At 46.0% G+C, this 288,358-nt stretch overlaps 1 protein-coding gene across 4 annotated transcripts; it reads left to right on the top strand.

The window, feature by feature from the left end:
• The first annotated feature begins 56,487 nt into the window (after positions 1-56,487).
• Positions 56,488-171,794, top strand: ETS1 (ETS proto-oncogene 1, transcription factor). Of its 4 annotated transcripts, XM_050921652.1 has the most exons (10): positions 56,488-56,575; positions 67,817-67,899; positions 73,556-73,694; positions 142,550-142,669; positions 143,525-143,725; positions 149,515-149,592; positions 150,252-150,500; positions 154,567-154,827; positions 169,465-169,583; positions 170,586-171,794. In XM_050921652.1, the coding sequence occupies exons 2-10, from the start codon at positions 67,828-67,830 to the stop codon at positions 170,799-170,801; spliced, it is 1,455 nt and encodes a 484-aa protein (XP_050777609.1). In that variant the 5' UTR covers positions 56,488-56,575; positions 67,817-67,827; the 3' UTR covers positions 170,802-171,794. The 4 variants fall into 4 exon arrangements, with proteins under 4 accessions (XP_050777609.1, XP_050777610.1, XP_050777611.1 ...); XM_050921653.1 differs by lacking the exon at positions 149,515-149,592; XM_050921654.1 differs by lacking the exon at positions 56,488-56,575 and having other exon boundaries at positions 67,840-67,899; positions 73,552-73,694.
• Positions 171,795-288,358: the final 116,564 nt, after the last annotated feature.

The following is a 288,358-nucleotide window of genomic DNA, read 5'->3' as shown; positions in this document are numbered from 1 at the left end:
GAAGCTTTGGATAGTCACTCATTGCTGTCTGATCTAACCTAATCTTGGAACTGCTCTGGCCCACGAGGAAAACATGATTCCCTTTTAAGATGTAAGATATCAACAGGAATCCACGTGGCTTTGCCAGAAGGCAGAGTTTTGTGACACAATGGGTTAAATTCACCCCTCATTCACACCAGAGGGTGCAGGGACTGTAGTAGATTTAATCAGGTGTATTTCCATAAAATTCATCTAGTGATCACCCAGTGGAAAGGAAAGCTGCCCCCAAGCCCACAGATGAACTCCAGAAGGAATGGAAATACTGACTGCCAGTAATAGGGTGACCAGATGTCCCTTTTTTATAGGGACAGTCCCGTTTTTTGGGACTTTTTCTTATATATTTCTTTTCTATTACCCCACACTCCCTATCCTGTTTTTTCACAGTTGCTATCTGGTCACCCTAGCCAGGAAATACTGACTGCGAGGGCAAATTCCCTCTCCTCCCCTTGCTGGTGCAGGGAGAGGGGATTTGCTCAATAAGTGATATGCGGTGATTTTGATTCCTTCTGCTTTACATTTGCATTATCTGCAGCATAAGTGCAGGGGAGCTGCATAGCAGCCCATTGAAATCTGTCTTTTGATTAGTGCTGGCAACATTTTTCCAGCAAATAATAAATTTGAGGAAAAATGCATTTTGGGAGGCACCAAAACTATTTGTGAATTTGGGTTGAATTCAGTGAATCGTTTCAGCTCCCCTGGAAAAGTTGATATTGCTTTTGATCATTCCAAAAGAGAAGAATTTGGCTTTTTATTTTGAAATGCCATTTTGTTTTGAAATGTAGCTATACTTATTAAAACAAACAAACAACAACAACAAAAAAACCTCCAAAAGGTGAGAAACACCAAGAATCAAACTGAACAAAAAACAAAACAAAACAAAACCCAAACAAACCTGAAAACAATTAGTTACATTTCATTTTTGTTTTATTTTGTTGCAGATGTTTTTCTATTCAAAATGAATTTTGCCCAGTTTTTCATTTTAGGGAGGAAAAATTGAAAATAAAAATTAGTTTGGGTTTGTTTTCTTAATTTCAGGTGGTCTTCCACCTGAACTATCCCCCCCTTCCGAGTTTTGCATTTCAGTGAGAAAAAAACAAAAAAATCTGTTTCTGTTTGAAAAGAAATACATTTTTGTGGCTTTTGGGGTTCAGCCCTTGATCCAAAATATCAATTATTCATCTCTTTTTGCAGCTGCAAGATGAACTACGGAGAGTCTGTGCACGTGTGCACCAGAGAGAAAGAGAAACCGGGTGATAAACTGCAGTCAAGCAATTGCCACATATTTCTCCATCACCAAGAAATCCAAAATGTTGCATGTAGGAATAAGGTTACCTGTTGCTATTTGGCTGCCTAATTTTAAAAAGGCTGAACACGAGTGGCTTAAGCAGCTGGTGTAATATTCATTGTAGCAAATAGATTTCCTATGGACTGTTGAGTTTAGCCCTGATTATCCTCTTTATTCATTCTTCTTGTAATGGCCATGGCCCTGAAAATCACTTAAATTGCATTGTGGCCTTTACTGGCTGAATCTGGGTAATGGTATTCTGCCTTGTATCCAAATCCTAGCGAAAACAGAACAGAAAGAGTCATGGATCATTTTAATGTACGTAGCTCCGGCTGACAAGGAAACACGGGTCATGGAGCTGAGCCTAGGCACAAGCAAGAAAAGCTAGTCTTATGGCTAAGGGACTAGCTTAGAACTCAGAAAAGGTCAGGTCAGTTGTTAGCTCTGCTGAGAGCTTCCCATATGACCCTGTGCAAGTTACTTAAACTTTCTGTACCTGAGTGCCCTCTTTTTGGAGTGGGGATGTTAATCCTTCTTTTATCTGCCTTCTCTATTGGGATTGTAAGAACTTTTGGACAGGGACTGTTCCTTACTATGTGGCCACACAACACCTGGCACAATGTGGGCCCTGATCTTGCATGGGCCCTTTGGGTGCTATTGTAACACACTCAATTAAATATTAGAGGCAACACAGTAATCTCTTGTTTCCAGTGACCTAATTTTCCTGGATTTGCCTTTATTATGACAATCTCAAAACAACAGAACATTTCTCCCAGCACTGGAAAGGCGTATCTTTTCCAACTGTCTATTCCTGAAGGGCTCCATACACACAGAATGAGATTTCCCATGAAGAAAACAGAAGGAGAAAAATCCTCCTTCGGTCACCAAAAAGAAAACAACCTCAGCAGCTGGAGGAATCGCAGCCTTCATATGGCTACCTGGTGATGGCATCTAGCAGTTAGAGGAAAGGAATTTGGAATCAGGAGACTGGAGGGCTATTCCTGGCTCTGACACTAACCAGCTATGTGGCCCCATGCCTCAGTTTCCCCCCCTGAAAAGCAGGTTGATGATGCCTCACTGTTTGCAAAGCTCTTTGAGATCCTCAGCTGAAAGGCTTCAGGTGACTAAAGTTCTTCAGCGGCTAGAGAGAAGACAGGAATTCGGACATGTTTTCCACTCCCAGCCCCCGCAAGCCTTTTCATAAAAAGGAACTTCATTGGGGCTATTTTCAATGCTTGGGTTTTGTTTGCTACTGTAATAATTAGCCAGCTGCCAGATGGTGAAGCAATACAAGAGGGTTGCTTTTCATATCTCTGCTTAAGAAAAGGACGCAACAGAAGACAAAAATAAACAGAAGCAGAAGGTTAGTAAGCCAGCACGGGGCAGAGAGAGGAGTACCCCACCATCTGAAAGGATCAAAGAGCACCGCTGGTGGAACAGGAGAATTACCAGATCTGCTCACAGCAATGTCCCATCTAGACCTGTAACCTGTATGTGACAGCGGCCTGGGCTCATGCTTCAGAGGAAGATTCAAGAAACTAACATGGAGAATTATGTCCATGGGAGAAATTTCCCCCTTACCCCTGGCTGTTACTGGATCAATTCTCTGTCCTACTGAAAGCAGGAGTGTTACTATTGACTTCAGTGGGATAAAGATTTGGCCCAATGACTAGATATTTCAGGGATTTGGCAATATGCACCCTTTCATTCGGCAGGGACTGGAAGCTGTTGATGGCTCTTCAGTGCCATAGATGATATGGTTTTGCAGGTTTTAGTCACAGATTTATAGATATAAAGGCCAGAAGGGACCAGTGCGGTTATCTAGTCCAACCTCCTGCATAACACAGGCCATAAGACTTCCCTGGATTAATTCCTGTTTGAAGTAGAGCAGAACTTAAGGGACTGGAGCCTTCATCCATTTGAACACCTTAGACCAGTCACCCATGCTACCAGCGATAATCCTGTTCCTAGTAGATGTTTCACCAAAAATACCATTTCATTGGCATAATGGTTGCTCTTGCTGGCAGTCACAGGCCAAGGATTGACCCCACCGGGAGACTGAGCTATTGTGAGACTGGCTGTTAACATGAGACTGTTAGAATAACGTGAGTCACTTTATGCTGTTGTTGGCCATGCTATATCTGATCCGTAATTAAAGAAAGGACCATGATGTCACTCGGGATGGAGTAGTCCATTCATCAGCATGAAGGTCACACCATCAGATTTTAAAACAATACAACCTTCCTCCCTCCTACCCTGTTTTAATGTAGGTTGGTGGTGGTGGTGGGAGGGGGGATTAACTTCTTGGTTCTTATTTTGAACCATTTTTGCCAGTGGAAAATGGCTGATTAACCTCAAAAAATGGACTGATGCAGTGACTGCTTTGCTTCTAATGGGTGGAACTGTGTTCATTCTCCCTCAAAAGCCATGCATACAGATGAAGATGATACAATGTTGCCCTGAATGGAATCAAAGATGATGACTTATCTACTTCTTTACTAACATGGCCTGCTTTGTGCTGGGTGTTTTCCAAATATTGAAGAAAGATGGATCCTGCTCTGCAGAGCACCAGGTCTAAAACATCTGCTCATTGAGGGTGAGATTTGTCCCTGTCAGAGTGTGAGCAGAAAGCCAATGCACCACTTAAACGATGCATTAAGATTTGTGCTGCCTCCCCAAGAGTGAATTTTTAATTATTGTTATTTATTATTATTATTATATTATTATTATTATTATTAACATTTATGTTAAGTAGCACCTAGAGGACTCAACCAGTTGTGCTGGGTGCTATGAGAGTATTATTAAATGAGAAAGCAAATTTTACCCCAAATGTATTATTATTGGCTAATTCACAAAGAATCAACTGGGCTATTATTGCACAGCCCTATAGCAATTCATCTTCCTTCTTGGTGCCTTGAACTCCCTCTGCAGAATACAGATGGTTCCCACTGTGGTCCAATAGAGCTGCCTGCTCTCTGTTTCAAAATTTGGGGGGGGAAAACCCAAAAAAACCCCAACCAACCTCTCCCAGTTTTTTGACCAACTCTACAACCACTTGAATTGTTTTGAATTTCCAATTTCCAAATATTATTAGGGACAAAACATTTCACAAAAGTCTTTGCAAATTTCCCCTCCCTCTTCTTTGCAATCAGCTGTCATCCCCAAAGTCTTGGGAATTGGTCCTGAAGATCTTGTCAGCTCTTGGAAGGTCTTCAGCCTGACTATTGGAAATACAATGAGTTAGTCACACTTTAACGTTACTCACATTTTTCTCCACACCCACAGACAGCCAGGCAAGTCCACTGAACTCAATAGTACATGGATGGGATCCAAATCTGGGCAAGTGTCTTCATTAAAAAAACAAATCCTGATATTAATTACTTTTTATGAAGAATCCTCCTTTTAGCCTTTCTCCTCATTTTGCTGCACGCAGACAGATTCCTGCTTGTCCCAGCATCCTAGGCCGCAGGCTACTCTCTGGTAGACGTGTCTCAAAACTGCCAAGGAAAGATGTGAATCATGTTTTTCCATTTGACCTAGTGTCAGGCAACATGTCTCTGCAGGATGTGCCAGGTCCGGGGCACACGTGGCTTGACCACTTGGGAGTGGAGAGAGTCAAATTTGTCATGCCAGAGCGGTCCCTGCTGGCTGGAAAGAGAACAGCACTGCCCAGAGAAACCAGGAGACAAAAATCATTTTAATAGGAAGAAGCCAGTCAAGATGCTGTGAGTTTCCACTACTTGGAACTCACAGCTTCTTTTCCATATCTAATCTGTCTATCTAACTATATACACCTTCCCCTCATGCTCCTGGGGTACTAAATGCCATGTCGGGTTGTGATCGGTAGAGCTGGTGAGCTAAGTTGGCTGGCAGGGAGAAAACTCTTGCGTTTCTGCTCTGCTTCCTCGTTAAATGGCTGAAGAGGAATGAGTTTATACAGGCACAAGAAGAGGTGGTGGAAGGCATCAAGTGGAATATCTGTCTTTATTTAACTTGGAAAGCAACACTGGTAAAGCCTTTCTGTTGCCGACTGAGGTCATTCCTGAAGGCCTGCCGAAGGGCCGTCATGCTTTTGGCTCCCCAGCAGCTGGAATGCACCACCTGAGACGCCTCATGTTTGAGCCTCTCCATACACCCCCGTTAAAGGTTGCTTTTATTTAGGCCGTCCGTTCCCAGTCTCACCGGGAGACCTGCTCTCAAGCCAGCGCATGTCACCAGATGAGAGCCCTGGCTCTGCCCAGATGATTGATTCATCCTGGCCTTAGCCTCTCAATTAAAAATAACCTACAGCAGCGGCGTCTGGGAGGCAAAAGTGACCTCTTGCGGCAACATGTTCCCTGGCCAGGCTCCCAATCAAGCCTCTCACTCTGGCCAGGAGAAACTAGCAGGGAGCATGTACGTGGTGGGAGGTAGCATGGTCTGGCGGTTTGAGAGGGGGAACAGGCGTCAGGAGACCTGGGTTTTAGTCCCACTTTTGTTGTCATTTTGAAGCAAGGGTTGGGTTTGAAGTAAGGACCTGATTTTTCAGAGGAGCAGAGCACTGGCTCCTCCTCTTGAACTACAGACGCTTAGGCCCGAAACCTCCCTCTGCCATAGTTTGCCCTTCCATACAACTTTGCTCAGCTTTCTAAAATTCTTTGAGCTGCTCAGCAGGATGCTAGTACCAAGTATTATTACAGCCGCATGGACACAGAAGCTCTCAGAGCACTGTCCTGTGCTCATGAGCTGGGCCAAACATAGCCTTCTAAATCACAACATCCCAGCAGCAGCTGCCCTCTCCCATAACGGCACCATGAGCACAAGGACGAGCAGATTTGAACAACTGGCACTCATCCACTCAGAGTGATCCAAGCACAAGCAAATATGAGAGTTGGGAATTTTGGGCTTTTTAAAGCAATTATGCAAACTTACGTAAAAAGCTAAGAGACAGAGTCCTAGCAAGTGGCTAGTGCAGCCCTGAGCATTGCAAAATGTGGGACTCTTGTTTTCATAAGGCCAGTCAGTGATTTGTGGGGTCAGCTTGATGCAGGCTGGGAAAAAAATGTAAGGGTTGTCTACACACAGAGTTACACCTGTTTAACTGATGATGGTGTGATTTTACCCCAATGTGGTTAAACTGGTGCAACAGGCAGGGTGGCCCCTTGTATTTCACTTTAAACCAGGCTTTTTTAATTTTAGCTTACCTTGATCCGAACAGATTTAAGTGTAACCCTTCTGCCCCTCTGAGTTGGCAGCAACAAGGGCCGGGTTCAGTATCCAGGGGTTCCGTTTCAGTAACACAATGCATAACCGGCTCGAGCCCCCACCCAGTGACCTGGAACACTCACATACCACACCCCCCTGGGCGCCTCTAGGAGGCAATACTTCCCCTCTCACAAGCACGGAGTCTGAGTGTTTCAAAATCTTTTTAATAAAGGAAGGAATTAATGCGGCATCCCATTGGAGAAACACCACAAACAGGGTTATAACACAAACCATAAACAAAAACCCACCTTTAAGTACGTTTGGCACTGTCCTTTTTCCCCTTAGGGTTTTAAGTCCAATCACCCCAAAGTCCAACAACCCAAAAGTCTCTGGTCAATGCCACCCCAGAGTCCGAGAGTTTATCTGTAGAGGTCCCTCCCCCCAGCCTGGATAGAAAGGGGCACCTGATGTGGTCCGGGGCCAACTGCCCTGCCTCTCCGTGGGTTCTGCTTCCGCCTTCTCCACGAACTGCTCCACTTTACCAGCCGCTCCACGCTGCTCCTCCAGCCGTCCTCAGAAACTGCTCCGCTCCACCAGCTGCTCTGCTCCATGAGCTGCTCCAGTTCTCTCTGCAAACTGCTCGGCTCCGCTCGCTCTGTGGGCCGCTCCACCCGTCCCACAGCTACTCCGCTCTGTCAGCCGCTCTGCTGCCACCAGCTGTCCCGTGATCCGCTCCAGCCGTCCCCACAAACTGCTCCACTCCGCCAGCAGCTCTGTTCCACAGTATAGCTTTGGGCTCCCCACTAGTTAGCACCGTACTCAGTGCTCTCAGCTCAGTGATTTTAGCTTTTAGTGATTTTCAGCTCTTAGTGATTCCAGCTTATAGTAGGGGAGCCCCAGTGCTAGTGCACCATTAGCCCAAAGTGATTTCAGCTCAGTAACCTGTATTTAGATTCTTAAGGGAATAAAAAAAATCAACTCTGACATTCCACAGTGGAGAGAGGAGGGGGTGCAACTGGTGCTTCTGGCTCCACAAGGAGACTGCACCACCAGGCACAAATACCTGTCCCCAGCCTCTCTCTCAATTCTCTGGGTTTTGGAACCCATGTCCCATGTCTAGCCAGTACCACCCAACTGAGGGTGAGCAATTTGTCACCAAGCAGTCCCACAGCTTGGCAGTCTGGGATAGGGTAGGTGTGCCTATGCAAATACACTCTTTGAAATTCTTTCCACCAGATGTCAGTGTAGAGCTTATCCTGACTCTGCTTACATAAGCTAACCTAAAAGAAGCTGCCCTTCAAGTGAAATAGGAACGTCCACTGGGGCAGGGGTTTAACTAACCCTGTGAAAGTTTGTGTGTATATGTCATTGTGTGGCTGCCTCCTGTGCACCCTCCCTGCCTCAGTTTTCCCCTGAAAGGGACTTCTTCAGTAACTGACAAACCCTTGTGTCCATTCACACCCCTTCTTGCAGTTTGATTATTACACTAACAAATATTCAAGATGAAGTTCTCAAATCCGTGCATTTGCACCTCCTGTCAGTTCACTGCCAGGCCTTTCCTGCCTGTAGTCTCACGCCCGAAGTCCCAGGTTCCTGTGCTGGGGCCTACTCACTGCCTGCAGCTTGTGCCATCTCTCTCCATCCCCACAATGGGCTTCCCGAGGACTCCCTTTCTGTACCTTCCTGCTGCCCTTTATATGGGAATCAGCTGATCTCCGCTCAGCTGTGGCTGCTTAGTAACTAGGGCTAGCTGGGCCCAGACCACCCATTTACAAGAGAAGAGGTCAGCCTGGGGTTCTCTGCCAAGCTCCACCCACAATCCAAACTCCATCCACTACAGAATGAGATGCCATTCACAAGTCAATGGCCTGGAGTTGCTAATGTTCACAGTGTTCTTGCAGGGGCGGAATTTCAGCCACAGATGGAGCCTATCTCAGCCCTATTGTGAGTTGGAACCCTGCAAGGCGTAAGTCTCCTGTCTGCCCCACCTGCCCATTTCCTGGGGTTGAGCAGCTGCTCAAAGCTGCGGCAGGAGAGCATGTGTTCTCGCTCTCAGCAACCCTGAGCCATGCTGGCAGGAGTGGATGTGAGAAGAAGAAACTAAAGGACCCAGAGTCTCAGGGCAGCTCCACTCCCCATTCCTTCCCATGAACAGGGGGTCCAGACAGCTCATTCCTCCTCCTCCTCCCTCCCAGCAAAACCTGGCCTGGGAAGTGGGGTGGGAGGATCCCTTGAAAGAGCAGATGTGAGCCCTCCAAGTCTGAGAGGGGGGTGCAGAACCCCAGGAGGAGCAGAGGAGAGACTGGGGGAAGGGGCTGTAATTATGGGAGGGTGAGGGCTGGGCAGATGCATGGGGTTGGAAGAACTGATGTAGGGACAGGACTGATATGGAGATCGAGATAGGGGCAGTATTAATAATGTTGGGCTGGGGACGGGCAGATGTGGGGGTGAGACGAGGTCCGGCAGCTGGAGTTGAAATCCTCTTACCCAATACGTTTGGGAGAGTGGGCAACACTGCCCATCACCCATGTACTGGGAATGGGCTGGGGGCGTCAACAATCAAGCGACACACCAAAACTACAATATCATGATTATTATTTTAAAAAGAACCTCATGATTTTTGGGGCCCCATCTCATGATTTTGGAAAGTCTGACTTATAGTTTCTAATCTCTTAAGGATGGCAGTACTGATGGTCCCTCTTTTTTCCTGGCGTGCTTTGAGCAGCCTCAGTATAGTTTCCTATGCTGCCATTTCACTGAGCACCATCCTGAGCTCTCCGAAGGGGAGTGTTATTCTCTCTCGCTGAGCTTTGGTTTCAGGCAGTCTGCCAACTCAAAGAGACATCACTGTGTTGGCTTCCACTTAGTTCACATAGCAATGATGGCTGGAGGCAGGGTGGTCCAGTGGTTAGAGTGCTAGCCGGAGATGTGGGTTTCATTCACTGCTCCGCCACAGACTTGCTGTATGACTTTATGCTAGTCACTTATTCTCTCAAGTCGTTACCTGTAAAACAATGATGACAGTATTTCCCTACCTCTCCCCCACTCATGGGTGAATGTTAAAGATTGTAACGTGTGTGTGGATACTACAGTAATACGGGGGCACATAAGTACCTTAGGTAGATACCCATGCAACAATAGCACTACAGACTTAAGGAAGTCAGGTGTCCATTGAAATTCATGAGCCTAGTATATTAGCAAGTTAAAGTACCTTGTCTCTGGGATCAGGTATGTTCCTTGCACACTGGTATTGCCAATATTGTCGTGCTTTGGTAGAAAGTTCCATCTCAGCTAAAGATTTAACCTGAAGGCTTCATAAAGCCTTTCTTTTTTTTAACAGTTTTTTTCTTGGTTGTGTTTATTTTACTGGTCACACCAGATGTTATAAACATCTAGTGTCGGCATGTTTGTTTTTTAAGCTCTTCTGTGTTGTGTTAGCAGCAAGGCTTGAGATAGGAGAAAGGAGTGGGGCTTTTTCTAGCGCATCTTTTACCACAGTATCCAAATGTTCCAGGGTCTTTTCTGTTAGCCAGCTAGTGCCAAGTGCCACCCTGCAGCTTGTTGGCAGCTAACAGGAGAGTACAAACCCACTGGCTTTCTTCCCATGTTGGTAAACCTAGGCAACCCCTGAAGTATGGCAGTGTGGTCCAATACATAGGACAGTAAGTTGTGGAGCAGGTTCTCATTTTGGCTTTGACCCTACTCTGCTCTGCATCCCTGGACAAGTCAGTTTCGCTCTGTTAAATACCTGCCTACCATTACAAAGCACGTTGAGATCCTGGGATGGAAAGTGCTACACCATTTTAGTGCTAGGTATAGATGGGAGGAGCGCTGGTTGAAAATTTTCTGTTGAAAAAGAGTTTTGATGGAAAACTGGGTTTTTGATTAAATGGACAACTTCACACAATGTGTTTGCTTTCCTCAAAACCTTTCAGTATGGCATCAGAAACCCAGAGCTCCCAAATCCCAATATGTTGAGGGTCTGGCAGCTTTTTGTCAATGGTTTTCTTTTTCAATAGTTGGCAGTTTTTGACCAAACAGTTTTGGATTTTAGCCAAAAATGTTCACATTTTTTTCCCAATGAAAAGTCTAAATTATCAGTGGAAAATACTTCATTATTCACCAGCTGTATATGTGAGCATCACCAATCTGGTTGAAAAGAAACCTTCAGAGCTTTGTCGGATCCCCAGACATGCTACTGAGCTGCAAGGTCAGTGGTGAGCCAGGAGTGCAATAACTCCCCAGGACAATCTTCACAATTCTTCTTTTCGGGAGGAGGCAATGTTGCCTAGACCAAGGGCTAGGAGTCAGGGCAACAAAGTTTTATTCCCAGGCCTGCTGCTGACTCACGATGTGACCTTGCATGAGTCCATGCCTCAGTTTCCCCCACCTATCAAGTAGGAATAATATATCCCTACCTTACTGGGGCATTGTGCAGAAGCAGACTAACTGAAAAACTGTGTGATATAGAAAATAATATTCAGAAATATGGAAATAATTGACTTCATCCTCAGCTGGTGTGCCAATATACACCAGCTCAGTATCTGGCTCAATATTTGGAAAGGGCTTGAGATCGTAGGATAAATTATACTCTGTCAGTAAATGGTAGTAAATGTATTACATAATGGCAATTTGACCATACCTCTGTCAATCCAAACTGGCCAACCGCTCCATCTTTCCTGTGGTCAGAAGTATTTCCAGGAACATTAAGATCAATCTGCTTCAAATGGCATCTTTCTTCATATGAGAATCAAACCTGTTTGGGTGAGACCAGAAGGACCATGAAGGAAACAGATGCCATTCTATTGAAATGATGTTATTGAGCTGAAAGTGTTAACTCTACCTCCAGTACTGAGAGGGGAACAGTCCATTGGATTGATGTTCCATTGCAACAGACATCTCCAGACAATCAAATCACTCATGGGTTTCATAATATACTACATCTCCAAACTCCTAGTATGGGTGCCCCCAGCTCTGACCCAACAGGATTCACAATTCATCTGCACTAAGTCACAAAGAGAGGAGGGTCTTGAGGTTCAGGCACTGGTACGAGAATGGGGAAACTTGGGTTTCCTGCAGATTGGAGTCAGGCATGTTCACTTATCATGGGATGAATGTCATATCTCTATGGCTGCAGGAGAGGTAGGCTAATCAAGCAATTACAGAAGGGAGTGAAGAGTCATGACTCCTGGGTCTTATTCTAGAATCTGTGGGAATGTAATTTGACCCCTCTGGGCTTGTTTTCTCATCCATAAAATGGGGATAGAGAGTTCGTAAGCACGTTGAGATCCACAGAGGGAAGGAAGCTTCTGAATGCAGGGCCACCCAGAGGATTCAGGGGACCTAGGGTCTTCGGCGGCAGGGCCCCACTGCCGCCGAATTGCTGCCGAAGACCCGGCACTTCGGCAGTGGGTCCCGAGGTGGAAGGACCTCCCCCACTGTGGGTCTTCATGGCACTTCGGCGGTGGGTCCCGGTCTGGAAGGATCCTCCGCTGCCAAATTGCCACCGAAGACCTGGAGCGGAAGAAGCTCCGGGAGCCTGGGCCCTGTAAGAGTTTTCCAGGGGCCCTGGAGCAAGTGGAGGAGGGATAGCTCAGTGGTTTGAGCATTGGCCTGCTAAACTGAGGGTTAGGAGTTCAATCTTTGAGGGAGTGATTTGGGGACTGGTCCTGCTTTGAGCAAGGGGTTGGACTAGATGATCTCCTGAGGTCCCTTCCAACCCTAATAATCTATTATTTTTTTGAACTGACCGTGCTCCAGGGGCCCCAAAAAACACTCATGGGGGCCCATGCAGGGCTTAGGGGCCTGGGGCAAATTGCCCCACTTGCCCCCCCCCACCCTTGGGCAGCCCTGTCTGAATGCAAGGTAGCATTACAATAGCCATGCTGTGCTGATCACAAGCTCTCTTGCTTCCAGCTGGGTCTCAGTTAACAAGCTGATGAGATACTTGGAACTCATCTGCTACTCTGGCTAAGCCTTTAAAGGGTTAAGGGGGAGATCTGTAATGATCAAGTGTTTTGGCTGCAGTTGCAAATTGCTAAGTCCCAGGTGGCACTCTCACTGACTCAGCTCCTTGCCGAGTGGATGGGCTCTTCTAGTCCCTATCTGAAGATCAGGGATGTATCAAGACTTAGAGGAATTACCAAGGGCTTGTTGTTAAGCGGGGCTGGCAAAGAGCCAGCAGGGGGTCAGATGGATATCAGTCTGGTAGGGTAATTGGACTCTTGTATGGTCCTCCAGGAGAGGAAGAGAATTAACTAGTTGGAAGAACTTCAATAACTGCCCTTTGCAGGTTTCTCTGAAGCACTCTGAGCTGGGAGCCACACTGGAAAGGTCATGAGAAGAATGAAGACATTTCAGAAGGTCTTTAGCCCTTTTTGTTTCAGTTGGGTCACAAATACTTGACTGCTCACCTTTCTCATTGTATTTCCATTCCTAGGTTTGATACAATCCAGAAGTGAACAGACACACATTAACCAAGCTTCTTTGGACCTCAGTAAACCTGCACATTTGGCTCCATTTGGGATTTCAGAGATGGTTCAAGTAGGTTCTCATTTTATCTGAACTGCTCCTCTCATCCTTCAAATTAAGCCCTATCAGCGCACCTTGCAGTCGAGGACCCATAAACATGAACAAAGTCAATCTTCACAACCATCCTGTGAGGTATGTCACTGATTTCCCACAGGGGAAACTGAGGTAAAAAAGAGGGGATGTGGTTTACCCAATCACACAGCAGAGCCAGGGATGTGTGAGCATCCAACCATGCCATCTGTAAATGTAATAGGGTGCCTTGGCAGGGGGTGTTGGAGAATCTGGGGCTAAGCCCCCCCTGATTACAGAATGAGTCGCACCTGGGGGGAATCAGGCACATTCCCCATCAAGAGCAGAAGGGGGTTGTGGTACTGGGAATGAGAGTCAGGCTTAAGTGGTGATAAAGCCCAGCTGGGGACAGGGCTAGAGAGAAAGCTACCCAGAAAGCTCTGAGAGTAAGGGAAGTTCTTCAGACAGGAGGAGAGACCCTGATTAAGCAGTAGTGAGATAGTAAGAGGCTGGATAGGAAGTGGCCCAGGCAAAACTGCAGCACAGGTACTGGAGCAGACCTAGCTGGGCCAAAACCCAGAGTAAAGGATGGGACTGGGTTTCCCTAATGACCCTCCCCCAGAGTTATCAAGCCTTGGAGGAGGGGGGATTTATAGGTTGAGAAGGAGCCCCCCATCCCCTCCCTGAGGAGGAAAGATTTTGTTTGTGGTTTTGGGACTTTTAGTTTGGATAATTGTGACTCTGGAAGGGGTGGAGTTAAGAGGGTGACCCGCCTCAAGGGCTGAGTCAGGGCCAGCCTTACAGGTGGGTGATGTGGTCAAGAAGCCATGAGTGGGGTGGGTCTGGGGTATGAGGCTACAGAAGGGAGCTTGGGGCAATGGGGAAAGGGAGGCAGCGGGACATGAGGGTGAGGAGGGGAGTGTGGGAAGGCAGCAGCGGCCCAGGGCACCATTTTCCCTAAGGCCAGCCCTGGGCTGAGTCAAGGGAAGAGCAATCAGTGGTAGGGGGTGCTAGCCCAGTAAGAGAGCTGCTATACACAGCAGGTGACAAGGGGGCACCTAGCGGTGAGCGGGTTCTGTTACAGATGGCATGTTTCAGTTAAGCCAGGTGATGCCCATAAGAAATTGAACCCAGCAACTTCCCCTCCCCTGTACTCCTCTTCAGTCAGAGTGAGACAATGGGCAATCTCTGGTGCCACCATGTGTTGCAATGTCTAGAGCCCAATTTCAGGCGATCCAGGCTTTGAATGTGTGTAAACTTTGTCTGATGTTAGACCTCTGGATGCAGCCAGAAGTGGACGCAGTCCAAGCACTTCTTGAACATGCCCAAACTGCAGCTAAATTCTGCTCTTAGCCCCTCTTACCAAGCCACCCGCCCAGCCTCAAACAAAAATCTTGAGTCAGGCCCCTAGAAAACCACAAGAGTGGCTTAATATCACAAGGTTTTAAAATAGACCATGAATTCTGAATTAAATTACCTCAAGGATTTAAGCAAATTGTGAATGAATTAAAATAAATTAATAGCCCTCTGGTGTGTGAGCCATTAGGGATCATGTTTTCAAACTTCACTCTGCAACCATACGGGCTAGAAATTTACTTTATTTTTAAATAAAAGCTGAGATGCTCTTGTAATCACTTGACTCCAGCTGCTGGAACTTCACAAAAAAAACTGCAGATACTATGAGACGCATGATAAAATTGTGGGAGTTGGCAATGTTCCTAAGCCACTCATCTTTTTGCCAAACCACGTCCCTTTCTCTGTTCCAGGTGGAGTCAAAAAAGCTGCTGTTTAACTCTACGGGGTTTGGTTCACAAATGGGTTCATGATTAACTGAATTCTACAATGCGGCTCATGTAGATGCTAAGCAAATCGGTCTCTGCATGTTCTTAGCTCAACAAACTGTAGCCTCCAGTTACACTTCCTTCTCCCCTCCTCACTACATCTGTCAACAAGACTACTCTACAGTGACGTGAAAGTATTCAGTGGCCCGCTGTTTCAGGGTGGACAGGAACTAGTTGGAATGGGGAAAAGAGAGAGACAGGGGTTCGCATTGCAGATCCTCCACCCAAGTAGTTGCCTGGTTAGCTGGAACAGTAATGTTCTGAAACACTTCCACCTTGTGGCAATTCAGAAACATAACATTATTTAATTTAGGACAATTCCGTCAACTTCTATTTTTAAATATTATTATTTACACTATGCTCCAAAGTGAAAGAAACTTTGCTAAACAGAGACAGATTGGGCACCTTTTCTCATTTCTGGGCATTAGATTGTAGGAAAGTAGAGCGGGTATCATGTTCTGAATATTAACTGTCATCGTCTTACCTCTTAATGTCTATCCTGCAAATGCCATTCTAGTTATTAACTGCCATTCTGGATTTCAAACCATCTCCCACTCCATCACATTTTGCTCCTTAAAGTTTTGCTCCTTAGCCTACCACTGTGGTATCTGAGCTGGGATTTTGGTTCAACCCCATATAGAAACAGGGAGCAGCTCGGAAACTCGGAGGCATATTTATGTTTGGATCCCTGAAGTTTGGGAGTGTTCAGATTCAGGGTTTGGATGGAGTTCCATCTCCAATAGCCAGCAGTGCTGCAGGGGGAGTACAGCTACAACCCCAACTAGGCTGCCTTAGACCTATGTACATCCATTTTGTAGATGCCCAAAATGGAGTCTCCTGAACCCAATCACAACACTGCGAATTGTGGTCTAGCAGATTTTGCGTTCCTTAAGCCAAAGGTGCAGCGTTAAGGATTGGTGCAAATAAGCTCATAGATGAATCCACACCCCTTCACCAGGGTCCCCTGGTGTTCAGTACTAGTTTGACAGTCATGCATGAAGGGTGGTATAGAAATGCAAAATATTGTCTTCTCAGTGCATCCATTTACCAGAGTGATCCCCTCCCCACTCTGGTGCCTTGACATCCATGTTCCGAGGAGGCAAAGTTGACTCATAAAACACAGGTACTGTCCTCTCTCTCTCTACCCAGCTGCTTATATGGCCTCCATCCTGTAGTATCCGAGTCCTCTGAAAATGTGTCAGGGACCTGGAGCCCTTTAATAGAACAGGAAATGTCAAATATTATATGGATATAAATAACTCAGTAAAAGTCGGTTACAAGGACATTTGGTTTCACGCAGTTCCAAGCGCTCCTATAGTGTTAGGAGACCGAAGGGTGACCAGATGTCCCAATTTTTGGGTCTTTTTCTTATATAGGCTCCTATTACCCCCTAACTCCTCCCAATTTTTCACATTTGCTGTCTGGTCACCCTAGGAGAATGATGCTGTCAAGACATCCAGTCTCTGTATAGGACGAGAAGGGACTCTGAGAACTGTGGTTCCAAAAAGGGCTTCCTCTTCCACCCTCAGTTAGTCGCTCCTAGGGATCGTCAGAGGAAAGCTTGGCCCAAAGAGGGTGTGTCAGAAAGCTGAAAGCAGATCCCTATTTTCCAAGTGTGTCGGGGCTGCTGCTCCACACCTCCAACTCCAGCTGTCTGCCCAGGAGAGCTTCCAGGCTCTGCCCAGGAGAGCATCCAGCAGGGGATTTGTAGGTGCTTTTTGGGCTGAGTCTTGTATGTTTGGTTCTACGCTGCCGCAAGTGGCGGCACTACTTCCTGCCTTTCAGCTGTGGCATGAGCCACAGGGGCTGCCTTTTATTTTTCCAGGTGGGTGCTTGACCCCTGCTCTGGCCTGAGGTCACGCCCCTACTCCGCCCTGCCTCTTCCTGTCCCCTCCCCCAAGGCTCCCTGCTTGCTGCTCTCTGCTCTCCCCCAAGCACTTCTTGCCAGCCTCCAAACAGCTGGTCGGTGCCTTCCCCCCACTCCAAAAGCACTGTAGCTTGTGGGTGCTGAGCTCCCAGTGTTTTTTTTTTTTCTGTGGTTGCTTGAGCCCCGGAGCACCCATGGAGTCAGCACTTATGGCTTGAACTGTCAGACCTCGTTTGCCCAATGGCCTGGGGAAAAGATGGAAACTGCAAAAACTCCATGCCCACCCCCTGCCATCTGGAAGATTCCAAGCAGAGTCAGAGAGAATTGTGGCTGCCTGACCTGGAGGTGACCAAGGTGAGTAAAAATGTGGCAAGATCCACCAGGTCACAGTCTACAGGCTAGTCAACGATCAAAGGCACTTTGGGCTTTTGCTTTCCCCGGGCAATCTAGGAGCGGGGATGACTCCAAGACTAGTGGCATGGGTGGGCATGTGCCCTCAATCTATGTGGGAGTCAGACTTGTCATCAGCTCCTCCAAATGTTTCCTTCTGCCTACCAACATTGACTGTGTCTTGTCTGGGTGGAGCGTAAGCCAGTTGGCATTCAGCCAGGACCCTATCTCAGCCAGATGCTGGGAAAGCAAAGAGCCTTGGAGTAAGTAGACTTAAGAACATAAGAACAGTCAGACTGGGTCAAACTAATGGTCCATCGAGCCCAGTACCCTATCTTCTGACAGTGGCCAGTGCTACATGCTTCAGAGGGAATGAACAGAACAGGACAATTATTGAGCTATCTGTCCCCTGTGGTTCAGTTCCAGTATCTCGCAGTTAGAGGCTTAGGGATACCCAGAGCATGGGGTTGTGTTCCTGACCATCTTGGCAAATAGCTTTTGATGGACCTATCCTGCATGAACTTATCTAATTATTTTTTTGAACTCAGTTATACTTTTGCCTTTCCAAACATACCCTGGCAGTGAGTTCCACAGATTGACTGTGTTGCGTGAACAAGTACTTCCTGTTGTTGTATTAAACCCATGGCCTGTTAATTTCATTGGATGACCCCCTGGTTCTTGTGTAATGTGAAAGGGTGAATAATACTTCCCTATTCACTTTCTCTACACCATTCATGATTTTATGGATCTCTATTCTATTCCCCTCTCAATTGTCTCTTCTCGAAGCTGCACAAGTCAGTCTTTTTAATCTCTCCTCAGATGGGAGCTATTCCATGCCCCTAGTCATTTTTGTTGCCAGTTTCTGTACCTTGTCCAATTCTAATATCTTTTTGAGACAGAGTGACCAGAATGGTATGCAGTATTCAAGGTGTGGGAGTAGCATGGATTTATGTAGTGGCATTATAATTTTGATCTTATTATTTATCCCTTTCCTAATGGTTCCTAACTTTCTGTTTGCTCAATGTACAGCCATAGTCCAAAAAGCTAAAGTTCTTATCTCTCTTTAAGTGATCATCCTCCTCCTTGAGTTTCAGATTGTTTACATCTCTGCCTGCCCATTACTCTCACTTTTCCAGAGCCAATAGAAACAAGAGGTGAGAACCCAAAACATGTTGATGTGTTATTCCCCCACCTCCCTGACATGCCCTATTTATTTCCCCTCTTCTTCCCCAGCATGATGAGTAAACCGACTCTGGCAGCAAAGTCAGAGGCAAAGTAGCTGTGGGAACAACCAGTGACTGCTAACAATCTTGGGGCAAGCTGCTTACAGGGAGTGTCTAGTGAAACATACAGAGTTGTTTATCAACCAGCTGATAATGAATGTGTCGGTTTGTTGTGCTGTTTACACTTTTCCTGTAGCTTTTTTTCATTTTTCCTCTAGCTGGAGAGACACTCTTAGCGTTTCTTTACATAGAAATGGTCCTGACCTGTAATCCTGGCTCTCAGTATCCTCTGTTTTAGAAATAGGGCTCAGTATTTTAACAGTGAGAGTGATTTACCATTAGAACAGATTTCCAAGGGTGTGATGGATTCACCTCCTGATGGTTTCAGATCCAGTCAGGAAACTCTGGCCTTTCTGGAAGACACGCTTTAGTAAAACACAGGCTATTGGGCTTAATACAGGAGTAAGTGGATGAAATGCTATGGTCTGTGATGTGCAGGAGGAAAGACTAGATGATCTAAACCATTCCTCCTGGCCTTAAAATCTATATTTCTGTGAATGGTTCCAGGGCTCGGTTTGAACTACATCTGAGATGCATCTCGTGTATTTTGTGTTTGCCCATCTTAAAACAAAGTCCCCCTGGGGTGTGAATCAGGCATCGAGAGAGATTGCAATGATGCAAGTACCTGCTGGTTTGTGGGTGTTTTCTTGGGTACCTGGAACTATGACATTTCCAGCTGAGCCAATTCTCCCCTAGAACTGGTCAGTGAAGAAGGGTCGGACAGGATCAGCAGGACATCTCTAGGGGAAACTTGGTGCATCCTGCAGGAAGCAATGCTGGTGATCCAGCAAGTAGTGCTCTTACCAATAGAGTTAGGGTCTGCTGGAGGGGTCGTCTTTTAGATGAACAGAGAACCAGGGCCTTGACCTTTTGTGGTTATTAAAGATTCCATGGTGTTTTCTGCAGGGGCCCGTCAGGTATTAACTGCATGTGCTGTCCAAATTCCAACTCAGGTAAGTACATTCTGCCTCTAAACTCCACCTGTGGTTTCAAATAGGGATATAATAATACTTACTTCCTGAGTTAAGCTGTTGTGTAAAGTCCTCTGCAGCATTGCATAGCTGGGGCCTGGCTCACCTGGGGCAAGCATTTATACCAGTGCTAGCATTGTGAGTCAGAAGGACAAAGGAGAACGAGGTGGCTGGTTTATTTCAGAAGTGGCTGCCTTTCAGTGACAGACAAAATTACTATGCTATATACCCAATATAGCATCAGTCAGCAAAGTGACGAGCTTTGGGAGGCATTGGGAGGAAAGGTGCCCATGCACAGGATATTTAGAATGCGCACTAAGAACTGAGTTCAGCCCTGGCACAAGTGAGTACAACTCCCTTGAATTTGGCTGTGTGCTGATATACTGAGCAAATAAGGAACAGTCAGTAACTTGGGCACAGTTGCTCTAGAGAGCTAAGGTTAGGTGCCCCTTTGAGAAGCGTTCAGATTTGCTGCCTTCAGAGGTAAATAATCTGGAGAGTGGGGGAGACGAGGGAGACAGGAAAGCCTTGTGTGTCTGACGCACGTCAGACTTGACTTCTCTTGCACTCCGTGTCTCGCCGGGAAGGAGACCCCCGCCCCTACAATGGGGTGTTATTTTCTCCCTCTGGGGGGAAATGAGAGACTATAGGAAACCAAGACCTCATCAATCAAAGAGCCAAGCTTGACAGACAGGTTAGAAGTTCAGGCATGAGCAAGTGCAAGCTAGACTTCTACAGGCCAACCTACAGATGGGTGAGGGACCGTAAGCTGGTGTCATTTACACACCTGTAAGTTACAGGAAGGGGATGGCCTGGTTTGCCTCACACATCCCTATGTCTCTCTGTTAGCTGCTTTTCCTGCCTCATTCCTCTCTCCAGGGCCCCTTGAAGGATGAGTGGCACAGGCAGAAGAGCATGATCCCCCACCAGGCTGAACTGGAGAGATTATCTCTGTGTTAAGAGGGGAGTTCAGGGGAAACTGACTGAGAACTCGCCACATTCATCTCACCAGGCCCACAGAGGGTCACGTCCTTTGCTTGGAGGCAGCTTCAAGGCAGCGGCCTAGATGTGAAAAGTGCCACATCTCGTTATTCACCTTCTAAGCCACTTGCCGCCTTTCCAGGGCTTCTGCGGTCATCTCGCTAGAAAGTTCCACCAGCTCAAGTCTAACTCCCTTCCCCCGCTCCCAAATCATTATAGATGCCGGAAAGGACAGTGCAGATTTCCTAGCCCAGCGAGCCATCTTGCCAAAGTCAGTGAATTCAAGACATCTCATTCCCCCCTCTTCTTTCTTGTCCTTGGGAGACAGCTGTGGAAAACAGGCTAGAAAATCAGTTTCCTCAGATAGGGGGTCAATGCTTGGGACAAAAACTCACAATGAAAAGAATTCTCCATGTTGACTGTATGTTAAAAAAGTCAGTGAGGTGTCTGGTTTCCAGATCAAATAATGTTAAAAAATACAGAGCAGGGATGTGCAGTGTAACTAAAACAATGTAGCATGTACATATATGTGCATGACGTGCTCCAATGTGAAGGCCCCTCTTTAAAATGAAGCTACCTACAAATCACTCAAGGGAAGGATACTGAAAAGAAAGGGGTAAAGATAGTAGGAAACCCTTTTTTCAGCTAGAAGTCTGTCTGCACCTGTCAGATCTCGTGATCTGTAACAAAGAGGAGGGAATATTTTTACAACACTATGCTGAGAATCACTCAACTTTAGCTGAGCTCTCTTGAGCTCTCACTTAGCTCTCTTCCCCACAACCAAATGGTTGCAATTGCAGAGACTGGACAGCAGGGGTCTCCCTATGATGCAGCACAGTGCATAGGGAATTGAAGCAAACAGCCTTGTTGCAAAAACTTTGAGTCAACCAGATCATTTAACAGAAAAGCAAAATTTCATGCGTGCATATATGCTTCGTGCCACAGACACAGAAACACAATGGGAATGACTCTGAGTGCATGCAGGTGTTCAGCAGTGGCAGCTGCTCTTCAATGCAAAGTGCTAATGCTGTGTTTTTTTTAAATCAATCCACTCAAACGTTGCTTTGTAAATGTATCCAGTAGTGAGTTGCACCTTCCACTACAATGGTCCAGTTGAGGGTTTAAAAATACTCTTAAAAGGAATCTGATTTGTCAAATCTGGCTCAAAATTTCAGTTTTTTAAAAAAAAACTTTCTGGAAAACGTAACACCTATAGACATGTTTCTATGATTTTTTTATTCATTTATAATTCCAGTGGAAACATTAGAAACCCCAAACAAACTCCAAAATTCTCCCACAATGTTTGCAGTCCAGACACTGCAGCCTTGTGCTAATGCATGAGAACTGGAGAGTGAAATGGTTTAGAAACTGACTCTAAAGGGAAGTGAAACTGATTAGAATATTTTCTTTCATTGACCAAGCGGAAAGAAAATTAAAAAAATAACATAAACAACGTAAATTAGCTTTTAAGAATTCTTTCAGTTCTAATAATCTAAGGTATTTGTAATGTGGGTGAGGATTTTTAAATATAGTAATTTGAATTTGACGGTGTACTTTTAACACAGTTAAAATAAGAAAGTAAATACATATCCAAGTGGGGGAAAAAGTGCATTTCTTGGTTGAATGGAATATGCTAGAAGTGTATTAACCTGGTGTTTGCTCTTGTGACCTAGTTGATAATGACTGTGACTCAGGAGACCTGGATGTTGCTCTCAACTCTGCCATTAATCTGCTGGGTGGCCTAGGACAAGTCACTTCACGTTTCTATACCTTGTTTTCCCCATCTATGAAATGGGAATAATGGAACTTACCTCCTTTATAAAGTGTTTTGTGATCAACTCATGAAAAACTGCTAAGAACTATGTATCACTGTTGTGGGTAGGGCACTGTCCCCTGGACAACAGGAGATCAGAGTTGAATTCCCAGCTCTGTCATGGATGTCCCATGCAATCTTTGTCAAGTCACTGAATATCTCTGTGCAATGTGGATAATACTAATTTCTTGTCTCTCAGGAGTGGTCTGAAGTTTAACTCATACATACTGGAGGTGTATTCAGCTGTTATATCAGTGGGGATATCATGGGTCAGTGACCAGGACATTAGCCTGGGAGACCTGGCTTCAAATTCTTGCTCCACCAGAGGCTGTCTAGTCAAGTTACTGAGCCTCTCTCTGGGCCTCAGTTTCCCATCTTTTTTAAAAAAACATTGGGATACTAATACTTCCTTACCTCGCAAGTATGCTGTGAGGATAAACACCTTAACATTGGGAGGTGGTCAGATACTACAGTGATTAGGGGCTATGTCAATACCTTAAATAGATAGGTGGGGTGTGTATGTGTGTGGCTTTCCACCTTCCTTCATGGCAATGCTAAAGTAAAAAATCCTCTTTCCTTTTCGAACATCTCTCTCTTCTTGGTCTTTTTGATTGTAAGCTCTTTGCAGCAGGGGCTGTCATTTACTACATGTTTGTATGGACCCAGATCCTCCAAAGGGAGTTAGGCACCTAACTCCATTGGTTTCAATGGGTGTTGGGCACCTGAATGCCTTAGAGGACCTGAGCCAGCGTGAGACCTAGCCCTCTAGACCCTGTTGCGCTATAAATAATAAAGAACAAGAATTCCAGTTTGCATCAGTAACAGGCAGAGTCCTGAGAGGCACTTTCCCAGCAAGCACCTCCATATCTGAACAGCTGGAGAGGAGTGAGGTAGTTCGGGTCAAGAAAAGAGTGATCTGATCCTTTGCAGAGTAGACGCACTGACCAATGAAACAATGTGCTGGCCTAGAGAATGGCCATCTTTCTCTTTCAGGGAGAAATGGGCCTTCTTTCCCCGTCATTAAGTGACTGTTTTCCTACCTGTGGGAGTCTCCAGTCACATTTTTAAGGGCTCAAGTGGTTTCCTTTTCCACTAATCCATAGCACTGTGATTTTTTTTTTTTCCCCTCAGCAGTGAAAATAGGGATTCCACCATTCGCCCTGAGTCACCACTTGCTCCTCACTTAACACACCTTGGAAGTAGATTCCGACTGGCTGATGTGACTCGGGTCTGTAGGCAATCACTCAGCTGGAGCTACATTGCCAACACTCCGGGGTCTGCGGTGGTCCTGGAGCAGCCCACGCTGGAAAGGGCTAACAGAGAAAGAAAAGCCTGCTAAGCTAATCTGGGAAACAGGCCAGCTTTCCTCTGCCAGGTCTGGATTCATGGCCAGGGCTTCTTGTGAACAGAGGACAAGGCCCATTGCCCCCGCTGCAGTTCTTGTTATCACAGCACAGGCTGATTAAACCTCTTCTGCTGGCTCCCAGCCTCGCCATTGAACCCTTCACCTCAGCTGCAGCATGCCATGCCACTTGATCTGACAGGGCCTTGTGGCATAAAGCCACCTTTAGGGGGCACCGTTGAGCTTTATTAGCAGCCAGCGTCCCTGGAAGGAACAAGATGTGAAAAGAAACCACTGCCAGCCTCTAATAATGAAATTCAAACTAGAGAAGAAATCCCTCCTGTTTGTAGCAAAACCTTTCTTGAAAACACCGAAGCTTCGCTGCAGGAGATGGAGCTTTCTGGGAAATCGCTGCTTGCCACAGCTGTGATTAAAAAATGCTTTAAAGGTGAACTACAAAGGTTTGGCATGTTTGAAAACACAAAAACAACTTCTAGACTCCCAGGTCAGGAGCAGACTATAGCTGTTGACTTAAACATAACAAAGAATTACCCAACAGCTCTATTCTTTCCTCAGCGCAGAGGTCCGATCTGCAGCCAGGTTAAAGTGGATTGATGCACAGTGGCCCCGATTCAGCAAGGTACTTAAACATGCGCTTAACATTAAGCAGAGGAATTTCCCCCCTGAAAGGCAGCCTGGTCCAGTGGACAGGGCACTCAAGTAGAATTGGGTTCTATTGTTGGATCTGCCACTGTCTTTCTATATGACTGTGGGCAAGCCAGTTTCCCTCTCTGTGCCTCTATTTCACCTCCCGCATTATCTACCCTACAAAGGTTTGTCAGAGTAGCTATACCACTAAAAGCTATATCGGCAAACCCTCCTCACGGAGATGCCGCTTATGCCAGCAAAAGAGTGTTTGTGCCGGTATAGCATACGTCAATTCCCTGAACACAATAAGCTCTACCAGCAAATGGACTTTTTTTTTTTTTTTGGCTAGTTTAATTGTGTGTACGCAAGGGCTTTTGCTGGCACAGCATTGTTGGTTAAGGGTGTGACACTTTTTCTACACTAACTGCCATTGCTATGCTGGCAAAGCGTTTAAGTGTCTATCAGTTCTTTGTTGGTTTTGTCTATTTAGATTATAAACTCTTCTGGACAGACACTATCTCTCAGTAGGCATCTGTACAGGGCTCGGCACAATGGGGCTCTGATTTTGGTTGAAGCCTCTAAGTGCTACTTGGAATACAAATAATAATGCTCAGTTAGGCATGTTCTCCAGAGTCCAGGCCAAAGCTCCTGAATTTGTTTCACCTGCCAGAACTCATGACATTACAAACCTCTAAAGAGGAACATTCTCTGTGCTGTTTGAGCTGGCCACCTACATAAATCTCTCCTTCAGTTTCCAATGGACGCAGCAGTCTTCCTCACTTTCTATACTAAACTGTAGGGCTGGGCATTATTAAACCCTGTTGCTACGTTCTATTCCAGAGGTGGCTGCATTTCCTTAGTGGGTACACTAACCACTTCAAGGAGTGAACCATGGTAAAGTGGACTGAGGGACTTAGAACTAGGAATTCCTGAGTTCTAAATCTGGATCTGATACAGCCTCTGTCGGGAGCTTGTCACGTTACTTTCCTTCTTTGTGTGTCTGCATTCCCCAGCTATAAAATGGGTATAATAATACTTACCTCCTTCACAAGACTGTTAGAGCTGGGTGAACAGTGGATTTTTGTTTGGTTCATTGGCAATTTTGAAAAGTATAAAAGAAATCATTTGGGCTTGCCTGAATTGAATATTTTGAATAAAAAAGTCAAGGTTTTGGCAGAAAATTGTTGCCCAGCTCTCTTGATCAATGTTTCTAAGTATGGTTGATAACCACAACATTAAGGGATAAATCCTGAGCTCTCTTATGCAGCTTTAACTCACTGTTTACTGGCAAAGTAAGCCAGCAAAGACTGAGTAGAAATTAAATTAAGGACTCGTGTTTGGCACCTTGTTATTAAATTGGTTATAATTTCTAGGCTCTGCTACAAAGCTGATGGAAAGTGTAATATTAATTACCATATAATAAAACAATAGCTATAATTATTCGCCTCTAATGAGGAAATAAAGAACTCTGCTACAGTGAGTGAAGAGGCTAGAGCATCTTTCAATTATTTTAAGGGACAAAATAACTCACATGTGTTTCACAGACGTCCCATTGATCGTTGTGTGTTAACCGATTTTTCCAGTCATCTGCATACTTTGCTCTTTCCCTTCAAGAGTATATTTCTCATTGTCGCGCATATAGTTATTTTGGGCATGGAGGGGGTATGGAAGAGTTGCCTAATTTAGGAGTGCTGGAAAGGGTGAGTAGCAAATATGGGGGCTGGAATTTTCAAATGTGGCTTGTGAGTTTGGGTGCCTAATTCGGCACACCATAGAAGGTGCGTCTACATCGTGAGCGGCAGCCCATGAGCCCGGCTTAGCAGGCTGGCGGGACTCCTGCTACAGCATTAAAAATAGCGGTGGAGACCAGTGGCTGGGGCTGGGGCTTGGGCTAGGGCTTGGGTTTTAAAGCTGGGGGAAGGCCACAACCTCTACACAGCTATTTTCAGCCTGCTCAGTTGAGGCCGTCTGGGGTGAGTCTGTCTACCCAGGCTGGGAGGTCGCTCCTCACTGCAGAGCAGGCGTACTCTTAAAGGAGTCTCCGGTCGGCCCCCTGAAATCACTATAGTAACTTTTGAGTATATAAACCAGAATACTCCATGCTCTGGGATGAAATCTTGACATGCACAGCAGTGGCACTGCCCCAGGTGCTCTAGTGTCCTAGTCAGTCCTTGGCTTGAACAATGAGACTCAAAGATATGTCTCAAGGCTGCTGCTGGATCCTACTCGCCTTATAAAGAGAAGACTCTGCATCCAGTCTGGGAGCAGCAGGAGGAATTTGAATTCTGATTTGTGGTCTGCTCTTGCCTGTAGTTTCACAAACCTAGAGCCGCAACGGTTGCCATTGTGTAGGGATGGCTGCAGGGCTCTTCTGGGCCAGCTGGCATCGGTATCCCAATGTCATGTGGTGACAATACAAGATTCAGTTGTGAATGTCTGAGAGGTGCCCACAGAACTCACAGGGTTTGGGTGTCAGGCCAGCTAGGGTGAGCTGAGATTCCATTCTTCACCCACCCTGAATGCTGGCCCTGCTCTACCAGGGAAAACTAGAGCACTCAGTGGCCTCATCATGAATAGGAGAGCTAAGGCAATCAGGGAAGACAAAGGAGCCCGGAGGGTTGGCAGGAGCTGGGCTGTGAGAACGAGGGGGCTCTACTTAAAATAAACACAATCCACACATGAGTGTTATTGCAGCCATGCCGGTGCTGCATCCCCCCGAGAGAAGCATTGGCAGCCAACAAAAATGCTCTTAACAACAATTAGTGACATCTAATTACTCTTTCCTTTGTCTTTTATTTAGCAACTGGGCTCAGCCCAGGAAACCCTGGCTTCCACTCCTCTAGTGTTTTGACTCTGGAATTGTAAACTGACTGATTTCTTGGACAAATACAATAATTAGGAGCCTGTGTCTCGCCCCTCCCATATACCCCCCTCTCCCCGCCCCAAATGGATTGGGCTAATTTTATTTGATAGCAAATCGAATGCTGGTGAGAGAAACTGGAGTGGCAGCTTTGGGAACCAGGGGCCTCTCTTGACCCATGTAATAGGCACCCATCAGTCAGTAGCAGAGCAAGTTTCCCCCCATACGCAGTCCCCCCTAAGGAGATGTTCCCCATGGGAAGACCCTAGATCAGCTACTCAGTCCTTGGTCTGTCTGCTGAGATGACCAGTAAGGTGGCTGGTTATGTATCTCTGATACCTATCATACTGGGATCTATTTGCTAATTAGTGCTAATGGGCATAATGTTTACAATTATCCAGACACAAGAGAATAGCCACAGACCCATTTCAAATAATGCCACGATACAGATGTCGTTTCGGTTCTGAGTCCTGTTACCAATGCCCTGAGCTATCCAGTTCTCTGCATATCAGTGACGAGTGACAAGTTACTGGTGCCTCTCAACTTTCGCACCCTCCCAACCTACTAACACAAGCAGAGACTCGTGTTAACAAATGAAAATGCCACATTAAGATGAAGAAGTTACCAAGGACCTGTAAAATGAACCTTTGAGTTACATCAACTCTCTAATGCAAGGTCTGTGGGACCAGGGGGAGAGAGATTAGCCTCCCATGAAAGCCAACAAAGTTAGTGCTTGCACTGAGGTGCATAAAGTGTGTCTGTCAGGTCGTAAATCAGGGCTTGTAGGGCGGTTTGTAAGAGCAGCTATTTCTGCTTGTCCTGCAGGAGCCAATAAACAACCCTCTCTCAATGTTGGGATGGTGCAATGTTTATGTCTTTCAGTCACGGCACGACAGTGTCCCCCCAATACTGGAAATAAAGAGAGGAGTTGCTAGAAAACAAAAACTGTGAATTTTAGGAAGTGTGGTGGACTCAGAATACTTAGGTTTAAGCAGAATAGGTGCTATCTGAATGGAAAAGGCACTGAAGGGCTGACTGCAAGATTGCCAGCTGCTGAGGAGAGAGGGGAGAGTGTAATTAGTGGATAGAAGGGATAGATGTATGGAGTATGTGGGGGTAGGGAGGGGAGACATAAACAGAAGCCATGAAAGAGGCAGGAAGAAGCTAAAATAAGCAGTTGGGTGGAAAAGGGAAAGAATATTAAACAGATAACATAAAGGATAGAGAGGAAAATCTCAGGAAATGAGCCAAAAGCAGCTTGAATGTCATGAAAAGGTGAATCTACTGTGATCTGAACCTCAAGACTAATACAGGACATATGGGCAAAATAAATATATACGGGACCCATTAGCAACTAAGAAGGGAGAAAGTGATGTTCACACACTGTACCTTGGTGATGACGGTCATATAAAGGGCCTAGTTAGACTGACCAGGAGAGTGGTTTTGTCCTCAATTTCAAACATATTTGAAACATGCATTTGTTGCCAGTTTCAAACTTATTTCTCAGGATCCGTTTTTAAAAATCAACTGTAGTGTCAGGGCTTTTGCTTGTTCTGTTTAGACTCACCAGAAGCCGACTGCAAGTAGCTCGCAAACATTTTGTAATAGACACCCTTGCCCCAAACAGGGCCAGATTTACACCTAACATGCTCCTAGGTACAGCATCTTCAGCGACCCCCAGTCTACAGCTGACCTTCGTGCTTTCCGTAAAAAATGAAACTTTAAACCCACTTATAACTTTTAGTTCTTGGACCCTAGAATGCCGGCGCCCCTAGGTACATGCCTACTGTGGCTCACTGGAAATCTGGCCCTGAGCCGAAAGCAATCTGTTGGGTTAGCAGTTATCACAGTGGCTGTGCTTTCATTTTAGGAGCCAGGTCAAGAATAGCCTCTAAATCCCTCCACAGACCTTTTGCAGTTCTTCATGCTGTCACCTAGCATGCTGTTGGCATTACATAATCTCCCAAACTTTGCGTTATCCCTTCTGTGTGCTGACTCTGTTCATCTAACACTCAGCTACTCTCTATTCCTTCCCCTCACCCTGACCCTGCTAGTGAGAGAGCCTTCTCCTCTGCAGCTTCTGACACCTGGAATAGCCTCCCTGAAAGTCTCCAAGTCATTTCAAAACATCTTCTCTCCTTGGCCAGGCCGTTCCCTTTCTTTCTCCCTTTTGCTTTAAACACTAGATCACATAATCCTGTAAAGTATTTGGAGACAGCAGGTCGAGAATTGATGCCAGACCTGGTCAGAAAAAAACAAGGGGAAAAATTATGGCATTCCTCCCCATTATTAATAATAATTTTGAAAAAAATGAGATCAGTTTTATAATTGGTTGACAACAAGGGGGACCTTTTGCTGATTGCCCCCCCTCCAAAGTTCATAATTTAAACCAAATTTAAAAACCAAAAAATCAGATCAGTTCTACCCAGTTTGGGACAGTTCTTATTTTAGAGGCACCAGTTCGTGCATTTGTAGGAACAGATCCACTGTGGTGCTAAGCCCTTTCTCCCAGCAGACATAGTGCTGAACTGAAATCCCAGATCCAAACACTTTTGCAGGCTTTGGGCCATCAAAATCCAGAACATGCTCCAAGACTAAGCCCCCAGATCCCATTCCATCACATTTGCTTGGTGTGGGGTTGTGAATTACATCAGTAAAGTTCAGCGTTAAACACCACATCATTCCCGTTCCAGTCTATGTCAGGCTACGCACTCACAATAGTTACCCCCATACTGGAGTTCTACTCAGCATGGTTCCCCCCGCCCCATCCCGTGCTTGGCTTCCACCCCCTGCTGTCACTTTCAAAATAACTCATCGTGTGCTGCAAGAAGAGGCAGAAAAATGGTGAGCCCAGTGGCCTCAGCAAAGGTTCTGTGGACACAGCAGCTGGAGAAAAAGGAAGAGAAGAGGAACTTGGAGATAATGCTGACCCCCTCTCCCCCCCCCCAGGCCTGCCTTGCAGCTGATAAGAGCCCTTACTAGTTGTAATGAGAGCTCTGCCTGCCTGTTTCCTCACAAAGTCATGACTCAGGGATAATGTTCACATCCTCAGAAGAGCAAGGGAGCTAAAAATACAGCCAGGAAAATGAGAATGAGAGTGAGCATGAATGAGTGTGTGAGCAAGAAATGCACTAGGGAGAAGAGAGAGGAAGCATGAATGAAAACATGAGAGAGGGAGCATGGATATAATTTTCCAAATTTTCAAGCACTAAACTTTTGCCAGCAAATGATACCCTTGCAAACACATAATTGTGCAAGCACAAATCATAGGCATATAGGACTAGAAAGGGCCTTGTGGGTCGAGTCCATTCTCTGCTGTTGCAGATAACTCTGTCGTATAAATTCTTCCTTGTTCATTCGATTCCCTGTTGTGCATGTGCAAATGCCCAGGGTGCAGGCATGTCCGGTTTTGGAGTTGTGTACATACTCAAATCTGGCCCTGGACAATTGTGGGGTTGGCAGGATCTGCTCCCTTTAAGCTATGCAGAGTCACTGACCCTACCTGGTCTGCAGTAAATGATGAACCACAGAGGGGAGGGAAATGACAACACACACGTATGTGCTTACAAATGTGCACCCCCCACAAGCACACCAAGCCAGCATGCCTACTTGTGTACGGGTAGCATACGTGTTTATGCTTATGCATATGCATACAATTGCATACAAAATACAATGTACACACACACGCATACTTAAGTGCACACACATCATATGCTCTCGCACATGTACACACACATACACACACACAACCAATGAACACATAGGAGTATGCATATATATGGTGCAGTCTAACATATGCACCCAATGTGCACATACTCATGCATATATACTGTACACACTCATAGGCACACATACCTGATCGACACACATGCATACTCAGACATACTGTACAAATGTGCACTCATGCATACATGCACAATTGTACCCACTGATCCACATGTTATACATCCTCTTCTTGGGCCAAGCCACAAATGATGTGCATTTTTTACAGTGCATCCCTACCGAAGCTGTTTTTTCAGCTCAAGTTGTTGCAATTCAGGTTTATGCTCTAGAGGGTCCTAGTTCAGTCCCCATGGTTGTCTGAGACGGTAGCCATCACACCTGCAGAGTAGCCTTGGGAAAACACACCAAGCACAATTGTTGTTCCTCGATCATTCTTTATTCATTCTTCTTAAAAACAATGTAAATGTTTGTTATTGCCTTTCCCCTCTGTAAGCCCCAGGCACCTGCAAACACACACACACACACAAATACATTCCCTGACAGACAAAAGACTTCACACTAGGACGCTTCCCGATATAGCCTGTTCCTATCACAAAAGGATCCTTGGACACTTAAAGACTCACCATATAATTGTTATTCATTATTTGCATTGGGGTAGAGCCTAGGAGTCCAAGTTATGGACCAGGCCCCCGCTGTGCTAGGTACTGTACAAACACAGAATAAAAGGAGAGTCCTTATCCGAAAGCACTTACCAACTATGTGACCCCTCAACCGACCACTTTGGATCCCACCCACACCCTGCATAGCCAGAGAGGCAGGGCCAGCTCCAGGCTCCAGCGCGCCAAGCGCGTGCTTGGGGTGGCATGCTGCAGGGGGCGCTCTGCCGGTTGCCGAGAGGGCGGCAGGCGGCTCCGGTGGACCTCCCGCAGGCGTGCCTGCGGAGGGTCCGCTGGTCCCGCGGCTCCAGTGAAGCATCTGCAGGCACGCCTGCGGGAGGTCCACCGGAGCTGCGGGACCAGCGGACCCTCCGCAGGGACGCCTGCGGGAGGTCCACCGGAGCCGCGGGACCGGCAAGCGGCAGAGCGCCCCCGAGCAGCAGAGCCCCCCCCCGCGGCATGCCACCGTGCTTGGGGCGGCGAAAAGGCTAGAGCCGGCCCTGCAGAGAGGGGCCTTGCAGTGTGTCTTGTGGCTCATCAGTCCCAAGGTATTGACTCTGAGATCTGCCCCTTCTCTCTCCATGTGGCACTGAGGCAGTACCCCGCTGGAGCCCCTCTGGTTTATTAAGGAATGGGTGCAGACAGGGCATTTGCTGAGGAATAGTTTATCTCCCCCCCACATCCTGGTCTCAGAGGATCAGCCCAAAGGGTGCACAATACTTGAACTGCTTACAAGGAAGCAGGTGTTGTGGTTAGAGCAGCCCTTAAAGCTGTGTCTCGGGGGCTATTTCTTTCCTGGCTCCCGTTGGGGAGGACAGTGGCCCGGAAGGTTCCTGGGGTGTATTGAGGACTGTGTTGCATTTGCAAGCTATAACTTTAGAAGTGTCTGTGTGTGGGAAAGAGGCGGGGAGGTGTTCCTGGCGCTGGGGACCGACTGGCTAAGCGGCGGTTCTGCAGAAAAGGACCTGGGGATTACAGTGGACAAGAAACTGGATATGAATCAACAGTGTGCCCTTGTACCAGGCAGGCCAATGGCATATTGGGCTGTATTAGTAGAAGCATTGCTGGCAGATCAAGGGAAGTGATTATTCCCCTCTACTCAACACTGGTGAGGCTACACCTGGAGTATTTCATCCAGTTTTGGTCCCCTCCACTGCAGAAGGCATGTGGACAAATTAGAGAGAATCCAGTGGAGGGCAGTGAAAATGATTAGGGGGCTGGGGTATATGACTTACGAGGAGAGGCTGAGGGAACTGGGCTTATTTAGTCTGCAGAAGAGAAGATCGAGGTGGGATTTGATAACAGCCTTCAACTACCTCAAGGGGGGATCCAAAGAGGATGGAGCTAGGCTGTTCTCAATGGTGGCAGATGACTGAACAAGGAGAATGGTCTCAAATTGCAGTGGAGGAGGTCTAGGTTGGATATTAGGAAACACTATTTTATTAGGAGGGTGGTGAAGCACTGGAATGAGTTACCTAGGGAGGTGGTGGAATCTCCATCCTTAGAGGCTTTTAAGGCCTGGCTTGACAAAACCCTGGCTGAGATGATTTAGTGGGTGTTGGTCCTGCTTTGAGCAGGGGATTGGACTAGATGACCTCCTGAGGTCTCTTTCAACCCTAATATTCTGTAATTCTAGCGCATTCTCCCCTATGTTGCTGCAACCCCATAAGGGAGACGGGTGAGGAGATAAAAGTCTCTGAGGTTGGGAGCATGGGGTGAGCAGGACAAGCCAGGGGGAAGAGAAATCACTGCAAGGAAGAATCAAAACCAAACCTGGTTTAAGTCAAGCTTTCTGTTTCGTCAGGAGAGTCGTGACTGGGAGTGAGAGACGTGGGGTCGTTAATCAGCTGTGTCAAATCCAAGCCCCTCTGTTTCCTCTCTCCTCACCTTGCTCTCGCTCTTGTTATCTTTCCTTCCTGCATCTTTCTCTCTCCTTCCATTTCTCCCCCTGCCTCTCCCCTTCTTTCTCTCACGTGTGACAATGGGAACGAATTCCAGAGAGCCTTGTTTTCTTCTAACACCGAAGAAGAGCTATATTTGAATAAGGGACCATTGTTTTGACTAGAGCTAGCTGGAAAATGCCCCCCACCCCCACATGGAAAAAAATTGACTTTTCATTGAAAAATCAGATATTTTTTGGATGAGGGACAGAAGTTCTTGGTTTTTAGTTTAAAACCTGGGTTTTCAACCAAAATCCATAACTCTTTTGTGTCTGGGGTTTATTTTTCTGATGAAAACTCCCAAGCCCCACAGAAGCAGATACTCCCTCCCCACCCTCCAAAAACATTTCATGTTGCCCAAACTCCCATTTTCCAGCACAACCCCATTCCACCCCACTCCAGAAGCTGCTCCCGAGCATGCGTCTCTGCGGGCGTGCTGCCCTGCACCTTTGGCCAAATTCCGAAGCAAACACAAAGAGGGGACATGATGCTAGCGGGTCAGAATGCCCATGGTTTAAGCACACTCTGCCCCACAGAAGAGCAGGAAACCAGGGCCCATCTCTCTCTGCCTCACCAGAGAGATTCTGCCTTGAACCTTCTCTGGGTGCCTCTTGGCCGGCTTTCAGCTACTGATTTAAAAGGACAGTGCACACTTCCTCCTGAGGGTCCTGGCGGGATGTTATGTTGTGCAGGTGAGGGCTCATCTGGTCCTCACTTAGATTGTGAGATCTTTGGGTCTTGTTGTTCTGGGTTTGTACACTGCCTAGCACAGCGGGGTCCTGCTCCTGGGTGCTTCAGCAAGACAAATACTAAATAATAAGTATAAGTTTCACTGACCTCCCTTCCTGGGACCCCTATGTCGCCTCTTCTCTCTCTAGACCCCCTCCACTTCTCCTTCTGCTTCTCTCTCTGTTCCCTGACCCAGCAGTTGAACACACAAGCTCAAGGGAGATGGGCAGCTGATTAATCCCTCCTGTTCAAAGTGAGGTGGGGTGGGGAGGCTGGGAGCTGGCTCTCCCCAGGCTCATCCCTTCCCCTGGCACTTGCTCAAAGCTTGTTTCAATTATCGCCTCTTTGCCACGGATCAGGCTGATTCGATACAGCCCCACGCCTGTCACTTCCGCCCTCCTGGCTTTCGTTCTGCTCTTCTTTATCCTGTCAAACTCCCACTGAGGAGGCAGGGCCAGCTGATTTTTCTCCTTTCAGAGAGGGCAAAGGGGCAGTGGATTAATCTCTGCTGCACGACACATGGCTGAGCAAAGCCCAGTCCCCAGAGAGGGGCTGTGGGGGTGGTGAGGTTCCCAGTGACCATGTCAGCCCAGGTCCCTCATGCCCTTCTAGAGTGGCTTCAAGCCAAGGATCTCAAAGCACTGGACTGGGATCAAATCAGTGAGCCTCACAACCTGCCCCCAGAGAGCAGGCAATCATTATCCCCTTGCTGCTGATGAGGCCAGAGAAGTTCCTCTGTGTCACACAGGGATGAGAACTCGAGGAAAGCCTGATGAGGCAAATCAGGGCCTAGGTACACTGTGCCATGGGGAACCCTATGGCCTCGCCCCCACAGCCTCTTTGTGTTGTGGCCCCTCCCATGCTGTGGCCCCTCCCATGCTGTGGCCTCATCCTCTATTTGGAATGCCAGCATTGCAGTGAGGTGTCTCACTCCTCCCAAAGATGTAGGGGCAGTAGCATCGAGAGCACCTTCTTCCTACCGGGGGGAAAACAGATGCCCCTCTCCCCCTCAAAGGGGCAGAGACAGTAGGTGGGATCCTGCAGTATTTACCCCTACACGGGGCTGTACCTGTGTGGGTGGGTAGGCTGGCTTCACTCCTCCTGCTACACAGAGTCCTCTGCTGGACCAGTGTTGGTGGGGACTCCAGACCAGTGGGTCTTGGAGTTGACACCCCATTGAGATTCACAGAGCAGCGCTGATAGCTGGCCTCTGTAGACTCAGGCAAATGTCACCATGCCCGTTGTGGTCAGGTCACATCTTCAAGCTTTTGTTCATAACCACATGGGCTAGAAACTTCCTATTATTATTAATAAAAGCTGCGATTCTGACATCAGCATGAGGATCCAGGAGCCAGTGCCTGAGATGTGGGCCCCTAATGCATGTGTGTTGATCTGGCCCTGCCCATTCTAGTAGTGCTAACACCTGTGTTCAAAAATCATGAGTCAGGCCCTCAAAAATAATAAGACTGGCTTAAACATCATAAGATTTTATAAAAAAGAATAAATGTTGGGTCCTTCTTTTTTCCCTTCTGGTTTCTGAGCTGTCAGAGCTCACTCAAGTCACATTTTCAAGCTTTTCTCTGCAACCATAATGGTTAGACACATACTTAAAACAACAGCAAAAACTAAGAATCTCACGTAATCTTCTGACTCCAGGAGCTTTACAAAAAAGACCAAATATCACAAATCATGATGAAATCCTGAGAGTTAGCAACACTTTTATTTCCACTCTCCCTTAAACACCCAGAATTGGGCTCAACCATTTTTTTCTGCCAAAAACAGCTTGATGACACTTCTGGGTTGACTATTTAGGGGTGGAGCAAATGTTCTGGGGTAACATTTGGAAAAATGCCTAAGGAATTTGAGAGCTTCTGTCCTATTTTCAGTAGTCGCTTAGCCCAGATCTTAGAAAATCTTGGCATTAGGCACTTGTAGTGGGAATGTCAAAAGCTACTAGGCACCTAATTCCCATGGACCTGGGCATTTATTATTATTTATTACTTCTATGGAGTTAAGAGCTTTTGAAAATCCCATTATTAGGCGTTGAGCAGCCTCAGTCTCACTGACTTTCACTTAGTCTAAGACTCCTAAGGACTTGGCCCTTAGGACCCATAGCTCTGTGGGACTCAGTTTGGCACTGAACAACGGAGACTCTGCCACTGGGCTGCGAAAAGTCGTGAAGATTGGTAAAAATTTAATCCCTGTTACAGATAGGAAGTGAGATTAGATCATTCTCCGTCATAGGTTCCAAGCCGAGCTCTCCTGACGAAGGCCCCAGGGATGAACCTGGTGCTAATCCAAAGAGCCATTTTTAGAGCATGCTCCACAGACAATCTTTGATTGTTTTTGCTGTTCTGACGTTTTCCCAGCCGTACCGTCATCTCATCCTGTGTCTTGGCAGGAGAGACTTTGGGGAGGCACTGTGGCCAAGACGCCAAAGAGGTGTGACAGCATCCGCTGTGGGGAGAACAGAAGCCTATTGACTAAAGCATTTGAAGCCAGACAACTGTGGCTGCTCTTGAGTGTGGGCACCTTTAAATCAGTCAAGGGATAATACCAGAGGTGCTAGGGCCATTCTTGGAGCACTGGCAAAGCCACATGTGTTGGGGCCATCCCTGGTGTCTCACAAATGCAGTGGCACGCTGGGACAGTTTTACTCAGGCATGAAACCACTGACTTGCATGCCTTAGGCAGTCCAAAATGGTGTGCAACATGCAATGTGGCCTTGCATGTACCGGGTGTATGAGGCCATGCTGTGCGGAGGATGCCATTTTTTAGATGTTTGTTCTGCAAAATGGCGTCCTTCATGGCGGCCAGACTGAATCATCTCATGAGCTGGATCTGGCCCGTGGGCTGCCAGTTGGACAACATATAGTTTGTGGCCCATGCAATGCATGCCTTGCATATATAGATGGCAGGCCACTGCATAGATATTCACCAGTCTAGATGTGCTGGGGTCAACCTTGAGGTTCTGTGACGATGATCCCTCAAGATATGCTACAGCTGTATTATTCTTAGCAGTAGTGCTCACTCCCGATGTGCCAGGACCACACCGTGTATCCTTAGCAGTAGTGATCAGTCCATATATGCTAGAGCTGGCTCCAGCAACTACTGTGACCAAGTCTGTGAGGAAACCCCCATTTAGAATCCCTGTTTGACCATTACATCCCTGGACTGAGTGCAACAGGGGAATTCAGATATTTTTGAAAATCCTAGACCTATCAGCTACAGGATAAGAGCCCCACTGCTTCTATCATCTAATGGAGTTGCTCCTTTAACTCAAATGGCAGAGGTCTGTGCTTTGATTCTGAAGGTCCTGGGTGCAATTCATGTTAGAAGGTCATTAATTTGTACCACCCCCATTTATTTTCCTTCATATTATGATTATTATTATTTTAGTAATCACCGCAACAAATTTTACTCCCCCCCCCAGGAAAAAGCAAAGCATTGGCCTTCTACCCCTGCCATTCCCCTCTTCCCTAAACCCTTGGCTCTGCCTTTCCTTACACACCTTCTCCAGACAGAGGCTTGGAAGAATTTGGTTTTAATTTTTTTTTATCATTTTGGCAGATAATATCAATTTTTTTAAGCATTTCCCCTGATTTTTATCAACTTACATTGTCATAGTTGCAGGAAATTAGTGTGTGTGTGTTGGACAATAATTATTTAATGACAGTAGATGCTGACTTTGAAGAAGTTAAAGGTTCATAACTGTTCACGCACAAATTGTCAACATCACGTCAAAATATACAAAGTCAAATCCAATTCTAATAAGTTCTCAAGCAGTATTTTCTTACTTTACCAAGCTGTACATTTCGATTGTCGTCAATGGAAATATTTTTTTGTAGGTTTGTGTAGGGGGTGTCCGGTGAAATCAACACTTACCAACATGTACTGATAAAAATCTAACACTTTCAAGCCAACCCATCCACTACCCTCCACCCACCAGTAGCCCATTCCGCCCAATCAGATCCATTCAAAACTGATTTGCATGGCAAAAGCTCCCAGGGTGCTTTGCATTGCTCCTTCCCATTCTTGACCTTGATGGACTTGCCATTCTCTCTTACAGTGGGAAATGGCCAGGCGAAGCTGAAATACCTGGCCCTGCCTCTACCCCACTTCTAGTCTGGTCTCAAGATGTATCAACGCATTCCCCTTTCTATTTCCATCCTTATTGTCATCCTGCTTTGAGAGGAAGGTCTATTATTTCCCTCTCCCCTCTCACTACAAAAATGGGACATTGTTTCTCTTTTCTTTGATTTAAGGGCCAAAAACAGTTATAGGAAACTGTTCAGCAGATGTTTTACAGTATGAAACGCAAAAAAAAAAAAAAAAAAGAAAGAACACACTTGGGTTTTTCTGGTGGATCTATATTTAGCTTAATGCTTCCTCAGATTCAGGGTTTGTGTTGGCATAGATGAGATGGAGGTTTAAACACTTTGATTGTAGTATTTGTTTTATCGCTGCCATTTGCTGAATACATTACAATGTGGAAGTGCTGGCTGCCTGAGCGAATGAGGCCATTCAGAGGGGGGAAGAGGCTTAGATTGTTGGACATTCCAGTGGGATCCCTCCCATCTCACAGACGCGGAGAGTAGAATTAGAAAGGATACTCTCTTCGCGATTGTATTACGATAGGCAGGGGCTGGGTCAAAGTTCACCCCATAGTCCATTGTTTGTGCCCACGACATCTGTACCTGAGGTGAGGATTTTTAAAGCCTTTTTGAGGAAGTGAGAGGAACAATTTCCGTTGAAGGGAATGGGAGCTGTACGTTTAAATCTCTTGGGTCGCTTTGAAAATTGCAGCCATTGTTTTTGTTTGTTGGAAATGGCTTTAATGATGGTAGCCAAAATTCTGCAGTTCTCACACAGGCAAAACTCCCGCTGACTTCAACAGGAATTTTACCTGAGTAAAAGCCAAGTAAAAACTCAGGATCTGAAATAATAATAATAAAAATAATAATATGAATTCATACCTCAACAGAGCATCATTTATCCAGAAATGTGATTTAGGTGCAATAAGATTATATTACCCCAATATGTGTGAGTTGAAATAAAAAGACACTCAATTCTCTTAACCATGGAACTATTCATCATTTAAAGACACGTGAACTATAACATATGATGAGATGATGCATCTTGCTGACAATCTAGACAATAGGGCACATGCTGTTTAATGCTGGGTACTAATTAGTGCCTTCTATGATGCATTTTTTATGGGAATACCTTTCCATCATGAGTTAAAAGGAGACCCTGAGTTTTATCATTAGTATTAGCATAAAAATAGAAGCTCTAAAAGCCATAACTGATCTCAAGGCCCCATTGTTCTAGGTGCTGTGCACACAAACAGTAAGAGACAGTGCCTGTCCCAAAGAGCTTACAATCTAGCTAGACAAGAGAGACCAAGGAATGATTATTATCCCCATTGTACAGATGGGTAACTGAGTCCCCATGAGCGAGATGAAACAACATGTCCAAAGTTTCACAGCAAGTGCATGGGAGAGGTGGGAAATAAGCAGCAGTGTTCTGAGTTCCTGTCCATGGGGTCAGCCTTCCACTCTTAATTCTCTCATACGTATGGGCCGTTCAATAACTTTGCTATAGATATTTTATGATTGCATTCTTTTCCCACTTGTTTCTCCCTCAGGTAATTTGCTGCTGGTTTAGGTGAGACCCAGGAAGCGAGGGCTTGCGGTTTTAGCTCTGCATCACAGCATCCCCCCACCCCCAAGGTTATTCCTGCCATGGTGCAGTTTATCATCACCCCTTGCTCAGGGTTGTGGCTAAAGGCACAGTCTAGCCCTCCACGGCTAAGGTGTACTAGCTGATGTTGAAGTGAATCTTGTACAGTGGACTGAGCCACTGGGAATGTCCCTTTTGCATGACTGGCACAGTGTTCTCGCAGCTGCTGCCTTAGTGACTCACCGCTGCCTGGGGAAGGAGAGGTGCACCCTGTTTGAGAAAAGGAGCGTTCAACGAGGCTGAAATGACAGCCCCGTTGCGCTGCTCGAGTTGGCTGGTAATGAGAATTTCCTGGAAGCTGAGCCGGTCAGAACTGCAGTTCCCATGGCATCTCCAAACCCTGCTCCATTTCTTGTTGGGACTGCTCACTATGTTCTCTGGAAGCTGAGGCAGGTCCTCCCACATCTCACTTACCCATCGTTAACACCAAAGTTATCCCCTTTGGCCAAACCATTCAGACTCGGGTGCCTTGAATCCCACCAAGGTGCTGTTTGCCATTGGGAGTTGGGCACCTGAATCAGGGGCCTGATTTTCAGAGGTGCTGAGCACCCACCTCTCCTGCTGTGACAGCCACTTCTATTCAAGAGCCTAGATATGGAGTTAGGAGGGTGGTTTCCAGAGGCACAAATGAGATTTAGATGCTGAACTGTCTATGGGGGTTGAGCATAAAACTACTCTTTGTGTCTTTGAAAATCTCCCCTTAGGTGCCTAACTTTAAGCACCCAACCTTGAACATTGGGGCCCAAACTCTTAGCTCTTGGGGCAGCCTTGCTGGAGATACAAGTTCTGGCTGATGAGGCTTAGAGTGGGGGCTTTTTGGCCTAGATCCTCAAAGGTATTTAGGTGCATAACTCCTAATGGCAGAAGCACCTGGTTGAGAAATACCAGCTGCTATGGAGTCTCGAGTGTCAAAGGTGTCAAATGGTTGAATTTGTGGAGAAACAGGGAGAGCCTGGAGGAGGAACCATGGTTTTGTGATTACTCAGCTACAGCTGGAGTGAGGAAATCTGTTCCTGGCTTTTCTACATCCTTCTTGTATCATCTGTACAAGTCTTTTCACTTCCCTGTGCCTCAATTTTGCTCATTTTCAGAATGACTCTTCCTGACCTTCCAGGACAGGTGGGGAGGTTTAATTCATTAATGTTTATACAGAGCTTTGAGATTCCAGCTTATTGATGGGCACATGATATATCCCTCGTAAGGCAGATGGACACACATACTGGAGGCTGAAAGTCTCCAATCTTGCAGAGTGAATTCTGCTGAATAACATTGAGGTCCTGGAGAGGCAGGGGAAGTTACCCTTTCCCAGCTGGAGAGTGGCATTTTCAGGCTTCGGGCCTGGATATAATTCTGTACACCTGTTACCGTGGCTAGCCAGATATTAAGACCTTTGCCTCACAGACTTCTCATGCAATTGGAACTAATTTGCTAGCTCTAACAAGCTACCTCCGCCTGGAGGCCTCTGGCTACCTTAACAAAGGATAACTGGAACCATGCTTTTCCAGAGAAAGCAGCATGACCAAATAGACCGGCGAACAGGAGATTTCCACCCCCGCAACACAAATAAAATGGAAACATCTGGATGCCAGCCCTGGAGAGGAAGAGCCTTCCAGAGGTGTGGCCTTGAGTGGAGGAGGTTAGGAATGGCTGACAGACCCTGACTTGCCAGTTTCAGCTGTGGCAATGGGTGACAGGGCAAAGATGGCCACTCAGGGAGCCTGACCCTGTAAATATAAGCTGTGGCTAACAGTAAGGCAGCTTCTTCTAGCAGGGAAGGCTAGCTACTGTGATAAGTAATGCAGTGGACTCGGCGCTAAAAGACCTGGGTTCTGGCCTGGGCCTAGTTTGGCTACTGACCTTGGGGCATATGCCTCTGCTTCCCCTCCTGCCTTTAAAATCATTCTTGTCTTCTTAAATTCTAAGCTTGCCTGGGCAAGGGCTTTCTCTTTCTATGGGTTGGAACAACAGTTAGCACAATGGGGCCTTGATCTTGTCTGGGACCTCAAGGTGTTACTATAATACAAACAGCATATAACAATAGTGATTAGAAGAGGGGAACTGGGCTTGGTTGACACAAGTAAGTTAGCTACTTTGGTCGGGGTGTGAAAAAGCTACCCCCCCAACTGACATAGCTGTGCCAATATAACCCCCAGTGTAGACACAGCTGTGTCACTAGAAGAGTGCTTCTGCCAACACAGCTAATATAATTCGAGGAGGTGATCTTCCCACCATGACAGAAAAGCCCATTCTCTGAGTGTAGGCTGCATCTATGATCTGGAGCTATTCCAACTTTGTCTCCATAGCTTAGACATACCGTTGGAGCCAGGAGTCCTGGGTTATTTTCCTGGCTCTGCCACTCTTGTTGTGTGGCCTTTGGCAAGTATGTTGGACGCTCTCTACCTTAGTGTCCCCATCTGCAAAATGGGCATAATAACATTTATCTACTTCACAGGCCTATTGTAAGTTTTAAGGCCAAATTCTGATTTACAATGCAGTAAACCCAAAGTACCAGCCGTGGAGTCAATGGGCTGACTGCAGATTTTCTCCAGTGTCACTGAGAGTGGAATATGGGCCATCATATACATAAAGCTCTTTGCACGTGGAAGGCACTGTGCCAGTGCTGGGTGTAATTAATCACACACACTGGTAGATGGTCTGGCCTTAATCATGTCACTTGGCACCATCGGGAGAAATCTATGCCATGGCTAAGTCAAAATCAAAGCCATTTTCCAGACATTAATGGCTTGTTTGTTGTCTCAGATCCAAGCTGGAGATGGTGGAAAACAGATAAAAGTCATAGCCCAAGTGACCAGTTTGATTTCTAATAAAGGATTGTTCTCCTCAGTCAGGCAGCTCTAATAGCCTGCCTTAAAAGACAGAGCAATTAAAAGGGAAACGCACCCAAATTCATATGCTCTGTGCCGGGTGGCTGAAGAAGAAAGCTCTGATTCATAGACACATCTTTGGCTTCTTTATTAGGGATTTCGGTATATTATATATGCAGACGACCAGGAATGTCAATTTTCCAGACTGTTTTTTTGCATAAATTATGCTTGTTTGCTGGTCATCAGCTAACCTGGACTTGACCTCTTTTCTGCCCAGGCCCCCTTGCTCTGCTTTAAAACAGTGGACCTGGGCCGGCTCTTGTTGATTTTAATGGGGATTTTGTCTCAGTGGAGAAGTGTCTTGTAAGTGCATAGACTGGGTGGGTGTAGCTTTTGTGGGAACATAGCTACTGCCATAACAGGGCAGAACAGTGGGCTGGCTAAGTCCAGCAGGCTATCTTCTGAAGAGGCCAGTGCCAGCTCCTTTAGGAAGAAGAGGAAGGTTTGTCAGAGATGGGTCTAGAACTCAGGACACGGATTCCTTGTGTGACCTCAGGCCCAGAGCCTCAAAGGTATTTAGCCCCCAACTCCCATTGGGTTCCCTGGATCACAGTTTGCCATTGTTAAAGGGGGCAATAGCATTTCTCTACCTCCTGGGGGGCATTGTGAGGCTAAGTACATTAAAGATTGTCAGGCTTTGAGATACTACGCTAGATGGGCCATACAAGTACCCAAGATAAACAGGAGAATGTACAAGAAAGCCTGTGGTGGACAGTTAGGGAATAACTTGCCCATAGGATAAGTTTCTTTCTAACCCCAGGAAGTTAAAGGTTGGTTCATACTCTGAAGCACGAGTGTTTACTGCCCGTATTAAAATAAACAAATCCCTTCTACTGTAACCCCATGACAGGCCTCATCAATATAAACATCTTGCCCTTTTTTGAACCTAAGCTTTCGCTGTCAGTGATATGCTATCCTGCGGCAGTGAGTTCCACAGGTCAGGAAGGCACTGTAGAAACATAGTTCCCTTCAGTTTCATTGTCTTTGTCACTCTTGTGGCAACCCATACAAAAAAAGCCAACCAGCTACAGGCCCCAAGTAGCATGGTACAAACCTATCCAGACCAACCGGTGCTCCTCACAGCACTGAGAGCAGTTTTTCTTTATGTCCTTTGAGCTGCATGCATCATCATTATGTATTAATCCCATCATCTGCCAAACTCGGTGATTGGCCAGCACTTAAAGAGTTAATGTTTTAGGTCTTACTCCACCCATAAGTGCCAGATGGCTGTGTTGCTTCGAGGTTACCTTTAATGAAGTGGTTCTCTCTGTTGGGACCATCCACTTCTGTCTGTAGCCTTTCTTCATGCCTCTTGGACAGCATGGAGAATTGGTTCAGATCAAACTGGATTCCACTTGAATCTTCATTCAACACTCGAGCCAAGGTTAGCCACATAGCAATAGATCCTCAACTAGCATAAATCAGTGTAGCTCCACGGAAGTCAATGATATGTCACTACCATGCCAACCTTCATCACCCATGCTTTGGGTAACTGTTTTAATTTTTTTGCTTGTTTGCTTTGTAGAGGTGGTGTGATGTAGTGGATCCGGCATGGGCTGAGGCACCAGGAGGTCTTGAGTTCTAATTCTGGTATATACGCTGACTTGCTGTCACTCGGTTTTCTTATATGTGAAATGTGAGCACTTGTACTGACATTCAGGGATGCTGGAAGCTTAATTCATTCATGAGTATAAAGGGCTTTGAGACCCTGGTATTACAGGTGTTGCCAATGATTATTACTGACTTCAATTTGGATGTTACAACGTACTCTGTGTGAGAGAGACAGAAAAAAGGTGTGAGCTGTTATGTAGCGGCTGGACAACAGAGAGGATAAGGATCCTACTACTACAGCTATCTCCGGGAGATTTCCTTTAGCTTGAGTGGCAGCATCATGTGTGTTTAAAGCATAAGGATCGGGGTTCTAGACTTGAATCCCAACACAAGTGTATGATTCATGGAACTATTGTGTCTGTTGTTACAATGGCCTTTTACTGCTTTCTATTATTAGGCACAGAGCTCACAACAAAGAGCTATAGGTTCTTTATGGGTGCCTCTTCCGGTGTATTCCTCCTGCATGTCCAGAGCCATGCAATATTTAGCCCATGTCAGTGTTTCCAAGGAGCCAGGGCATGTGCTCCCAGGCCTGAGTGCCCATTCACTGAATAATACATGGCATTCCAGCACACAGATGAGGTTAAGTGGCTGCAGAAAGTGCCTCTGGAGATGCAGAATGATCAGCAGCCTCCTTAATGCAGCCTCTGTCTGAGTGGAATCCTGGTCGGCTCACGGATGTATATGTTCGTAAATAACTGAGAAGTGCTGCTATTTCCCCTCCCACGCACTTTCACTTCACATTTGGGTACCAGCTCTCTAGATCCACAGCACATACAATAAATAAGCCCCTCCATTTCCAACCATTAAATGGTCACAGGCTGGATTAAGCCTGCCTGCGTAAGCACTGTTTTACTGAAGCTTTTAGGGTTGTGGAATGCAGCATCTCTCTAGCACCATCCCCTGTGTCATGTTGTCCTGTTCTCTCAGATGACATGCTCACATTAATGCAAAGGGAAAAAATAAAATGAATCCAGATATACCTGGTAGAGCTAGGACAAGATACTTAACCTTGGGGGATTCTTGCTCACCACTGGGCCTGATCCAAAGCCCATCGAAGTTGATGGGAAGGCACCAATGACTTCAGATCAGACCCTCATAATTATTACAAAATGGTCTCAGTTGTGCTAGATGCTGTACAAACTATGAGACCCTTGCTGCCATCTGTAGATAGACAAGACAGGGCACAGGAGGGGAAGCAGGGGTACTCCGATGGGAAGTGATTTGGCCAAGATCCCACAACACGTAGGACAGTGACTAAAACCCACACCTTCTGAGTGCCAGCAGAGCACCCTAGACACTAACTCACACAGACTCCCTATACGTGATGAGGAGGCTACAGTTAGGGTGGGTTCAGATTGGAGAGAGGAACCAAGTCCCCATTCCAATCCCCAGCCCACACCTGAATTCGAGAGTTCATTCCCATTGTTAGTGGATGCTTGGTTTTTCATATAATTGTTAAAGTGCCTAGAGGGGCAAAGTTTCCACACAAGAGATGCCTGCACCCATGCTGCCCCACTGAAGCCAAGGCAGAAACACCCATAGCGTGTAGTGCTAGCAGCAGCACTAGAAGAAAAAAGAGAGCTAAATCTCATATTCTGGACCAAAGAGGAAAGATGGGACAATATGAGTACTTCAGGGAAAGGAGCCTGGGACATTATGTATGAGAAAATATAGGCTTTTCTCTGGTCTCATCTTGTCCTAAGGTTGAGCTTTGCAGAACAAGCATTCCCCAACCTGGAACCACATGGAAAAACAAGGCGCTAAGGGACACTTGATTTCATCCTCCCAAAATCCTGGAAAAAACCCACAACACAGCATTTCTGCTACTTTCTTCCTGTACGTTTCAATAACAACAGAAAAATCAGGATTTTTAAATATAGTTTTACACTGATTTGGATGCTAAATTCATGAAGAAGGGTGGACCTGCAGGTAAAATACTGGACTGGGCCTTGAAAGATCTAGGTTCAGCTCATGGCTATGCTACCAACTTCTTGCACAAGTTACTTCACCTCTCAGCATCATAGTTCCTCATGCATAAAAGAGGGATAACCATGCTTCTTTTGTTTATTGAGATTGTAAAGTCTCAGGGTTGGGACTGTATCTAGGGTTGCCAGCCCTCCAGAATTGTCCTGGAGTCTCCAGGAATTAAAGATTCATCTTAAATTAAATATTATGTCATGTGATGAAATCTCTAGAATATGTCCAACCAAAATTGGCAACCCTAGTCTCTTACTATATATATTTGTGCAGCATCTAGCCCAACGGGGCTCAGTTGGTACCTCCAGGTATAACTGTAATACAAACAGTAACTGCTGAGCCCTTGCTACATACTGCCACATGTCTGTTGGACAATGGACAGCAACCAGGGCTGCCAGGTGAGAAAGGGCTGGGAGAAGGGAAAACCCAGCGAGTCATGAAACCAATGTACCAACAAACACAATAGAATATCTCTTAATTCCCAGATCATCTGAGGTTTCTTCCTCGTCGTAGCACTCCTGATGCTGAGAAGCTGTGAACCAAGAAAGAAAACGCACAGAACCTTCAGAGGCAGCGCTGTGTTGGGTCCGAGCCAAGTGACATTGCATGAAGCTGTGGCCACAGAAAGCAAGCCACTCATTTCTTCAGGCTTAGGGTAATGCATTGATACTAAGAGCTCATTTATGAATGTAGCTGACACTCTACGTCACTCTGTCCCTGGCCAGACATTCTTACCCTTTAAGGATCTACCCCAATTCTGTGAATCCACTTCAGTCCCATACCTACTTTAGCTACTGCCCACTCGCAGTTTGAAGTGGAAACTTGGGAAAGTCAGACGTACAGTAATGGGGCAGGAGGGGTACTGATGTGCTGCTGTACTGGCTTTGTGCATGTAAGTGTTTGATGCTCATAGAAAGAATAAAAGACTTTACACTGTAAGTAAGTTTCTCCTATCATTTAATGGCCAGAGATCTGTGCTTGAGGGTCTGAGGTTCTAGCTCCATCTCCCTTTGTGTGCTTGCGTGTGTCTTATATAGTAACCTCTTCCTATTGTCTGCAACACAGGGATGCTTTTGTCTGCGCACATTGCTTGAAAAAAACCCCAAAACCCTACTAAAAAATCCCTCTCTCTGGGGGGAGGGGTAGCTCAGTGGTTTGAGCACTGGCCTACTAAACACAGGGTTGTCAGTTCAATCCTTGAGAGGGCTACTTAGGGATCAGGGGCAAAAATCAGTACTCGGGCCTGTTAGTGAAGGCAGGGGACTGGACTCAATGACCTTTCAGGGTCCCATCCAGTTCTGTGAGATAGGTATATTTCCCTATATTATTTAAGTCTCCTTTTCCATGGTATCTACAAAAAACAAAACAACTGGACAAAAGTTAAGCTGCTGGTGTTCTGGGACCATCAGCCATCACACTAACCAGGATTGTCTCATGATTTCCTGGTACTCCCCTCTCAGTCTGTCTGTATCCAGCTGCTTTCTCTTGTCTTATTCTTAGATTCTAAGCTCTGCAGGGCAGGGAACATCTTTTGGTTTTGTGTTTGTACAGCACCTAGCACAATGGTGTCCTGCTTCACAACTAGGGCTCTGAGGGGCTACACTCAGACAAATCATAATACCAATCTAATTGAATTTCACAACAGAAGGTCCTTTGCAAGACATGCTGGTAGGTCCCCATCACAAGGCAAACCCCTCAGGGCACCGTCCAGCAGCAGGCTATGGCATGACACGTGTGCCTACGTAAGTTCCCCTCTCAGCGGAACAGTCCCTCAGTGTCCAATGCAAAGTCCTTCCTCTGGGCATAATTTTATTCAATACACCAGTGCAGTAATTCCTCCTCCTCTCGAAAAAATCCTTGCAATAAAACCATTCTGGACAATCCCACAGTACACATATAAGGAAGCTACAGTTTTTCCATTGCCCTCTTCAGGGACATCACCTTCAGGATACCACCCCGCCAAGCATCAACAGCAGCACTGTGTTCCCAATTCTTCTGCCTCGATCCAGGGCCCCTCTCTCCAGGCTGAGAACAACCAGTCTCCTGACTGTTACCAGCCCACTACCTCAGGTCTCCCACAAGAAAGCTCCCCACAGCATTCTACTCCCCAGGCCTCCCTCTTTATGAGTTCTGCCCTTGCTTGGGGCATGTCCCTTCAGAGTCCACCCTCTTGCTTCCAGGTCAGCTTCTCCTCACTATCTTCTCCTCTCGCTTTAAATGGGGGCCACTGCCTGAGCCTTCTGCTCCTCAGAAGGCCCCAGCTCTGGACAGTTTTCAACAACTTGCCTCCAAGCAACTCCAGGCAACTCTTTGCTGCTCCTTCCTGACTTTCCAGGTCTCTTGACTCGCCTAGTCTCGTCCCTCTAGGGCCCCGGTTCCCTCTCTAAAGTCTAAAGGGGGCATAGGAGGAAGGGTCATCTCGTCTCTTTTAATACCCCAGTGTCACCCTGTGACAATGCCTTAGCTTCTAAGCTTCCTTTACGTTCCATAATCAAGGGATGGTTTCAGAGAGAATGAGCCCTGCCAATATTGCTTGGTCCATGCCTCAGAGGCACGTTTTCCAAATTTTCCTTTTTTGGATGACACATTTTTCATTTCAAGTCTGACTTTTTTAAAAAGACAGGGAGAATTTAGATTATGTTTCCTCAAATAATTTTTCCTATTTTTTAGGCAGCTCTAGAGACAGCTGCTTCGTTGTTTTTTTTTGGTGAAATGTCGACAAATTTATCAAAATTTTAAATTTCACCGAAACAAAGTGAGGGGAGGTTGTTTTTTTTTTTTTTACAAAAATTCTTCTTGTTTTTCTACCAGTTCTAACCGCAATTAATTAACAAATTAACCAACAATGAATACATTAAACTAACTACTGGCTGCTGAATTTGTTTGAAAAGCTCACCAAAAGTGTCACAATGGGAGCTGTCAGCTGCTGAGCACTTTGAAAATCTCCTCACATATTCCTAGATGAAAAGCGTTCTTGTTTGGACTCGAACTGGAACATTCAGTGCATTCTGTGTCCTAAGCCTTTATATTCACATTATTATTAGCAGCTCCTTTGAGCTTTTGGCTTTCATTAATCTAATAATTAGAGTGATTGGGAAAGATTTTTTTCCCTGTAGAAAATCTTCACAAAAATGAATATTTTTTTGGTTTTCTCAAAATTTGTAAAAAAACAAAAACCATAAAACCACACACCAAATCCACTTCCAAAGCCCCAAAACAAGCAAGCAAGCAAACAACAATGCTGAAAACAAATTGTTAACCAAAATATGTATTTTTTTTCACTCAACTTTCCATTTTGATGAAATGCCATTTTTATCTAGGAAAGAAAAAAACCAAAACCAAAACCACAATAGCATTTCAACTACTAGAGCTTGGCGAAAGTTTTCCAATCCCTTTTTTTTTTTTAAACAAAAATGCAGATTTGGGTCAACTGAAACATTTCACCAATGTGTGTAGATTTTGAATTGCTTCAGTCAAAACAAATACATAAATAAATAAACCTCTACAAAAATATAAAGACAACTGAAACATCTTGTCCTGACATTTTTGAAACAAAATGTTTTGATCTTTTGATTCGAAACGACTTCTCATTTTGCAATGTCCTTTGATTTTATTTAACAAACCAACAAAACAAGCCTAAAATGCTCAAAGCCAAAATGAAACATTTGACTTTTTGATTCCCTGAAAATGTTGATAAATTTCATGTCTGGGTCAGCCCCAAATGAACGTGTTCCCAATTTTCTGGAATTGCCAGCAACCAGCAAAATTCATTATTCGCACAGCTGGAAAATTCTCAACCAGCTCTGCTAATAATATTTTGCACGTATAAAAAACTTTACATTTGCAGACACTGACCAATATTACATGGGATTGGTCTCCACACAGCCTTTGTACCACTTACAGGAATAAAATACACTAGTGTAAGCAAATGTGATGGAGCATATGGGGCCCACACTGGCAAGGAGAGGGTTAATGAGGGCCTTTGGACCCAGCTGGCTCCCCACTGCTACACATACCTGCAGCAGATATCAGGTGTGGAGAGCTTGCTGCTTGGATGAGCATCTGGGTGGAAGGGAAATACAGGCCCAAGGAGACCAACCAATGGACTGGCTGCATGAAGACAAACCCTGTGTGGAAGTTTAGGGTTCTTAGTATTCCTTTTGGACTTCAGTGCCCTGGAAGGGGTGGGACTCCAACGTGCTGTAGTTGAAGGACCTGTACTAGACTGAGTGGTGCCCTGATGGGCCACAAGGGAACACTCAGGAGGCAGGCCCTGTCACAGCACTGCTATAGCTGCAGAATTGTGCCTGTTCTAGGTCATTGCACTGGTTTCACTGTGGGTACGTCCACATTGGAGCTGAAGGTGCAATTCCCACTTTGAGGAGACATACCTGCACTAGGTCTGACCGAGCGAGCATGATAGCCACTTCATGTACATGTCTAGGGTTTTAGACAGGACTGTATTCAGGGCTGCTAGCCCTTCCTGCCGCTTACATTGCCACAACTACACTTCTATTGGTCGCATCCTAGCTTGATCAGAAGTGACACCTTCAGGTTCAGTGTAGATGTGCTGTATATCCATTTCTAAATCAATATAATGGTTCAAAAACTGGATTGAGACCAACCTTTAGTGCACATTAACTCCTTCATAAGGGCCACATGAACTAAATGACCCACATCAATCTAATTTTTATCCTGTGCCCATCACCATAGCCTCTGATCAGCTCTGTAATATCTCAGTGCCTCCCTGCTCCTACTTAATCCTTACGTCTAATATGAAAAGACCCCAATCTCCTGCTGTAGGACATGACTGACCCACATGGACTGGGTTGGGAGTTACTCATATCTGAGGGCCCCAAACAGGGAGGCCATTAGGACAGTGGGTGAACTAATCTCTCTCCCTGTCTCCAGCAATTATGTAGGAGTGGGCTGATTCTGACAAAAGCACTGGCTGCTCTCGAGGAGTGGCTGGCAAATGTTAGCCTGAACATTTGTGGGCCAGATGTGCACAGCTGTACGTGGGCCATCCCTGAGCCATCTGTAGCACACACCAGTTTGTGTGGGTCAGGAAGGGGGCACTATTCCAGCCTTGGTAAATCCACAATGCAATTTACAAGCAGCATGGATATCTTTGTTTTCTCTCCGGTCTCCTTCCCTTTTCACCTGGTTCCATCTTCTTTCCCTGGTGGCTGTCGCACTGATTCTGACCAGCCAGGGGACAACATTTGGTGCCGCCCCAGGCAACTGTTTTTATGCAATTCATTCAGGTGCCGAACCATCCTCTTGCGTTTTGTAGTGATCATCAGCCTGGGCTGTTTCACTTCGTCTCACGGTGGAGAGGGAGGTGGGGGAGGTGTGCCTCCAGAGACCAGGTGCTCCATTACTTTGCGTTCACGCTGTCACCCCATTCCTGGCAATGTGACAGGGTAAATCAGGGCAATGGAGTGATGGCTCAAGCCACCGTCCAATCACTGCTCAGCAGCAAGGAGGGAAAATGGTATTATGGTTGGAGCCCTAAGCTACGAACTAGGTCAGCCAGTCCTTCTCTTGGCTTTAACACAGGCTCGCTGCTGCCCTGCACCTTGTCTGGTCACTCACACCTGTGCAAAGTAGCTTGTAAAATGCCACCAGATGACAATTCTCTGCTCAGGCAGTGGTGGTGCTAACGGGGAGGCAGGTGGCGACCACTCCCCTGGGCACCCTTTGGGAGTATGTGGTGCCTTTCCAAGTATGTTCTACAAGTGAAAAGTTGGTCCTGCACCTCCTTTTGTCAATTTTTTTTTCTGTTTGATGGGCAAAGGGAAATGAGCGCCTACTATCCATGGCTGAACTAAAATCATACCATGTGGCATCTCCTGTGCTTAGTTTGGCCTTGGAACAAGCGAAAAGGTCCACCTGGAGCAGCCTTAGTGGGGGGGTTTCACTCGCATAAACTCCGACCGCAGCAGCAGCTCCTGGGCCCAGCTCCCTGCTCCAGGCACTGTGACGTGGTTCACAGTTTGCAGAGCATGGCAAACGCACACAATGTCGTGAGGCGACTCACCAGGTTTGGCCCGGCTGCCCCTCCATCATGACTGAAGGGCAGCCGGCCCAAATGTGGATGGTGCTATGGCCCAGTGCAACACTTGGAGCAGGAAGTTGAGCCCACAGGAGCCGCCACTGCCAGGTGGGAGTGAGGTGGGGTCTCTTCCCAACTTCCCGCCAAGGCCTTCCCTCTGTACCAAGCTGGGATTAGGGTTGACGTGCTGGTGTAAATCATCAGTGCCCCCTTGGCAGGGCAAGGAGTAGGAGTAGCATAACTGAAGGTAGCATCAACAACCCTCCTTGCTGAAAAATCTGGCTCCAACTGGTACTCGGGGAGCCTGGCTTGCACAGCCTTTGTGGGGTGTGAATGATGACACATAGTGGCAAAGCAGTGGCCAGTCTGGCACCTGCTGAGACTTCACTGTGCTTTACCTCCCCAACGTTTTCATCTATTAAAGGGGGATGAGGCAACCTCCCCGCCAATTCAGAGTGGGGTGGAAGCTTCATTCTTTGTGTCCCTAGAGCCCCCGCTGGAAGGAAACCAGCCAAATCAGCTTTTCAGGTCCCTGCAGGGGAAGTGCCAGAGTGATGCACAGATTCTGCTGGACCAAAGAGCCTACCACCCCCTCTCCTTCTTGCATGGTTTCGTTCTAGTGCAGGTCGCTGGTGACTGGTACAGCAAAGCCATTTCTCTCTTGGCGGACACGCCAGCTGAGGGTCTGGCCCGTTCTCCTCTGGGGAACGCTTCACTCCTCCCAAGCACCATTTCTTTGGGAAAGTGATGATCAAAGAAAAGCCCAGCTGTGCCCATGAGATGTGTGATGCCTGGTGGGCCTGCACTCTTGACGTACAAACAGTGTTAAGAGCATCACGGGTGATGGTAGTGCAGAAAAAGTACATGACTTCCTATATCACCATGAAGAATACACACATACAAAGAACATCCCTTTCACATCAGACTTGATAAATACTCAGGCAAAACTCCCACTCTGAATTTAGCATGAGTAATGACTGAAGGATTTTGCCATAGTCGAGGTATGACTCATCCCTGCTGCCAGTGCACTCGGAGGAGTTTTGCTAGCACTCAGCACCTTCCAGGATCAGGCTCTGCGAATCTCTTCTGGCTCCCCTCTGGAGTTCATAGGCTTCAAATGGGAGAAGGATCATTCAGATCCTGTGAAGTGCTGAGCACTCCCAGTTTTACTGCCTTCCTTTGGCATCACAGCCACCCAGCAGCTCTTGGGATCAGGCCCTACATTCTTAAAGCCTCTGGAGTGAGTATTAGCTAAAATAAATCACATGCATGATTAAAACCAATAATAAACAGGAATTTTTCTACACCCAATACCCAAGAACCCCTAGCAAAGAACAAAATGTCTCTGCAGAGTGTTTAATGTGCATATTTATTTTTGAGCCACTGTCATTAATTAGTATCTTGATAATTGATTGCTGCTTGTTAAATGCTGACATTACAGATGGTTCTGTGCAGGGTACAGAATATAAGGATCCCTGAGGCCCTTCAGTGGTAGATGGTTATATATACTTCCTTTTCCCAGCTTGGAAAGATGGACTTGTGGTTAAAACAGTGAGCTGTAACTCGGTGGAGGTCAGGGCTGGCTCCAGGCACCAGCTCAGCAAGCTGGTGCTTGGGGCGGCCAAGGGGAAGGGGCGGCACGTCGGGCTGTTCGGTGGCAATTTGGCAGCAGGTCCCTCAATCCCTCTCGGAGGGAAGGCCCTGCCGCTGAAGAAGAAAGCAGCGTGGTGGAGCTGCCGCCGATCACGATCGTGGCTTTTTTTTTTTTTCCGCTGCTTGGAGTGGCAAAACCCCTGGAGCCGGCCTTGGTAGAGGTGGGTTTGATACTATAGTTACCCACTTCTCTGTATGATCTTGGGTTTAACATTAATCTATCTGCAAAATGGAGTTCAGAACATTCCCTTTATCTATTTAAATTGCAAGCTTTTGGGGGCAGGGACTGTGTCCGCCTAGTTGTATGTACAATGCCTGGCACAATGGGACCCTGATCACCAGTTGAGGCCAATTGGTGTTACTGATAATATAAATAATCTATTGCTATAGTTAAATAAACTCACATTACCACACATCTCAAAGACATCTTGTTCGCAGCTGCCATCATGCTCCAGCCTCGGGAAGAGTTGTCCAGATTACACATTGATCGTTGGATACATTCCATTCTTATTGGCTCAGATTTGAAAGAGGCTTTTTATCAAAGTCCAACAGGTTGGATTCCTTCCTTAGAATATGGAACCCTGTAAATAATTTTCTGGACCAAAACAGCTACAGGAATGTCACATACCTTATGACTGTGAGTTCAGCAGGTAATGTATAGTCATGCCACCTGTCGTCATATATTTCTCAGTAATGTATGTAGGGGCTAAAATGGAACCTTGAAATAGAGTCCCTTAGAATTTGGGGGTTTAGGAGAGGTGTTGGATTTGAATTTCGGAACCTGCTCCTGTGGTTTTGGCTCCCAATTGGATCAAAACCCCAAAGGAGCCGATTTTCTGATCCTGACTGGTGTGCCTGAAATCTCATGGTTACAATCATCCTTATGGGACTTTGGCCCAAGATCGTGGACATCTTTTGAGGTCAGCAGATTTCTAGAATTTATTAATTATTCACAGAAACTTCACCCATAACTTTAAAAAAAATCAAAAGATTATGGAGGCCCAATTTACAAAGGTGTTTAGATGACTAAAGATGCAGATTGAAAACCCCACTAGGTACCTATCTGCATCTGTAGGCACCTAAATACCTTTGTAAATCAGCCCCTGTATTTATCTGAGTAAGCAGCCGCTCCGAGAAGCAGCGCCTCAGGGAAGCAGGAAGAGCAATAGATGCCATAAAGTCCGCTGGGGCATCACTTTGCATACTTAATGCCCTGGAAAGCAATTAGATGCTATGGTGATGGATGCAATAAAACCCACCTATAGATAGAATATTTTCCCTGAATAATTTCTGCAAAGAATGCTTGGTCTGCATCTTGCTCTTATGCAATTTGTTGTGAGCATGCAATATCCAGGCTTCTTTGATCGGACACTTGAGTAACATAGCATATTTCTGTTTCCTGATTGGATAAGGATAACTGTTAAATTTGGGTTTCCAATGTCAGTAATTAACTGTACATTGAAAATTAATTTCCCATGAGTATTCTGCAATCTTGGATTAAAACTGGCCATTTCTGCAAATGTTCCAGCAAGTAAACTTGCCGAAGAATATTCAGAGGAAGCTAAGAAAAGACTCATAGACTTTAAGGCAAGAAGGGACCATCATGATGTGACTTTGCATATTGCAGGCCACAGAACCTCACCCACCCACTCCTGAAATAGGCCCATAACCTCTGGTTGTGTTAGTGATATCCTCAAATCATGATGTAAAGACTTCAGGTTACAGAGAATCCACTATTTACTCTCGTTCATATCAGCAAGTGACCTGTGCCCCATGCTGCAGCGGACGGCAGCTCCAGCCCCCAGAGTCTCTGCCAATCTGACCAGGGGAAAAAATCCTTCCCAACCCCAAATATGGCAATCACCCCGAGCATGGGGGAAGATCTGCCAGACAAACACATAGGAAAAAATTGTCTGTAGTAAAAACTTATTTGGTCTACTTTCAGCTCCTTATAATAATGCCCATGATCATGGTATTGGAACACATTTGAAGCAAATTCACTTAAGAATTCAAATGTGGAAATGTTTTGCTGTGTACACTCAGTCCCTCTGCCTCGTGGGTGCACTAATACCTTACAGGGATGCTGGGAAGCTTAAGTGACTAATACTTGTAAAGTGCTCGGAGATCCTCAGCTAATTTGTTTTATTAAATTATGTGAAGGATTTCCAAGGATCCAAATCACCAAAGGCAAATATCATAGTCCTGCACCCTGGAACACTAGCAACTGATTCGGACAGAGGCTTTCTCTGATTATAACAAACAGCAGTTTGATTTCAACGAGTTCACGTTGTGGTAATCACATCTGGCAGCTTCCCTGCTGCTGGTGCTGTGTCAGAGCCTAGTTCAGAGCTGGCCTTTTCCAGCCACCCCTGGCTTGCTGTCCTGACCACACCCCCTTTCTATTTGATAGGCGGCCCTGCTAGAAACATTATGGTATTTCCATCCTCTTTAGCACTGGTGCAGAGGATTTCACCAGGTAGTTGGCAAGAGACCTTAGACAAGTGTGGGAAGCTCTGGAGAACACAACTCTTTTCTCTGGTCTTTCAAACAAGTAGTAAGTAAAACTCGGGATTATATGCTAAACTCTATTTGCATTGTTATTTACCTATGTTAATTTTCAGGCTCTCTACTTTCCTGGTGACCTGCTAGGATATTTACTCCTTCTCTTTTCATTAGCAATTTAACTCAGTTGATGTAATGAGCAAATATTTATAATTCAATCTGGGTGTTTTAGGGGTCCTTTAAAAGTACTTTCTGTATTAAATGAGTTTAAGATCATGTTACTATTGACTTGTCTGGGGTGGAAAGTTGTTTCTTACTGATGACACTGTATTGGAGCAAAGTTGCAGTTAAAGACAGATGGTTGAGTTTAATTTTATTTTCATTAATCATATGCATGTTTGTCTTTTGTTCAGTAGGCTAAAGAGTTTTGTTCTAAAGGGAAGGGGGAGGGGGACAGCAAAATGTTTAGTGTCAAACTTTCATCTGATGTAAATCAGTGTAACTCCACTGACTTTTGTGGAGAAGCTGATTTCCACCAGCGAATAATTTGGCCATTTATATCTTTGCAGGAAACATTGCTTCCAACCCTTTCCTCCCATCACATTACAAATCAGAATAGTAGTGTGCCTTAAAATAGCCTCAAGACTGAAGATGGGCTGGAAAACAACCAGTGTCATGCAGATGTGTGCCAGCTTTGGTTCTCTGCTTCCAAAAGCAACTGACGTTGGGAACAGTGAGTGGCAGGAAAGGCTGTTGGGCTTTGTAGGTGCAGGATTGCAATTCCTCATCATTAAGGACGCAAGCCTGCATCCTTTGCACAACCAGCACTCCCGCTGACTCTCTGGAAGTCACTGGGAGCTTTGAGCCCCCGAGAAATGCAGAGTCAGGCCTTCCATGTTTCCATTAGTCTTTAATTTGATGCTTTGCATGTGGCCACTAATTTGCTATTAAGGTCCTATTGGCTCTCACTCTGCCATCTGATACCTTCAGGGAAAGGGGTTTGGATCCAGAGGGGGTTTACTGGTGAGTATTTATTCAGTGCTGTCTTTATTATGTTCTTGATTTTTTTTTCTGTCATTTTAAAAAACTTTCTGCCAAAGCAAATTTGGTGTTATGTGGGAACGTTCACTTTAAACAACAGGAAATGCTGGCCAGAGCACGGATTGCTCAGTGGCTTTGATTTTTATTATGAAAGTCTTGGTGCTTGAGCAGTTTAACCAGTTCTGGCTCGGAGCTCTCACTTTCATCCTGGTCAAATTGCTTCTAGATGTATGTATCTATGTTTGGTACTTATCTGGGCACCTTGCAACCTTTGATGTATTGATCCTCACAATGTAGCTAGATTAATAGTTTCCGAGGCCAGAAGGAGCCATTGTGATAATCTAGTCTGACCTCCTGTATAACAGAGGCCAGAGAACTGCCCCCAAATAATCCTTAGAGCAGAGCTTTTAGAAAACTCTCCAATCTTGATTTAAAAATGGTCAGTGATGGAGAATCCATTATGACCCTTAGTAATTAACAAATGGAACAAATTTACCCTCACCCTTAAAAAATTTACTCCTTATTTCAGTCTGAATTTGTCTAGCTTCAGCTTTCAGCTGTTGGATCATGTTGTACCTTTCACTGCTAGACTGAAGAGCCCGTTATCAAATATTTGTTTCCCATGTAGGTACTTACAGCCTGTAACCAAGTCACCCCCTTAACCTTCTCTTTGTTAAGCTAAATAGATTGAGAACCTTGAGTCTGTCACTATAAGGCAAGTTTCCAATCCTTTAATCATTCCGGTGGTTCTTCTCTCAACCCTCCCCAATTTATCAACCTCCTTCTTGAATTGTGGGCATCAGACCTAGACACAGTATTGAAGTTGCACCAGTGCAAATACAGAGGTAAAATGACATCACTACTCCTACTTAAGATTCCTGTTTATGCATCCTGGGATCTCATTAAATCTTCTGGCCACAGTGTCACCTGGGAGCGTGTGTTCAGCCTATTATTTACCCTCAGTCTCAAGTCTCTTTTCATCCCTGTGAGGTCAGGAAGTGCTATTATACCCAATGTGTAAATGGGAAACTGAGGCACAGACTGAGGGCCAGATTGTTAATGGTATTTAAGTGCCTAGAGTTGCAGAGAGGAATTATCAGAAGTGCTTAACTCATGGGAGTCAGTTGCTCTTGAAAATCCCACTCACTTTTATGAGTTAGAAGTTTAGTGGGCTTTTGAAAAGTGTCTAACAGTCTGGCCTAAATGACTTCCTCCAATCTGTGGCAGAGCAGAAAACTGAATGTGGGTCCTGCAAGTCCCAGGGTAGCCCTCTTACCCACTAGATCATCCTTCCTCTGCATTTAGCAACTGCGTCTTGTTCATCCAGCCAGATCCTTGGCTGCTGAAAATCAACATAGCCCCACAAAGGAACTAGGCCAATTTACACCAGCTGAGATCTGGCCCATGATGTTTTTTTTTCAATCATCTGTTTCATTGCTGGAAACACTGTCAGTGGAATAACAAGTGACCTCACTGCTCCCCTCCCCCATTCACATCTTCCTGTAATTTCATATATAGCAGCTGCGAGAGATATAACAGCAGCAACCTCTTTGGGGTAGGTGCATGCCCTAATCAGCAAACTGTTTGGTTAGCATTAGGTGCCCTTGAAATGACCTCCAGCTGTCAGTTTACCAAATGGCTTGCAGCCCTGTTAATGGGGCCACTATTCAAATCAAATTATGGAATTAGCTGCAGACTAGTAATTTTGTCAAAGGCTAATCAACTGGGTATAGAATATGAGAATTCTTAACCAGAGAGCACTTTTTCCAAAAGGGTAGGGGGAGGAAGAGAGAGAAATGTGTGCTGGGATTTGTTCATCTTGGCTTATGCTAAGGCTACAATTTGTCCTGGCAAAGGGGTGCAGGGTGTTATGGTGTCACCAACTCTGCTTAAGTTCTGGCCCCCTACTACAAAAACGACCTTACTCTGCATTGGAGCAGAGACTGTTATACAAACCCTCTCTGTGGTGGAAAAACTTCTTAAAGGAAAGATCAACCAACTGACATCATCATTTCATATTGTAGTGGTAAGGACAGGTGCATGGGAATCAAGATACCTGGGCTCTCTCGCTGAGTTGCTCTACGTCCTTGGTCAAGTCATTTAATCCTTGTTAGAAATGTGATAGGGACAGTATATTTGTGCTGCAGACACCTGTCTTAAAGAGTTTGCACTTGAATATTCGTGGATCTGTTTCTCCCCAGTAAATTGTATATAACATGTTTTGGTGGGAGATTTTTGTAAAAATACATGAGTTTTGAGGTTCTCAGATGAAAAGTACTAAATATTAATGAAAGAAACGATGATGGCATCGAAGGATAACTGAAGAAGAAGGATATTAAAGAAATGTCTTATAAATTGTTTTCTCTGCAGCAAACAAGAACTCTCTCTCCTGTTGTCCATATTCCATCTGAGCCCTTCATTGGGAAGATCTTATTTTTTAGATCAATGCCCACGATTGATGAACTGAACCTGTGTATGATGTATTATTGGATCTATAGACACACTTTGCCCTAAGCTTTCAATTGGCAGGCAGCCTGGAAAATGCCAGCATTTCGAGGGTTAAGAGTGCTGTAGAAGAATGTCACTTCCACAGGCTATCTTTCCCCAATGATGATAAATTATTGCTTACTACAAAAATCCAGTGGCAGTAACTAAGTACCCTTGGGTCAGCCAGTCAGCTGAGCCCACTTACTTTGTTTGAGTTCCTCTTGTTTTTAATGATGGTTGGACTCAAGATTAAAAACGTTCGGCTGTGGCTGCTAAATTCCCCTGCTCCCATCCTATCCCATTCCCCATCTATCGGTGCTTATGAGGCAAAGGCCTGGATGGGAATCCTTTTAATTTACAGAAAGGGAAAGACAGAAGCCCACCAATTCTGTTCTACTCATTACCATGCTCTGTGAGCACCTTAAATGGCCCACCAGCCCTATGACTGCAGGGTACTGAACACATGGGAGAGGCATAGACTGAGCATAACTCTGTGATCACAGGGCTGAGTCACAAATTGGATTGAAAGGCAATGTGCTTAATGGAGAGGACATAAAACTGGGACCCAGAATACTTGGCTTCTATCCCTGGCTCTATCCCTGACCTGCTAGGTGACATTGGGCAAGTCACTTAATTTCTTTGTGCCTCAGTTTCTACACCTTTTAAAATGAATTTAGTAATTTCTAAGAACACACACAAGAATTGTTATTTTAAAAATGAATTAATTTAGACCATTACGTATCTATATATTTATATTTTTGTGACTGTCTTCTGCAAAGATGTGTGTTAGAGCTGGTCAAAACTTGTTTTGTTATGGTTTCTTTTAACCCTAAGAAATTTAGGACAAATCATTTTTACTAGCAAGCTTTGTCACAGGAAACTTTGCAATGAAATAATTTTAATTTGACCATTTTTAATTTTGATTCAGTTTTCAGAAAACTGAATCAAAAGGAAAAAATGCAAGTCTAAATCAATTTTTTCATTAGTTTATAAATTTACCATATAAAAATATAGTTGAAAATGATATTTTTTTCCCTATGGGAATTTGTATATTGTTCCATTTTATTGGTGGCAAAGTTGTGTGTATGTGTGTATATATGTATAATATATATATTTTGTTTGTTTGTTTACATTTCGGGGTGGGCTGGTTTGTTTGTTTTTTAAGTTGAAAATTTTCAACCAGCTCCAGGATTTGGTATTTCTTAAATAACTCATTCAACTTCCATGGAAAGTTTGCAGTTTGACTTTGCTAATCGTTATTTGTGTATGTGATTGGTCACATTTAACAAGCTTCAGTCCTCCAATCAAGAAGCAGAAACGGGAGAATAAAAATAGAGTATATGTCTGTTCAAATAATAGCATAGGTATTCAACTAGGCAATTCAATCAAATGTTTGTAAACACTTTTTTTTTTTAATAGTAATCCTCCAGCTTTGGTTCTCAGTTACTGTGGTGTAATTCCATTGCTATCAGCAAAGTTACTCTGCAGTTACACCAATGTAATTGAGGGTAAAACTTCATTCAGCTGAAAGTTGCCTGAGTGGCCATAAAAACCATCTAATTGTATCTACAGGAAGTAAACTCCCAGGAACAAGAGGAATTATTTAGGGTCATATGAGAGGAAACTAAAGAGGAAAAATATAGCCTGAATATCAGAGATACTTGTTGACAGATGTATTAGGCTGTGGAAAAAATTCCTACGGGAAGCGGTGGAAGCTCTATCAGCTGAGTCCTTAAAAATTAGCCTGGACAAAGCACTCAGGATCTTCCTTTCTGCAGCGATGCAAATACTCTTGCGTCTTGCTGCTCTCCTTACTGTTCCATCCCAGGGGCTCATTCCCCGTGGGCATAGTTTTGGTAGCTCCCTATGAAGATACAGAACCTGATTACGTGCTTTCCTCTAAAAAATCTTCCATGGTCCAGGAGAAATCCCCCAAAATCACCACACGCTCCTTAATGTCTGCTTCCTGTCTTGCACAGCAAAAGGATCAATAAGCTTAGCTTGCTAAGGTAACTCTTATCACTCACAGCATTCATTCATCTAGTGTAAGAACATCAACTCTGAAGCCTCATCTAAAAACAAAAGTTGTACCATTTAATTATGCAGCAGTGCTAAGTGGACCCCTGCCCTGGGTACAGTTACACTAGTATAAAAGTGCTTGTCATACCTAATTTCCATATGAGAAGGGGAATTTCCCCCCCTTTTCAAAATTTCTTTTTGCTACTCTGCAATTTTCTAAAACCTTCTCAACTCTGGAAAAGTTACAGACTGGCAAAGGGGAAAAAATGCAACTGCAAAAGTGGAGGGGAAACAAACTTGGACACTTTTTTATTTTATTGCTCCCACTTGCAAAATGGAGAAAAGGGGAACAAAATAAACATTTTTAAAACTTCAGGGTTTTTTTTTGCAAAGTAACCAAAGCATGGTTCCTGTTTCAAAAAATTCAAAATGGTACAACTTCTAAATATTCCCCACCTCTCAAAAAATTGATTCCCTTCCCCCCCTCCCCTTAAACCAGCTTTACAACAGACAGATCCTTTGGTTCAGATCAAATTTCAATTCTCAATTAACTCCTTCAGTGTAGATGCAGATGGCTAAAAATATTGGATGAAATCTTGGGAGTAAATGTTAAAACTTCAGTTAGGTCACCAATCACATACCCCAAGTTTGACTTCCTTTCCCTAACATATCCAGATCTATGGGTAAGCTCAAAAAATTCAGTGAGGCAGTATATGCCACCCTCTGAACAAATCCCTGACTCAAGTCACATGGTATGTCTGATTCCTAATTGGGGAACTGAAATCTTTTTGGCAGAAGAAAAACAAATAGCAGCAATCTTCAAGCTCTCATACCATGGTGATGGGCACAGTATAAGTCCTTAATAGAGTCTCAAATAAAAAAAAACAACCATCCTTATTGTAAAACTTCTGAGGCCAATATCATGGCCCATGGTGCATAGGAACATTTAATTGGTGCTATGGGATGATTTGCGTGAAATGCAGTTTTGCCAACTCTGGTGACTTTATCACAAGTCTTGAGATAATTGGTGTTTTTCTTAAAGCCCTGGATTCTAGAGTCATGAGAACTCAGCTTACTTTTTTAGTTTTGTTAAATGAAAGCTGAAAGTTGCTGTCCTTCCTGTCCATAGAGAAAAGCTTGAAAATATGACCCAAGTGCATCCCAAAGGCTCAAAAACCAGAAGGCCAAGAGAAAGAACTCCATATGTACGTGGCTTAAAATTCTCAGGATTTTTGTTTTAAAAAAAAATCTTTATTTTTTAGTTTTGGAGCCCAACTCGTGATTTTTGGATGTTTGGATTCATAATGCAAAGTCACACAAAAGAACATCACATGTAACCTTGTCTTGGGTGTCAGTGTTGGTTCAGTGCTATTGGAGTGCTTACAAATGCATAACCCCAGGACTGGCCACTCCTGGCTGTAGCAGGTATCAGAGTGTAGCACATTGCTGGAAGGCTCAAATGGCAAAGGTAACCAGAGAAAAATGCAAATGATATTCAGTGAGCAATGAAATCAGTTCTTGAGCATCTGTGTGGTTCAGAGGTAGCGGTCTTGTTCAGGAAACATTTTCCTATTGTGCTAGCTGCAAAGCAAGGAAAGGCAACTTCTAGGGGGTACTGCTGTTTTAATCAAATGCGTCTCTGCTCCAGGACACATGCACATTATTAAAGGGTCTCTGTAGAGACAGCTTGAGCCCACTGATCTCTTATTTCTTTATGTGTTTGTTTTGCAAAGTCTATTCTATTATGGGAAGTGACCTATTTGGCAATGTCATTTTTACCTTACAGCAAGAGCGACAGAGACCTTGTCAACATAAGAAAGTTGTGCCAGTTTAAGGTTAGGAATCTGTCTAAGCCGAAACACAACCACTCTGAAACAAGGGATCTGGGTGTACAGGATGGTTCAAACTGGGATTTGCATCCATTTAGCTAAGTCTATTTAAATTCACCCCATTAGTTAAACCATTGCAACTGCCTCATGTAGCAAAGGCCAAAGTGTTCTTTCGCTCAGATCCTCAGAACATGTGAGCAAATCATTTTCTGATCTTCTCACAATGGAATTTTTCAGGGACAGTGCCCCGGTCTCTTGATCCCTGTTTATTGTTACCTTGATCATATTGATGAAGAACCTGAAGTGCCTTAATTTATGGGCATGATGACTGGTGAGAGACCTTGGCTAATCACTTATAACAGTGTTCAGCAATGAGCTCCAGGGTGCTTAGCTGTGAGGCAGACTGGGAAGATGGTGTGTAAATCTCTGAGATACCAAGTCGTTGGAGTAATCCCAGTGAGGGGTTGGACTGATAACTAGATACAGAGTATTTTATAGAACTGTGCAGGAAACGATTTTTTCCCATCTTGCAAGAATTTTCAGGATTTCAAAAATATTTTTGTGTCCTGAATTGTGATTGAGAAATCAAAATCTCAAAACTTTTCACAAACCCTCAAAAGAAAAAAAATTGGATGAGATCAATCAAAATGTTCCTTTCCATTGTGATCATTTCTCTTTGTACATTTTTTTTATTATGAACTCACTTTTTGAAGGTCATTTTCAACCATAATGGGAACTCTTCATTTAGAAAACACTGAAATGGGATGTATTGACACTTTTGAACCTCTTTTCCCAAAAATTTTCAAAAAGAAATAATCAAAACTGACGCTTTCCAACAGTTTTTATTTCAGTGGTGTTCACAGCACAAAAAAAATCTCACTGTAGCAACCTGCATGGAACTTAGAGGGAGGAGCACAGTTTTCTGGAGAGAAGAGTTGGGAGGATGCACCAGTCTTGGAAGTCAGTCTGTGTGCACTTGGCTAGAATATCAGATGTAACATTTCTGTAAATGGTTCTGTTAATAAAAAGCCCTTTTAGTTCTACAAATATGGAGTCATGTCATGATGTTAGTATTGCCAACCTCATATGTTCAAACATCATGAGTCAGGCTCACCAAAATATCATGACATTGGCTTTAAAATAATAGATTTTTGTTTGCCTTCAATTTTTGGAGCCTTCAGGGTGCACTGGTGTCACATTTTGAAGATTTTCCCATAGCCACAAGGGATAGAAACTTACTTTTTATTTACAAATTCTTATTCAAAACAATTTTGGAGGATTTGGTTTTTTCATTAGAAAACAGAATCTTTCACAGGTAACTATTTTTGGGGGGCGGGGATGGGAAGGAGGGGAACCCTTTAAAAAAATCCTGTATTTAAAAAATGGCATCTTTTGATCAACTCTAGTTCAAACTTCACTTATTATACGTGAGGGGGAGCGGGAAGAACTTTATTGTTGCATGTAACAAAATTTGTTTTTCTAGTTTTTGTTAAATTGTTTAATTTACAGAGTGACAGGGGGAAAAACTTCTAAGGAAAGCTATAATAAAAACCCATTCTCCATAAATTATGACATGACACAACAAAATACAGGTGATTCATGTTTTGGTCACTTCCTGCATGTTTTGATTACTGGGAGTCAAATACTAACAGGTTTGAGGCTGAGCTGAAAAGTATAGGCAGATGAATGGGGTGGAATGGGGAAAGGCCAGAAGTTTGGCTCCTCTGTCTCACCTGCTGGTCAGACAGTATGGGGGGGTTACCATTTGCTGCTGCTGTTAGCCGGCAATAGATTACTATCCACCCCTCAAAAGCAAAGGGCAAGCAGGGAGGAATTGTGCCTTGAGTCACAGCACCTTTTAGGGTCAGTGCAGATTAGACATGGCTCTGAGCAAGAGAGAGAACATAAAGTGCCAATCAGGAGTAAATCTGAAATCAAGGGAGAATAGGGTTCAGTGTTTCTGGTTACAGTTGTCTAGCTGGACAATTGTAGTGCTGGGGGTTAAAGAAATCGAATGACACATTCTCCAGAGGATGATGGAGTCACTGCTTTCTCAGGGTGGAGACTTGTTATACCATTGACCGCTTTCCCCGGCACAGCCTGTAGTGGCTGAATGGGTTTGTTTTAAATAAATAAATTTATAAAAATAGTAATGCAGTCTGGCCCTGCGTTATTTCCTGCAAAAGAGCTCTGCGAATCCCTGACAACTCCCTCTTTATAGTTTCCTTCCAGGCAAAAGGCTCTGTACGTAGGGGAAGTGACACTGAGTACACACATATCTCATGCTTCACATGGCATGGAAAGCACGTTGGCCCTACATTTTCTCCTATGAGTCTAAATCATTGGAGGGGAGGCACTTATTTCCTGCTTTATTTGCGCATACATAGATCCAGGTTTCAGCTCCTTCACCCCAGCTCTGCAAAAGGGCCATAGGGCAGGTAAAAAGTCTCCACAGTGAACAGCACTGGTGCAAGGGAACAATATTTACCAGGCACAGCAATGGTTCTGCACTATCATGACAGAACACTCAGAGGAGATGGAGGAACTGGAGCAGACTTTGTACCTAGGAGATTTTCCCACAAGGGCTATAACCATGCGTCAGAGGGTGTAACTTGGAGCAGCCCTCAGGGAGCGTCTGACCTTCGCCAGAGGCTAAACTGGCTTCACTATCGCAGCCCCAGATGAATGTGCTCCATAAAGAATAGGATATATATCTACATGTACATTAAATATGATATAAATGGCTCAAAGAATGAAGTGCATTTGATACATGGGCCAGACTCTGATCTCAACTACTGTGAAGCAGTGTAAAATCCGGAGTAGCTCTCACTGCTGTGAGATCACCTGAGATTTGTGTGTACTGCTAATATATAAATATCAGATCATTAAATCACCTATTAGGTTTGGCTGTTACAGTGGTGCTAAGAAGTTGGACTGCGCAGATGCTAAGCTGAAGGTCTCAGTCAATCCCTCTACTAGACGGGTGTCAACGTTATAAAAACACCACCACAATTGGACCTAAGGCTCTGACCCATTGACTTCAATGGAAATACTCCTCTTGACTTTAAGGGGTGTTGAATTGGGCTATAGCTGACTCCCTCAGCAAAAGCCTTAGGGAGAAGGGGCCCTGGAGAATGAGTAAGCTGCTGTTTGCCCTTTGGAGCTTGTCCCTCAGAAGGATGGCTGAAGCTTTTGGTTGGCACAGCCGGGCTAGGGGAAGCTTTCACTGCTGTGGGCTGAGGTTGTCAGTAAGTCTGGCACCTTTTCACAGGGACTGGGTTTGCCTTGCATTCTAGATGATACTTGATTGTGCCATGGTGAAATCAGCTCACTTTCCTAGATGAGGAAGGCAAGGGAGTCACATGGCATTCCACCTTGGTGCACTGCAGATCACTGTCTGAATGGCTCATGCTAGAAACCTCTGGGTGCGTTGGGAGGAGGACACTGGGCCTTTCCCTCTTTCTATCCTACATGGAAGCAGGTCATCACTATCTGGAGGGTAGAAAAGGAGCCTGTCAGCATAATATCTCTGCTAACTGATCTCCATTTTCACTGGAGATCAGATCGCTATGGATAGTGTGTGTTGGATTGGGCCCTCTGTGTGAGGCTGCTATTTCTTCAGAGGTGTAAGAGCCAATTAAAACTGGAGTAGGTGAGAAACTTGAAAATATACTGTAGGGAACACTCCTGCATTTGGTTACGAGTGTGCATGGCAGGGATAAACTAACTGACCTCATAGGTCTCTTCCATCTTTGAACCCCAGTTTTGCCACCCTTCCTTGCACTGAGGTCAATAGGATTTACTTGTGTGAATAAGGAGTCCTCTTATGACTAAGGACCTAATCCTGCAACCCTATCTCCTCTGTCAGACCAGGCTTCCTCAGCAGTGCATCTAATGATCCACTTCTGTTTCTGTAGGTGTCTCTGGGATGATGAGTTACTACATGGACACAACTATTGGAAGCCCAGCTACTTATCCTCTGGCCCGTCCAGGAGTAATGGTAAGGAAGGATGTTGGGTTATTTTTCTTTTATCCCATAGGAGTTTGGCACAGCATTGCAGGACTCGGGGGAAAAACTGCTTGGCAGCAGGAACAGGCTAATGCCAAATAGTTGAGAGATACTGTTTAATTCAGAGAAGCCACTACATGTTCAGTTCTTATCTGAACCTCTTGGGCTTGCAAACCTGAGCTGGACATAGGAGCACAGATTCTTACATGAGTCAGAGCAGAAACATTAAGATAATGGCCTTTGATGTATCCATGCCTCCTCTTCCAAAGGTGGCCCTAACCCAAATCCTTATGACCTCTGAGGACGAATGCACATGTACTGGGACAGGGCTAAAGGCATCCCAGCTTTTTCAAATGTCAGACAAGGTTTGATTTGAGTTTGGATGAAGGTTCAGGGCCAGATTCTGTTCTGCTTCTTGGGAGGAGGTGGGGGAAAGGTGGTTTTACATTTATTGGAACAGTCCGAGGAGACCTTATACGGAACATAGAACACCGTGGCATGGGTGACTATGAATGGCTCCACAGTCTAGAACAACCAGAGCACACCGTACAGTGGATGCCTGCCAGTCAGCCACTGGCACACGGCAATGGCCGGCACATAGTAATGATAGTGCATAGGGGGATTGCATAGGGTTGTCAGCTGTTCCTGAGCTGGGATATTCTGTTTCCTTTGTGCCGATGAAGTGGGGTAAAGAGGCTGTTGCAGAGGCCAGAATCTAGCCCTCTACTTCAGTGTCTCTAATATTTCTATCACACAGGCATAGATGTATACCTTAAAATTACATCAGTAGGCGCTCATCCATCGCCGTGCTGAGCACAGTATAGGAACCTAGATAGGGCACATGAAAGCTGTAGATTTGGGATGAGGAAATTAGGTGCTAAGCAGATCTGGTGGAAAGTGGAATTTCCATCTTGTAGTAAAGTTCAATATTTTGATTGATTTTTCTTTTTATCCCAAAATGGAACAAAGTTGGAAAAGTGAAAATTTTCACACAACAAAAAGGTCTGGAAAAATCTCTGTTCAGAAATGTAAAAATGAAACTATTCGATCACTTCAGAATGAATTTTTTTTTTTAAGTTTCAGTTTCAAACTTGATTTGAAATGGGGGTGGGGGAGTTGTTTCCTTGATGGAAAATTGAAAAATGTAACTGAAATTGCCATGTTTTCCCACAGAAAATCTTTCATCCTTCCATCCTCCCCACCCACCATTGCCAGCAAAACTACATTTTCTCTTTTTTTTTCTGATGTGGGGGGAATTTTTCTTTTTGGAAAAATTTCAACCAGCTCCAAAGCTCAGATACCTCAGAACTCCACTGACCTCCACATGGTTTTAGGAGGACTAGAGTGGGAAGGAATTGGTTAATGTTTTGGCCAGTGATGGAGAGAACATGGTCTGGAAGCAGCTGGGACAGGGTGTGAGTGGAAGAGACCGGCGCTCTGCAGATGCCTGGGTGGTGGCAGCCCTAGGGATGGCTGAAGGCGGGGAAGGAAACTCTCTTTCCTGTTATCGCAAGTGACGATGTGGATCTTTCCCACTGCGCTGGAGGTTACCTGGCTTAACCCAGAACTTGATCCTGCCGCCACTGGCACCAAAGAACTTGTTGCCGTGAATTTCAGTTGAGGAAGCGTTTGATTGGGGTCAAACGCTTGTGTTCTATGATTTTGCATCTTAGATTTACTCACTCTTAAGAACTGAGTCCTGGAGTTTATCCATCGCCCACACTCCTGTATCTGGGCGTGTGCCGTGTGTCTTAAACTGGGCTTTTCTTGTGCTCCTCTTGTTAGAGAAAGAGTGGGCTCCACGTACAGCTGCCGCTAGCCTACTACATCCCCTCTTCCTTGGGTTCATATCTATTGTGCATCTGTGGAGCACTAAGGTGCATGCCAAACGCCCAGTCCCGTTAAGTCTTACTACCTGACATGGCTTCCGCGGGACTACGCTACCCATGGTAGTAAGCACCACGCCTGATAGCATTTGTCAGACTCGGCCCTTCTGAGGAGAATCTGCAGCCACTCAATACTCTCACTGGGGCAGATGGGAGTCCTATGCACGGAGGAGCTCCAAAATCTAGGGTGGCCACTCATGCCTTCCCAGAATACTGGACATTCATGTGCTTCTTGGAATAGAGCAACCCCATCTCCGTGACCACGACTCCACTGGTGTGGCCTCACATGCACAGTGGAATGCCATTTTGAAGAGCCCTCCATCCTGCCCCTGGTGGTGTTTCCTCATTGTATGGGTTTGTCTAAGTATTGGATGGAGGAAAAACCTTAGAAAAGCAGGATTTCCCGCTTTAGAACCGGCGCAATATCTGCGTAACAGGATCAGACCCCAGTGCTATTATCCCTATTCTACAGTTTGAGAGTGAAGTCTCATAGAGGGAAAGTGATTTGGATGATCCAGGTTTGTTTCCGTCCTCTGCTATAGGTTTCTGAGTCCCAGCCAGGTGTCTTAACCAAAAGATGTTCCTAACTTCAAACAACTCTTCTCTATTTTTGACAGTTGCTCATGGAATGTAGCACCATATTTCTTTTCTCTTACTGCCTCTGGCCTCCTTGTCCTCCTCCTTTACCCTTTGTCTCCGGCTCATTGAGTTCCTGACAGCTCAGGGCTAAGACCTCCTACTGACTGTCAGCTCAGATGTCCTCCTGTAGTCCCAGAGTGTGAAGAATTAGTGGTAGATGGATCTTTGCTGGAGAGACCCTGATCTCTTAACCTTCCTCCTCTTCACCAGCAAGAATCTCCCTGCCAGCAGATCAAAGTTCTCTGGGAATACGGTGTGTGTCAGCTCACTCGCTTCACAATCGAGCTGCGTAAACAGGCCTGGTTCTCTTGTCTTGAGTAATGGCAGGGTAATTATATTGGGCTGGGAAGGCTCCATTGTGCCCATTGCTCTTGCTCTTCACACCCTCTTGCCCCCTCTTAGATGTGATCTCTTGGACAGGAGCTTGGGGGCACATGTTTATAGTGGGACCTAGTGGGAGTAGTTAGAGGGCCATCAACTCTTGCCCATTTCAGTCTCATTCTATGACCTCACTGCTTCTTCAGAAACCCTTTCCAGCGACCACTGAACTTTACTAGAAGACGTAGTTACAACACTAGCAGTGGCTGCAGGAACTCGGGGAGACAAACAGGTACTGCAAGTTTCCCTGATAGCATGTGAGGGTTTCATATGCATAGGGGAAACTGAGGCACGGAGCAGGGCAGTGGCTTGTCTGAGGTTGTACAGCAGGTCAGTGACAGTCATGATGAGGAGACTTGTTTTCCAGACCTCAGCACCTCCCATTCAGAGTCCGAGGTTTGCAGTACGCGTTGGGTCCCCATTGAAATGAGACTAGTGGCTAAATCAAAGGCAGGGGTTCTGTCACGTTGCAAAATAACCAGATATAATAATACCACTGGAAACATCTCCTTCAATATCCTGGTTGGAGGATTGGACTGGACCCTCCCAGCCATCAGGTGTTTTTAATGCCTAATCCTGATTGATACTGAAGTCATTGGGAGGCGAGGGGGCTGAGCACCTGGGACTGGCCCCATATACCCTTTCAAAGAACTTTACAAACAGCCATCCTAGCTCTGCAGCACAAGAGTGACAGAGGGCTGACCTTTGCATTGTGTCTTGGTGACTAGTCTCTAGTCCTTTATCCAGCCTGTTTATGAGCTTCTGCAGCATTATCCAGCTGAACTATTCTTATTGTTTCCAAACTAATAGTTCCTGATGTCACATCTAAAATTATCTTCTCCTTCCTGCAACTTTCTACCATTGCTGTGTCTAGCCTGCCTCCCTGCTGCAGTGCCCTGAGCCCACCCACCTGCTCTTTTAGACTCTGACCAGGATCACGATGGCCCTTTTTCCAGAAGCTGGCTGAGCAATTCTTCAATTGCAGCTTAAAACTGCCGCTGAGCCTGGAAGAATGTGTTCTTGGTTGGCTCAGTGCTGCCTAAAAACAGCCTTATAGAATCAAGGGGATTCCGCATTCCCTGATATCACCAGTTCAATGGGTGATTGTCCCTCCCACCAATGCCTTCTTCCCTGAAACCTGCCATCACTCTGAGGCATGGAAGAACCATTGTCCTTATAATAAGCTTATAATCGTGAGGAGTTCCTGGGAGATGGGTTACACGATAGGACTAAAACCACCCTGCCTCTCCCAGAAAATATACTCTGTGGTTTCAACAGCATGTAGGGTGGAGATGGTGGGTCAAGACCAGCTGGGAGGTATGACCACTGAGTGCATCTCCTGGGGAAAAGGGCTGACCCTTGCCCCAGCTGGAATAAGGCTGCTCTTCCTTTGTGGCAAACCGCACTTCCCTCCTTGTATCATTTTCCCTGGTAAGGCTGCACGTCTGAGCAGAGGGGGCACAGATTGTATGTCCTCATGTCTCAGGAATGAATGTGTCCCCCAGCATTAGCAAAGCTCTCGTTGGTATCGTGAAATGCACCGTGGCTAAGAAATACCAAGGGGTAATGCCCAAGCAAAGCAAAACTCTGGGTCCCAAGATCTCTTCTGAACAGGTGTCTTCTGCAGACAGACCATCCCCAGGAAGGGAATGAGGAAGGGATATTTGTCCAAATGTCATTATCTTCAGTGTCCTGAAATTCAAGACAAGAGACCTGTGATCTCTTAACTGCTGACAACGTCTCATGCCAGATTTTGAAAAAAAGGCTTTTGTGTCCTTCTAATGACCCAGCTTGATACCCAACTGAAGTGCTTTCAGGATGAATCATTCTACATGATACAGTTTCTCTCTCTGAGTAATTCTTATATTTTTAGGGTTAGTTCAGGTGGGTCCAATTTTTCAGACAAGCTCAGGGCCAGGATTTCAAGGGCTTAGCACCCTGAGTCGAGGCCAATCACCCAACATGCCGAGCTGTTCAAAATATGCTGCCCGAATATCAAAAAGAGCCAGGTGCCTTGGAAAAAACTGACTGTAGTAAAAGGGAATGAAGAACAGATGTTAAAAGTCAGTAGCTTCCTGATGGCTGTTGGACTATGCGAATGAGGCATAAGCATGGGCGAATATAGAAAGGGATGTTATCAGCTAGTTTCTGGCTCCAAAATAGTTGGAGAGCAGGAGGAAAAGCATACAAAATGTCAGCTCAGTTTTCTCCCACGGGTGAAGAGAGGCACAACTTGCACCTGTGGGCAACAGAGGGCCAAGGAGAGAGATTTCTGGGAGAGGGCCGGAGGTGGGTGCACAGCTGCTGTCCATTGCGGTTCTAATGCTTGCTTTAATTGGTTGCTATGGATCCCCACTAATTGGAGCCTGTCCTGGGCTGTGGTCTGTTAATGAGCAAAGGGCAAACAATCGATGTTTTCGTGTTTGGATTTGAGTCAGCCTTAAGCTTTGTATGCTGCACTTTCCAAACCTCTCAGGCCTGCAGAAGTGGGCAGGAAAATATTCTGGGCTTTCCAGTGAGAGTCCCAGAACATTCTGCATCCTCTGGGCTTTTGTTTCCAAAGCCCCAAACAACATATCTTTTTATTTGACTTCAGATCAAAATGTCTGTTTTGAAATTTCTCCCGGAAGATATTTTCATGAGACATCCCCCCCCCCCTTTTTTTTTTTTTGGAAGGAGCGGTTGTGCTATGTTTTAACTAGATCTGCTTATCAGCTGATGTCTTTCCCTTGTAATTGAGGCAGGGTGCTGCCAATCCCTATGAAGATCCTTGGATGAGCTGTGGCTTTCAGTCCACCTGCTACCAGCAAAGGATTTGCTACCCAGTCTGGGATGAGTCCACCATTCAAGAAGTGCCCACTGGCATAGAACGCTACAACTCAGGTAAGCCCACTTTCTACTAAAAGATGGGGGATGAGTTGAAGGTGCCTTTGTGAGCGTGGGAGGGATTTTATTTGTGTCCTCTGTAGGATTCGGCAGATGGCTTACATCTAAAGAGCAGCATTCTGGGTCTTTGGGAGGAGAGCTTCTTGGGGGAACTTTGCAACCTCCTGGTCTCAATGTACTAACTTCCTCTTTTACGGCGGTGCCTATAGAAGCGTGTTATCTGACCCCGGCTGGGCTGGGTTGAGCAATAAATTTCTGCTTACTGGACAATCTTAATCTTAATGTTATCTTGTTATTGTTCCTACCCGACTCTCCCTCTGGCTTCTGCCCTGGTCTTGTCTTGCTATAAGATTGTAAATTCTTTGGTACAGAGGCTTACTTTCTTCATGCTGAAATATCTGTACAGTGCCTAGAACAATGGAGCCTCTGACAGGGTTTCCAGGACTGCAAAAGTGTGTGTGTGGTGGAGGGGAGGAGAGAGAGAGGCAAGCAGCAGGTTGCAGTGTCATTCACTGAAATTTGGCCCTCTATCCCTTTGTCATGCCAGCCACCTCTGGTCAGAGGCCAAGGGGCGGGGAGGCTGAGCCCCCTATCTGTCCCATTGTCGTGTCCCTGGCTGAGTTCAGGTTCTCAAAAGGTGGGGGTGGGGGCAGGCACAGCCACCCTGCTTAAAAAGTGTGTGTAATACCAATATTGTGTCTAGCGTGAGTCTGTCTTGCTGCCTTCTTCTGGAGTGAACGTTAAACTAGTGACTGTCTGTCTCTAGTGGCGATAGGCCTACAAAGAGAAAAGTCCTAGTATTATTTAGACCAATTAGATATTCTCCTTTTAGCTCAAGAGGTAGAGGCCTGTGTGTGGGGAGACAGGGTTCTATTCTCCCCCTTGTCATCTGTGTAGCTTACCATCACATTACCATGTGATGTAGATGAATGCTAAAGCAAGGATTTGGCCTCCTGTGAAGTGATGTTGCTGGAGGTGACTGCAGGGGTGTGTCTGCTAGGTATGCTCTAGTATGTACATGCACTTTGTTCCATGCTGGATGGAATTCCAGGCCTCGCAGCTACAGGATCCTCATGGGGTCTTTGCTGACTGCAAAGAGGATTGTGCACTGAGGAGCAAGCTGAATATGAACAGCTGGTCACATCCTCTGTTAACCAGGCCTAGAATCACAGAGTCTGCCCATCCTCCACCTGGACTGACTTCCTTGCAGATTGTTTTTGCACACAGGAGTGGGACCCTGGGGCTCCTGAGTTCTAATCCTAGTGTCACGTTAATGATGCTGTACTCTAGGTTTTCCCCATCTATAAAATGTGGATGACCTTTTGGGGATGATGTGAGGAATCATTGGTGAATGCCACTAAAGAGGCAATAAGAAGGCAGTGTGGCCAGGTGGATAGAGCATGGGACTTGGACTCAAGAGGCAGGGTGTCTATTCCTGGCTCTCCTGCTGGGTGAGTTCCCTTGTGCCTCAATTTCCCTATCTGCAAAATGAGGATAATGATACCGACCTCCTATTCTTTGATATCTGCTGATGAAAATTTACATAAGAGCTAGGGAATATTATTAAATTCAGCAGCATTTCCTTAAGATGGCTTCAGAGCTAAAGGTCTTGGTTTCCTTTTTTGTGAATGAAATTATTCTCCAGCTAGGACTGCAGTCCTTCTCCTCCTCTCCCCCTAGTTCAGAACCATGTGTTGCAACTAACTCAGAGGGGAAGGTTGTAGTCCCACTAAAGGGGTGAGCCCTCCCATGTACCATCGTGCCTATCCACTGTTCACAATCTGATCTTGTCCGGCTAAGCGATGAGCAGTGACTCCAACTTTACTACCAAATTCTTCGTTTGTGGGTCTCTTGTTCTCTCTGCTCCATCTGTCTGTCTTGTCCACGTGTGTCCTGTCTGCCCAAAAGATTCTGAGCTCTGGGGGCCAGGGAGTGTCTTTGGTTTTTATTGTCTGACCAGCATCTAGAACAGTGGTGGCTTGATCAATGATTGAGATCCTTAGGTGATACCATACTAAATTATGTCCCTAGAACATGACTTCAAGAGGCCAGACTTTCACAGAAATAACCCCGAAAACCTGGACCTCCCAGGTAGGGTGACCAGATGAGAGACATGAAATATCGGGACACAGGGAGGGCACGGGAGGGATGCCGGCGGAGCAAAAAAACCAAAGAAACCCGAAAGCTGATGGCGGAGGGGGGAAAAAAACAGAATCTCTGGTGCACAGGAAAAATTGGTGAGTGCTGAGCACCCACTGGCAGCTCCCCGCCCAGCCCTCCCACTGCACCAGCTCACCTCCGCCTCCCCTGAGTGGGCTGCTGCATCCTGCTTCTCTCTCCTCCTTCCCAGCTCTTGCGCCGCCATGCAGCTGATTCGCGCAAGCCTGGGAGGGAGAGTGGGGGAGGAGGAATGTGCTGTGCTTGGGGAAGAGGCGGGGATTTGGGGAGGGATTCAATGGGGCGGGGGGGGGCAGAGTCCGGGCAGGGCCAAGGCTGAGTTTGGGGCACAAGCCCCCTCTACCTGTGCGCGAGAGTACAAAATATCAGGATAATTTCGTGTCCCAACTGATAGGGGCAACTCTAGCTTTTTTGCCACCTGAAGCATGGCAGGCAGGCTGCCTTTGGTGGCCTGCCTGCAGGAGGTCTCCGGTCCCATAGATTTGGCAGCGCGCCTGCGGGAGGTCTGCCGTTCCCGTGGCTCCGGCGTACCTGTTGCCAAATTGCCGCCGAATCCGTGGGACTGGCGGACTTCCCGCAGGCAAGCCACCGAAGGCTGCCTGATTGCTGCCCTCGCAGGGACCGGCAGGGTGCCCCCCACAACTTGCCATCCCAGGCACGTGCTTGGAGCACTGGTGCCTGGAGCCACCACTGCCGACCGAACATCGGTTGGGATGCAGGACAAACAACTAAATATGGGGACAGTCCCGATAAAATTGGGACGTCTGGTCACCCTACTTCCAGGTAAGTGTCAAACCACTAAATGATCAGTGGGTGTCTTCCCCACCACCATGTCTCTGTTTGTGGCTTGGAAGCACTTACCTCTTTTTCACAGGCTTACCTACTTGTGGCGCTGAGCCTGAGTTAGAAAGAGACAAGTGACCAAATGTTTGTATAGAACCTAATCATATGGGACTGTTATTCTGACTGCGGGTCTTTGCGTGACACTGTAATACAAGTAATCATTTTTAGCTTTTTTTCTTTTGCCATCCTCAAACAGCATGAGATTCTCCAATTGATTAAATTTGTAATGACTTTCAAATTATGAATAAGTGAGTAATTCTTGCTTTACAGATTGTTCAGACTGGGAATACTACAGTCATGTCTGCAATTTGTTCTGTCTCATGTCACTAACCGACACAATGTGAATCTCGGATTGCATGTTCAACCTGAATACTTGCAAAGAGGCAGGATTTTCCAGTGGGTTGGAGCAGTGGTTCTCAAAGCTGGTCTGCCGCTTGTTCAGGGAAAGCCCTTGCCAGGCCGGTTTGTTTACCTGCCACGTCTGCAGGTTTAGATGATCGCGGCTGCCGCTGGCTGCGGTTTGCTGCTCCAGGCCAATGTGGGCTGCGGGAAGGGTGGACAGCACATCTCTCAGCCTGCGCCACTTCCAATAGCCCCCATTGGCCTTGATCAGCAAACCGTGGCCTGTGGGATCCACGATCGGCTGAACCTGCGGATGCGGCAGGTAAACAAACCGGCCTGGCAGGGGCTTTCCCTGAACAAGCAGTAGACCTGCCAAATTTGAGAGCACTGGGTTAGAGCACTTTTCTAGGACTGGCAGCCCTGGTTACACAAAAAGTCTGTGGCAGAGCAGGGAAAATCACTTAGCCATACTGTGCCTCAGTTTCCCCATCTATAAAATGGGGATAATATCACTGGCCTTCCTCCCAAGAGGGTTATGAGAATAGATACATTAAAAACAGGCAGATGTTCACATACTATGGTAATGCAGGGCCAAATAAGCACTTAACATAAAATTCAGGCTGGGTGAAAGTGCCCCCTGGGCAGAAAGCCAATATGAGGTTATTGCATCATTTATGTCCCATGTAAGCCTATCACCTATTATGCAGCAGTGAAACCTACACAGGGCCTGTACTGGTCCTCTGTCCTTTTCACCCACTGTTGTTACATAAACTGGCTGGCTGTTCAGGGAAAAGCAATGAAACCACATGATTAATGCAACAAAACAATGCAACCGAACTGCTGAATTTTACAATCAAGTATAATTCAAAATTCATTCTTGGCAAATATTCAAGCATTTCAACTAAAAATGTTAGCTCTCTTTTTTTTGCCAGCAGTTGTGGTAGTGAAGCTCAAGCCTTGGTATGTTAGACGGAGGCAGGCTGTGAATGCGGCTGGGCTAAAATTCCCTTTTGTATGCAAGTGAATATTCTCCTTGTTTCTTAATTTGGATATTCACTCAACTCTGTGGGTGACCTGTCTGACCACGATGCCGGTTCTCTGCTCTGATGAAATCTGTCCTCGTGACATTTGGATGTACTCGAACGTTGGCAAATCTGTAATCTGGAAAAGTTCTGTGATTCTCTTCTTGTCTGCGAGAATGTACTCTCGGGGGAGCAGAGTACCTGTGATCCCTCCCCCCAATCCTCCTATAGGGTCTGTGAAATATCATGGCTGCAGATTTCATAGTAGCTGCCGTGTTAGTCTGTATCCACAAAAAGAACAGGAGTACTTGTGGCACCTTAGAGACTAACAAATTTATTTGAGCATGAGCTTTACTCAAGGCCTGATCCAAAGCCTGTTCAAAATCAATGAAAAAACTTCCATTGGCTTCAATGGGCTTTAGATCAGGTTCTTAATGGAGCAGTATCTGTAAAAGAAATCTGATTTCCCCTGGCGGGACCTCTGATAATCTGTAGAGGATTCTTCTCATAGACTTTCAGGTCAGAAGGGACCATTATGATCATCTAGTCTGACCTCCTGCATGATGCAAGCCACAGAATCTCACCCATCCACTTTTATAACAAACCCCTGTGTCTGAGTTATTGAAGTCCTCAAATTGTGGTTTGAAGACCTCAAGCTGCAGAGAATCCCCCAGGAAGTGACCCATGCCCCACATTGCAGAGGAAGGCGAAAAACCTCCAGAGCCTCTGCCAATCTGCCCTGGAGGAAAATTCCTTCCCAACCCCAGATATGGCGATCAGTTAAACCCTGAGCATGTGGGCAAGACTCACCAGCCAGCACCCAGGAAAGAATTCTCTGTAGTAACTCAGATCCCATCCCATCTAACATCCCATCACAGACCACTGGGCATACTTACCTGCTGATAATCAAAGATCAATTGCCAAAATTAGGCTATCCCATCATACCATCCCCTCCAGACTTCTCTTCAAGTGTCTCTACTGTACTTTAATTTAATCTACATTTTGGCTTTTTTTTCTTTTATGCTCTCTTGCCTTTATGGTCTAGGAGAGTTTCTAATTTTACTTGAGAGGAAACTCTTATTTGTATATATCGCTCTGCACTTTCATTTCTGCTCCTCTGCACTTTGGTTACCCATGCAAGTCCTCCACTGTCTTCTAATCTCTTTATGAAGAGGAGGCTATTTTGTTTTGATGGTCCTCATGTTGATAAAAGAAACAGAAGGAAAACCAAAGTGTAAAAATGTCCCTTTGTGATACAAAACTGCAGCTTTGCTAAAAGTTTCAGGCTCGCTTGCACTAACAGAAGAATTTTTGCCTTTGATGCTAGAGAGAGTTTATTTACACTGCGCTCTAAGTCAGATAAGATTATGGAGTGATATGAATAGGGGAAAGCGTGACTTGGAGCTTAACTGGACCATAAACATTTGGGGGGTGGATGGGAGGAGGGGTTATGTTTAAAAAAAAAAATGCAAGAATTTGCAACTGGAATGTTGATCGCTCTTTTTGCGTCACAGAGATGCGAGAGCATAACTTGCTGCAGCTGGGCGGAGTGTTCTTGTGCAGAGTGTCAGGAAAGGTTTGTTCTTCTCTGGTTGAGAGTCTTAAGTGAACGGCTCATCCTAAATCCGTGGTGAACTTTCCCAGGTGTAACGTACCTACTGCACCACTTACTCTATCTGCTCAGGTGAAGGGAAAATCAAGTGTTGCTGAGGAATGAAGAACAGTAGCAGAGGCCTTTGAGGGCCTAAGACTGAAATTTCAGGGCATACTCCAGATCAGCAGTGAGGCCCATAAAATGAGTTAATTCCCTTGGGTGAATGTAATAGAAGGGGCCTTGGCAGAGCTGGGTGGGAGCTCTAGGAGTGGAGGAGCAGGGTGGAGTGTAGATCAGGATTGAAGACTGGAATAGCAGGATGCAGGTTGAGACTGAGGGGTGTGTGGGGGTAAAGGGAGGCACAGGATTGGAACCGCAGGTTAGGGATAAGGTGCATTGATGGAAGTGGACGGTGCGGGGCAGTGGAATGGCACTGGACGACTGAGGTGTATTTACTGTGTTGATACCTCAAAGACACTTGCCAGCTCATTATGTGACTAGCCCAGGCTCTCTGTCTCTCTTCTATAAGCATTACATTCCCTAAACAGAAAGGGAAAACAGCTCTAGCAAGTTGTCCCCTGGTGCATGGAAACCTGCAGTGGTGGAGAAGGATCCAAATCCGGGGTCTTGGAATAAAGGTGAGCAAGTGGGAGTCAGATAAAGTAAATCTCTACTTGCATTGTGGCCCCAACCTTTATGGAAGCAGTAAAGAGTCCTGTGGCACCTTACAGACTAACAGACTTATTGGAGCATGAGCTTTTGTGGGTGAATACCCATTTTGTCGGATGCATGTAGTGGAAATTTCCAGAGGCAGGTATAAATATGCAAGCAAGAATCAGGCTAGAGATAACGAGGTTAGTTCAATCAGGGAGGATGAGGCCCTCTTCTAGCAATTGAGGTGTGAACACCAAGGGAGGAGAAACTGCTTTTGTAGTTGGCTAGCCATTCACAGTCATTTATGGAAAATCGGAAAGATGATTTAACAGTGTAAATGTTTGCAGTGTCGGGGGCCTGAGCCTTCCTGCCTTGGTGGGAGATGAGGGTGCTCTGCTTTTTCATGAGGTTCTCTGCACCTGGCAGGATTAGGCCCCTGGGAATTGGCTCCCCTTGCATTCTGAACAGGTGCAGGAGTGGAGGTATCACTTGATGCCAGCTGAGTGCTGTCTTCACGGTATGACTAGCCCAACCAAGTGCAGGGGTGGACTGGGGATCCCTTTGAGGGCATGGAGGCCTTGCCCAGTTTCTGTCTGAGACTTTGGTTTGGATCAGTCAAATTCTAGTCCAGGATGTAGGCAGCCAGGAATGTAACTGTCTCTCTGCAGAAGAAGCTAACTTCTGCCTTTGTCCTAATCTGGTTCATCATTGTGATGTGGCTCCAGGGACTCTCAATAGGATACAGAGCCCTTCACTTTTCTAGGTCAGCGGTATGAAGCTAGGTGTTAGCAACCCTCTGCTATGCTCTGTGTGAAATGGCAGTGGTCCCTTGCTGAACTGCGAGGCCGCCACACATCCCAGAAATCCACCCCCCCCCCCCCCGCAGCAGTTTATCCAGCTCTGCAGATGATGGACGTCTGGTTTGGAAACATGTGACCCCTAGAGGGGTAAGTTTGAGGTGGAATCTTGCTCTACCATTGCCCAGGATATACTGTTCAGTGGAATGAAAGATGCTTCAGTCTCCCCAGTTGTCAGCCTGGTGCCATGAGTAGCACAAAACTACTGGAGAGAACCAGATTTGAGGGCAATATTCAGATTTGAGAACTGAAATATTCTTAGCAGCATCTTCTGTCGGTAAGGATATTTCAGTAGGCTCTGCCATTATACACAGGTTTATTTGATTTAGTGGTAAAATAATCCTGTTCTTAATGGGAGTGACGTCTGAAATTACTTTAGTTCAGGAAGAGGAAATTTTCATGAAAATCTTTTCATGCTGCATTCAACAGATCCTAACAGCGAGGTGTGGCCCACCATAGATCATACGTTAACATCACTTCATTAAATTGCCAAGGACAACGGGCTTGTTTGTTCAGCAATAAATGAGAATAAAACCTAGCCTAGAAGGTGACAGAAATAGCTATTAAGCGCTAGATTCTGCCCCCTGCCCTTACTATGCAAATGGTCCCATTGTTTCCAATGAAGCTACTTACATAAAAGCCACTGTCCACCATGAATGCAGGGGAGGCAGGATAAAGGCTTTGAGCCTCATTCGTAGGCTTTGAAAGATTAGATTTGTATTGATGAATGTCATTTTTTTACACAAACACACACACACACACACACACACACTGAAAAAATATTTCCATTTACAGATGGGCTAAGTAAGAAAAATGCTGCTTTAGAAAATTAGAGTTTGACTTTAGGATATTTGCTTTGTATATTTTGACAGATGATGTTGATCATTTTGTGTTTTAACAGTTATAAAGCTTTAACTCTTAAAAGACAGTAGACATTGAGATTCAAATTATTCTGAGTCTCCCGTTGTCTGATTTCCCACCCTCTCAAAAAAAATCTAAATAGATAAAAATAGACAAAAAAATGCTTGAACATCTACCACCATTAGGAAAATAAAAATGGAATTTTGCCACACCTACTGAAAATGCTCTGATGGTTGGCTTGAAATGTTCTGCTGAGTTCCTGAATGTTTCTCGGACCTGCCGCACTGGCCTGGAAATCTCTCTCTCCCTGCTCTCTAGTCAGACTTGCCCTAACTCCCACTATGTCTGTCAATCTGCCCTTTTGTACTCAGATGGGAGCTCTAACTGTTTGGTGCAGGTTCATCTTGTGCTAATGGCTGAGCTGCTTCATCCAAACCAGCCTCTTCATTTCCCCCCTCCCTCTGCCAAATCACTCAGTTGTTCTGGTACATCAGGTACAGAGGAAGCCAACGAAATTGATGGGGTGAGGATGTGACACTTCATAAGGGTGCCCTTGCCCAGCTGCCTGGAGCCAGTCCTCATCTCACTAACAGCCCTAGCCTCCTGATAGTTCCACTGGGTTCCAGGTCTTGCCTGGTGCAACCCTTGAGGCAATCGGAAACCCTCTTTTCCTGATCGATCGGACTTGTGGGGGCTGCAACAGCACAGTGTGTGACCCCACATGGTGTGTGTGACCACTGCTTGCTACCAAGCCGTCCGTTGTTATCTTCTTCCCAACTGCTGCTCCTGGGCTGAATCCTCCGCAGACTGGAGCTCATGCTTGGTGCAGCAAGGGTGGGACAAGCTGTCTCTGTGCCACCTTTCTGATCCCTCTTTATAGGGCTGCCAGAGTGTGAAATTGTCCCTGGCTGCCCTAAGTTAGCTGGCTGTGGCAGACCCATAGAAACTGAGCCAGGCCAGTTCAAAGGTACTTCCACGGCATCTACTTGTTAGAACGCAAGGAGCTAGATCTGAGGTGATGGGTACTAACCCAAGTTCAAACTTTTATTGCCTTGTAGAACTCAATGCTGAATGCAAGTGGGGGCCTAGTCTCAATGGCTGGCAAAATGTCATGTATTCTCCCTTCCAGGACCAAGGAGGAACCCCCAGTTCTCCTCCCCCCCCCCCGCCACACACACACTTTGCTTTGCTGTGATCTTCACTCAGAATCAGGCAGAGGCAGGGCCTATGGCTCAGGAATGAGAAATAAATTCACTGGGGCTGCTTTCAGCTGGGGATTATGAGGGCTCCCCCACAAAGCTCCTGCCTTCGTGGCTCCAGATTTTCTGTGAAACCCGCCCTGTTGTGCCCCCCTCCCCCTCGAACTCTAGTGGAGTTCCCCAGAGGAAGGCTCTCTTTGTGTGCATTTTCTGGGCTGTTTTCCAGGCCCTCTCTCAGAGGAAGGGGGACGGGGGGGAGGGGAGTGAAGGCCAGCATGGCTCAGCCCCCAATGGCTTCTTCAGCTGCAGCACATTTTTGAAGTGACGCTTAAAAAAAAAATGCTCTGCATTTTTCCATGTTCTTTTATCCTATTTTTAACAGCAGCCTCCTTCCCTTTCTCAGCCTCCTCTGACACTTGCCCCCCTACCCCCAAATGCCGCTGCCTCCCCCGCATTCTCTCTGCAGAGATGAATGGGCTTCTTTTCACAGGGAAAGCACATCTGCGTGTGCCTGGAAGCCCCAACAGCAGTTCTCAGGCACCCTCGGGCAGGGCTTTCACTGGACCATCCCTTCCGCCGCTCCTCCAGCAGAGGGGGTCGGGTGGAATGGGGCAGAGAGAAACATGGGGGGCATCCAAGGAAGATAGGTTGCACTAAGGGCAGGGGAGATGGGAGCTGAGGATATTTGTTCGCTACTAGACTAAATGAAGAGAGTGTATTTGTGTGAAATTCCCTGCACAGCTGTCCCATCTCTCACTGTCTTTCTCTCCTGCCTTCTTTCTCCCCCCCCACACCCTCTCTTTATTCACTGCCACCCTGTCTGCAGCAGCCCAGCCCAGGGCCCTTAGTGGGAGCTGGGGATGGATGGATGAATGAATGAATGAATGGGCCCTTTTTTGCCTCTGTCTCTCATCATCCTCCAGCCTGAGTCAGTGCAGCCCCTCACGACAGCTACAGCCTGGGAGTCTGCTTCTGTTTATAACCTGACTGGAGTTGGTTTCATTGGACCCCTTCACCCCCATGATGTCGCATTGGCCGGGAACTTAATTGCATCACACTGCCTGCTCTAGATGGAGGCTCTGGAGTTAGTGGAGAACAGACACAATTCTCTCCATTAAGGGGCATTTATTCTGGCCCAACAGCAAAGAGAGAGGGCACTTCTGTTCCTTTCAGCTGAATCATAAAACCATGGACCATTTGTGGTCACTAAATCTCCCATTGCACGGTGAGCGAAGGCCAGGCTCTCAGCCCTGGTGCTGTGGCTCAAATCAAGCTAGGTAATTGCACTCCACCTCTCAATCCCTTCTGCGGCGTTAGCGGGACAGGGAATCATGCTCCACTCCATGTGCTGAGTCATTGTGCAGTGTTACGTTCCACACCAGAGGTGGGTGAAGTGATTGATCTCCCCTACTTAGGGCCAGATCCTGCAAGGGGTGAGCTTTCTATGAACTGTGCTGAGACACCCCCACCAGCCATTTGTATCAGTGGGAGCTGAGGGCATTTTGCACTCTATGAGTTGCTCAGCATCCCGAGACTATAATTTTTGCAAGTTCATGTGGAAAGCACTTTTTGAATCTCTCTGGAGGCAAGACAGTGGGGGAAACTGCCTGGCTCCACCTCCATGTATCCCCTCTATCAGACGGTGCTGATGTGCACACTGAAGGTTTATTTTCATTTAATCAGTGGGATGATAAAAATCCAGGATTTTGCTTTTCTATTTGTTTCTTGTCTGAGTCTGGAAAATCCTGCCTCTTGCCTGATGAGATTCAAGAGCCCTTTGTACTATGTTACCACCAGGGATTGAGCCTGAGACATTCAGCATTAAAGCCTTTATCAAAGGAGCTGAAGGAGCAACTCCTCCATGCAGTAGCAGTAGTAGACTCTTATCCTCTGTGGCCCAGCCATTGACGTGCATTGAACAGTGGAGTTAAAGAGTTAGACCAGTGATTGAAAAGGCCTGTCCTGGTCTAGATGGCCACCAGAGGAACAGGGGAGTGGGATCTTTTTCCATGTCCAGAGCTTCCAGTCTGTGAGGCATGTTGTGCACTCTAAAAGCTAGTAACAGAGATGCCCTGGGATGCTGCTGGGAGATTTGCAGAGAGAAGCACGAAGATCTTGGCAAAAAGGTGACCAGCAGCTCTAGCCACCTGTCTTAAATAGCCTGTATAGAGGCTACAAGGAAAGGATTAGCTGAACTGAGAGTCATATAGGAAAGGAGGAGTAAAGATATGCATTGGGTCAGATAAGCAACAAGCTGGGAGATGCTGCCATAAAGCTCTTGAGGGTTCATGGAAGACTCATTCTGTCTTGGGACTGGTCAGTCTCCGAAGGTTCAGAGCTTGCATTTGCTTCAGATAGGCCTCATCTGAGCCATTCCCACCTCTCTGGCCTGCAGAACGAGGCAGGGGCCTGGTGGGTCATGGGGAAGAGAGAATTATCAGCAAGGTGTTTGAACCTGAGTGCTTCACTTTGAGCTTAGGGTGAAGGAGTGAGGGGGAGAGGATGGGCCAAGGGCTAGCCTGCCTTTAAGCCCAGCTTTGAACAGGGCTTGAAGTAGACTCTACTGTCTAGTCCTATCACAGTGCCATCCGAATAGGGCCGGCAGGAGCTTTCCAGCAAGTGTCCCTCTTTAATTTATCTTTGAATGGAAATGGTTGGCTGGATGATGTGTAGGGGAGTGTGTGTGTGTGTGTGTGTGTGTGTGTGTGTGTGCACGTGCGCGCACAGGGGAGGTGGGGAGCGTGGGGGCTGGAACCCTGGAAAAACAGCCTGTTTCCTTCAGCTCCTGGCAGAATGGAGCACCCCCCGCCCCATCCCTCCAGATGTTCACTGTGTTTATAGCTGCTGAAGCAGGAGACTGAACTCCCTCATTAATACATTTTTCTTGCTCGCTTTTTTACGTTGAAGCCAGAAGTCTCGGCTCAGAGGCTGCAGCTGGATAAGAGCTGGGGGTGGGGAAGTGAGAGGGGAGGTGTGTGCGAACCTCCCATCCCATTCAACTTCTCCCCGCCCCCAAATCCTCCCAAAATACACATGCCCTGAAAAAGAAAAACACTAGCAGATTTTTTATTTCAGAAAGTAAACACTCGGGCCATGGGGGTCTGGAGGTTATGGGAAAAGAGGAAACCATCGGCCTAATCAGGCAGGGACACACTTCCCCTGCTGAAATAAACCAGAAATCATTGCATTACAGGGCTCCTTTGCGGTTAACCCCAGTGCTGCCACCACAGCTGAGTGATGGTGAGCCGGGGAAAAGTCTTGAGTTTGCTTAAACATCCCCTCTTTTCTTCCCCAACCCCCCCGATTTCTAGCCAGAACGGGATACAGCCAGCAAAGAGGGGAGGAGGGGAGGCTGCGTTCGATATTAAGCCTTGAAATGGCGGGCCTTTCACAAAAATTCTTTTCCTAAAATCATTTCCTACTAAATTCTGCAAGATTTATGGACCACCTTATGGAACTTCACAGCAAATTTTCTATTTTAGAATTCTATAGAATGGTTCCAAAAACCTATAGAGAGGAGATCATTCTCTGTTAGAATCCATAAGATTGCAGGGTCCTATTCAACTTCCATAGAACCCTCTTAGCTTAAAATTCTGGAAGATGTTTACATAAGAGAAATGAGTCTTAGATTATGAATACTTGGACTGTAAATGAGTTGAGACAGGGACCGTATGTTTGTTGTGTGTTTGCAGTGTCTAGCATAGTGGGGACCTGGGCCATGACTAGGTGCTACTGCTATTCTAATAACAATGAGTAGGGTACGTATGACTGATTCACACACCTTTTGGACCAAATTTTCCAGTAGGTCTCGAGTGATTGCCTCCAAGTCTGCAGATGGACCTTTCCCGTGTCCGGTTTGTGGTCCTGGAGATAGCTCCTATCAATGGACAGGTGTTAGTGGTGCTCTGCATAAAAGGGACGGTACAGATACATTTCTGAAAGAAACAGCGTTTCAAACTCAGTTAATCACTGTAAATTAATAAATAACATTAGGCAATTGTGTACTACCTGCAAACTCTAGTGAGGTACTCACTTGGCACCCATCACCCTAGGATCTGAGCAGCTCTCTGGCATAATCTGTGTATCCTCTCTACATCCCTAGAGCTAGGGAAATATTAGCCCATTTAACAGATGGGAAACTGAGTCAGAGTTTATAGCTGGGATTTTCTAAAAAGCCCAAGGAAGTTAGGCAGCCCACTCCACAGAGTTAGGGACCTAGCTCCCTTAGCTTGCTGGACAACAAAACGGCAGATGAAACTCGGGGATGATAAATGCAAAGTGATGCATGCTGGAAAACCTCATCTTAACTATACATACCCAATGACGTGGTCTCAATTAGCTGTTGCCGCTCAAGAAAGTGATCTTGGAGTCATCGTGGATAGTTCTCTGAGAACATCCACTCAATGTGCAGCGGCAGTCAAAAAAAAAAAAAAAACACCTAGCAGAATGTTAGGTACCATTAGGAAAGGGAGAGATGAGACAGAAATATCATAATGTCACTATATAAATTCATGGGACACCCACCCCTTGAATACTGCGTGCAGATCCGGTCACCCCATCTCAAAAGATATTCAGATTGGAAGAGGTACAGAGAGGAGCAACCAAAGTGATTAGGGGAATGGAACAGCTTCCATAGAGAGCTCAGCTTAGAAAAGAGATGACTAAGGGGGGACATGATAAAGATCTGTAACATCACAAATAGTGTGGAGAAGGTGCATAAGGAAGTAATATTTACCTCTTCATACAACGCAAGCACCAGAGATCACCCAATTACATTAATAGGTGGCAGGTTTAAAACAAACCTAAGGAAGTATTTCTGCACACAATGCACAGTCAGCCTGTGGAACTCATTGCCAGGGGATGTTGTAAGAGCCACATCATTTGATAAATTCCTGAAGGATAGGTCTATCTTTGGCTATTAGCCATGATAGTCAGGAACACAATCCCATGCTGTGGGTGTCCCCAAGTCTCTGTTTGGGGTAACTCCTCTGTGTGGTTTTAGTCTGGTCTCCTCTCTGGATCTTGTGCTGTCCAAATTGGGGTTCTCGCCTTCCATAGATAGCCCAGATAGGAATATTGGATTTGTACTGTGCTTTCTGCCGGCCCACTAAACCTTGCTGCTTGAGTAGTGCTCATAATTCAATTGGAAAGAACATTTTGCAGCTCCTTGTTGGCCAAAGTAGCTGGCAGATACATTCAGTTGAGGTCTCTGCCCTCGTGGCTGTTTTCTCTCTTGCTTCTATGATCCTGTCAAGAAGGAAAGATTCTCTTGTGGTGAAAACACTGGACTGGGAGACCTGGATTTGATTCTTCCCTTTGCCACTTACTTCCTGAAGGAGCTTGACCAAGTCACTTAGCCTGTCTGTGCCTAAGGTTTCAGAGTAGCAGACATGTTAGTCTGTATCCGCAAAAAGAACAAGTATTCTGTTTTTTTTTATCTGTGCCTCAGTTTCCCTTACTGAAGATATGTGTGTGTGGGATTAATACCTTGCAAGTGTGTTGGAAAGCTTAATTAATTAACATTAGTAAAGTGCTTTCAGACTCCGTGAAGGAAGGTCCTATACAAATGCTGAGTATTCAGTCATTTGCTCCCTCCCCTTTCCAAAAAATGTTGGACAGACAAACCTCCCCTCCCACGAAGCAGAAAATCCCCTTTGCACGGTAGATGTCTTAAGCAATACTAAGGCACTAGAAAGTCTTGATAGGCTATCCCCGTGAAGCTATGCACAGTCTGCAGAACACGAGTCGAAGTTTATACCCAATCTCCTCTTGAATAGCAAGCCTAATTGCGGGAAAGCTGCTTTTCAGCACACAGGATGGGCCCTTCCTTGTGGGTTTTTAGTATCAAAAGGCTTTGTAAAGTTGCAGCATGTTGACTGTTGAATATTTCACAATGGATTAAATACTGTTTCTCTCCTTGCAGCTGTTTCGCGGGGAGGCAGACTGCATCTCTCCGGCAGTCGGGTGGGCTAACGAGATTGTATGTGTGGAGGGTTTGGGCAGACAGTTTGCATAGAAAGCGAAGGGGACGGTGTGGCAATTGCTCTTAGCCATGGGAGAGTGGCAGAATGGGTTGTGTTTATGCTGGGGTGGCTCCTATTAGATGTGAGAGAGGTTTGGGATTGCAGGTGGCGTTTGCTTTATAAACCCTCTCTGCTGTGTTATAATTATGGTGCTGGATTCTCAGCTGGTGTGAATTGATGCAGCTCCATTAATGTTAATGCCATTTAGACCAGCTGAGACATTTCATTTCTTAAAAGAACGATTCCATATTTCCAGTGTTCATGGTTTAATCCTGTGCCAGTGCACCCGCCCGTGCGCACGCACACCCCTCTGGGATGTGGAGGTTAGCAAATGGTCATGAACAAATCACTGGTTTCAGTCTAAAGCTTGATAGATTAACATCTCCCTCCATGGATATGTCTATATAGGGATAAAAAACCCGTGGCTGGCCTGGATCAGCTGACTTGGGCTCTGGGGCTGAAAAATTTCTGTGTAGACATTCGGGTGTGGGCTGGAGCCTGTCCTCTGGGATCCAGGAAGGTCCTAGAGCTCAGACTTCAGATCGAGCCCAAACATCTACACTGTGATTTTTAGCCCTGCAGCCCAAGCCCTGCAAGCATGAGGCCATGCCACGGGGCTTTTATCACCATGTAGACATACCCCATATAAAAACCCACTCAGCCATCACTATTAGCAGCGGCTTCCTTTTAGCTTGAAAATAGATGTATATTACATTGACCCTCTCTTGGGCTTAAAATGTTTTGTGCACTTGAACCTAAAAATAGTTGTGGGGTTTGTGAAATTGGAATTTCTTCCCTACCCTTCATCATGAGTCCACGTGACATTAGCTTTTTGGCTATTGGAATCATAAATGCCGGCCAAATTCGGCTCTTGGAGGCATGGGCAACTCCCACTGACTTCAGTGCAAATTGTACTTGAGGACAGAATCTATCCTTTAAAATATAAGGGCCAAATCCTGGCCCCACTTAAGTCACTTGCAAATCTCCCGTTGACTTCAGTGGGCCTGCATTTGATTCTAGTACAACATGAAAGTATTTACGGCCCAAATGTTCTCAGTGGGAACTTTGCCGTTGACTGCAACTGCAGCAGGATAAAGAACAAGAGTTCATGGAACTATACATGCAGACACAACAAACAGTGAATTACCAGCAACATGTCATCCTAGAAAACATCTCAGGTGATGACAATGGATGGGTATTAGAGTATTTGCATGGAAGGGGAAGACTGGGCAAAATATGTCTCTAAACTAGCGATGGGCAAGCTGGTTTTAGTAACTAAGAACTAACCCAAACCTTCTCCCCCCCGAGATCATATATAGCTATTTTTCACCAATCAAAAATGTTGAGATAACTCCGTCCCTTCCTTCTTATTCCTCATTGTCATGGTGGTCTCTGCATCATCACAATTCAAACAGAATCTAAGGCATTCATGGTAGTGGGCAAGGTGTAAGGATCTAAGTAGAAGAGAATAGAAAAAAAGTGAGGATATGCCTTGAGGGAGGCTGTTCAGGTGGGATTTCTGACCTGGCCAGTGCCAGAAATCTTATGAAAGGATCTCACGTTGTGAGATTTCAACCCCGTTTTGCAGGCCCATGAGGTCGCAATAACTGCAGATGTTAGAGATGGAGAGGTCAACCCATGCCAGTTGCAATGCAGTGTGGTGTTATTAATGTGAATGACAACACAGGAAGTAGGGCAAAGGAGAGCCTGGCCCTAAATGTTTAGTGCTTTATGCTAACTAGATGCAAAGTAAGAAGGAAAATTTTGAATATTTCAGGAGAAATTTCAGATCAGCCTCCCAGAGAATTGGTGAAAGTCTCACCACTTGGGACTTTTAACTCAGACTGGATGAGGCAAATTTTTCCTCCTTCTTCCTTTGCCCTGTGCCGTGTGTTGTCATCTATATTAGTAATAACACCTAGCTCTACTCCAGTGCTTTCAGCTCTGATTAGCATTTTGCAAAGGAGGTTGGTATCATTAGCCATGTTCTACAGAAGGGGAAAGTGAGGTACGGGGCAGTGACTTGTCCACGGTTACGCATCAGGTCAGTGGGTGAGCCAGCGAGTGGAGAAGGCTACTAAATCCAAATGGTTACAGTTTACACCCTCTCTGCACTGGTTTAAATGACTAAATAAGGTTCAATGCAACAGGGAATGCAACCCCCCGGCTCTTATCAGAGTGAGGCCCGAGGCTGCCAATATCAGTAAGGCTGCTCAAAAATTATCTGTCAAAACAGTTTTTTGATGGAAAACTTGCAGCTTTGACTCCAACAATTTTTTTCACAGAGTGTCTGCTTTCTATGGAAAATTCCAGTGTTTTGTCAATAAACTGAATGCCCAAAACCAAACATGTTTCAGCCGAAAACCAAATGTCTTGCTTTTTGATATTGCCATAAAAAGGGGGAGTTTTCCACTGAAAATGCCAACCAAAACAAAAAAGAATGAATTTTTTCTCAATTTTTTTGTGGAAACAAAACCCTGTCTTCCCACCAGCTCTAAAATTCCAGGAATGGATCTGAATTGCTCCATGGTACAGGGCTATCTGAATCCAGGGCTCTGAACTAGTGATTATCTAGACCAAGCCTGCAGAGGGGGAACTCTGCACCAGATTAAAGAGAGTGACCCACGCATGGAAAGAATTGATCTCCTATCTCAGATCAGACAGCATTTGAAAGGATATTTCTTTCATGCAATTTGTGTGTCTGCCTGTAACTCTCCACACCAGTATCTGTGGATCACATTCATTCCATATTTTCTAGCTTGGGAAACCTATCAACACTTCCAGACGACTGTACCCCTTTCAGGAGTCTGGTTTGTCTTGTGTGCCCCCAAGTTTCACCTCACTTAAAAACTACTTGATTTAGTTGGGGATTGGTCCTGCTCTGAGCAGGGGGTTGGACTAGATGATCTCCTGAGGTCCCTTCCAACTCTGATATTCTGTGATTCTATGATACTCACTTACAAAATCAGCCATAAAAATACAAAAGTGTCCCAGCACCCTACTACTGAAAAATTGCTTCCTTTCTCATTTTTACCATATTCTCATAAAATGAAATGATTGGAATATAAATATTGTACTTACATTTCAGTGTATAGTATATACAGCAGTATAAACAGGTCATCGTCTGTATGGAATTTCAGTTTGTACTGGCTTTGCTAGTGCTTTTTATGTAGCCTGTTGTAAAACTAGGCAATATCTAAATGACTAGATGTACTCCCTAGAGGACATGCACCCCTGGTTGAGAACCACTGACTTACCCTTTCATTTGGGCTAAAACATCCAGGTGAGAATGAATTTGCACAATGCCTTGAAAATGTCATTTCAAGTCAGCTCATCTCCCTCCAAATTTTGTAGCTGCCGAGAATAGAAAGTACCTTCTGAAATCCTCTCCTGCCCTCTCATAGTTCATTAGCCACCAGTTTATGGTGACATCCGACAATTCCTGCTGTGCTTTCTGCTCCACGCCCACCTGAAACAAGATGGTTTTATCAGGGTTTTCCCACATTTGCCAAGTGGATTTCAGCATCCCACTCCCCATCTCTGCCACTCCTCACTTCATTAGCTTTCTAGATGTTTATAAATGGAAGAGATAATATTTTTAGTTTCCAGTTTGAGTTTCCAGGGCAGCCACTTTCTAAAGCACTTAGGAAGTTTAGAGAAGAGGAGGTTATATAAACGGCTTTTCCTCCTGGGCTCTTATTAATCAAGTGGCTAGGGGAGCCGTTCCCATAGCTCTCAAGAGAAAGGGCACTGGCTGGATGAGAGAGGGCCCTGGTTAATGTGTTGCACCTTTCTGCTCTGTCCTTCTCCATCCATTTCTTGAGATGAATTAGAGAGGGACTCAAGCTGCAAAGTTCAGACCTGGCTCTGTGCTTTTCAACTCACCACAATTCAGGGGTTCTTAGATCAGAGAAGCTCTGTCTACTGGTTACCATAGAGGACCGGGTATCAGAAGAAGTAGGTGCTACTCTTTAGCTCTGCTATTGGCTTATTGCATGGCTTTGGGCAAGTCACTTAACCACCTGCAATGAAAAATTTGGATGAGTGAAAACCTCCCTGTAATATGACCTAAAACGTTTGCATTGGCAGAGGGTACGGTAAGTATTATTTGAAGAGCAATGTGCATTGTGACAAGTTATTCTTTGTGCTTTTACTACAAAATCCCACATGTATATGTGCAGGCACAAGCACACACATTATTTTTTTTTCTGGCAAGCTGCAAAGCATCTCTAAACCTCCTCAGCACTTTCCCACCCATGCTCCAGCAGCAACGGCTGTCAAGAATGGGCCATGAGCAATAAGGGAGATGTGTGGGTTTTGAAAACAGGAGCTAACTTCATGTCAAGTTCCCACCAGAACAGAAACAAAGCTCTGTCTCCTCCCACATCTCCTTCCTCTCACTTTCTCCCCAGGACAAGAGTTGGGATCTGGGATCTTACTGCTTCACTTGTGTGGAAAGAGGTTTGACGACACTAGCAGCTCCAGCTGTTCTAGGGCTGGAACTGGAGGTCCACAGGAAATCAGCTCATTAGTCTGCTGACCCTCCTCCTGGTCTTCCAGCCATACACTGTTGGTGTGAAAATAACAATTTAAATGGCCAATGATGGAAAATAATGATTTAATTGGGGCAAGGAGGATGCACTCCACTAATACTGACTGCAGACTTGGCAGAAAGCAAGTGTATTTCTCCTTGGTCTTTGGAGCATGTGTGATATGGTAGGGGGAAATGTTGGACATCTGGAGCGATTTAGCAGTGTTGTGCTCTTTTGTTTGCTGGGCTTTAGCTCCATGTGTAAATGCAAATTCCCCCAAAGAAGCAGAAGGTGATGGATGGAGAAAGTGAAACTCACTCCTTATTCTGAGCAGGAACACATTGTGTTTGGCTGCTCTGCTTCTGCGTGATCCATTCTAGTGATTCTGAATTGAAGCTGAGTCGGGACAGCATGTTAGACTTGCTGAACTGATGGGCTCGACTGTTCTGGCAGCTCCTGTGTTCCTACCATGCGGAGAAAGATCATCTGAACTTTCCTGACAGGCCAAAAATGTTTCAAGATGGATTTGGGGTGAAGGTTCAGGTCAGTTCTTATTTTATCCAGACCAGGTTGGCCTCTATTTGAGAGACATATTTTGCCCTCTTGCCCTTGATGCCAAAACACTAATGAGTCTTTATCTATATTATATTGTACTAAGGTTATGGATCCAATCCTTTTGCGGTCACGGCCAATGGCAAACTCATGTGAGAAGGATCAGGTTTCTATCTACTCATGCTACTATAATGTTGGGGCTACTCTATTCCTAGGAAGAACGTAGAATGTTTGCAAGGTATACATAGATATTAAACACATCTTCTTTCTGGGGAACTATATCCAACATTTATAGGAGGGGGATTTATGCAGTATAAACCTCTGTAGAGGAATGAATATCGTTTTGGAATCAGGAAGTCCTGAGTTCTAATCCCAGTTCTACCACTGATTTACCTCGGCCAAGTCATTTAACCGCTTTGCTTCAGTTTGCTTGTCCATCAAAAAGGGATAGTAATATTAACCCACCTGAGAAGGGCTTGTGAAGATTAATCAGTAAATGTTCATTGCGTTGAAAGATTTTGGACAGGTTCTTCAGTCTAGAGAACAAAGTGGGTGGAAACTAAAGTTAGTTAAATTCAGATTTGAAATAAGGCACAGGTTATTTTTTTAACTGATGGTAATTAACCGTTGGATAAACTTACCAAGGGATGTGATGGAGAATCCACCACATGGCGTCTTTGTCACAACTGGATATCTTCTGAAAGATACATTCTAGGCTTGACCAGCAACTGGATGTAGGAATTGCTGGGTGAAATTCCCTGGCCTTTGCTATGCAGGAGGTCGAACTAGATAATCACAATGATCTATGACTGTATGAATACAAAGGGTCTGATTTGCAGAAGCGCTGAGTGTCTCCAACTCCAGTTGGAGCCATTAGGAGCTGCAGGCTTGCATGTTATTATTACTAGCTAGCCATGATGGGGACTGGGGGTGGGCAGACAGACAGGGAAGTGAAATGATCTTGTACTCCCAAAACCTCTGTACCCTATGAGGTCCATTCTACCGATTTAAACATTTCAAAAACAGAAGTAACTGGTGGTGATAATGATAACAGATAAGTAAGGATGAGGATCTTTCCACTGGGGTTGGAGAGCCCTGCAGACTAGCTGTCTCCTTCCTATTTGTACTGACCAGGCTTCTGGGCTGCGAGAAGCTAATCAGGAGACCCTCATGGGGAGAAAGGCGTGTTATTTAATTAGCCTTACAATGGACTGACTTGGAGACACGTGGTGACTCTAAGAGAGGGAGATAGATGTCCTTTTAGCTGGGCTAATTGTTAGGAAATAGCGGGGTCTTTGTTCAGGCCTAGCATGCGGCCTGTGATCTCTCAGAGCCCAGGGGCTGCCCCGCTTATAATTTTAGACAGATCTATTCAGGCTTGCTCTGTAGCGCGAGGCAGAACAAGAGCGGCATTGTTGTGCGGCCAGGATTGCAGTCCAAAACACCCACCCTGAAAAATGCAAACACGTGTAGAGTGGAGTATTTTCTCGGCCATTTATTTATTCTCTATAAGGCCGGGCTGCCAAGCGGAGACGATTGGGAGGGGCGAGATTTCCAATGCGGAGAGCGCTGAGCAAGACTTTTTTTATGTTAAATGCACACAGACAAAATCCTTTACTGCGAGAGTGAGGAACTCATTAGAAACAGCTCCCGAATAAGCATTTCCTTTCTGAAGGATCAGATCTGGCAGAAGATGGATTAGGACTTTACTGGGACTGGGCCCACTCAAAACGCTAGCAGCAACTAGCCAAGGGCCTGATCCTGCAGCTCCATAGATAGGCAGCTGGTGTGCCGGAAACGCAGCTTGTTACACTAATCATAATCCTTAGCTTGAGCTTCCTCCATCTGTGTGTTGCGTCCACCTGTTGTGTCTCATCAGATGTTTGATTGACATCTCTTTGTGGCAGGGACTGTCTTTCCATATTATGTCTGTACAGCCCCTGGCACAGTGGGGCCCTGTTTTCTGATTGGGGCCTCCTGCTGCCACTCCAATAGGAAAGATGGCTAACCATAATTCTCCCTCCAATGAGTCTTTCCATCAAAGCCAGTGTAAAGGTTCTCTCTCAATCTAAGTAATTACATAGCTCACACCACTTCAGGAGCTGAGCACTTCCCAGGTGCTTATGGATTGATCTTTACAACACCCCTGCAAAGCAGGAAAGTATTATTATTATAGTAAAGATTGAGAACTGGGACACACAGAATGATCTGCACAAGGTCACAGAGGATGTATCTGACACCACTAGGAATTGATCTTGCAACAGCTGAGTGGGGCTGGGCTGGGAAACTGTTTTCCAATCCTCTGAGAATGTTCAGGGTTTTGAAAAATGTTCTCGTCTGGAATCGGGATGAAAAGTCAAACTCTCAAAATTTTCAGGGACCAGCAAACTGAAAAAAAAAAAATCAGTTCACGTCAATTGAAATGTTTCATTCCGATTGCCACCTTTTTTCTTTGTAACTTTTCTTAGTGTTAATTACGTTACATTTCAAAATGAAAAGTTGTTTTGAAACAACTCCCCCACCGAAACATTTTGTTTCAAAAATGTGAAAACTTTTTTCAACTTTTTTTCAATTTGGGAAATCCATTGAACTGACCCATTCCCATGACTTGAAAAAGAGCTCAGTGGACCCCAAAACTTGTCTCTTTCATCAGCCAAAGTTGTCCACTATAAGATATTCCCTCACCAGCCTTGTCTCTCCCATTCCTTTGAACTGTTTTGGTTTCAGTGAATCAGCATTTTTCAATGAAAATACACTTTGTCAAAAAATTCCTCAGTAGCTTTGAGCCCCTGACTGGTGTCTTCCCCACATGGCCATCCTTAGGGTGTTGAGGGATGTGCTCTAGAATTTCATTTCCTGAACCACTCATGTCCAGTTTGCTTATATGTCTGAAGCATTCAATATATGCACAATTATATCTATTTGATAGCTGCAGTTTCTTAGGCTGAGTATTGTCTTAGGCTGAGCTTTGGGCTTGGACTGTCTGACTGCCAGTGCCCTCATGGAAACAAATTGCGGTTCTCCCGTGATCCCTCTTGGAGTGAAGTTGTTAAATAACCATGATGAAGCAGAGAAATATGCATTCCAAATAGCTGTTTGCTGTGTGGAAAATTTTCCCCTGGTTTGTCAGAGTAGTAGTAGCGTGTGATTCCATTGCAGATTTGGGAACAAAAATCCCAATTTCTATGTGGGAGAGGATAACAGAGCAGATTAAATCTACAATCTGGGGTAAAGGGAAAGGCTGGGCAATGTATAGAGATGACCTCAGAATAAGAATCAGAATTTCCCCGAAGCCCAAGTGGGGTCAGACCTGGCGTTCCAGTCTAGACTCATTTCTAGCAATCTAGCATGAGCGTGTTCACTATTTGTTCACTGCCAGAGACATATGGAATGCCAAAATCAAAGTCACAAGCATAAATAAGTTCTCTGGATCTCAGCCTGGCCCCATTTGTTCATATTACAAAGCTACTGAGCTTGTTGACATACTTCATAAACACTTGATGCTCTCTGGTCCAAAGAAGCCCAGGGCTGGATTAGCAGGGATGGTGCCTATTGGCTCTGAGTATGTAGTGACCCTGAGAATGCAATAATGGCAAGTCAGGCTGGAGGTGCATTGGCATGAGGTGAGGGAGATAGGGTGCTTTTTGTGTTTGGAGTAATTGTGAAGAGGCTAGAGCTAAGTAACAAAAAGGCCGGGATACTTTTATTAGGAGTTCAATGCAACTGCCTGAGCAGGTGAGTTGGAACAATCTGTGAGCAGCCAGTACTTCAGGGTGGGTTACAAAGATTTCCACCCACACAGCTCTCCAAGTAGGGTAATGAATGAGTGCCAACGTGCCCCACTGATGAACTTCAACAGGAAGGGTTACCTTGCCAGGACACCGACTGGCTCCTCTCGGTAAAACCAAAGCCAAGAGTTGCCTTCCAATGATTCCATTTCAGTCCACACCAGGGGACCAAAGTTGTTACCCACTGATGGCTGTGTGGAGATCTGTGTGAACTGAAGTGGTGGCCAGTGCATAGCTGGGGGCATTTCACAGCCAACACCAGGATGGTATCTTTGTGAGCCATCTTAGCTAAGAAGCTAATGAGCGGATGAGTAGTGGAGGCTGTCTGTTAGAGACAGTTCCCCCAGATGGGTGACTGGTCAATAAAATGGTAGATAAAATTCAATGTTGATAAATGCAAAGTAATGCACATTGGAAAACATAATCCTAGCTATACATATAAAATGATGGGGTCTAAATTAGCTGTTACCACTCAAGAAAGAGATTTTGGAATCATTGTGAATAGTTCCCTGAAAACATCCGCTCAATGTGCAGTGGAAGTCAAAAAAGCAAACAGAATGTTGGGAATCATTAAGAAAGGGATAGATAATAAGACAGAAAATATCATATTGCCTCATATAAACCCATGGTACGCCCACATCTTTAATATTGTGTGCAGATGTGGTTGCCCCATCTCAAAAAAGATATATTGGAATTCAGAAAAGGGCAACAAAAATGATTAGGGGTATGGGATGGCTGCCATACAAGGAGAGATTAATAAGATTGGGGAAAGAGCTTGGAAAAGAGACAACTAAGGGGGGATATGATAGAGGTCTATAAAATCATGACTGGTGTGGAGACAGTAAATAAGTAAGTGTTATTTACTCCTCATAACACAAGAACTAGGGGTGACCAAATGAAGTTGATAGGCAGCAGGTTAAAAAAAAACAAAACAAAAGGAAGTATTTCTTCACACAACACACAGTCAACCTGTGGAATTCCTTGCCAGAGGATGTTGTGAAGGCCAAGACTATAACAGGGTTTAAAAAAGAACAAATTAAGTTCATGGAGGACAGGTCCATCAACGGCTATTTGCCAGGATGGGCAGGGATGGTGTCCCTAGTCTCTGTTTGCCAGAAGCTGGGAATGGGCAACAGTGGATGGATCATTTGATGATTACCTGTTCTGTTCATTCCCACTGGAGCACCTGGCTTTGGCCACTATCAGAAGACTAGTATCAGAGGGGTAGCCGTGTTAGTCTGGATCTTTAAAAGCAGCAAAGAATCCTGTGGCACCTTATAGACTAACAGATGTTTTGGAGCATGAGCTTTCGTGGGTGAATACCCACTTCGTCATGCATCTGACGAAGTGGGTATTCACCCACGAAAGCTCATGCTCCAAAACATCTGTTAGTCTATAAGGTGCCACAGGATTCTATCAGAAGACAGGATACTGGGCTAGATGAACCTTTGCTCTGACCCTGTGTGGCCGTTCTTAGATCTGCACTGAGGGACAATTAGGGAAAGCTTGGGTGATAACTGTTATCCAGATCTTGGTTCACTGGGGACCTCCGGAGCTCAAGTATACGAGTCTTTCTAGGCTCTTATGGTAAGATGCAAGTTGCTTACATCCTCTGTGAATCATGGACCCGTAACACACAGCAATAGTGGGTCCTGGCAGTCGCGGCCAGAGCAGTTTGAATGCTGGAGAAGCCTCCATTTACGTGCTTAAGTTGTGGGCCCCCATAACAGACCGCGGTTCCCTGGGGATCAGGAGGGACACACAGCACATGCTGACTAATGGGTTAGACTTACCATGCTGCTTCCTGTCTGTAAAGAAAAGACTTGGGTCACCAGGCTTCCAATCCAGACCCATTTACCAGCATAAACCAACCGTCTCTAATGCTTCCCAGCTATTCCGGTGTGTGAAAGAATTTCTCATATCATTTTAAATTCTGGGAAAGGTATCTCCCTGAGGAACACACATGGCAGCCACTTACTTTTCCTCTCATTGCCTTTCACCAGCTCCACACCCAGCAGCCTCCTCCCTTGCTTTTTTCCTTTCTTGGGGAGGCGACCGCTGTGCTTTTCCTCAGTGACCCTCTTGCAATAAATCCTTTCATGTCTCTGTTTCCCCTTGGAATCACGTGCCATTTGTTCCCTTTGCTCCTGATTTTTCTCTGATGCCCTCTGGATACTGTTTACTTGACAGGTCATCAAACCGAGGCCCTGGCCGCTTGCAGCCATTAAGAAAATCTCATAGCAATTTTGGGCCGGGCTTCAATTTGGCTAATTACATTCTGCTATAAATATCCCCCTGCGGTTTTAATTGGCTAAGGTAGTCTTCATTTCCTGTCCTTAACTGCTGCGTGGTGGTGTTGTGCGCTGTTAAAACAGCTGCTGTGTTTCACCCCAGACCTGACTGCATCTCAAGGGTTAAGGGGAGGGAGTGGAAGTGATTCCTTTACGCAGTCAGTAGGGCATCATTTTGAGAATGTGCTCTCTCGGCAATAAGGGAGGGAAAATTTGGAGGAGGGGAGAAGAGGCGGGCATTACAGATGCATAAAATCTGGAAGTTCGCAGAATAGGCTACTTTCAGAGTGCAGTTTGGCTCTGCCAAGTTGAAAGAGCCAGAACCAGAAAGACATGCTGGGAAGAGCAGTATTGCTAACCCCAAGTCACGAATGAGGCCCCAATCTATGACACCTTTCCCCAACACTAAATTCCTTTGTTTTGTTTTTTTCATAACAATAAAGGCCTCACTGGGAACAAGGGGACTTTATTGTCTGCCCTTTCTTTGTTCCAAAGGACTGAGAAGCAACCAGGTTCCATTGTAGAAGGAGGGCAAATGGTTATCTCTAAACAACAGCAGAATCTTTTTAACATATCAGTGAGAAGAGGGCCGTTCTCCACATCTTAGCTGCGAGATCATATCCTCCACTGTAGGAGAGAAGCTTAATGGTGATGACCATTCAATAACGAGACAGCATGGAAAGAAAAGGGAATCTTGAATGTTCAGGAGGAAAGATTGCAAACAGGAATTGGTCTGGCAATGGCTGAGGCTAACTTGAATGCAAATGGTCATATCCCTGCTGAAGAAATTACTCAGTGGCCTTTTTCCGTGCCTTCCCAAACACACACACAGCCCTTGAGTGTCTCAGCTGGAGTTCAGAGCTGAAATAAGCCCAAATTAAGGCAGCAATGAGGCTGTTGCTGGTCTGAAAGAGAGAGGCTGCTCTACTAGGAATTCTCTAGCTGAAGCATCTCAGATGTTCCCTTCTCTCCTGATCTTGTGGGTTCTCCTACCAATACAGTCTCCAGCTCTGGTTTTCCAGAATTTGTGGTTGGATTTTAGTGCCTCCTTTTCATCGCTGGAGCAGTGAAGTGGAACAGAAGTTTGGAGGAGCAGGAATCTACTACGACCATGTTGTGACCTCATCTCATTCGTTTGGCTGGGCCAGAACGTAGTGGGGAGTCCAAGAATCTGTGTGTATACCTAAATATACTTCCTAAGAAAAACCTCTTTATTGCATTTGACCAGAAGAGAAGATGCTCGCTTCAGGTGCTCGGGATCCCAGCCAGTTCATGGGAATTTTATCACTTGAAGTAGGATTATTGCCCCATGGGACTAGGGCTAGACTACAGGACATGAGGGCTTTGGCCCCTCTGGCAGAGTGTTTTAATTCTCCTGCCTGTCATTACAACACTCTGCATATCCCACTGGCTGACCCTCCATGCTCCCTCCTAGGTACATTCTCATGGATGATGTTGACAGCCCATCCCCAGCAGCCAGCCATTGGGGCAAGACTCTGAGCATGTCTCGTCTTGTAGCATGTGTCATCTTCTGTTTCATTCTGAGGATTGTGGTTTGCTGCAGGAGGTCGGGGCTCAATGTGAACAGCCTGGATTATTGAACGCCGCTGAATGGTTGGATTATTTTAATACTGTGGGGATCACAGGTGCATTTTGATGGCTTCATCATTATAGCCAAAAGTTTGCAGCCAGCCATGTAATCAGTCTCCCCCTCCTCCAGTGCACCATTCCCCATAGCAAATTACAGCATGCATGTATATATGCTCACACATACATAGTCCTTGAGGTTACAGCATTCCTGGGAAACCTAGGAAGGGAAAGATTATCAGCCTGTGTAAATTGCATCATGTTTCCCTTCCCAGGCCTGCACTGGAACAAGTCCGACAGAAGGGCAGCTGTTTCTTTTGCATCAGCTTTTGATTTTGAACTGGAAAGGTCCTGCTCTACACTCCTTTCTTTGTTACTCATCTCCACTTGATCTCTCTCCCTCTTTCCCAGTTATACCAGGAGAAGAGCAAAACTAAAATAAAAATCTACAAAGAGCGCCAAAGGGAAATACAAGCCCTCAGCACAGCATCTCATTAACAGAGGGACAGGGTGAAATAAGAACCATGTATGGCTATTGATCACGCTTTTTCAGGTTCAGATTTCCAGTTGTATTGCTGCATTAGATACCAAAGAAGAATGATTATCACTTGTGCAAAGCTTTTCATATGCAGGTCTCAAAGCACTTTTCAAAAGTGGGGAGGAATTAGTATTCCTGTTAACTGAGGCACGGAGTGGTTCAGGGGCTGACTTTTTTGAGCTCAAGCAGTGAAACAGGCTGAGCTGGGAATAGAATCCAGCAGCCTGGTTCTCATTTGTGCTAGCATTCCATTGCTAGAGTGAGGTAAAGGGGACTTAGGTGCCTAAAGACGGGCGCTTAATAAGATTAAGAAAAGCACTGAAGTGGATTTTGTGCCTGACGCTAGATCTGCAAAGGAACTTGGGCGTGGCAATCTGAGCCATAGTTCGGGTGCGGTAGGTGTGCCACGGTATTGGGCCCCTCAATATGCTTAGTATGAGAATCCTGCCAAACAGCTCAGTGGCATCCAAATGCAGGCAATTTTGCCCATGCCCACAGGCAGAAGCTTAGGTGTCTACAGGACTTTACCAGCAGAAACTTAAGAGCAACGAGAATTTAGGCACCTATGGGGTTGGGCAGCAGCTGAGTGGGAGGTTTGAGTGGTGCCTTTTTGTGTTTCTAGCCTTTAAGTTGAATTGACTGTCAGTGGGAGTCAGGAGCCTATCTGCTTCTTTAGACACCTAAACACATGGAAAATTTGGCCATTAGTGAGAATCAAGCCCCAGGGCTTCTGACTCCCAGCTCTGTATCCTTGTTATGCAACCCCACTGCCTTCTAAGCCACATGGCTTTTGCCTCTAGAAATGTGCTCTAGGTCAATGGTAAAACTACCACTAGGGACCACTAGAAAGAGCCCTGAGCTACCAAGTTTGTATCTGCATCTAGACATAGGTAAGCTTTGGAGGTGAGTCGAGTCTAGTCAGATTCTTAGCTTGTCATGCAGTTTGGATCCAAACTGCCTCCCGCTTCTGTGGTGTTCAGATCTGGAATGGAGAATTCAGCCCTGCTCTGAGTAAAAGGATCCAGTCTCTCTCAGCGTACAAGAGAGACTGTTAGCTTTTGAGAGTGAGAACCACAACGGCAGGTTGCTAAGGGCATTTGTTTTGGTCTTTTTTGCACTTATACCGGTAAATTGACATCTCTGAGTCATAAGCTCTTTCTTGCTCTGCCGTTTGTGGTCTGAAGTTTTTGCTACCTATAAAACATATTTTATGTGAAAACCGAGATTCTTCTCTTCAGTTAAGTTCACAACATACTGGCATGATATTGATCTCACATCTTTATAGCACCTTTCAAGCCCCTTTACAAATCAATTGTGCAAACTAGAGCTGTACTGAATAACTTCCAACCATCCCAGGCATGCATGCCCCCACATGCATGTGCACTTTCTCTCTCTCCCTCCCTTTCTCTCCCCTCTCCATGCACGCACACACACAAACTCCAGAATACACATACATTTCCACCCCCCCGCGCGTACGTACACACACACACACACACACACACACAATCCCATCAGCATGCATGCACTTTCCTGAGCATACATGCCACACACACAGCCAATGAATGCAGCCACTTCTGGTGTGGCATGCATCAGGCTGTGTAACTGTGCACAGCAACTCTGACAGTTCAGGCGAGGGAGTGAATGGTACCATCTTCTTCTGAAACTGCAGGAGGAATGCAGCTGCCTTGGATTTGACAAGAAGTCATCTTGGATAATCAAAAGTGTCTCCATGGAGTAGCTTGCCATGACAAGTGGTGTTTTCTCATTGAGTCCTAGTCAAAGATTCCTAGTGCTGGTTTGTATATAAATAAACATCTTTTTGTTCAGTTTTAGCTGTGAACAGATGCTCTGGGTGACGGAAGGCTGTATGAAGGCATGTAGCCATGCAGTTATCTCCTAGTTGGGTGGGAGCCATGGCCCATTGAAATCAATGGAGATTCTCTCCATTGACTTCAATGGGCATTGGCTCAAACAGCTATATGTATATCTGAGACCAAACTGTGGTATCATCCCTCCATAGTCTTATCTGCTTATTTTTATCCATCCCTCCTAGAAAAGAGCTATAGGATTTCACAGAGAATGACAGGGATAGGATGGCTTAATTGCTCTGTAGAATGGAGCTGCTTCTCTATTCAATTCTCCCTAGGTTTTCAGAATATGTTCTGTAGCATCTTAGTGGGGAGCAGCCCGATTAAATTCTGTAGGACTTTTCCCTCCAACCCCACCCGAGGGAAGGGGCATGGAACTTTCTCTCCAGCCAGCTCCTAGATAGGACTCGTTTTCCCTCCAGCACTATATGGATAGGGCATGGGGTCTTCTCCCCATGCACCCTACCGGGAGAGGCATGGGACTTTCCCTCTCCCCAGACCCTATCTATGGGGCATGGGACTTTACTGGAACATGGGGCTTTCCCCCCTAGCCGGACCCTCTAGTTGGGCAGGGAACTTCCCCTCCCCGCATCGGCTGGGTGGGGCAAGGCCCCTCTCCATTGTGCAGGGGCTGGTGCGCCCTGCCCTCGCCAAGGCGCCCGGAACCCTGCGCGCCTCTCTGGGTTTTCGAGGCCGGCTGGGCGGAGGAAGCCGGGTCCCTCCCCCGGCCGCTGTCACTGAAGCTGAGCCCGGCCCATCTCCCTCCCCTTCCCTGCAGCCTGGAGCTCCTCACCCCAACCGCTGCTCGCTGGGCTGGGGGTGAAGGGGTGGGGGAGCGACTCAGCTGCGGCGGCTGTGAGAAGATCCGCCCTAGAAGAATAAGAGCGAGGGAGTGCGGAAGGCAGCGAAAAGAGAGCGAGATACCGACCCCGTCGGGCCGAGGAGGAGGAGGAGAAGGGCCAGGCTGAGCGTGGGACCGGGGAAGGAGGGAGGGGAGGAGAGACGCTCCTTCTTCTCCAACTTTGCGCCAGGCAGGCAGGGGCGCACAGCACTCTTCCCAGGAGGGGTCCCCGGGAAGCCAGGCAGCAACCTCTCCTCCCCCCACCCCTGGACAGTGACTACTTTAAAATAAACCCTAGGGAAGCAGGGAGCGAACCATGAAGGCGGCGGTGGACCTGAAACCCACCCTGACCATCATCAAAACCGAGAAGGTGGATGTGGATTTCTTCCCTTCCCCGGGTAAGCTCGCCGGCGACTGCCTCCCACCCCCACCGGCGCTAGGAGCGGGGGTGTCTGTGGAGAGGGAGGGGGGTAAGTTTCACGGCTAGATCCTTGCTCTTGGGGGCTCTGCAGGGGTGGGGCGGGGTAGGTTAGTACATTTCACTGGTTCAGGTCTGTGCGCTCTGATCCTGGCTCGGGTTAGTAAATTTCACAGCTGGAGCCTTAGGTCTGTGGTCTTGGCTTTTGAGGGGACACGGGGTTAATTTCAGGGCTGGATCCTTTGGTCACTGATTTGGGATCTTTGGTGCTTTGGGATTCATTTCACTGCTGGATCCTGCTGGGAGATGTATTGCCTACACTGTGGGACCCCTGGTCCTGGGAAGGGCATCACAGAGGGAGAAGTGTGTGGTGTAGCTGCTGTCGGCCTCTAGCTGAAGTTCATTAGGAGGGTTGGTTGCGGGTCTGTTCCACTGCGGCCCCTTAGGTTCTCTTTGACCAGGTTCTAAGATTCTTGCCCCGTGGGATTCATGAGAATCTTTTCCCTCGGTGCAGTTTATTTTTGCAGCTGTTCTTTTAGGAGGTGGGAGATGTGGGTAAAATATTTGCCTTGCGAGTTTTGCAAAATGTGTGGGCTGAAATTGTAACCACCCCTCCACCCCCCCTTCCCAACTTTTATTGTAATGGGATCTGCTGCGGGCGACCTCTTCCCTTTCCCCTCCCTCCCTCATAACTCCCTGTATACAAGCCGGAGGAATCGAGACACGCATTTAGGGAAGGTGGGGATAAAGCAAAATGGTCTGATCTCGGATCAGTTGTAAGACTGTTTTATTGCCTGCACGAATGCTTCTCTCACGTGGTTCTCCCTTCTCTAGCTGGTTTGTTAGACTTAGCAGGGACATCTGACTAGGGAGAGAGTTGGAGAAGGGGAAGCTTTGATCACTTTCATACAGAGAAACCATCTCTCTCCCTCATTCAAATATTAGAGTGCTTGTATTACTAAGGCAGCTCTTAGTGGCTCATGCAAGATCCTGGAAATATCTTGTGCTCACCAAATCCGAAGCCTAGCATGTGGGCCCATCTGCAAACATGTTAAACATTTAAACCAGAGAGCATTGCTGCTGCTGTTGCTTCTCTCTCTGTTTCCCTGGAGAATTTGTGTGGTGGGAGGGGGTGCTGCTGTTATCTTGAGAGGGAGTTTCAATAACGTGGCTATGTGTTTTTTGCTACATGCTATAAGTTTAGCTACTGCTCTCTGTGGTTAACACTAATAGTTCAACCTCTGCCATAATAAGGGCTGCTGTTCTCAGTGTCTGTCCCCCAACGCTAAAGCAACGTCCATTTCAGGTTTTGTTGGGGGAGCGGGTAGGTCTTTAATCACGAAAGGGCCTGCAGCGAAAACTTTTCCATCTAGGTTCAAAAGGGGGTTAAGCTCAGCCCCATTGCTTCTCTCCATTGCTAAAGTAGTGGCAAGATCTCCTGTTGACTGAAATGGGCGGTTCTGGCTTTTGTAGTGTACCAGTGTAATAAGTAAATAAACCAGTCAGAGAGTTTTGCATTTCTTGGTCAATTATTGAGGTTCTAGGAAATCCAGTCTGGGGTCTGTTCCTGCCAGTTGACGTGCTTTCAGGCTACATGTGGGAAATGAAGTGACAGCTGACAGTAAAAATACAAGGGGCTGGCATGGTTTAGTGGTTAGCGTGCAGAGATAAACTACAAGCTGGTATCAGATCAGCTTGTCTGGAGATAGCTACAGTAAATCAATACATGCATAGGCTGCACAACATCACATGCAAGTGCAACATATTTAACAGGCATCCATATGCAGTATGTAGATGTATATGCAGTTTGGTTTTTCAAAGGCAACTTCAGTGGAAATTTGCAGATGCTTAGCACCTCTGGCAATCAGACCAGTGATGTCTGTGGCCCTGTAATATTGCAATACTGGGTACACATTTCAAAAGCATCTAAGTCCCATTTTCAAAAGCAATTTGGGTACTTAAGAGTCTGTCTCGTTGAAAGCCAATGGGAATTAGGCTCCTAATGGCCAGAGTTTTAAAGGTATTTAAGCACCGAAAGATGCAGATAAATGGAATTTTCAAAAGTGGTGACGCAGGTTTGGTGCCTAACTTCCACTGATTTCAATGGGACTTCGGCCCTCTTTTGAAAATCCCTACGTGCGTCTTTAGGTGCCTACAAACATTTAAAAGTCTGCCCCAAAGTCACTTTTGACATTGTTAGCCATTTAGGCCTAAAAATCTGCAAGCTCTGGTTAGGAGAGTGTTAAACAAAAGATTATTCCCATGTTTAAGGAACACTGTTACTCTGGCTGCAAGGTAAAGGCAGGGAAATATGATGAGCAGAAGTATCTGGATTTACTGGGGATATTTGTATGGAGGGACTGGGGGATTTATTTTGTCTCTCTACCCATACTAAGGGGTGTCTGTTTAAATTTTAACATCTCCTGGCCCTAGCCAGTGACAGTCTTTGCCATTTGCCCAATTCTGCTCTGCACCCATTCAATAGTTTTGGGATTGATGGAGTTCCATGCAGGTAAGGTGGGAGCAGAATTCTGCCCTGCTCGGGTTGTTTGGTGCTGTTTGGAGAAAGAACCTTTTCCCATGGGTTCCATTAAGCTGAGTTTCTTTTTTGTACAGTAACAAGCCCATTAAAGTTTAAACCTGATTCTTCCTGTGCATTTGAGGACTGCAGGCATTTTTTAACAGTTGACCCCAAGTTCAAACTTTGGCTGAAAGAACACTAAAAAATGAGATGACTTCCTATCGCGTGTAGTTCCCGTTGCTTCTGTTTTGGTGGTTGTACTGCTCTTGTGAGCCAAAGTCAGTGTTGTCAATTAGGCAGCTTAACCCTTCCCCCCCCCCACTTAACTTTTAAAAGAAAAGTTGACACTTTCCTTCATATAGTTTAATGAATGTCAAGATCATGGGGTGGAGCTGGACTGCAATCTCTGGAAGCTGGTGATGATGCTCTGTCCATAGAACCTTAGACTCCTCCATCCTTACCCTCCAAGGCTGCCAATAAAGGTGGCAATGTTTTGGGATATGGATGCTTGCCTCACTAGGAATGGACGGAGACTAGCAACTCCTTTCTAATAGGACAAGGAACATCAGTGGTACCAACTTTTGGTCACTACTGAACAAGGTGAAAGATTCTGTCTCCTTTTATCAGTCCCTGACCCATCTTGTCTTCCTGCTGCTTGGTTGTTTTTGCCTTCTGTGAGTCACCCTGTTATCTGCTGGCTTAATTGTATGCAGTGAGAATTGCTGCAGTCTTAGTTTATTTCAGTGCATCAACAGTGTTGAATATGCCAGGTGCCTGATGCTCTTGTAAAACAATGAAGATGCATGAGCTGGGCTGATAGCTGGGGAAAGCTCTTCCCACGCTTCACTTCCTCTCCCCCTGACCCTGGCATAAAATCTTGTTCCTCTGTTCAACCCACCTCCACTCAGGAAAGTTAGATAGGATGTGTGGCATATTTTGACGGTTTAAAAGTAATGTGGGTTGCCTTTGACCAAGGGGTGCAAAGTTGTAAGAAACTTGCCAAAGTGAGATCCAGGCCTTGTTGCCAATGTGTGTGTGAGATGAGACGTTGATTCAGATACCAGGGTGATGGGCATCTGTATAAGACCCTAGTTAGATAGGTAGATGTTGCATTTTTGGTGGGTTATCAGAGTAATAATTTAATACATGTATCAGAGGGGTAGCCGTGTTAGTCTGGATCTGTAAAAGCAGCAAAGAGTCCTGTGGCACCTTATAGACTAACAGACGTATTGGAGCATGAGCTTTCATGGGTGAATACCCACTTCGTGGGATGCATCCATCACCCACGAAAGCTCAGGATCCAATACGTCTGTTAGTCTATAAGGTGCCACAGGACTTTTTGCTAATTTAATACATGATTTCCATGTACAGGAGAGCCAGGTTAAATTCCAAATCCCTAACAAGCCTGCAGGGTGTAGTTTGCCAGCCGTTCTATACAAGGTGGGGTACAGCATACCAGTTTTTTTTTAAATAAGTGATTGAATATTGAAATTGGTAAACCCTGCCCTAGCTACATCCCTCTGTTTGCAGCACGTCTGCAAATGCTGACCTGGCCTCTGTGGTTAAAGTAAAAAGCCACTTGGCAGCCCTGGCTGAAAGCTGGGGACCTGTAATCAGAAGAGAGGAGTTCGTTTCTCCGTAATGAACTCTGTGACTTGTCCTTGGGGTTTTCCACAGGTAACAGAGCAGCAAGACAATAGAACATTAAAGTGGGGAGAGATTGTGACCTGATTCTCCTCCTGCTCTTCCCAGTTTGATGTGGGTGTTGTGCTGAGTGGACTTGCTCCTCGTTTACACCAGAAGAAGAATCCATCCCTTTGTGGGCAGTGTAGCAAACACTGTGTGGGATCGCTGTCATGACATTATTTCCCATGCCTACTCCTGAGCCCTGTAACCATGAACGCAGTGACGCTCATTGTTTCCCCTGGATCATGCAGGGGTGGCATCTTCATGATAGATTTTTATCTGGGAGAGCCCTTCACTCTGTTTATAGGGTTGGGATGAGATGGGCTCCGGTTCTTTCATCAAGATTACAATTAGGGGTGAGGAAGTGGAATGCTTTGATGTGGTATCTAATCCAGTGCACCATGTGAGGGGGCTCTGATACCAGCATTTGGACATAGGGCCAAGATGCATCAAGTGACTTTACTCTTCACTGGCGGGGTCACTTCCTTCTGTTCTCCCCTCTTTAAAGGCACAAGCAATCTAGTGACCTAGCCAAGTAATTTAGGGGCTTTCTAAATGAAGGAAATCGTCCCATGAATGCACAGATGCTTTGCATGTCTACAGTGCCTTCCCTAGCAGGATCTCAAAGTACTTTGAAAGTATAAATGAATGGACCTTCACAACACCCCAGAGTTTAGTGTTCTGATCTCTGTTTCCCAGGTGGGGAAACTGAGGCACAGTGAAGAGACAGTGATTTGGTGATGCAGTGAGTCCGGAGCAGGGCTGGGAATAGAAACAGTGAGGTCTGGCCACCAGGTCTATTGCCTACAAGACCATCTTTCATCCCTTGTAAAATTCAATGTTTACCCTGCTTCCTCTAGCAAGTGTAACAGGAGCACCTTCACTCGCAGGACCCGCTATGTGCACTCTGAGGCTAGGGCAGGGGTGACTGGTGAATCAGCCGGGCAGTCTCATTCAAGGGGAGCCATCTGATTAGCCTAAGGGGAAGAACACTGGCATTGCTGTACTTTTTCCATTCACTTCCCACTCCTGCAGAAATAAAAGGTATTTATGGGGGTGTGTGATTGGGGAGATGGGACATGAGGGGCCAGGTCATTGGTTATGATCAGGCAGTGCACCACAGGGTGCTGGATGTCATTCAGCATCTTAAGCACATTTCTGCTGGGACATTCCCTTCAATGCACATCTGCAGCAGAGTCTGGGACCTAAAGGTACCTGCTCTAGAACTGGGAGCATTCCTTGGGAGGAGGTGATCAGGTGGGTTGTTGAGCTGGTGGGTAGGTGGGAGGAAGGGAGGAGTGGGCAATAACTTTAGGGGAGAGGAGCAGATTTTCTTTCCCCACAGGGTGCTAACGAAGTCAGTCCTGGTTCCATGTCATACACTCCTGTCATCCTTGGGCAGGGCTGTGCCATCAGGCTGCTCTCTGGATCCGCAGCATCCTTCGTTTCCCTACTGATTTTTAAGGAACCTTTTCTTTTTGGTCTTCTATCTCCTGCTTACAACATCTTTCATCCCCATGCACTTTACTAATCACCAGTGCATAAATGCAGCCACCAGTGGGGATGAAGCACTGTCACGGTCTTTGCTTCTAGCTATTCTGTGACACTTTCCTCATTATACATTGGTATTATTATTTGTATTATAAAAGTGCCTAAGGGTCCCAACTGAGACAAGCGTCCCTTTGTGCTAGGTGCTGTCTGCATATATAATGAGAGACTTGTCTTTGCTCTGAAGAGCTTGCCCTATAAACCAACAAAAGTTGGGAAAAGAAACAGTGGCAGAAGTAGGGGAAGTGACTTTTCTGAGGTCACACAGCAGAGCCAGGATTAGAACTCAGGTCTCCTGACAACTCGGCCAATGCACTACTCACTAGACACCACTGCCACAACTAAAAGTCCCCGTGGATGACGGTATTTGCAAATGATCAGCAGATGAAGGTATTCGCTCCGGGAGTGCATTGCAAATTGTCTCCTTATGGTACTATGCAAATGCGTAGCAGCAGTGACGTGTGATGTCTTCACTCAACAGTAATAACAATTTAATATTACATATCTATCATGTAAGGTAGTTTGGAGCGGCAGTAGCTATGAGTGAAGTGCTTCACTATTGTATACGAGAGAGGCTTCGTAGCATCAGATTTAACTCTTACGTAATGTGGTCTTGGGACTGGAAACATGAGAGGACTTTGGCCTAGGTTTTCAAAGGTATTGAGGCACCTAAAGATGCAAATAGAGACGATTTTTAAAAGTGCCAAAGCAGGTTAGACGCCTGACTCCCACTGGAGAGTTTGATTATGTTTTCTCTGTGTTTCAATTTATTTAACTGTAAAACATCTGTCTGCGAAGGGGAGTGGCAGTCAAAAGGATTGTAACGTGAGAGACACTCACGTGAAATGATGTTCGATCTTGATTTCTTGTCCTTCATTTAAATAGTCACCTAGAATAACATGGCGTACTTTGCTGTGTGTATGGAAAATAGAACAATATTTCCAGTCCAGCGGAGCAAAACCAACTTTCCTTTCTTGCATTTGACATTGCTTTATGTCGGAGAACTCAGATAACCATGTAATTAATACCTATGCAATTACAATGTAATTACACGGAGCATCCTCCAATTTGCCATGCCATTTCCATGTGCTGTAAATGGACAAACCTTACCAAATGAAGGAAGAATAAAGTAACATTTTGTTTTTTTGCTTTTCAGCTCTCCCTGGAGAGAGAGTGTTTGCAGTCAAGTTTCAAGTTTCATGCCAGGCATTGCACACTGATAGCTGACTGCTGGCGGCTATACAGCAAAGTAGCTCGGGTTTGCATGCTCTCTGCCTGGAATAGGACAGGCTGATATTTAAAAGGAAGCCAGCTAAAAGAAATGCTTCTGTAAAAGACAGATCTGCTTTCCATGGTCAGGCTTGATACAAACCAATACTCAAGTATAGCAAGACAAGTATATTACACGAGAAAAGATGCTCACATGTGTAGTGGATGCATCTTTAAACCACTTTTGTGTCTGTCTCACTGATCCAAGAGGAAAACTCTCTTGCCTGAATTGGAGCAAATCTGTCACAAGATTATAATGATCCCAAATCCAAGGCAATGTATATTTTTTAAAAGGTTCCTCACTGCATTGGCCAGCAGTTCACTCAGAATAGTTTATTCTACTTCAGATATCTTATCTAAGAAGATACAGTGTTATTATGGCAAGTGATTGCCCTCCTCCTGCCCACGGCAATTCAGAGGGGCAATTCAGAGTTAGCACTGTTGTTAAAATTGCCTGGATAAACTGCTGTGCTCCAGGAGAGGATCAAAATATCCATAGTTGTGCCAGTTTGGCTGCTTGCAAGGCAACTGTGCAACATTCCTTACACTTGGGAACAGAATCATTTATGACTGATTTAGGCAGAGAGGTATTCCAGTATTTTACGTGCTTTGGGATCCAGTCCTGCTTGCACTGGTATCAGTGAACAGACTCCATTTATTTAGATACCGGCTTACTCAGGCCAGACAGTCAAGTTACAATCCAGCCCCAAGGGTATGTTCCTAGGGATTGAGATGGCCCCCATTGGCTCAGTATCTGAGCACCTCCCGATCTGGAATGGATTTATTTTCACAACACCCCTGTGAGGTAGGACAGTGCCGTTAGCCCCATTTTACAGATGGGAAACGGAGGCACAAAGAGACTGAGGCCCAGTTCTTTAAAGGTGTTTAGAATTAAAGATTTCAGTGGGAGTTAGGCACCTTTGAGGATCTGGGCCTAAGTGACTTGCCCAAGTTCACAAAGGGAGTCTGTAGCAGAGCAATACATTGAACTCGAGTCTCCCGAGACCTCTACAAGTGCACTAACCATTGGACTGTCCTTCCTCCAGCTCTGTCTGCTTTACAAGTAAGAACATGCCTCCCCCAACACCCATCAAACTTGTAGCTTGGCAAATGCTGCCTGGGATCTGAAAGCTAAACTATGGGTCCCATTTACCTTCGATGATACAGATCCAACAGCCAGAACTTCAGAGGATAGCTTTGCTGCTGGAGACAGAATGGCAGAGTCCCGTTTTCCTCCAGCTGTTCTGTCTTGCTCAGAGCAGCTACTCAGGGAGCAGGTGTGCGCTGAGTAAGAACATGCCTCTTTTAAAACAGGCAGAGTTTTCTGACTCTCACCCACATCACACCGATGGTGTCCTCCAGTCTCACTAGGTTGGCCGCTGCTGAAGGGCTAAGGCTGAGCGTGAGCAGCCCGAGAGTCAGTCTCAGGGTTGGTGGAAAGGGAACCTTTGGGTTTTTTTGTCTTCACCACTTTGCCTGGATGTTTGTGTTTCTTTGTGCAGTCAGACAGGCAAAGGTCTAGTTTAAAGAAAAGATATTCTAGCTTATGAGCTGCAGGGAGGTGGCTTATGGGGCTAAGCATCTGGTTTGCTGAATCTCCCTATCTTGAAACTCCAGGTGTGAGTTCTCCCAGAGGCATTCTAGCCTTTTATTGTTCTGAGCTAGCCAGTTGGAGTTCCACGCGTACTGGGTCATCAGCAGGATTTGAACCATGAACCTATGGCATAGACCTGAACCACCTGAGCAAGTGAAAGAACTCCTTTAGCTGTTAGTAGTAGTAGGCTCTTATCCTCTGGTGGACCAACCACTAGGGGTGTACCTTTCCTATACTCATCTGGTGTGAAACACATGGAGTTTACTGTGTTTGGCTTTTTGTGGCAAGGCCTTAAAAGCTGAGCTCCTGTCTGCTCATCATCTATATTACAGATCCCATGGTCCTTTTGTAAGGGGTTCGACCCCATATCCTTGGAGTGCATTTTCCATCCATCCTACTGCTGTCACAGTGTGCTCTGTGCCATCTGTCTGCTTTCCCCCACCCCAGAAGTGGCTGCATTGCAGTCATGGTCCTTAACATCAGCCTTTTGTGTTGGGTGGGGGGATTGGGAGTCAGGTGTTAAAGACAGGAACTGGCCATCCTACCATGGGTTCTTTTTCACTTCTGTTTCTGAGCAGGATTGATCCAAAAGAGAGGGAAGGAGGTTTGTCTCTTTTTACACTGTCAGGTGGCAACCATATGGACATTTTATCCAGTGTCAGGTGGGCAAATTGCCTGACTTCCTCAGAGACCCCAGTCTGAATGACACATCTCTGAAATTCTCTGCCTCTTGACTACACACACCAACTAACCCCAGCTTCAGGGACAAGCCATTCAGGGCAGCTTCTAGATCCAGGGCATTTAATGTAATGTCCATTGAAGTTAATGGCAAGATTCCTGCTGACTTCAGCGACTCTTAAAAATTTGCAGAGAACTGGAAGGGACCCTGAAAGGTTATTGAGTCAATGACCCCCTGCCTTCACTAGCAAGACCAAGTGCTGATTTTTGCCCCAGATGATCCCTTCAAGGGTTGAACTCACAACCCTGGGTTTAGCAGGCCAATGCTCAAACCACTGAGCACTCTCTCCCCCTATTTTCTTGAATTGGACCTTTTGCCGTCAGGTGCAATGAACATTCTCTAGCTGCTTACAATCATAATCTGGGCTGGATCACAGGCAATTTCATTCCACTGCTGGAGCTCAGCGGTTCCTCCACTCACCCTCAGTGTTTTCCCTTATGTCCTCCTGTCTGGTTCGCTGTTTTGCCGGGCTTACCGAAATCAAATCTTGCATCCTTTAAGTGGCCAAGGGCCTGATCCTGTGCCCATTGAAGTCAATGGCAGTTTGACCTATTGATCAAGCTGTATTATTGTCAACAGCTAAGGTCCCATGCTGCAGCGAGCTGTGTGTATGGCACCTGTGTGGAGCTGATCTTGGATGTAGGGTGCTGCTTGCTCAGATCCAGCCACAGGTTGTAACATGGGGTATTTGAGCCTGTTGGGGCACAAGGCCAGATCCACAGTTGGTGCAAATCAGCATAGCTCTGTCGAAGCCAGCGGGACTATGTTGATTCCCCCACCGCCTGGGATCTGGCTCTATATCTCAGCCCCTTTGTTCCTATTCCGTGACTAAGCTGCTCCCTGCCCTGTGTGGGTTTTTTTTTTCATTGTGTAGTTTATAATCTTCCAAATAGATACAGAGAGAAATTTGTGTGCGATGCTGGCCAAGAAGACTCCAGTTTTGCTGGCATCAGGCCATGCTTACATCCACAGTCAAAATATTGCTGGTGAAACAATAAATATTTATTGATTCTTTAGCAAGCGCCTACATTTTTCCCAGGTGCAGTGGAATTTTTGGGGACCACTCAAGTTCTAATGAGGCTGAATTTTTGATGCACCCACTTTGCTGGATTTTTCTAGTATTTATTTTTGGCTCTGCTTAGCACAAAACTGTGATCCGACTCCGTTGTTTCCAATGATAATAGCTGTATGTTAATGTTGGATACTAAGAGAGCCTTTATTGCTGTCTTGTGTGAGATGATGCATTCAGTATTACCTAGCTGCTGTGTTTACACCTGTGTCTCAACTGGTGCAAATCCACACTGATTTTATTCTAGTGATTGCTGCTAGCTGTGCTTGCAAATGGTTAGAATTCAGAGCCTAGCTTGGCAGACACTTAAACATGAGTCACTTTACTCTAGTAAGTGCTCCCCGCCAGCGGGAGTACAAAGTTCACAATCCGGTCCAGAGAGACATACAAAAATAAAATTGGCAACCGAGTTGGATGTTGGTTAAACTACTGATGGGTCCCAAATTCTTAGCTAGATCCCAATTTTTCCAGATTTCGAGATCATTTACATCCGGAGAGTGGGGAGGCAGCTGTTTTGGTCTCAGCATTTGAATGTTGTGTTTTGCAGACAAAAACTGTACCTTAAGAGTTTGTCCATGTAGGTGATGCTAAGTTATATGTGAATTCTGGTGATTCTTATCTCATTTAAAATATGACTGCCATAACAATCAGGGCTTCAGAGCCTGGCATCCAAGTAGCTATGCAGACGTTTGGAGATTTATTCCAAATGTACAGAGGCCTCCAAACAGCCTCTTTCCTCTATGTGTGTCCCTGTCTCCAGTATTCTCTTGGCATGGGGTAGGGTTATCCACTCTGGCCTCTGTAGGAGAAAATGCTAGATCTCCATTTCCCTTCTCTGATGTCTTCCTTGCTCGCTACTCCACTTCTCAGGAGGCCTTGAGGGTTCACCCATCTTTCTCCCTGCTGAGGGTGGAGGAGGTTTAATATTTACCTGATTTTTGTCCCTTGTCCCATGTGTCCCCTATTCCCCCTGGTCTCAGTCATGGCCCTAGCTGACCCTTTGTAAGTGTCTCCTGGTGCTGTTCTGCCCTGGGGTTGAGAAGGCCTGGGGCAGTAATTTGACCCCCCCCCCGGTGTAATGATAGTTTCATAGATAGTCCATCTCATCTGAGGATCTCTAAGCACCTTGCAAATTAGGCTTCAACACCTCTAAAACCTGCGAGACAGGCTCCCCTTTACAGATAGCTTCCCTGCCTCAGTTTCTCTAAGTGATTTGTCTGAAGCGGAGTCAGCAGCAGAGCCAGGATTAGAACCCAGGAGTCCCGATGCTCAGTCCTCTGGTCCAACCACTAACTCGCTCCTGTAATACGTGCAGATGTAGAGCTCTTTATCACAGGGCAGTCCATGCTCTATGAATGTTGCAAGAAGGAAGAATATGCATGCAGTTGCAGGGGTGAATCAGTGTTTACTGGCTAGACATGCAGCTAATCTCAGATTGGTTCACGGCCAGGGGGTTTGTATCTGTGCCTCATACAAGACTTAGTGTGTTTGTGGGGCGGAGTGCTGGTATATACTGTCTCTTGGGATTTGACCCTGCAACTCTCCCTGTACACTGTGAAGGGAAGAGATTACCATGTGGTCGATATTGATGGGGGTGGCAAGGAAATGTCACGCCGGCACCCAAACTCTGCAAGGCGCATTTGAAATATTTGCACGGAGCGCGTATTTCCAAGGAGTCTGTCCAATGTACATGGAATGTGCCTATAGACCTAGTCATGAGATACCTGGACGAGCCATGCACACCCTGTCCTGCTAATTTTAGCCTCTCAGTAGTCTGCTGGCCGCCCTTTTTCTATCTGAGCATGAGAGGGTAAAGTGATGACAAACAAGTTAAACTGTAAAGTGGGGTGACTGAACGAAGTTGAGACTTTGCATTCTGAAAGCCTATGCCTACGCTAAATTGCATTCCGTGGGAGTTTTGGTGTTAACTTCAACACGTTTCAGTTCCGGCCCTTATCTAGCACATCCTATTGCAGGGTCTCCAAGTTCTTTATTAACCTTAGGGTCCATGAGACAAGGAATCAGTAGTGCACTTTTATGGGGAAACTGAGGCACCTAGCCACATCCCAAGGTCACTGTGCAGGTCTGTAATAGAGCTGGGGACAGAACCTAGAGGTGCTGGTCTCCAACAACTATGCTTAATCTCAAGACCACCTTTCCACTCTCCTGCTCAGTCTGGTGCAGTTATATACACTGCCCTTGATTTGCATATTAAATTATTATTTTTGAATGTACCATCACCACCCATTTTTGCATCTCTTTGTATTTTCCTTGATAGCTGAACTGAAACTTCCTGAGATCAACAGCATTCAAAAACCTCTCTAGCTGACTCCTATGTGGTTACAAGGGAGGACAGGCTGCATTTGGCTGTTGGGACTGGCAGTTTTGGCATCCACGAGAATTTTGGCATCAAGCTTGCGAGTCAGTATAAATAATGGTTAATTTTTGTCTGCACCACTGCCCTCTACTGGCTGGTTTCTGACTTGCTCAATTGTGTGTCATAGGCCCTACACTGCTTGCAATTAACAGAGCTCCTGATGCAGACTGCATAGTCAGGGGCTGTGGATTTGAAGGAGGAGGAGCTGGATTCTATACACATTGGTGATATGAAGTTGGGAGTGGCTAATGTGCAGCACAGGGGCAGTTGGAAACTCCTACATGGTGATGGGTTTGGTATGATAACCAGAGCTAGCAAAAAATGCCTGCTTGACTCAGATATACAGTTTATGGAAAAATGTGCCATTTTGGTCCACATTTTAGAAATGGAACCCCCCAAATTTTTGGTTTTCGGTATCAAGTTTTGGTTTTCAAAAATTGAATTTTTTTATCCAAAACTGAAAATCGTTAGCAAAATCGGCTTTCAGAACCCCCCAATTTTTTACTGTTGTTTTTCCAAGCCAGAAAAAAGTAATGAAAGTTTGAAAGAAAAAAAATGATTGTGAAAAAGAACGCACTTTCCAAACAACTCTAATGAGAACACTCAGCGCTTTGTCTTGAAAGCGCCAGATGGGCATCAACTGCTGAATTCTCAAAACAACTGTGTGAGATCAAATACTAGAATTATTCCTGGTTTGGCCACGGAGGGCATTAGTTCTAGAGGGTAGAACCGAGGAGTCCTGGCTCTCAGACATGTGCTTAGACCCGCAGTTCTCTCTTCTGAAGTAAAATACACCCTCTCATGCGGGCTCGTCTCATCTATGAAGTTAGATGCAGAGAGATGAGCTGCTAGCCTCACAGCGAGACATCCTGTTCTTGGTACCTGGGTACCTCAGCATCATAGTCCGGGTGTTCTGCAGTCATGCCAGGAAAGCATCAGCTTCCTACGTAAGCAGTGAGGTTTTGGAGCTGCCACAGTAGCTGTGGCCCAGCAGGGCTGTTAGTCACTGGTGCTATTTTCCATCCCTCTAAGTGGCTTCAGATTTGAAGCCTGCTCTATCTAACTCTTTAAACATGAAAGGCCTGGGTCCTGTGTGAGTTTTGCCTTCGAGCTAGATGACTCTCCCTTGTTCCCACTTTCAAGCAGCTGGACGCTGCAGTATGGGGCCTGTATGGATCCTATAGAATGACCTTGCAGTCTGTCGGGCCGATCTAGCCACGGTGCAAATCGGTTACGTCAACGTGCTTCAGAAGAGAGTGAGAAACGAGGGAGGGCAGGGAGGTCCCATTGCTCCCCAACCTCCTATCCTCCCGTTTCTGATCCATTCCCTGGATCCTTCATGTTGGAGGGGGACTGACCCGAGCGACGTGAGCCATTCTGCGTCTCCAGTCTGTCATCGAGGGTTTCTTCTTGCCTCTGGAGCCTGCTGGCTGCCAAGAGCATACGATGATTGAAAGCCAGGATCTGGCCTCGGGTTATAAAAATACAGGGGGAAAATGATGCCGGAGGGCGTGTGTGTGTGGAGAGGAAGATAGTGTGTCTTTAAACAGCTGGGTGCGAGTGTGTGTAAATGTGCTCGCTAATCCAGTGACTAATTCAGTGTATTACAAAGCAGCAGCTAGCGTGCTGCCAAGTCAGGGCTGTATCCTCGTGTGACTGAGTGCACCAGGCATGAGGAGTCAGAGCTTCACGCTTGCACTCGTTCCCCTCTTTCATCTCACCCTGCACTGGTGTGGAACTCCCCGCTCCCCACCACCCTGTCAATTTATTTACTCATCTGGAGGGCAGAGCCAGGCTGTCTCTTGAGTCAGCAGTGCCTGGCCAATAGGAGCTGCCAAAGCAAATTCCTGGGAAGAAACAATCTCATGACTTGTCTCGGAAAAGATTGTTCCAAAAAGATCCCCTTACGGTCATGGAGCTCTTTGTGCTACTGCCTTCGTCAGAGCCCTTACGAGACTCACAATTTCCCAACCTCTGGGGTCCTGAGCCAAGCCAGGCTGTGGGAGCTGCTTCTTTCTTGGCAAGACTGTGTACTCAGAGACCCAGGCGCTCAAGGGCCTGGAGCCGGGAGCCTGACCCAGGGTTCGGGGCCTGGAGCCCTGCCCAGAGTTTGAATTCGGGTTTCGCTTTTGGTCCTTCATCTTTTTTTGCCCTGTGGTTTTTAAACCTTTTCCTCACCCAGACGCCAATTCACCTTTTAGATTCCTGTTTTCTCTAGCCCCAGGGAAGCTAGTGCTCCCTCTCAGGGACTGGATGTCTCTGAGCCCCGGTAAGCTGGATTGGCCCAATGAGGGCACTGTGTATTGTACTTATGTTTTCCCTGTCACCTTCTCTCTCCCCCTCTCTGTCACTCTCCCTTTCTGTTCAGTTTCGCCCACTCCCTGGCTCTCTGCCTTGGCCCTCTTCCCAGCTTCTCAGTGGCTTCCCCCTCCCGTCTCGCCCCACTCTCTTTCCCCATAGTTGCTCCTGAGCAGAATGTCACCCCAATAACATCCCCTTTTGAGGCAAACTTTCAGCTGGCTTCAGTGAGGCCAGGGGTTTGTTCATTTCACATTTAACCAAAAGGAAAGAAACAAGACGGCTGCTGGACCAGGAAAACCCTGACATACTCTGCTTCCCCGAAAGCATGATCACAAGACCTGCAGCGCGCGGCCTGCCTTGACCCAGAGAGTTTTTCATTGACTTCAGTGGGTTTCGATCCAGCCCGTGACCCAGTTCTTTGCCAGAAGTGTGAGTTGTGCAGACTGACTGGGAGGCAAGGTGGCTGCAGTGTCTTTCTGTGCTTCAGTGATGGTGAAAAGGGTGCTGTGTTGAGAGCCCTGGAGATTTGAAGTCCTTTCTCTTCTTGTGTCCTATTTGTAGCATCTAAGAGCCCTAATCATGGCACAGGCCCCCAGTGTGCCAAGTGCTGTAGAAACCCAGAACAAAAGAACAGCTCCCACCCCAAGGCTCTTACAAACCAAGTATGGGACAAGGGACAGCAGATGGATATAAACAGACGGGGAAGTACAAGGAAACAATGAGAGAACATGGGTCACCATAACAGGCAGTGGCGTCGCACACCAGCAGCCTCTCTGTCGTCTATCCACAGATCCAGAACAGGCTTGCAAGCTCCATGGCTCCACCTGCCCTTGTGACCTGGAGGGAGCTGCTGAAGAGCCCATGACCCCCATGCCAGGTCATCACCGTGGCAGTGCTACCTTTTGTGATATGGACACATTCATAGACTTTAAGGTTAGCAGGGACCATCATGATCATCATTCTCATCCGACCTCCTGCTCATTGCAGGCCACGGAGCCTCACCCACCCACTCCTGCAATAGACCCATAACCTCTGGCTGAGTCACTGATGGCCTCAAATCATGATTTAAATACTTCAAGTTACAGAGACTCCACCATTGACACTAGTTTAAACCTGCAAGTGACCCATGGCCCATGCTGCAGAGGAAGGAGAAACTCTCCCAGGGTCTTTGACAATCTGATCCAGGGGAAAATTCCTTCCTGTCCCCAAATATGATGATCAGTTAGACGTGTGGGTGAGATCTACCAGGCAGATACCTGGAGAAGAATTCTCTGTAGTAACTCAGAGCCCTCCCCATCCAGTGTCCCGTCACCGGCTATTGGAGATATTCAGTGCTAGCAGTCGCAGGCCGGATACATGCTGGGAGGAACTGGACTGCGGCCCCTCAAACTACCCCTCTTTAATCTCACATAAGCCATGAGGTGGTGAGAACTTTCAATTGCTATAGACCTGACTTAACATGATGAGCTGGAGGTGATAGAATCCATCGCCCATGGCTGATCATCTGAGCTGAACCTCACCACGAGTGGTTACAATCCGCTGCGGATTCCCCGAGTCCCTTTGGCAAGGATCCCTGGGTCCCAAGTAGCCAAAGGACATGCCTTCCACCCCCTTCTCCCCACCTTCCCCTAAATGCCATTTGGCCGAAGCGGCCACAATCAATCAGCCTTTCATCGTCTGCTTCTGCCGGGGAAGGCTTGGGGCCAGACTGGCTGTAATTCCTTAACAGCTTGCAAATGCTGCACGCTGCATCCTGCTTGTACCTCCGCTTCTCCCCCTAGCTTCCAGGCTCAGCCTGCCTGACAGCCAATCCGAAGGCCCTCGGCCACTCTAATTTAATCCCACTCCCCCCCCCACACACTTTTCCCAGCTGTCCGTTGAGAGAGCAAGGAGGAGGCTGGGAAGTGACGTAATCCCTGCTCAGAGTCATTCATGGAATGGACGCTCGTCCAGGCCTTCAGCTCTGGGGCCAGGACAAGCAAGGCTCTCAGGCCCTGTGGGAAGGAACACATCTCTGGCTGCCTTCCATAGCTCACTCCCACGTCTTTCTCTTCCCTATGTTTGCTTTGTCCCATCCCTGGTAGGAAATCAGGGCTAGTAAAGGCCTTTCCTGGCATATCTGGTGCATCCCTCTAGCCCAGGGGTCGGCGTAGCCTTGTTTCCCATTGGGTGGGGAGGTCACAGCAGGTCAGCTTGCTGTAACTTGGCAGACCTGGTGCCTTGCCCTGGTGGCTGCATCTTGTGGTCCCAAAGAACAAGACTGGAAGGATGGTGGTGGTGTGGGCTCAGGAAACCTGTGTTGTGGCAGCTGAATGACATGTTCTTTCCGGGGCCGGGAGGAGTGTAGGGTGAGGGTCATCTCCCTGCCATTTGTGCTTGGAAACCCCGCCCCCCCATCGCCTCTCTGTGCTGTAGTCTCCCCACTTGTATAAAAGTAACAGACAGGAGAGGAATAATACATCCCCTTGCAAGGGCGGCAGAGGCTGAATCCATACACGGGTAAAAGTGCTCAGACACTACAGTACCTGCTCTGGGCCACTAGCTCGCAGTTGGAGGTTCTTCTCTTGCCTCCAGTACTGCAGCATCTGAGCACCTCGTGATCGTTAACGTACCTTCACAACCCGCCTGGGAGTTAGGGAAGCATCCTATCGCCATTGTACGGATGCAGAACGGGCCACAGAAAGGTGAAGTGCCTCACCCACAGTCACACATGTCTATTGCAGAGCTGGGACTTGAACGCTGCTCTCCTAAATCCCAGGCTAGCATCCGAACCACTGAACCATCCTTAGACCCCATCCTCTCTTTCCAGATTCTCCTCCCAGCTAGCCAGGACCCAACCAGGAACCTGCCACCCTCCCAGACTCCTCTTCACCGATATGGGGAGAGCAGGATCCCGGTGACTCCCTGTCATCCAGCCACACCTCCCAACCCTTGGGGTTATGGCCCTCAGGTTGAGAATCCCTGCGGAAGCCCTAAGAAAGGGATAAACAGAGGACTGTTGCCAGCACAAACTTCACTCCAGCAATAATTATAGTGGATAATAAAATGTGGGATGGCTGCCGGCCAGTTCAGCTGACGAGCTCCATCCATTTCCCAGCAGACAGGTTTATGCCGTATAGGAACCACCATAACTGGCCCCCTGGTTTGCAGTCTCAGCGAGAGGCTGAGAGCTCACGGCGCAGGCAACTGAGATATCCTCCCCCGGCTGGCATGGAACGCATGGGTGGAGTGACATGCTGTGTGTGTATGAGGGGCGGGGAGGGCCTGTTGTGCAGCATATGCCTGGCTCACAGACTGCAAAGGGGTCTTGTACTGCAAACCTACCTGTTCCCTGGAATTTGCCCAGGGCCGGTGCTAGGATTGACTGCCCTGGTGCTGTGTGCATGAATGTGGGATGTTGCTCTGAGCCTATGGGCGTGGGGAGGCAGGATTTGCTCTACTACTGGGAGCAAGCACCTTTCGCTCAAGCGGTAGAGGCCTTGGAATCCAGGTTTCCAGTGCCTTTGAGAGTGGCGCTTATTTAGCCTTCTGCCTGCTGCCTCAAGTAATCTGAGGGCTGGTGGCTAGTGGTCACTTCACTCCTCCCTCACAGCCTGGAGGCAGATGAGCTATAGACCAGGCTGAGCATTGCAGGAGGGTGGTGCCTTGCAGGGCTCAGCAGCGTCCTCTGTGGCTGACTACATGGTGGCATTGCTGGTGCTGTGACTGCTGGAAGGATGGAGGCCATGATGCCAGGTGCCGGGGGGGACTGAATGAATAGGGCTTGCTCTGCCGACGGAGCAGCACATTATAGAAGAGGGGAGATGCTTGATTGTCCTTGTCCTTGGCATTTCTGATCCAGTCTTTGACTCACTCTCTAATCTTTTAATACAACATAATTCCAAGGAGGGGAAGAAACATTCAGCCAAACTGGGGAAGGTGGTTAAAATCGATCGTGAATTCCCCTGCTTTCCATATCTGATGCAGAGGCTATTCCATGTGTGGCTGAACCATAGCGTGGGGAGGTGTGAGGGCCAGAAAGAGCAGACAAGGAGAGGACTGTTCCAAGTGCAAAACTCCATTATCAATAGACACAACGGTGCAAAGAGACAATTCTGATTGTAGGGCAGGGGAGAAAAGGGGCTGAGGCCATTAATAGCCACATGATCTCTGGCAAGTAGCTACAAGAATTGGTTACTTTTTCGGAGGAGCCATACGTTGTTTTGGTGATTATTCTTGGTCTAATATTATTTGGTGTGAACAAACCCTCCTGAGATTTATCAGCCTCGCTCTGTACAATTATTTGTTTGATTTAAAAGCAAAGACACGGGTATTTTATTTCCTTAAAAAAAAACAACCTATGGCAAACCAAGTAGGGCCACTACGCATGGGAACCGTGGCGAGGTGGGGGGACTGAGGCCTGCCCTGCTATCATAAATTTGGGAGTGCACATCCTGTGCTGGATGAGGAAAAGCCCCCAGTAAGGAAATAGATTTTAGCCTCAGATTTGACGGAAAAATCTCTGAGTAGAAAAGAACTGGGCTGGCCAAAGAGCAGGGTGATGAGAGACGACCCTAGTGTTCGAGACAGCCGAGACAGTACAACACCGAGCCATTGTTTTTTCCTCCACGCTTACTGTCCCCTCTCATCAAGCCCCGCTGGAAAGTGGCATATGCTAAGAGTATGTGTAGAGACTGCAGCTTGTATAGATGTACCCAAGCTAGCTTTAATCTTCCCAGCATGGGTACTGGAGCAGTGAAGGTGCAGGGGAGGGAAGTTGTATACGCTGTATGGAAAGAGATGCTGCAGTAGCCGTGTTTTAGAGAAAAGGGCCTTCTCTCAGGAATGATAAAACCATAAAGGGCCTGCAGTGATGCACGGGGGACTTCTTACAACCTGTGCACTCCCTCTGAGCAACCGCCTCCCATTTGATCATCATCCTAGCTGCTCATCTTGCTGAAGCAAAGGTGGGAGTGGAGAGAGCTGCAGGTATCTTCAGCCACAGAGCTAGGGAGGGAGCTCTGGGTCCACCTTCCCTCTACCTTCTCGACTTTCCAAGCACACAAACTCCTGGGAGGTGGCCCTGGCCTGTTGTGTCTGAGGAGTCATGCTGGACCACTTCATGCTTTCTGCCTTTCTCCCGTCTCTTGCAGAAGGACAGTCCAGTGACAGCCTGCAGCCAGCTCAGCGCTCTTAGCACATCTGCACAGTTAGAGGTTCAGTGCTAAACTGAGCTGAGCTCACCAAGCACTGCCAACTTCCAAACCAGGCAGTCATTTCAGTAGTAGGTCTAGCCTCAGCAGGAGTCACCAGCAGCCCAGATATCAGGTGTGCAGGGGTTTGCACTCATCTGCTAGCTTGTAGACAGCCTTTCTGCACACCGGTGTGCAGGGGAGGGTGTTTGCTGGGAAGAGATGTTTGGCATGGAACGTCACCCTAGCTTGAGGGTAGTTAAGTCTGTCTTCCACCATGTGGCCATGTGTCTGGCATTACATGTCACTGACTCAGCCTGGGGGCAAGCGCTAGGAACACAGAGAGAGCAGTGTCTCCAAGACTTTGGCTGTCAGTCAAACTGGGATTGGGGAATTCAGGGCTGGGATGGCTGAGGGGGAAGAGGGGGCTGGTGTTGGGTTTTGGTGTGTTTGATGTCCCTTGGATGCAAATAGGGTTAAGGCAGATAACTCCCAGGAGTTGGGATGAAAGTTGCTCTGTAACCACCCTGAGTGTTATGGCGAAGTCTCACCCTTAGACCTGGTCCACACTACATGGTCAAGTTGACATAAGCTGCCTTGTGTTGACCTAGCTGTGCAAGCGTCTTTGCTCAAATTTGGCTCTCTGTGCTGATTTAGGACCCCACCTCCCTGAGTGGTGTACAGTCACAGTCGTGGTAGTTAGGCCAACGCAGTATAAGTGTAGACACGGTGTTGCTTGCGTCGACTGTAACTGGCCTTCAGGGGCCATCCCACAATACCTCACACTGACAGTACAATCGTGCTTCTGGTGAGGACGCTGACGTCAGTAAGGTCGACGTAATTTTGTAGTGTAGACGTGGCTTTAGACTGAAGTGTCCTCCTTTTTTTGATGACCTGGTTTGAGGCTCATGGTGTCGCTGTCCATTGACTTTCCAAGGAAGGAGAGTGTGGCTGTGATACTAGAGAGGCTGGCCCCGGAGATGGGTGTGTGTGTAATTGGCTGGTGGAGGAGAGCGGGGATGGGTGTGGGAGGGGTTGTCCTAAGAGTATTAGGGCATAGAAGAGAGCAATTAGCCAATCAGACCGTGAGCTTCAGAGTCTTACTAGAGGGATCACAGATAGGGAAGGCATCTGATGGATTTATTATAGCCCTGTATAAGAACACAGAGCCCTGCAGTGGTGAATTTCATTTATAATTTGATTTTAGTGCAGTGTTGGGGTCTGGTAGCCCTGCGTAGTGATCTCACACTGTGGGCAGCCTTCCCTTTCTATGCCTCCTTTCTAGAGCATGCCTGACAAGGTGCTGCCAATTCATCCCCTTCTTGACTAGCAAATGCCTCTGCTCTCTCTGTCCTGGACCTTCACTGTGCCTTGTGCACTACAGCTCAGCGCGCCGAGCCTCTCTTTTGCAGAGATGGGGCAGCCACATGTTGGTGATGGAGACAGGAAACCGCTGGGGATTTGGTTGAAACTAGCAAACCCATTTCACATGGTTGACCTTTAGGAGACTCAAAGCCAAGTCTCTGGAGGGAGTGTTTGCTTTGGAGTCTTAACCTGCCGGAACTGCGCCCCTCACACTTCTCCTTCTGGAGAGAGGATGAGAGAACAAACACCACTGGACAGATGTGTAGTCATGCTGTGTAATGCTCTCCTGGAAGGTACTCAGATGAGTGCAGTATAAAAACCCATATAGAATAAAATAGGTCTTTCCCTTGGATTTGACCCTAAGGGGCTGGAAGGAGGAATAAATGACACCCCGGAAATGTCAGCCTGTCAGTGACAGAAGTGGAGGAGGCTAACCAACTCGTTCTGCCAGCGTTTTTAGATACTCCAGCTTCACCTACAGAAGAATTTTGGTGACCAAGGTCAGAGTCAGAACCGAGCTGTGAACTCGCAGCGGTTCCTCGGCTTTCTCACTCCTCGGGTCCGTGCAGTTGAATGGGTGTTCGTAGCACCACGTAAGATTGAACTGGGCTCAGATTAGAGGTTAGCACAACAGACTGGTGCTTGTAACCTGGATTGGAAAAGCGATACAGTTCACACTTCGGGCAGCAGAGCCTGTCCAGGCAGGAACTAAATGCACACTTGCTCTTTCGTGGAATGCTGGAGCCAAGACATGGGTTTGCCTTGGAAGAGCTCAGGCTGGCCTACTTTAGCTTCATCACATGCAGGTGCCACCAGGCCAGTGAGGCAGGTCTCACTGCATTTCCAGCTTGTCTAGAAGACAGAGCTAAACCTCCAGAGACTTCCAGCCAAGAGAGCCCAGGCTTGAGCAATTTGAATACTTAGGACTGGTTCCAAGAGGCAGATGAACTTCTGGTTGCTTAAACAATCGGGAGCTCTGTAGTTTTGGAGGTTTTTCCCATTGCCATTGAACAGTTCACCTCTGCTCCTGGGAACCAGGGTGGTTCGGTCCGATCTGGGTCTTAGTCCTTTGTGCACGGTGCAATGTCTCATTGCTAAGCACATAGCTGCTCACACATGGCTGAGCGCTGCCTGCATCCAAGCTTTGTTCACTTCTGTATCGCTCACTGGGTTCACTTGACCTCCTTTCATTCTGAGCCTGGTGCCTATTACAGGCTTTGCTGACCCCACCCTGTGCTCCCTTTAGTTTATCTTACAAGAGGCAGCAAGTGTGTGCGTGCAAATTAGAGCTATTTGGCAAAGTGGTTAGTAGGGATTAGAGCTGATTATCACAGGGGAGGCATATCCCGAAGAAGAACACTGGATTTGTAAATCTGCCAGTGCCCTCCTCTCCCTGCTAAAAAGGGATTTAAGAAAAACAAACCTGAAAGTGAAAGAGCTAATCCCACTTTGAAAGGGGATTTCCCACCTCCCTGCACTGTTTGCATCATAATTCCCCTTCCTCCTAGAATGTTAGCAGGCAGCAAAAGCGACATAAGGCTCTGGCCGTTGAAAGACAATCGGGTCTGAAGGGCTGGCTCCTGAGTAGGGGTGTTTTATTGGATCCTTTCCCTCCACTGTAGTTAAACCAGTACAGCTCAGCCAGGGTAAACCCTTCTGTGGACGTAAAGCAATTTAGAAATGGCTCATTTAGGCAAGTGCTGTTTAATCTAAATCAGTTTGAGTGCCCGTAGAGGGGCTTCACCGTTAACTAAATTGCTTTAATTAAACCAGGACAAGTTTGCAAGTTGGCAGAGCCCTAAACTTCCCTGAGGTTTTTGCACAGTTTTGCTGGGCACTGTCAAACTGCCATCCTACTCCAACCCCAGAGAGGCTGCATTGCAGTGGTGGCGGGTGAGGTTATGCCTGTGTGTACTGCGTTCTGCTCAACATTTGAGATGAAAGGCACTAAATAAATGTCTCTGCACAGAAAAGGACCTGCCTCCCAAAACCCCAGCTCCAGAGTGTTGCAAACATGAAGAAAGTTCTAGTTCTGCTCTGAATTTTTTTGGCTCGTGCTTTTTTGTCTCTCGTTGTCCCGCTGCAGGGCTTTTTTAATCTGTCATTCATAGCACTGGACAAGCATTTCCTGGCCCTCGCTACACCTCTCTGAAGGTAGGTGTCACCTCCATTTTACAGGTGCGGAAACTGAGGCACAGAAAGGGGACGTGACTTGCCCAAGGCCACCCAGCAAGCCTGTGGCAGAGACATGGCATAGTCCTCAAGTCTCTTTACTCAAAATCCTCTTCTGTAATCCCCACATCTATTCTGACATCACTAATTCTGTCAGGTCTGGAAGTGCCTCTTAGCCCCCTGAGGATGCCCCTTAGGACCATGTTTGGTATTGTGTCCCTTTGTCTCAGTGGAGGTCAAGTTATGGTACCTCGCCAAAGGCAGGGCTTGTCCTGGCCTACTGCATCTGTGTGGATAAACAGGGACCTCATTGTCCAGGACGCTCAGTCCAAAACCTCCATCCTAAAAGGGACAAGATATCTTGAGAGGTCATACCTTGCTTTAGCATGGAAACTTTAAAGAGCAGGGCCTGTCCACTGGGAGCCTGATGACATCAGGAGAACTGGTTGGTTCTGGCCCCCTGCTAGCAGTCAGTGATAGCGTATGGAGAACGGGTGATTGGGAACCTTCTCTTGTCCAATTTGATTGCAGACCTATAATGGAGGGGCAGGGAAGCAGAAGCCAAACTAGCCAGATGAGCTTCCACCCCTCCCCAGTGTCCCTGTTAAATTTATTTCCATCATGTTCCCTTTTATTGCCATCAGTATGGTTCCGTTCAGAGTAACAAGCCCAGGGGGATGCTGTTGTAATATAGACCAGGCCTGGACTTGAGACATTAAAGATTCCAATAACAGGTTGAGGAGATGGGACGTGGTGGAGGTTGGATTAAGAGACCTCCAGCCTTGAGTTCCTCCATGCTGCAGGGGCTCCAGCCTGCAGGGCAGAATTTGGCCCTGCGCACCGAGCTAGCAGGGGGAATTGGCATACAGCAGAGGCTTGCCTGAGGAGTGCAGGGAGGTGTTATTATTTTGGAAATCTGTGACAGGTGGCTTTGCTTTGAGCGCCGGATGCCTCAGCAACAGCTGAAGCCCCGGTGATATCACAGGAGTGCCCTACCGAGCTAGCGTATACTGCTTCTCTAGAATTTGAGGATCTCAAAGCGCTTTATAACCATGAATTAAGCCTTGCCCGCGCTCAGCGTCCTTTCTGTCTTACACATGGGGAAGCTGAGGCATGGAGACAGGACATGGCTTCCCCCAAGGCCAGTTGCAGCAAGCCTGGGCAGAGATGGGAATCAAATCAAGGAATCCTGACTCCCAATCCCAGCCCAGCTCCAACCCTTAGACTTCTCTTTGATCCCATCTTTCCCTAGGAGGCTAACAGTGCTGACGGGGCCGCAAAGGGTCTAAACGTAGCACAGATCCTTTGCTCTGAGTTGTAGGGGGGACATTTTTCAAACCTTTAATGTATTTATTTGGAAGAACCTCTCCCACCGCCCATAAGAAAGCTGCCGCGCTCCGGAAGAAAGCTGGCTTTATTGTTCTTTCTGCAGTGCTAAGCAATGCGGGGTGTCAGTTTCTGCTCTTGCTCCTGTTTGAAGCCCGGCTTTCATCTCCGACACAGAATATTTATTTTTCCCTGTTTGGGAAAAAGCCTTAATGCCTCCTCCCTGCCCCTGACTTTTCTTATCCCTACCTCTCCCCAAAATTATTTAATTTGAATGGAAAGAGCTTATGTCTGTCCCCTCTCTTTCTTTCCTGGAAGAAGGACAGTTTCTGAATAATCGCTACCAAGATGGGATACAAACCTCTGCTCTCCAGCATGCCTTCGCTCTCTTTCTCCTGGCCTGCTCGGTCTTCTCCATTATGTGTCCCAGCCTCATTCCTCTACCCACGCTCCCTCCTGTCTCCATCCGTCCCCATTCCTTCCTCTCCATCCACATCCTCTGCTCCTTTTCTTTTCTCCTGTCCCTCTCCCAAGCTTCATCCTCTTTCTCCAGTCCCCCATTTTGGAGCTCTCTAGGCTGGGTGCGTGAAGGGGCCCTAATTGGAACAGGCTTGCTCAGCTCCTGCTTCCTGCGTGGGAGGGAGAGGCTGCACTTGTGAAAACAGTTCAGAAGTGCAGACAAATTTTGCCTGATCCTGCCTAAATAAACAGGGGCTCAGCTGGGGTTATTTTCCCAGGCGTTCCTGCCCTCCTCCCGCACCCAGAGCAGGGCACCTAGGAAAGAGCAGGCTGTTCTGGGACAGGCTAGGGTGCCGTGGGTGCAAGGTTCAGACTGCGGGGAGAAGCACGCTAACATGGACTCCTGTGGGAGAGGCCATGGAGAGGGTCCTTCCATTTTAGCCCTGACAGAAGTGTGCAGCCTCCGAGCTCTGTCATTTAGGTTTGAAGGTCTGAGGTCCTTCCGTCTCCCTCTCCATCGCCCCCGCCCCCCTAGATCCCACTGAGCTGCTATGTTGCAGTATTTTGGTGTATAAGGCAAGGGTAATTTCAAGCAACTTCCAAGCAGCCCAGAGATGAACTGAGTCCTTGAATTACTCCCCTCTAGAGAGCTGCAACAACAGACAGCAAGACTGTTTCTGGTGGCAGGAGATACGGAGGCGAAGGCCTTTTCACTACCAGTGCTGGGAGGTGCTCAAAGCATACATCTCCTGCAGTTTTAGGGACCATCTCTGCCCACGATTTTCTACTCTCAAACTTGTAGGAATGGGCACAAACATCCAGATCAGGATTTTCCCTGGTGCAGCTCATCCAATGGGGGAGACATCTAAGATCCCCCCGTGTCTGTCTCGGGGTGAGCTTGTAAACTCTGCACCTGGCCAGCTAGTGGGCTTTGTCCTCTTAGAGCAGCCTTGTCCAGATTCCTTCCGCCCTTTTCCTCTGTGTGCATCTTGGCTTCTGGACACTTAAAGGAGGGAGGGAGGGGAAAAAAATTAAACAAACATGCATTAAAAATAGCTCCAGCTGTGAGGTGCCAGGCTGAATTTGGGGAAGCGTTTACCAGATCAGCCATCTGGCAGGTCCCAGCTCTTGCTGCCGAGTTACCAGCTGCCTTTGTTTTTCCTGCTCCCCTGCCATGGTCAAGGGCTCATTGGAAGCATGTGCGAGGCAGGTAAATCACTGGATTTCGATGTGGAGGCCCCTTCTCGCAGGCGCTTCTGTGCACATGTGCCCGCCTGCAACTCTACAGCTGCTGTGAAAGTCCTTCCTTGGTGTCAGGCCAGATACACGGTCCAGGCAGGGCGTGCTCCATCCAGAGCCCTTGGAAATTCAGCACTTCCAGGTCACAAAGGGACTCAGCTGTGCCTGTCCTTCATGTGAAGCTGTGGATGGGTTTGGGCCTATGTGAAGCCCCCACCCAAGTGGCCTCATCAGACACTTTGGAACCTTGGCTGAGTCTTGGGTTTAGGCCACCTGAACCTGTCCCTTCTTTCAGTGAGTTTTGGCAGCCCCCACCTCTCCTTAGCAAGATCCACCCCTGCTCCCTGCCTGTTATCTACCTTCTGCTCCCCTTTCCGCATGAGGGGAACCAGCAAGGGGACGGACAGCTGAGCAACAGGGATGTGGAAAGCTCTGGGGGCAAAGCCTCCATGACTCCCAGCTTAATGGTAGGTGAAAGCAGGTCGATGGAGAGTGAGTCTGCCCATAAGTGCAGTGGAGGGTGTGGGAGGGGAGTATAGCAAACCCAGCAGGGAGTGTGACTTAGGGCTCATTGGAAAGAGGGGAGAAGGGCCTTTACGAGAGCCCCCAGCAGGCTGGGGTGATCCAAGGTGCCTAGGATGAGTAGATTCCTCATTATCGCCTTACAGTCTGTTCTGGAGCAGACTACACACAGGGTGTCGGAGGTGCTGTCTGCGGAGCACAGACCGGCATTGCAACTAGTTCGGGGCTGTGCACCCCCTCCACCCCCAGAGCTGTGCGTCTTTGTCCTTCGAGGAGTGAGGTACTAAGGTGGGCACTGGCGGGAATCCATCCTTTCCCTTCTGCCACAGGGCTGTTCCTCTTTGCCCTCCCCGGCCGGCTCTTTCTCTTCTCACAGGGTGAGTTGGATGCCAACCTCAATGCCATCCATTTCCCTGTTCCTTTCCATGTCTCCCCCACAGTCCTCTCAGACAGCGCCTGTCATGGCTCACACCTTCTGCATCGTGTCAGCAGCCGCGACCTCCTCTGCATCTTCTCTGCTCTGGGCTTCTCAGCCCTCCTGCCTTCCTCATGTCCCCCCAACGCATCCTAAGCCCCTCGGGGCAGGGACCGGCTCTGCTGTCAAAGCTGGAGGAACAGGGCCTCCACTCCGCTGAGTCAAGCCAAACAGCTTGTACTACGGGGCTTCCTGGTGTCATGATCTTGTAGCTGCTGATCCCTGTGGAGCAGAGGGCATTGCCCTGACCGAGGGAGCTCTCAGCCTTCTGCCTGATAACCATGCAGCAGAATCCCAGGCATCTTGCTTGATTAGCCAGGGAGTGTGAGGGGGGCCTCAGAGTGGGGGCAGGAGGCATCTTGCTTTTACCTGAGCTAACAGTGCGCTGGTTCCTGACCTCTGCATCCATCCATCCATCAGAGGAAGGACAAGAGGGGCAGGCACAAGGGTGGCCAGGTCAGCTAGCTCCACTCTGACCCACCGGACACCCATTTATGTGCAGGCTACTGTGTAAAGTAGCAGGGGCTGGACAAGAAGACACTGGTGCTTTTGGTGAGAAAGAAAATGAGCTGCTAATGGGAGTTTTCCAGGGGCATTGACTCTGTGGTGTGGAAACTTGGGATAAAAATGACTCTGCTCTCCCTACACAGCCTAAATGTTATTTATTTTGCTTAAGCAACCAGATACTAGCGCCTTGGCATCAGCTAAAGGCACTTGCATTTTGAGGTCAAATTCCTTAAAGTTTGTAAGTTTTCAAACTTTTTTTTTTTCCAAAAAAAAAAAAGTTTGATGTGAATAAATAGTTAATGAATGCAAAGCTGGTTCGGGACAGCATGTGCTCATAGCTGGGGGCTGAACTCTGGGACACCCTGCCTCTTTGCTCGTTTGCTGTCTTAATCTCTCCAGCCCTGCTTTTGTAAAAGATATTTAGATATCTAATGCCCATTGGTTCCAGTGGGCGTCAGGCATCTGAAAAATCAGACCCTCTGTCTTTCTGTTTTGTGTATGTACTGCACAGTGGGGTCCTGGTGCATGACTGTGTTCCTAGTGCTACTGTAATACACCTAATAAACAATGTACAGTGCCCTGGTTGGGTGTCTTAAGTGCTACCACCACGTACAAATAAATGGTAATAATAAAAGCTGCCTCTGGATTTTGATGGGGCCCATGTAACTGTTGCTAGTGCTGGAGCTGTTTGTCCCAGGATCTCCAGTCAGGGCAAGTTTTTCCAGTACCTGGTGATTTAGGGAGCCCATCCTGAGATGCCTGAAAGAGATTGGATTGGCGGAGGGCGCGGGCTTGGCCCTTTCTGAAAATCAGGCCCATTTAAATAGCCTAAAGCTGGCCCCCCACAAATCCCTTGTTACTCGGGAAAACCTTGGCTTCATGAATCAATCCTCATAATCACCCATGTGAGGTGCTTAAACATTACCTGTCCCTTTTCCATACATGGAGCAGCTAAGCTACAGAAGAAAATAGCCTGATTTTCAGAGCAACAACTCTCATTGGCCGTTTGAAATCAGGCCATGCAACCTTGTCTGTCATGATGCTGATCCTATACCTTAGACGTCAAGGAGAGTTTTGTCATTGATTTCAGCAGGAGCGTATTGAAGCGTATTTCGCGTATTTCACCAGCAGTACAACTCCAGCATTGGTAGCTACAGTAGAAGTAAAATCCCCTCGGCCCTGTCTGCCTGACAGCTTCCGATTTCGTTAAATATTTTTAGTTTAGTTGTAACGCTGACAGACCCTGGTTGTTGGCGGACGGGATTGAACCTGGGGCCTCTGGAGCTTAGTGCATGAGCCTCTACCACAGGGGTCGGCAACCTTTCAGAAGTGGCGTGCCAAGTCTTCATTTATTCACCCTAATTGAAGGTTTTGCATGCCAGTAATACATTTTAACGTTTTTAGAAGGTCTCTTTCTAGAAGTCTATAATATATAACTAAACTATTGTTGTATGTCAAGTAAATAAGGTTTTTATAATGTTTAAGAAGCTTCATTTAAAATTAAAATAAAGTGCAGAGCCCCGCGGACCAGTGGCCACAACCCTGGCAGTGTGAGTGCCGCTGAAAATCAGCTCATGTGCCGCCTTCGGCACGTGTGCCATAGGTTGCCTACCCCTGCTCTACCGCAGGAGTTAAAGCCACCTGACTGTTAGCTAAGGCTGTAGAGCAGACTCATTTTATCTCTCTGAGTGGTCTCAGTGCCCTTGATGGGACAGAACACCACACCCAAGAAATGTGTGGGTTACCCAGTAATGCCCAGAGGGCCCCATACAGGATCAGGATCCCACTGTGCTAGGTGCTGTACAGACATACCAAACGCATTGTTCCAGTGTGCCCAGATTCCTGACTTCCTTGTCAAGCTGGCTGTTACAAATGAGCTAGTTTCTTATAGGCATCGCAGTGGAGCGGAATGAGGCGTGGCCCATTATTCGTAGCCCCCGTGCAGAACAACACACATTATCCCATCTCAGACAAGACCTTAGTAACTGGTATGAAGCCATGTAGTGAGTCAGTGCTGGGATTAGAACGCCTAATCTCCTGACCAGCACGCAGACTACTACTCTAGTCTGGTGTCTGGTGCTTTTAAATGATGCTGAAAATGCCAAGAGAAGCTTGAGAGAAACAAACGAATTTGACCTGGTTTAACATCCCCCGTCCCTAGAGAAATCCTTTCCAAGCCCTTGTTGTGGCTGTGTGTATGTATGTGTTGAGGACAGAGGAAGTACATAGAGGAGCACATAATATTTGGCTCAGGTTGGGTCTTGGAAACCAAGTTTAAGGTGGCAATGAAAATTGAACCAGCACGCTTTAGTCTCATCCGTCTTTGCTATAAACGTTCTTCTTTGGTCTGACCTTTGGGTACTTGCTCCAAACCCACAGCACCCATGACACTGCACTGAGATCGATGGGACACAGAACTGTAGGGTCTGATTTTTCTCTTACACACCCTGGTGTAAATCAGGAGTAACTGCTCTGAGTTCAGTGGGGTTACATCCGTGCCAGTGAGAGGAAAATCAAACCCGCTGTGCACTTTGGGGACATATAGACTGGTTTAAAGGGACAAAAAATAAATTGATGGGTCTAATTTAAGTATCTCAGAACCAAAGGAGGCAGACCTGAGATAGAGAGGGGTTTCTTCTCCAAAAAAGCCTCCAAATCAGCTGTCTGGGACTAGCCCGCAAATGGATGTCTCAGTCCTGCCAAGGCATATGCTTGTGTGTATCTTCACCCGGCACCATTCCCACGGCATTCAGTGCAATTACCACTGTGAGGCCTGTGTGTGTTTTTGGAGGATCGAGGCCCTAATGTCTGAAGTTCTAAAGATAATTTGTTTCACTCATAGCTACAGATCCAATAGGAAAAAATACAATAGAACATGTCAGAACATACTGTGAGTCTAAAGTATACTCTCCAGCAAAGAAACCAGCGCCACATATTTGAAATAACAAATTTGGAAATTTAAGGTTTTATACTTGTTTCAATGTATAGTTTCATACAAAAAAAATCGCCAAGAAACATTGCAAATGTCTGTCTTTCTTGCTTTAGCTTGAAAATGGGCCCACGTTTTCCTCAAATGGCTACTAGCCAGGTCTCAAATTTACCAAGCTTCCTTTGTGCAAAATGTTCATAGGGAATTAGGGGGCTGGGGACCCCACATATAAACAACTTTGAAGATGCTAATTTGCCTGTAGTAAAACGGTGGCAATATTTACAAACAGTTTCACAATTTTGCACATCTAAAAGTCCCCTTCTTCTCCCGGTACATTGCCTAAAGAGTTCTGCCTTGCACATGTTTACGTGGTTGACTCAGTGGGAAACAAGGCTAGAGAAGTTTTCTTAGGTTAATCTTGAATCATCCTCCCATACAAAGAGAGAGCGCAATGAGCTGCAGTGTAACCAGCCTGCTAAATGCAGGGGACAATGTACGCCTGTGTGGTCCCTGTAACTGCAGAGTACAGACAGTGAAGCCTTGAAAAGTAACATGATAAAGAAGGGAAAGGTGCATTGATCCCATTTTCACTCAGCATGATCTCCAAGCAGAAGATAATAGAGATATCTAGGGTTCCTGCTCATTCCTTCAAGCCTTCTCTAATACACCCAGTAAATAACTGAATGCAGCATTTAACTCTGTTTTCTAAGGTCCTGATTCTCCTATCTCAACAAAGTAACTCCTTGATTTACACTGTGGCATGAGTGAGTGGAGAATCAGGCCATGAATTTTGAATGGAGTGTGTGTGTGTGTGTGTGTGTGTGTGTGTGTGTGAGGTGTAATTTGTAGGAGTTTCAAAGCTACGTAAGTATGGAATTCTGTCATTCGCAATAGATGTGTGGCAGGGTGACTGGTTGGAGTGATTCATAGGGAAGGACATTAAAAAGCAAGAGATTTGATTTAGCATCTCTGACTCTTCTATTAGAGCCAGCTGCCCATCATGCACGTGGTGACAAAAGGCAGAAAGTGCAAGGGTGGACACAGTGAAATGGTTTGGTTTGTAACGGGAATGCATTTAGACCAAGCTGTGTGTCTGAATCCAGGAAAGGGATGTGGATTTTGCATCCTCGCTCTGAACAGCACAGCTGAATATGTGGGTTGTGGGCAGATCCAGTCTCTGTGCAGGGCTGTGGGCTCAAAGGTGGCTCTTCAGCCCTCAACCTGCAATAGGATGTGCTAATATGGACCTCTGTGGAGTTCAAAGGCTTCCCTGTAAGCACAGAGCATCTGTACTAGAGGATCGCATTGAAGTATCAGCCCTTTAAATAGTGCCTGTAAAAAAAAAAAAAAAAAAAAAAAGAGCCTGTGCCCATCTGCATGTGCAAATATTGTAGCAAGGCACTTGTGATTGATTTGTGCATGCAGAAATGGGAATTTGAGCATGCAGATACAACGGGTGCAATTTTATGGTAATGTAGCCCCTTAATATATTTCTGTGGATATGCTTTTATTTTTAGTATTAAAGTCTCAGTCAAAGATGTGTGGTTGGCAGTCTGGGGGTACGTCTTCACTACCCGCCGTATCGGCGGGTAGCAGTCGATTGCTCGGGGATCGATATATCGTGTCTCATCTAGACGCGATATATCGATCCCCGAACGCGCTTATATCGATTCCTAACTCCACCAACCCGAACGGAGTTGCGGAATCGACAAGGGGAGCTGCGGACATCGATCCTGCGCCATGAGGACGGTGAGTAATTCGATCTTAGATACTTCAACTTCAGTGACGTTATTCACGTAGCTGAAGTTGCGTATCTATGATCGATTTTCCCCCATAGTGTAGACCAGCCCTGGGATAGTCATGGAGTATTCAGAACCTTTCAGCGTGTAGGTCACCAGCTGAAATCCAGCCCAACTCTTTGAGGACTGGAGGTTGTTACCGCCCGGTGACTGGCCTGTGTGAAATGAGTTTCTAGCATTCAGACAAGTTCTTAATGTCGGTATTCCAAAAACACTTACCACCACAACTGGCTCTCATTGGGCAGTCTCAGCAGAGGGACCAAGGACTGAATTAACTACAAGGACTGAGTTCCCCTGTCTGCCCTTGAAAGGGTCCCTTCAGGTCAGGAATGGAGCAGGAAGCTTGCTTGGCTGATACTGGGCTGCATCTGCTCGGTGGATGAATTGGGGACTTCAGGTCTGCAGAGCCGTCTAGACCAGGGGTTCTCAGACTTTTGTCCTGGTGACCGTTTCACACAGTAAGCCTAGCGTGACCAGACAGCAAGTTTGAAAAATCAGGACAGGGGGTGGTGCGGAGGTAATAGGAGCCTATATAAGAAAAAGACCCAAAGATCGGGACTGTCCGTATAAAATTGAGATATCCGATCACCCTAAGCCTCTGAGTGTGACCCCGCCCTTATACATTAAAACCACTTTTTTATATATTTAACACCATTATAAATGCTGGAGGCAAAGCAAGGTTTGGAGTGGAGGCTGACAGCTCGTGACCGCCCCATGTAGTAACCTCGTGACCCCCTGAAGGGTCTCCCCCCAGTTTGAGAACCCGTGGTCTAGACCTTTCACTAGTCTTGAGACCCTGGTTCGACACAGCACTTAGCACATGCTTAGCTCCCATGGAAGTCGGGGGACTTCAGCACATGCTGAAAGCCAAGTGCATTGCTGACTTGGGGCCTAAATTGACACACATTTTGAAAGGGTAATAAGGCCTATGGCTACAGGACAGGTACGGCTGCAGCTGCACTGCTGTAAGGTCTCTAGTGTAGCCACTCTAACCTGGTGGGAGAGAGCTCTCCCGTCGACTTAATTAATCCATCTCCAATGAGCGGTGGTAGCCATAGGCACCAAATCCTTGGATGCTCTGGGGCTGGAGCACCCACGGGGAAAAATTAGTGGGTGCGCTGCACCCACCGGCAGCCAAGCTTCCTTCCCCATCCCATCTCCACCTCCTCCCCTGAGTGCACCATGTCCCTGCTCCTCCATCTCCACCTACCTCCCAGCGCTTGCTGCCACCAAACAGCTGTTTGGCAGCGTAGCAAGCTCTGGGAGGGAGGGAGGAGGAGCAGAACATGGCGTGCTCAGGAGAAGCGGCAGGGCCAGGGGCAGGGAGGGGGCGGAGTTGGGGCAGGGACTTTGGGGAAGGGGTTGCAATGGGGGACGGTGCAGAGGCAGTGGAGCTGAGGGCAGAGAGGGATCAGCACCCAATGGGCAGAATAGAAGTCGGCGCCTAGCTATGTTGGTGGGAGAAGCTACACTGATATAGTGCTGTCCACACTGGTGCTTAGATTGGTGTAACTTGTGTTGACATAAGTTCTACTGACATAAGTTGTAGTGTAGACATGGCCTCAATAGAGCTGGCTGGGATTTCAATGAGAGCTAACATTTTTAGTTTTTGGCAACCAGAGCCAGAAATTCATTTAAAAAAAAAACAGTTTTTTTTTTTGACAGAAATGGAATTTTTTGCAGTGAAAATTTCCCTTTTATTGAAAAGCTTTTTGTCATTCAAACAAAAACATTTGGATGAACTCCAGGATCTGCCACCAACTTTAAGCAAGTCATGTTACCGCTCTGTACCTCAATTTCCCCATTTGTAAAATCTACCTGCCTCCATAAAGTGCTTTGAGACCTACAGTGCTACAGCAGGGTTAAAGGCTTGGTGACAATTTTTTTATGATGACTTTCTTCTGCAGTAACATTATATTTCAAAAGTGTGTTTGAAAAATGAGCACTTCAAGGGTCAGATCTCTAATTGAGAGGATAGGGATTTTTGAACAAATGTATATACACATCTACCCCGATATAACGTGACCCGATATAACACAAATTCGGATATAACGCGGTAAAGCAGTGCTCCAGGGGGCGGAGGCTGCACACTCTGGTGGATCAAAGCAAGTTCGATATAATGCAGTTTCACCTACAACGTGGTAAGATTTTTTGGCTCCCAAGGACAGTGTTATATCGGGGTAGAAGTGTATCTATTTTTTATTGCAGCCGCCCTGAAAACCGAACTGGTTCTTGCCATATAAATGCTTCTCACCAGGATTTACTCCAAGGTCCAAATTTCTGGGCTGACATCATTTGCTCTGGTGGGGGTGGCCATGCATTGCTCAGTGACTGACTCAGCAATTGCATCACTGTATGGATCGTGCATTATGTAACACTGTGTTAATCTGGGATTTTCCAGCTCTTTGTTCGCCTCCTTCCTTGAATGGCTTTTCTGCTGGGTTTTCGTCACGCTGCATCTTATTACAAAGGGACTTTTTCTAAGATTCCCTGTGCTTCCATCTCTTCCTCTCCCTCTTTTTCCCTAAGCTCTATGGCTGGGAATCCAGCACTGGGCATGGGGCAAACCAACTCAGGGGAAGTAATACTTCCCCTCCCCCTTTTCCTCCCTCACACCCTTCAGTTTTCACCTAATCAAAACCTTTTGGGGCACTTTGAAGTGTTCAGTCAGCTCTATTTTTCTCTTTTTCATGCTACTGGGTTCCACAGGGGCCTTCTGAGGCTGAACTAATTGATGTCTGTGAAACGCTTTGGTTGTATGGTAGCCAGCAGCTCATTCTGTGATGGCTCAATCATGGCCAGCCCTTAGACCTTGTGGAATGGTGTTATACTACATAAAGCCTGTAAATTAGAGAGCCGGAGTGGGCGTGTCTGTGTCTGTCAGCCTAGAGATTCCCCTTTGCGACTGCGCCAATGGAATTCTATCTCAGCTACACCACATCAGAACGTTACTGTACTGTGTAAAGACCCCAGTCCAGTAAAGCACTGATGCACGTGTGTCTCTTTTAAGGATCTGAATAATCTGGTTGTAATCAACAGGCCTATTCATGTGGGAAACCTACAGTTTCTGCTGACTTCAATGGGATGTGCTGGCACTCCGCATCTTTCAGGATCGGGCCCTAAAGGAACTTCCCAAAGCTGAGTGAAGTCAATGGGAGACTTGGCATTGATTTCAATGGGCTTTGGAGCAGACCCTAGAGGCCTTTTAAAAATCATATGTAGTAAACAATTTTAAGGTATAATTATAGTGTAGATAATAGATTTGTGGTTTTCTGTTTAAAAAACACTAAGGTTTGACTTTCCCCATCTTAATAATAATAAACCTAGCCCTTGCCTAGTGCTTTTCACCAGTGGATCTCACAGCACTTCGCAAAGGAAGTCAATATCATTCCGTGCTTTTGCGGTGGTATAACTCTATTGACATCAGTGAAGGAGATACTCCTGTTTTACACCAGGATAACCGAAAAGAGAATCAGGCCCATTGTTTTTAACCCAGCAGTGTCCCTTATCCAAGAACATCCTTGAAACAGTGGCATGACCCCAGGTTAAAACTACCACTTCCAATCTGTGCTGCACTGATGTGATATGTTGTCACATGCTATCCTGCTGGGGAGTTTGTGGGTGAAGTTGTAAGGCAGCTGGGAGGAGGTTTAAATGCACGTTGTTAGGCTCACTTATTTTTTTGATTCAGTTCTGGATGTATACTTGCTGTGGCTCCAAACGCCATGATCCTCTGCCTTAGTGGGGCATGAGATTTGGTGAGTTGTTTATTTGTCTCTTCTTCTGCTTCTTTCAGATATGGAATGTGCAGATGTGCCTTTGCTAACCCCGAGCAGTAAAGAAATGATGTCCCAGGCGTTGAAGGCCACCTTCAGCGGCTTCACGAAAGAGCAACAGCGTCTGGGAATCCCCAAAGGTATGGCACAGTAGTGCCCAATGGGCAGAGCCCTGTGCAACGGGCAAAACCATGATAAACCACGAGGCATTCCTTCATCTGAAATATCCTCTTCTCCAAACGCCTTGCTCGTTTCCATTCCATCTCTCTTGCCATCACCTTGACCCTGGCTTCTTTAGCTGGAGGAATACACAGGTGATATCTTCCTCCATTGCTTGACAGATTGACCTATGTGATCTCTGTCCACCTCATTCAGAAGCTGAGACAATCTTTGCTCTCATCTGCCACAGTGAACCGTACGCCTTTAATTATGTTCCCTCTCCAGGCAGCACAGGGACCCTCTACCTCTGACTGTTATGTCATGGGAGATTTTCAACTCCTTTAATTTTTACTATGGGCAGAAGTGTCAAGTGTCCTTTGGCATAACCTGCAAGGTGCTTGTGGTTTGAATGAAAAAAAAAAAAAAGATACTGGAAGACTGATTCCCATAGGGAAAACATGGGCTGTTATAAACCTTGTCTCAAACCAGGGTTAGGAGCCGAGAAAGGATCTGCAGTGGCAGACAAAAGTAACACTCGGCCCTACAGGAGGAAGCTAAACTGATGATGTTCCCCACCATTGTACGTTACACTTATGTCAACCCAAAGGTGGGATCTGTAGGGCACTGCCTCAGTTTGTATAGTTGTAGGGCTTGCTGATATTTTGGTCCCCACTGATGTGGTGTGTCTGTAACACATGGTGATTGAACAGTTGCTGTGTTCCACACTAGAAGCAGCTGCATTTCAGAGGGCGGGTGAAGTGACCACTGTAGATCCCTGACTATTAACTTCCTGAGAAGTCCTATTAATGGCTGTCTCCCGTGACCCCTTGGTGCAGACCCCCAGCAGTGGACGGAGACTCATGTACGGGACTGGGTGATGTGGGCTGTGAATGAGTTCAGTCTGAAGGATGTGGATTTCCAGAAGTTCTGCATGAATGGGGCTGCTCTCTGCGCTCTGGGCAAGGACTGCTTCCTCGAGCTAGCGCCTGACTTCGTGGGAGATATTCTCTGGGAACATCTGGAGATTCTGCAGAAAGGTAACTGAGTGAGTCACACATGGGCTACACCAAGGGGCCTTGGATGCATATATTAAAGAGGCAGACTGAATCTCAGGCCCTTCAAGAGCACGGCTTTGGGTCTGAATGCAGTTGGATTCAGTAATTTACCAACCACTGGCACAGTGATGCCTCCAGACTTTTTGGCTAAACAGAATCTGGTGAGGCCATATTTGGATGGGAGACCTCTTAGGAACATACAGGTGTTGCCAGAAGTGGTGTTGTGGTTCTATGCAGCTAGGGTCGCCAAGTCTGGTTGGCGGGGGCCCGGGGCTATGGTGGCCTCCCTGCCTTCCCTACCTCCGCATGGCTCCCAGAAGTGGCCACCAGGTCCTTGCAGCTCCTAGATGCATGGGCAATCAGAGAGGCTCAGTGCTCTGTCCCTGCCTTGAGTGCCGACTCCACAGCTACTACTGACTGGGAACTGTGACAAATGGGAGCTGCGGGGACAGTCTCTGCCGGTGTGAGGGCAGCACGCGGGACCTGCTGGCCACTTCCTGGGAGCCACGGTAAGCACTGCTGGGACCCTACACTCTGGACCCCGTCCTGCAGCCCAACCCCCTTCTCCAGCCCAGCGTCCCCTCCCACATCCAAACTTGCTCCCAGAGCTCACACCCCCCCCAGTACCCCAGCACCCTACCCTAGCCCTGAGCCCCCTCCTGCACCCCAAACCCCTCATCTCCATCCCTACCCCAGAGCTCACCCACCCCCAGACCCCAACTCCCAACCCGGATCCATCTCCTTCACTCCAAACCCCTCATCCCTGGACCCACTCCAGAGCCCACCCCCTCCAGCCAGAGTCCTCAAACCCCTGCACCCCAATACTCTGCCCCAGCCTGGAGCCCTCTCCCGCACCCTGAACCCCTCATTTCTGTCCCACCCAGAGCCCACACCCCCAGCCCAGAGCACATATCTCCCCAGCCCTCCAACTCCCTGCCCCAGGCCAGAACCCAAACCCCTCATCCCCAGCCCACCCCAGAGCCTGCACCCCCAGCACAGAGCTCTCACCCCCCCACCCACATCCCAACTCCCCACCCCAGCCCGGTTAAAGTGAGTGACAATGGGGGAGAGCAAGTGATGGAGGGAGAGGGGATGGAGCGAGCAGGAGAGGGGCCTCGGAGAAGGGATAGGGCCTTGAGAAGGGGCGGGGCAGGGGTGTTCAGTTTTATGTGATTCAAAACTTGGCAACCCTATGCAGCTGATGCCCTTTCTTCTGAGGGTCTGTCTACCTTTGAGTGGGGAGGGGTGATTCCCAGCTCGTATGCACATACCCAGACTAGCTCAGCTCGACTGAGTGCCTAAAAATAGCAGCGTGTCCATGGCAGCACGGGCAGGGTTCACGTTAGTCGCCCTGAGAACAATCTTGCTGGACCCTTGGTACATATTCAGATGGGTAGCCTGCACCGTGGCCTGTGCTGCTGTGGATGCATGGCTATTTTTAGGCTCTAGCCTGGGTACATGTATGCACACTGGGAATCACACTGCCCTGCTCAAATGGAGACATACCCAAGTCGGCACTGGGTGCTGCGGGAGATGTCGTCTTTCCGATAAAACATAAAGCAGAGGGTCCTGGCCAGTTGTGGTCAGTGAAGAGCTCTTGGCACCCTTTGAAAGAGGAAGGGTGTTAACGCCAGCTTCTTGGCCGAATTCCAGAGCAAGGCAGGGACATTCTGCATTCCTAGAAATGAAAGAGTTGTTTTTTTTTTTTTTCTCAAGGCATTCACCCTTGGCCTAACTGGTTCCATTGGGAATTTTAATCATTGACTTCAATGAGAGAAGCTAGGCCAACACTTTTGAATCATACCCAAACTTTCCAGTTGCAATTAGAAACTGTTTTTCTTTGTTCCTTGGGTGTGGTTAAACAGCAGTTGTGTTTCACACCAGAGGTGGCTGCATTTCAGAGGGGGTGGGTGAAGTGATCTCTGTCTATCCATGCATACCACCTTTCGTGGATCTTGATTTTCATAAATTATCTCCGGAGGGGAGAGCGCTATAGAAATGCAAAGTGTCTGATCCGCTATCTTGGAGGGACAGAGCTACCTAAATGACTGATGAGGAGCCTGGGCTGTGTAATTGAGACACGAATAGTGGCAGCAGGCACATCCAATTCAGCAAAGTACTAAAGCACATGCTTGACTTTAAGCATCAGCTGTAATCTCATTAATTTCCCCAAGATTTATGGCCCACTGAAGTCAATGGAATGGGCGTTGGATCTGGCATGTGCTGAATTGCTTTGCTGAATGGGGACTAAAGGTCTGGAGCAAGTGGGAAAATGGTGGGTTTTAAGACCCCATGAAGATACTGCTCCTTCACTGAGAATTTAAAGAAGCAGCTGCCCCAGTTAGAATCAGTGGAGATCTTGAGACCACCTTGCTGCATTCTCCCTACTGCACTACCAAGGAATTGCTAACGCACGGCGAAGGGCCCAGAAAACGCAGGGGCACTGAGCAAATTAAAACACACCGTAGCCCACTCTCGACCCCGTGATACAGCATCTAGTTCTTCCTAGGGCTGTTCCATAGCCCACTCTTCCATTGCATTACTTATCCATATCCATTGCATCCACTGCCTGCCTTTGCCAGTAATCCGACTTCCGTGGCTTGGAGAGGAGGGGGATTCTGTGTCGTCCAAGAAATGCATTGTCAAACGGAGGTTAATTACTGATTGCTAATTTTACTGTCACCAGTGGTTTGCAAAGGTAAACATGGGTGTGCATGGTTGCTGCAGCAGCCTGTGTTTTTCTGCTCCTTCTTTGGCTCCAGAATCTTTTCAGTTCTTTTCTTTTTCCGTTAGTTTTTATTGAGCTCTTGGTAAAGTCACCCACGGTAGCAGGATGGTCTTGTGGTTAAGGCACTCGGTACTCAGGAGATGTGGTTTCAATTCTCAGCTTTTCTACCAACTCCCTGGGGCAAGTCACTTGGGCTGAGATCCTAAAAGGTATTTAAGTGTCTAACTCCCATTAATTTCCCTTTAAGCATCTAGGCCGAAGTGACATGCCCAACGGAGTCTATGCCATAGCTGGGAATTGATTTCAGTGGGAGGTAGGTGCCTAAATACCTTTGAGGATATGGCATTCTATGCCTCAGTTTCCCCAGCTGTAAAATATGGATAATGCTTTCCTACCTCATGGGGGCGGGGGGGCGGAGTTTGTGACGTTAAATCTGTTATATGTGTAGGTGCTCAGACTCTGCAGTACTGAAGGTCATGTAATTACCTAGGTAGATAGATGCCCTTAGAAGAAAACTAAAAGCCTTTTTACAGGGTAGGCCCTGGATTCAGCACTGGCTGTTTCTCCTGCAAGAGTGTGAGGACAAGAATAAAGATGCAGTTCTGTCCATCTTATCCTCCGGGCGAGGGACTGGGACTCAGGATGCCTGGGTTCTATTTCCATCTGTTCTCCACACATGCTGTGTCATCTTGTGCAAATCACGTAGATCCTGCATGCCTCAGTCCCTGTCTGTAAAACATGGTTATCTGCATGCCTCTCAGAGGCCCAGGGCAATGTTTGTAAATCACTGTGTGATCCTTGGCTGAAAAGTACTTCTGAATAATAAAAAGGGCAGAAACCTTGTGACTTCCAAACTGGGAAGACAGGGCCTGCTCCTGCTCCTAATATAGTCAATGGGAAGGATCCTTATTATTCACATTATAATGCCACCCAGAAGCTCTGCCCCAAATCAGGGCTCCATTGTGCTAGGTGCTGTACAAACACAAAATCTCTGCTAGGTTTTAAAATGTAAATGTACAAGACAGATTTTTCTATCCGTGTTTTATAGAGGGGAAACTGAGGCATGGAGCGATGGAGCAAATTACCCATTGTGCATTGGCTGAGCTGGGAATTGAGTGAAAGTTTCTTGAACCTTAATCTAGTGTCTTAATCATCAGCTTTTCGTTCCCAAGAGTAGCTGGCCAGTCTTGTCAGCGGGAGCAGAACTGGGGCTGTGTCTGTGAGACCCAAAGCATGTAGCTTCACCTTCACTAAACCACCCAGAAGCATTAGGTCACATGAGGCCACAGGGCAACCTCCCGGTCCCTCTTATTAACATGCCTCTCCTGTTAGCTCTTTCAGAGAGAGTGACTCACCTACCACAGGCTGCGCAAGGTATAAAAATGGCAGCAGCTGGGCGATTTTTCCTTCATGTATTTGGGTGTTTGCAGTCATATTTTTCCAGATTTCTTCCTAAAATAACTCCCATTTACCAGCAGCCATCAGTGCCCTCTGCATGACTGTAAACCTAGCTGAAAGTTGCCCTTTTTAACCCAGTCCCACCCTTTCCCTGTGGTCACCCACCCTGCTGCTTGGCAGACTCCATGGGGAGGGGAAAAGCGCGCTCGGGATTAGGTCTCTCTCCACAAAACCTTCCTTTGTTTGAGACAATTTTCCACCCTGCAATCCCAGGAGAGAAGGCCAAAATTAGCCTTCTTCGAGTGAACGTGCATTATCTTTGGTTAGTTTTTCTCCAGCCTCAGCAGAAATAAACGCAGGCAGAGCAATTCGTGCTTTTAGTTTTGTTGCACTTTGTAATGTCCCATTACCCCGTGTCTGTCCAGGCGCTGGGCGCTCTGCAGCTGCTCCTGCAATGAGCAAGTGGGGAACAACAAAAGCCAAAGAGACACTGTGCTGCCTCCAAACTGGGAAGACAAAATCAGCTCTCGTATGGGAAAGCACTGATGTGATGGATGGAAAGGGGTGAAATGAGATGTGTATTGAGTGTACGGTTGTTGTTATTAATTAATTTCCAAGATCAGGCCCCATTGTGCTAGGCGCTGTACGTAGAGTAGAACCTCCGAGTTCCGAACCCCTTGGGAATGAAGGTTGTTCTTAACTCTGAACTGTTTGTAACTCTAAACAAACCATTATGGTTGTTCTTGCAAAAGTTTGCAACTGGACATTGATTTAATACAGCTTTGAAACTTTACTGTGCAGAAGAAAAATTCCGCTTTCCTTTAGTTGTTTTAGGAGTTTACCTTTAACACAGTACTGTACTATATTGGCTCTTTTTTTTTTATTTTGATCTTTTGTTTTCTTTCTGCTGCTGCCTGATTGCGTACTTCTGTTTCCAAATGAGGTGTATGGTTGACCGTCAGTTCGTGACTCTGGTGTTTGTAACTCTGAGGTGCTTACCTTACACATACCGAAGAGTATTCAATAGGAGTAAGTTGGTGGCTTTGCAGCAAGGTCTAATGAATGTAGGAACAGCGTCTTCTGTGCCTTGCACTTTTTCCTTTGCACATGAGCAGGGCAGGAGCAGCAGAGGGGTGTATGCCCAAAACACAGGCATGTTTTGGGCATACACACACAACTAAAGCTGTTTGGAAAATGAGGAAAATTTTTCTGGAACAGTGTCCCCCTGTTTTTCATTTAAAAAAAAAAAAGGCCAAAGAATGAAAAGGAGCCAAAATGAATGGAAACAAAACAATTAAAATATAGTAATAATCTATATAGCAAAATGACATGATTGTCACTCTCAAGCTTAGAATGTTGAGCCAGTGTGAAGCCTGGTTGAAAGCTCTTTTTGTTCTGAATATCACCAGGTTCAGCCTTCAGCTCTTTCACACTTGATCCATCTGTGATCTGAGGGAGTTAGGCACTCAGTTCAAAGGGATTTGGGTGCCTAACTTGCTTCTGATCTTTTGAAAATCCCAGGTTAAATGGAACCTGGATTTTCGAAGGATCAGACCTCCATATATTCTGACCTCCATCTATAAGAGTTTCAGCAAAGCTGAGATTCCTGTGAGCTTGTTTCTGTAACTTCCCTTTCTTCTTTTAGATGAGATAAAGCCATACTCAGCTAACGGAGTGAACCCTGCATACCCAGAATCCCGCTATACATCGGACTACTTCATTAGTAAGTCTGAGCCCCTTTTCCTCAAAGCTGCTCCTCTTTTCCTCCAAATAGTCCAACATGATTGCATCTGGCGTACAGTGAGCTGGCCACTAGCCTATTTAAAATAGCTGGAAGGGGTTAGAAAAGTGACAGTTGCTCTAGGGTTATCTCTTTTCTCAATCTTCTGAGCCCCACCTGATTTGTGTGCTGACAAATTACTGCCCCAGTCATGGCAGAATGTGCAGCTTTCACAGTATGATTATCCCTCTTCTGTCTTGTGTTCTTTGATAATCAGAAAGATAGTGAATGGTGGGGGTCATCATTAGGCTTCAGAGATAACATTCACTGAGGATGACCAGGAGAAGTGCACACTTTCGAGCTGTTGCATCAGACAGTCTGCAGTCTCAGACAGACATCACTTCATCAGTCTAAAGACTTAAGCCTACGTTTTTAGAAGTGGTTTCCCGCTTTTTGTTGCCTGGATTTTGGGCAATGAATCTGAAACCGTTAGGGCCTGACTTTCAGATCATCTGCCCCTCCCACTGATTTTGGGTAGAGTTGTGGTTCTTAGCATTTCTGAAGAAGACGAGAGGTAGAAACAGCAGTGGTCTGTTTAGCTTTGAGTCATTGTCTTTTTGGTCAATAGTGAACATTAACACAACCAATTGTTTCACCTGCAGGTTATGGCATTGAGCATGCACAGTGCGTGCCTCCGTCAGAGTTCTCTGAGCCCAGCTTTATCACAGAGTCCTACCAGACCCTCCATCCGATCAGCTCAGAGGAGCTCTTCTCCCTCAAGTACGAGAATGACTACCCGTCAGTCATCCTGCGTGACCCTGTCCAGACGGACTCCCTGCAGACAGACTACTTCACGATCAAGCAGGAAGTTGTAACGCCAGATAACATGTGCATGGGGCGCACCAGTCGAGGTAAGGCCTGGAGTCTCCAAAGTCTCTGCTCGGTTTTCTACTGCCTCCCTGCATCTTGGGTGATTCCTTCGCTTCCCCTGTACACGCACGAGGGTCCCCTCTACCCTGGCTGTTCCTTTTCAGGAGTCACAGGCAAAGAAGCCATCAGTGCCCCATAACTAGTTCCACAGTGTATGTTAGCCAAGGGTCTGGAAGCACTTACATATAATGTCCCAAAGCCTCAGCAGGTGTAAAATAATAATAATGAATAGTGGATCTCAAAGCGCTTTGCAAAGGAGGCCCATATCATTTTACAGATGGGGAAACTGAGGCACAGAGCGATGAGGTGACTTACCCTAAGTCACCCAGCAGGCCAGCGGCAGGGCCAGGAATGGAACCTAGGTCTTCTGGAGTTCCAGTCCAGTCCTCTATCCGCTAGGTAGCACTGCCTCCCCTTTGATTTCAATGGCACTATTGCAGTTTACACTAGCTGAGAATCTGGCCTAATGAATTGAACTTCACTGCTCCAGTGTGAGGTGAGTGTTGTTATCGCCATTTTAGAGGTGGGTTGACTGAGTCCGAGAGAAGGATACTGGCTTGTCTCAGTTCTACATGAGGTCAATAGCAGAGCCAGGAATAGAACCCGGAACTCCTGTGCCCTAAACAACAAGACCAAATGCCTTTTTAGGGTAACATTACTTAACTCCAAACACACAGAACCAGATCCTGCACTGGTCTGAGTGGACTTGGCTTCACTGAAGTCAAAGCAGCTACACTGATTCACACCAGCTGAGGATCTGGCTCATAAGTCCTATGCAAGGAGTGGGTGTCATCCATAAAGCACAAAGCCATTTGCAAAGGAAGGGATCATTATCCCGATTTTACAGATGGAGAAACTGAGGCACACAGCAGCAACGTGACCTGCCAGAGATCGCACACTGAGCAGAACCCAGGTATCTCCCAATACTTATCAGAGTGCCAGTGTTGATGAGAGTCGGTCTTGATGCTCAATGTTACATCTGTTTAATTTTTTAATGTGGAACAAGAACTGAAAAATGCCATGGGTTGGATGTTTGTGAAAAGTCAAGCTGCTTTGCCAGTCCCAGCATCATGGCCCCCACTCATTGGAATCACATGTATGTTACACTAACAGGGCTATTTTCATTCTCTTCTTCTTTTCTATTTTTTTAATTTCCAAGCTGGGGAAAGGTTGTTGGGGAGGGTTTTTTTTTTTTTAAACGACTTCTGCTGATTAAACATTTATATAACACAGGCAAATTAGGCAGATGTGGCGAGCCAAGGGGCAGCTGTGTTGCAATTTTAGGCAAGCCCTTTTGCAAGGACTGTTTTTGCAGATCAGCTTCTAATTTGGTTCCTTCTCTTCTCTTGAACTTTAAAAGCAGGCATCTTGCTAATTCTTATTGAAAGACTTTCACTATCATGATTCAAACTTATACTGGCCTACCGGCCCCACAAGCCTCAAAGAAAGGGCGTTCTTCCAACATAACAGCCTCTCAACCTTGTGCTAAGGTAAGAGGATCAGAGAGGCCTCTATCAGTGAAGCCCTTAACATTTCATTTGTGATTGAAGAAATACAGTGGTCCAGATTCTGATTGACACTAAATCCTGCTCTGATAGTGTAAATGCACCCTCCTGTTGGTGTAAATATATTAGGGATAAGGTCTCTTAAATACTGCCAGAGTGGTGTAAAAGGGAACTTAGTATAAATGGGTATCCGCCCCCAAGTTTATTGTTATAAGCTTCATACTAAAACAACATTAGAAGAGTGTTAAGGTTGCAAATTCAAGCCCCTAAAAGCTAAGGAATGCCAGTATTAAGGCTACCCGTGCAACCTGAACTTGGCCCCTTTGTGCATATGCATTATGATACAGTCTTTAATTACATGATCACAGACTTTTCCCCCATCTTTTCATGCTCAGGGCAGATAGAATCTTTGGAGAATTTAGCTGCCAAACTACAGGTCTCTGTTGAGCATGTGCAAACTAGGATTTTTTTTCAAAGGCTCATAACTTGACCTAATGGAGGTGGATTTTCACATAGATGACAAAAGGCCTGACTTCCTTGCCAAATTTCAAGTTCCTGCTACAAAGCATTGAGTTTGGAATTTGAAATTTGGCAGGGAGGTCAGGCTTTTTGTCATCTTTGTGAAAATCCTTCTCAACAAAATGGTAGGATGAATTTTTTAACATGGGCAAAGCACTTTTTCTCTAACCCTGTTCTGAGAAAATGCCGAATCATTTTTGCTGAAATGTTCTCCCCCTAACATATATCAGCTTGAAGTATGGACATTTTCAGTCCAAATGCATGAAATTTGGCAAGTTCTAAGCAACTGAAAACAAGAAATTATAAATAGAAAGTGTTGGCCAATCTTAATTATAGGCATCATTACCTGTGTCACCTGTAGTAAAATAATGTAAATTAGAGATGGACCTGAGCTGGAACCTCAAATTTAAAATCCTTCAAAACAGAAGTTAAATAGTTAATATTGACAATTAGCGTATTGTCATTAGGCTTCAGAGTCAACACGCCATTAGGATGAATGAGAGCTAATGTCCTAAAACTCAGCCCATTAGCCATTGAAGAAAATGTCAATAGGCTTTAACACCCACATTAGTTAAGCTTTTCTTGCTGCAAGAGCTGTTTAAACTAGAACACAACAAATATTTGGGCGAGCGTGCCAGCTCCATTCCGCCCTCCTTTCCCCTGTGAGATTTACTATCTGGGTCTGAGCCACAGGCAGCTCAGCCAGTGGAAATTTCTTCAGGAGCTCTTACACAATCCCAGCAGCTGTTTTTAGCCTAGTTTGGGAAATTAATGAACTTGAATGATCCTGTTACGCTCTTAGCTTGTCAATAAAGAGGTTGAGCAACAGGCAGAGTAAGGGAACCCGGAGAGTGCAATTGAAGGCTATTTTGGCATCCCTTTTTTAGCCCCCTGCACTTTATTTTTTAAATACAGAGAACCCAATCCTTAGCTGGTGTAAATCAATATAGCTCCATTGATTTCAGCAGAGCTCCCTGCTTTACTCTGGCTGAGGATCAACCCCTAATATATTGCTCTCTGTATAGAAAACAATCAGTAGCATAAATGTAGCCCAGATGTGAACACCTTAGTGGAGGAGAAAAAATAGTTGCTTGAATACTCAACCCACATCTCCCCCTCCGCCCCCCGATTTACTGCTGCTTGGGGGCATTGGGGTGCTACAAGCTTCTGTTATGATTTCCTGCAATAAAACATGGCAATAGAGTCTTGTAGCAAAGAAACTGAGAATGAAGCTTAGCAGGACCTTGTGCTGGCGTTCTGCACGGGGCATGAATCGTACCTCTGCTTATACCACTTGGAATGTGCCACTGCCTAATTCACGCTATGAACGTACCTGTTTGTATGTAAGCTCTCCAGGGTTTTGTAAAGTGTCACGCAGGCCTATGGTGCTATACAGATGATCAGTAGAGATGGGCTCAGGTCAGGAGATTCAAACCCAGATCCTGTAGTTGTGAATCTAGGATTTTCCTTTGCATTGGGGCTGTAGCTTCCACACCTGTCTTTGGAACATGTGGTCCTGCCTGCCCGTTTCAGTGGTGTATTTCTCTTCAAGCCCCAAAGCAATCCCCTTTCAGAAGGTGTGTCAAATTTAGGTGGCCACAAATACAGTTCAGGGTATTTCTCTGCATCTGGGGTGGAGGCTCGGAGTCTGGATTCCTGGGTTCTTTTCCTGACACTCTACAAGTGACTGGCTGTCTGTGACCTGGAGTGAGTCCTTTCATGTCTGTGTGCCTCAGATTGCCCTGCTATGTAACATGGGGACAGTGAATATACACCAGGCTCATGGATGTCAGTGCTTGATTAACGTTTTCTCTGAGGTGAAGGGTGCACTGGAACAGCAGTGTCTTGTCTGGCTTGGAGCTGAAGGTAGTTAGCAGGGCTGTGGTTCCTTCTGCTGTCTGCCTGGCTGGCAGATGGAGTGCACACCTGGGGCGTTGTCCTTCTCCTCACCTTGATTTGTGCATCTCATTTAAATTGCCTCTTTGCAGGCCGGGCGATTCTCATTCTCCCTTCTGCTTGCCAGGTAAACTAGGGGGCCAGGACTCCTTTGAGAGCATAGAGAGCTACGACAGCTGTGACCGCCTGACACAGTCCTGGAACAGCCAGTCGTCCTTCCAGAGCCTTCAGCGCGTCCCCTCCTACGACAGCTTTGATTCTGAGGACTACCCTGCGGCGCTGCCCAACCACAAGCCCAAAGGCACCTTCAAGGACTATGTTCGAGACCGGGCCGACATGAACAAGGACAAGCCAGTCATTCCTGCTGCTGCCCTCGCTGGCTACACAGGTAGGGTCACCTGTCCCAGGGCAGAGCCTTTCCGAGACAGCTCTTGGGTTCCAGTCAGAAGCGAATCTGGGGCTGGTGAAAGGGGTGAGATTGGCTGACTTGGAGACTGGAGGCCTTGATGCGCAGGACAGTTGCCATGAGCAAACCATCCCCCCTCATTTATGGGTCTCAGCCCTGACTGAGTGGAGCAGGGTTTATAGGGGGAGAGATGAATGGGTCCCTTCGAGTGGCCTCCAGCACACCAGTCCTAGCGATGGCATTTGGGGTGTGGACACATCTTCCTTTAGGAGCAGGACTGAGAGGCACCAGCTACAGATGAGCTCAGCCCTGCCCTCTGAGAGCCTGCGTCAGGGTCTGCGTTTCTCCTCAGTTCCCTATCTCTGAAGGAGGCTGGTCCAAATATCCCAGAACTTTGGATGTGCCCAGAGTCTGGGTCCCAATGTTGTGACACGGGCCCATCTCACCGGCTGTTTCACTTCAGTCTCCAACTATTTATTGGATGGACATAGCTTTGGGGCATTGCTGTGGGAGCAGATTCCTAGCAGTGACCTAGAGGTGAGAGTCCCTGTTATCCCATCATGTCTCTTGAGCCAGTCAGTCTTGGTCACATTTATACCTCTTGAAAGCAGGTGCAAAATTGCCACCTTGCTGAATCCAAAAGTGATTTACCCTTACTCTGCACAGCTGTGAATACACCAAATGCAAGGCGTTGGAGAGCCAGGCCCCTTACTTTTCAAGGTAGGTGTTTTCATCATCATCTAGGACAATTTTTCTCCTCGCCATGCTGTTATGCAGTGCGCCGTCCACTTTTCTGCAGCCCTCCACCCCAGAGGTGGCTGCATTTTGAGAAGCGCTGCACAGTCTGAGCATAGGTTGCGAAAGGCTTTTGTAGTCTTGGGAATGGAGAGTGATGGAGGTGTAAAGAGCCTGATTTTTCATGGTTTTACCCTTTATGCTGTCCTATACACCGAATATTAGCACTTGCCATTTGATTTGAACAGATGTGTGGCAATGAAGAATTAGGCTGTATACATCCGTGAGGTGCTTTCTTCTGACTCTATGTTGCACAGTACTCCAAGAGCGATCCTAGCCTCTGTCTGTCTTTACTGTGACAAAGGCTGGCAGAATGGGACTCTGGGCATGCACCCACTCCGTGGAGAGCTTTGCAAGTGTGTTGAGGGCTGGGTCTTTCCCCTGCAATATTGGAACATTTTGTCCTTATTTGTTTCGGACTCTAGGCAAGCAGATTTTGTTATTGGACTTTGTACTGATTTTTCAGTTTGAGGAGTGGAAATAGCAGGGAAGAGGGGAAGTTGATTGGACTTCAGAACTTATTTGAAACCTACATTAAAGAGCCAAAGAGGCGCAGCACAGTATCTTTCGTCAGTTCCCATTCCACTCACAAACAGTGACCCCCTCGTGCACCTACTGGTGGCAGCTGTGCGCTGGAGGAGTCTTGAGGCAGAAATAGCATGTGCAGATAAAGATCAATAGGCTCAGAGCCGATCCTGAGGTGAGACCCTCCCAGAAATCTCCTCCCACTCACACAGTTCCTCTTAGGGCTGATAATTTTATTTTTTGTGGGGGACGGGGAAATGAGGGGGAGGTGGGAAGATAATTTTTGGAGCTATGTGTAAAAAGGAAGTGGTTTGCTGCTATAGCTTTAATTTTAGAGAGAGATCAACCCAGCCGACTGAATGGGAGGCTTTTAAGTGACCTGTGCAAAAAAAACCCCAATTGAATCGTATTGCATTCCTATGTTAGATACTGCCCTATAGGACGTGACCGGTGAAACACACAGCTGTGGGAAGGGCCATGCGACATAGTACAGTACATTCATCATGACTCATTCCATAATATACATTTCTTTTGTTTCCACAAACTAGTCCATAAACAGCCCTGGCTTTATTTTCCCCCCAAGCCAATGAATTCTTTCCACTTCTAATAGAGCTTTTCACCATGGGAATCTCAAAATGCTTTGGAATTCTGATGGCCCTGTGCACTAATGCCAATCCCCATTTAATGGAGGAAACTGAGGCACAAAAGTATGTTGCTGAATTAGGGGCAGAGCTGGGTACAGAATCAAAAACTCCTGTTTCCCAGTCCCATGTTCTCTGAGTATGGGACCATACTCTCTCCTCCAGTAGGGGGTCATGGCATACGCAATACAGGGCACCCAAGTGCCCATTTTCATGTACAGTTACTTTGCGAGTAGCTGCAAACATTTTAGGACATTTTATGCTGATGAGCAGGCCCACGTTTTCTTTGCTCAGTTTCCTCCCATTGCTTTATGCCCTGCCTCCTCGTATTCGGTGCCATTGCATTCTTCAATAGGAGACACTTAGCAGGGTTGCTGAGGCCAATATGTGTCAAGGAAGTGTCTCACATGTGAGTTCCTTTCCAAAGCCCACTCATACAGTGTCACTCTAGGCCTAGTGTGGTCAGACTCTTTGAAGAAACGTGACTGAATCTCCTAGTCAGCCGGCCATACAGAGGGAGCAGTCTTTCCCCTCCCCCAGCATCAAGGAAGTCTCTACTCAGGCCTTGTTCTGCTCATCAGAGTCCTGAAGTCAGCAGGAGTTTTGCCTTGAGCTTGGTCTTGAGACTGTGCCCGCTCCCTAGTTACAAGTGCTTGTGCTGTTTCTCTGCAGCTCTGAAGCTCATAATTTAGAGCTGGGCAAAGTTTTTCAGACAAATAGGTTATTCTCCAAAAAAAATGCAGTTTCTGTTCGACCAAAACTATTGGTGAATTTGGCTGAAATTCGGTGAATATATTGGGCCAAATATATATGTATATATTTTTTAAAGTCAACAGATTTTGTTTTAGAGAGACAAGGTGTGTGAGGTAATATCTTTAATTGGACCAGCTTCTGTTGATGAGAGAGAAGTTGGTCCTATAAAAAATGTTCCCTCACCCTCCTTGTCTCTGCTTTGAGCAGGGGGTTGGACTAGATGACCGCCTGAGATCCCTTCCAACTCTGATATTCTATGATCCTGTGACTGGCATGGTACAACAACACTGCATACAGAAGTTTGTTTTATTTTCTAAATGAGATATTTTGCCTTTTTTGTTTTGACATTTGGAGTAGATATTTAGGTAGATTTATTTTAAATAACAGAAATAAGAAAGGTAAAAGCTCATCCATTCATTTTAGATTAAAAAAAAAAGCATTTAGTTTAATCCAATGTGACTTCTTTCTTTCAGATTTTTTTGGTTCACACACTGAACCAAAACAGTCAGTTATTCATTCAGCTCTATTCATAATCAGCTGTCAATAGGTAGGATGTATATAACACAAAGCATGTGCCTAACAGAAGGCCTAGTATCTCCCAAAGAGCTATGGGGGCACCGTGCATTGATGAAACTGATCTGCCCCAAACTAAACCCAGGCATTTCACTTCACTGTTATGTGTGATGGCCACTAGACAGAAAACCAGAGCACCAATCCCCTTAACGAGTTAGATCGTTTATTCCACCCAGCAGCACTGCCAGTCCAGAGCACCTCTTTGGACTCATGCCTCCAAGATGTGCGATCTTTACTTATTCCCATACCAAGGCACTCTTGACCACAGCTCAAATGCTGCCTGCTACACATTAGTGAAAGAAACATGCAGAAACATGCATACTCTTATGGTATTCTCCCTAGCCATGTTTCAAATGCAATTTTGAATCAGAGGGGAAAAAAAATCCCTAATCACCAGACCCAAGGTTTTTTCCAAAGTGACTGGTGATTTGGGATGCCTCCATTTTTCAGTGCCCAGACCTTAAGGGGGCTTGATTTTGGGGAAGTGCTGAGCACCTGTCGTCTGAAATCCAGGCTCTTTAAAAGCATCTTAAGTTTGGTCCCTGGAAATTGAGGCACTCAAAATCACCAGTCACTTTGAAACTCAGAGCTTTAGGACATTGGCCTTTGCTCAGTCTAGTGGAGTTGCTGTCTTTAGAGCTCAGTTTAGTAAGGGACTGGACCTGCCTCATTATTGTAGGACAAGTGCTGCAGCAGATGAAGTTTGTGGATGTGTCAATTCAGAGGTGTGATTATAAAGATCTCCAATTCTCCGAGGCCTTGCATTTCCTCTCATTAACACCCAGATAAAGGGAACACAGCATGGATATAAAATGCAGCCGTGTGGACCTGGTTGAAGGATACAACCACTTTGCCCAGGATCAAGTGACAACACAAGCTCCAAAGCAGAGGAGAATTACGCCTCCAAAATTCTAATCTGGATTAATCTATTTCCAAAGTCAGGGGGTGTTTGGAGCTGAGGTTTTGGTTCCGGCCATCTCTATAATGGGCCTTTGCAGTCTCTGGTTTAACTGCATGCTGTAGCTTTTAAATTAACAGAGACAGTGGTGAGCCCAGAAAAGTACTGGTATTTCACAAGCTCCTCCCCTCCAGGAGATAATGCCCAGAGCTCACACTGGGAAGAGACAGGGCTTCCCTATTTAAAAATAATAATAAATAACAGAAGAGGCAAAACAGGGCAAGTGGGGTGGTGGAGTGGGAGTCAGGACTCCTAAGTTCTATTCTTAGCCCTGGGAGGGAAGTGGTTTCTAGTGACTGGAGCAGGAGACCTGGGAGCCAAGATGCCAGGATTCTGTTCCCGCTTCTGGTAAGGATGTGGGTGCTAGTGGCTAGAGCAGGGGACTAGCAGTTAGGACTCCTGGGTTCTATTCCTTACTTGGCCACTGACTCACACAGTGGCTTGAGCAGCTCTCAGTCTCCAGGCCTCGGGCCACCAATCTGTAAAATGGGCTCAACAATCTTTACCTGTGCATCAAGGCTCTGTTGAGGTTTGCCGAGCGCTTTGAGCTCACCTGAGCAAACACATTGGGTAAGCGTGTGGTATTTTTGGCTGCAATCTCTGTTTTGTATGTCAGACATTGACAATATCGTTCGGCTTTTGTTCTCAAGAGCCTGCTTTGCTGATGGCACTGGGAGGTGCCGCTGCGCTTTATCACTAGAGAAGCAGCGTGCCGATGGTATCAGCCCTAGGAGGTGCACAGTTTGTAGAGAAGGTGCATTTTGGCGGAAGCCCAGCTTGTATTTGATGTGTTCATAACTCAGCTAGCGAGCAGAATTTCAAAGCCACCTTATCTGCCCCCACATCTTGACCTAATTTAACAAGTTGCCATGGTTGCTCGGGGAGGTTGATGCAATTTTCTTATCTTTGGGGGAAGAATGTAACTGCGCAAGAGTTCATGAAAATTCAGTTTCTAACCTGTTTCTACACCTACAGGGACATGGCTAGGTCAGCTGAGACTGCGCTTCTGAAAGACGATTCCCCTGACCTACTCGGGGAGCATTTTCAAAGCTTGGTGCCCAAACGCCGGCTCCAGGGTTGAGATTTTCTAAGCAGCCTAGGGGATTTAGACCCAATTCTTCCATGACAGTAGGGTGAGTCGGGTCAAAGAGTGAGACCTGTTAGACTGTGAAATGGTCTCCCAAAGAGAAGCAGTAGAATCTCCGTCCCCTGAGGCTTTTAAAACTGGACCCACAAAGCACTGGAGAATATAGTGCAGAGAACAAACCTGCACTGGTCCAATGTAATGAGTTAGCTCTTAACTCTCTCTGATTTCTGTGACCTGTTTTTTCCATGATGCATGCCGGGAATCTTTAGCCTGACCCACTTCAGCCGCTGATCTCTTAGCCAGGGGGACCATGTAGCACTTCACACCTCCTTCTGCCCATTGTGGTCAGTTGCCTGCACCACTATGGGCTGGTCTCCAGCAAATAAAATAGCACACAGAGCAGAAACGTGGGGTGTGTTCACTTCACAAGGCCTAGCGCGTCAGCTTCTGTGCAAAGCCCCTGACATTTGGCTGTGGCTTTCCATAGAGTTGTTATTTGTAGTACAGTAGTGCCTGGGACCCAGCTGATTTCAGAGCCCTGTTGTGCTAGTCACTGTGCAGAGACCTGATCAGAGACAGCTCCTGCCTCAAAGAGCTTAGAGCCTAAAAAAACAAGGCAGAACGATTACCTCCCTATTTCATGGAGCAACTTACCCAAACTTATACAGCAGATCAGTGGTAGAATGAGGAACTGAATCTAGATCTCCTGTGTCTTAGGCCATCATGAACGAGTAAAAAGTTACAGGTGCTTTAGAGGGTAACCTGGTGCCTAAGGTGCTTATAGCCCCAAATTAGTAGTATATAGGGTCTTAATTAATAGCATGTATTAGTATGCAAGAGTATTATGCAGTTATGCAAATTAGGCACTCGTATGCATGGTCTTAATTTCATTCTTAGTGACAGAAGTGTTGCCAGTTCTTTACTGTGGTGCCAGGAAAGAAGACAGCCAACATGAGACTGCAGGGGACTATCTGGCTCCCAGGAGACTTTAGCTCCGTGATACATGCAGAAGCATTTCCATTGAACAAATCACTCCTGCAAGTGTCAGCACCACTTTGCTCAGCTGAGATACAGACCTGAGCCCCCCTCCCCCCCATTCCCCAACTGCCAAAGGTCTGACAGATGTCTCCAGAATATGCATCGGAAAACCCTTCTCTTCCTGTAAATCCCACTCCCTATTGCAAAGGCCAGGGGCCCATGTTGGACAAGCTGTTCAGTCTGAGCGAGGATTGCCTGTTCCATTTAAAGTGAAAGAACACAGCTGCCGGTTTACAAGAAAGAAACGACAGCATCGAAGAAAGTGGGTCTCTTTAGGAGATCTGCATGCTCCTTCTCTTCATGCTGCCACCCACGCTGCCGGCTGAAACTCACAGGCCTGACAGGTGCGATCTGAAGGGGTTGCGTGGGGGCGGAAGTGTGCTGTCTCCAGCCAACGTCAGAAAGCCAGTTAACTGCACTGTTCTCAGTTCCTCTCAAGTCACAGGAAGAGATGCTCAGGGAACCACATGGAATGCGGCAGCCTGGACATCTACATTCAGTGCAGTTGCTTGAGGAGAAAAGTCAGAGTCCATGTGGGATTCTTGACTATTTCCTGCTGCTGGAGAAGGGTGAAGTCAGCCATCCCTGTGAGGCTGGAGTGGAACAGTTATGAGAGTTCATAAATGCTTTCAGTTGCCTCTGGTGGACAGACAAAAAAATGGCTGTTCCTAGGGACAGGCGGCTGTGGGAGTGGTTGTTTCATTGCCTACCCTATTTGGATTCTGGTTCAGTATGAACTTTACCTGCTGTTGAGGGATGATTTCAAGCGTAACTTTACATCCTGGTTTCCCCTACGACCTGCTTCTAGCTTCCACTGCAAACGGCTCTTCGAGGCCTGTTTCTCACCCTAAGGTGGAACCCAGCGGATGAGGCCCAGGCTTGGTTCAGTGGCCTATGTGCCACCTGCCAGACATATGCAAATGACAGTAAAATCAGCCCCATGCAATGCTGCCCAACTGTGACCGTAGCTCAGCTTTTAAAACAAAAGCGTGCAGTGCGACCCACCGAGTGGCATGATCTTTGCACTTCAGAGTTGACTCTTCAGTGATATAGTTTTACTAGTCACTCCTCAGAGCAGTTGATCAGTCTATGGCATAGCAGGTTTTGGGTGCCATGAACACAGATAGAATGTTGGACTCCCAGTGCCACCTTCATGACAGAGGCCTGAGACCCATCAGTACCCCAGTCCATCCTCCACCTGCCATGTGGGCTGGCACTCCCTAGCTTGCATGCTCCACCGTGGATGCTTCCTGGATTCTTTTGAAACTAGGCATGATCCCAAACCAGAACGCTGGCTCTGATCATACCCAAGCTTTGAGACAAGCTGGAGCTGAACTTTGTCACTGAGATCCATTTCTGATGCTCCTCTAGGATGCTCCTAACAAAGCAAAATTTGGAGAGGGAGAGAGGCGGGGAAGAACTTCCCATGGCTGATATGGGGGATGAAATGCAGAGGTACAACCTCACCACTGATCAAACCTACCCACTGCCCCTCCTGATTATGCTGGTCTCTGAAGCTCTGACATAGGAGGCCCAGGCCAAGGTCAGTGCGTGACAGAAGTGAAGGCTGCTTTGGAGCTGTTGCTATGCCCACTTGTTGTGTTTGGTTGGAACCACAAACCACACAGTGAAAAGAATAGGTGCGCCGCTCTCGTTTTTTGTTTTGTTTCTTTCAAACAATGTCGTTGGAGGAGGGGGGTGTGAAAATCAGCCAGAGAAAGAGCAGGGTGACATGTTTCAGATAGGGCCCTCACCATGTAAAGTAATGGCCTGTCTATGCTGGTAGTGGGAGGGAGGAAAGAAGCCTGGAGGGGGAGTTGCACTGATGTAGCCACACTACAGAGACAGGCAGAGACAGAGGGACAACCTGGGAAATTTGACCTGGCTAGGACTCCTCGTGCAGTGCGTGCCCAGGAGCGTGTGTATACCTGCAAGCAAAGAGGCTTTGCTCAGACAGGGTTCCCACTGTGGCAGCATTTCATAACCAGGCTTAAGAGGCATATTTTCCCCATGATGCTTGCGAATTCCTAATGTGTGATGCTCCCCAATGCTCTTCACTGTGAGGGAAGCGAGACAGGGCGGCCATTGTGAGTCACATTAAGCATGTGAGCCCTCTCTGACTGGCTCTATTCTTAGCACGCCTTCCTTCCCTCCCAGGGACAAAGGTCATCAGGCTGCACTTAAGGGACAACCCCAGAATTCAGAGGCCTTGCCTTGGGGGTGGTGTGCGTGTGAGGTTGTCATCTTTCCAGGGCTCGTATGAAAATGAGTGGGTTCAGCGAACCTTCCTCCGGGCATGGCTGAAAGCTCCCGGATATGTTTGAAACGACCCCATCACAAAAGGCAGCTTGTGTCTGCACCCTCCCTACTTGCATCCCTGTCCAAGGGCTGATATCTGTCTCAGGATATTCTGCACTAGGTCAGCAGTGCATGGGACTTGTCTGGTCCTCCTGGGAAGGGCTGCATCTTAGCTGGAGGTTCTGCCTCGCCCTGGGCCAGTGTCTCATCTGGGGTGCAGCTGCACCAACTTACACCAGCTGAGAATCTGAAACCATGGGTGGGAGGGGGGACTGTAGGACTGGCAGAAGCAGGGGGATGCTGGGGAGCTCCTCTATTTTCAGAAACTGCTTGTGTCACTGGGAAGGAAGTTTTTTCCAGATAGGATTGAAGTTACCTCATTTTCTAATGATTCTTCTTAATATTCCACTGGCAATTGGCTTTTAGAAACATCAACTGCCAGCTCCTCTCTTGGTGTAAATCAATGAAACGGTGTTGATTTACTCCAGATCTGGGCCCCAGTGCCTTGGTTGGTAACTGCTCCCCTGCTTGGCTAGATGGATCCGGGATGTGGAAGAAGGATGAAGGCTGGAACAGAAGATGTGGGAGATGGGTCAAGAAGCGCAGCTGGAGGGATAAGGTGCTGAGTACTTGGAGAGATGAAGGTGCTGATTGCAGAGGACAAACACATGTTCCTTAGCTACCTGCGCCACCCAGCACTTTGAAAATGTAATGCCGTGTCGGTGCTGAGTATTATTGGGTGGGATTTTAAAAAATGCCCTGGGGAGTTAGGTACCCAGCTCCTCGGCTCGTAACTCCCTTAAGCACTTGAAAATCTCACCCATTACTAATGCCTGTTCTATGACTAGATGAGAGCCTCATTCTCCAATGTGCTCATCCCAGATCCTCTCCTCACTATAACTCACGTACAGTCCAGTTCACCATACGTCCTCAGTGCTCATAGCCCTCTGCCTTAACAATTGAATCTTCTCTAGGAAAGAGATGCAAATATCAAGAAAGGTAGTGCCAGATAATGCAGTCTCTTGGAGGTGTGCTCTGTCGCACAGGCTCAGACATGCAGCATGTGTTAGTTCCTGCTGCCTCCTGCATCTGTTGACTCTCTGACATTTCAAAGAAGGTGTCGCCCCAGCAGCAGCAGCAGCAGGGCTGTGATGCTTCTGTGCAGCTCGGTGTGTGTGTGCATGAGCTGAAGTCTGCTTGCTAGCTGTGCAGTAAACACGTTTGTTTTCAGACTACTGATCCTCCAATGGGCAGCTAGGAATAGACACCGTGGAGCCGGACTCCTAGTCCTCGGCACTAGCCGTTGGGTAGCATTCGCTCTTGCAAAGAAAAAACATCCTGCAGGATGCCATGCCATGTGATTCCACGCCGCTTACAGTGATAAATTGCTGGGCTTCCCTGTACCTCTGCATGCCAGCTGGCAGCAGAGTGCGAGGAGAACATGCTAACTGCACTGGGCTCCTTGGCCTAAGGTTAGAGAAATTTCTCTCTGGAAGCTTGGAAAGCCTTGAATGTGCTCGTTAAAGCTGGTGTGACCTGGTGATATGCCAAGCCAGGGCAATCACTTGTCTCAGTGAATGTTTAATTACAGCCCCTCTCATTAGTTGGAACATGCATCAAAGGTTAAGGGAAATCAACAGGATAGGGAGATACTCGTCTTCTTTTTACTCTGCAGCCCCATATCAGCCTGCCCAGACATTAGTTAGAGCAGCTAAGGGGCTGCTCTAACTTACTCTACTTGGGCATTGGTGTAAAGGCATCTGCTCTAGCCTTCTCTTGCCTTGCCTCTTTCACACCCAGCACCTCCCCTTCGCCAGTGATGGTGGTAGGCACAGAAGCTCGTTCAGTTGATACATTTGACATTGGGACATCCCCTTCCACAAGGGGAATTCTCTGTTGTCTACTTAGGGCTAGAATCGGTTTACTTTGCTCAGCATCAACAGCATCCACCTATGATGCCTTGCTGACATACTATGGATGGATGAATTAATCTTCTACGCATGCACCCCACCGAGCTGTAATTCAGAATGTTAGCAAGGAGCTCGAGCAGCAAAGCTGGGATCCCCAAAATCTGGGAGCATCTGGATCAGCCCATTATAATACAGTCAGCTGCAAAGTCCCTGTCTGAGCTTCCCCAGTGTAGCGATCTGGGAATTGTGGTTGCAGCTCAATCCCTACCAAATCTAGACAGTGTGTAACAAAATCCTGTGAGCCGATATTTGGCAAAGCCGCACCGAGGGCAGTTTTCTCACATATTTCCTTGCAGAATGTCATCTCTCTCTTGTTCATATCTGGGGTAAGATAAATACTATGAACCGGATTTGGTTTGCATATCAATGCACTGATAACCAAGCTTCTAAGAAAAAATAACGAGGAAACTTTGTGGCACCTTAGGCCTTGTCTACACTCAGGGGGTGGGGAACGATCTAAGGTATGCAATTTCAGCTACGAGAATAGCGTAGCTGAAGCTGATGTATCTTAGATCATCCTCGCGGTGTGGGATTGATGGCTGCCGCTCCCCCGTCAACTCCGCTTCTGCCTCTCGCCCTGGTGGAGTTCCGGAGTTGACGGGGAGTGCGTTCGGGGATCGATGTATTGCATCTAGACGAGATGCGATAGATCGATCCCCGATAGATCGATCACTACCCACCAATCCGGTGGGTAAAGTAGACATACCCTTAGAGACTAACAACTTTATTTGGGCATAAGCTTTTGTGGACTAGAACCCACTTCATCAGATGCATTGAGTGGAAAATGCAAGAGCAGGTATTAGCTAGCAGATAGTCAGGACTCTATCAGAGTATATCTATGCTTCAAACAAACTAACAAAAAAATCCCCACAGCAGCAGCTCTCTGAGCCCAGACTTGGGTTCACAAGGTTCACGCTAAGGTGCTAGCTAAGAAAGCTGTGTAGACATTCCCATTCAGGTTGGAGCTTGAGTTCTGTTTATTGCTATGCGGGGTGGGTCTCAGCTCCTGAGCTTCAGACGGAGGTGCCGTAGACCTGGGCTCTGAGACTAGCTGCCATGGCAGTTTTTTTGCAGTGTACCTACCCTGTTTTCCCATGGCCCGACGTGCTCTCACACCTTAGTAAATCAGGAGTAGCTCCACAGAAGTCACTGGGGTTACACCAAGATGGAACTACAGTGCGATCAGCACTCTAGAGCCAGAAAAGAGACACTCGGTCCTATTTAGTATGTCCCTTCACCAGGCAGGATGGTTCCCTCTCTACGAGCGGTTTGTCTAGTTTCCAATAGTTTTAAATGTCTCCATCCCTGGCAATTTGTAAATCAAAATTTGGATGTTTCTTCTAAAAGATCTGCACTTGTTCCAGCAGGAATTCTTTGGGGGCAGATCTCTGGCCTTAGAATCTATGACTCTAAAAGCAATAGGACATCATCCGTCACATCCCTTGGCAGATTATGCCGCATCCTCCGATTCCCACCAGCAGGAATTTTATCCTGATATGCAGCGTGAATTGTCATCAAGTAACTTCATCCCATTGTTCCATTAGCCACCCCTTCCGCCAGCTGAGGCTTACACCCATTGCCATTATCAGCCTGTTCTCCTTTCCCTCACCTTAGCTGTTGCGTAACCCAGCTTTATATATTGAATTATGTTCTTGTAAGTCATTCCCTGGATCATTTTCATTGCCCTTTTCTGATCTCCTCTTAGATGTGTCAGTATCTTGCTGGAAATATGTTGCCCAAAGCTGAACAAAGTGTTCTAGGTGTGGCCCCACATGAAAGGTGCTAATCAGACAGGTTTTGGCTTGAGGGCATCCATTTTGGCTTTGGCTGGGACATGAGTGAAAAGAAGAGATCAGTATTTAGGAGTCAATCAGCATATGACTGATCCAGTGAAAGCCTTACTGGAAAGTGTGCAAAGCCACAGTCTCTCAGGGCAATGCACTATGTATTTTGCATTAGCCCTGCTTTAGCGCATAGGAATCAGATGCCCTGAGGCATGGTAAGATACAATGCATATAGACAGGGAGTACAGTGCCTTTAAATTAATTGGTTTCAGAGTGTTAGTCTGTACCCGCAAAAAGAACAGGAGTACTTGTGGCACCTTAGAGACTCACAAATTTATTTCAGCACAAGCTTTCATGGGCTACAGCATCCGAAGAAGTGGGCTGTAGCCCACGAAAGCTTATGCTGAAATAAATTTGTGAGTCTCTAAGGTGCCACAAGTACTTTTGTTTTTTTTTTTAATTAATTGTCCAGCCTCAGCCAAGTATAGCTGAGGCCCCCTAGAGAAAATCAGTTCTGGGGGCAAGGAGAATTTGGCATCTCTGGGAATCTGATGGCTGTAGAGAAACGACTTGTTTGTTTTGAGCTGATCAGATGAGAGGTGCTCTCCTCCCAGAATCGTTATCCCTGACACAGATGGAAAAAGTTAGTCAGCAAGAGACAGTTTGGATTTAAAACCACCCACTTGCACACTGCAGACAAGTGGACATCATACAGGGCCAGCTGGGACTAAAAGCACAGGAAAGTTCACAAGATGATCACTGGGAGGTTTTTGACAGCAGATGCATGCGTGCATTGCCACTTCTTGACAAATAGCTGATAGCCAAAATTAGCACCCATATGGCACTTAGAGACAAGGAGCTGGAAAACAAATAGCTTTTTATGACTCAAATGTATATAACAAGGGAGGCTTCACCCACAGACCCTTCACCTCCATATCCATGATGATACATCATGAGAACAATCACCTGGGGAAATTGCTTCTGGCCAGCTAGGAGTTGGTTGGCCATTGCAAGCTCTCCTCTTCTGCTGACTCCAAGCTGCGCAGTGTGCAAAGAGATTCAAGCCCAGCTGATTTCAAGATGTCATGGCCAGGAGGGATTCCATTTGCAATGTTCTAGGATGCTGTTGGAAAATATACAAACACCTTTAGTACAGAAGACCCTCGTGTCAGCCTGCACGCTCCAGTCTCACAGAAGCTCTAGTTCTAAGTCTTGGAATTATTCAAGATGCTAACCTGTGAGACCACCTTCTGCCTTCCCTCCATTCTGTTATGTTATTGCAGCGCTCAGCAGAAATGCCTTCCTGCTCCCCAAGTACCCACCTGCCCAGCCAACCCTATTCCTTGCAGCAATAGCTGTGCCGGCTCCACTGAGTTGCCTCTTGTTCTCTGTGAGTTTATGTAGGTGGTTCCTGCAGCAACATGTCCTGGAGAGAGGCCAAATAATTTTCATACCTATGTCCCCTTTATCACATCTCAGTGCACAGTCATGAAGCAGAATGCGAAGGTCAGGAGGCAGCGTATGATAGTGTAGGAGTTCGAGCAGTGGCTGGGAGCTTTTTGGCACGTAAGCGAAGACAGCGCTTCGGTGGCAGAAAAATGATGCCTCCCGCTTTAATGTCAAGAAATAATCCTCTTTATGTAACTTACTCTGAGGTGAAAGATTCCAGTGGTTGAACATTCCACTCGGACTACAGTAGGAAGCAGCTTTACCTGTACAAGTTAACTCTCAAACTGCCAGTTCAGCTCAGATCTTCACTCGGACTGGAACTGTAGGCCCCTGAGATGTCAGTTTTTGTATAGAGTGAACATCACCTATTTAATATTAATAATAACTGATATTAAGGTCACACTCAAAGATCCCATCCCAGATCACGCTCCCACTGTGCTAAGCACAATGTACAAACACACAGGAAATCATAGGCCTTGCCTCAAGGAACCCGAAGTCTAAGAAGGCCTCAAGTGCATCCATGGGGTTTAGAAAGGGAATTCAAGGCATCCGAGTCGGGGGTGAAGCATATAACAGAACCAGAGTCACAGGTCCCAGTGCTCTCTGTACTAACAAACAGCCAACATGTTTTGTATCCATCTGCTTGCATGTGTCTTCCCATGGAGGAGGATGGGTGGAAAGAAATCTGCATCGGTTTCATTCCTGGCTCACCTTGTTTTAACAACTTGTGGCTTCTTTGCATTCCTAGGCAGTGGCCCCATCCAGCTGTGGCAGTTTCTGCTGGAGCTGCTCACCGACAAGTCCTGCCAATCCTTCATCAGCTGGACAGGCGATGGCTGGGAATTCAAGCTCTCGGACCCAGACGAGGTATGGCCCATTGTAACTGATCAGAGACCACTGAAAATGCTTAGGAGAATACCTAAGTCGTCCTCCTTCATGGCTGGGGTGCTACAAGTCCTGTCAGTATGATCCTGTGTGAGTGGTGGCGGGGGGGAGGACAAGGTAGCAGGGTGTTGGTCCCTCAATATTTTCTGGAAAAATCAATGGTTTAGAGAGTGCCCATGAAAGTCTGATTATTAATGAGCAATTATGAATTGTATTGCAGTGGCACCTAGAAGCTAGGTGAAATCTTTTATACCGAAGTTGGGGTTTTTTGGTGAAAAATGAAAATTCAGCAACAGCAAAAGGCGTCGCCACTTTGTGTCATTTTTACCAAATCGTTTTCATCGGGAAGAAAGATAATTCCGAGACCAATGAAGCGTTTCCATTTTTCAATTCAAAATTTCCTTTAATTGTATGTAAAAAAACAGTCAAAATGGTTTAAATGGTTGAAATTGAAACAAAATATTGCAATGTTGTAAAAGAAAAAAAAAAGTTTAGTTGGAGCCAAAACAATTTTTCTTGATTTGCCAAAAATGTTGAAAAAAATTGTTTTCGGTTTTACCCGACACTATTTCCCCTCAGTGTTATTTGCACAGCTCTAGAGGCCACCAGCCGTGGACCAGGCCCCAAGCATGCTAGGCGCTGTATGCACAAAAAGACAGCCACTGCCCCAAAGAACTTAAAATTATCCCCTTCCCCGTCTCCTGTCTTTATCTGTTTCCACTTCATGATCCCCCAGCAGAGTCCATGGGTGCTGTTTCTACAGCCCAGAAGGGGTTTGAGCTGCTAGCCCTCTGCAAACCCTGGCACTCAGCTCCCTGAGTCCATTCTTCATGATGAGGAGGAGAAAAAGCTTATAACCATTAGCTCTCCCAGCGGCAGGAGCTCCCCGCCCTTTATCATCCATCCAAGCCAGGAGGAAGAGACTTATTTTAATATCTACACTTAATCTATGAGACCTTCTTCACCTTTGTTCTCCTCTTCCAGGTTGCCAGGCGATGGGGCAAGAGGAAAAACAAGCCCAAGATGAACTACGAGAAGCTGAGTCGTGGGCTTCGCTACTACTACGACAAGAACATCATCCACAAAACGGCCGGCAAGCGCTATGTGTACCGTTTCGTTTGTGATCTGCAGAGCCTTCTGGGCTACACGCCCGAGGAACTCCATGCCATGCTGGACGTCAAACCCGATGCTGATGAGTGAATTGGACCAGCCAGACTGTGTGGAAGGTTGTGTCGTGTCAGTCTGGAGATTCGACGAGACCTTAAATTTTTTTTTTTTGGCAGTTAAATATCTATCTATATTTTTTCAAGAGCAACTCAAATTTGACATTTTTGATGGGGAGAGGAGGGTGGGCAAAGTCAAGCTTTTGGCTGAATCTGACAATGTTTGGTTGGGAGAAGAAAGATGGAACTTTTTATTTGAAAGTTCTCTGAGAGATTTTTTTGGGTTGAATTTCTTAGTTTTAAGGAAGCCAGAAAAATATAGCTCACTTTAAAAAAATTAAAATAAACCCTCCCCATCTCATACCATCTGGAAACATTATTAATGAAAAGATCCCCTTGATTACTGTGTTACCAGCACAACAAACTGACAATTCAGGAAGTGACAAGACTCCTAAGGATTATGTGATTGATTCTTTTATTGATGGGAGGGGCAAAGTGAAGGTGGAACTTTCTGTTTTGTGGGAGGGGATGACATAGGAAAAAACAAGAACAGTTCTTGTTACTTTGCTTTTCTGTCAGTTATTTTTCTGTTACACAACAGATTTTTTTTTTTTAAGGAGGGACCAAGATTTTTTTAATTATTATTTTGTTAAAATTTTATTTTATTAAATTTTGTGCCAGTATTTTTTTTTAAATATTCTTAAGCTCTAAGATGGTCTCCGTCTTGTAATATTGTGTGTGTATGTATGTTTCTTTTATGCCAGCAAAGAGTTTTATCACAGTGAAGAAAAACGAATTGTTTATGTAGACCCCACTGGAGAAGTGTAGTGCTCTGACTTATGATCTCTGAATCTTATGCGAAGGAAAATGAGTGCCAAATCAGCCACCAGAAATGCTGAGAGGATGCTTTGCATTTGCATTGAGTCCCATGCACTTTGCTGTATTGTTTGTTGCTAAAGGTGGATGAAATTTCTCAAAAGGAAATTTTGTTGTTGTTGTTGTTTAAAAACATCTTTTTGGGACAGCCATATTTTCAAAACCTTGGTTTTTTTTTTAAATTTCTGATGTATCAAAAATGTTGTTGACATTTTCATATATCATTTTCAAAATCAGAAAGTGTTTGTTTTTTTTTTAAAGGAATGTTTTTAACACTTTGAAGTAACTGCTAGTTTGTTTTGTTTAATATCCCACCCAGTGACTAAGCTGAGCAAAGTAGTTCAGTTTTGACATTTTCCTATTTTGAACGTAGTCAGTGCTGAAGGGAAAATGGAAAAATGTGTTAGGGGAAAAAAATCATGAAAAGTTTTGAACAATGAAAAGTGAAACAAGGATGTTGATGATTTTTCCCTCCGTTTTTGATCAGTGCTGCTTACAGTACTGTATGGTCAGCCATTCTAGGCACATCCAAAATGGAAACTCAGACTCAATGGGGAGCAATCCCTCGGGATACCGAGCACGCAAGCCTAGACCAGTGAAACTCGCATGCACATGCTTAAACTCATGATTAGCTCCATTGAAGTGAGTGGGACCATTCGTGTGCTTGATGTTAAGCATGTGCGTAACTGCTTTGCTGGATCAGGCTTTGAGCCTGGAGTGCGTGGGTACGGCTTAGACACGGAGGATATATTAACACAACAAGCTCCTCCCCAGAGCAGCAATTCTCAGAGCCTGGCTCAACTGACTGGGGCTCACACCGCGGGATTAAAAATATCATTGTGGATATTCGGGCTCGAGCTGGAGCCTGGGCTCCATGACCTTCCTGTCTTGCCAAATTTCAGATCCCAGGCTCCAGCCTGAGCCTGAACGTCTACACTGTTATTTTTAGCCCCACAGCGTGAGCCCCAGGAGCCTGAGTCAGCTGGCCTGGGCTCTGAGACTCGCTGCCGTGGGTCTTTTTTTGCTGTGTAGACATCCCTTAGGGCCTGATCCTCCTCTCCCTTGCCTTTTGTAACTCCATTGACTTCAAAGGAGTCACTCCTGATGTACTCCTGCTGTACATCAGGAGTGGGATTTGATCCCACAGAAGTTAGCGGCCAACTCCTCATTAGCTTTAATTCTGGATCAGTTCCAAAGTGAAGGGGAGAATCGGGCCCTGAGTTTTAAATGTTTAGAACAGATTCTAAAACCAGATCCACACGGGTAAATCCCTGCCAGTCTGACTGTAGGATTTGGGTTTTCGACTTTAAATATCTTTTTTTTTTTTTTTTTTTTTTTTTGTTTGGTAAAGACAGTATTAAATATTTGAACTGGATACATTTTCTTTAACGGCTGAACTAATTTCCGAAGCTCTGTGATGAATCAATACAGAGAGTGGGAGGGTGGAGAGACTTTGTAGATCAATGCAGGGGAAACAGAACAATGGGAGATTATGTATCAGGTCTGCAGAACTGGGCTCTGACTAAAAGTTGCTAAAAACACTCTTGTATTTAGTCTGAACATCCAGTTTGCTTCCTGTTTTCCCATCTCAGTGTAGCCAGAGCACTGGGGTATAGGAGGGCAGGGTCAAACAGGAAGCCATGGGAGGCTGTCAGTTGAGTTCTATGGAAAGATGATGCCCTGACACAAAGGTGCTGAGCTCCCATTGGATTCTACAGGAACAGCATGTGTTCAGGCCTTGTGAATATCAGGCTGTTTGTTTTTAAGCAAGCTTTGTTTGACTGAAACTCAGTCAGGCCCTGCGTGTCAGAGATCTTAGTCTGGCTTAGCAGGCTGGTAGGTGTAAAGCTGAACATATGGAAAAATGTAGCAAGCTGATTGGGGTGGGCATTTAAACCAAGAATGTTGAAGGCAGATGGTGGCTATGGGGCCAGGGAAGTCCAGGTGTCAGAATACATGTCTGGGGCTAAGACCCGATCCCACCCGACATACGGAGAGGACTGGTGCAGATGAAGGAAAGCGTGATGGAAGGAAGGTGGAAGGAGCATGCACTGAAGGAAGAAAGGACAATCTGCCTTCTGAAAGAGCAGTTCTCATCTAGCATTCTGAGCATTCAGTGCCTTTAACCCTCAGCAAAGGGCGACTGGCAGCTGTGGCAGGTGAGAGATTGCAGAAGTGAGAAAGGAGGGCTGATGCAAAAGGGGATTGGAGTTCAGCTCAAGCTGGAGGAAGCAAAGAAAGATGCTGATGTTGTGCTGCTGTAGGCCAGGTGCTGCTCCTCCCTGCTAGAAACTAGATGCAAAGAGAGAATATGTGAAGTCAAATGCCCGTCCAGAAGGTGACTGATTCATAGCTGTGTATGGTGGGCTGCGCTGTAGTGGGAAGGCTGGGTGAAGCTGCTCTCTGCGCTTTGAGTCGGATGAAGGCATCTAGATGGAGCTTTTGAGTGATAAAGGGGGTGGTAGCTGAGTGCAGAGAGTTAGTTTGGGCTTCTGAGAAGGTATATAAGGAGGAAGATTTCAGGCTGTTTTCCAGGGAGGCAGAGAACCCCTTGAATCAGAGGTGATTCCAGTGAAATACACTTGTCCCAAATAAAACCAGCATAAGTAGCCTGTGACTCTTTAAATTCTCAAACAGTAACACAATTCTCCTAGGTTTTTTGGTTCTCATAAGATCCATAGAACCACAGAAAGTGCCCTTAGGTTAACAGTGTCAGTTCGTAGCCAGACCTTAAATCATCACCTTTGATTTACAGGATTAGTCCTGTAAAGGGTATTAGTGACCAGGGCAGATGTCCCACCATCCCAGCCCTCTTTCTGCCTTCTAACGCACCCACCCAGCAATTGTCTGTTCCCTAGTATTAGTCACAGTGCAGGGTCCCCCAGTTCAGTTCAAGCAGAAAGTCAGTCAATAATCATAGAGTATCAGGGTTGGAAGGGACCTCAGGAAGTCATCTAGTCCAACCCCCTCCTGCTCAAAGCAGGACCAATCCCCAACTATTTTTTTTTTTTTGCCCTAGATCCCTAAGTCGCCCTTTCAAGGATTGAACTCACAACCTTGGGTTTAGCAGACCAATGCGCAAACCATTGAGCTATCCCTCCCCCACTACTTTACTATGAATGATTGGGACTGGGGTTCATGTGCTGACCCCCAATATTTCTGCTAGACCTGATCAAGGCATTCATTCCACAAGGGTTGACTGCGGGCAGATTTTCTGTATTAAGCTGTTTCTACCCAAGGCAATCTGTTTCCATAACATGCAGAGATATGTTCTCAAAGCTATCTAGAAGGGCTACAAAATGAATGGCGCCATCTTTGCCAACACGCTCCTGCCAATGCTGTGCCAAATTTACTCATCACCCTTTCTCATCCAGATTGCAATCTGATCTGCATGTAAATGCCAGAAGCGACAGACAGAATAGCCTTGTGACATGTAGTGACTTGACCCACAGTTTGCTTCCCCTCCCTCCCCCCTTCTAGCTTGAGACTGTCACAGAAAGCACAGTGTGCTGTTTATACACTGGAAATTTGCAGATTTTTTTTTTAAATGCATGTTGACTGTTGAACAGGGATGTGTGACCCAGATGAGATAAAGTTAAGGCCAAATATGTACCTTCACCTAAACCTCCAACTGCATCTTTTATGAGGTGTGAAAAAGTTTGGTTAACCTACATACACGCAATATCTACAGAATGTGTGTGAAAGAGAGCATGCACTGGGGTTGCAATTCACCTCTGTGCAAAGATCCAGCATAAGTCTTATTTTGATGGGTTAACTGGTGTCTAGTGCTGGTCCCTCTGGACTGGGGTGAGTTGCACCCTGGGCAACTATTTAAACCAGATTTAATTCAGTGAATTTCTCAAATCTGTTAATTGATTCCAAATATTTTTATGACTAATTCTTGATCTTGTAGTTCACTGCAAGTACTTAATATCCAACATATTGTGCTTCAGGACCAAGTCACATGATATAGGCCCATTTTTTCCAACTGGATGAGCTTAATTCTATGCATGTCATTCTTACACACCTAGAAATATAGGTCTGGAAGAGACCTCAAGAGGTCAGCTAGTCCATCCCCTCCATGCTCAGGCAGGATTCTTTGTATCATTGAATACTTGCCATCAGAAATGTGCTTATTGGGAATATTCTGCAACATTTGTTTAAAAGTAGCTTTCTTCCAGTAAAATTATGCCCTGGAAAGATCATGAAAAGGGACCTCAGTCAAAGGGAATTCATTTAAAAAAATTGAACAAATATTTTCAGATATTTTTTCATTAGAGCATTTGCCCAGCTCTCGCCGTGTTTTGTAGAGGATTGTAATACACACAAGAGGATACACAGTCACCTATACATTTGTGTGCATTAGAATCACATACACACAAGTGTATGTGTGCGCATCAGTTTTTTACACTCAATTACACTTCCCAGTTCTGCCAGAAGAGTATTTTCATTCTGTGAGAGTCTACTCTTGAGGTATATCTGAACAGGACACGAACCAAGTTATACATAGTTTTGAGAAAAGAAGACTAAGGTGGGACCTGATGATAGTCTTCAAATATACTAAGGGCTTTTATAAAGAAGATGGTGATCAATTGTTCTCCATGTCCACTGAAGGAAGGACAAGAAGTAATGGGATTAATCTGAAGCAAGGAAGATTTAGGTTCGATATTAGCAGTATCTTTCTAATTGTAAGGATAGATAAGCTCTGGACCAGGCATCCTGGGGAGGTTGTGGAATCCCCATCACTGGAGGTTTTCAAGAACAGGTTAAACACACACCTGTCAGGGATGGTCTAGGTTTATTTAGTTCTGCCTCAGCGCAGGATGTTGGCCTAGATGACCTCTTGAGGTCTCTTCCAGCCGTACATTTCTATGATGATTCATCATTGGCCTGAAAAGTAATCTTCTCTCAGATTTCCAGCTCAGTGTCAAGATACAAAAAAGAATGGTTCCAATATGCATCTGAAATTTAGGACACATCCAAATCCCTGCACTTTTTGAGCATCACTGTTTGGGAGGTAACCTTGATGGGCTTATTAGAGCTTGTTGAGTTTCCTTTCATTCTAAACACTGCAAATGTGCTTTCCTTGGCATGCGTCTCTCTGATGGGGTCTATAGAACATCAGTCGAGCTATTGTCTACATTCCAAAGAATTTTAAATACGTGATAAATATATGTATACATGTGTGTTATAATGGACTACCCCAGGAATTAACTGCCTCAGTAAAAGAACGTCTTTCTTTTTGTTTTTGTTTTTACACATGGTTTTTTTTAAAGCTGATAAACGTAGAGAAAAAAAGAGATTGTTATATTGTGCTGTTCAACTATTTTACAACTTGTATTTTCATATAATTTATATTTTTTAAAAGTGAAAAAAATTTTAAAGCAAGATTAAAAAAAAGAGGAAAAAGCAGGTGCTTTTTTAAAAAAAAAAAAACCAGAACTGAGGTAGCTTAGAGATGTAGCGATGTGTGTGTGTCTGTGTGTGTGTTTTAAAAAAAATTCAAAAATCTCCCCTCAGAAATGAATTCTTAAGGGAGGGATTGGTTTTGTTTTAATTGCTGATGCTGGCACATCATTTTGATGGAGAATTTTTTATATACTGTAGCCTTATTTCCTATTGTATTTTAAACCATGTGAAATAAAAAAAAATCATAAAGGTTTGGTGTCAGCATGATTATTTCTCCCCCATCCTGCTGAAAAGAGTTAGATTGTGATTTTTGTGGTATTGCCAGTGTTCAAAAAACATGATTCAGTCACCAAAAAAATTGTGAGATTGACATAAAAATAGGGTGATTGTACAAGCAATAGGTGGGGGGTTCTTTTTATTGCCTTCTGGTTTCTGAGCCTTTAGCAGTCACATTTTTGAGTTGCAAGGGCATGAAACATATTTTTCTTTCATTTAATGAAAGCTGAAATTTTCATGTCATCACAGGATTGCAGGAACTGTGGCTTTAAGAAAAGCATCAAATCCTGTAAGTCACACAACACTGATGTTAGGCTGAGTCCTCAGGAAAAAGATGGCCTTTTAGGCGCACAACTGCTAGAATAGTCCTAAGACATGTTGTGACTTAGAGGCACAACAGTTTCCCAGCTACCTCTTTGCTCCAGGGCGTTTCTGTATAATAAGTTGTTGCCGGGTACAAGCTGATCAAAACGCAGAATGTCCATCCGGTGGAATAGACAAAGAGTTGGAAATTCCCTTTCATCCCAAATCAGAACAAAAAGCTGACATCTTCTGTACAATTAAAAATTCAGTTTTGACAATACCTCCATATCACTCCTCAAGCTTGCCATCAACGTCCTACACAACTCTACCTCCAACCTCCAGCTCAGACCTGGCATCTCACGGTCTACCCATTTACCCGCCCACTCACCTCTTCCCCATGATATCCTTTACACATGAGCAGCCACATCCCGATTCCTGTTCTACAGGGATGAAAGGTGTATGTTCAGTCTGTTCCCACAAATCATTTTGATACCATGAAATCAGCATTGTCCAATGGAAAACTGTTCTCTTGGTAAATTTTCAAGCAGTTCTACCTGCCTGGGCTAGCTTGACAGCAAATTGCAACATGTGGCCAAATCATTGTGGGACTGGAGGCCAAGTCTCGTCCCTGCCCATCTGCTGCAGAGAGTAACTGCAAGACGTGCCACTTTTCCTCCCTTGAGCTCAAATTGGTTTATAGACATGAAGCAGGCACTTGGTCCTATACACACGGACCCAAGATTGACTAACCAACGCAGTGGGGTGATGGGGAATCCAACTGCTCCTGAATGTCCTATGGGAGCATGTCGAGGTCATATTCCAACCCTACCGTGCATGGATGGGTGAAACTCACCCCAGCATGGAGGAGTCAGCACTAGACATATGCACCGCTTAACATCTTGCTTGAAGGCCTGGGAGTGAGCCTTCACCCAGAAGGGAATTTCACCCTTAATTAGGCTCATCGATAGATAAATGCACCGCTCTAGCTACGGGGAAGTTATATTGTCAATGTCACTTCCTAAATTGAAAAAAGAAAAACGTTTTGGATAGCAGTAAGAGACCCTTCCCAGCAGAGAGATCTATTAAAGTGGGGACATAATGGATTTTCATTTGCCTGAGTTAATGAAAACTGGGTTAGACAAAGCACTTGAGATTACACTATTCATACATGTTTAGTGCCAGTAATGTAGTGGAAAAAGGGAAGATGGATATAGAGCAGAGGTGGGCAAACTTTTTCACTAGGAGAGTGGTGAAGCACTGGAATGGGTTACCTGGGGAGATGGTGGAATCTCTTTCCTTAGAGGTTTTTAAGGTCAGGTTTGACAAAGCCCTGGCTGGGATGATTCAGTTGGGGATTGGTCCTGCTTTGAGCAGGGGGTTGGACTAGATGACCTCCTGAGGTCCCTTCAAACCATGATATTCTATGATTCTAAACAACAGCCGTCTTGCCTGGCCGTTGAGCTACAGGCTGGGGAGACTAGCCCACAGCCCCTCCCCTGCTGTTCTCCCTCCCCCACAGCCTCAGCTTGCCATGCTGCTAGTGCTCTGGGTGGCGGGGCTGCAAGCTCCTTCTGGGCAGCACAATGGCGTGAACTGCATGATGAGTGGGGGGGGGTTGGATAAGAGGCAGAGGGTCACAGGGGCAGTCAGGGGACAGGGAACGGGGGAGGGGGGATAAGTGTGGGAATCCTGGGGGGGCCTGTCAGTGGGCAGGGGTGTGGATAGGGGTTGGGGCAATCAGCGGACAGAAATCAGGTGAGGTTGAATTGGGGGGTGCTTAGGGGTGAGGGGATACTGGGAGCAGTCAGGGGACAAGAAGTGGGAGGTGGTGAATAGGTGGTGTGGGGCCAGGCACAACCTTCCCTACCCCGCCCTCCATACAGTTTCAGAACGCCAACGTGGCGCTCAGGCCAAAAAGTTTGCCCACCCCGACATAGAGTATACAGAGTGCAGTGGGGAAATGCCAGAGAGGAAATAACTTGAGCTCACAGCTTGTAGGAACCATGGAAGCAACAAATGCGTAGGTGGATATGAACTATGACAGGTTAGTGGCCATCTATCTATCCAGGTACTAAGACAGTTGTCATGAAATATATTTTGGGGGCAGAGTTGAGCAGGGTATTGAAGACAAATTGAGAAGTGAGAGGGGGGACGAGGGTGGCGTATCAGAGGGATGGGACAGGAAGTGACTCAACAGGTTGTTTTGAGGAGTTCCTGATGCTAATGATTACTGATGTTTTCATGTTCTGACAGCTGGACTGATTTCAATAACACCCAAATCTGGAGGATGATGCTGGCCTCACCGATTGAAACATTTTAGCACACAATGAGGCTGCTATCTTTGAAAGCGTGTTTTCCCCCAGTGTGGGAATGCAAAGCTTGCTTGATACAATGCTAGGCAGTGAGGCAGTGGTCTAGTGGTTAGTGAAGAGGTCTGGCAGCCAGGAACAAACCTGGGTTGTAATCCCGGCTGAGCCACCAACACGCTGTGTGACCTTAGCTACATCTTTTGATCTCTTTGTGCCTCCTTTGATCCCAGCTGGAAAGTTGGGGAAGGCAACGAAACTTCATGCAGCAGCGAAGCGGAGCTGCCCCAGATAAATAAATGGACAGGGTTGCTCTGTTCTCAGCTGTTTCTTTAAGACTTTCTCATAGGGTTACTGCCCACCTCTCTGGGGGGCCTCACTGCAAATCACGCTGAGGGAATAATTGACAATCAGTTCAATGGCCTCATTCCACATCATTCGAAACATTTTTACACATCACAAAAGACCACCAGCCCCCTCAACATTAGTCTCTGTTCAAGCTAAAACAAGGACTGAGATGGGTGAGGGGGGAGACAGGACTGGACTAGCAGCAGTGCAGCAAGGTCAGAATTGAGATGGACTGACCACTTACTGTACATCTACACTGCAATTAAACACCCGGGGCTGACCTGGGTCAGCTGACTTGGGCATGAGGGGCGTGGGCTGTGGTCTGGGACTGTACAATTGCTGTGTTGATGTTCGGGCTCTGGCTGGAGCCTGAGGTCTAGGACCCCCAATGGGGAAAGCCAGCCGTGGCTGTGCCACAGGTCTTTTACTGTAGTATACACATACCCTGTGGGTTATTAACACCAAGATTTTAACTCAGCCAACATCTACCTTCCTTACAGCAATGCCTGTAGGAAATAAGATTTAGGGGCCCATGGGAGGAGTTCTAAGGGTGTGTAGCTGGCGGGGGAGGGTATGGGGGTCTATGAGTGTGGAAGGGGCCATGTGAAGAAGGGGGCCTATGAAGCATTCATAGGTGAGTGTGAGAGAGGCGAGGGGGTTGTGTACCTTTGGGGGAGGGGCTTATGAGGGGTGCACAGGTGAGTGTGGGAAGGGCTACAGGGGTGATGTTAGAGTGTGCAACATTGTATATAGTCACAGGGGTTAGGCTTCATTTCCTAACTATTTTGATGCCCTGATGGGGACAGGAGGGTGACTGAGAAGGAAGCACCCCCCCCTTAGGCCTGCTTCGATCTGCATCTTCCTCTGCGAGCCCCAGAGCCAGCAACGTGCAGGGCATGGAAGGTGCCACCGAAAGCGAGCAAGGGAACAGTGTTTTAACAACTGCGCTCAAAATACAATCTAGCGGCCTCAAAGGGGAACCCCCTCTGCACCTGGGGCCCTAGTGACGGCGTCCAGTTGTGTCTGGCACTGTTAGTGTAAGAGCTGCTTCACCCTGGCCTTGGCAGAAACACAGATTCCTCATTGTTCCTGCAGCGACAATAGTACAAGAGGAAACATTCTGGGGTGTTGCGACGAAAACAACTGCAGATGAACAAATATTCCCCTGGCTGCCTCCTGCTCCTGCCTTGCTCTTCCCTTGCAAGTGCCTTCAGCATTGGCACGTGGGGTCATATTGCTCACCTAGAAGGAAATGCCTCATGCAGCAAGAGCTGTGTTATTGTCCTTAGGCCCCTTTAAGCTTAACCCTACTGGGTGAGCCACAGGTGCAGCACTTCAGGTATAGCCACAGTACACGCTTCCTGGTGGAGGTGAGTAGGTTCTGTGCAGCTGCACACCACAGTGAAAAGAACGTTATGTCCACGCTGCTGTGTGTAGCTCCACATAGCAATGGAAGGCTCTGGCCGGGGAGGAAGCAGTGGGGAGCGGCTGGAGCCTTTCCCAGGAAGACGAGCAATCACTTAAGCTCATCTCAGACCCTTGCCCCTGGGCAGCACTGATTAACATTAAACTTATGGGAAAACTTCCAAACTCAGCAAAGCTCTTGCCCACTGTGGACCTCAGCCCCAGAAGCTAACCCCAAGCCCCCTTTTCTCACCCAGGGCCTACTTCAGGCTCTGATATCTTGCTTTGTCTCAATGTTCTCACCCAGGTCGGCTCTCCCATCTCTCAGCAGCCCCCTCACCTAGTCCTACAGCCCCTTGTACAGTGGTTTCCTACCCCTGAGGACGCCAACCAAATCTGGCACAGGTGAAGCTGAGGAACTCAACCCTCTTAAAAGACCAGCTGAGACCAGCAGACCTGACCCATGTCATGTTCTGTGGGAGTTTGGAATCTGATTCCTTCCTGGTGGAGCATCCCGCACCTTTACAGAGTGTTCATCTGTGGCTCTCATTAACCTTGCATACCACTGTTGGTAAGTCCTTTTATTTTTGTTTGACCTATGGGTAAGCCAAATCACAAAGCAGCTAACGCTGTGATCAGAACATCACTCAAATATAGGGACCCAGGTGTCCTAGCTTGTAGTCCCCTTCTCTAACCACTAGACATTTGGCAGTTCCTAAATGACTGGGTGGCTCTCAGTTTGGTCTGTATTATTGATAACAGGCCACAAGACTGACAGCAGAAATTCTCCCACATCCAGAGAGCCTCTGATACTGATGAAAAGCTGCAGTAGATTGTGTGGTTGGGCCTGGAAGAGTTGGGGAGGAAATGATCTAAACATTTTCAAACCTCAGGGCTGAGTTTAAAAAGTCAGGAAAAAATCCTTGTCAATTGTTCCAGCACCCAAAACAGTTTGCTTAGCACTACGGCCGGCCTTAGCACTGCCTGATTGCAGAGATGAGCCCAGGCCATGGGGTTCAGAGCTGGAGTCCAATTCAAAAGTCTCCAAAGTTTGGGGTTGTTGTGATTGCATAGTGAACTCTCCCAAATTCTGGTTCTGACCTGTTTTTCCAGTCTGGATCCAGCTCTGCTTTATTCTGTCTCCCTTGCATTGCTGCTAGCCTCGAGTGTTCAAAAACAAAATCACGATTCAGGCCCCAAAATCATGAGACTGGCAGAAAAATCATAAGATCTTTCAAAATAAATTTGGGTTCATTTTATTTGCCTTCTGGGTTGTTGTTGTTTTTCTCTTTTCTTTGAACCTTCAGGGGGCACCTGGGCAGTGTTTTCAAGCTGTTTTTCACAACCACAAGAGTGAGAAACTTTTTTTTTAAAGCCAGCTGAGATTCTCTCATCATCAGATGCTTCCAGGAGCTGGAGATTTGTGTGTGAATGTGGGGGGAATATTAAATATTGTAAAAAGAACAGGAGTACTTGCGGCACCTTAGAGACTAACAAATTTATTTGAGCATAAGCTTTCATGGGCCACAGCCCATTTCTTCGGATCCATGTAGTGGAAAATACAGTAGGAAGATAGATATATATACAGGGCACATGAAAGAATAGGTGTTACCATACACACTGTAAGGAGAGTGATCAGTTAAGGTGAGCTATTATTAGCAGGAGAGAAAAAGAACTGTTTGTAGTGATAATGAAAATGGCCCATTTCCAGCAATTATTCCCCCCGCCCCGCCCCGCCCCCAGTTGCTTACATCTCCTTGCTGGAAATGGGCCATTTTCATTACCACTACAAACAGTTCTTTTTCTCTCCTTCTGATAATAGCTCACCTTAACTGATCACTCTCCTTACAGTGTGTTTGGTAACACCCACTCTTCCATGTTCTCTGTGTATATATCTACATTCCTACTGCATTTTCCACTAAATGCATCTCATGAAGTGGGCTGTAGCCCACGAAAGCTTAAGTTCAAATAAATTTGTTAGTCTCTAAGGTGCCACAAGTGCCCCTGTTCTTTTTGTGGATACAGACTAACACGGCTGCTACTCTGAAACCTGTAATTAAATATTGTGTGACTCTAAATAAAATCTCAGCTGTTGGTAGCACGGTCATTGTTTGGTTTGGTAGGAATAGACTGCATTAGTTATGGCTCTCACGGCTAATGCCCTCTAGCAAAATTGGGAGATCTGCATTCTAGTCCAAATGGCTTCCACAAATTGTTCCCCCATTCACCCTCTGGGCCTCAGTTTTCCTATCTGTGAAATAAGGATAATACTACTTCATAACTGGTGTGTTTTGAGTCATTGCAAATACACCTCTACCTCGATATAACGCTGTCCTTGGGAGCCAAAAAATCTTACCGCATTATAGGTGAAACCGAGTTGTATCGAACTTGCTTTGATCCGCCGGAGTGCGCAGCCCCAACCCCTCCAGAGTGCTGCTTTGCCATGTTATATCCAAATTCGTGTTATATCGGGTGGCGTTATATTGGAGTTAGAGCCACAAATGGAGGGGTGCTATAGAAGTGCAAAGCATTGTCATCATTCTTCGTCGTCGTCATCTTCTTTATTTATTAATAGGAGGCCAAGTTAATTGGTGCTAGGAAATACAAAACCCGTTGTCCCTACACAGCCTTCTCCTCCTTTGTCTTTTTGAAGATTGACTGGAGAGGGCAGAGATTATGTATTTTGCATAATATTGCTGAGAAAAATTAAAGGAGAAAGCAAAGGCAACAAGAGACAGGGCAGGGAAGAGAGAGATAGAGCAGGTTAGGAATTTTTTGATTAATGTTTTTATTTTTTTTTCCAGTAGATGCCAATTCATTGAAACCAAGAGGCAAATTCAACAAACACCCTGCTCAAAACATTTTCGGGTAAATTTTTTTTGAGATTGTTGAACCACAAAGTTATGGTTTTTCCAGGGGATATGACTTTTTGTGTAGAAATTTTGGTAAATTTGTACTTAAAAGGGGGAGGGAGAAGATTGAAATGTTTTGAAGTTATTGAAACAAAATGCTTTGACTGACCCAGATCCAAAAAACTTCCGGCTCTTTGGTTTGCAAACATTTTTTTAATTTTCCTCACAATTTGAGACAGGAAACAATTGGAAAATGTCACAGGTTCTCACAGGGTGGGAAAATATTTCCCCTTGTAGCCTTTTATTTTTATTTAAAGTGAATTTAGTAATGTGGTGTTACACCACAGGCATAGTGGGAGAATCCAGTGGAACCACGACATCCCGGACTCTGCCCCATCAACCGATAGGATCCCAGCAAGCTCCATCTTGTGAAGGACCAGACTGGCTATGACACCAGCATTGGAGAGTTCTGGGCTACACCAAGGGGATTATGGGAGTTTGACACCACTTCCTACAATGCTCAGGAAGGTAAAGCACACTAAGCACAAAACTTGTCAAGAATGCATTGCATCTGGGAGCAGTACCAGGGAGACCTACCCATATTGCAGTGGGCTACAATCTGTGTAGTGCAGTGTGGCACATACTTGGCACAAATGTAAGGTAGCCGGTACCGGCACAACCACGGTGATTATGCAAGTACGCACACAGTTGGAGTATGTTGTGCTGATGTAGTTTAACCAGAGCATGCAATATCAATAGAATTCCTTAGCCAAGAGTGAAATGTAATTCCCAGTGACATGAGGACACTGGCGCTCAGTCAGTGCCATCCACCATTCACGTACACCCACTTGAATGTCTGGCTAGCAATGTGACGCAGACTTTCACAGCAAACCCAGGGGTTTGAATCCAGGCCAGGTCAGAACTCGTGATCCAAAACCATCACTCAGTGACAGGGATGCCTTATAAGAAATGACCAGATGGGTCCCAATCTAATCTGAAGTGGACACAAAAGCCCACCTGCCACTGACACTAAGCAACTTTCTAAGCGGAAGGTCTAAGGACTGAATGGGCCATGGAAACTGAGCTTCCTTTCTACTCCTACAGCTCATCCGTCCAGCTCAGGATAAGGCAGGTATGTGGGGGGAAAACTTTCCAAGCTGCCTGGGTCTTAACATCTGTGTGGATTGCCAAAGGGTCTTGGTCTGTCCAAGGTTAGTCCAGCATCTTCCACCAGCACTAAAAAGATCTATTCTTAGACATGAGCTAGAGCAATCAGACTCCAGCATGAATAACTGGAGATCCCACTAGGCAGGCACAGGAGAAAACTATCCAGTATTTTTCTGATTGCCTGGAAATAGCCAGCTGGAGGTTGCCACACCCTGGGTCTCCTCTCGATCTCATTCATGCCCTCGTCTCTCCCAGGATCTGTCAACAAGCTCCTCACATGCCTAGCTCAGCCATGGCGGTCCCAGCTGATAAGGACTCAAGGAGCAGCAGCCTCTCCACAGCTACTTGTCAACCCTCAAGAGGGAAAGAGATGGATTCAGGATCTGCTTTCTATCCACGCCTCATTGAGAGCCTCTCGCTGGGGTAAGCCTTATGGCTTTTATGGAGCTGCATCAGGGATGAATTTGGCCCAGTGATAACAATGAAAGTAATTCTCGCTTTTAGGAGTGTGGGCAAGAGGCAAGGTCTTCACTAGACTATTAACCCTTTTGCTGCTGGTCTTGTTCTTTGCTCTATTGAATCCAGAGGTCTATTAATATGTTTTGCTGGCTGGAGCACTCAGCTGCAGTCAAGGGGTCAATGGAAGACCCACACAGTGCCTAACTGAGGGCTGCACCAGTGATCTGCACTGAGTGGTGCGGGCTGCAGTGTTCCATCATCAGTGCGTCAATGGGGTCAGGCCTGGGTGGGGTAGAAGCAGGGCAATGACCGGTGACATCTTTGTGGAGGCATAATGCAGAGCTGATGGCTAGAACTCCTGCATAATGGGGGAGCTTGGGATGATGCTTGGGAACTCCTATGACTGGGCCCAGTGCAGGGTTTATGACTGGGTTGTACACTTAATGAAGGGAGAGTGCAGATCTGATGGCCTGGGGCATGCATCCAAGAATGCACATACTCAAAGGGAGGAAGCCCAGTGCAACAGCAAATAGGCACATAAACAGAGGGTAAAATATGTAGGTAATTTGGTGGTGGGTTTTTGTTTGTTTGTTTGTTTGCTTGCTTGTTTGTTTGTTTTTCCAGTGTGGTCTCTTTGGGCTGAAAAATCTAAATGGGTGAGTGGAGAGGGAACTAAGTGATATTGAAAACAGGAAATGAAATTGCTGAAGACTAAACTTAATGACGGGCTCTTTAGAAATACCATAGATAGATTGGACAGGATTCCGAACGATGAAGAGTTGAATGTTTTGAATAGAGCGATTCTGTGTAACGCTGCACGCACAGCGTCTCCAAGCAGGAACATACTACCTGTAATTATATTTTTATTCTGATAGATTAATTGCCTTGATGAATTTTGAACAGAGCTGTGTGTGTGTGTGTGTGTGTGTGTGTGAATATCTTGCTAATCAGTAAGATCTCTATTCTAGCTTTCTTCTCTGAGATAAGAAATTGGTATTGAAGCTTGTAGCTAATTTAAAGTCTGATGTGAGCCTTCTTCAATTTCAGCTGTTCAGACCAGGCTCATACTCAACCAGTTGACCGGGGCTCCTCAGGAGTGATTAGCATCTTTATGAGAAGAGACATCTCTGTCAGTCAGAGAGAGAAATGGTGTCACCCTCAAATGCAGTTCTCAGTGAAGAATTAAGAAACACAAAGGGTGAGGGGAAAGGCTCTGGGAATGTGAAATGACCCATGAGGTAACAGCTCCAAAGAGGAGCTACTGGAAACACACTGGAAATTGTGTAGAACAGAGAATTCTGTCCCTGCTAGAGAGTCCTATGGGATGCTTTAAACATTCCAGACAACCCAGATCATTCCCCATTAAACTGAGCTGGGATGGGAGTAGGAGAAGGTCAGGGTGGAGCACTGAGCCGGGATAGAGGGGAGGGGGGCACTAAGCCAGGAGGGAATGGGTGGGTCACTTAGTTGGGGAATTCAAATCCTTGGGCCCTGTTTACTCTTTTCCCTGTGGAAAGCCCCCGCCCCCACCTCCCCGCAAGGTGGAGCTTTCCCCGCTGGGCATGTGTCTCATCACTGGCAAGGAATCCCGCTTGGTATTATAGCTGCAGGTGGTGGCTCCGCTGCCTGGCAGGCTGGGGATGCCAGGGCCGGTCAGCACTTTCCACTCCTCGCACTGTTTTCATTCCGCTCTGTCTCTTTCCCGCTGCTCGCAGGCTTCTGAACCCCGTCCAACAGAAACTTTCCACCCTCTCCAATCTCCTTTCCCCTCAGCCGCCTCCACTCCAGTGAGAGCTGGCATTCCCTGGCCCTGCTTTGAGCCATCTGCACAATGCATGATTGTGCCCGGCAGCTCTGTGAGAAGGAACACAGAGGGGATTTCAGAGCTACTGGAGACTGGCTTCTTGGAAGCCACGGCTCTGAGTAAGGACTGATTGCGACATGAGGGCCTGGCCTGCACTGAGATGGGATGAGCTGGAATGGCCGTGCCCTGGTGGAAGGCACCACCATCCCTGAGTCCCATGGGTTGCTGGAGAAACCACCTCCTTTTGGATGGCCCATCCCAGGGGCTATTGACCTGCCCAGCCAGCTCCACAGGCTGGTGCAGGACTGGGTGAATGGCTCGATATTGGCGAGGTGATGGTACGGCTGGAACAGAGCTAGGGCTTACAATGCGAAGCAGTTGTGAAAAAGGCTAGTATCCTTGTGGGGTGTATAAACAGGTGTAAGACCTAGGAAGTAACCTCTAGCTCAGTCCAACCAACAATCTCTGGCTCCTTTCTTCAGGCCACTCTTCTTTCCTGCACCTGAGAGCAGTCTTGTGTTTCTGGAACCATTCCTGCTCTGGGCTACTCCCTCCTTAACCAGGACTCCCTGCAGCTCTCCTCTCTGGAGCTCAGTTCTGGGTTAACTAGCTGAAGGGCCTTTGCCAGTTTCTCCCTTTTTCCTTAATTAGCCTCCTGCTTCGGGGTGCCCAGCAGTCCAGCCTTTGCCTACTGATGTCTCCTGGTGGCTACCCTTCTATGTCGGAGGAGGCCACGTTTACACTGGTCCCCTTCTCCCAATTCATCCCCACTGGGAGCCTTGTCCCACCTCTTTACAAGGCTCCTGGCCCCAGGCTCTAAAAGAAACAGTAACAAAAAGGCCTCCTAAACACTTCTTACTCCTGGGTCTGCTTCCTCTGTCCCAGGTCCTTGTATATATACTTACACCTTTCAAATTTTATAAGTAGAACTTTTCAAAAAGGGCTCAGCCAGGTGACAGGGTGGGCTAACCATTAGTCCCCACTACCATTAAGGGCAGACTGTTCTACCATAGGCTGTTATAAAGAGGACAGCGATCAATTGTTCTCCATGTCCACTGAAGGTAGGACAAGGAGTAATGGGCTTAATCTGCAGCAAGGGAGGATTTAGGTTAGCCCATAAGAAAAACTAGCCAGCTCTAAGGGTAGTTAAGCTCTGGAACACTTTTCCAAAGGCAGTTGTGGAATTTGCTCATTGGAGGTTTCTAAGAACAGGTTGGACAAACACCACTCAGGAATGGTGTAGGTTTACTTGGTCCTGCCTCAGCGCAGGGGGCGGCCCAGTGACTTCTCGAGTTCCCTTCCGGCCCCACATTACTATGCTTCTGTGATTCCATGGCTGGGGTAGGGGTGGAGGAATGAAAGGGAATGTAAACAGCTGCAAACCTCAAAATGGCCCAAGACGGGAGAACTCGCCTTTTCCCCCCTCTCCCTCAGGAGGGTGTCTCTGTGCAGCCTGACTGTTCCCCACGGCTGGTGAATTTTGCTCAGGCTGCTGGATGACACTATCAGCTCCCAGGATGGCCAGGAATCAGACACTAGGGCCAGAGGAGAGAGACTGGAAGGACCCATCCCAGGCTGTCTGCTCAGGGCTAAGCTGCATGAAGGCCTTGGGGCAGGTTCATCCCCGAGTTGGTCAGGCAGAGTGAGGAGCAGCTTGTACGTCCCCTGTTGTGGGGTTGGGAGAGAGGTGGTTTCCAGGACCAGCACAGGCCAAGCAGCCCTAAGGTCTGCCCCAGAGCATTCTTAGCCTCAGCGGCTCCATATGGCATTGCAAGGGCACCAAATTGCCATATATTGGGACCACCCCCTGTCTGATTCCTCCCTCTTTTCTCCTCGCATGGACCACATCTTAATAGAGAGATGGTCTCTCGCATCTCCCCTTCCCCATTACTCAACCTCTCCTTCCCTCCCCCTTCCCCATCACCTAACTTGCTTCCCTTCCCCTTCCTCATGGGTCAGCCCCATGCCATCTCCCCTCGCATTTCCCATCACCCAGCCCCACTTCCCCTCACCTTCCTCATGAGCTGGACTCACTTCCCCATCACCTGGTCCCACCTCCTCTCCCATTCCCCATTGTCTGGTCTTACCTCCCCTTTCGTTCCTCATGATCCAGCCGCACTTCCCTGCCCATTCCCCAAAATGCATCTCCCCTCTTGTTCCCCACCTGGCCTCCTGTTCCCTATTGCCAGATCCTCCCCTCCTCCACACACTTCCCTTCCCATTCATGGCAGCGTAGACCCACCACTTCATAACCATACTTACGGGATCAGTCCATCAATGGCTATGAGCTAATATGGTTGGGATGCAACCCCATGCGCTCAGTGTCAGATGCTGGGAATAGATGACAAGATGGCTCACTCTGTGATTGCCTGTTCTTTTCATTCCCTCTGAAGCACCTGGCATTGGCCACTGTCAGATACAGGGCTAGATGGACCTTTGATCTGACCCAGTATGGCCGTTCCTATGTTCATGTCCACCACCCTTCCTGTTTGCCATGGCCCAAATCTCTCCTTCCCCATTTGCAATCTCACAATGTTCCAGTGACAATGTCAGCAACTTGGAAAAGGAGTAACAGGGAAGTATACCACATATTTTTAGCTGCTTTTAATGAGATTTACCAGCTGGAAGCGGGAAGGAGGAGCCATCATTATGTAATCAGCCAGCTGTCCACAGACCACCAGCAAGCACACTGCAGACCACCAGTGATCAATGGATCACAAGTAGACGACTGATGATCCCTCTGATTCACTCAGCATCAATCACCACCGTATCTAGGAGCTGAAACTGAGCATTCAAGTTACTGATTTCTCTTTACCAAATGACTGATTACAGCTGTGCACTCTGTCTGAAAATGTGACATATTCCCCTGGCAGGGGGCAGTGAAAATGAAAACAAGTCTAGCTTGTGCTACCATTACAGTCTTCCTGCAGATGCTGCAGCGCATGGGAAGTGGAGTGGAACGTAGCTACAGCTAAAGCAGAACATGTTCCTTTCCGAACAGGACGAAGATGCTCTTGAAGCTTTTAAAATTAAAAATCGGTTCATCTGTTATTTTTTTTTTTAGTGCACCAGGAGCTCTTTCCTCCCTGCCAAAAAAAATCAGGGAAAATCAATCATTTGGGGTCCACCTACAATTTTTAAAAAAATGTTCAAGAACAAATGGTTATAAACTGGACACTAGGAATTTTAGACTTGAAATTAGACGAAGGTTTCTAACCATTAGAGGAGTGAAGTTCTGGAACAGCCTTCCAAGGGGAGTAGTGGGGACAAAAGACATATCTGGCTTTAAGACTAAGCTTGGATAAGTTTATGGAGGGGATGGTATGATGGAGTAGCCTAATTTTGGCAATTAAATAGGCAATTGATCTTTGATTATCGGTAGGTAAGTATGCCCAGTGGTCTGTGATGGGATGTTAGATGGGATGGGATCTGAGTTACTAGAGAAAATTCTTTCCTGGGTGCTGGCTGGTGAGTCTTGCCCACATGCTCAGGGTTTAACTGATCGCTATATTTGGGGTCGGGAAGGAATTTTCCTCCAGGGCAGATTGCAGAGGTCCTGGAGGTTTTTCGCGTTCCTCTGCAGCATGGGGTACGGGTCACTTGCTGGAGGATTCTCTGCAGCTTGAGGTCTTCAAACCACAATTTGAGGACTTCAGTAACTCAGACATAGGTTAGGGGTTTGTTATGGAAGTGGATGGGTGAGATTGTGTGGCCTGCATTGTGCAGGAAGTCAGACTAGATGATCATAATGGTCTCTTCTGACCTTAAAGTCTATGAGTCTATGAGTTTACATTCAACATTAATTCATTAAATGTTTCAGTCAACGTGAATCTGCACTTTTTGCTGGAAAATGTTTTGGACCAAAACGTTTGCCCAGCTCTATTTGTTGTCGTTCTGTGCTAACACCCTACTCTGCCAACACCGAAGCTGAGCCAGGGAGGGAACTTAGCACCTGTTCAGAAATCTACAGGTTGCTTAGCTTTTCGCAGGCTCTCATCTAAGCTCCCAGATAGGGCTTATGTGGGCACACGGGTCTTGTGCTGGTCCCTCTACTTGGGGATGAATTCAATCCTGGCTGAGCCACTACAAAAAATCAGGTTTATGTTTTTCAATGCTTTTTGGGTCAGCGGGGTTCATGCCCCTTCTGTGCTTGCTTTTCACCAATCTACCTAGCCAATCTAGCTACATTCTACTGCACCCACTCCACTCCACTGGCTGGAAGGTTCATAGAAACAGTTTAAGCCAGTATTCCAGTCTACTGACTGAGTTAGATGGTCTATGGCCTAGTAAAGAGGGCACTAATCTACAAGTCAGGATATCTGGGTTTTCTTCCCACCCCTACTGTTAACCAGCTGTGAACTCAAAGATCCCACCTTAACTCCAAGACCATCCTTCTTTCTTATCAGAATACCACACCATAAATCCCTGATATACCCAGGCCTTGAATACTGCATGCAGTTCTGGCTGCCCCATCTCAATAAAGATATGTTATAACTGGGACAGGTACAGAGAAGGGCAACAAAAATGATTAGGGGGGATGAAGGGAGATTAAAAAGAATGGGACTGTTCAGTTTGGAAAAGAGATGATTAAGGAGGGAGACTATCATAGAGGTCTATTAAGTCATGACTGGTGTGGAGAAAGTGAAGAAGGACGTGTTATTTACTCCTTCACATCACACAAAAACCAGGGGTCACCCAATGAAATTAATAGGCAGCAGGTTTAAAACAAACATAAGGCAGTATTTCTTCACACAACACACAGTCAACCTGTGGGAGGCAGTGCCAGGGAATGTTGTGAAGGCCAAAACTATAATTGAGTTCAAAGAAGAATTAGATCAGTTTGTGGAGGATAGGCCCATCAAAGGCTATTAGCCAAGATGGTCAGGGATGCAACCCCATGCTTTGGGTGCCCATAGCCTCTGACTGCTAGAATCTGGGAGTGAACAACAAGGGTTGTCTCAGTTAATAACTGCCCTATTCTGTTCATTCCCTTGGAAGAACCTGGCACTGGGCACTGTAGGCAGGCAGAATACTGGGCCAGATGGACCTTTAGTCTGACCCAGTAAGGCCATTCTTATGTTAAGCACTTCTTATCCTGAAAAAAAAACCCTTAATATACAGTGATCACCTGCCTCACTTTTGTAGTGAAAAGCAGGCTGCAGCAGTATTACATAATGATTTGGGCTGGGCTATGAGGAAGGATATAACACCCACTAGTAACTGCAAGGGGACATGTGATAGGGTGTGCACCCCCGACAGGACTGCACAGGGGTTAAGGTGGCTAGTGAGACCAATTAACTCCACAGGCTGCACCTGGAGGAGGAGCCAGGGAGCAGGGAACTAACTGAGAGCAGGCTCAGCTGTTCAGGAACAAGTGGGGCCTGTATAAAGCCAGGTAGCAGGTAAGAAGCAGGGGCTTCTGGGAAAGGTTGCAGGAAGGCAGGTAGTGGGCTATTGCTCTCTGGGAAGAGAACACAGGCTATTTTGAGGAACAAACACAGAGAGAAAGGGAACCAGCTGTGTTAGGAAGCAGTCCTGGGGAGGAGCAGTAAGAGCCAAAGCTCTGAACTGAAGGTCCTTGGACTGAAACCAGAGTAGAGGGAGGGCCTGGGTTCCCCTACTCTCCACTGAGGAAGTGGCACCAGGGGGTAGTGAGAGGGAAGACTACTAGGGAGAAGGGACTTTGTGACCCTAGATGGGGGAAGCACTGAGTGACTTGGCCAGAGGGCTGAGTCACAAAGAAGACTGTGTTTGTTTGCTCTGAGAGAGGAGCTGTAGACCAAAAGGAGAGACAGAATGATAATGTGCAAACTGCAGATGAGGGTGTAAACCTCAAGAGCTAATTGCCAGAATAACTAGGTGGAGGTGCCAGACTAGCAGTGAGTGGTGCACAAGGCAGGATTTGGGTAGCCAGAGAATACTATTACCTCGTGGAGAATAAGAAGGTGGGTTTAATGCTCCATTGAAATAGTTATCCATAGCCTGTATCAAGCATGTACAGTGGCTATTTTAAGAGGCAGTGGCCTTGGAGTCAGGACATCTGGGTTTCTTTACCATCTCTGTAACAGATGGTGATACTGTTCCTGTTCTGTGCCTCCATTTTCCCATCTGTAAAATGGGGATAATATTTCCCATCCTTTGTAAAGTGCTCAGTGATCTCTGGCTGAAATGCACTACATGAGCACTAGGTGATCACCATTTAAAAATGATTTAGGTGCTGCTGAAAACCAGTTTCTGTCCATTCCAGGCAAGGAGCTCAGTAGAGCATTTTTGAAGCCTCACCTTTTATTTTTTACTATGCTTGTTAACAAAAACAAGGGTAAAAAAGATGTGACAGCCACCAGACCACAGGAAATGGAGCCCTGGCATTCCCTCCCTCTATCACATCATAAATATTTCTCTGATGAATCCCACACCAGGTGATGAGTGATACAGACACAAATTGTGTGTCATGGAAAGAGTTACTCACCCCAACGTGGGAGCTGAGTTTTTCTCCCCCACCCCCATGATTGTGCCAAGCTGGGAAAGGAGTGACCATGCCCTTTCATTAGATAACAGTTCATGCGGCATTAGCCTCTGAACCTTTCAAGGTCTAATTCCCCTCCAGACTTTTCCTTCTCACCTGTAAATAAGCCTCTGTGGCTTGTAGCATTGTGCATCCCAACTTTCTCCACAAAGCAAAAGCCCAGAACATTTTTTCATTCACAAACCTGAATGCAGGAAGAATTAACAACACTGGCTTGTTTGAAAGCCCTGTATGCCACTCTCCCAAGTGAGATCCACAGAAGCTGCACTGAAGCAGGATCAAGGGCGCTGGTCATACAGGGAAAAGTTTGGGTCAGTTTCCAATCTGACAGAGTGCAGAAGACAGCCTGATATTACCTTGATTAAGAGTATTTGTTTGTAATGGCAGGAAAAGGACTTTCTTTCTGTTCACGCAGCTTGGTTATATATCTGGCATCCTAGAAAATTCAATACTGGATTGGCCCAGTAGTATCTCAAATCCTACATCTTGCTGTGTTAAGGAAGGATGATCTAGCAGTTAGAATGCCAGCCAGCATTTCAGGAAAGCCAGGTCCAATTCCCTACTTTTTGCATTGACATTCAATAGGACCTTGAATAAGTCACTTCAGCTCTCTGTTCCCTGGTTCTCCAACTGTACAATACAATGAAGATAATGGCATTTTCTTGCCCTAGTGGGGTGCTGTGAAAATAAATATGATAAAGACCCAAAGAAGAGCTCTGTGTAGCTCTAAGGCTTGTCTCTCTGACTGACAGAACATTGACCCAAGGAAAGTCATTCCGTCCCTCACCTTGTCCATACAATTAAGATTGTCAGGTGCTGAAATTCTATGATGAGGGACTATGTATGTACCATAGACAATGGCCAGTATTGGGTGCTTCAGACGCAGGTACAAGAAGCTCTGTGGCTGGCAACAATGAAATAATTGTGCCCCCAGGGAAAATTTCTGTCACGCTCCCATTGATTAGAGCTTGGGGCTTATGCGCTGAGGCAGGAGGATCTAATGCCCTTCCAAAGCTCCTGATTACTCTTCAAACTATTCATTATTTATGGCACTAGGTCAGGTTCTTTTTAAACATCCACACCCAAGTGTAAGGCTCAGAAAGGAATCGCATCCCGGAGAAGGAAGGTAACAGCCCCTCTCTATGTAGGTCTGGTACAACTTCAGCTGTGCTGTTTGCCTTCCATATGGGGTAACTCATTGCCAAAAAGACAGCAACAATCCAGAGGGATTTCAGAGCTCCAGAAATGAGGTGGGGGCTGGAGAGGCTGATCAAATGAGTTAAATGCGCGAAGCTTACTTAACGGCTGACTCAGAAGGGACATGGTACCATTCTGAAAATATTTGAAGGGTATAAACATCAAGGAGGAAGAGGAATTGTTTAAGTGTGATTATGTGGAACTTTTACAGCAACTTGGTGTAATAAGGCCAAGGAAAAACGTAGCTGGCTATCAGAAAGAGCTTCCTGACAAAAGGATGAATTGAGCTGTAAATAGTTTCTGAAGGGAAGCAATGGAATCCTAGTTGCCTGGGAATTTTACAAATATAGATCTGATGATGACAAAGTGCTAATTAATATCCTGTGGAGAACAATCCTGCATTGACTAAGAAGATGAACTGATTGGGGGACTTAATTGGTCTATTTTCTGTGGATATAATTCACTTCTAAATTCTGGATTAATGACACTAAAGTCAATGGAGCTGCAAAAGAGATTAATTTGGTTCTATGATCTATAATATGAACATTAGCACCACGCAGGACATGCCAGATAAAATAAGAACTGGCCTTACACATCTTCCAAATAAAACCTGTACAGAAAAAGTTTCATGTTCAAAAATATTTGGATAAGTATCTTGCTGCTGTTTTCCTTCTTATACCTCTGTATATCCTGATTTTGGCTGGGGCTGGGTCCTATATTGGATTTGGATGGGAGCTGGTCTTATGACATATTTCTCCTCCCCCCCCAACAAAAAAGTTAAAAAAATATATTGGAATCCCTCCCTCCACCCCTTTTTTTGGTCAATTCTTTTCTGGATCCTGGGCTAGGATGGGCTGGAATATGTCAAGCTAGGCTAGTCTTGAAGAATTTCTGGCCCAGCCAGAAGTGTTTGAAATCTCATGGAAAAGCCTGTTTTGATAAGATTTTCCGCCCAAGTTTGCAGCAGAAACCTGATCAGATAGCTTGCAGGAACAGTCAAACTTTTGGGCTCTTTTTCATTTCGTCTGAGGTGTGCCCAATCTCTCTGCTGATTGTGAATTTTTCCTTGAAAGATTATAAGGAACAGGAATACACTGGGCTCAGGTGATATGAAATGTTTTGCAAGGGCCATGGTCATGCTGCCAACTAGCTGAAGAGTTTAAATACAGAGTGTCCTAAAGTGAGGGCATTACGAAGCTTGATATGAACACAGATCCATTCACTGAAAACCCAAACATAGCAGCATCTCACTAGTGCAAAAGAACCACGAGAGGCATATGAGCGGGTGCTTTTCCTAACCTGGGCTCTAGTACCTTCCATAAAGCACAGAGGACCAGATTCTCAGCTGGTGTGAACTAGCATAGCTCCATTGACTTTAATGGAGCCCCATCAATTTACACCAAAGTGAAAATCTGGCCTGTAAAATCCAAACTCCTGGGATTTGGCCCTATCAACAAAGAAATTCACTATAAAGTCACAAAATTCAACTCCTGCCATCTGACTAGGTTTGGCAGCTGTTAAAATTCTTCCCTCATGAGTGCTCAGCCCACACTCTAGATCCTTTCTTCTGCGAGAGCCACTCCCCTATTTCCCTGGGTCACTTGATTCAAGGAATCAACAGTCACCATAACTCTTTCGCAGAGAACAATCTCTGTTAGGAAAATAGGAGGTTTTAAGCTAATCCTGTCAGCCAATTACAATGAAACTGACTAGGAACAAAAGTGAAACTGAACAATCTGTTTTTAGTGTCCAAACTCGATGAAGTGCAAAACAAACTAACAGCCCCCAAAGGCAACCATGCATCCAGCTGCCACCATCTCAAATGATGTGTTGCCAGGGCAGATCTTTCTGGAGTTTAGTTACCATGATGATAGGCATCATAGAGATACCCAAAGGCCAGAACGCCCATAGATTTCAATGGCAGCAGGACGGGAATAAACAGACAAGCTCTTAAGTCTCACAGGTATATGACCGGAATTGAGGCTGAAGCTAGCCCTTCTCTTCAGCAGCAATCCACAGACTTTGGCAGAAAACTCTGCAGGACCCTTCATGTGAACACTTGAAACATCTGTTTCTAATCTTCCTGCCAGCTTACACCCCCTGCCCCCCCTTCACCCTCCTCCCTCCCCAGTCTGGTTAAGCGGAAAGACCTTGTCGGAGCAAAGTTCTCGGTAAATCACTGGGAACGTTGCAGTGCTCTGTATCACTGGAGGCTCATTTTTCATTGGCAAGGCAAAAAGCAAATAGAGGGTAGTGCAGGAACTGCTGCTGTCAGCAGTAAGCGCAGCTGCCCCGTTCGCTGGGAAAGCGCCTGGGTCAGCGACCCTGGCATGGCCCGGTTTCTGCTTAGGCATAGGCTTTGCTTTGCCATGAGAAATACCACCTGCATTTGGAAGGTTGGGACTTGTTTGGGTTTTTTTTCCCCCCTTCTTCTTCCCCTTTTGGGGTCTTGTTGTTGCTTCTGTGAGGTCCAACTTTCATGTCCAATCCAATCCCTGCTGGCAAAAATAGGCACCGGGTGGTTTGTGCCAGCAGAGAAAAGAGAGCAAATAAGCTGAAGTGAAAATAAATAAATAAAGGAAAGCAACGGGCCATCCAGGAATCATACTCTACAGCCAGGCCTGCAGCATGGGTGTGGGAGGCCACATGGCGTGCTGGCAGCTGCTCTCAAGAGATGGCTCAGAACGTGTGTTAGCATGGGCAATATGGAGCCAGCTCCTCCACTGGAGTAAAGCACAGTTGCTTTGTCAATGGCGCTGTGCCGGTTTATGCCAGTGGAGGAGCTGGCCTGTGCTGTCTTTGGAAAGCCCTGCAAGCTCTCTCTAAAAGCCAGATGTTATTTCAAGCCCAAGGCTCTTACTCATCATTATAACGAAACTAATTTATAGTGACCTTAGACTGTGAGCTGTTTGGGGCAGAGACTATGTGTTTGTATCCAACACAAAACAACCCACCAGGGCCCAGATTCTGTGTTCTACCACAAGAGAAATGATCAGTACATTAATAACAAGTCATTCCTTCAAAAATAATTGTCGATACATCCTGTAGTCAAGTGTTTTTTTCCCTGGCACCTAAAGCTCTTTTTTGTGATTCTGATTTAGATCCATGCAGAGAATTCACCTCTTCAAGAAAAATTAACCTCTCCCTGCACAAAGCTGGCATCTCAAGCTAACTGGACTTTGTGTGTGTGTATGTGGGAGGTAGGGGAAGATAGAAATCATGGGCTGCCCTTGTGTGGTGCTATTCTGACATATGGGCTAGTGGAGTTGGCACAGCCCCCAGGGGAGAGCACTGGATCTGAATACTTTTCGATCCCAGACTCCAGCTGAGCACCATGTCTATGTTGGTTTGTTCCAAGCCTGTGCTGACCCCCCCTCCCCCACTGGAGAATGTCAAGGGTTTGGAGACTCCCCGGCCTGAAAGCTGCTGTAATCTATAGGAACGTCGGTCATAGGACTTGAACCTCTGGGTCACTGTGTCCATTCCTCTGTGATTGCAGATGATCCTGTATTATAATCCCATTGCAACTCCATCTTAAAACTAGTTAGGCTGTTCCACAATGTCATGCCCCTGAGGGTTAGACCAGGGTATCCCCAATTCTTCTTGTGCCACTATTGTCCTTGAGCTCCAGTGGTGGTTCTCCCTCCCTGGGGTTTCCCCCCAGATGTAATTCATGCCAGTTGCCAAGAGCTTCCAGAGTGATTCCAGGGACCAACCAAGCACAGAGTATCGCTACCCTTCTTGTCCCCCCTGGGAGCTGTGTGCCACTGGCAACACAATGAATGTTGTCCCAGAGAACTAGACCCACGGCTGGATTAAGGCCAGCCAGGGCCTGAGACACAGGAAAGAGGATTCCCCAGTGTGTGCTATATAGTCTGGTTTTGAGACAGTACTTCAATAAACGTGCACCAGGGGAATGTTTAGTGCAGGCCAGTGGGATCCATACAGGCCAGTTAGTGTGCAATATGCTAGCAACACTTGGATTTCCATCCCTCTAGTGCAGACAAATGCAACATGCAAACAAGCCCTCAAGCCACCTTATTATCTTGATTCCCTCAGGAACCACCCCCTCCCCTGTCTGGGCGTCTAGGACATTCTTGCCATCCTTTCACCTTGAGTGTCTGAATCTGGGAGGGCTTTTAAAATGTGCCCCTGCACTTCATGGTGTCCCCAGACTGGAGCCAGGGACAGGTTCATCTTTTCAGCAATGGGGAGATGTGACAGGTTGTGTGGCTATTCGAAGCATCCTCCTGCCCTAGGTTGGGTGGCGTGCTCTGGAGAGCCGTGCCTTTAATCCAGCAAAAGCTCTGTTCCGATGCTGGCTTGTATGACTCCATCGGCCTCTCAGCTACTCACATAGTCTTGTACATCTTGGCTACCTGCCCCAGATTATTAATTGCCACATAATAAAGCTTTCAGCAGGTCTGTGACTGTCAGAGCTCGGCTTCGAACGTCTCATCTCCAGGAGGATAGAACTGTGCCTGTCTGTTCTGTAATAATAATTATTATAATTAAGGAGGTTTGCTTTAGGTCCTGCTGAAGTCCAGAACAGACGTCTTCAAACCAAACCCATCTTCCAAGAGTTATGAATTTCACCCATCTCTAGCTGCCACATAATCAAATTCAGAATGGACCCCCTTGACCGAAGCACTGATTTTGGTTCCATGCCACCACTCAACAAAGAAGAGTGGTTTTTCAAAGAATCATAGAAGATTAGGGTTGGAAGAGACCTTAGGAGGTCATCTAGCCCAACCCCCTGCTCAAAGAAGGACCAACCCCAACTAAATTATCCCAGCCAGGGCTTTGTCAAGCCTGGCCTTAAAAACCTCTAAGGGTGGAGATTCCACCACCTCCCTAGGTAACCCATTCCAGTGCTTCACCACCCTCCTAATGAAATGGTTTTTCCTAATATCCAACCTAGACCTCCCCCACTGCAACTTGAGACCATTACTCCTTGTTCTGTTATCTACCATCACTGAGAGCAGCCTAGCTCCATCATCTTTGGAACCCCGCTTCAGGTAGTTGAAGGCTGCTATCAAATCCCTCCCCTCTATTCTCTTCTGCAGACTAAATAAGACCAGTTCCCTCAGCCTCTCCTCGTAAGTCATGTGCCCCAGGCCCCTGATCATATTTTGTTGCCCTCAGCTAGTCGCTTTCCAATTTGTCCACACCCTTTCTGTAGTGGGGGTGGGGAAGGGCCCAAAACTGGACCTAGTTCTCCAGATGGGGCCTCACCAGTGCCGAATAGAGGGGAATAATCACTTCCCTCGATCTGCTGGCAATACTCCTACTAATGCAGCCCAATATGCTGTTAGCTTTCTTGGCAATCAAGGCACACAGCTGACTCATATCCAGCTTCCCATCCACTATAATCCCCAGGGTCCTTTTCTGCAGAACTGCCACTTAGTCGGTCCCCAGTCTGTAGCAGTGCATGGGATTCTTCCATCCTAAGTGCAGGACTCAGCACTTATCCTTGTTGAACCTCATCAGATTTCTTTTGGCCCAGTCTTCCAATTTGTGTAGGTCACTCTGGCCCCTATCCCTACCCTCCAGCATATCTACCACTCCCCACAGCTTAGTGTCATCTGTGAGCTTGCTGAGGGTGCAATCCATCCCATCATCCAGATCATTGTTGAACAAAACCGGCCCCAGGACCTACCCCTGGGGCACTCCGCTTGATGCTGGCTGCCAACTAGACATCAAGCCTTTTCCTATGAACTACAAGTGTTAGAAAAGCCCCAGTGCAGTTTATTCCTCAACGATCTCAAAGGTGTGGTTGACTAATATCCTGTGTATGTCTCCTAACCTGGAGATGACCTTTCTCTAGGATTTCCCTTCATGTCCAGCAGGTTCCTAATTTCTATAAAATACCTGGCTTTGGTCTCCTCTGGGCTTGCAGTTAAGAAGTGTCAGATGTGCTGTGTTTGTCTGAAGGATTCTACACCACCCTTTGCTCAGGGCATCTGCGTTGCTACTGGACAGTAAATTACCGACCAACAGAAGCCCTTTCAGCAATGTTCATGCTCCCCGGATAACGATTGTTTGCATGTAGCAGACAAGAAGATTCACAACCTTCTGGGTTCATCACCAGGACCTCTGTCTTCTCCCCCTCCTTCCCATGATTATCTTACAGATGCCAGAGGACAGAGGATTAGCCAGATAGCTGAAGGTATAACATACTGCAGTCAAACATGAAGCTAAGCAGAAATCGACATTTTCTGGTAGTTTATTGCCTTTTACTTTACTGCCAGATGGGAAGAAATTTGTAGAAAGGAAGGAGATATTCAGGAGCTAAATGCATGATGTTATAATATTCAGAGTAGTTGTAGCTGTGTCGGTCACAGGATATTAGAGACAGGTGAATGCGGGTAATAGCTTTTATTAAAAGATATTATCTCATCCACCTTGTCTCTGATTTTATAGTAGATAGGTATACTTTATGTAAGTATCATATATGTGTGTGTGTGCGTATTGATGAATTTATGTTGCAGCTTTCATCTAAGGATCTGAAGCAACTTGCAAACCTAATTAAGTCACAAAACACCCCTTTGAGGTGGAGAAATATTGCTTACACTTACAGCTGGTTAAATCTTTTCCATCAAATAATTTTTTTTTCAATGAAAAATGGTGTTTTGACCAAACTGAACTTTTCCCTGACCCGCATTTAATTTGGGTCAAAATAATCGAGACAGTTTGAAAAAAAATGGACCTAATTGAACATTTTCATTTCTTCGGTTGATTGATGATGGGGGAGAAGAAAACCCTGAACATTTTCAAATGGAAGGAAAAAGAAGTTGCTTCTTTCAATTTTATTTCTGCAAATATTAAATTGCAACCTGCCCTATCCACACCTATTTTTGCAGATAGTAAAATCATGTCTTAACTTGTAATCTGGTCTCTTTGTCGGTAGTTTTTTTGGGGTTGGGACCATGCCTTGGTGTGTGTGTTAATCATGCTTGGTGACTACAGTAATGCAAATATGAAATAATACTTAATGATTCATTTGAGACGTAGAGAAATTAAGACTAAGATTTTCAAAAGAGCCAAAGACAGTTGATCACCCACATCTCATTAGGAGGGGGGCATCTAATCCTATTACCCATCATTATTATGGTACTGGAAATGGGTACATCCTGGCAACCTGCAGCAACACGCCTCAGAGCCCAGGTTGACAGACTTGTGCTCACGCTAAAGCACTAAAAATAGCTGTGTAGACCTCGCTTTTAAAATGTGGCTTGGACAGGAGCTCGGGCTCTGAAACCCACCCCCCAGCCCTAGACTAGGGTAAGCAGACATCCTGATATTATTGGAACCATCCCAATATTAGGGGCTTGGTTTTATATATGCACCTCTCCCCCTTCCCCCTGATTTTCACACTTGATATTTGGTCGCCCTCTCCTACACTTCAGTGCCTGAGCTCTAGCGCAAGCGGCAATGTCTGCACAGCTATTGCTAGCATGGTAGCATGAGTCCCATACTCCAGGTTTGGTGGTTTGCTGCTGCAGGCTGTGTAAACATACCATGAGAGCCCCAGTCTGTGGCCAGGACCCCATTGTGCTAGGTGCTGTACAAATACAGGGCAAAAACATGATCCCTGCCTCATGCATCTTACAATCTGAACATAAGACAACAAACAAGTGGTGACCACTGGGGAGAGACAGACAAATTGGGGAGAGTATCGGAGGGGTAGCCGTGTTAGTCTGGATCTGTAAAAGCAGCAAAGAATCCTGTGGCACCTTATAGACTAACAGACGTTTTGGAGCATGAGCTTTCGTGGGTGAATACCCACTTCCCATGCATCTGAGGAAGTGGGTATTCACCCACGAAAGCTCATGCTCCAAAACGTCTGTTAGTCTATAAGGTGCCACAGGATTCTTTGCTGCTTTTACAAATTGGGGAGAATTTGCCTACTGTCAAGTTGTGTGTCAGCAGCCAGATCAGGAATGGAACCCAGGAGCCAGTTTTAGCCTCTTGGTCACCCACCAGAAAGAAAAAGTTTGCAATCTTTCTCTACAGGCCCAAAAGGTGTAATTAAGGGCTGCCTACCCTACAAACAGAACATGCAAGAAACGTGCTACAGTGCAACTCTGCATGTATATAGCAGACTTCCTGGAAGCATCCTGGGGAGCTGCACAATCAGTTAATGGTCAAATGAATAATGAGGGATGCACAGTTCCTAAAGGGATCGCTTATGAAAACGAAGCCTAGATACAGAACAAAGAAGGTTTCTATCTGGACTTGAAAATGTTGATCCCTGAAGCATTGCAATCTCTGATCATCAGTGACAGGGTTGAGGCCCTGTCTACATAGGGAAGTTGAGCCAGCTACCTAAACTGATTTAATCAATAATTTATGATGGGAACCTATTTGCCCACACAGGTGAAACCACTATAAGCCAGGTGTAAACTGAGATATGTGTCCACACTGAGGTTTGCATCAGTTTTAAAGTTAGTTTTTGTTTAACTCGTGCATGTGTGGACAAGGCCTAAGCCACCCTTAGTGTGATGTTGTTAATGTGTACTGGAACTAGAGTTGGCAGAAATTGTCTCGACTCATAGTTTACTCACCAAAAAATACAGTTCTGGGTTGACCAAAACCATACATTTGAGTCAAATTCAGCAAAATATTCCTGATGGAAACTTTTGAAAGTTGAAGGTTTCATTTTGACATATTCAAACTAGTAAGATTCTGCCATCACATTATTTTGCTTATTTATTATTAATTACTCAGACTACAGTAACACATAGAAGTTGAAACCTGGTTGGTGCCCCATTGTGTTAAGTGAAATACAAACACATCGTGATGGCTGGTCCCTGTCCCGAAGAGCTTACATGCTTAGTGTAAAACATGAATGGAGCAAACAAACAGCAGGGCACCTAAGGAGAAATGGGATAACAGTATTCCAGATGTTTTGGCAGAGATTAGTTGACATGAAACTTGAGCAATTCCAAGGAGAAGGTATATTTAAGACACTTTTTCAGTTTAGTTGGTGCTTATTTAACTCAAATGGTTGACAAACAGTTGGGAGGAAAGATCTCTTTGTGAAAGAGCCAACATCTCACCCCTTCCACGGGCGGCTGAGAGAGCTTCTGCTCTAGACCTGTAGTCCTGCAACTAGTCCAGAATCCTTTGTGCTAACTTCCATTTTCATTGCTGAGTGGTGCAAAGGGAAGAGAGACATTCCTAAATCCATGCTGGGGATATTCCCAATGCTGAGAAATCCCCAGCAGGCACAGGGCTGGTCCCTCTGTCTCCTTCTCAAAGCCCAAGCACAGGAGACGGGCCAGAGGTGGGGTGGCATGGGTGTAGCCAGCAAGCACCATGCTCTAGCTATCCCCTGTGGAGGTATAGCCCCTAAGGGGCTCTGTCCAGGTTGGGCAGAGGGCCCCAGACGTAACTGAAAATCTGGCTCAGCATCTCCAGATCACTGGTGGCAAATGCTGCCAAGTTTCCAGACTCACCTTCAGGCTCCAAACCACTGCCAAATGGGGTATGGGACCATCCCTGAGAAAAAAGATACAGCAGATCGGATTGGGTAGAGCGACTAGATAATGTGCCAGGCCTCAAGAGAAGCTGACAGCACCTCAGTTCAGCAAAGCCCCGTCACAGGACGGGGATAAGAAATGAAAGGCCGTCTGGGGAGGGTACTGTGAGCTCCCAAGAGCGGAGCCCAGCAGCAGGGCTGTCTAAACCAAACCAGATTCCTATAGTAAATAGCTCTAGGACGTTTCCACCACAAACTATGTCCCACTGCTGCTTGGCTAAGCTAATTCACAGCCATCGGAGTCTTTTTTTTTTTTTCCCCTTCCCGTCCAAGTCTCATTTCAAGCCTGAAGATGCTGCCTCAGCCAGCTGGGTGTCCTGGAAAATAACTTTCCCACCACTTGTCTTTCCCTCTCTCCCTCTATAAAAGCTGGTGAGGGAAGCAGACAGGAGGTCTGGCTGAAGTTGGTGGGAATGGTTTGTGTGTGTTATTTAATTTACTAGACCAGGCCTACATGTGTGTAGGGGGTGAAGTGAGCGAGCCTGAGATCGGATGGTGAAGCAGAATAGTTTTATTTTCAGGGACTGACTTTTAGAGGTAGGGAACCTGCTGAACCATAGCACTGGGCAGAGTTGGGCACAGTGACATCAGATGCTCTGTAAGTTTCCCTCGCCAGCACTTGCTGCTCTACGCATATGCCCCAATCCCAACCAGCACACACTCTGGACACAGTCCTACGAAGTAATGAAACCTCCTGTGGAGGGCACCTAATGAAGCCCCTTCGACCGCCCCCATAGCCTGCTGCCATCGCCTTCCAAAGGACAGAAACTGCTGCTCAAACATCCACCCCTGTCTCACAGACCTTGTAGATCCTGCAATGACGATGCAGCTGTGAGCAGGAAAAGCTGTTCCACTGGTGTTGGATATATAGCGTGGCTCTGGCTGGAACAGACAAAGGCAAGGAGCACGTAAAGCTGGCAACCCCTCAGCTGGAGGTGTTGGCAGGCTCAGAACACTTCCACACAGGGGCCTGGGGATGATAGACATGTTCTTCCACAGCGCACTGTGAACTAGTTCCCAGAGCAGCCCAGCGAAGTGCTGTGAACCCTAGGATATAACCCCAGAAATCCTACCCCCAAGCATGTCCGTGCAGTACCACGGCGGACATGGCTACACCAGTATGAGGATGGGAGCTCTACAGTGAGTGCACTGATGGATGGGCTTAACAAGCACGGTTTTCATGCAAAGGAGCCCAGCCAGGATTACACTATGCAGTGTACACATACCCAATGGTACAGGCTTACGTGCGTTTCTGAACTAGGGTCTTAGTCACATACCAAGTCTGATAGTTTTCTTGTTCATCTGAGGGGTTCTTATTGCGCAAACCATCTGAAAAGGGAAAAGTTAGTGCCAGTTGAAACGTTCCCATCCAAAGAGTTTTTTCTGCAGATGTGGTTTTCGAAGGAGCAAAATGGTTCACAAAAAGTGTCTGTTTTCTGCAGATAATTTTGATTTTTCATTTAATAAAACATCCCCCCCCCAATCAAAATATTTTGGCTGAAAATGAAATATTTGGGGGTTTTGGCCAAAATGAAATTTGAAATTTTCAATGGGGAAAAAAACAAAACATTTTTTGCCCCTCTCCAAGAAAAAAAAACTCTCCACTTCTCCTTCCAAAAGCCCGGACAAACTGCTGGCATGTGCCTGCGTGCTCTGCGGTGCCGAGGGCCAAAACAGAAGACCGAAGAATAGTTCTAATGGATGCAAAAGTCAAGGCATGGTTGAGCCCATAGGAAGTTTGAGAAAGTTTATAAGCAACTGAAAGGAGGAAGTTGTGAAATATAAATGCCTAGATAGTTTAGATTAGATTGAAATGAGAGAGATTAGCTACAGTAACTAGACAGACAGATTAGATTCGTTTTAACTTTACCTGTGAAAGTGAGGTAGGAAATGATTTTGATCATTGACATTTCCCCCAATCCTGAAAGGTGTATATAATTTTCAGCCAAATGCCCATTCATTCATGGACCACTCTCCTATTGACTCCAGATGGCAGCCAGTTTCTGAGGCTGGAAAGATACTTTTGAATAGAGGCTGGTGAAAATTGGAAAATTAGATCTGAGGGCTAAAAATGTAAATTTCAAAACTGGTTTCAGTGTGAAGGATTGGAAATGGAATTACTTTCAATTTTTTTCCCCCAAAACTTTTCACCAAACAAAACATATCAAAAACATTGCTGCAAATGTTAATGACATTTTTCATTTACTGAAATACCACTGTTTGGTGGGTGTAAGATTTCCACAATCATTGCAATGGCATTTTGATAATGTTTTCCATCAACATTTAACTAGAAATAGCACCTTTTCCCTGCCCCCCCAAAATCACTTCTGAAAAATTACCATTTTTCAGCAGAGGAACACTGTTCAAAAAGTTTCTGCCTGCTCAAAAAGTTGTTTCCAGGGTGGATCATTGCATTGTTTTTCTTGTTCAGAGAAAGATGCCATCTGAAAATTGATGACTTCACATTTCAGGTCATGTGCCTGGGCTACAGATTTGCATGTAGAACTCAACTGCATCTGCTGAACAAATCCACTTCCTGTGGCTTAAGCTGTCTTTGCAGCTGGCTACATTCATTGCTGCCAAGATAAACAGATCCTCACTGATCATCCTCTGTGGATGCATCTCTCCACTAAATAGTGTCAGGTCCAACACTCACTGAAAACTTCCCATTGCCTTGAATGGGCTTTGGATGAGGCATCTGATTTACTGTAAAACAGGACGAGGAGTTGTGCTGCTCCCACATACATAAAACCCCATAATATACCTTTTGGGGTTCAACTTTTCCATGGTCGCCTCTAGAGTTTGATCCTGTGAGGAGAGAGCACCCTTAGCTCAACTTCAGTGGTTGTTGAGGTGCTGAAAGTGATAAGAAGGAGGCAAACGGCTGAGATGCAGGTTGGGTCTAGTGGATAGAGCTGGGTGGCCAGAGAGTAGTGGCTGCTGGCTGGGAGCCCAGAGGTGCTGAGGGTATGAACTGTCAGGTCTAGAGGTGCTGGCGCTCAGCCCTGACAAGCTCTGGCACAAATTAAACACCCTGACAGCACCCCCCAAAACGCAGCGCCTTGGGTGGTCACCCATGTCACCCACCCTTAAGACTGGCTGGGGCTCCCTGATGGAACTATGCGCCCTCCCTCTGCGTGGTACCCACAACCCAACTAGCCTCCTGCTCCCTTTTCATGCTTCTTTCTTTCTTTAAATAAGGCTGAGAGTGGAGCCAATTACACCCCCACATTACCAAAAAAAAAAAAAAAACCAAAACAATAGTAGTATTTAAAATGTTAACTAAAGCGCCACCCCTTCACCCTCTCCTGATCTTCCCAGAGCTCTGCCAGGCATCATGGGAGGTCCCTTCTGCCAGCGGAGCCGGCGCTGCCAAAAATAACCCATGGAAAAATTATTAGCTTGCTGCTGGGCTCCTTCCCGGCTTGGATCTGTCTGCCCTCCACAGCACTTGATCCCTGAGCTGAATGGAAATGTCAGAGCTTTTCCGCCACCCTCTCCCCACCCCCGCTGGTGTAGAGGGGACCCATTCATTACGTTATTCAAGTGACAACCCAAGGTTTCTCTCTCTCACTCACACACACACACCCCCGGGCAGTGATTGCAGGATGTTCAGCTCCTGCCTTTTTAAAGGAGACCATTGGGCACAGGCACAGCAATGTCTTTCTTGGCAAAAGGGAAGGTCTCAGCCAATCTGAACAGCCCCGCATGTGAGCAAAGGGGTGACTCATGGAGGCTTAAGCATCTCATTTGAAGAGGGTGAGTGGGTGCAGCATGGGCCATCATCTAGTGAGGTTGCCCATATGCGTAACTGCGGTGCAGATGTTCAGGCTTGCGCCCAAGCTCTGGGACTAGGGTCAAGGGAAGGGTCCCAGAGCCCAGGCTCCAGCCTGAGCCCGAAAATGTACACAATTAAACAGCCCTGCGATCCCAAGTCAGCTGACACAGGCTGGCCCTGGGTATTTAATTGCAATGTGGACTTACTTTAAGTAACCTAATCAAGGTCACACAAGAAGATTGTGGCTAGACCAGGAGTGGACCCCAGGTCTCCTAAGGCCAGCCTTAACTGCTAGGCTCTTTCCTACCTGTAAGTCAGTAGCTCTGCTTTCATTTACACCAGCTGGGGCTCTGGCCCTGTGTGGCTGTTAAGGGCGAGCACCAGGAGTTGAGGTCCCAATGGGCCAGTCCTTCTCTTCAGCATTACCTTCTGGTCAAATTGGAAAGTGGCACTGGCAGCCCTCCTGCCCCTCCCCCCATCCGAGTGCTGTCGTTTCTACTTGTGCAATGCATGTGTGAACAGCTGCTGTTGCAATGTGGCTTTGCTCCTCCTTTGCACAAGTGTCAATGACGTGCTGCTCCCAGCTGCAAGGCAGGGAGAAACAAGGCCCCACACGTTCTGTGCCTCCTTGGTGGATGGTGGCAGGCAAGAGTTAGTCAGGAGATGTGCCTGGGATGTGGCCTCAGGATGACAGTGCACAAAAGGTAGCAGAACTCATGGGCAACGTGGGCTGTGTCTCAAAACAGACATGACAGCTGTGAGCAGGAAGGGCACAGTATGAACCTGCTGCAGGACCTGGACCTATGTGCACTGGGGACCCCCATCCCACCCGCATCAGATGCTGCTGTGCAGCCGCATAGCTGAGCACCTCATTAGCATATGGGGGTGGAGCCTTAAGCCCATGTGACCTGAGACGCACCCATTTCCCTCCATGCCCCATTCCCTTGTTACCCTGTGCCTTTAAGCGGCTTGAGACCTGCCAATACTCAGTACAGAGGGTGTGGTTTAGTGCTTTAGCTTAACTGAGCCTCTGCATTGCTTCCACTTTCCCTTATACAGGAACGTGGTATACTTGTGTACCCTGCTTGTCTTCCCTGCAAAGTTAACACGAGTTATAACCCAAGTGTTGGCCCGAACTTGAGGCTGTCCACACACACAACCCCTCACTCGCATGAGGTGGTGCATTTAACTTGAACTAGCTGGCCCGGCATGGGGTACAGGCTAACACTTGAGTCAGCATAACCCATCAGCTGCTCACACTCGACTCTGTGTGGACACAGGCTAGCACTACTCGCCTGTTGCTAGTCCTCTAGGGCCTTCCCACAATTTCCCCCCAGGAATCCAGACAGGATGGACAGGTTCTCCCACAGTTCACTGGAGAAGAATTCATAGAGCTTCCTGCAGCGCTGAGTACCATGGATTGTGCCCCAGGAGTCTCACACATGAGTGAGTGTGGCACCAGTGTTAGTTCCTAGCAGCTGATTCCAGAGGTATAACTCCTGTGTAAGTCACTCAAGCTCAGGGAAGGCAAGCCCTCATTGACTTCAGCTGGTGTTGGCTCAGGCCCCTGTTCAAGGATTTACAGCATCAAGACCAGAGTGGTTAATTACACCTCTAAACTACTTGCAAGGGTTACTTTATTTTTGGCTAGAGCAGTTTCTAAAACATCTGTTTTAGTAGGCATGTTGGGAGCCCAGGCATTTCCTTGCAGTACTAATCTCATTATAACCTGCTCAGATAGAACAAGACACCAGGAAAATTTATTAACCCAGTTAGATTCTCTTAGGCATTTGGCTCCTGTATTCCTTGGAGTCTGGGTGACTTTTGAAGGGACCAACCATGCAGAAGGAGGAGTATGAGCTGGTCTATGATGCCCCCAGGGCCCTGCTGGAAAAATGAAAAGCCAGAACCTCAGCCTTCTATTTTAAGTGCTGATTAATGGCGGATCCTGATCAGGCCTGGAAAAATTGCACTGATTCATGGCTTGTCTAGGGAAACCTCGAACACAAATCTTGCTGCTCGCAGACTGTGAGGGGAGCTGTAGAAGGAAATGGGTGGGATTAGCTTTCTTGGTGAGGAGCAGCTGAGAAGCAGCTTTGTCTCCAAAGCCAGGCCTGGGGAAGCGCGAGTTAAGACAGTGAGATAAAACACTCCTCACGTCTGGGCCATGGGGCTTGGGGAAAAAACGCTGGTGGAAGGGAAAGTGCTACATACCATGAGAATCGGAGCCCCCTTGGAGTAGCGAAGCATGAGGGAGAAGGTCATTCCTCACTATGACCAGAAAAGCTTCCCACAAAGACCAGTCAGACCCACACCCAAGACAGACTCCACAAAGAATAAACTGGCCTGCCTCTGTTTCCAAGCTGACATTCCCACCCAATGCTATCTGACGGCCGCTGGGGAAGGGGGTGGGATTGCTCCACTTAGCCATAGAGGAGGCACGACATGGGAAGCAGCAGGGCAGACATCCCTACAGAACATGTATCAACCCTGACTAGGGAGCAACCATGTTTCATCTCCAGGGCCTATTCAGTCCTTGGTCTCTTTCTCCTGAGGCTGCCAAGTAGGCCTGATTGCAAAGTGGGTAACTGGACTGAGAATCATTTCTCACAACTCTTTCCTCAGAGGGTGATGAATTTCACACTCCTGAGCCATGCCAGAGATGGGACTGGAGAGCTGGTTGCTGTACAGTCCCTTCCCAGTGCTATGAATTACCCCCTTTTAATTCCCCCACCCTGCAGGTGTCCTTGGACCAGGGTGAGGAGAGCTTTCTGGGGCACTGGACAAGGACTGGGATGTGGAGGGCAAAAGGGACTGGCACAGCAAGAGGTCCTGTGTCCCTGAGGAATTGTTCCAGACCTCTAGCTGCTTCTCTGATATCTCCCTCAGTCAGACCCAGACCAAAGAAAATATTATAGCCCACCTGCCCCCCTACCCACAATGCACCTGTGCACAGCTGCTTCTAGTGATAGGAGTGTCACACCTGCTGAAAGCTGCCAGGCACCCTCGAATGCTATGGCACCCTCTCATGGCCCATAACCCCCAGAGGAGATAAGGCTTAATGATACTAAACAAGGGTTAATGTAATTGCTAATCCTGTAGAGGTGTCTTGCAGAAACTTTCCCTGTGGCCATGCCATTACTGTCCACTCTAATGTTTCTTTCGGGCGTTTTGTACTCGACGCTTTCACGGTATGTCTACACGTGATGATGATTTAGTTGGGGATTGGTTCTGCTTTGAGCAGAGGGTTGGACGAGATGACCTCCTGAGGTCCCTTTCAACCCTGATATTCTATTATTCTGTGATTCTATGATACACTGTGGCTAAAAGTGAGTGTTGCAGTCTGAGTAGACAAACTTGCTCTAGCTCTGCTCAAGCCAGCTCGCTAAAAGGAGCTGCGTGACATTGTGGCATGGGCAGTAGCACAGGCTAGCCACTTGAGTACTGAGCCAGGGGATCGGGCAGGCTTGTACTCGGGCGGTTGCCTGCACGTGATGCTATTTGTAGCATACTAGCACAAGTCTGTCTACCTAGGCTGGGGGAACACTCCAAGCTGCAGTGTAGACACACCCTCAGGGAGCTGATACTGGACTTGCTAACTGACTGGTCTGATCTAGTCCGGCAACTCCTATGTTCCCATTATTATTACAGTCTATTCTTGTTACAGCACCATCGATGCTCACATCTACTCTGAGAAATGTGCAATATAAATGTCCCTTCTTCGGAGAAATGCTGGCATGTCATGGGTAGGGTGGAGGAGAACATGGGAGGAAGAAACTTTTGTATTCTTAAGTTGTTCTGCTTTGTTTTGTTTCCTTATTGCTATTTTAAATCTCCTATTGTCATTAATCCCCATTCCGCGTATTGTATCAAATGTCGCTAACCAGAGACATCGAGATTCTGTTTCTGAACACAAAGAAATGATGTTTAAAGACCAATAAAACCAGACTAGTGACAGCAGCCAGGAACGCAGAGTGATCCACATTGTGGTTGCTTCTGTGACACTCTGCCTACAAGGTTCACTCCCACCCTCCCGGTGAGCTGACTTCAAAACCCTGCCCCAGTAATGTCAACCTCATGCCCTCCTCCGCCACCCCCTAGCCATGAAACATTTTATCAGAGCTGGTACTGAAATTCCCTCAGTCCCTAACCAGTAAACTCTGAGAGTCTAAACACAGGCCTTAGCATTAATCATCGGTAATAGAAACCAGAGCTGGCTCTAGTCCCCGCTGAGTCAACGCAACCTTTTAAAAACACATTGGGAAATATGTACATGGGCTGGGAACTGGGCATGAAAGAAATTCCAGGCAGCCTTCTTTTTTATGCCGAAGGAATTTTGTAACCGGAAAAACATAAAGGGAGTAAAAATAGGAACAACAACTACAACAAAAAAAAAACCTTCCAAAGATCTGCAAGAAGAAAAAAAAATCCAACCTTCTCTTCTCATTTCCTATACCTTACTCAAAGGCCAAGACATTTAATTGCTTCTTTGTGGGGCAGGACATGGGATTACTAGAGAAAAGTGACTTCTGTGTGGGTGGTGTCTCGATGAGTTAGTGACATACGCAGCTCAGGGTCAGGAGATTTAGGCTTCAAATGACTTATTTGGACCAAGACTGAGCCTTCAGCCTTGAGCAAAGGGCTGATTCTTCGCTGAACTATCCTAGGACAAACACTCCAAGAAATAATTCCAGCCCCCAGGATACACAACCTGCTACACCTCATTGCTGGGTGTTTGTTACTTCCCTTCTTATTCTAGCATTGCGGAGGTGGAGCCAAAGTTCTGCCCCGCCCTATCCTGCTCCACCTTGGCCCCGCCCACCAGCTCAGTGGGAAGTATTGGGTATGCCACATGCTGCTTTCTCCCTCCCATGATGTGTATGTTCCAGCTGTCGTGCATGGAGGAGGGAGGCTTTATTCTCCCTGATACCTCTGAGCAGCTATGACTCCCTGATAAGTGTGTTGCAGGTGGCTGATCCACTGTGGCTATGAGTCTGGTACAGCCCTGTATAGAGAGCTGTAGCTCGTGCACTTTAGCTCTGGAGGTCCCTGATTCAATCCCTGATGTGTCAGTCAAGATGGTAGCCATCAGATGTTAATGTTAAAGCCAGTCCCAAGGTGGTCCTGTTGTATTTTGATTCACCAATAACATCTGTCCTGAGCATGAGGCCTCAGCATGTTTCTTGTGACTGAAAAGTGTCCATTAAGAAAGTTGTACAGGATCAATATCCAGGAAAACTCTCAACCATGCGCCAAGAAATTCTCCTATCTCCCACTTCACTTTCACCTCCATCAACCTATGCCCTTGGGAAATGCCTGGAAAAGTAACTACGCCCTAACTGTTAGCAGCTATAGCTGCTGCTGAAGCATGGAAGGGCGGGCATTCCAAACTTCAAGACCTCTCTTGCTGGAAACATCCTATCAACAAGTGGGGGAAGAGCTCGGAGTGGAACTGGTTGAAAATTTTCATTCAAAACTTTATTTCTTCGATAAAAAGTGGTGCTGAGATAGTGTGCTAATGGGGGGCATGATACATACCTAAGATGGATTGATTCCAGAAAGATTTACAGGCTTCTACTCAAATAACTCCTCAGAACATCCAATGATTGCCTTTTGCTGGTGCTTTGGAGCCATGCCATGGATTGCTAGGGTAGAGATATTATCTCTAAGACAGTGCCAAAAACCGATAAATAGGTGATCATTTTTGTATGACATTCCATAGGATTTTTCCACGAGGCTCAGAGATCATTGGATCACTTCAAACGAAATAGCATGGCTTTCTCTCTATATAAATAAAAAACAGTAGTGGGGAGAAAAAGCAGTCCTCCTTTGCTAAGGATTTTCCCACCAGAAAAAAAAAATTGGACACTTGCTAGAAATGTTAAAAATGTGATAACAATCCCAGCCCTGTTCCAGCCTCATGACATTCCCTGGAGGAATGTTCAATGCCGAGATCCTCTTAAACCGTCCCAGTTCTTAGGTCGCGCTGGAATGGTCCTGTAGGCAGATTTTTCAGCTTGTAGCAGGAAGGATCCCACATAATTCCCCTTTCTCTCTGACATTACTGTGCTGCTAAAGACGTTTAGATAAAAGGGACTTAATGTTGAGCACTGATTGTGAGATCCAGAAAGGAATCAGACAGTTATAGATTGGGCAGAACCTGATCCCGTAGTTCACACTCTGTCAACGGACCTACTGAGAACAATGGAAGCTTTTCCAGGGGCAGAATGTCAGGGTTAGGCCCTATTTTTGCATGGCTGGATTTGAGCTCTAATATGAGCTTCTGCATTGGACAGGAACCAAGATGGCTATGACATAATTGCTTCTATTCTAAGAGCCCCTGCCTGACCGTTGAAATCAAAGACAACTGAATTTCATTGACTTTGTGGGGAGCTGGACTGAACCCAGACCCGGGCAGAGAATCTGTGTTCCAAGGGCCTAGAATACAATCAAGCCACAACACAGGATCTTGTCACTTTATTCTGGAATAATTCCTGCACTTTGGAAGCCGCTGATAATTCTGGGAAAAAAAGTGACCTATATTCTGAAATAGAGTGTCCACAGCGGTAGATTGTTCCCGCAATAGCTATTCTGGTCAATTGCCCTGTGTAGACAAGCCCTAAAGTACCTATCTTGAAGGTGCAATGATCAAAGACGATGGATGGTTTTGTGATTCAAGCACGGAAGTGATACAATTTAGCTTCTGTTCCCAGCTTTGTGTCACTTGCATCCCCACTCTAGATCTTATTTTCTCTGCCGATAAAATGCCGATAATGATATTTACCTATCCAACAGGGGGTTTGAGAGGTTTAACTCCTTAAAGTGAGCAAAGTGCTTGGAGATGCAACTTCTGGTGCTCTGTTGTCCCCCTTCATGAGCTGATAGCAAACAGAGAAGCCATCAAGGTGAAGCTATATTGCCTGGAGTGCCCTAAGAAACAAGGGAAAGACAGAGGGAAATATATTGTTTAATGGAAAAGGACCTTTGTGTAGGATAGTAACCACTGCCAAATGGTAAGAACTTTCTGCTTCGGTTGCTCCTTGTGTCCAAGAATCTCACCTGGCTGTGATGGAGCCCAGTTATTTAAGCTTTGCTGAAACCTCACCAAGGGGGAAACTGAGGCACAGTGGGGGAAATGACTTTGTCAAGGACACACTGCAAGTCAGCGGCACAACTGGGAGTAGGAATCAGCTGTGCATGATCCCAACTCTAGTCTCACTCTCCAAGACTGAACCCACACCTCAAAAAAAGGGGGGGGAGATGAGATGAAAAATGCAGCCCCTCTTAGCTGAATGAATGAAGCAATGGTGCAGAGACCAAAAATATGTTTCCTATGTGCAATGCTCACTGCATGTCCCAAGGTGCCTGGTGGGTTCTTGTCTGGTTGCTCCACTTGGAGCTGAAAGCAGGGGTTTGCTCACAATGCAGATCTCCCTGATTTACTCGCTCTGACACAAACAGCATTTGAGCTACCACCTCCCTGGGAGCATAAAATCTTGAGTTTGATAAGGATTGAATTTCATGTGTTCCAGCCAGCCTTATCTTTTAATGGGGGTAATAATGAGGCTGGATGCCTCAGCCCTGGGATATTCTGACACCAATACAGCCACTGGGGTAACATGACACTCAGAGGCTGGGCATTAAATGTTGCCAAATAATAATCAAGAGGGGCCAGACTGAGACTTTCCATGAGAATTCACCTCCCCTTCATTCACCTCATGGCCTCTCCTCTTGGCCTCTTGCCATGGGCAAGGCCAAGAACCATTTCCCCCTTCTGTCATAGGAAACTTTATTTTTATGAATGGAGCTAAAGCCTTGCTAGTAAGGACAACAATATGAGCTGCCTTCATCCAGCGGGAGAGATCCTTTCAGAAACGTATTTCCATCTTGTTTGGGGATCAAGCTGAACTGGAAATCAACCTCCCTTGAGGTTCAAAGAAGTCCAGTTAATTCCCTACCAGCTACCCCACCCCTCTTTTCTGCTTTCACAGATATGTGGCCATCAATAATCCTGGAACTGTTACAATTCCTTCTGTACTCCACTGACTGCATAACATTGAGACGCCTTCAAACAGAGGCTACGTCCACACTCAGATCTGGAGATGTGATTCCCAGCTTGTGTAGGAGTAATCACACTAGCCACTCTGAATACTTACCCATGGGGTGTGGGCAGGTTGGTAGTCAAGGCCACTACTCCCTGCCATCAATTGATGCTGCCTGTGCTACTGTGACTATAATACTGTTTTTAACATGTTAACTCAATGAGATTTAATATGTCTCCTCCAGCTGGGAACCACACACCCAGCTCCAGGGTAGCCATAGTCTACAACTCCTCCTTCCCTTCAGGACAGGTGGAATGAAATGATGGCATTCATCCATCATCAATGGACAGACCTGACTCTCACGATGGTTCCTTGAACTTAACTCAGCTGCCACTGTGGCATCTGCACTTCCAACAGCAGGACACGGGCTACTCTATCAGTGGATGCAACTAAAAAATGAACCTTTGCAGAAGATTGTTAGCTGTATTTGCAATATTTGTTATAATCTGAACAGGATATACCCAAAATCTGATGAGACATTTAAGAGCTGAGGGTGGCAGTAGTCTCCTGTATACTTGGAACCATGAAACCATTCGCTACAAAGGTGAAATTCATGGCAAAAGGAAACAGAGGTCAGAAAAGATCAAAACAATCCCCTATCTATCTCATAACCTTCTCCACCATTCCTCACATATGGAGGAAGAGGAGGGAACAAAAACCAGATTTGCATAAGGTTTTTTTGAAGATGCTCATGTACTATTATTTATTTGTATCGCAGTTGCGTCTTGGAACCCCAGTCATGGATGGTGCTAGTCTCTGTCCCAACACAGGTCAAAAAGATGGTCCCTCCCCCTATACTTTGGTGATAACTGAGATATTAAATCCTAGCCAGATAGATAGCAAGGTAGAGATAGAGAGAGAGAGAGAGAGAGACACACACACACACACAGCAATATACAATACTACACAGGCAGAATAGAGCTTCGATGGAGACTCAGAGTTCTGATTTTCCTGATGTTTGAAAACGTCATTCCCAAAGTTGTTGCATGTCTGTTGTTCTCCTACATTCAAGATCAAACCAGGCCTCTGTTTCTGCAACAGCATCCATAGGCACTGATACATAGGGTCAAATTTTCAAGTAATTTGTAATGTTGGGTGCCTCCGTTATTAGATGATTGACCTAAAACAGATTAAAGGAGCCTCATTTTCAGAAAATGCCAACCACTTGCCCTCTGGAAATTAGGCTCCTTTAAGGTGTGTCATGTCAGGCATCCAAAAATGTCAGCATCTGAACTCAGTGGTCACTGTTGAAAGTGTGAGCCATGTGACTTACATTGTGTGTGCAGAAACAGAACCCATCTCCTGAAGACCTAATCCTTAACACAGAACATTAAGAAAAGCTTCTTTGGGGGTGTAATTCACCCTGGGCAGAAGGTTTATTCATTGTTATGGTCCTATTATTTCAAAGGCCTAGCTGAGCTTTATTGGTACTTAAGCCTTTGCACTGGCCCACTGCCCAGGGTGTATTCCCGCCCCTTTATGAACCAAGATCCTAAAGTACATCATCCCCCAGCCATTGAAACATCCCAAACCAATGGAAATCAGATACGAATGAGCTTTCTGGTCAGACAGCCAGGCAAGGAGGCATCCCACTGGCACATTCCTGCCTCTGCTTCTCCACACACATTAAATTGGTTTCTCTGGGATTTCAGCTGCTCTCAGGTTTTAGCTCTTATCAGAGAGACTTGCCCCCCTGCCCCAAACAACCAGACAGCCAGTTGCCACTCTGTTTTCCTGAACCCGGGGGCAGCTCCGAAAGGAGCTATTTTTCACTGTCATCGTCGCTTGCAACATTCTTGTTCCAAACCAAATGGAAAGTTTTTGGCAATAAAGCAGGTATGTCCAAAAGTTTTGTTATTAATCAGGGGGAAGCACTGGAAAAACACGCTGGTTGCCCAGACCATTGAAATCTGCATCCCCCTCCTTCCCCAACCCATTATCTCAGCAACAAGAGCAGTTTAGATAACATAAATCCATCCCGCTTTCACTTTAATTATCCCCCTGGGATTCATACATCACTGCAGGGCTAGTACACGACCTTCCCTCTGGAGAGCAGGAGAGCCCCTCTGGCTCTTTGAAATCCCATTGGAAGTGCTGACACTTGGCATAAGTTGGTTCTTACCTTGGGGGGGAGGGACCTGCTTTGCTTTTAAATCTAATCTCCTCTCATTTCAGCTGCTCCACCCCTGTGAAACTTGGAGGTTTCAGTTCCCAATCCTGGACCTCTTACAGCCACATGAAATGCACTGTGAGCACTCTCGGCAGAGTGACCCTGCTCCCGTGTTGGCTGAGTTGACTCGCTGCCAGTGGTGAGGATTTTGTGCTTTTATGTTTGTGAGGTTTTTCCACCAGTGGAGAAACAGAACTAAAGCGATCTGGGATCTGGAGGGTCAAGGAGTTGAAGATTTGAGTCTAGATGAAAAAAATATCGCTCCGTGTTTCTGTTTGGGGGACGTCTGCAGGATGGCCACTGTCTTGGCCAATGCACCCAGGACTGAAACAGGGACTTCCAGGGCTAAAAGCATGAGCTACTCCAGCTTGAGCTACATATCGAAGGCTCTTTAGCTGGACTGGTAACAGACTCATATCCTCTGTAGCTCAGGCTCAGCGGGGAACACACAGAAAGCAATGGGTTACACACAGCACAAATCTGCTCTACTCTTTATTATTTTCATTGCAATAATGGCTAGAGCAGACCCCCAACTTCCTAGGTGTGGATCATATATGATTACTGACCGTCTCTGGCTCAAAGAGCTTATAATCTAAATAGACAAGATGGACCAAGGAAGGATTGTTATACTCCTTTTACAGGGGGGAGAACGGAGGCAAAGAGAGGTTAACTGCTTTGCTCAAGATCACATAGGCATCCCAGGGTATAACCATTAGCTTATCCTTGCTCTCCACTCTAACTAAGAGCTAAGCAGCAAACTATGATGATTCAGCTGTGGTTAGTACTTGGACTTGAGGCTTCTGAAGATGACCTAGGTTCTGTAGGAATGTGGTGCAGATGATTGTGTGTGTGTCTTCCTGCCAGTTCCTTACTGAACTCATATAGTTATGGGGCAGTGTCTGGCTTGATGAGTCACCTTTTGGGGACGACTTTGAGGAACACGAGTGATAGTCCTGGCCTGATGTCCTGATCACCTTCCAGCATTGGCTGCTCCATTCCTCTTCTTTAACCCACCTCTGTAGTTTCTGGTAGCTATGGCATTTTCCTTCACTTCCTGCCCTAAACTGCCAGGCAGTGTTAAACAACAGCTGCTGTCGTTATTTCAGCAGGGTGGTCCAGTGGATAGGACATCACACTGGAAATAGAGAGCCCTACAGTCTATTTATTGTTGACTTCCTGCGTGACCTTCTGCAAGTCACTTCCCTGCTCTGTGCCTCAGTTTCCACATCTCTAAAATGGGGGTAGTAATATCACCTCCCCACACCCTTTGTAAAGTGCTTTGAGTTGTATGGATAACCAGTGCAACAGAAGAGCTCAGTAGAATGATCATGAAGAGGCTGAGCTGTGTGTTCTTGCGCACAGCCAGACCTTGCTGCTTGTGGCTATTGGAGGCAAGGGGTTATGTCTGTAATGCTGCCATCCCGATGTTCCCAGAGATGATGATCCTTACAGTCTGAATTCAATGCATGAGTCCTCAAGCCTGCAAATGAGTTGCCTCCCTGTTTTGTAGAGGGCTTCTCTCTCTGCTTCGCAGCTTTGTGTGGCCGGGAAGGACAGCTCTGGTATTTTTAGCTGCAGTAGCCCTTGGTCAACTAGTCTAATCAGCAAGCTGCCATCCCATGTCAAGAAATCACAGTGACAATGCATCTTACTCGGGGTCATTTCCTTCAGGGCAGACTCCTGCTGGTCACTGCAACACTGAGAGCTTCTGTTTAACATCTGTTACTACTTCTTCCCTGGCCTTTTGGGTCACTGACTCTGCTCGGCAACCTCGCCTTTCACCTCCCTTCACTCAGCCAGGGCTGGCTAGAGAAATCTGCCTCTCCCTCCTCCTGATCTTTGGGGCACTCCCACAGCTCCTGGATTCCCAGGTCATTCCATAAGTTAAGCCTGGCACACAGACTTCCTCCAAGCAGCCTTATCTCCCTTGCACAGAGAGGTCATCCTTCCAGCTCACATTTACTCATAGTGGCCTTTGACCCCTTCTCCCTGGCAATGTCAGACAAACCTACCTAGCTAAAAGAAGTCAATCGCTAGAAGCAATAGCCCCAGTTCATGCCTGGCGGAACGCCACTATAGTCAATGACATGAATTGAGTCCATTATGTTCCCATAGATTCTTTTTCATTGATAGGGCAAAGGATATGAAGCTTTATCTTGTTTCAAAATGTAAGAATGTGTGTGTGTTTAGTGTCAGCATTATGGGTGGTTAGGGCATAGCCTAGCACCCAGGAGACTGAAGTTCAAGCCTTTGCTTTGTTACAGACTCCCTGTATGATCTTGGGTAAGTCCCTTTGTGCCTCAGTTCCACATCTGTAAAATGGGGAGAATAGTTCAACCTACCAGCGTGCTGTAAGGATAAGTGTGTTAAAAGTGGTGAGGTACTCAGGTGCTATGATAATAAACCCAGTATCAGTGCCTGGGAGAGATGGATTGTCTAGTTATCCGTATAAACATCCAATCCCTTTTGGAATCTTGGCTTCACCAACATCCTGTGCCAGTGAGTTTCACTGCAGCCAGCTGATCTCACAATAGCTTTGCTCGCTTTGCTTCGTCCTGATGTGCTTCTTTAGAGAGAGATCCACTATAGCAGTACTACCAGCCTACTCAGCTTATTGATGCTGGATCTTGACCCACATTTCTCTCTCTCTCACTCAGGGTTTTATACTGCCACCCTTCACCATAGTGTCTGCTGTATAAATTCTATAGCAATAGTGAAGACCCTGTTCAACTTCTAGGAGTCTCTGGTACTTCTCCTATTTCCCTACTGTGATTGTGGTAGAAGTTTAGGGGTGAATATATATATATTATTCTCTTTTGGGGTATTTACTGAGTAGAAAGGATGTCATTGCTGTGACCTCACTTTCTGTTACAAGGGAGAGGCACTTTTCTTTTCTATTTTTTGTAATCTTTATAACTGTTGTTGTTTTTTCCAAATACAACAAATATGCCATGTTCATCTTAATACACAAAGTATGTACAGAGGCTGAGGATAAAGGGAGGAGAGTGGAAGTGATATGTCTGTTTTCAGGGTCTACATTAATTAAAGATCTCTACAAAGCCAGCCCAAATTGCTTTGAATTTTTGGTATGCCGTGTTGTTGTAACCATGTTGGTCCCAGGGTATTACAGAGACAACGTGGGTGAGATAAAGCCTTTTATTGGATCAACTTCTGTTGGTGAAAGAGGCAAGCTTTCAAGCTACACAGAGCTCTTCTTGAGGTTTAAAGCTTGTCTCTCGCACCAACAGAAGTTGGTCCAATAAAAGATATTACCTTCTGCACCTTGTCTCTCCTGAATGTTATGGGCTTCCCCTTCTGTGGAATTGCCAGTCGTTCGCTAGCTCTGAGGTGAGCCATGTCACTGAGCCGGGCATCAATGTTTGGTGGAGATTGACTTTGCCTTTTTCGTAGGATTAATTTTTTAGTGACCAGAGCTGCATATTGGAGTCATGCTGTGTTGTTACAAGGTAACCTCCAGGTATCTGGAATACATATGAGGATGAAATTTAAGGGGGAAGGCTCCAACTCAGCATCCTATATCAAATTGACCGTTTGACCCACGTCATACCAGAAATTCTTCATACAGGGTACTCCCAAAACATATGAATTAATGTCACAAGAAGGAAGTTCCATTTGTAACAGTGGTCAGAGTTCATAATGCCCTTTACCAATAGCCTATGTGGGGACATGTATATTCAAAAAAGTGTCTTTTGATGATTAAGCCATAGTCTCAAATCTATAGTTGCTTTTCTTTAACATTACATATTATTGTATTCCACTGGGTCAGTGACAGTTGTGTATCCAAATCTCCATTCTAAGCAACTCTCAAATTATCAATCTTTGGCCGAGAGTTTTTGGGCAAAAAATTGTGTAATGTAACCACTGGCTTGTTTCTTTGATTTCTTTGTTTCTTTCACCCTCGCTAATATAAACACAGAGCAACAGGTGTACTTATAAAAACAAAACAAAAACAATAAAAAGCCCTACCAAAACAAACCCCTTCACTGCAGATGCTTCTCCCACATGGCAGTTGTGTGGTCATGTTGCTTACTATGCTTCTAGTAAGTGCTACAGTTCTGAGATACTACAGTTCTGAGCACCATATACAAATCTATATAGAATCAGATAGCATCATTCTTATGGTGAGAAGGCCTTTCTGAAGAGGTGATACACTGGAGGGATCCACTTTAGAGTGATCCATTGCGTAGATTGATCCCTTGTAAAATATTTCTGGTGAAATATCATCTGCATGCCTTGTTGGCTAATGCAGCTGGTTAAGACATGAAGTAATGGGCAGGGAAGTCATATGGGCTTCTCCCAATTGCCAATGCCGCTCTCCCAATGCACCTCAAACACCATGCACAACAGTCTTTCCAATCTTGGAGCTCTGTTGAGTTATTGGCTGTCAACCAAGCACAAATGGTGGGGTGGTTTTGTGCGACATTCGTTCATTCAGGTGAACCCATCTGTCCACTAGCCCCATTGGCTTCAAGGTAAAGTTAAGCCGCCTTAGTGTTTGCAAATTGGGGGCCATGATTTCTCCCAAGAAATCACAGATTTAGCAACAGAATTTCTACCAACATCCATTTGTATGTGTATGTATACATGCTTGCTCCCAGAGAAATGACACACTTGCTCCCAAGTGCACTTAACACACAAACACACAGTTTCAGACACAGAGGAGTTGAATACCCCCTCACATCAGTTTTATACCAACATAACTCCACCAACTTAAACTGTAATGTCTGATTTACACCTGGATCAGGGCCTGATCCACACCTGGATCAGGGCCTGATCCAGTGTGTATTTAATTCAATGGGACTATTCACCTGCTTCACACCAAGCACATGGCCTGATTAAGAACCAAGATCTGATTCTAAAGAGTTAGGCAGTCAGCTTCCACTGAATTTTAGTGGAATTTGGCCAACTAATTCCAGTAGGCTGCCTTGAAAATCCCAATTTAATTTTTTTGCGGCCGCGAGGCTGTAGTGCTCAGCATGGGAGCTGGTAAAAAAATTGCTGGTGAAATTTTTGGTGCAACAAAAAAATGAGGGGTTTTACTAAATAAACATTTCTGTGGATAACTGTCTTAAAAAAATATCCTGCCTCTTCCCCTCATACTGAACTGAAAAACCTAGAAGAAAATTTTTAAAAAACCCAAACCAACCAAATGAAAAATCCAGCTGGAATTTTTCACATTTCAGTTGCTAGAAATGGAAAAAAAATGTTTTTTTAAGGGACTGTTTTTAGTAAAAACTCTAAATTTTCTGCAGCATTGTCCCACTCTTCCCTCTCATCTCTTCCCCCCATCCCCCAATAAAATATGACCACTTGTACTCAGCACTTTGCCGGATTAAACTCTCTCTGATCACAACAGCTCGCGACCCTACCTAGGTTCTCTCTCACTATGCCCATCACCTGAGGATCTGGCAGCTCAGAAACACGAGAGCCTGCAGCAGCCTTCAGAACTGACAGTGTCCGGAGTTCACTTCAGTGACTTTGACAAGAAGATAAGGCATCATGTTAAAAAATCAAGAGCATGGTTTTAATTTTCCTCTAGATCCATTAAAAAAAGAAAAGAAAAGAAAAGAGAGGAGATTTATGGCCCCTACTTCTCCTCGAGGTTTATAAATAGCATTTATCAGGTGTCGGGCACATGGTGGCTTTTGAGGAGTGCCAAAGCGTGATCAAAAGCAATGCTCCAACCCTCTCTCCTTTCAACATGTCTAATCTCCTGATTCGATCTATAAATGGACACATTAACCTCTCCGGTTCAAACTGGAGATTCATTTTGGGATTTCACTGTCTGAAGCCCTTGAAACGAACCCCCAGCTTCTGTATGCCAGGCCTGACTCCCACCTCTTTGATGTTTTTTTTTCCCTTCCCTCCCAGGCTCAGATTATCACATTACTAGAACACAGAGGAGGGATATGTCTAGATTTCCATTAGACTCAGGAGGACAGAACCCCCATTCCAAAGGGGCTTTATAGAGTTCATTCATTACATGGTTGCTCGGGGAGTGAAATAGGGCAGACAGGATCTCATCTTGAGAAAGGATTGCTTAAAAAATTATATATGTGTTTCAATACGCTGTTACAAACTCTAGATACAGAATTAGCATACTGACCAGTCAGTGAACATATGCAGAAACAAATGCATATGTGAGAAACAAAACATTCCTTCTCTTCTATAAAATACTTAATCAAAAATAAACATTGCAAGGACAGAATTATACAATAAGGAAGAGATGAAGAGACATCACACACAATGCCCCCCCCCAGTAATAAACCTGCACAACATTGTTTGAAGCATTCATCCAGTTTGATTCCTCATTAAGCTGGCTGAATATATTTATATATGGGAAAATATCTTAATTTTCTATAATTTTCCTTTTGCCAGTGAAATTTTTATTTCACTTTTTTGTTTGTTTCTCTCTTTGTTTCTCATGTCTCATTTTCCATTTAAAATGTTTTTTTTTTTCCTCTTTTTTTTTGGTACTGGTTTTGCCTGGTCATCCTAGTCACACTCCCCTCTCCTCGTCCTCTCCTCGAGAACTGACAATTTTTACTTTAAAAAATGTTAGGCAATTGAAAAACAACAACAACACGTGCATAAATGATGATTTATTTTTTTTCTCATTTTAAAAAATTTTAAAAATCCATCACAAAATGTTGAAAATCAAAACACTGTTCTATTCAGAACAAATCAAACCAAACAATGGAATAAAAATAATTTCTAAATTTCCTCCATTTTTCCTTTTTAAAATTATTTTCATTTTATTTTAAATAATTCTAACACAGAGCCCAGGTTCTAATCATTTATTCCTCCCTGTAACTCCAGCCTGACATTCTAAAAAAGCCTTGTTTTCATCATAAACTTAGAAAATACAGTTGAAATTTTCAAAATTCCCTAATGGTTCTGGACACCCATTAAAATTATGAAGTCAGTTTGCCAGATCATTAGCTGGTGTATATCAAGAAGCTTCATTGAAGTCAGTGGGCCCATTCCTCAACAGGTGTACATTGCTTTAGCTCCACTGAAGTCTATGATGCACACCAGCTGAAGATCTGGCCCTTTGTTTGCTAAAGTGTAATGATGCTTTTGAAAATCTCTGTCTATATTTATGGAATTTGTGATCACCCTTAGGTCCTGCTATGTCAACTAGCTATATGCAGGTAGCTTGCAACTTCTAGAAATGTAGGCTAAGATTTCAAATCAAAAGCACGGCACAGACCCCTTTTATACATCACAATCAATGTAAATGAACGGTGTCCCTAGACTATGCTTGTCAGAGGGTGGAGATGGATGGCAGGAAAGAGATCACTTGATCATTACCTGTTAGGTTCATTCCCTCTGGGGCACCTGGCATTGGCCACTGTTGGTAGACAGGATACTGGGCTAGGTGGACCTTTGGTCTGACCCAGTACATCCGTTCTTATGGTCTTATGAACATTGTTCAGCAGAATCCAGCTCCTGACTGATGAAAGGCCTGATTCTAACCTCGTTTACACCAATGTTAATTTAAAATAACTCCACCAAAAGACAGTGTGACAGCAGAACGAGGCCAAACATTTTTGCCTGTGAATTTGCATAAGCCAAGCACTATAGTGAAAGTGACATCCGTTATCTCTTTCTGCACTATGTCATCACATGATTTTTATCTTCCACTGTTTTTAAAAAAAAAAAAAAAAGTTACAGTGAAAATAAGACCAAGGTTCCAACTCTCATTCCCCCAAGTAACAAAACCAGAAAAGGATGTAGGGGGATCTTGAAGAGGCCCAGTTAAATCCACCTGGGAGGATAATGTGTTCAACTGAAACACAGTTTCCAGAAGAGAAGATGGTAATGCTTCTAGTGGAACTACCTCCGCAGCCCAGTCTTTGAATTTGGAGAGTTTTTAAATGTCAGGGCCATAAATAAAAGTACAATAGAAGTTTTCCAGAACTAGATGATTCAGGCTTGATTTATCTCCTCCTTATAATGATTTTTCCCTGGTGTAGCTGCACTGATCACAAAATAGTTACTCTTGAATCACACCAGGGAAAGTGAAAGGAGAATCAGGCCCTTTAGTTACACCCATGTTGTTCAAAATAACTTTGAGCCAGATCCTCAGCTGGTGCAACTCCACTGACATCAGTGGGCACAGACATCAATGTAGCTTGATTGAAGTCAATGGAATTACGCTGGTGAAAGTTAGCTGAATATGTGGTCCTTTGTTTCCTAAAGTTAAAGGACATTTTGTTGGCACTTCAGATTGAAGGGTCCAATTTTCAAATAAAGTCACCTAAATAATGGCTAAATCCCATGCCGCACCCAAAATATCAGCACTTATCTGCAGGAAACATGTGTATAGGTGCCCATTTTAACACCCCAAATAAGGATATGCATGTCTTTTTTAGGAAAACTGTTCTCATCACGTAAAATTGATTAAACTCCCTCCCGCTTTGTTGTAAACAGTCTAGTACTTCATGTCTGAAACACGGCCTCAGTGATTTGTTCTCTGCCTTCATGAACCCAAAGCAATGTGAGTTTTCTACCCTAGCAAGACAGCCTTATTGGTAAGTGAATAGACTGGACTTAGGAGTAGAGGTGGTCGGGAATCATTTGATAAACTGATTTTTCACTGAAAAATGTCGGTTCATCAAAACCAAAACTTTGCAAAACAGGGTTAGTTTCAATGAAAACTCCTCACAACTTCTTTTCTTCTCTTTTTTTTTTTTAAATGTTGTGATAGTTGAAATGTCCCAGTGTGGCATTTTTGAAAAGGAATAGTTTGGTGGTTTTTTGAGTCAAAATTTTTAGTAAATTTATATTTTAAAATGGTTAATAAAGAGAAAAATCATCAAAATCAAAACAAAACATTTTGAAATTATTGAAATGAAATTTCTCAATTGACCTGAATCAATTTTTTTTTGGTTTGTCGGTTCATGAAAAATGTTAAATTTCAACTGTCCCAAATTCAGGATTTTTTTTTTTTAATCTCAAAAATTCACAGCGGATTGGAAAACCATTGCCTGCGCATCCTGATTTAGGAGATGTGGGTTCACTTGGTCAGGTCACTAAGTCTTTTTGTGCCAGTTTCCCATTTGTAAAATGTCCTTCCTTTATCTTATTTATTTAGTTCATAAACTTTCTGGGGGCAAAGGCCTGCTCTTATGGGATTGTACAGCACCTTGCACAATGAAGCCCCAATTTCAGCTTGGACATTTATGCATTACTGAAGTACACATAAATATTATTAGCAGGATAAGCTTCACTGAATAGTTTGAATCTGATCTGTGTTTTCACCCCTAGTTTTGAGAGCCAAAGAGACATGGGAAGGCGTGTCAAAAAATCATTATACAGACAGAACGTTGTTTTCAGGCTGTTTTGAATTCATGAACACAAACAGTGTCCTTTGAACTCAGAAGAGCCAGGCCACAGTGGCTTTGAGTTAACATTATTTGAACATGGTTTTAATCTGGTTTGATCTATTTAATGTGATGGCCAGCCTTAAGCTGGAGGAGATCTAAGTCATGCCTGCCAGGTGTGACATAAAGCAGATGGCTTCTTCATAGTCTTGCTGTTCCTGTGGGGAACACATGATGAGAAGCACTTGCATGAATATTTCTTAGCTCAAGGACATAGACTAGAACTGGATAAGGTAGGGCAAAAGGAAGAAAGAGAGAAAGTGGAAAAGAGACATCAGACCAGAGGGAAAATAAAGGGAAAGGAACAAAGAAGGGAAAGAAAGGCAGAGGCATAAGGGAAAGAGGAACAGCCAACAAGGAAAAGGCCAGGGCAGCTGATATGACCATTAAAACACAAGGAGAAATATTATTTTTTCAGTGTGCATCCCTCCCCATAGGGCCTCACTGATATCTCTCCCTATAAGGCCTAGTAGATATGTCCGATGTTGCCTTCCAAATGCTGCTTGTCCTCCACATTATGAATAAACAATAGGCCCACATTGTAGAAGCCCCTTCTCTGCCACACAGTGACCTCATGACAAGGGTCAAAGGTGGCCGTGTGTTTCCTAAGTCTTTAGAAGGAAGGAGAGATGGGCACATGATGGGGATGAAATTAACAAGGAGCTGAGGCTAGGCCTCCTGGAATGGCTATGATTAATCCTGGTAGGAACAGAACATGAAAGTAAGCCCCAGCTGGTGGTGGGGGAAGAAGTAAGTGATTAGTTACTGATTCAGAAGATGGGGGTTGTCATCATTAAATACAATGCATAAAAGCAATTGTGAAAAATTGCCAGAGACTCAGAGAGTGTATTCATCACAGTTCCTCCTGAACGGTACAACAGGGAAACTCGAATGATGCTAACAATGCAATGGGCCAACAGAGACCCGGACACCATTCTGCTCTCTTAATGCCCTGAAATAAAACAATGTGCAAATACTCTATGCAATTTCCTTCCTTCCTTTCATGGCTGAGCCAAACCAAAACTACAAATCTAACACATCTCAACTTTTGGAATCAATCTCTTTTTCTCTCTGTCACACACACAAACACACATCTCAATGCATTAGGTGAACACCAATCCTACGTATAAATCAGTCTGCATTATCTATAGAATATCCACATACCTGTGAAATCATTGCGGGAGTGCTTTGCAGATAGCACGCTGAGATCTTTTCCAAGGGATCAGAGTCTTTCTGTACATAGCCCATTGAAGTCAATGGCAAAACACCCTACTGGCGTCAATGGGACCAGGATATCATCCTGTGTTTCTGCATGAAAAAATGGTTTCTTTAGTCATGGTTTGGAAAAATCTACTACTTATGCCACATTCAATGGTATTGAGTGTGCGCTCAGGCGTGAAATTGGGAAAAGATGTTGGAGCAAAAAACACAGAATGAAAGGGACTGAACATCAGCCTTTCACACTATTTCGGCTCAAAATATGAGGCAAAGCATTTTCCATTTGGAATAAACTCAGGAAATGTGATTTTTCTTCCTGACTCCCAGTTTCTCCAGCATGTTTATTTCATTCAGTCCCATCTGTGGGCCTGAGCCAGAGCCCATTGAAGACAATGGGAGCCATTCATTAACTTCAGGACTACGGGGCTCAGCCTTTCTCTCATTGAAAGCAATGGGAGTTTTGCAAAGGGAACAGAACTTGGCTCATTGCTCTTACTAGAGACATCCTTGGTAAATGGCAGTCTGATTGTGACATGATCACTCTGCCATGGCATGAAGATGTTTAGTGCAGGAAGGGGTGACTTGGATGTCTAACCTTCAGGTCTGAAGTGCTCAGATTCCATTACATCCTGGCATAGTTGACTCAGCCTGAAAAGCCAAAGTCTCGTCTGCTCCAGATGGTCAGGCCAGTCCCTTGCACTCATGGCACGACAGTCTCTAGACCACCCCTGGCAGGGATTTGTCTGATCTGCTTTTAAAAATCTCCAGTGATGAAGATTCCACAATCTCCCTAGGCATATGTTATAAATATGTTGCATACCAATTCTTCTATGGTTGCTCTGGATGGGTGACATTCATACCTTCCCAGGCATCACTTAACCTCCACTGAAGCCCTCAAAACAGGTAAATTTCACCTGATATTAACTAGGGCTGTCGATTAATGGCAGTTAACTCACACAATTAACTAAAAACATTAATTGTGATTAAAAAAATTAATCATGATTAATCGCAGTTTTAATTGCACTATTAAATAATAGAATACCAATTGAAATTTACTAAATATTTTGGATGTTTTTCTACATTTTCATATATATTGTATTCTGTGTTGTATTTGAAATAAAAGTGTATATTATTTTTAATTATATTTGCACTGTAAAAATGATAAACAAATCGTATATTTCAATTCACCTCATACAAGTACTATAGTGAAATCTCTTCGTCTTGAAAGTGCAACTTACAAATGTAGATTTTTTTTTGGTTACTTAAGTGCACTCAAAAACAAAACAATGTAAAACTTCAGAGCCTACAAGTCCACTCAGTCCTACTTCTTGTTCAGCCAATGGCGGAGACAAACATGTTTGTTTACATTTACACGAGATAATGCTGCCCTCTTCTTATTTGCAATGTCACCAGAAAGTGAGAACAGGTATTTACATGGCACTTTTGTAGCTGGCATTGCAAGGTATTTACATGCCAGATATGCTAAACATTCGTATGCCCCTTCATGCTTCAGCCACCATTCCAAAGGACATGCTTCTGTGCTAATGACGCTCATTAAAAAAATAATGCATTAATTAAATTTCTGACTGAACTTCTTGGGAAGAATTGTATGTCCCCTGCTCTGTTTTACCCACATTTTGCTTTATATTCAGGGCTGGTTCCAGCTTTTCTGTCACCCCAAACAGCAAAAAAAAAAAAAAAAGAAGCTGATGAGTGGCAGCACTTCGGCGGCAGCTAAATCGCATCACTTCTTCGGCGGTGGGACCTCCCTCTTTTCCTCTTCTGTGGCAATTCGGTGGCAGCTCAAATAGGAAGAGTGGGAATGAGGGACCCATCACTGAATTGCTGCCAAAGACCCAGATGTGCCGCCCCTTTGAATTGGCTGCCCAAAACAGCTGCTTCCTATGCCCTGTGTATATTTCATGTTACAGCAATCTCGGATGATAACCCAGCACATTGTTCATTTTAAGAACACTTTCACTGCGGATTTCACAAAACCCAGAAAAAGTACCAATATGAGATTTCTAAAGATAGCTACCACACTTGACCCAGGGTTTAAGAATCTGACATGCCTTCCAAAATCTGAGAGGGATCAGGTGTGATGCTTGCTTTCAGAAGTCTTTAAAAGAGCAACACTCCAATGTAGAAACTACAGAAGTTGAACCACCAAAGAAGAAAATCAATCTTCTGCTGTCAAGTATCAGAGGGGTAGCCGTGTTAGTCTGGATCTGTAAAAGCAGCAAACAAAGACTGTGAATGGCTTGGCAATTAGAAAACCAGTTTCTCCTCCCTTGGTTTTCATACCTCAACTGCTAGAACAGGGCCTCATCCTCCCTGATTGAACTACCTTATTATCTGTAGCTTGCCTGCATATATATACCTGCCCCTGGAAATTTCCACTACATGCATCTAACGAAGTGGGTATTCACCCACGAAAGCTCATGCTCCAAAACGTCTGTTAGTCTATAAGGTGCCACAGGATTCTTTGAATCTTCTGCTGGTGGCATCTGAGTCAGATAATGAAAATGAACATGCCTTGGTCTGCATTGCTTTGGATCATTATCTAACAGAACCCACTAACAGAATCTAACAGAATCATCAGTATGGATGCAAGTCCCCTGGAATGATGGCTGAAGTATGAAGGGACATATGAATCTTTAGCGCATCTAGCATATAAATGTTTTGCAACACCGGCTACAACAGTGCCATGACAATGCCTGTTCTCTCTTTCAGGTGACATTGTAAATAAGAAGTGGGCAGCATTATCTCATGCAAATGTAAACAAACTTGTTGGTCTGAGAGATTAGCTGAACAAGAAGTAGGACTGAGAGGAATTGCAGGCTTTAAAATTTTACATTTTTATTTTTGAATGCAGGGATTTTATGTATATAATTCTACATTTGAAGGTTTGACTTTCATGATAAAGAAATTGCACTATAGTACTTCTATTAGGTGAATTGAAAAATACTATTTTTTTGGGTTTTTTACAGTGCAAATACTGGTAATCAAAAATAAATAGAGTACTGTACACTTTGTATTCTGTGTTGTAATTAAAATCAATATATTTAAAAATGTAGAAAACATCCAAAAATATTTAAATAAATGGTATTCTATTAATATTTAACAGTGCGATTAATGGCGATTAATTTTTTTAATCGCTTGACAGCCCTAACGTTAACAAAAATAGCTCTCTGTGGCTGATTGAGAACAGACATTTGATCTGTCCTTTAACTTCCTGGATGCAGCTCAGCTAGAGAAAAGCAGTGCAGTAGGGCCTGATTCTAGTCCCATTTATGCTACAGTTTCAATTTGATATTTCCGGTTTCAGTTTGAGCAGAACTCTCACAATATTTGGAGTTTTTTTTCAGGAAAGCTGCAGCTCTTGGAGTCCTGTGATTAAGTCAGACTCTCAGCTTTTGTTGAAAAAAAAAAGAGTTTCAAGCCCTCATGGTCACATAGGGTGAAGCCTAAAGGCTGTTAAAGTAGAGGGGAAATAAATAGACCCATATATTTATTATTATTTTTAAATAACATGATTTTTAATTGAATATCATAATTTTTTGGGGGCTGGGGGAGGGCTGACTTTGGTGATCAGAGTGCTTGAGGTTGGCAGCACTGCTGGGGTCAAGCAGCAGTAGCTTCCTTAGCATTAATGAGCCAGGTTTTCAACTGGTGGAAATCAGCCTCAGTGCCAGTTTAGTTGCACTGATTACCCCAGCTGCGGAACTGGCCCAGTGGTGTTACACGAGTAAGCGAGAGCAGAAACAGGCCCCGCTGCATCAAAAGTAAGCATGGGCATGCCTGAGCTTCTCCTTCTGACTCTTGCACATCTGCAGCTGACTTTACACAAAGGCTGTGTGATGTCTGAAACATCTCAAATAAGGATTTAATTTAGATTTAATAGGACAGTTCAGTGGGACTTTAATTAAATGGAGTTATTAAAAACACATGCACTGGAGTTTAACTAATATGTTTTCTTTTTTTATTAAATCTATAAAAAAATGTTTTCAGACTCAGGAACTCTCGCCAAAAGGTTATTTTTGTTTTCCTGAATTGTAATGTCTGTCCAATGTACCCAGCTCTGAACAAACAAACAAACGGCAAAAACTAAACAGGAACAAACTTTAATCTTACCGGCCTCCACAAGAAACAAAATAAACCTTTCCAACTTTGTTCCTTGCATGGCTCAGAGACAAGGGCAAAATGGTAAACCAGCTTTTACCTAAAGATTGCACATCCTCAGATAGTCATTGCATGTTCAAAGCCAGAATTCTCACACAACTCCTCTGTCCTTCTCTGCAGAGTTACCATTGGCATCAGTGATCAGAAAAGCCACCAGCTGGTCTTCTTTTGTGCAGCACATTACTGGATCTCCAGGAAAATAGAAGGCATCTATCTTTTTGTTGTCTTGTGCAATGATATTTTTCTTACTTCTGTTGATCATACAACTGATAATTTGTCTAGCCAAAGTCCTACAGGATGATCTGGTTAAGTCTGTACAAAACTCCTACGAATCTGGAAGACAACTATGATTTTAACTGGTGACAGCGTAGCCTAACAGATAAGGCACTACCTAAGCTAAGAATCGTAGGCTGGAATGGACCATTGGTATCAACTACTCTGACCTCCTGTATAACACAGGCCAAAGAACCTCACTCAGTAATTTCTGCATCAACTTCTCTTTGGTCTATAGCATTGCTTTCAGAAAGATTAGGGGATGGATCACTTGATGGTTACCTGTTCTGTTCATTCCCTCTGAAGCACCTGGCATTGGCCGCTCTCAGAAGACAGGATACTGGGCTAGATGGACCTTTGGTTTGACCCAGTATGGCCATTCTTACGTTTTTATATAAGACATCCAGTCTTGACTTAGAGATTGCAAGTGGTGGAGAATCCACTTGCCCCTGGCCTGCTGGATGGCCTAGGGCAAGTCACTTCCCCTCTATCTACCTCAGTTCCTCCCTCTGAAAATGATCATAATTATACTTATCATCAGGGCCGCCCAGAGGATTCAGGGGACCTGGGATCTTTGACAGCAAGGGACCCCCGCTGCCAAACTGCCACCGAAGACCCATCATTTTGGTGGCAGGTCCTGAGGTGGAAGGACCCCCCTCCACGGGTCTTCGGGACACTTCGGTGGCGGGTCTCAGAGCAGAAAACCCCCGCCACTGAATTGCCGCCGAAGACCCGGAGTGGAAGAAGCTCCGCGGGCCCAGGCCTTGCAAGTGTTTTCCGGGGCCCCAGGAGAGAGCAAAGGACCCCACTCCAGGACCCCTGAAAAACTCTTCTGGGGGCCCCTGTGGGGCCTGGGGAAAATTACCTCACTTGCCCCCCCCCCCAGGTGGTCCTGCTTATCATCCTCTAACACACTCTGAAATGGATAGGGGAAAATGCCATAGATTCATGGATTCTAAGGCCAGAAGTGACCACTGTGATCATCTAATCTGACCACCTGCATAACACAGGCCAGAGGACTTCTCTGAATTCATTCCTGTTTGAACTAGAGCTAATTATTGTTATTATTTTAAAAATATGCTTGGCTCAAAGCCAACCCAGACCAACAGTTGTTCCTATATAATGCTCATCCAGCGACCTCAGTGGAGTGACTTTGGTGGATCTTAGCACTGCCCCAGTGGATATAGGCTTCCAAACCCACAACATCAACTTCACAACCACAGTTGCTCACTGACCCCCTTGCCAACACACAAGCCAAGGACTAAATGGACAGGTTGATTGAACTGCTTTCTCCAGCTCAGGACTAAGGTGTATTGGCAGGTGATGGTGAAGGGGGAATTGATGCTGCCAATGTTGTCCCCATCCTGTAGATGAACACAAGCCTTCAATCCCAGGCCTATCAACCTGGAACCTCTCAACAGCCTGAAGTTCACACCCATAATTATAAGGTTTATGTATTGCATTTTGAAATTCTTTTAGCGTATTAACTGCTGGAGCAGTGACCCCAAAGGGAAACAGACCCCTGATGCCAAACCACTCCTCTTGTGTGAAGCTCCCTACAACTTTAAAAGGGTATAATTAAACCCACTGATACACATTTTTGTTAAAAGCACAGCAGTGGGCATGCACATCCCCGAGGCAATGAGTTCATATTGCAGTACTCTGAGCGATGCAGAAGTTAGTGGGAGGGTTTCTTATCATGCAGAAGACATTTTTGCATGGCTAGATAGATAGATAGATTAGATCTCTTTCAATATGCTTAGTAATGAGGGCATTTGTTTTTACTTTGTTGAAAAGAAAACCAGCTTCTTGTTTTTACTGTCTGGCCTGCAGTGCCCAGTCATGTCCTATTGTGACTGCAGAAAAGGACTCGAGGTCTTTTCAGTCCCTGAGGTTGCAGCGAATTTGACCTGAAGGAGATTTGGGCTGTGGGTATGTGTGAGAGTGCTGGGCCATGACCAGCGCTGGAGAGGGCAGTGGGCGAGAATTGCTCTTACTGCTTGCCAGCGGTGGCCTGTTCCAAAAAAGGTCCAGCCTTGGGGCAGGGAGATTTAACTCTCAGGCTTGGAATTTACAGCTGGCAGCATAACCCACCTGGTCTGAGCAATGAGACCCTAAGTGAGGAATCCAACCCCATGCCATTGCCACTGTGTGGTGGCTGTACCTGGCCAAAGGAGCCAACGGGGCCCCTCCCCATTCCCAGGGAATCAGCCTGGGCAGGTCGGTGGTGGGGAGAGGCATGACCGGTACGCTTATCCCCCAGACATTCCCTGGATGCTGGCAGGTCCATCCTGGCCCTTGGCAGCCCTAGAATACAGCAGACACCACCTGCATTAGCCATATAACTTCCAGATCTGCCAATGACCTTCATTTTTGATATCCAGCCTCCCTCTTCATTCAGTCCATGCACCTTCCTTGATTCCACCAATGCACTGGGCTGGCTAGGACGCACACATACAAAGGGGGTCATTGTGTTTCAGGCACTGGGCTGCTGAGTGCCACCCAATGAGTTAGTTCTGGGAAACAAGTGAAAGGCTGAAAATTTAGGCTGCTGCTCACAGAGTAAGGTTCTATTTAATGTGAGTTAGGGGGCAAAGCCAGGCTTCCTTCATTAATGCTTCATAATCCCCATGCACATTTGCCAAAGGACCTCAAACATGGCATTAGAAACCCCTTTTAACCTAGTAACATGCCTTTCCAGAGCAGAGACTGCCAGCCTAACTCAACGGTGTCAGATCAGGTTATTGTATGACATGGATAAATAGGCCCTATCCATTGGTCTTATTCCCCATGTGCTATTCATGTCTTGGGTTTGAATTCAGCTCACCACATGGGAAAAGGCAACTCGCTTTAACACACCACATAATGGAGGCCTGTATTTATCTGTATAGTGGGTCTGATTTTGACCTCAGTTACTGGGGTAAGCTGGGGGAATGAGCAGGGAGCACCTTTGAAATCAGTGGAATAACTCTGGGGTAAAAACAGTTGGAGATCAAAGTCAGCCAAACTGGCCTCATTGGGGTTATTCAAGGTGGACGCGTGGTTAGTGTTAGTTGCGTTGTGTAGACTAGCAAATTACCCAGTGTTTTGTCTCATGTGGCCCACTAATTCATGGGGAAATGAATATTACAGATGCAGTGGGGAGAACGAAACCCAAAGGAACAGCTCAGTAACTCAGCCAGCTGCATTAGATACCATCACATACTGTCTCCAATGGAACCTTATTCCTTGGTCAAGAAGGGATGGTCTTGAAAAAGTAGTGTGCATGAGGAGGGAGTGAAGGTTGACGGAGAGGATGATGGTGAAGCTCACATCATACTAACCACCCTCTAAAGGTAGAGTGATGCTTCTACTTTGAAGGGTGCTTTTCACACCCATAGACTCCAGGACCTGTGTTGCAATGAGGGCCCTTCTTCTGGGTGAGCTCTAAACCAAAGAAGAATGGCAGCCCATGATCAAGGAATAGGTGATCCTGAACTGGAAAGACAAAACAAATGGAGGCGGTGTGCAGGAGGGAACTGTCCATGGTGCTTGCAAGCCACTGGGCATAGCCAGTTTATTACCATCTACATTACCAGATAATCATTCTTCATCCACCATGGCAGTGATGAACCTCACTAGCAATAGAGACCATGCAGAATAAATATCTTTCATGCAAAATACATGTCCAGTGTAAAAGTAAAAGTCAATACAATGGGTCAAATCTCTCCACAACTTGATGTCTTCTAAGATAAATGTCATCCCATGTTTTTCTCCTATTGCAACGAGTAAATTATCTGAAAACCAACCAGCTAACACCTGATTCCATCCTCATCTTCTCATCACAGGTGGGATGCCGCAGATCACTTGAAGATCCATCTCAATGAAGACCTGATATTGGAAAGTGGCCTCAACTCTCATTAACCCAGAAGGCACTTAGTACCTTATAGCATTTGGCTGAATGTATTGGGAGCATTCAGGACATGGACAAATCAACCTTTTCCACAGTCCCTATTCCTACTCTTGGAAGTAGTCAAGTTTGGTGACAGCTACATTCTGAGAGCAAATTTGCAGAGGAGGAGAATAGCTCTGGGGAGAAGGGAGGAGGAGTAAAGGCAAACTGGAGGATACAGGTCATTATGGCTGATTTCCTTTTGGCTTGGAAGTTTTGCAGGTTTTTTTTTTCCACACACATTTCACTGAGAGAGTTTCTATATATACATGTGTGGGGGGAGGGAGAGAGAAACACACACACACACATTTTTTTACTGTCAGCTTTCATGAATTTCCGTAGGACCATGTGCTCCCATTCATGCTTTCCTTTCTCTTTAATATTTATAAAGGTTTCAAGAGTAGAAATAAAAAAGAAAGCCCTTAGACTCAGCGCCAACTGAGAAAAGTACTTCTGTTCTTTGCCAGACAATCTGGCATCAATCAGAAGCACTGGAAAGATGCTCCAGAAGGAATAAGAGGAGATGATAACCTTTTTCTTTTCTGGTCATCATTCATTGTTGTTAATAACTTATCACCATTGACGGGCCTGATGTCTCCCAGATGCATTTGGATTTGTTTGGCCAAAGATAAATTAGACTCCCTGGTTCTTTTCTGACCAGCGTGTGAGTGAAGAAGTGATCACTCTACATGGGATTACATTTTTTTTTACATGATGAAAATTAGACAGAGATGATTTTGTCTTGTAGAGTTAAAAGCTTTGAAGCACAATTTAAGAAAATTGAGACTGACCATTTGGTAAGAGATGTCTGAAAAAAGCATGTTATTTGCTACGTGTTCACCAACAGCCTGTGTATGTAACAATGCAATGTAATAATAAAGGCCCTTTATTCAGTGGTGAATTTCCATGAACAATAAAACAATTGCAAGCTCCATCATTATGGAGATGGGCATGTTTAAATGCCATAGTGGCATAAAAATAATGGATAGCATTACGTATTTTCAAAGTGCTGTGGAAACATTCACTGACTGATTTTTCAAGCCTGCGTGGCGGGTCCATAAGGGTTATTATTTGGGGAAACAGAGGCACAGGAGTGGGATATTCAGCAGTGCTCATTATTGACCTAACCCTACTCCCATCAAAGCCAGTGCTAAAACTCCCATTGACGTCAATGGGAGCAGACTACGGGTATGTCTACACTTGAGCTGAGAGGTGTGATTCCCAGCTTACATAGATGTACCCATGCTAACTTTGCTCCAGCTATCACCTTAAAATAGCAGTGTGTCCACAGCTCAGGCTCAAGACTGACTATGGACCAGGCCCTAAGTGACTTGCTCAAAACCAAACAAAAAATCAGTGGCTGAGCTAGGCTTAGACCTTATGTTCCTGGCCCCTAGCCCTATGCACAAGCCCCTGGCCTCTGAGATTGGAATGAAACAGGAAGCATGTGTGTGCGCAGTTAGATAGCTGTTTTGCCATTTGGAGCAGCTGGTCTGAGAGTTCTATGGGACTTTCAGGGGAAGCAATGTTGTCTTTATCGTTTCCTTCCCATTGCCAGGTGGATACTCTGCGTTGTGCTGTGACCAATGGCCAAACGTAATCCTGGTAACCAGGGCACTTCTCAAAAATTAAGAGTGTTGGTCCCATGCACAGTGTATTGCCATTTTCTGAGCTGTGCTTTGAGCTGGATGCTGTGCACTTATCAAAGGTGACTAGGAGGAATGAATCCATAAGGAGCTTCATAAACAACCACCATTCAGAAGTGGAACAATTATCCTTCATCCTTCTCTAGCGCCTTCCATCCACGAATCTCAAAGCATTTGGCAAACATCAATGCACCAAACCTTGCAATCTCCCCCACTCCCAGCACTATGCCCATATTGCAGTTGGATAAAATGAAGCACAGGGTAAGGAAGTGACTTTCCTAAGGACACACAGTGAGTCAGTATTGGAACCAAGAGTAAAACCCAGAACTCCCCGTCTTTCATTCCTCTTTTCTCACCACAGAACACCACTGTAGAGCTCTGTGCAGCTTCAGACTTTTGGCTATTATCAATATCTACAGGGTATGGAGATGTCATAGCCACAAGCAGGGCCCCAGTGTGCTAGGAGGTGTACAAACATATAGTTAAGTTACGACCCCTACTCCAAAGAGTTTACAACCTAGATAAACAGAGCCATAAAAGGGGAGTTATCCCATTTACAGATGGGGAACTGACGCACAGAGCCATTAAGTGATTAGTCTGTGGGCACACAACTAGTTAGTCGAAAAGCCTGGAATTGAACTTCTGGTGTACTATCCTTAACCGCACACCCAGCCTTCCTGATAAGGCTGCAAAAGCTCCTTAAACCCAACTGTGTTCACCCTCTGGTGTCTGAATGAGAGCCAGAAGGGCTTGATCACAGGCTAAAAAGGGGCTCCAGGCTCAGGGACCTGCTGGTTTGTATCACGGTAGGAAATAATGGATCACTTTTACGAGCATGAACATTTTAGGCAGAAGATGGCCTAGGTCCGAGCTCTCAGTTTACACAATGGTGATCTGGAGATAGATACGTTAGGGACTGTGGCTCTGAATTAAGAGTACTCCACGCACACAGCTTTGGAAAGCCCTGCACGGAGGTGCAGTAGGTAGAAAGGCTCTTACCCAGGGGGCCAGACATATACAATAGGAAGACAGAATAGACAACCTTTCAGCTGCTGCTGCTGCTGCTGCAGATGTCTCTGTACCAAGCACGTCTCCTTTCCCCGCAGTGTTGTTTATCCTCCTGTCTAAACAATCTTCCCTCCTTTAGGTTGGACTCTCAGGAGTAAAAGGGGAGAGGGGGGAACGGATCAGGATTTTGAAAGGGCAGTTTATTGACAGAAAAGTGACTAATAGCACTGGTTGGGAAGTAAGCATTTTCACCCAGTGAAAAGTTCCAACAAAAACAAATCTTTGTATCTTTTTGTTGAAATTCTTCTGGCACTGAAAAAAATCTGGGGGTTTGGATTTAAAAAAAAAAAACAAAACAAAACTCAAAATTATTAATGAAATGAAATGGTTTTGTAAAGAAATTCCTTATAGTCTAGAAGACGTTTTCTGTCCAAGAAAGTTTGGCACAGAAAATTTATGACCAACTGAAAGAATGTCACTTTGTTCATGTCCCATTTTACAAAGAGATGTGTGATAACAGGGTGGATACTCTGCAATGCCTGCTAGCCAATCCCAAAGGAAGGATGATGTACCCAATATGCACCAAAAGCAGAAAATAAAACAGGCCCCTCGCTGCTCTGCCTTCCACTGTGCTGCACATCTGGGGAACATGCGCTGCAGCCACCTGCATTCAAATGTAGTGGAAAATTGAGGTCTAAGTCCCACTGAGACTTTTTAAATGTCAGTATCTTCTAGGGTCCAGGAACTGAACTTCCAGCAGCCCACTGCTTCCAGCTAGGAAAGGAAGATGATACTATGGGAAAAAATGATGGGAGTTTGTGGGTATTGGCAAATTCACCAATACTTCCAGCAGGAGACCTGTAAGGGTACATCTACACTAGAGTGGTGAGTTGCAGAGCCCAGGTCAACTGACTCATGGAATGGGCTAAAAATAGCAGTGTAGATGTTCCTTTTGGACCTGGGCTCTGAAACCCAGTGTGGAGGAACGGTCTCTGAGACTGGGCGCCAGCCCAAGTGAGAATATCTGATATTTTTAACTCCATTGTGCAAGCCCTGTGAGCTCAAGTCAGTTGCTGTGGGGTGGTTTTTTGCAATCTAGACATACCCAAGTTGCCCACAAAAATTTCCATACATCCTTATTGTCGTACCAGTGCTAGCATCAGGCAACATTGCTTGGGACTCCTGGTTGGCCTAACCCTGTAAGCTTGGAAATCTCCTTCCTGACCCCATCCACCTCTTTGCTTCCTTCCACAAAGTCCCTTCTCAAAACTCACTTCCTTCAAGGAGACATATGTGGTGGGATTTTTAAAGTACTCAGTATTGGCCTATCTCTGCTCCCACTGGAATATTGGCCTTGGCTTGACTGGATGTGGAGATAGGCCAGTGTTGAATACTTTGGAAGATCCTGCCTATAACTCAGAACCTCTTTCACACATCAAAGCAAACAAATCCCAGAAAATATTGCAGATATAATCCCACGTTCTCCTCAAGGAACCTCAGCTAATATAAATGGGTACAGCTCCATTAAAGTTAATGGACTTTGCTAATTCATTCCAGCTGGGGTGTTCTGGCCCAGGGCATGGGCAATAGCGGCTCAAGGGACACTCTCTTTGTGACTATCATTTATTTCTGTTGTTGTTATCTTTACTTTGGTTGTAAGCTCTCTGAGGCAGAGAGGCCATCTTTATTAGTATTGCAAAGTGCCAAGAACATCTCACAGTGCTAGATCAGTAATAAATTATCATTATGGCATCTTAGCATTGGTTCATAGGTTCACAGAGTTTAAGGCCCGGAAGGGACCATTAGAACATCTAGTCGGACCTTTTGCATAACACAAGCCATGACATTTCACCCAGTTACCCTGTACTGGGCCCAACAACTTGTGTTTGGCTATAACATCTCTTCCAGAAAGGCATCCAGTCTTGATCTGAAGACATCAAGAGATGGAGAATCCCCCACTTCCTTTGATAGTCCATTCCAAAAGATAGTTACCCTGACCATTAAATAAATTGCATGATACTGTGATGAATTGCATGAGTTTGTGAAATTGCATCTTGTGAAGAAATCCATAGGTCTATGCCTGGGGGATGCTGAGGGGGTTTGTCTGTAGAAGTTTGCCTTGCAAAGTGTTCTGCTCTCAGCTACACCAGTGCAAAGACCACAAAAGTCAGCAAAGTCCCATTGGTGTAGAGCTGTGAAAAATATTTGTGACGAAACCCTCTTTTGCTAAAAAATACCGATGTAGGTTGACCAAAACATTTTGTGACTGCATGGAAAATTTGAGGAATTGTTGTGGTTGAAAATAACAACAAATTCGGAAAAAGCTGAAATGACTTGACGTATTTTGATTCAAAATGACTTTTCATTTCAAATTGTAGTTGAATTTTATTCTTTTTTTAAAATGAAATGAAATGTTTCATTCAACCTGAAATTATTCCCCCCCCTTCCCTCAATTTTTTGGTTCGGCCAACTTACCGAAAAATCAGTCAGATGCACAACTCTACATCGGTGTGACTGAAAGCAGAACGTAGCTATGTGTTAGCAAGATGGCCTGACCGTGTTCTGAAAAACCAAGATCCCTGCTAACAGCTTCAGGACTCGAACAGCTGCACAGAACTAGAGTGGTTTTTGGAATGGGGGAGTTTCATCTGAAATATCAAGGTAGTTTCATGGCTCATGCCTGCAGCAGGAAGGTCTTATTATGTGTTGCATGAATTTACTGCTTGTGGAAGGCGCAGGTTTACAGCCCGGCTGGGTCAAGGGCTCTGTTTATCCATAGAACAGTTCAGCCATGGCATAGGCAGTGCAAGCTACCTCCATCAATATGCCTCACTCCTGAGCTGTACCACACCCTCCCAGTAGAAATGAGTGTGACATTCCATTTAAAGAGTTTACCCCACTGTCCCCAGATGGTAATGACTTTCAGTTACTATCATCCTGGGCCAGTTTCTAATGGGAGACAGACCATAGTAAAAAGTACAGATCCAAACATCTCCTACGCTCACTCAGAGAATAATAATACATCGCTCTTACGCAGCACTTTTCATCAGCCATCAATTAATATGTGGTGTAGCATCTAAAGTTCTCAGACGAGTTCAGCAAAGCATCCTCTCGCCCTTGAAATCCAATCCAGATCTCAAATGCTTTATTTCCCCCAGCATGCGCCTCTGACATAGTGCCTTGTGTGTTTCACAGCAGCCGCTCTCTGACAATGCTGAAGCCTGCGTTCTAATAAAAGCAGCTGAATTTACAAACCCAATCATGTCTGCTGGCAGGTTTGCTGCGAGGTTCTGGTTTCCTGACTCACAGCTATAAACCGAATAGTTGAAGAGAGTGTGTGGGTGGGTGTTAGGCGGTTTGCGCAGTTTCTGTGTTGGGATGCATGAGATGACAGACATCAGCATCTAGTTGCCTCCCCTAGAGTTACTGCTTTAGCTAAATCAGTAGAGTTATATCAGATACTGAACTTCATGTGCATTAGAGCTACATATTGTCTACGTGATGTACATTCAGGGGGTGAAATTCTGTACTGGGCCCCCTCCTTTGTGCCTTCAGGATTCTAAGCTGGAGCCAAAATGCTCACGGCACAAGTTAGGCAACCCAGGAGTCCAGAATTTCTGTAGCAGCATGTGCTACATTCTCAACACGTCCTCTCCTGCCTCTAGCCTCACCGCAAGATGTCTGCTACACTGAAGAGGGGGCCAAACTATGGCTGCCCTGTGCAATGCCTCCAGTGGAAGAAGTCTCCTCTAGACAGCCAAGAAGAGGTGTTTATGGGCACAGCAGTGTATAGAGGGTAGAGGAGAATACCTCCAAAATCACTGGGATAACATGTGCCATACAATGCTGACCGGAGCTTAGGTTGACTGAAGAACATTTACCCTGTGTGTTGATTTAAAAAAAAAAACAAAAAACAAAAAAAAAAAGCAACTCTGGGTCAACCTATCTTTTCCCACCTATCTTAGGTACCGAGGTGGCCCTCGTTACAGCGGTATTTGAGTGTCTCACAGCCTTTAATGGATTTATCTTCACCCATGGGAGGCAGGTATGCATGATCATCCTTATTGTACTGATGGTCACCAAAAAGCTAAGCAATTTTGCCTGTGGCCACCCAGGGAATCTGCAGCAAAGCAAAGACTTGAACTCAGCTATTCTACATTATATGTTTGCACCCTAAGAACTGAATCACGATTCCCCAGAGGGAACACAGTTTTCTTTGTAAAATAATCTCTCAAGTCAAATATTTTCCGCTCTATATTTTCAACAGTTTTCTCTTTAGCAATAGGCGAATCTCAGGAAATTCAGCGTGGAGACTAAATCAATCATTTAGCTGATTTCAGAACCACTTGCAGCACTAAAATTTAGCAGGAGAGGTTGTGGTAGTTCCTTTTATTAATTTTATGATAGCACTTCCAAAACTTAACTGAGATCAGGGCCCCATTATACCAGGCATTGCATATAGTGAAAGACTGTTCCAGCCCAAAAGAGTTTACAGTCTAAGTGGACAAGAGAAAGGAAGTGTTGTTATTTGCAGAAAAGCAGCTCAGGCCCAGATCCTCAAAGGTATTTAGACACCTAACTCTCATTGAAACCAATAGGAGTTAAGCATCTAAATACCTGGGAGGATTTGGGCCTGAATGCTTAAGTAACTCCCGAGTATACAGGAAATCTGTGCCCAAGCTCAAATTTTGACCCACATATCCTGAGACACATGCTAAAGCTTTCGCCATGCAACCATCTTTCCTGCTCAGAGTGAAAGTCAGTATGGAAGTATTTGAAGTATTGAAAGCATTCTGGCATTTCCATTTCCTATCCCCCAACACACAGAGGCTGCCATGGGAATGAAAAATAATGGCTATATATTAATCAAACTTTTTATTTTAAAATCTCATGAAAGATTTGATTTGGGCACTGGAGACGTTCTGTGATTCCCCCGCAGCCCATATAAATAGCACATAATGGTAAAGGGAGGGTTTTAAGCCATTCCCATGATTTACGAATGGCTGTGGTTGGGGACACTTGGAAAGCGTCAAAGCAGCAAGGAATCCTGTGGCACCTTATAGACTAACAGAGGTTTTGGAGCATGAGCTTTCGTAGGTGAATACCTGCTTTGCCAGATGCATGACGAAGTAGGTATTCACCTACGAAAGTTCATGCTCCAAAACGTCTGTTAGTCTATAAGGTGCCACAGGATTCTTTGCTGCTTTTACAGATCCAGACTAACACGGCTACCCCTCTGATACTTGGAAAGTGTTGACATTCTCATCTGGCAGCATTTTACACTGACTTTACACAAGTCACCCAAGCCAGCACAAAGCCTATCCGCCACTAAGTCCAATTTAAGGCCACACAATAGTGATTCAATGGGATGTAAACGATACCCAGGTCTTGTGCTGGCTCTGTGCACAGAGGCGACCCAGCAGAAGCTAATACGAGAGGCTGTGCTTAAAGAGGGTTTGTCAGACTCAGTGGGCATTCTTTGATCTACAGTCCCAGAAGATAAAAAACACAGCGTTGAGTATTTCTTTTTAAATGGCCTGCCTATAAATAAAGGAAAATGACACTTCCTCCAGAGATACACACTAGTTGCCTCCACTAACCAGCAGAAGAGGGGCTAATAAAGAAAAAAAGAGAGCCTCTCATGACCAATATATTTCAGGCCCTGCGTAATTCTGCCATGCAATTTCTGCTCAGTCTGATGTCTTAGGATGCATCACAGCCTTGAGAAAACTCCGTTAGAACTAAGGGCACACAGGGGTGTTAAGTTTAGAACTTAGGGCACACAGCTCAATATTTAGGCACTTGCGGGGTTTAGGCAGGTGTTTCGAATGTCAGAGTGCAGCCAGAATTGGGACTTAGGTGCCTAGACACCTACCTCCTTTTGGCACCCTTGAGGAAAAGCATACCCCGTGCATAATGTCAGGCCTTTCACCAACAAATAATTCCCATCCGTACAAACATCAGGACAAATTGTCCCTTCTTTAACTGTTCGCAGTTTGAATGAAGAGCCTAGTCAATAGCAGATGAGCTGTGTTTGGTGTGATCTCCAGAGATACAATTCAGAACAAGGTTTACAATGAGTGATAGGTTAGTGCCAGATTACATCAAAGGCTACTGAGAGGTGTTGAAGGGGCGGTTTTGCTTTCTATTTTACAAAGAGGATGCAACAGGTGAGTAAATAGTCACCCGACAGAGAAGCACAAGCCTAGATTGGGGAGAGGAAAACTTTAAAGGATCTTTGTTATGTTTGGATTCTGTTATGTATCATGTTTTATACTAAGATTCTAATCTCCACCTCAGAAGTGGCTGCATTTAAGTAATGATGTGTATAGAGGGACTTTATAAAGTTACCCAATAATATCATCTACATTTATGAGATCAAGACTAGTGTTATGGCATTGTGAATCAATGTGGATAACATATCTTTTCAGAATCTTTTGCCTCAAACTGAGGAGTTTTTTGAAATTCAAAAATTGTTGGACAACTTATTTTAAAATGATCTTGTATTAATATTTTATATTCCTTTAGCACCTTTCTTACCCAAGGCTCTGAAAACACTTGAAAAAGTCCCTACACGCACACACACTTGGAATTTCTGTTCCACAGGAAATTCTGACTTTTCAAAATTTGTTCCCTTCCTAATTGGAACAACCTTCCTCCCCTGAGCCCCAAAATTGAAATGTCCTGTAAAAATAAAATTAAAAAAAAATACATTTGGAATCAAAAGGTCATTCCATATCAAAGAATCAAAATGTTCTGCTTTGATAAAGTTCCCACTAAACCATTTTGTTTTCTAAATGCAATTTTGCTGAAATCAACCTGGTCCTGCAAAAAGTTTCAATCTGACAAAACAGCATTTTCCAACGGAAAAACATTTAGTCAGACATTTTTCAACCAGCTCTAACAAACAATGCGAGTGTGTGAGACTGAACTGTGAGGGGGAGGAGGGGCTGGCGTAATTTACCTCCCACCCTGTACACCAGAGCTGTCTACATTATGACAGGGATTTCTTCAGCCCCTGGACTAGCCCAGCATCAGGAGGGTGCAAAACAGCTTAAAGCTACCATCTCTCCCTACCCCAAGCTGTGAGTTCTGAGCCTCTTAGTTGCACTGACACTCACCCATTATTTTTAAGCCATTCCCATGATTTTCGAATGGCTGTGGTTGGGGACACTTGGAAAGCGTCAAAGCAGCAAGGAATCCTGTGGCACCTTATAGACTAACAGAGGTTTTGGAGCATGAGTTTTCATAGGTGAATACCTGCTTTGCCAGATGCATGACGAAGTAGGTATTCACCTACGAAAGTTCATGCTCCAAAACGTCTGTTAGTCTATAAGGTGCCACAGGATTCTTTGCTGCTTTTACAGATCCAGACTAACACGGCTACCCCTCTGATACTTGGAAAGTGTTGACATTCTCATCTGGCAGCATTTTACACTGACTTTACACAAGTGACAATGGTGACCCAAAGTGCAAAATAAGGGCAAGCAAGTCCCATTATTTATACACATGCACAAGCACACGAGACACACTAGAACACTGGGGTTTGGAGCCCTAGCTTTTCTTCAGGTCACAAATAATTGTAATCTCCTTTCTAAGCAAAACCCCTTCAGTTTAGGGAGGAACTGTGTTCTAGAAAGATCACTAGCCTAGGACTCAGAAGACGTAGGCCCAATTCCCTACTGTGTCTAGGGTGACCAGATGTCCCGATTTTATAGGGACGGTCATGATTTTTGGGTCTTTTTCTTATATAGGCTCCTATTACACCCCTCACCTCATCCCGATTTTTCACATTTGCTGTCTGGTCACCCTACAGGCTTCCTGTGTGACTTTTGCCTCTCTGTACCTCAGTTCCTTATCTGTACAATGGAGCTAAGAGCATTGCCCTGCCTCAGGAAGCGTTGAGAGGATAAATGCATTCAAGGATGTGAGATACGCGGATATGCCGGTGCTAGGAGCTGGAGAAATACAGAGATAGATTTTACTTTGATTAAGATGCTAAATTTTAGGGGAACTTTTTTTTTTAAAGTCTGCTTTTGCGCTTTGCTTTAATGTTATTTTCTAGCCAAACATTTAGTTGTCAGGACAGCTTTTGCTTTTTCAAAACCCTGGAATTATTTGTCAGTCACTAACTTTTTAGTCAACAAAGCAGTGCAAAATCTCTCTCTCGTTGTGCTCAGATTCTGCCAAAAAAGCACTAGGCCTGAGGCCTCACTTGGAGTAGGAAACATCTGGAAATGTGTTTGCTTCAGCTGTCATAGCTAGATAAAGAATGTCAACTGACAACTGGTGGGGCCACAGACCTTAAAACATCTGAGGGCCCAGCCAGGATTCCAGGTGGAGTTTCAGCTTATAATTTCAATCAGCAGTTTGGAAGGGGAAAAAAAACAAACATTTAGTTTTTCAAGTCACTATGGGGGCGGTGGGCTGCCCCAGCTGGCTTGTTGCTGACGTAATGCTATTGTTTTCTAGGTTGGTGTTTTGGTGTTTGGGGAAGAAATACTATGTTCCTATAGTGATGACTAGACTCCAGGATTGGCGTCCCCACCTGGACCGATGGGCTGTGTTCTGGGCCGATTGTATCCAGCAGCAAAGATAATTATTTACACAGCATTTGACTAATGAATGACTTCAAACCGGGACTTCCTGGAGTTGAGCTGAGTGATTGCTCCACCCAACTTTTAGATGGAATAGAGTCATGCAAGCCTGGGTTTTCTTTTAAACTCCTGCTGCAGTCAGTTATTTTACTTAATGTATCTGGGGCCTGTTTCTGAGAGGCCCTGAGACCCAGATCATAGAAGATTAGGGCTGGACATCAGAAGGTCATCTAGTCCAACCACCTGCTCAAAGATTTTCAATAGTATTTAGGTGCCTAACTCCCATTGAAACCAATGGGAAATAGGCACCTGATCTGGGCCTGAAGGCCTCCCTGGAGATGCTGAGTCACCCTCTTACATCTAGCAGTTTCCAGAGGAGAAGGCTTAGGGGCTCTTCTTGAGGGCTAAAGAGTACCCCCAGCATCAACTGAAATCGAGAGGAGTCGAGCACACTGAACACCAGGCAGGACTGGGCCCTTAAAGCAAAACTTTCTGTCTCAGGGGGGCTAGTTTTAAGTAGCTAAATCCATATTTAGGCCACTAAAGAAAAGGGGCCTGATTCAGCCTGGTGGAGGGTCCGAGGAAGGCTTTAATAATGTGCTTTCCCTATGCTGTCTGGATACTGGGTCAACTCCCAGTCCTGTTCAAACCACCATAGGCTACCCAACTCCTGTACCAGCTGCTATGGTCCCAATGGCCCATTCTGGAGTCTGGGATGTAGAAATGCTCCAGCTTGTCCCTGTCCCTCCACAGGCCCATCCTGACCATGTTCCCCTTGTGCCTGGGGCACTGGGAGACTCTTACAGGGGCTAATGGTTACTTTGTAGGCCTCAAGTTTGTCAACTACCAAGCAGAGTGGATCAAAATTTTCCAAATTTGAAGGGGGAAAGGAAGGTGGATTGACAAATATTTTTATTGAAATTATGATCAAAATTATGATGAGGAGGATTTGCAAACATCTTGTGGGAAAAAAAATCCTATTTTTTTGACCTGCTCTAACACACAGGTCATGGTAAGGAGTGGAAATTTGAGTAGCTGGTGACTTGAATTTCTCCTCTTTGTTCTGTACAGCAGATTTCTGCCATGAAACCCACCCTGTGGAGCAGAGAGGAGAATGCATGTTGGCCAGTCACCATTCTGGACCCACAACCCTGATCTCTGCCCATTCCCTGAGTTCTGGGCTCAATCCAGGAGTTACTGGGTGAAACTCTCTGACCTGTAACATACAGGCAGTCAGACTAGATGGTCTAATGGTCCTTTCAAGCCATCATAATCTATGAATCTCCTTGAGCATGGGTGTAAAATCAGTGGGACCAGTTTCTGACCCCTTCCCTGGAAGAATGATGCCAGGGAGTCTTGCTGGATTTCCAGTCCTCTGCATGGTCAAGTCCTACATAAAGAACAATCTGGCCCTTTAAGGTCTGAATGAAAAGAGACAATACTGCAGCCTGGACTCCATACTCCAGGCAAGTGTGGGACAGGTTCCCAGCCAACTCTTCTGCAGAGGGCAGTAAAGATGGGATGGAAAAGTAGTGATAGGGAGGCAGGAGCAGGAATGCGTGTGTGCCAGTGCTATTGCTCTATGGAAAGCCAGGTTCAAGACCCACCTCAATGCTCCTAGATGATGTGGGGGTGTGGTTTCTACATGACATATTGGATGGTAGCTGCCTTGTTCCGCCAAACCTCCAAATACTGACTCATCCAGCAGCTGAAGCCTGAGGGAAAAACTTGGAGGTGATCAGCAGCATATGGGAGAGCGTCAGAGATAGTGAGTAGAAGAATGGACTGTCTGCCCAATACCCTTGAAATTGGGGTCACCATTTTCACAAGGGACTAGTGAGTTTGGGTGCCTAACCTAAGCCACTTCAGAGGGACTGGGTTTTCAGTGGGTAGTTGCTTATTACTTGCTGAAAATCAGGATCCAGACCCTTTAAGGTGTCTCAAGTCAGGCTCCAGAAAAGGCAGGTATCTGAGATGATCCCTCCTCACTTCCGCAGCCCCTATCTGTATTTCTCATCAGCTCCACTCACCGTCCCACACAGACACCCCATTCATAACATCTCATCTGCCAAGGGAGACGAGCCCTGCCTCTTGCCAGACCTCTGACATGCAGGTCAGGCCACACGTTACTCACCCAGCTGCACTGGCTCCGGGCCACATCAGACGCAGCAGAGCTGGCAGCAGCCTCAGCCCGAGTGAAACAGGAAGCTGGGAGATGAGGTAAAAGGACTCAATATAGCCCAGACTGCGTCCATTCTGGGCCAGCGTGTCCTGGAGGAGAGGTGAGAGTGCTGGATGCTGAGAATGCTGGAGAAGGGGGTTATCTCACAGGTGAACAAGTGCCTGGGAAGAGGGTGCTGCTGTGCCCAACCAAATAACAAGACTAATACCCTCCTGTAAAGGCAATCTTCCCATTGACCTCTCCAGTCCATATAGGGCATATATTGCCGTTCAGGCCCAGCTCAATGATCAGCATCAGTCCCTTCCAGGGCACCTTCTGGTAGCATTTTCTGCAAGGATAGAACATGTGCTTCCTCTCACACAAGGTCTGCCCTTATCCCACCGTGCTCCACCCACTCGAGTGAGAGCCTCATTGAGTCATTACACGTAGGGTAGCAATGGACCTGAGGCTAGTTCCTGTGCAAGTGTATTGTGTATGTGTGTAGGTGGGGGGAAAACCTCGATTGTCTCTTCTCCTCTGCAACCCAACCCCCTTGTGTGATGTACAGGATGGGACAAAGCTGAGCTCAGACTGTCCAGTGATGCCATGAGCATTGTGGGGGCTTTGGCAGCAGAGGCGGTCCTCACAGGACAGGGTGAGTGGGGCTGCAAAGAAACGTCTGCCTCCCCCCTTAAACATAACAAGCACTTGTCCATTATATCTCACCATTATGTCGAGGGCTAGCTTAAGGATTCAGGGGGTGGGGGTAGCGGGAAGGGGAGCAATGTCTTTCTTTGGGTTATACCTCAAATTTAACTGACTCCACTTGGCTTCTACTCAGAACCTGAACTGAAACTTTTGTGGGTTTTTGTGGAGAGTTGAAAAAATTAGTTAACTTAATACCAGCCAAGCAATCAAACTGTGTGACTTTCTGGGTTCCACTGGGGAACTGGAGACCGATGTGTTCCACATCTGTACCCACCTGAGCTATCCCTCCCTCCTATGCTCAGATGAACTGCAAACTGATGGATGAGAGGCTGCAGAAGAAGTCAGCTTCCAGGAGAAGATTTGGCTGCAGTGTATCCACAGGTGCGCTGACTCCTGAGCTACACAAGGCGGCCAGTTGTAGTACCTGTGATACACTGATATAGATAGAAGCACCACAAGGCCTTAGAGGATAGCCCCAGGGACCCCTGATAGGACCCCAAGTGGTGTCCCCGAGGTGGAGAGGCCTCAGATATACAGTTAAGGCAATAGCTGCTCGAGCAGGCTACATTATTATCCCATTTGGGAAGAGGGAACATAAACCAAGAGGCTCATGAACGGAGCCACTTGGAACTTGGGCCTGAATCGGCTGCCTGGAGTAATACAGGGAATGGTATAAGTGAGGGCAAGGAAATGGGCCACCAGAGGACACAATACAGATAAATTCCCATGAGACCAGCCCCAGGCTCCAGGATGAAGGCCAAAGAAAGACCTAACAATCAAAGACATATTTCCCCTGACTTCAATGAGCCTTAGATTAGACCCTTAGAGAGGCCTTGACTGAACAAAAGAGCCAACGTGCCCCCCCAAGGGGCAGAGTTCTCTCGGCACCCTGAAGGGGTCAAGGATGGGAATTTTCCATAACTGATTGTAACTCTGTGCTGGGACCATCCGGATCCTTCTTTCTCTGCCAGCCCTAGTCATTCTTTTCCAGGGGAGCCCAGCAGAAGCTAGGCCCATGGCACTGGCCTTCACATTCACAGCATGTGGTGGGCTAACACAAGAGTTTGCTTCAGCACCACGCTCACTGTGGTCAAGAAAGAAAAGAGGAGTCAAGTAGAGACAGATCCAAACTTCCCCAGTGTTGGGGAGCAGTCAGGGTTGGGGGTTCGATTTGGCCTCATCTGTAGTTGGGATCAGCGACTAAGCTGAGGATGATTGCATTAGCACTGAGATGCCTTGGGCTGTATGGAAAGGGGCTGGTTAGCACTGGAGTGGGGGCCCTTTAGAGGGTCAGCCACAAGGCAATGGACTGCAAGAACCACACCACTGTCTCTGTACCTGTCCATAAAGATATTGGGCCAGGTCCTCAACTGGGGTTAGCAGCCTCGCTGAGGGGAGCGACACAGACTGACACCGGCTGAGCTCCTGGCCTGTAGTCTCTGTGGCACTTGTCTTGGGGCAAGCCCCCATTGCTTCCCAAAACAAGTGGCATGCCCTCAGCCTTCCTACTTCACAGCCGCTCGTGGCTTTGTTCCCATTTGGAAGGATAAATAGGGTTTCATGGAGGCCTCTAGGAGTGGTCGGCGCGGGCCTCTCCCAGAGCCCCGTAAACAGGAAGGAGAGGAAGAGAGGAGTCAGCCCCAGGCTCATCCAGAAGCTGCTGCTCAGCAGGAAGCAGGGTGCACGCTGTGTCTGCCGAGCACACAATAATGCAGCGGAAAGTGGCATTCATAAATACACAGGGGTCAGGGACAGGCCCTGGAGAACAATAGGGGAAAGGAACATGGAGGGGCGAGCAAGGACGAGTCTATCAGACTGACAATGGCCAGGGTCAGGGAGGGAGATGGAGGCCTAGAGGAGGGGCCTGAACAATACCACTGCAGCATTGAAGCTGAGCTCTTTCGGATTCATCGGTCACTAATGAAGAAGTGGGTATTCACCCACGAAAGCTCATGCTCCAAAACTTCTGTTAGTCTATAAGGTGCCACAGGATTCTTTGCTGCTTTATCAGTCACTAACAAGCCCAACTGAGAACGGCATGAGCTATATCAGACCATCATGCCTTCCTGAACCTCTCCCTGCTCCTTTCCCTCAGCCCCACGGGGACCTTTCTCCTGCATGCCTGAGTTTTCTTCTCTGCAGCATGGATTTCTTTAGCTGATTGGTGAAGTCCTTAGTCATCTGGGGACAGTGAGTGCTTTGCACACCCTTACTGCTGTCCACAGTTAATCTGTGGAACTCATTGCCTTGGGATGTTGTGAAGGCCAAAAGTATAACTGGGTTCAAAAAAGAACTAGAGAAGTTCATGGAGGATAGGTCCATCAATGGCTATTAGCCAATATAGTCAGGGATGCAATACCAAGCTCGGGGCAACCCTAAACCTCTGACTGCCAGAAATTGGGAGGGGGATCTCAAGACAAGGGGGGATATCTCCAAAATTTCCCTGTTCTGTACACTCCTCCTAATGCTCTGGTACTGGCCACTGTGAAAGACAGAGCATTAGGCTAGGTGGACCATTGGTCTGACCCAATATGGCAGGGCTTATGGTCTTATGGCTTTCCTAATCTCCGCACCCTCCCTCCAAAAGCTGCATGTTCCACTTTAAGACACCCATACAATCCTTCTTAAGAGACACAGTGCTGCAGGATGGCAACAGGCAAAGCCCAGAACTGTTCCAGAGTCCTGGCTTGATTCAGGCAAGCACCCAGTAGTTTAGATTTTGCCTAGGCCAAATTCTCTGAGCAACTTCTGACTCAAAAATTAGACCGGAGGCCTCTTATTTCCCTCTGCTGCATGAGATTCCTGCTAGCTCCCCCTTCTGGCCGGGTTAGAAATACAGCAAGAACAGCCTGACTCACTGGCACTTTGTTTCATCCAGAGCCAGGAAGGGCAGCAAAAAATTAATTGATGCAAATATACAAGGTTTAGATGTCCCCTGGCACTCTCCCATCCCTACAGCATGTATGCAGCAAAGCTGCTCATCTGCATGTAGCTGGTTTTACTTGTCTGGCTGTGTCTCTCTCTGTTGGCTGATCTGAGTGAGGAAAGGCTCCTGCCATTTCCTTACCTTCACGGATGCTTCTCTTTTCTCCTAAGCAGTGGAGGCTGCTGCTTGCGACATGGGTGGCCTGGATGAGACCCCCACTGACAGCTTCAGCACCTGTATGTGTGCAACTGTGGTTCCATGCGCACCTAATGGCAAACCTCATGCTGCTCCCGGTGTGCCAATAGGAACTGTGGAGTAGTTAGGCCAATGGTGACCACTTCTGAGAATCGCTCTGTACATATACCCCTGTGGCAAAGCAGCAACCAGTGTCACTTTGCCTCCGATGGGTGATATATTGCCTCCTGGCAGTTATACCTTGTATCAGTCTCTCCTGTACCTTGACACTGGCCATCTCGTGACCTATAAATATGAACACAGAAGAGAATGGAAACACTTGCTAGAACTGATTGGATAATACCCACAAATCGTTTATTTGATGGTTTATCCCCCATCATTTGATCAATAAGTGATTCATGAATAACATTTTCCCACTATGTTCCCTGACCCGTGCAAGTGACTGGCCAACACACTGAATTGCTTGTTAGTAAATATTTATATTATGGTACGACTCAGATGCCCCAGTCAGTATTGAGGCCCATAGAACTAAAGGCAAAGATAACTGCAGTCCCTACCCCAGAGATTTTATAATCTGAACCAAATCGTTCAGGTAATATTGAGCTAGGACAGCCCGTAACATGGAATGCTGAATACAAACGAGAGCTAATGATCAAACCACCCAGCAGTTCTCATTCCGCCCTGAGGAGGGGCCAAACTACGAGTTTGAAAAGCAGCTAAATGGCATAATTCCATTTTCACTAGTGCCTTAAGTACTTAAGTGCCTTTAGCTGCAGACAGTAGGATTTTCAACCGTGTCCCAGATTGCAATAGGAGTTAGGCAGTTAACTTTCAAAAACCCCACTAGATTCTTATTTGTTTCTTTAGGTGTCTAAATTCCTTTAAAAATCTGGCCCTCAGTTAAGTCTCATTAACTTTCAATGAGCTTTGGTGTTCTAAGTGCCTAAGTCATTTTTGAAAATGAGGCTTTGGCTTCTAAGTCATTTAGTCACTTTTGAAAGGGTTACCCCCAGTCTAGCTAAGTATTTGTCCAGCAAGTAGCGCAACGACACTCTAATCCCAGCTGGGATTTGGGGCTGCTACACCAATACATATGGTAAATAGTCGCTAAGACCTCTGAATACATGATCCAAATGGCATAGACTGTTCCTAAACAGATTGGAACAGATGACTGGGAAGGAGTGAGGGTTCTCCTTTTAGATTCAATGTTTAATTAGCATAGTCTTCAAATTCACAATATGCAAACCGTCCAATTCCGGCAGACCTAAGGGGGGGTTGTGGTTGTGTCCACCTCTGCAAGCTGTTCAGAGAAATTACTTCTGCTCTGAACTAATCTAAGAGCGTCAAGGGAAGCAAACATCATGTGTGGATACAACAGGAAGGTGACAGTCTTGCCTGCGTGAAACTCAGCGCTGGGTCACAAGGGTGTTTTGGCACGAGGAGGTCGGAGTTGGTTGTTTATCAATCCCAGGAGAGGCTCAGATTGCCGGATTCTCACTTGATAATGAAAGCGGGGTTAAGTGACTCGCCGGCCTGTGAAGAATTGCAGGAAACCTCTTCAGCACTCACGACTTCTGGAGAGAGCGGCTAGGTGGTGCTGGGGGGCAAGGAAGGGGTGAGGGGGTCCCTTCCGCTACAAAGACAAGCTGGTGCCTCACTCCTCAAAAGCGCATTAAGAGGCAGCCAAGTCAGAAGGAATTGGAGGCCTGGGCGTACCAATGTTGTCAGCCTTGGTCAAGTGACTGAATCTGGCCTGTAAGCACATATTGTAGAAAACAACAACCGGAAAGCTTGGAATGCTTGTTTACTGGAAAAGGGCTAGAGGAATGTGTCAATGTATGGCCCAGGGCCACGTTACCTTGGGCTGTGATTCCAACAGGGCCTGAGGCTCAATGAGGTGGGGGCCTGGCAAACACCCGGCTCAGATGATTAGCTTTTTGGAGCAGAGACTTTCTCTTGTGTGTTTATACAGTGTCTAGCCCCCACGAGGCTGGATCCTCTCAGTGCTTCTGCAATACAAATACTACTACTAATAAACACCTGCAAGATACACCCACCCAGGGCAAAACATAAAGCCTGATTCTGCCCTAACTTACCCTAAACACACAATGATCCAACTCCATTTGAGATGAGCCGACTCCAGTATGAGATGAGAGCAGAATCCAGCCTCTAGGGTTCTGCTGGACGTGGTACTGGTGCATCAACAGGGGTCTTTCTTTCTTCCTACTAAATCAGTACCTAACATGGGGTTAGGAGTTGTGTGCAGCTGGAGGTTCCCTCTCTTGGCCATGAAATAAACCAATGTTCTGGCCATCTGTGATCAGAATGGCCTACAGAGGAGCACGCGTGTGTAATGAAGGGGGTGTGAACTCCAGCATCTTGGCCCAATTGCACTCTGTCTCCCTAAATTCTCCTGGCAGCTTCGACTGGAGACAGAATTATTTTTCACTTCCTGACCTAGTTATTGTAGCGTTAATGAACATCATTCAACAGTTGCTGTCTTTTGCGCCTGAGGAAGCTGTAGTTCAATGGTGGGAGAAACGATTCCCATGGACTGTTTGCAGTGTCAGTCTGTGGTGAAAGGCATTTCTGGAATGCTTTCCAGTGCAGATCTCAAAACACGTTACAAGAGAGAATGCAATAGATATTTACTGGGGACCAAAATACTTTTGTGCTGAGCCCAAGACTTAAAAAAATATTGGGAACCCAGGATCCTGTCCTGCTACTGTTGCTCACAGCTCCCCTGGCTTTGGGATGAGACTCCTATCTATCTTGCACCAAGAATGTTCTGTTTATCAGCTAGTAGACTGAGATTTCCCTTCTGAGCTGCATAAATCTCTCTTCATTCCAATTGCTCCGCTGCTCTAAAGATCTCCTCTCATTACTGCCCTTATTAAACACTGCATTTCCCATCACCTTCCCTTAATGGTGACCCTGTCGACAAGCCACCTGCTGCAAATACCTCTCATCCACTAAGAATTAGACAGAGAGACAGGGTTAATTTCCAACAGGACACTGGGAACAGAATGACAGGGTTAATTTCCAATAGGACACCAAGATGCAAGAGGTGGGAAGAGCTGGGGTTCAGGGAGATGCATCAATTAGTCATGACAGCCTGGAAGGGATTAGGTCTGTGACTGGAATAATACTTTCCTCCATCACTTTTCAGAGGCCTTTGTTCGCTAACTTCTGCAAGTCCGTTGTGGGGAGAGAAAGGAGCTCACCCTTCACCTATGTGAAGTTTATTGAGCCTGATTTCCAGAGACAATGGGAGCTGCAGTTGTGAAGCATACCTGGTAATAAGGCCCGGCTAATAATCTCCAGCTGAATAGTTCTGCAAAATGTTATCAGCCCTTTCCCTCTCCATGGCCCACCCGGAGGCCCATGAACTTTTGGAGTTAGAAGGAGACAATGATCCACCTCAGGAAGTCCAAGATCGGTGGGGAGGTTAAACTAGATTCAGCATCTCTATCTATTTTAGGGTTGTTTATAGCTCCCCGTCGCTGAAGTATTTGAGGGCCTTCCATGTATGATCAATGGCAATAGTGAAGTCCCTAGTGGACCGCGTGTCCACCATATCTCCCCATTGAGATAGATATGTCCCCAACAGCAGGGCTCATTCCTAGGACAAGTGTCACAGTGTGACGTGACAGAGGCCCAGCAGTGAAATGCCCAGATGACATGAGCAGCTCGGATGCTGGCTACAGCACAGGAGATAAACAGAAGGGGACAATAATCACAGTACTTTGTGCTTAACTTAGTGCCTTTCATTCCAAGGTCAAAAAGTGTTTTACAAAGCTTGGTAGGAATGCTCATCCCTGTTTATTTTACAGATAGGGGAACTGGGACACAGGGAGTTTAAATGACTTACTCAAAATCCTCTGGCAGGTAGGGCTGGGAACAGATGGATGCACATGTTAGCCCATTGCACTGTGCTTACCACTGCCACAAGGAACAGAATGGGTTGGCCTCGTGTGCTGTCATTTGAGTGTAATGAGCATTAAGTTCATCACTTTAGACCCAACCCCTCCAGCCTCTCCCTTTGGTGTAGTTCTGTACCCACCACCATTGCTCTGTGGCAGCCACAAGAGAAGCCTCTATCTAACTAGACAGGGCAATTGTAGTGCCACGTCCCTAGTTGGTTCATAGCCAATGGGGATTGAACATGGGACCTTTAGATCACAAGGCATGCCTCTTCTACCTGAGCTCAAAGACTCATTTACGTCAGCCACAGCTATAGCAGTGTCGTCAACTTGTATACGTATGTCTACACAGCAAGGAACAAACCCATGGCTGGCCCATGCCAGTTGACTCAGACTCGCAAGGCTTGGGCTGTGAGGCTGTTTCATTGCTGGGTAGACTTCTGGTCTTGGACTGGAGCCTGGGTTAAAGAACCCTGCAGGGTGGGAGGGTCTCAAAGTTTGGGCTCCAGCCCGACCCTGGAAGTCCACCCAACAATGAAACAGCCTCGCAGCCCAAGTCCAAGGTGGCTGGCACAGGTCAGCAGTGGGTTTTTCTTTGCTGGCTATGTGTACCCTAAATGCACTTTTCTTGATTCTCTCTTTAGCACAGATCACGTCCTGGGGGCCAACCATAAAGATGCTGCACTCATTTTAATCACAGGGCTTTTTTCCATTACTCTTTTTATACTTAAAGAAAACAAAACATATAATAATAATAATAATAATAATAATTAATAAAAAGGTTGGGGGCAAAAATAACTTCACTGCCTTTCAAGATAGTTGTTATCCAAATAGTACTATATACCAATAGAGTAGTATCCCATTAAGCAGCTCGTGAGCCCTCTAGTGGATTTCACTGTGTTAGATGTTTTAGAAGCCAACAGAAACCAGCCGGAGCAGCAGTGTGTATGCAGCTAGGATCTCTCTGTGTGTCTGTCTGTCAAGTAAGAAGATATGGTTATTTGGGACTCAACTGTGGTTTCTTCAGAGCAAAGACACACCATAAATAGTCTGCTCTCCCAGTCCTTAGTAAGGCGGCTCTGAGTGACAGCCCACTGAAATTGAAACTGGCCTCCTGACAATGTTCAATCAGGGTCCACACCTGATGATTGCTTCCAGGGGTCATCTCAGAGTCTGACGCCTCCTACACAGGCTCAGTGAAAGCAAAACAATTAGTCCTGCATTTGTCTGTCATTGGACACAGCTCTTCAACGCCTCCTCTGCAGTGTCGTTTTTTCATTTCTCAAGTGGTTATCAGGGAGGAATGCACTGGGGCTAACTTTGGAGTGGGGGAAGGCGGGGATTAGACGAGTAAGTGAATGCAATGAACAAACACTAATGCTTTAAAGGTGTTTGAAATACACCGAGCGCTGAACTGCATGTTCAATGGGACAGTGATTATGAGTAGCGCTGGTTATAAATTTTCATCAAAACATATTTTGAAAGAAATAAACAAAACGAGAAGTCATTTTTACCAAAAAGAAAATTTTAATGTTGGTCAATATTTTTCCAGTTTTTTGTTTTTTTTCACTCTGCCACTTCTTTCATTAAAACAAAGGGGGGAATCTAAAAACAGCAACAATCTACAACCCCCTGAATTTATTTTGTTTTTCATTTAGAAAAAAAGAAAAAAAGTTCATTTTTAAAATATTCACAGTTTCCCATGGAAAACATGTATCATTTTTGGATCAACTCTGATTTGAAGGCCTGATATACCTGTATGGCTACATAAATTAGGGGTGTGATATTTTTTACTGAAAACCCCTAGCTCGGATACAGTTGTATTGGTATAGTGGCTTGTCTAAATATGGACATTTTTCCAGAAAGTTTTCAGTGGTGTCAGTAATGGCTCAGGAATCAAGAGACTTGGGTTCTGTTCTTTCCCACTGGATTTTCTGGGTGACTGGTTTCCCCATCTGGGCACGGCCTATCATCTAAATGAATACTTTGCCTCAGTTTTTAATGAGGGTAAGGAGGTGCTCAGGGGTGGTGGCAGGGTAGCTAATGGAAATGAGGATATGGAAGCAGAAATTACCACAACCGAGGTGGAAGTCAAATACAAACAGTTTATTGGGACTAAAGCAGGGGGCCTGGATAATTTCCATCCAGGAACATTAAAGGAAATTGCAAATCCAATAACAAAGATTTTTAATGAACCGTAAACTCGGGGGTCGTATGCTATGATTAGAGAATTGCTAATATAGTACCTAATTTTAAGAAAGGGACAAGAAAGGGATTCAAGAAACTACAGGCCAGTTAGTTTGACCTCAACTGTATGCAAGGTCTTGGAACAAATTTTGAAAGAGACAATAGTTAAGGACAAGGAGGTAACTGGGATAAAATACAATCCAAAAGTAGATCATGCCAGACCAACTTGATCTTTCTTTGAAAAGATAACTGATTTTTTTAGACAAAGGAAAATCTAATCTACCCAGGTGTCAGTAAGGCATTTGATACAGTTCCACACAGGAAATTATTAGTTAAATTCAAGAAGGTAGGGATTAATATGAGAACTGAAAGGTGGATAAGGAACTGGGTAAAGGGGAGACTACAGTGGGTCATACTGAAAGGTAAACTATCAGGCTGGAGGGAGGTTGCTTGTGGAGTTCCTCAGGGATCAGTCTTGGCACCAATCTTATTTAACATTTTCATTAATGAGTTTGGCACAAAAAGTGGGGGTGTGCTAATAAAATTTGCAGATGACACAAAGGTGGGAAGTATTGCCAATACTGAGGAGGACCAGAATATCACACAAGAAGATCTAGGGGACCTTGAAAACTGGAGTCATAGAATTGACATGAAATTTAATAGTGCAAAGTGCAAGATCATGCACTTAGGGACTAACAACAAGAATTTTTGCTTTAAGCTGAAGACATATCAGTTGGAAGCAACAGAGGAGGAGAAAGACCTAGGTATATCGGTTGATCACAGGATGACTACAAACCATCAGTTTGATGCAGCTTTGAAAAAAGGCTAATGCAGTCTGAGGATGCATCAGGCAAGGTATTCCCAGTAGAGATAAGGAAGTATTAATGCTGTTGTACTGGGCACTGTACAATGAGACCTCATTGGGAATACTGTGTGCAGTCGTGGTCTTCCATGTTTAGGAAAGATTAATTGAAACTGGAACAGGTGCAGAGAAGGGCTACTAGGATGATCAGAGGAATGGAGAACCTACCTGAGCATGGCTTGATTAGGTTAACCAAAAGAAGGCTGGGGGAAGATATGATTGCTGGCTATAAATACATCAGAGAGATAAATACCAGGGAGGGAGAGGAGTTATTTAAGATAAGGGCCAGTGTGGACATAAGAACAAATGACTATAAACTGGCCATCAACAGGTTTAGGCTTGAAATTAATTGAAGGTTTCTAACCATCAGAGGAGTGAAGTTCTGAAATAGCCTCCCAAGGAGAGCGGTGGGGGCAAAAAACCTAACTGGTTTCAAGAATGAGCTTGATAAGTTCATGGAGGGGATGGGACGATGAGCCTGCCTACAGTGGCACGTGACTCACCTGTGACTGCTAGTAGCAAATATCCCCAATGGCTGGAGATGGGGCACTAAAAGGGGAGGACACTGAGCTATAGATCATTGTTTCCCAGGTGTTTGGCTGGTGGGTCTTGTTGCAACGCTCAGGGTCTAACTGATCAGAATATTTGGGGTTGGGAAGAAATTTTCCTTCGAGTCAGACAGGCAGAGTTTTTCACCTTCCTCTGCAGCATAGGGCATGGGTCACTTGCTGGTTTAAACTAGAGTCATTGGTGGATTCTCTGTAACTTGAAGTCTTTAAACCATGATTGGAGGACTTCAGTGACTCAGCTAGAGATTAGAGATCTCTTACAGGAGTGGGTGGGTGAGATTTTGTGGCCTGAGACATTCAGGAGGTCAGACTAGATGATCATAATGATTCCTTTTGGCCTTAAAGTCTGAGTCTATTTCAGAATAAGAGTATCCACACAAGTAGCAATTCTGGTCAATTTCCACATATAGGCAATCCTTGGAAGTATCTTGTGCTGCTATAGCCTATTCCCCTTTTATAAAGCTATAATTGCTTCCACACTACAGGGGTTGTACCACTTGAACTATATCAGTATAATTAAAGCACTCCAACTTGTGTGTGTGTGTGTGTGTGTGTGCGTGCATGTGTGTAGACAAAGACTTTAGTTTTATAAATACCCAGCAGATCGTTAATCATTTGTGCAGTTTAATAACTCTGTCCTCTTGTCCAGCTCTTCTGGGTTTAGCATGTCAACAGAATGGACAGTTATTTAGTGCTTTTCATCATCAAAGCACAATTAAAGCATTAACCAGTAATACCACACAGCCTGCATGGGAGGGGGTTATGGGTTGTTAACCATACACGTACACAGTTGTGCAGTTTGAGACACCAAGGATTTGTCCACACGTGGGATGTTTTGCACCATTGTTGTTGCACTGATGGAGCAGCCGCAATGCAAAGCCCATGCTGCATCAGTGGAAATATCCAAGGCAGAGAAGGTTGGAACAGAACTATTGACAGATTTTGCATCGGAAATCAGATGTTCCTAGAGTTCAGGGTTGCACTCAGACCTGGAGGCCAAGCTTATTACAGTTTCACAGCCCCCAGTATCAAAGGCAGTTTTAAAACCTAATAATACCTCACACCTTTCTTCAGTAGATTTCAAGGAACTTTACAAATGTGGCCAGTATCATTATCACAATTTTACAGATGGGGAAACTGAGGCACACACGGGGGAAGCAACATGCCAACGGTCACCCAGTAGCACAGCTGGGAACAAAACCTCGTGTTGTTAGGGTGTGAGCTCTATAGGGCAGGAACTGTCTCTTACTCCGTGTATAGAATACGTAATACAATGGGCCACTGATCTCTGAGAGAGCTCCTGGTATCATCATTAGCCTGTGTAGCTAGTTGCAAGTCCCTCCTGCATGTTAAGTTAGGAGATGCACAGGTGCAGATTGTCCAGGACACCTCAGCATCTCCTCTTACTCACAGGACAGCTCATGTCTTATTTTGTCCCCTTCCCCACCCCTGCCTTCAGCGTTCAGGGTTTTGTGGTGTTTCATTGAGCAGTCTTTCAGTTTCTGTGGGTGTTTTCTCAATGCTAAAGGGCATTATTTTCCCCCCAATGAGCCTCTTTCAATTGTACAGCCCTCGGCAGAAATGGTTCAAAGTGTTACCCAGCCTGCTCCTTTTTAGAGGACCGCAGCAGTTTTCTCACACACGCTCTGATAAGATCAGTCCATCATGGCTGCAAACAGCCTGCAGGAGCTACTGAGCCGCGGGTCCTTTCAAACATGCATGTGAACGGGACTGAACTCTGCCTGGCTGAACTCTGAGTGCCTTGGTTCCTTAGGGATATTTATTTGGATAAATATTGACTGATTCCTTCATTTTATAGCAGAGAAAAGAAGCAAAGGAAATCACATAGAAAAGGGCCTATTTTTCTTCTCAGTCTCCCTTTTAAAAGCATCTGCCACAGTCACGCGCACTTTCAAAACAAAAGTAATTCTCCCTCACCTTCTTTTGAAGAATATCTAGTTCTTATAGAGAGCGTCTCATCAGCAGATCACAACATGCTTCACCAAGGAAGTCAGTATCACAATTGCCATTTTACAGATGGGTGACCTTGCACAACTCATTTAGCCTCTCCATGCCTCAGTTTCCCCAACAGGCCAGTGGCAGAGCTATCAGTTAGAGTCCAGGTCTTCTAAGTTTTAGTCCAGGGCTTGAGCCACTAGGATGGATTGTCAACCTTTTGTCATAAAGATTTAAGCCCCAAGATGTGAATCCAGATCCAGCATTCAGGGTGATTTGCATGCCAAGTTTTGATTCTGGCCCTGTCTCTAATTTTTTTCAGGTGGGATTCTGTGCTGGGGAAAGTCACTGTGGAGATCAGATTCCTACTGAGCCCCAGATCACCCATTCCAATCTAACTTAGGTCTGGTAGTGGCTGAACATTGTTGTGAGGAGTCAAAGCTACATGCGGGCAGCTCTGATTCCAGGCAGTTCTGGAGTGCGACCTCACCTGCTGTTGAGTCATATCACACTAGCCTCCCATCCGTGCATCTGACCAAATCCTCCTATACACACCAGACTGATCCCAGCTGAAACCATCCCATGACCCCTTCCCCCGCCCCCAAAACGTGCCCAGGTTTTCGACCAGGAAAAATCCAATTGCCATTCCCAATTGCCATAGGGTAGCACTTTGGTGGACTCAGACAACATCCCAGTGCACAAGCACCACCATAATCTGACTCGTTAGTCTGCAGCCTAAGTAGAAAAGCCAAACAGAACGAACGCTCATTGTCAGAAGGGAAGGGGTGACTCCAGATCCAGGTGGAGGCATATTGGCAACCCAGGCCAGGGGAATTTTACTTGCGCTGTAGCTGCAAACACAGGACTTTAGCCCCCAGGGATGTCCACCTAGCATCATTTGCCATCACCACAAAACTCATGGCCAGTTCAAAACTGACCGTAAGGAATTAGGACTGGAATTTTGAAAGGCGTCTAAAGGCATTCAGCATCCAAATCTGATTACATTTCAATGAGATTTGAGCACTGAACTCTCATAGGCTCCTTTGAAAATCCCAGGCTAAAAGTAAGAGAAAGTGTTCAAATGTTCTGTAAACATTTAAGGAAAAGTCTCAATTCAATTCCTGGACTAAGCCAAATGCTGGGAGCTGGAAGGGTTTTATTTTTCCTGCTTTGCCCAGCCTGATATCCCCCATCCTTTAATTATTATTCATCATGTGTATTATGTTAATGTGTAAGGGCCAACCAAGATTAGGGGCCCATTGTGCTGGTCAGAATCTCCCGCAAAGTGCTTAGAGTCTAAACAGAGCAGACACTGCGTGGGCAATGGAGTAGAAGACACCAGCAGAGTGAACAACATGACAGTGACAACTGTCACATTAGTTCTATAATGTTTAAAATTTCTTCAGCGGTGGCTGGGGGACATTTAGTTAGAAGGGGATTAGCTGAACAGAAAGAAAAGAGAAAGGAGAGAGCACATTGAAAGGAAGATGAGGAAGAAGAGGAGGGTAAATATTCTATGCACTCACTTATTGAGGATAGAGGTTTTTGTTTCTCTGCCTTCTGAGATCTCATTCTGAGTCACTGCTCCAGAGAAGAGTGCATACAGGAGAGTGGACTCGGCGACCTAGAGTTGCCCTCCCGGCGCTGATGAATGAGGTCCACCAAACTGCTGGTTTCAAGGCAAAACTGCTAAAGATTCATCCTGTTTCATCACACTTCCCTGCACATGGGCAACGTTAACTCATTATCTAGAAACATATTACACTAGGAGAATTTGTCGCTAGTGTAGCATAGACTATGAGGCCAGAAGGGACCATTGTTATAATCTAGTCTGACCTCCTGCACAACACAGGCAAGCTAATTTCATCCAGTAATTCCTGGTTTGAATGACATCCAAACTTGATCTAAAGATTCTAAGTGACAGAGAAGATACCACATCACTGGGTAAGCTGTTCCAATGACTAATTACCCTCATTGTTTAAAAATAAAAATAGATATCTTACGGCCAGTTTCATCAAGAGCCTGAGAGTCAAGACTTGCAGATTTTATTCCAGACTCTGCCACTGAGTAGCTGTGTTTCATGAGGCAATTCACAGCCATCAGTGCCTGAGTTTCTCCACCTGTAAAATCAGGATAATTATACTTTAGTACCACTAGAAAAGTGCTGTGAAACTTAATCAGCATCTGAGATGCCTGGATGGAAATGCAAAGCATTATTTTTTGCGGTACCCAGTCTTGCTGCTGTTTAGCCTTCACTGAAAGGGAATATGGAGTGGAAAGAGTCTGAATTAGCTAACACAGAAAGGTCTGGAAGGTCTCAATTTTTGGACCATCCTCTCATTTGTCCATGCAGAGTGGCCACCACTGGTGCCATGTTCTGAGGTTTCCATACAGTTGGAGAATGAGCTGTGTATCTCTTCATTTCCTGTATAGCTGGGTTTTCCCCCACTTCCCTTCAAGTCAAACTGCCATTGTCTTCACCAGGTGCTGAATCAGACCCTCTATTTGCAATCCCTTTGCCCAGAAGCTGAGCAGCATAGCAGCAATGCCACCCATCATGAGTAACACATCTGTTTCTTTCTAGAAAGGAAAAAACAAAAAGAACCCTGAGGTTAACACCAGCACTTCTTTCTGCTGACACCTCCTCCTACTCCACCAGAGAGCTGGGAAAATGTTACTAAGTCGCAGTGCAACGTCAGATGCCATTGCTATGGCATCCTGTTGAGATCGGCACACAAGGAAAGCATGGATCAATGGGTTACTTCAGTCAGAGGGAGCCTGTCTTGTGATCTAGAGATGGTCCACATCAACACTGGCAACTCCCCATCATGGCCTCTAGAGATTGTTCATCAAAAGAGTCCACAGGCAAAGCAGAGGGGAAATATCTTTCTCCCACTCCCACCTGCTGCCCTCTAATCATGAAAGAACCTTCTCCCAGCCTGGTTCTCCAAGCTACCAGTCACTCTTCGCTAAATATGAAGCCCTTCTTTGGTAAGCCCCGGAGGAAGGGAGTTTATAAACTGGGGAAAGGTAGGATGTGGGGAGGAAGAAAGAAACATGAAACAGCTATCACTTTACTAAGAGGTCACCTCTGCTCTTCCCAGCACATCCTATGGCCCATGTGCCCGGCACTTAGTTTGCAGGATTGTCAGGGAAAATATTTGTGTCCTAGCACATTTAGCTGCCTGTGACACACCTGCTAAATGTGTTGGATCCTGTGCTTCTGGCTGTCACAGAATATAAGACCTTGCTACTGGAAAGTTTGGTAGAAACTTGTGCTGAAGGTCCTGGGTTTAATTCTTGCTGATGAAGAAAGGGTGAGGTCATTAGAGGTCATAATATAATCCAAATCCCACCCTGGGGGAGTACAGGCATGCAGATTTTCACTGGAGTCATCGCTGGCTGCTATATATACTAAGAGGTGCAACATGGGCAGACTTGTCTTGCCTTTGCATGATCACTTTGAAGATGGGCAAATGGAGCATAGGCAGACACCAGAGACTTCCATCTCCCTTATTCCAAGTATAGAAGAAAAAGAAGCCACAACATGCAGGTATTACCATGTACAACAGCACTGGGTCTGAGTTGCAAAGCTCAGATCCACCTCTGAGTCAGGGATACACATTTCTTCAAAGGGATGCCTGGATATAGAATCGTAGGACTGGAAGGGACCTTGAGAGATCATCTAGTCCAGTCCCCTGCACTCAAGGCAGGACTAAGTATTATCTAGACCATCTCTGACAGGTGTTTCATGCCCCTATATCTCAGGCCCAGCTGCCATTTATAGAAAAGTTAGAGTAAAATAAAGGAGACGAGGTCTTTTGTTTTAAACCCCATGCACTGCACCTTTAGATGCTGTAGCTGTCTCGCTACCTGTTATGAGGAAGCCGCCGTGCTGGGTTTCAGTTTGAATGCAGAATTCGAGTCACCATGCACCCTCCCTCTCATGAGAACTTTCTTTTTGTCTGCAGATTCACTTTATTTAAAGTCAGGGGGTGATCCAAAGCCCATTTAAATCAATGAAAAAGCTACCATTGGCTCCAATGTCATTTGGATCAGGCCCCTAGGCTGTAAAACATTATTCCTTGCATATGGGAAACTACCTCACCAAGCACCCTTAATCTAGAAGAGTCCTCAAAAGGTAGGTACATCTGTTACCTCACCCATTAGCTGAAATGAAGCCTTCTCTCAGGTGCAACACAGCTTCACGATGCCTCACAACACAATCAGTTAGGGACAGAAGGGAAGACTATTGAATCCAATGGAAAGTGGTGTGGGACTGAGGTAACTGAATCTAGTTACCAGAGATGGAATTTGGCTGCAAACTTCAAGTCTTGCAAACAAAGTGCCATGGGAACTTTAATGACCACAAGTTGTCAGGCCCTTGGTTTTGGGCCTCTCACGAAAGACACCAGCTCTGTTTAATATTTCAGTGAGCTGCATGGGCTGGAGTCAGCCTATGACTCACACTAACGAAACCCTGTGCCACTTGGAGAGTGCCAACCAATAGTCACTGCGGCTCATTCCTCTGAAAGGTGGCCGGCAAAGAACACAGCCAGTTTCCCTGTCCATCAGCTGCTGTGGGGGTTTATTTTTCCTGTCAGAGGCCCTTCCTAATAAAATAAACAAAGGAGTTCAGGGAAAAAATGTGCCAAATATTTAAAGAAAGTGAAGTAAATGGACCAAGCAGGATCCCCAAGGTGGTTGTGACCTCATAGCCTGCAGCATAGTGGGAAATCATGGTATATCAGAACCTAGCTTGAATTGGGGGGAAAAGGCTGAAGAAAGTTTAGGTGCCTTTTAAAAAAAATATATGATGATAAATTCCTCATTTGTATATTATGGAGGAGAGAGGTTTTTGTTATTATGGACTGCACTGCACTGGATCAGTGATGTGGGAGAGAGAGGGCCTGAATACCTTCTCACCTTGAGAGCCACTCTCTGGGGCCAGACGCAGTTGGGTGAGGTTGGCTCCATTCCTCTGAGAGGTTCAGGCCAGAACTCAGCACCAGGGACAACAGTGGCTAAGGGGGCTTTAAACTATCTTTGAGCCCAACTGCTCCAGGGGCTGCGAAGTGTAACTTAGCCAACGCTAACTTATGGCAGACTCCACAGGCTGCTTTCTGGGCCCACGGCATGGCCTGGAATCCCCATGGTGCTGGGTGCCCAGTTTAAGTCAGCCCCCAGCAAATTCCCTATGCCCCATGTCCTCAGTGGATAGCCCTGCAGCTGTCATCCACAATACCTGTGCCCTGCAGCCAGATAGGACCCCTTCCTTCGACGCCAGCCCCTTTACATGGTACAAAGGGGCAGGAGCAGGGCTAACGATCTCACTCAATGGTTATTTATGACTATTTCTATTCTGGTACTGCCTAGTGGCCCGGCACCATACCAACCCATAACAAAAAGTTGCCCCGAAGAGCTTACAATCTTAGCATGAGAGGAGACAACCGGTGGCCACATCCAACAGATGGGGAGAGAGAGAGCGAGCCCAAGGTAACAGAGAGTCAGCTGTGATCCAGGTGAGAAGCAGCAGTCATGGCACACCAGCTGCCTAGCTGTGGTCAAGGTCCTTGGAGGTCGTCATGGCAGACGGATGTGAAGGGGGATAGCCTGGTGGCTTTGTGGGTTTACAGAGAGTTCCTCCCATGGGTGGGAGAAGGTGATCGTTGGTAAGTTTGACCAGTGGGCCCAGGGACTGGATCCCTGCTAGCATCAATGGGCATGTGAGCCCTGCTACAGAGCCCAGGGTAAGTGATGCAGCCTTTCTAAAGGTGGGGGCAGATCTATCACTCTAGCACACACTCCTCCAAGCTCAGCCAAGTCAGCCAGAATTCCTGATGGGGCCCACCACTGCAGAGCAGCCCCTAGAAATACAGGCCTTAAAGCCACAGAGTCTAATTCTACATTGCCCTTCTCCTGGTGTCATGATGTACTCCACTACAAGGCCAGCATAAAATGCTCCCCACTCAGCATGGCAGCGATTGACACTGACTTTGCACTGAGGTACAAGATGACATATGATGCAGAGTAGTGGAGAGTAGGCCCCACAGCCTGGCCCTTTATTTGTGGGTCAACTTCAAGAGTTTTTTATGTCGATATTTTATATTAGCCTGGTTTTTTTTGTTTGTTTGTTTTTTCCTTCCAGGCTCAATAGTTTGATTCTCTCTCTTTTTCTGGTGTGATTTCTCCCTCCTCTGGCACAACAGTGGGAGAGAAAGAGAGAGGTGGCAGGGTTGTTATTAAAGCTTAGTGGCAGTGCTTAATTTGCAATGAAAGCAGTGCTGGGGCTCACGCAATTGTTTTACATTCATAACTCATGCAGCAAACCCAGAGGTGCAGGGGCTATGAACTGCCAAGGCTAGAGGTGCCAGGGATCAGCCCTGGTACAAATTAAGCACCACTTAGCGCTCAAATCAGTCCAGTGGATTTGCATTTAGCCTGGCACTCAGGTGGGCTGAGTTTTGTTCTCAGCTCTATTATTGATCTTGGGTTAGTTGTTTCTCCATCTGTAAAATGGGGATAATGCTTATTTGCCTACATTTATTAAGTGCTTTGAGATCCATGGCTGGAAAGTGCTATAAAAGTGTTATCTGTTATTATGGAAGGCCTCCAGGGCCACCCAGAGGATTCGAGGGGCCTGGGGCAAAGCAATTTCAGGGGCCCCTTCCATAAAAAAAAGTTGCAATACTATAGAATACTATATTCTTGTGAGGGCCCCTGCAGGGCCTGGCACCTGGGGAAAATTTCCCCACTTGCCCCCCTTCCCCTTCTGGCCAGCCCTGAAGACCTCTGATTTGCTACTGCTCTCACATGACCACGTAACTGTATTCTGGTTACTGGTCTTCCCAGATGGGGCCGGGGTGTGTGTGTGTGAAACACAATCCAAAAATAACAGAGCTTCACAGAGCAATGAACGGAGAGGAAGAGCTTGGGAAAAAAAGATAAAGAGGGTGAAAATTACATGCAGAGTGATGGCTGCAAAATGAAAGAGGCGAACAAACCTTTGTAGTTTTCATTTAGGTTGCTGCATTCGGCCAATCTACTATAAACACCCCCACTCTTCCCCTCCTCTTTGCAGTACTGCTTCCATCTCTGCCAGCTACGTTCAGGGCCTTCTACATTCGCCCCTGGGGTCAGCACCCCCTCAAATTGAAGGCTGTCTTTTTACCGACTGTGACATTGGGCGAGCCAGGCTTAAAAGGAGCTGAGCAACACCCAATGTTGGCCAAGCACTGTTATTTTTGGATTGCATTACACATCCCCCATATGGAAAGCCCTGACTCCTGGGAGCCAATAAAACACAAAAAAGAAAGGTTATGACCTCGTCAGTAAAATGGTAACTAAATTTTTCAGGGAAAAAAAGCCTTTTACAAGGCAGAGAAGCTTGTGGTTCGGGGGGCAGGGAGGATAGCGAGAGGAGAGATGGGATTGAATGTGCCAACAGCATTCGTCTAGGATCTACTGAAGGCTACAGTAGCATGGTATGGGGATACAATTATATTAGAACTTCATTACCAATCCAGTCTTTTTTCCATCAGACAAACTGTTTTTCTAGGAGGGTGAGGGGAGAAGAGGAGGGAGCTTTTTTGGCGGGGTAGGTGGATGAAAGTATTTTTGTGTGGAGATTTTCAGATGTTTGAAAACAAAGTGGAAAATTTTTATTGACCATTTCTATAGAAATGAAAAATTGTTTGCTTTCATTGACATTTTTCATGGAAGCAAAATATATTCTAACCAGGTCCAGTTAAAGTCATGGCCTCATTTTACAGATGGGGAAACTGAGGCAGTGTGTGGATGAGGCTTACCCAAGACCACCATATTAAGTCAAGATACCAGTGGACATATACCTCTAAGGTGCAAGATAATCACTGGGAGAGATGGTGTGTAAGGCCGTGTGGTGTGTGAAACTGGTGGTCTAATCCTTTGAGGTCTTTGGCAGAACCAACCCTCTGGCATTTCTCTCACCAATGAGGATGCAGCACGTGCCAAATTTCCATCAAGGGCCAATTTTGCCCATTTCCGTGCAGATCTCTTTTGCCTGCAAAGATTTAAAAAAACCTCTGGGGGCGGAGTGGAGCTTTTTAAGATGGCTGCTGTCCTGTTGTATAGAGTTCTCCAGGCCAAGGACACCCGGCTTGCTGCCTTCTCAATGGTTCTTTAATACTGATCTGTCAAGTTTTCTTTCTCAGATGGAAAGGTTAGAGCAGAAACCACATGTAAAAAGTGTCTTGTGCTGTGGGGCCTGTCTAGGTTCATACTTTGAAAGTGAGGGGCTTCAGCATTGTGCTGAAAGATCTTTTCCACTGGCACAATTAACATCTTGTTTCTCATTTTCATTTGTTTCTCTAAGATTCTTTCGTTCTCATGTGTAGAATTCTGGGACTTTCCTACCCTGCAGGGTCCTAGAACCCAGGCTCCATCCTGAGTCTGGAAGTCCATATAGCAATGAAATAGCCCAGCAGTCCAAGCCCCGTGAGCCTGAGTCAGCTGGCACGGGCCAGCAATGGGTTTTACTTTGCTATGTAGCCGAACCCTTTGCCAATCCGGATTCTGAGTCTATCCTGAAATTCCCACTTAAGCTTTCAGGGTTTAACCAAAGAGGGGAAATGTTCAGTGGAATTTTGTCGTTGTTTACATCAAAATTTTCCCCGGGAGAACCCCATACCCCCTTTTCCTACCAGCTGTAGTTATGAACTCTTATTATTCTACATCAGGTCGCTAATGAAGAGCTAAACAACCCTTGAATAAATGGAAGAGGTTAGTAAAAGGCCTGGATAAGGACAAACTCTATCTTCAAAGGCGTACATAAAGCTCCTAGAAAAGCCAAAGAGTTGCAGGCGGATAACTGCAAATGGAATTTGTCTAGTTAAAGCAGGGCCTGGAAGTTGTGGGTTGGGGTTAGGGCTAATTTTCAGTAAGTGCTGAGAATCCACACCTCCAGTGAGGCCATTGGTTCTATTCCTGGCCCTGATCCACCCTGTGACCTTTGAGTAGGTCACGTCCCTGCTCCGTGCCTCAGTTTCCCCATCGGTGAACATGTGCCGCCTTTGTAAAGCACTTTGAGAGCCAAATTCCCACAGATACTGGCAGCGTGGGGCCTAACTGCACAGGAATTCCAGTTTTTATTTACATAGCACCACAGGTACGGGTGGCCCTTAACAATTGAGGGGGAAAAAATGACCAAGCTTTCATAGGAGACTAAAGAAAAAATCCTCCCCGTGGAACCCTCTGATGCCTACTGTTGTTGAGAGACTAACAGTGCTGTCGACTCAGGGAGGAGAGAAACTGTTTATATAAAGAGTGTGTGGATTAATTGCAGTGGGACTTCATTCTAAACCAATATTTAGTCTAAAACACTTCGCTCTGTCAGTTCCCATGTCCACATGCCTGTTTCCACCAGTTAATAGCTCCATTTGTATTGTGGCTGTTAGTATTATGGCTGGAATCTCTATTTCATAGGGAAGGACAAGGAGAGAAGAGATATAGGGGGATGGGGAAGGGGGGATCTTTACTAAAGCAGAGGATTCTGCGTGTTTGCATTTACTTTTTAACCCTTTCATGAGACCCTTGACAATCACAAATTATAGCACGTCACTGACTCTACAGAGGGCACCAATCATCGACCCAGGAGTCCTGGAACGGCTTGGGTTAAGGGTGCGGGGTGAAATTAACCCCAGTGCAAGGGGCCAGCATGGGTCTGCTGCACCATTTGGTGCCACTTTCAGGGCTCTGCACAGAGATGAATTAAACTCCAACTGAAGCCGGACACCCAATTTTCTATGTGAATTGTTGATGTGGGCCAGATCCAAACTCCCCCCAAGTTTGGGGATGTTTGGCTCCTGGGCTTGGACTCAGCCTGTTGTGGAGATAGGGGTTACCCACAAACCTAGACTGAATATCAAGTGCAGGAGGGAACCCACACCTGACAGATCTACAGGTTTGAGAAATAGCTTCTTAGGGAAGTGGTAGGAGTCCCATCATAAGGCATGTGTACCACTGGGCTGGATAAAACACTGCTCAGTTTACACTAGGGGAATGATTCTCCAGTAGCAGGGTTAATGGGACATCCCTCCATCTCTAATTCCTATGGACCTGACACCATTGCAGCTCAGCTCTGTTTGGTGCAGCTGAATCAAAGCAGACAGAGCAAGGTTGGCTCTCAGCCACCTTTGCACCTCCCTTATTTTGGGGCTGATCCTGGTGAAGGTATTGTGACCACTTCCTATGGCTCCAAGAGGCTATTCCAGCAGGCAGGAATAGTGGGAGTTCAATGATTTTCCAGCCACGCTCTCTCTTTCGGAGATACAACCCAGCCATGCCTCATAGAGCTGTGACACTGGTTCGTTATCATGTTGTCAGTCCGTTATGCTGGGGGAATTCTCCTATGGCAAGATATAGTGGATATATGGCCATCTGCTCCAGCTCCACAGAGCAAGAGCAATTGGGCTCTGTGATTATAAAATAGGGCAAATATTCAGAGATCCAGCCTGGTACCCCAGTCTCTATCTTGTCCCTCCAACAGGGTTAGCATCTTTCCAAAAAAGGTACCTCAGGGCAATTAACAGCTGTGGCCTTTTGGCAACAGTTGTGGCAGATAGTTGGGGGTCTGACGAGTCCTGCTAGTCACTCAACAAGCTGCAGAGTTTTAGATGTGCTGAGATGTCCTCCTGTTTGGTTGCATAGAAGTGAAACTATTTTTTATCAAATATGATACATCGAGATGATTTTAGATTGTGCATACTTAAGTGTATGGATTTTCATTTTCAGCTGACAGGATGGAGTTCCAGCATGGTTGACCTCTAGGCGCTACCACAATATAAAAGTTTAATAATTAATATAAATAATAATCATGAATTTTTCCTCAAGTCATATTGAGCCAAAATCTTCCCTCACTTTCATCCCTGGCATCCTGCTGAAGCCAATGTGATAACTAACTAACGGAGTGTTGGTAATAATCATTTGTATCCACTCTTTAAAAATATGAATAACGCTGAACAACCTTAACGCAGCCTCTGATAGTGCAGCCTATCTCCCTTCTCCACTTGGGCAGCTTTAGCTTCACCAGAAGTGCTTACATGAGAATATGACCCACAGAATGCTGGGTGTATAATTAGTTTCATACACACGGCTCGAATAGCAGGCATAATCCTGAGTCACTATCCGGCTACCATGTGCTTCCTTTTCAAAGTAGTGTGGCCTAGTAGATAAAGCACTGGACTAGAACTCTTGAGACCTGAGTTCTGGCTTTGGTTTATGGGATGACCTTAGTCAAGCCACGTCAATTCTCTGTGCTTCAATTTCCCTGTGAATTGATTAATTCGATCAGAGATTTTGGCAGAAGCTTATTAAGGTGAGTTGGCTGTCCAGCTAAGCTCCACATGTCACCAAACCATTACCTGGTGGGCCAGGATGACCTGACCACCACAGAAAAGGACATAAGTAGGAGAACTTCTAAAAGAGATGTGTCAGCACTTCATTTATCATCATCTACACACAAAGTCTTTAGTCCCCTTTTCCCATAAATTCTCTTACATCTCAAGCAAGTCCAAAGTTTCCCAAGGAGGCAGGACCCAATCTGTGCTCCACTCTCCATTTTCTTCAGTACTTTTCCAGTACTGATTGCTTCTTCTGGAATAAGCTGGGTCTGGCTTATATAGAACCCTCCAACTCCCAGCAGTCTTTGAGAGGATTGGTTAATTGGAGTAAACAGCTAGTTTCTTTTCTTTCTACCCTCATGTGAGGGTTTGCACTGCCACACTCCCCATCTGTATGAGGCTACTGCTACTGACCTCCCTTGTTCAGGGCTTTGAGATCTATGTGCTAGATAAGAGCTCGATATTATTGTTGTTATTATTTCTACAAACAAAGCATCATTTTGTCATCCCAGCCTAAGAGGGCTGTATATGTTGCTAAACATTCAGGGCTTGATTTTCAAGAGGTGCTAAGCATTTGGCCAAGATTTTCAAAAGTGGGTGCCTTAACTTAGTCTCCTAAGACCATATCTAGGTACCTGAATACATGGCTGAATTTTGGGAAGTGGTGAGCAAGTCCCATTGACTTCAGTGGAAGCTACTGGGTGTTCAATATTTTAGAAAATTATGCCACTTATTTAGGTGACAAAATGTGTTTTCGGAAGGCAGGCACTAGACACACACTTTAGAAAACCATGGGCCACTCTTCCCATAGTGTCCAATGATCTCACAAAACTGGGTCACTGGGCAACAACATGGCTGATGAAATTCAATGCTGATAAATGCAAAGTAATGCACATTGGAAAACATAATCCCAGCTATACATTTAAAATGATGGGGTCTAAATTAGCTGTTACCACTCAAGAAAGAGATCTTGGAGTCATTGTGGATAGTTCCCTGAAAACATCCACTCAATGTGCAGCGGCAGTCAAAAAAGCAAACAATGTTGGGAATCATTAGGAAAGGGATAGATAATAAGACAGAAAATATCACATTGCCTCATATAAATCCATGGTACACCCACATCTTGAATACTGCATGCAATGCTTTTTTGGCCTCGGTCTTCACAGACAACGTCAGCACTGGGCAGTACAGTATGGGGAGGAGGTGAGCAGCCCTCAGTGGTGAAAGAACAGGTTAAGGCCTATTTAGAAAAGCCGGACATGCACAAGTCCATGGGGCCGGATGCAATGCATCCGAGGGTGCTGAGGGAGTTGGCTGATATGATTGCAGAGCCATTGGCCATTACCTTTGAAAACTCGTGGCAATCAGGGGAGGTCCCAGACACTTGGAAAAAGGCAAATATAGTGCCCATGTTTAAAAAAGGGAAGGAGGAGGATCCTGGGAACTACAGGCAAATCAACCTCACCTTCAGTCCCTGGAAAAATCATAGACCAGGTCCTCAGGGAATCCATTTTGAAGCACTTGGAGGAGAGGAAGGTGATCAGGAATAGTCAACATGGATTCACCAAGGGCAAGTAATGCCTGACAACCTGATTGCCTTCTATGATGAGATAACTAGTCTGTGGATATGGGGAAAGCGGTGGACGTGATATGCCTTGATTTTAGCAAAGCTTTTGATATGGTGTCCCACAGTATTCTTGCCAGCAAGTTAAAAAAGTATAGATTGCATGAGAGGACTGTAAGGTGGATAGAAAGCTGGCTAGATCATTGGGCTCTACGGGTAGTGATCAATGGCTCGATGTCCAGCTGGCAGCCAGTATTAAGCTGAGTGCCCTATGCTTCAGTCCTCAGGGCTGATTTTGTTCAACATCTTTATTAATGATCTGGATGATGGGATGAATTGCACACTCAGCAAGTTCGTGGATGACATTGAACTGGGGGAGAGGTAGATATGCTGGAGGGTAGGGTCCAGAGTGACTGAGACAAATTGGAGGATTGGGTCAAAAGAGATCTGATGAGGTTCAACAAAGAGAAGTGCAGAGTCCTGCACTTAGGACGGAAAAATCCCATGCAATGCTACAGGCTGGGGACCAACTGGCTAAGCAGCAGTTCTGCAGAAAAGGACATGGGGGTTACAGTGAACAAGAAGCTGGATATGAGTCAACAGTGTGCCCTTGTTGCCAAAAAGGTTCATGGCATATTGGGCTGCATTAGTAGGAGCATTGCCAGCAGATCGAGGGAAGTGATCATTCCCCTCTATTTGGCACTGGTGAGGCCACATCTGGAATATTGCATCCAGTTTTGGGCCCCCCATTTCAGAAAGAATGTAGACAAATTGGAGAGAGTCCAGTGGAGGGACACAAAAATGACTAGGGGGCTGAGGCACATGACTTATGAGGTGAGGCTGAGGGAACTGGGCTTATTTAGTCTGCAGAAGAGAAGAGTGAGGGGGGATTTGATAGATGCCTTCAACTACATGACGGGGGGTTCCAGAGAGGATGGAGCTCGGCTGTTCTCAGTGGGGGCAGATGACAGAACAAGAAGCAAAGCTCTCAAGTTGCAGTGGGGAAGGTTTAGGTTGGATATTAGAAAAAAAACTATTTCACTAGGTGGCGATGCACTGGAATGGGTTACCTAGGGAGGTGGTGGAATCTCCTTCCTTAGAGGTTTTTAAAGCCCAGCTTGACAAAGCCCTGGCTGGGATGATTTAGTTGGGGTTGGTCCTGTTTTGAGCAGGGGGTCGGATTAGATGACCTCCTGAGATTTCTTCCAACTCTAATTTTCTATGATTCTATGCTGCTGTTGTGGTTTGCCACCTGGTAGAATTCTGCTGGTGAGGACCCTCTGAGACAGTCCAGTAGGCTAGCCTACGACGAAGAGTGTAGTTCACGGTCAGCCTACGATGAAGAGTGCAGTTGGGCGAGCAATTCGCAATGTGCTCAATGTGTTTATCCCTTATCCCTGTTCGTGAATTACCCGCAAACAAGCTTGGACTCTGACGAATGCATGAATGAGTCAGAACTGCTTGTACACTTCACACAAACACATTGCAGTCTGCGGGCTGTCAGCAGACTCTTCATGTAGGGCCTGTCTACATTGCAGCTTGGGGTGTGGTTGCAGCTCACTTAGGTGTACCAGATCTAAGGAGGTTGAGCACTAATAGCAGTGAAATTGTAGCAGCACTGGCATCAGCACGAGCTGTACATACAAGGTAAATACACAAGTGGGTAGCCTATACCACTGCTCATGCTGCTGCAGCTACACTGTTGTTATGACTCGAACTAGCTTTGATCCAGCTAGATCTAAACTAGCTCGGGTAAATCTCCACGTGCTGCAATCACACCTCCCAGCTGCAGTGTGGACAGACCCTTAGAGCAGGATTTTCAAATGAACGTCATTTGGAGTCAGGCATTTAATCGCCACTTGCATCTTTGTAAATCTACTGCCTATAAGTGTGCTTTTCCAAAGTGCCTCAGTGACTCAGGTACACAAGTCTTGTTCATTTTAAATGGGTCCTGCATGCCTAAATCTCTTTGGAAAATCCCACCCTTGAATCCTTAACCTGATTCACTCCTTGTGATAATGTGTGAGGTCACATGCTTTTGTTTCTGTTGCCTGTTCGCTCTTTGATTTACTCACTGTCATTTATAAAATTGATTTAGAGATGGGCTCCCAAACACAAAATTCTTGCAAACTCCTGAGCAAACTCATATTAGCATGACTATTTGTGAAACATTTCCTTTCCAGGAACATTCTTGTGAGCAACCTGGTCCTCCACACTCCTGTGCAGAGAGTGCAGGTAACAGGAGTGGGAAGCAAAAACTCCAGTGAATCTGCGGTTTTTATGCAAACAGATGTTCACAAATACTTTCTTGCCGTCTTAATATTCTCATTATTATTAATTTATTCAGAGAACTGGCTAACATTTTTCTATCCAAAAATACATTTGAAATTTTCCAGTTTTGATATAAAAAATTTGAAGCATCTCCCCCCCTCCTCTGCCCCCATTTTTAAGTTTTTAATTGAAAGGAAATGAACAATATTCACAGGCAATTTGAAAAAAAAAGCAAGAAATAACCCGCCACCATTTCCCCCTCTAAACTGCCAGTGAAAAACAATTGGCATTTTTTGAACCGATCTAATTATTTATATAACTCTTGGGTTTTTTAAGCCTCGTGCATCTCACTATCTGGAGACTTTTCCTGACATGAAGCCTAATTTTGCTCTTGTTAATTTCAGCCAGCAGATTCTAATTTCACCCACTTCTTAAAATTCAACCATTTATTCAGGCACCTTGATATGGACTTGGGAGACTTAAGGTTAGGCACCCACTTTTGAAAATCTTGGCCCTAGTGCTTAGAAACTCTGAATAAATAATTTCTTCTGCACATCCTCTCCAAAGATGCCAAAACACAAAAATAAACAGGGCAGACCCAGTTTCTGAGCAGCCTTTATAACCCCCAGCTCTCAGGGAGGCTGGGCGACATCTCAGCAGCAGATCAGCCATTCTTGAGTCATAGACACTTTTATTTTTGTGGCTCCATTTCCTTCGAGAAGTTTGCACCTGTTTTCAGAAACCACCCAAATTTCAATACACAAAACAGAGATGCCAGGTCAGACAGTCACCATGGCGGCAAGATGCTATCACAGCTGCAACCTTAAGAAGAAAAGGCGGGTGACAAACACCCAGCTCTGCATTAGATGTGATGCTCGTGAAGTTAAAGACGTCTCTGTTTTTAGTGGCTTTGATAACATAGTTATTTATACACATCTCTTCTGGCTGGAACTTGGTGCAACAGAGACTGTTTCTGGTACCTGTTTTAGCATCCCATATTTAACAAGAGATACAGCACAACAATGCTTCCCACATTATAAAACAAGCTCAAATTAACTTACTACTGACATGTCCCACCCTATGTTGCATAGAGGTGCTAGTGAGGAAGAAATTGTCTCCTCTTCCATGCAACCACAGAATAGGAGTCCGTCGGATGTTACTTTGCCTAAGAAAAGGGAGCTGCAAGTAATGTGAACACCAGGGTTGTGTGTGGGGATCCAAACCAGGATTTTCTGCACCAAAAGACCTTGAACTAGAGCAGTAACACCCTGAACCAGGGTATGTAGCAGCCTGTTTCAGTTACTGGAACCAGCCACTAGAGGGAGACAAAATCATGCTATTCTACAAGGGAGGGGATACAGATAGTGCAATAAGGTCTCAGCAGGGCATGGCTGGCAGCAGAGGGAGCAAAGTCAGCTCCTGTCCCCAACACAGGGCACAGGGTAGTTAGCCGTATACACCACTAGGGTCGCACAGTGCTATCTGGGCCATAGGACCAGAGCAATGACATGGTGCTCCCAGCAAGGCAGCATCCCCACAACCTATCCTAAGCTATCCAGTCCCCTCCATTGGCTTCATGAGTGTGAGGAGAATCAAACCTATTTGCCTTTCCCCATGCCCCCTCCAGTTACCAATCAGTGCCCTGCCCGAGTGTTGCAAGAGCCAGTGTGTCGCTGGAGGGTGTTCTGCTCTGTGAATATTTACCAAGCGCGGTAATCCCAAACCACGAGAGAGCTGTAGGTGCTGGAGAAGACTGTGGGAAATCGCTACACAAGGCAGGAGCGTTTTAGCGTTCACTGAAGTGATTATTGCTTCCCCAGCCTTTTCCCACCCTTCAGTGCAGAACAAATCCACAGAATAATAAGAAACATGCTCAACAGCTTGGTCCAGTGACTGGGGGGAAGAAGAGGGGATAAAGCAGCTACAGGCTATGTCTTTTGTGTCATTCACCTCACAGGTCCCATTCCTCATTTTCCCACTTTATTTATAGGCAGAACTATTTCTCCGTGGCACCTTTAAGTTAACCCTTTACCTGCTGGAAGCAGAAACACAAGGGATGAGGTTTTCCCTAAGAGCTCTGTGCATTGGGTTCAGAGCACTTTTAAAAATATGACCCTTAGGTAGGCATCTAAATATGAATATTGAGCTTCATACCCCAATCAGATCTGCCTGGACAAACACTGGCATTTACACAGAGCTCAACTGGCTTCTGTCCAGTTAGAGCATCAGAGTCTATGGGATATGCCAAAGCCCCTCGATGAAGGCTGTAGTAAAGACAGGCTTAGAACCCGAGTCTCCTGAACGCTTGGTCCAGGCCTCACCCCAAGACCACCCTTCCTCCTTGGACCTTAGTCTTTGAATTCGAGATGCAGAGCAAAAGTCTGCCCAGCTCCCTTACACATGTGCAGATGCCACTGACCCATGTATGACAGCAGTATCAGCACCGCACTTAATCCTCCTTTGTACGGGGCCTGCTTAAGATCTTCTAATTTGGGAGATCCCCAAACAAGCTGCTACAGATCTCTCTAAGGGGCCCAGTCCTGGCAGCCTCACTTATGCTGACTAGTCCCTTACTCCATGTGCAGTTCCAGGGAAATCAGTAGGGTCACAGGTGGAGAAAGATGCTGCTCAAAGGACCTGGTTCCCCTTTACATTAAGGCCCTTTTACACTGCCAGAAAGGTAGAGGGGCCTCAGAACCAGATTTTCCAAGGTATTTAGGTGCCTAGTGGGATTTTTAAATGTGCCTAAGGAAGTTAGGTGCCCAATTCCCATGGGAGTTAGGTGCCTTGCTTTTGAAAATCTCACTAGGCACCTAAATACCCTGGAAGATCTGGCCCTTAGTGTCAATGAAGAAGCAGGCTAGGTATGGTGAAGCCTATCGTCTGGCCCTGTGTTTGTACTCATGCCCGATTTTAAGACTCTTTAGGACTCTTGGGTGCTTCATGAGCCTATGAATTGCGATTGTGATGATAATATGTATTTGGCTGAGCCCTGGCGCTAGGCAACAAAACTGGCTAAACACCCAAGCTAACTGGGGGAAAAAACAATTTCTGCTCATGCCAAGTTATGGAGTGCGTTCAAAACAGCTGCACACACTAGTTATTGCCCCAGGAGGTGAGGCTGCCCTGCATTGGGATGTAACTGAAGCAAGCTTCATGGATCACAACTGATATGTGCCAGACAAACGCCAGCTTTGGGCCAAGCTGGGAGGTGGTTCTTCTCATTTACCACTCTTGTTTTAACATGAAAGACATACGAAGGAACAAAATACTGCATCAAATATTTCTTGGCCCATGGCTCTTTCTGAGAACGGATTGTGAAGGTTCGTAGAGATTAAGGCCAGAAGAAAGCATGAGATCATCTCGTCTGATCTCCTGTATATCGCAGGCCAGATAATTTCACTCAGGTGCTCCTGCATTCGAGTCCAATAACTTGCGCTCGGCTAAAGTGTCTCCTCCAGCGAGGCACCCAGTCTACATCAGAAGCCGTCAAGAAATGGAGAATCAGTCACTTCCCTTGGTAGCTGATGCCAACAGTCGATCACCCTCACTGTTAAAAGCAGGGGGCATTATTTCTAATTGGAATTTGTCTGGTTTTGATTTCCAGCCATTTGGTTTTTGTTAGGTCTTTCTCTGTTAGATTAAAGATCCCTTTAGTAGCTGGGTGAAGGAGGCTACTGGATGGGTAGTTGCCCAATATTTCTCTCTCGGCTCCCATTACTGAGCACCTTGCTGACAACAGCGTACAGCACCCCTGTGAGGTGGGTGAGCATCACTGTCCCCTTTTTATGGATGAGGAAGTCACAACACAGAGAGATGAAGTGACCTGTCTAAGGCCATACATGGAGTCGGGATGGGGGAGCTGTGGGGGGAGCTCAGCAGGTCTGATGTTTGATGACTTTGGAGTGGGGGAAGGGGAAGAGAAGCAAGGATGGCTCCATCGGCATCCCACTTGCATCAGCTCATAAACTTTCCCCAATCTCACTCAAGCAACACCACTTGAGACATGAAACAGAACACTGTCACTTTAAAAGTGTCAACTCCGGGTCCCATGGGAGATCTTCCCTTGTGGCGCTTATGCAGTCCTTTGTCCTTCAGATGTGACTGCTGTCGCGGGTGAGAGATGTTCATGGTCTGACCTCCCTGGGACGTGGTTTGGGCCAAGCTTCTAAGCAGGCCATGGGGATCCCCTCAGAGGATGGAATCCAAAATGGCGCCTCTATGATGCGGCAACATTTTGCTGGAGGAGATACGTGAAACGGAGATGTTTTCATGAAGGAAAGTTTCCCCCTCTCGCCTATGAGAACTGGGGATTCCAGCTCAGCCAGACACCATTCGGTTTGCATTTAGAGTTGGTTAGAAATGGGAGTGAATCTGTAGGTCTCTCCCCATATGCTCACTCTGTGCACCTTAAAGTAAGCATAGCGTGGCCCACTCCAAACATTCCAAAATTCTGAGGCGGGGGCCAAAAGAAAGCATGAGATTGGGTTAAAAATCATGGGTATTTTTTGTGTGTTTTGGTTTTTTTCTAAATACATTTTCATTATTTTTATTTATTGTGAAGGTCTTTGATCCCTCGGGGTGCACTCAGGTCATATTTTCCAGCTTCCCTTCTTCACCATAAGGGTTAGAATATTATTCTTTTTTTAAAGCAAAAGCAGAGACTGTCATGTAATCACCTGACTCCAGTAGCTGAGGCTTTAAGTCAAACACCAAGTATAGTGGGACTCATGGAAAAAAATTATGAGAGTCGGCAAGACTGGAAGTAACACGTCGTAACCTGGGATTGTGCATCACAGTTTGCTCCAGAGAGGTTCCAGGCTAGAATATTAAAATGTCCTGTGGGTCAAGACTGAGGTTTATCCCCGGAGTTGTGCACAGAGGTCTGCAGCTGGAAAAGCAGGGGATGCTGTGGTCAGAGCTGAGGTGCATCAAAGGAGCTGAGCGTGAGGGTGCAGGACTGGAATAGCTTGGGGTGCTGCAGATGAGCACTGGGATGGATCAGCAGAGCTGCAGGTGGCACACCAGGTCTAGTCAGCACTGAGTTGCATTGGCAAGTGCAACAGCGTGGCAAGTTTCCCCACTTCCACAGGCACCAAAAACCTCCTGCGTTTCAGGGCAGAGTGTGGGGGAGGCGTATGGCCTTCTGGTAACAACAGCACATAAATCCCCTTTGCATTGCTCCCATCAATGCCAAGAGGTTGTGTTAGGGATTGGGGTTCTGTTTATTGACAAGGTCACGACCTCGCCTGTTTATGACCCCCAGGAGACCTCTGCATGGAAACGGGATTTGTAATGTAATACTAACAATAACACACTAGAGACAGCCGTGACAGGGTCGTTTTCTCCTACACGCCACAGCTGGTTCCCAAGGATGGAAACATGCAGGGGAAAGGGCAAGGAAGCAGAAGAGGTGAGGTGCATGTTTGCTCTGCTCGATCCCAAGGAGGCAGGGGTGGACAGATGGCCGATGAGTCTGCTTCCTCTAAGGGCTGGGGCACAGGCACTGCTGCAAAGGATTCTGGGGCATGGTTGGGACAAGCTGCTGGTTGAAGTTCACTGGGCAGAAAAGGATACTGAGCAGAGACTGGGGACATCCCTCTGAAGGAAGGAATGACCCAGGTAGGAGCTTGGATGAGAGTGAGGACGAAGAACACATAGGGGCAGGGAAACATGCTGGGCCAAATTCAATGGAGTTACTAACAGGAGAGAATTTGGCTCCTGATCTTTGCTCACAGTGCTATTGATCTGGAGGCTCATGCATGTCCTGGAGCACGGAGATCAAGGGTAGAGATGTAGAATCCTAAGTCAGTGGGACTTGGGCTCCTAGGATACTTAGGACTGAACGTTCAAAAGGATTTAGGTGCCTGGAAAAACCACTGTGATTCTCAATGCCTGAGTTCGCTACCTAGACTCCTACACAACGAATGGAGGAAAAATAGGTGCCTTACACTGCGATTCCCGAAATCCAGAAGGTTGGGCAGGGAGCTGCCACCCAGAGGGTGGGGGATGCTAAGCCCCATGCCCCTCTCAGAGACCCGTGCCTAAGTCCAGGCTGCAGGGACGATCCTTCTGCTTGTGATTCTCAGCCAGGACTTCTCTTTTTACTGTTCTATTTTAGCAAGAAGCTCCAGGGAAGGACTTCCTTCATAAACTCATGGACTTTAAGTTCAGAAGGGACCATTATGATCATCTAGTCTGACCTCCTGCACAACGCAGGCCTCAGAATCTCACCCACCCACTCCTGTAACAAACCCCTAACCTATGTCTGAGTTATTGAAGTTCTCAAATCGTGGTTTAAAGACCTCAAGGGGCAGAGAATCCTCCAGCAAGTGACCCATGCCCCATGCTGCAGAGGAAGGTGAAACAACTCCAGGGCCTCTGCCAATTTGCCCAGGAGGAAAATTCCTTCTCGACCCCAAATATGGTGATCAGTTAAACCCATATCTTTCAGCCCCATGGTTCAGGAGATGGAAGAAGGGATTTTGAACAAGGATCTGGCATCTCTCCGGCATGGGCTCTTATCCTTGGGCTATAGTGATGGAAAAGTCCCTTACTCTCTGCTGTTGACTCTGTTGCACTGTGGATAAGTAACAAAAGACTCACTGGAGCAGGAAGGCTGGATCCTGGGTTGCCCACATCTCGTCCGCATGCACTAACTACCAAAGGTCAAAAATGTCTTCTGTTTTTTCAACCAGCTCCAATTGCCACGCAGGGACCATAGAACAAGAGCTGCATTGACCACGGGGAAAAGAGTGACAATTGCACTGTGGCAGCTTGCAAAGCCAGATTGCTACCTGTCAGTGGGAAACCATTTTGGAGTTGGAAAACCCATTGTGGAGGCTGTTTGTCATGCAAGTGCATAAGGCCATTAATCGCTGCCTCCTAGGCAGGACTGTGATTCTTGGCAATGTGCCAGGATGGTTGTGCAGCAAGAGGCATCTTATTTTGGGTCCAGTCCATCTGGGCACAGACTACATCAAGAGAAAAGGATATTTTTTTTATGGTTATGCACACATTGGTGGATTGGACGCTTCACTGACATCAGGGTGGGTGATCAGGGAAGGTGCATGATGCGTGCGTCTTTAAGAACACAGGATGGATCAGAAAGCTACAAGCAGGAAAATTCTTTCCTGACCAGCAGATTTCCACTGGTGAGGTTGAAATGCCAATAGTGATTCTGGGGACCCAACCTAGCTCTGGATCATGAAGCTGGCCACTAGCCACCTGGACAGCACTAAGCAAAGATGAACCTACTGGCCCAGCAGGCTCAGAATGACAGTTGTCTGTGCTTGCAGTAGATGGAAGGGACGCTGGTGGGTGTTTACTTGCAAAATTGCGTCTCAGGGAGAAAAAATAACCCACTGCTTATAGGAGCCTGTTGTGCCCTGCATAACATCTGTGCCACCAGTGTGAAGGTGGAATGGCTGTCTGCTACCTTTGAACAGCCACACACAAGGTTCATTACAGAGCTCAGCGTGGAGCTGGGTGGGTGAGAGAGGCTTTGAAAGAGCACTCTGTCAGCTACTGTAGCATTCTCTAGGCCTGCAGCATTGCATGCTGCTAACAATTATGTAGTACTTGGTGTACATTTGTAAATAGGACTGGATATTTTCCTGGACCTTGGAGTTCTGCAGTGCTTGGCGTGCATTTACAAGTACTGTTTGCTTGGAGTACCGCTGTGCATTCTGCAGTTTTTGTTGTGAACTAATAAAGATAATCTGATTTTCTAAAGATAGAACTTTATGGAGTGGGGGAAACAGTGCAGAAACACAGTGTGCAAAAACTCGCAGGCAATGTGATACACATTTTTGACATAAATTAATGGAATGGAATGTTAAAATTGGAACAGAAGTGAACATTTCTGTCCACTTGAGTGCACGAATATAGTCTACTGTGCCTACACATACACCAGCCGTGGTTCTCACATTAGTGTACGTGAAACTGTGGTTTTCCTTGCTGTGTCCCATCCTTACACAGCCCGTGATGCCATGTGGTATGTGTGGCCCTGATGCCAGGTAGCCACTTTAGGTACAACTAGAATACAAACCACAATACTAACCCCAGATAAAGAGATTTGGTTCTAAAACATAAGGTAAAAGTGAGGG

The sequence above is a fragment of the Gopherus flavomarginatus genome, chromosome 13 (assembly GCF_025201925.1).
Source record: "Gopherus flavomarginatus isolate rGopFla2 chromosome 13, rGopFla2.mat.asm, whole genome shotgun sequence".
NCBI classification, from domain to species: domain Eukaryota; kingdom Metazoa; phylum Chordata; order Testudines; family Testudinidae; genus Gopherus; species Gopherus flavomarginatus.
Note: the sequence above shows the minus strand (reverse complement) of the source record. Positions and strands in the feature narration are given on the sequence as shown.

Excerpts from the sequence above, each read along its gene's own strand:
- ETS1 (XM_050921652.1), top strand. The coding sequence starts at position 67,828 with ATGATGAGTTACTACATGGACACAACTATTGGAAGCCCAGCTACTTAT. Across the intron at positions 67,900-73,555 it reads TGGCCCGTCCAGGAGTAATG|GGTGCTGCCAATCCCTATGA; the intron begins GTAAGGAAGGAT and ends TAATTGAGGCAG. Across the intron at positions 143,726-149,514 it reads TCTGGAGATTCTGCAGAAAG|ATGAGATAAAGCCATACTCA; the intron begins GTAACTGAGTGA and ends TTCTTCTTTTAG.